The 288,358-nt window shown below is 43.7% G+C and overlaps 1 protein-coding gene across 1 annotated transcript; it reads right to left on the minus strand.

Moving 5' to 3' along the window:
- Positions 1-47,763: 47,763 nt before the first annotated feature.
- Positions 47,764-181,259, minus strand: MAT1A (methionine adenosyltransferase 1A). Its single transcript, XM_073596875.1, has 9 exons — positions 180,971-181,259; positions 115,679-115,756; positions 112,826-112,948; positions 112,587-112,699; positions 100,889-101,032; positions 63,290-63,508; positions 57,317-57,499; positions 54,681-54,814; positions 47,764-51,608 (listed from the first exon to the last, which is right to left on the minus strand). Exons 1-9 carry the CDS (start codon positions 181,062-181,064, stop codon positions 51,506-51,508), a joined length of 1,191 nt encoding a protein of 396 aa, XP_073452976.1. The 5' UTR covers positions 181,065-181,259; the 3' UTR covers positions 47,764-51,505.
- Positions 181,260-288,358: the final 107,099 nt, after the last annotated feature.

Here is a 288,358-nt window from a genome sequence, read left to right on the forward strand (position 1 = left end):
CCCCCAACTGCTAAGTCAGCTGATACCAATTCTCTATCTATCCTCAATCATCTATCTGCTGACTTTGCCAAGCCCATACCCACTATACCCACCTCTTTTGTGGTCAGATGTATGGATGAATTCCCCAAAGCATGTAGTGCAAGGGCCTGCCTGTATACTTTCAAATGGTACTGTTTCAAGTTTTTGTATCCTGTTATTATCTTGATAGGTAATAGCAGAATGTCCAAATGTGCTCAAATGTGTACAGTGTGTATTTATATCTTTGTATTATGACACTTCTTACCTGTCCAGTGGGCTGCCAATAGTGTAACTGAGGGGCTGTTCCAAGTAATACCCTGTATTTAGGCATTCATCTCTCAATGAAGTGAAGAGGGTTACCTGTCCAAGATTCCCCCCCCCTATAATGTTAGAAATGGCCCATGAGAGGGGGGGAGGGGGAATATGATAGGTGTACCTTATACTTTGGTGTTGTAAAATTCCCCTTAATAAATGTTATCTGGATGTTGGCCAAGAATGTTTGTGTCTAATCTGCTTTCTATGTGTATGTGCAAAAATACTAAGTTTTTTTTGTTTTCCTCAACAGTTTCCTTCCACGCCACAGGAATGACAGACTGTGGCCTCCCACTTTGCCCAGCGGTGGGACTTTCCTAACTGCGGAGGGGCAATTGATGGGAAACACGTCCACATCGTCCCACCACCCAACTTGGGGTCGTACTATTATAATTACAAGGGGTTCAATAGTATTGTGATGTTGGCGGTGGTGTCGGCTAAATACAACTTCCTGTATGTGGACGTGGGGAAGAATGGCCGGATGTCCGATGGTGGAGTCATCACCCAGACGGAGTTTTACAGGCGTCTCCAGAATGGCAGCTTGGACTTGCCACCTCCAGAAGAGAATGTGGAAGGACTCCCATTCGTCTTCGTTGCGGATGAAGCATTTGCGCTGGAGGACCATCTTATGCGGCCATTCCCGATGAAGACCCTCACCCCGGAACAGAGGGTTTTTAATTACCGGCTGGCCAGAGCCAGAAGAGTGGTGGAGAACACATTTGGAATCATGGCCAGCCGGTTCCATCTATTTCTGACACCCATCTATATGGCGGAGTATAAACTTAATCATATAATCCTGGCGTGCTGTGTTCTACATAACTTTTTACGGCAACATTCTGCCAACTATGCTGTCTCAGTTGGGCCTGAGGCCGGAATTCTAAATGAAACAACCCTGACGGCGCTTGAAAGTGGCCGTGCTGGCTTGCCCTCCCTGAGTGCCCGTGATGTCCGGTTAAGATACCTTGAGTTCTTTGCGGGTAGGGGGGCCATCAATATGCCAGACAATTTGTGAAGCCTTTATCAAATAAAAACAAAAAAAAGCAAATCTTTGGTGACATTTACTGCTTGTGTTTGTTTTAGCTGACCCTGACAGAAATGTGGGGAGTCATGAAAATGGCGTGATTGTGTAACATTATACAAAGCACTGTTGGGTGTTATTTACTAAAGGCAAAGACACTTTGCACTACAAGTGCACTTGAAACTGCACTGAAACTGCACTTGTAGTGCAAAGAGGATTTGCCCTTAGGAAATAACCCCCATTTTCACAGAAAGCAGCAATTAGATCACCACAAAAGTGTTGTAGCGTTGAGACAATAATCCACACATTCTTGATTAACAATGTTTTTAATACCTGCACAATCACATGTGCATTAAGAAAAGGTTTTTAAAACAAACCAACATGTTTGTTGTATAACAATTTTTGGGGTGGCATTATAAAAAATAGAAATGTCCATTTAAGATAAAACAGGCATGTGTAAAACCAACAAGAAAGATACAAATCTTGAACTTACAAAGTTCACTTTTGGTAGAACTTGAAGGCAATATCAGACATGAGTATTTAGGAACTGTGTTTGATATTGCGTTCAGATGGGGAGAAGTCACCCCAGGAAAAGCCAAATTTGGAAGATGCACACGAATTTGCCAATGTCAACATGTGCTAGCTTTCATCACGGGGGGATCAAGGGACGTGTTTTGGGGGAGAAACCCCTTCCTCTCAGCTACTTTATTATTGAGGAAGGGGTTGCGCCCCCAAAACGCGTCCATTGACCTCCCGTGATGGCAGATATCACATGTTGGCACACTGTGTGCATCCTCCAAATTTTGCTTTTCTAAAAATCGCTAAAACATTTTTAACATTGTAGCACACAAAAAACAAAGGGATTTGGAGAGGTTTTAAACTCGCCCCAAAACATCAATGATGTTTTTATTTTTTTGAATAACATCATTGATGTTTTTCTTGAGGTTTTCCAATTCTAAATTACACCCCATGATCTCCCCGATCAGGATCTGGGCACTTTCTGATGTGAAAGGATCTGGATCCACAACATCACGATCACCTAAAAAGAGAGAAACCAAACAAAAACAGGTATCAAAAGTATGCCGGCATCCATCTCTTACGTGAGCCTGTGGTCGCAGACACTCACCTGTTGTGGTGACAATTTCCACCACATCTTCTTCCTCCTCCTGCTCTTCTTGGGTTGGGGGTATTTCCCCTTCTTCCAGAGGTGGGGGGTCTGTGGTCTCCTCGGATGAGGGGTGTCCTCCGAGTCTTTTCTCCCCTATGTAAAACAAAAATGGTATACTTAGCACACAGATATTTGATGGCAGAACTATAAATAGGAAACATTGCTTGGAAGTGGGGTACAATTGTCTATTTTGGCAGAGTTCCAAAATGTAACATTTTCAGTGTCCTTTGTCAAGCTGCAATACTTTACCTGTTTGGTACAAGCTTCACAGATGGAGTCACCACTATAGTATACACTGGAGCACCTGTGTTGCCCCCTAATAAAAATGGTGTTCTGGGGTCCCACACTAGTGCTCCAGTGTCCAGATGTGAAAACAGCTGCTCAGTGTCCTCTCCTTACACAGAATTTAGTTTGCATTTCATTCTAGTAACAAACACATCTACACAACCAAATTAGTTTCATACAAGTAGGGTGTAAAAAATGTGGCCAAATGCATATGGCCAAAACAATGGTTTTATAGGCCGAAAGAAAAATGTTTGATACGAACGAATAATGTGCCCATGAACATGAAATTTGCCATTTTAAAATGTACACTTTTAAGAAAAGCACATGGAGCAGCACGAACGTAATAAACATCAAAAGAATAGGAACACAGCACAACTACTTACTTTTTTGCAGCACTCTCTGGATCTTTCTGTACTGCTCGTGTTCTCATATTTTCAGGTCCGACCACCGCTTCCTGAGCTGATCTTTCGATCGTCGTACCCCAAAATTCCGGTGCAGACTTTTGACCACTTTCGCCATGATCTTGGCCCTTCTGACATTGGGGTAGGGGTAAGGTCCATACTTTCCATCATAGTCGGCCTTCTTCAGGATGTCCACCATCTCCAACATCTCGCCAAAGGACATATTTGAGGCCTTAAATCTCCTTCTGGATCGGGACGTCTCCGGATCTGGGCTTTCCTCCTCCTCCTCGTTCCAGTAAGTAGCACGCACCTGCTGTGTATCCGCCATGTGCTCTTCCCCCACTGCGCAGAACGAAAAGGGGTGGGGAATAGACTAGAAAGAACGTCAGGGGCGGGCGGAGTTACATGCATGCGCAGTGTGTATAAAGCGTAACACGCGTGCGTATTACGTACGATCTGTGAGCGGAGGAAGGAGCATCGGAGGCGCCGATCGTGATAACGAAGGTAAGATCTAAACTTGGGCCTATACTGCTTCGAAATTGAAGCCTATATTGTAACAAGATTAGGAGAGTTTGGCCTGACCTTAGGGTTTGTCTTGTGTTGTGTCTTGCAGAGAAAATGGATGGCTTCAATGACTACAAATTCCTCCCCCTGTTCATAGACAAGTACAGGGAGCTGCCCTGTCTGTGGCAGGTGAGACATCCTCATTATAATAATAAACAAAAGAGGCAGGCAGCGCTGGAGAAACTGCTGGAGTTGGTGAAGCCGGTGGTCCCCACAGCAACCATCCCTTATTTAAAAACCAAAATTGGTGGCCTGAGGAGCACTTATCTTAGGGAGCGCAAGAAGGTCACGGATTCCCAGAGATCCGGAGCTGCAGCAGATGACATTTATGTCCCCAGGCTGTGGTACTATGAGAGACTGCGATTTCTGTCAGACCACACTGAAGTCAGGGAATCCCTCTCCACTCTTCCTTCCACTCTTCCTTCCACCCCAGCTGAGGCTTCCGATGTCCAACCTGGGCCTTCCAGCCAGGAAGAAGTGGAGGAGCCCAGCTGGAGTCAGGTATGGCATTCTTCTACAGATTTCTTGTCAATAAAGAAATGATCTTTATTAGATGTTATTACTGATCACTAATTGCTGATTGAAAAAAGTGTTTTACATATCAATAGACAGTAGTGGGCACCCAAAATTGGGACAAGAATGAAAAATGCTGGGCTCAGAATGATAATCTGTTATATTTGTTAACATTCAATTTGCAACAGTCAGGAGGCGAAAATTGTGTGTGAATGATGACTAAAAAACTAAAACTATGTCCCTTTTTCATACACAGGAAGACCTCAGCCAGGAGGAGGCTGTGGAATGTGGCAGCCAGGAGGAGGCAGGGCTAAGTTGCAGCCAGGAGGAGGCGGGGTTAAGTGTCAGCCAGGAGAAGCCTGGGACCAGCAAAACTACTTCATTCTTCTCACATTATAAAGAAGAAGAGAGTGCGCTGTATTAAACCATTTTTAACATTGCAGCGTGACGAAAGTGCTCTATCCATTGCGAACGCTAAGTTTACCAGACCGAGCTGTTCCGTCTCGGAATTTCTTCTGAGCATGCATGGCACTTTGTGCGTCGGAACAGGCCACACACGGTCGGAATTGACGTGATCGGATTTTGTTATCGGAAAATTTTATAGCCTGCTCTCAAACTTTGTGTGTCGGAAAATCCGATAGAAAATGTCCGATGGAGCCCACACGTGGTCGGAATGTCCGACAACACTCTCCGATCGGACATTTTCCATCGGAAAATCCGACCGTGTGTACGGGGCATTACAGTGTTGTGGCACCAACACCACCACCACCACCAAAGGCCCAATTTTTCTGGGCCTGTTCAACAGGGGCATGTAATTACAATTCTTGATTGAATATTTCACAGCGGGGCACGTTTCTGCGCCCACCAAGATTAACTGTGAAGACTTACAGTGTTGTGGCACCAGCACCACCACCAAAGGCCCAATTTTTCAGCCCCTGTTCAACAGGGGCATGTAATTACAATTCTTGATCTAATATTTCACAGCACGGCCCGTTCCAGCACCCACCAAGAGTAACTGTGAGGACTTACAGTGTTGTGGCACCAGCACCACCACCACCATCACCAAAGGCCCAATTTTTCTGGCCCTGTTCAACAGGGGCATGTAATTACAATTCTCGATCTAATATTTTACAGCAGGGCCCTGTGAGGGCTTACAGTGTTGAGGCCACAACAACACCTAAGGCCCAAATTTCTGCTGATTATATAGGGCAGGCCCCTACTTTCAAATATCCAACTTACAAACGACTCCTACTTGCAAACAGAAGGAGACAACAGGAAGTGAGATGAAATCTACCCCATAGGAAGGGAAATTCTCTCCTGTAATAGTTAATATGGGAAAAACTTTTCTCCTTTCCACTGATGCTTTATCACCAATCCTTTTTTCACTAAAAACCCCAAATTTTCAAAAAACATTTGTCATTGGGACAAAAAGTGAGGTGAAATCTTCCGAAGAGGAGCACAGACAGCAAAACAAATGTCACAGGGGTGATAACCCTTCCCTATGTTTTCCAAAAAGCTTAAAAACAGATTTTTTGGCTGGAGCTACACTTTAAAAATGTACCAGTTCAAAATTACAAAAAGATTCTACTTAACAACAAACCTACAGTCCCTGTCTTGTTTGCACCGCCTGTATACTGCTGTTCAGAGTATATAGGGCCTGGGAGCCCCACGCCTTTCCTCTTTTTAATTTGGGTGCGGGGTTCCCCTTAATATCCATAGAGGACCCAAAGGGTCTGGTAATGGACTGGAGGGTACCCATGCCGTTTGTCTCACTGATTTTCATCCATATTGCCAGGACCCGACATTACATTAAAGCCGCAAGCAGTTTTAAATGACTTTTCTTCCTTTAAAAATGTCATTTTGTGCAGGTACCGTTCTAAGCATGGGAAACACGCGCCACTATACAGACATACTATAGACACCCCCCCAGGTGCGATATTTAAAGGAATATTTAACTTTTTTTTTTTTTTTACTTTAAGCATCATTAAAATCACTGCTCCCGAAAAAATGGCCATCTTTAAAAGTTTTTTTTGCATTGATACATGTCCCCTAGGGCAGGAACTGGGTCCCCAAACCCTTTTTAGGACAATACCATGAAAATTAGCCTTTAAAATGAGCACTTTTGATTTTGAATGTTCGAGTCCCATAGACGTCAATGGGGTTCTAACGGTTGTGCGAATTTTCGGTCCGTTCGCAGGTTCTGGTGCGAACCGAACTGTGGGGTGTTCGGCTCATCCCTAGCAGTGAGGAGAGCCGATCAGTGACATCTCCTAGTAGGGGAGAACGGGACATGTAATCAGGGCACTGATCATCAGTGCCCCGATTACAGTAAAGCTCCAGAAGTGCCACCAATCAATGCCCATGAGTGCCACCAATCAATATCCATGAGTGCCACCAATTAGTGCCCATCAGTGACACAAATTAGTGCCCATTACTGGTGCCAGTCAGTGCTGCCTTTTAGTGCCCATCAGTGTCGGCTCATCAGTGCTGCCCATCAATTCCCATCATGGCCATCAGTGCAATTGTCATTCAAAGTGTGACAGCGCTGAAAACTGAAAAATGGCCTGGACGGGAAGGGGGTGAAAGTGCCCTGTATTGAGGTGGTATATATATTTATAAATGATATAGGGTCTGGCATTAAAAGTACCATTTCAGTCTTTGCAGATGACACCAAGCTATGCAGTGGGCAACTATGTGACAAATGAGATTTTGTGTTGTTAAATGTAAAGCTGTGCACTCGGGGGCTAAGAATAGAAGAAAGAATCCTTTCCTTTAGACTCCAGAGAGAGATAAATATCATTTTACCCCTGTACAGATCATTAGCAAGACCTCATCTGGAATATACAGTTCAGTTTTGGGCACCGATTCACAAAAGGATATCAGGAAGCTGGAGAAACTGCAGAGAAGGGCAACCAAACGGATAAGAGGTATGGAGGAGCTCAGCTATGAGGAAAGATTAGAGGTACTGAATTTATTCTCTCTTGAGAAGATGAGATTAAGAGGAGATATGATCAACATGTATAAATGCATAAGTGGTCCATATAGTGAACTTAGTGTTGAGTTATTCACTTTAAGGTCATCACAGGGGACAAGGGGGCACTTTTTATGTCTGGAGGAAAACAGATTTAATCTCCAAATGTGGAAAGGTTTCTTCACAGTTAGAGCTGTGAAAATGTGGAATAGACTTCCTCAAGAGCTGGTTCTGTCCAACTCAGTAGATTGCTTTAAAAAAGGCCTGGGTTCTTTCCTAAATGTACATAATATAACTGGATACAAACATTTATAGGTAAAGTTGACCAGGGAATATCTGATTGCCTCTAGGGGGATCAGGAAGAAATTTTTTCCCCCACTGAAGCAAATTGGAACATCATGTAGCTATGTAGCTATGTAGCTATGTAAAACAAACTTGTCAACATTATGACTATTGGGTTATGCAGCTGCCTTCAGGTGATTGGCTAGTGGGAAACAAAGGCGTGAGGACAGTCCTATATAACCTCACCCACTCCCAACAAAGCCAAGCAAGCAATAATATGAGTGGACCAAAAACAGAGGGGAGGGACCTGTGTCTGGTAATGTACTTCAAGAAAAAAGATTTTACTCGTAAACCAAAAATCCTACATTAAAGGATAAAGACTTTACAAGTCTTAGACCATTCAGATGTCCAGAAAGTTTTATTCCTATTTTGGGGTCACCAGTAGGGATGAGCTTCGAGTTCGAGACAAACTCATGTTCGACTCGAACATCGGCTGTTTGCAAGTTCGCCAAACAGCGAACAATTTGGGGTGTTCGCGGCAAATTCGAATGCCGTGGAACACCCTTTAAAAGTCTATGGGAGAAATCAAAAGTTCTAATTTTAAAGGCTTATATTCATAGTATTGTCATAAAAAGTGTTTGGGGACCTGGGTCCTGCCCCAGGGGACATGGATCAATGCAAAAAAAAGTTTTAAAAGCGTCCATTTTTTTCGGGAGCAGTGATTTTATTAATGCTTAAAGTGAAACAATAAAAGTGTAATATCCCTTTAAATTTCGTAGCTGGGGGGTGTCTATAGTATGCCTGTAAAGGAGCGCATGTTTCCTGTGTTTAGAACAGTCTGACAGCAAAATGACATTTCAAAGGAAAAAAGTCATTTAAACTAGTCACGGCTATTAATGAATTGCCAGTCCGACAATACACATAAAAGTTCATTGATAAAAACGGCATGGGAATTCCCCACAGGGGAACCCCGAACCAGAATTAAAAAAAAAAATGACCCTTCAGGTCTGGTATGGATATTAAGGGGAACCCCAGCCAAAATGTAAAAAAAAATGGCGTGGGGTCCCCCTCAAAATCTATACCAGACCCTTCAGGTCTGGTATGGATTTTAAGGGGAACCCCGCGCCAAAATTTAAAAAAAAAACACGTGGGGTCCCCCCAAAAATCCATACCAGACCCTTATCCAAGCATGCAACCTGGCAGGCCGCAGGAAAACAGGGGGGACGAGAGAGCGGCTCCCCCCTCCTGAACTGTACCAGGCCATATGCCCTCAACATTGGGAGGGTGCTTTGGGGTAGCCCCCCAAAACACCTTGTCCCCATGTTGATGGGGACAAGGGCCTCATCCCCACAACCCTTGGCCAGTGGTTGTGGGGGTCTGCGGGCAGAGGGCTTATCAGAATCTGGAAGCCCCCTTTAACAAGGGGACCCCCAGATGCCGGGCCTCCCCCCTGTGTGAAATGGTAAGGGGGTAGTACCCCTAACATTTTACAAAAAAAGTGTCAAAAATGTTAAAAATGACAAGAGACAGTTTTTGACAATTCCTTTATTTAAATATGCCTCTTCTTTCTTCTTTCTTCTATCTTCTATCTTCCTTCGGTTTCTTCCTCCATCTTCTTCTTCTTCTGGTTCTTCCTCCGGTGTTCTCGTCCGGCATCTTCCTCCATGGCGTCTTCTTCCCTTCTTCTCCTCGGGCCGCTCCGCATCCATGATGGCATGGAGGGAGGCTCCTGCTGTGTGACGCTTCTCTCTTCATCTTCTTCTCTTCATCTTCTTCTCTTCATCTTCTTTTCGGGCCGCTCCGCATCCATGACGGCATGGAGGGAGGCTCCCGCTGTGTGATGCTTCTCCTCTTCTGACGGTTCTTAAATAAAGGGGGGGCGGGGACACCTGGTGACCCCGCCCCCCTCTGACGCACGGGGACTTGACGGGACTTCCCTGTGGCATTCCCCGTGACGCCACAGGGAAGTCCCGTCAAGTCACCGTGCGTCAGAGGGGGGCAGGGTCACCGGGTGGCCCCATCCCCCAATTTTTTAAGAACCGTCAGAAGAGGAGAAGCGTCACACAGCGGGAGCCTCCCTCCATGCCATCATGGATGCGGAGCGGCCCGAGGAGAAGAAGGGAAGAAGACGCCGTGAAGGAAGATGCCGGACGAGAACACCGGAGGAAGAGCCAGAAGAACCAGAAGAAGATGGAGGAAGAAACTGAAGGAAGATAGAAGAAAGAAGAAGCATTTAAATAAAGGAATTGTCAAAAACTGTCTCTTGTCGTTTTTAACATTTTTGACAGTTTTTTTGTGAAATGGTAGGGGTACAAAATGCCCCCTTACCATTTCACACAGGGGAGAGGGCCGGGATCTGGGGGTCCCCTTGTTAAAGGGGGCTTCCAGATTCCGATAAGCCCCCTGCCCGCAGACCCCCACAACCACCAGGCAAGGGTTGTGGGGATGAGGCTCTTGTCCTCATCAACATGGGGACAAGGTGTTTTGGGGAGCTACCCCAAAGCACCCTCCCAATGTTGAGGGCATGTGGCCTGGTACGGTTCAGGAGGGGGGGCGCTCTCTTGTCCCCCCTCTTTTTCTGCGGCCTGCCAGGTTGCGTGCTCGGATAAGGGTCTGGTATGGATTTTTGGGGGGATTTTTTTATTTTGGCGCGGGGTTCCCCTTAAGATCCATACCAGGCTGTATAGATTTTGAGGGGGACCCACGCCATTTTTTAAAAAAATTTTGGCCAGGGTTCCCCTTAATATGCATACCAGACCTGAAGGGCCTGGTATGGGATTTAGGGGGACCCCCACGTCATTTTTTTTTTAAATTTTGGTTTGGGGTCCCCTGTGGGGAATTCCCATGCCGTTTTTATCAATGAACTTTTATGTGTATTGTCGGACCGGCAATTCATTATAGGCCGCGAGTAGTTTTAAATGACTTTTTTTCTTTTGAAATGTCATTTTGCTGTCAGACTGTTCTAAACATGCGCCCCTTTACAGGCATACTATAGACACCTCCCAGGTATGAAATTTAAAGGGATATTACACTTTTATTGTTTCACTTTAAGCATTATTAAAATCACTGCTCCCGAAAAAACGGCCATTTTTAAAACTTTTTTTTGCATTGATATATGTCCCCATGGGGCAGGACCCAGGTCCCAAAACACTTTTTACGACAATAACTTGCATATAAGCCTTTAAAATTAGCACTTTTGATTATTCATGTTCGTGTCCCATAGACTTTAAGGGTGTTCATGTGTTCGAAAAAAATTTTTGCCTGTTCGCAAGTTCTGGTGCAAACCGAACAGGGGGGTGTTCGGCTCATCCCTAGTCACCAGTACGGTATTTGTATATTGAAATCATATCCCCTCTCAAGCGTCTCTTCTCCAGAGAGAATAAGTTCAGTGCTCACAACCTTTCCTCATAACTATTATCCTCCAGACCCTTTATTAGCTTTGTTGTCCTTCTTTGTACTCGCTTCAATTCCAGTACATCCTTCCTGAGGACTGGTGTCCAGAACTGGACAGCATACTCTAGGTGCGGCCAAACCAGAGTCTTGTAGAGCGGGAGAATTATTGTTTTATCTCTGGAGTTGATCCCCTTTTTAATGCATGCCAATATTCTGTTTGCTTTGTTAGCAGCAGCTTGGCATTGCATGCCATTGCTGCGCTTATCATCTACTAGGACCCCCAGGTCCTTTTCCATCCTAGATTCCCCCAGAGGTCCAGTTAGAAGTGCCTTCTCTATCTTTTCCCTTAATATACCTGGAAACAGTGAAGTGAGAGGCAGGGTACACTGAGAGAAAGCACCCGGGATTTCTACCCAGGTCAGCAGACTGTTATCAATTGTAAGCTTCTTCTAGAACAGAGGGAGAAAGAATTTCACCACTTACAGCATGAAAATCTACCATGCCAGGGAAATCCTAATCTTGCTGGTTATTTGCATTGGTTGATCCAGAGACTTAACCTACTTGTCCCATGCTGCCAAGATGTTGAGCTGAAATGGTCTGGAGTCTGCCTCAAAGGAGGCCATAATCAGCCCAAAAACTCTCATGCAAAATGTAAAAATCGAGTTATTACTGTATTAATAACTATATTTCAATAATTCATATTGATGAGAAAAGTTCCAAGAAAAATCCGTTAAGTTCTCGTGTAAAACCTCCAAAATTGATTTAATGATCAATTAGCAAAATGTTACAAAAACAATGTCAAAATGTAGAATACAAAAATAGATTATTCTTAAAATGAAGTTTAAATCAGATATGTCTGTGTGTATGTCTTGAGATGTGTGTCTGTGTATGTGTGTCTTCATGGAGAGCTGCAGTGCAAGTGTACCTCTCCCCACAGCCTGTCTGTACTCCTTTAATTAACCCCCACCTTTCCCAAAGAGGCTGGCTTAAAAAAGGTTCGTTATAGTCCCATAGAAAAGACCGGGAAATTTGAATTACTCCTTCCAACATTCCTAAGGGTGGGGCTATGAACTATGTGAGAAAAGCTATTATTTAAGAATCATTTAACTTACAATATATACATTTCCTTTAAACATATAAAATCCTACATATCAGTATAAATATATGTAAAATGCAATGTTCTTATTAATATCCTAATCAAGAAATATAGTAATGTAAAGAAACAGCTTATATTCTTAACATACTGAAACTATGTGTCTTTGGGAAAGGTTGTAACTTTATCTCTTACCATGGAGGAGGTGAAATGGTCTACACTAAATTGTATCCATATGTGAGATGAATCTCTCCCAAGCAATGCATACAAAGCCTATACCAGCGTAAACTTATATGAGTATAAAAACCTATATAACTTCACCTTTTCCCAACATAGAAGATATATATATATTTATATATATATAATTCAATTATCATAAGAACTCAACCATTCATAAATTCTGATATTCTAACATTTCGCTCTCAAAATGATTGATTTAAATTAATCTTTATCATTTTAAATCTAAATAAATCTGAATCTAACTCTAAATCCATTTATACCTCAAACGCATCACATTCGTATTCATTCATCCTCAAAGAACTTAAGATAATTGACGTAAATATATATTTTCAAATTTGATTCTATATAAGGAAAAGTGATTTCATAACCCTTCATCTTCATATACCATAAAAAATATTTTCACCCTTATTATTTTCTTTTTCTTTTACCAAATAAATCAATCCCCTTAATTTCATGATTCATAAATGTAACATTGTTGTACAATACTTTGAAATATAGATATCACTTCAGAAATTTGTTTCATATTTTCCCTCCAAATTGTGTTTAACATAAATCTATAATCCATAAAACCTTTCTAATAACCTTGTCAAAATTAAACATAAAATATGTTCTTAACTTCAATTTGTTCATATGAGTGAGATGATTTCAAAACTAAATACATATTACAATGTAAGGTTAATCCTATCTTGTTTATGTACCTTTAAGAAAAATGTACTCTGTCTTAATTAACACCAGATGTTCCCTCTAACTAGAATGACTCTATTGTAGGGATGTTTAACCCTTTCAACTCTGAAAATACACTATATATGAGTGTAAAAAATGATGTGTAAAAAATATCTCATCTTGATATAGTAAACATGTCCTGTCACATAAAAATGATATATAAAAACTGTAATATATCTGATGGATAAATGATTTCATCAGTAGTCAAAAAAAATCAAAAGTCCATTGTTTTTAGAATGTCCTCTCTTATCAGAGTTCTCGAGAATTTTTTCTTCCTCTTCTTCTTCCTGCACTCTGTAAAGTTGGAAAAACTTTATTGAACATTAAAATGACAACAATAATTATAACGAATGAATCTCTTCTGTCAATTCTTCTCCCAGAACCGATATACTTAAACTTCAAGATTTTGTTCCCATCTGGAAGGTCTAGAAATATTAAATTTCTTTCTTTTGGTGACTTACAAGTCAGATCCTAAAAAAGAATGCAGTATCATTATTGAGAATTTAAATACATGCAAAATATACACCTACTTTACTTATTCATTTTACATACCAAAATTCTAATATGTTATTATGACATACAAACCATATTTTAATAATAACATTTCTAATTACCTTACTTTGCTCTATTTTTCTTAAAATTACCTATACTCTAATTTATTATTCTGTGTATTTAAACGACAGGACGCAATTTCTCTTTTTTTTTAGTCATAATATAAAATCTTGTTTTCATAAACAAAATAAAAGATTTTAAATTACCCCAGAAGACAAAAGCGAATTATTTATCCATTCACTTCTCCTCTATAATATTTCAGAGTAATGCGTGCTGTACTGTACTTCTAACATTTTCAATTCAGCATTTTCTGTAGAATTTTTGCTGAATAGTATAACCATTCTTTGGGTAACACCTAGAAAGACCTGTTGAACAATTCTTAATATTATTGACAAATCCTGTCTCAAAGCATCTCTCAGCACTTGTTCTAACAATCCCATTTATAGGCTTTCTGAATAAATCTAGCTGAGAATGTTCTGTTATCACATCTACCTCTATGGGTTTAGATTTTAAAGTTTTAAAAAATGGGCAATATTTGTCATATAATTCTCCTGAATGAATTCTCTTAAAAAGAATTTTTAATGACAGATCAGGTGTCCGTAATATGATCATCCTAGATCTCACAATCTTTTCTGTTACTTTGACTGCAAAATAAACACTTAACAATTGCTTCATATTTGTGTCAAAAGTCTTTTCCATATTTGTCAAACCTCTGGAGAAAAAACCTATTATTTTCGGCTCACCATCTTTTACCTGAAATAAAATTACTGATATGGAATTCTCAGAAACCTTAGTAGACAATAAAACAGGCATAGATATTCCAATTTCGATTGTATGCAATGAAACAGCATTCTGCAAATCTTTTTTCAACATTTCAAAAACATCTGTATGGGTTTGAGACCATTGATCAAACACAACATCTTTTTGTTTCAAGAAATCAAATAATGGTTTAACTTTATCATCGTATTCCTGTAAAAACTCTTTGCAAGAATTTACCTCACTCAAAAATTGATATAATGCCTTGTAAGATGTTGGAACTGGAATAGCAGAAATGTTTCTAACTTTTTCCTGTGATAACTTTCTCTGTCCATGACTAATTTGCATATGAAGAAAGTTAACTTTATCTTTCATTAACTGAACTGACTCTGTGTTCAATTTCAATCCTGCTGTTTGTAACAGAGTAAATAACTCTGTCAACAGAGTGACATGTTCCTCTGTATTTTGGGTAGACAACAAAATTTTGTCCACATGTTGGAAAATACATTTTGGTCTAGAAAATTTTAATAAAACTTTCTCCAAGCACTCGTGCACTATTCCGTCACTGATTTCCATTTCTGGAATTATTCTAGTGAAGGCATAAGTTTCTTTATTGAAACTGAAGGCAAGTTTATAATGACAGCTATTTGTTACTGGTACTGAAAAATGACTATTGGAAATTTCCAGTACTGAAAATACTTTGGCCTTGGCATCCATTTGTGACATTAAATTTAAATTAGGAACAATAGGTTTATTATTTGTGATGCATTTATTTAGTGATCTTAAATCAACTGATAAAGAATATGAATCATCAGCATTCTTGATAGGCCAAATACAATTATTTACCACTGATTGTGCCTTCTTTAATATTCCTTGTTGTAAAAATGATTGTACAATGTCAGAAACTGGACCTATTGATTCTTGTGGCAACTTATTTTGAATTTGGGGTTCAGGGTCTCGTCCCTCAATTTCTATCTCAATATCTTTAAACAAACCTGTATCCATTTTGTTCTGACTCCAAAGACTTTTATGTGCTCTTACCGATTGTTCCAATTCGAGATTAGTTCCTGTGTGTGGCCAATTAAGATCTGAAGAAATGTCAGCGACTGCTGTACAAATACTTCCAACATTATTGTACATGGAAGAATCTATTAACCTAGATTTGGGCCTAGATGAATCTTTCCATATAGTAGAATTACTTAAATCAATAATCCAATCTAATTTACTAATCACATCCATGCCTAAAATATTCTCTGTATTTTGGCAACACCAGATGTCTATTTTAGTTTTTAAAACTCCTGGAATCTCGAAATTCACACCAGAAACTTTATCTGCAACTGTATTTCCTTTTCCATTGAAACCAATTAAATTACATTTTGGAGAATCAATATTCACATGTAATTTGTTTTTAGTTAAACTGAGTTTAGATCCTAAATCTATTAACCATTTAGTATCCTTGCCATTTAATAAACCATGTAACCATGGCCTTCCACTTTCATCTAATAAAAGTGAAGTCACATATTTTAATGTTGGAGATGACTCAGAACCTTTTTTCCTAAATCCTGATGGTGATGGAAGTAATCCATCCCTCTCATTTTCATCATTGTTTTTCAAATTGATTGAACTGTCATTAACAGTCAATGTACTGATCTGTTTGACTTCTGAAGCATAAGGCAAATCAGTCAAACTATTGTTTGAAGAAGAAAGAATATATTGCTCAGAAATATGTTCTGTATTTTCTACTTTCAAAGTTTTCCTTTGTGTAGTATGTAGGGAAGTATTTCCTGTCTGCTCTGAAACTTTAGTTCTGCCTGTGACGTGTATCTCACCATCCCTGGGTGTGGCCTTACACATGGCACTCTGAACGCCATTTTTCTTTTCTTTATCTAAACGGTGTCTGCATTCAGCAGCTTTATTCAGTATTTTTGTTTTAAGCAAAACTTCATGTTCCTGGTCATCAACCTTGAAAAACCGCATATCTTGTACAAAAGGCTTCTGCATAGAATCTGCAGTAACATTCATAGAGTCTACATTAACATTAATCTCTAAACTCTTGCTTGACTCTGCTTTAAACTTTACATTATTCTGTAACTCAGACAACTGAATATCCTTTATTTGAATTGCACTCTGCAAATCATCTATCCTTTCAGTCAAAATCTGACAATTAGTACATAAACTATTGTCCTTCGTTTCCTCTTTTGTACCAACTACATTGCTTTCAAAAATTCCTGATACCATTGTATCATAAACTTTAATTAACTTAATCAAATTCCTAACCTGTTTGCTGAATTTCTTAAATGTAAATTTTGACTTTTGTATTTTCATATTAGCCTGTAAGCATTCATTGAACATGTAACACCATAATTCATCATCTTTAACAAACTTTGACAAATTTTTGAATTCTAAATCACTCTCACTGGATAATTCATGAATTAAATCCATAACTTACCAATGTAAGACGGCTTCCTTCATGTAACACGCGTTCCCTCTCTTGGCGGGAAATTACGTCATCAAGAAACAGATTTTTCTTGTACGTGCACAAACGTCTCACCGATTCTGACGTTTCTTTTCCTTCCAAGTTCAATTCAATGATGCCGAAAATTAGCTTTTTCGATTTCTCCTGAAAGTTTGTCTGAATAATCACAGTTTTTGCTGATATTCCCTCTCGACAAGCGGAAGGAGAAATTATTGAAAAAAATTCGATATTCAGACAAAAAGAATCTGGCAAAAGGCTCGCCACTGTAAAAATCGAGTTATTACTGTATTAATAACTATATTTAAATAATTCATATTGATGAGAAAAGTTCCAAGAAAAATCCGTTAAGTTCTCGTGTAAAACCTCCAAAATTGATTTAATGATCAATTAGCAAAATGTTACAAAAACAATGTCAAAATGTAGAATACAAAAATAGATTATTCTTAAAATGAAGTTTAAATCAGATATGTCTGTGTGTATGTCTTGAGATGTGTGTCTGTGTATGTGTGTCTTCATGGAGAGCTGCAGTGCAAGTGTCCCTCTCCCCACAGCCTGTCTGTACTCCTTTAATTAACCCCCACCTTTCCCAAAGAGGCTGGCTTAAAAAAGGTTCGTTATAGTCCCATAGAAAAGACCGGGAAATTTGAATTACTCCTTCCAACATTCCTAAGGGTGGGGCTATGAACTATGTGAGAAAAGCTATTATTTAAGAATCATTTAACTTACAATATATACATTTCCTTTAAACATATAAAATCCTACATATCAGTATACATATATGTAAAATGCAATGTTCTTATTAATATCCTAATCAAGAAATATAGTAATGTAAAGAAACAGCTTATATTCTTAACATACTGAAACTATGTGTCTTTGGGAAAGGTTGTAACTTTATCTCTTACCATGGAGGAGGTGAAATGGTCTACACTAAATTGTATCCATATGTGAGATGAATCTCTCCCAAGCAATGCATACAAAGCCTATACCAGCATAAACTTATATGAGTATAAAAACCTATATAACTTCACCTTTTCCCAACATAGAAGATATATATATATTTATATATATATTTATATATATATAATTCAATTATCATAAGAACTCAACCATTCATAAATTCTGATATTCTAACACAAAAGCAAATAATTAGGCAAGATCTGAACTGCAAGTGGGGAGAGTGGCGTGTATCCAGGCAGAGGAAACTTTGGACAGAGTCATGTTCAAGGTTAGGCCCAGATATTTCAGGTGAAGCATTGGATCCAGCGCTGATTTTCTGAAGATTTAGGATCCATGTGAATCTCCATAGAATCTGCACTGTCCAGCTGACACTGAAAGACAGAACCTAAACTGACTGTTCCCTCATCAACAGAACATCTTCAAGATATCCCACAATGGGGATGATCCGAGAGCAAAGCAGATTGAGAACAGGGGCTAGCAATAGCTGAAGACTTGAGGTGCAATGGACAGGCCAAAGGGAAGGGCAACATTTTGCTAATAGTGTGAACCCACAACAAAATGCAGGTAGTGTTCATGGGGAGTTTGCAAAAAAAGTGTTCTTTATGTTTACAGAGGCCAGGAAATCTCCCGGATAATGGAAGGCACTGGCAGACCGGAAAGATTCCATAAGGAATCTTTGAATCCTAAGGAATGTATTGAGATAGCGTAGAGTATGGGGTGAATACCACCTTTTGCGTTGCTGACTGTGAACAGGTTTATTTAGAAACCCTGTGACCTTAACTGTAATGGAATGAAGCTAATAGCTCCTTGAAAGAGAAGTAGCTTGAGAACAGTGTAAAGATCTGCCCAACTTTGTGAGGAAGCTGGCAACGCAGGCAAGTTCAACAGCATGAAGCGGGGTGGAGACGAAGAAAAATAGTTTATTTTTAGCCCCTTGATATGACACTTCTCACCCAAGCTTCTGAAATACCTGGAATCAGATGAGCATGAAGGCTAACTGACATTCTCTGTCTTTGGCAAGTCATTATGAGGAGGACTTGCTTCCCCATGGGTTTGGTGGTCCAGTTTCTGCTGTGAAACTGTGTTCCGAATCTGGATTTTGGCAAGCAGCCGTATTAGTGCACATGTAGTGTAGCCGTATTAGTGAACTTGCAACAAAAACAATTGAGTTCTACTGTATTCCTGATACTTTTTTTTATTTGCACTAACATCCAAATTTTCCAGACAAGCTTTCAGGTTGTGCTACTACCTTCTTCAAGGTCATACACAGAAAAGGGACCTTTGATATTACAGGATCATACAGCAGTATCCCCAGTAATGTTGTGTATCTTATCCAATGCAAAAAATTCAAGCATCATCTTACATTAACAAAACAGGACAGAATTACAAACAAGAATGAATTTATACAGACATACTATTAAAAGGGAAATATGGGAATCAGTTTTTCTGTAGAATCATACTTACCTAGTTGGATGCAGCATTGGGCCGATGCTGCATCTGTTCCCCTGCCGGTTCTAACACTGAGAACCAAGTGATCAAACACCACCAATTGCTCAGTTCTCAGGGCTCCCTGAGCAGAGAGCTGGTGACTGTCAGTCATTGGCTCTCTACTCCCCCCCCACATTTATTGGAGCCCTGGGCTGTGGAGGGGATAAGAGTGGCCGACTCAGGCCCTCAGTGGCTCGCTGAAAGGCTGAGCCAGGTGCTGGTCCAGGCATGTGGGCAGACCCCGACCATATGGCTACGATCTTGTCTGAGCCTGGACTGGCTCTGTGACATCAACTGGACCTCAGCCGCTGTCTGCTGAAAACAGGTCACAGGAGTGCAGATTGATTTGCCCTCCTGTGATCCACAGGAGAAATGCAGCCAAACAGGCTTTGGCTGTACTTCCCCTTTAAAGAACATAGGGAAGATGATTTCTGCACACCTTACTTCTCACAACACTATGGAAAACATTAATGTTTTAGGTAAAGGGAACTTCAAAACTACTCAGGAAAGGAAAACTTCTGAACTAAAAATGATAATTCTATTTGTAGACAAGATAATGGACTAAATGCAGACTTCAGTTTGTCTTTTGCCTTATTAACAGTCTGCTAAAACTTTGTGTACTAGTACCTTGAACACCTCATACTAGGAACTTGAAGAAGGGAGTACAACCCGAAAGCTTGTCCTGAAAAATATATATAAAAAAATTAAAAATAAAAAAGTCACTTTAAGAGTGACCAGGCGCCGGACACATGGTGGTCTATGGGAAGCTTCCCAGCTTGCAATCAGCTGATTCCAAGATGAGAAGCTGATTTGCCCATGTTTAGGGTGTGTGCAGGGCGCAAGCCATGCACCCACACACATTCTCACTCTCCAGTGATTTGTTCCTGGCTCTTGTTCCTTTTTTTCATTGGCCGGGACCGGAGGGCGACAGGGCGGTGCTTTTTCAGCACTACGGCGTCACTTGCAGTTTCCCTGGAGTCGGAGTGGAGTGCGGACACTGCAGAGACTAATTTATTGCAACCCAGGACCCTGTGACGTGAGGCGGGGAGTGGAGATGCGGCGGGTGGGTGCAGAGCTTGAGCCTGAGCCCGTTGTACCAGAGCAGAAGGTGAGTGACTGAGTGCGGGGATCAGAGGTGATCTCTCTCACAGTGTGAATGACAGTCACAGAGGATTTTTGCATGTCTCTCCCTCCCGGTAACATGCTTCCCCATCCCCCTCCTCAGACTCCTCTGCAGGGTGGCTACAGAGTGACTGCTCCGTCCACTCGCTGTGTAGTGTCTCCTGCCATGAGCCTGGCCCCCCTCCCCCCACCTCTGTTCACTTTTCATAGCTGCTGCAGAGCTTCATGGAGGGGGGAGGGGGGGCTACTGAGTGTTGTGGGTGCGTGGCAGTGACTGGCAGCTGTGGGGTTCTCAACCCCCCCTTTCCTGCATCCTCCCTGCCTCTCCACCCTAAACAATAACCCCCTCCTTGCCTCTCCACACTAAACAATAACCCCCTCCCTGCCTCTCTTTCCTAAAAAATAACCCCCCTTCCTGCCTCCACCCTAATCAAACCCCCCTCCTGCCTCTCCACCCTAAACAATAACCCCCTGCCTCTCCACCCTACACAATAACCCCTCCCTGCCTCTCCACCCTAAACAATAACCCCCCTCCCTGCCTCTCCACCCTAAACAATAACCCCCTCCCTGCCTTACCACCCCAAGCAATAACCCCCCTTCCTGCCTCCACCCTAAACAAACCCCCCTCCCTGCCTCTCTACCCTAAACAATGACCCCCTCCCTGCCTCTCCACCCTAAACAATAACCCCCCCTCCCTGCCTCTCCACTCTAAACAATAACCCCCCCTCCCTGCCTCTCCACCTCAAACAATAAACCCCTTCCTGCCTCCACCCTTCACTAACCCACCTCCCTGCCTCTCCACACTAAACAATAACCCCCTCCCTGCCTCCACCCTAAAATAAACCCCCACCCTGCCTCTCCACCCTAAACAATAACCTCCTCCCTACCTCTCCACTCTAAACAATAACCCCCCTCCCTGCCTTTCCACCCTAAACAATAACCCCCCTCCCTGCCCCTCCACCCCAAACAATAACCCCCTTCCTGCCTCCACCCTAAACAACCCCCCTCCCTGCCTCTCCAGCCTAAACAATAAACCCCCTCCCTGCCTCTCCACTCCAAACAATAACCCCCCTTCCTGCGTCCACCCTAAACAAACCCCCCTCCCTGCCTCTCCACCCTAAACAATAACCCCCTCCCTACCTCTCCACCCTAAACAATAACCCCCTCCCTGCCTCTCCACCCTAAACAATAACCCCCCTGCCTTTCCACCCTAAACAATAACCCCCCTCCCTGCCCCTCCTCCCCAAACAATAACCCCCTTCCTGCCTCCACCCTAAACAAACCCCCTCCCTGCCTCTCCACCCTATTCAACATCCCCTCCCCGCCTCTCTATCCAAAACAATAAACCCCCTCCCTGCCTCTCCACTCCAAACAATAATCCCCCTTCCTGCCTCTCCACCAAAAACAATAACCCCCCTCCTTGCCTCTCTACCCTATACAATATCCCCCCTCCCTGCCTCTCCACCCTAAACAATAACCCCCTTTCCTGCCTCCACTCTAAAAAAAAAACCCTCCCTGCCTCTCCACCCTAAACAATAACCCCCTCCCTGCCTCTCCACCTTAAACAATAGCCCCCTCCCTGCCTCTCCACCCTAAACAAACCCCCCTCCCGCCTCTCCACCCCAAACAATAACCCCCATTCCTGCCACCACCCTAAACAACACCCCTCCCAGCCTCTCCACCCTAAACAATAACCCCCTCTCTGCCTCTCCACCCTAAACAATAACCCCCTTCCCTGCCTCTCCACCCTAAACAATAACCCCACTCCCCTGCCTCGCCACCCTAAACAATAACCCCCCTCCCTGCCTCTCCACACCAAACAATAACCCCCTTTCCTGCCTCCACCCCAAACAAACCCCCCTCCCTGCCACTCCACCCTAAACAATAACCCCACTCCCCTGCCTCTCCACCCTAAACAATAACCCCCTCCCTGCCTCTCCACCCCAAACAATAACCCCCTTTCCTGCCTCCACCCCAAACAAACCCCCTCCCTGCCTCTCCACCCTAAACAATAACCCCCCTCCCTACCTCTCCACCCTAAACAATAATCCCCCTGCCTCTCCACCCTAAACAATAACCCCCCCTCCCTGCCTCTCCACCCCAAACAATAACCCCCGTTCCTGCCTCCACCCTAAACAACACCCCTCCCGGCCTCTCCACCCTAAACAATAACCCCCTCTCTGCCTCTCCACCCTAAACAATAACCCCCTTCCCTGCCTCTCCACCCTAAACAATAACCCCACTCCCCTGCCTCGCCACCCTAAACAATAACCCCCCTCCCTGCCTCTCCACACCAAACAATAACCCCCTTTCCTGCCTCCACCCCAAACAAACCCCCCTCCCTGCCACTCCACCCTAAACAATAACCCCACTCCCCTGCCTCTCCACCATAAACAATAACCCCCTCTCTGCCTCTCCACCCCAAACAATAACCCCCTTTCCTGCCTCCACCCCAAACAAACCCCCTCCCTGCCTCTCCACCCTAAACAATAACCCCCCTCCCTACCTCTCCACCCTAAACAATAATCCCCCTGCCTCTCCACCCTAAACAATAACCCCCCCTCCCTGCCTCTCCACCCTAAACAATAACCCCCTCCCTGCCTCTCCACCCTAAACAATAACCCCCCTCCCTGCCTCTCCACCCCAAACAATAACCCCTTCCTGCCTCCTCCCTAAACAAACCCCCCTCCCTGTCTCTCCACCCTAAGCAATAACCCCCCTCCCTGCCTCTCCACCCCAAACATTAACCCCCTTCCTGTCTTCACCCTAAACAAACCTCCCTCCCTGCCTCCACCTTAAACAAACCCCCCTCCCTGCCTCTTCACCCTAAACAATCTATATACTGTATCTGTGGTGCTGATCTATATACCGTATCTGTATTGCTGATCTATATACCTTATCTGTGGTGCTGATCTGTATACCGTATCTGTGGTGCTGATTTATATAGCATATCTGTGGTGCTGATCTATATACTGTATCTGTGGTGCTAATCTATATACCGTATCTGTGGTGGTGATCTGTATACCGTATCTGTGGTGGTGATCTGTATATCGTATCTGTGGTGCTGATCTTAATACCGTATCTGTGATGCTGATCTTAATACCGTATCTGTGGTGCTGATCTATATAGCGTATCTGTGGTGCTGATCTATATAGCATATCTGTGGTGCTGATCTATATACCGTATCTGTGATGCTGAGCTGTATACTCTGTTCTGTAATGCTGAGCTGTATACTCTGTTCTGTGATGCTGAGCTGTATACTCCTGACACTATAGGCGGATGCAAGTAGGGGACGGAGTGGGTGGCTTTTAAAAGGGGTGGGGCTTATGGGAAGTGGGAGTGGTCAAAAATGAAGGGCAGGGTCTGGCGCCCCATCCTAAAACCAGCCACCACTGCTGTGTAGCCAGTCCTGAAATTTAGGGTTGTTTCACACCAGCAGTGTGCACTGCCGTGAGGCTGCTAGTGTGCATTGTGATGGCAGTGGTCAGGGCCGGTCCTAGACGGGGTGCACGGGGTGCAGTGCACCCAGGCACCAGAGAGGTGGGGGTGCTGAAGCGCCAGAGTGCTCCCTTCCCTCCTCCTCCTCCTCTTGATTGTGTCCGGCGGCGGCGCTCTCCGCCCGTGTTAAAAGAAGAAAGGCGCCGCCGCCGCTGTGTGTGCTGCTCAAGCCCCTCCCTCCTCCTGTCAGAGAAAGAGAGACATCGGAGGCAGAGCGGCTGGTCTCTGCGTGGAGAGAGACCAGCCGCACAGTGATGTCCTGCGGGGGGGAGCGGAGGAGCGGTCCGTGCCCGACACATTCTGCTCTGTGTCTCCTGCCTGCTTTAAACTGCTCTGCTCTTCACCCGGGCGGCGTGGCTGGCTGCACACTGTTCTCTCCTCTTCAGCTGCCGCCCGGGTGTATATATGTACCCTAATGGAGGGGGGGGGGCTGTACTAATGGAGGGGGGGCTGTACTAATGGAGGGGGGCTGTACTAATGGAGGGGGGCTGTACTAATAGGGGGGCTGTACTAATGGAGGGGGGCTGTACTAATGGGGGGGTCTGTACTAATGGAGAGGGGGTCTGTACTAATGGGGTCTGTACTAATGGAGGGGAGGTCTGTACTAATGGTGGGGCGTCTGTACTAATGGGGGGGGTTCTCTACTAATGCAGGGGGGTCTATCCTGGGGGTCTGTACTAATGGAGGGGGGGTCTGTACTAATGGAGAGGGGGTCTGTACTGAGGGGGGTCTGCACTAATGGAGGGGGGGTCTGTACTAATGGAGAGGGGGTCTGTACTAATGGAGGGGGGTCTGTACTAATGGAGGGGGGGTCTGTACTAATGGGGGGGTCTGTACTAAAGAAGGGGGGTCTGTACTAATGGATGGGGGGTCTGTACTAATGGAGGGGGGTCTGTACTAATGGAGGGGGGTCTTTACTAAAGAAGGGGGGTCTGTACTAATGGATGGGGGGTCTGTACTAATGGAGGGGGGTCTGTACTAATGGGGTCTGTACTAATGGAGGGGGGTCTGTACTAATGGTGGGGTCTGTACTAATATGGGGGTCTCTACTAATGGAGGGGGGTCTGTCCTGGGGGGTCTGTACTAATGGGGGGGTCTGTACTAATGGAGGTGGGGTCTGTACTAATGGAGAGGGGGTCTGTACTAATGGGGTCTGTACTAATGGAGGGGGGTCTGTACTAATAGGGGGGTCTGTACTGGGGGGTCTGTACTAATGGAGGGGGGTCTGTACTAATGGAGAGGAAGTCTGTCCTGGGGGTCTGTACTAATGGAGGGGGGTCTATACTAATGGAGGGGGGGTCTGTACTAATGGAGGGGGGTCTGTACTAATGGAGGGGGGTCTGTACTAATGGAGGGGGGGTCTGTACTAATGGAGAGGGGGTCTGTCCTGGGGGGTCTGTACTAATGGAGGGGGGGTCTGTCCTGGGGGGGTCTGTACTAATGGAGGGGGTCTATACTAATGGAGGGGGGGTCTGTACTAATGGAGGGGGGGTCTGTACTAATGGAGAGGGGGTGGAAGGGGGGTGACCATAACCCTAGTGAAGCCAATGCAGCTGCGGGCTCTCCTTTCCCCCCTCCCTCTCCTTTCCCCCCTCCCTCTCCTCCTGTGTGCTGCTGTACTAGTGAGCGGTGCTTGCCAGCACAGCTGCCTACTATGTTTCTTCCCCCGCCTTCATATCAACCAGGGAGGAAACAGAATAGAAAAAGGAGCAGAGAAGAGGATTGTGGGACATGTAGTCCCGAGAACTGGCAGCCCCACTGTAACACGGAAACTGCAGCCCACACAGCATGCTCAGCTGAATGGGAAAGAGAGAGAGAGAGACAGGAGCCTGGGAAAGTTTTCAGGGAAGTACACCTAGGACTCCAGAGGGAGAGGACAGTGCTGAGAGAACACCATCAGAGAGAGAACCCTGCTGCCCTGCGCCACCAGAGGGAAAGCCACACAGCCTAGCGCCATCGCTGGCATTGAAAGGAATGGAGTCATTGCAGGAATACAGCTGAGTCACCATGAGCAATTCAGAGTGAGCTGACTCCTGATCAGAGGAACCGTTGCTGTATCGCTGGGTCAGGTGAGAGGGCCGATCGGCCAATATGTACTATGTCTGCAGTCTCTGACCATCTCTTGTAGTATGTCTGCAGTCTCTGACCATCTCCTGTAGTATGTCTGCAGTCTCTGACCATCTCCTGTATTATGTTTGCAATCTGTGAGCATCTCCTGTACTACTGTATGTCTGCAGTCTCTGACCATCTCCTGTACTATGTCTGCAGTCTCTGATCATCCCCTGTAGTATGTCTGCAGTCTCTGGCTATCTCCTGTACTATGTCTGCAGTCTCTGACCATCTCCTGTACTATGTCTGCAGTCTCTGACCATCTCCTGTATTATGTCTGCAGTCTCTGACCATCTCCTGTACTATGTCTGCAGTCTCTGACCATCTCCTGTTCTATGATTGCTTTCTCTGACCAACTCCTGTACTATGATTGCAGTCTCTGACCGTCTCTTGTAGCATAACTACAGTCTCTGACCATCTCCTGTACTATGTCTGCAGTCTCTGGGCATCTCCTGTACTATGTCTGCAGTCTCTGATCATCTCCTGTTCTATGATTGCTTTCTCTGACCATCTCCTGTACTATGATTGCAGTCTCTGATCGTCTCTTGTATCATAACTACAGTCTCTGACCATCTCCTGTACTATGTCTGCAGTCTCTGGGCATCTTCTGTACTATGTCTGCAGTCTCTGATCATCTCCTGTACTATGTCTGCAGTCTCTGGGCATCTCCTGTACTATGTCTGCAGTCTCTGATCATCTCCTGTACTATGTCTGCAGTCTCTGACCATCTCCTGTACTATGTCTGCAGTCTCTGATCATCTCCTGTACTATGTCTGCAATCTCTGATCATCTCCTGTACTATGTCTGCAGTCTCTGATCACCTGCTGTACTATGTCTGCAGTCTCTGACCATCTCCTGTACTATGTCTGCAGTCTCTGATCATCTCCTGTACTATGTCTGCAGTCTCTGATCATCTCCTGTACTATGTCTGCAGTCTCTGATCATCTCCTGTATTATGTCTGCAGTCTCTGACCATCTCCTGTACTATGTCTGCAGTCTCTGACCATCTCCTGTACTATGTCTGCAGTCTCTGATCATCTCCTGTACTATGTCTGCAGTCTCTGACCATCTCCTGTTCTATGATTGCAGTCTCTGATCATCTCCTGTATTATGTCTGCAGTCTCTGACCATCTCCTGTTCTATGATTGCAGTCTCTGACCATCTCCTGTACTATGTCTGCAGTCTCTGACCATCTCCTGTACTATGTCTGCAGTCTCTGATCATCTCCTGTACTATGTCTGCAGTCTCTGACCATCTCCTGTTCTATGATTGCAGTCTCTGATCATCTCCTGTATTATGTCTGCAGTCTCTGACCATCTCCTGTACTATGTCTGCAGTCTCTGACCATCTCCTGTACTATGTCTGCAGTCTCTGATCGTCTCCTGTACTATGTCTGCAGTCTCTGACCATCTCCTGTACTATATCTGCAGTCTCTGACCATCTCCTGTACTATGTCTGCAGTCTCTGATCATCTCCTGTACTATGTCTGCAGTCTCTGACCATCTCCTGTTCTATGATTGCAGTCTCTGACCATCTCCTGTATCATGTCTGCAGTCTCTGACCATCTCCTGTACTATGTCTGCAGTTTCTGACCGTCTCCTGTACTATATCTGCAGTCTCTGACCATCTCCTGTACTATGTCTGCAGTCTCTGATCATCTCCTGTACTATGTCTGCAGTCTCTGACCATCTCCTGTTCTATGATTGCAGTCTCTGACCATCTCCTGTATCATGTCTGCAGTCTCTGATCATCTCCTGTACTATGTCTGCAGTCTCTGATCATCTCCTGTATTATGTCTGCAGTCTCTGACCATCTCCTGTATCATTACTGCAGTCTCTGACCATCTCCTGTACTATGTCTGCAGTCTCTGACCATCTCCTGTATTATGTCTGCAGTCTCTGATCATCTCCTGTATTGTGTCTGCAGTCTCTGATCATCTCCTGTATTATGTCTGCAGTCTCTGACCATCTCCTGTATCATGTCTGCAGTCTCTGACCATCTCCTGTACTATGTCTGCAGTTTCCGATCATCTCCTGTACTATGTCTGCAGTCTCTGATCATCTCCTGTATCATGTCTGCAGTCTCTGACCATCTCCTGTACTATGTCTGCAGTCTCTGATCATCTCCTGTATTATGTCTGCAGTCTCTGACCATCTCCTGTATCATGCCTGCAGTCTCTGACCATCTCCTGTACTATGTCTGCAGTCTCTGATCATCTCCTGTATTATGTCTGCAGTCTCTGACCATCTCCTGTACTATGTCTGCAGTCTGTGACCATCTCCTGTATTATGTCTGGAGTCTCTGATCATCTCCTGTACTATGTCTGCAGTCTCTGACCATCTCCTGTACTATGTCTGCAGTCTCTGATCATCTCCTGTATCATGTCTGCAGTCTCTGACCATCTCCTGTACTATGTCTGCAGTCTCTGATCATCTCCTGTACTATGTCTGCAGTCTCTTATCATCTCCTGTACTATGTCTGCAGTCTCTGATCATCTGCTGTACTATGTCTGGGGGTTCTTTCTAACAGACTCTCTAACAGAAGCCCTCTTTGTGTGCATCAGAGAGACTCCCCTCCAGGTCTCATTAGTGTACGCTCTTCCTGTATTTTTTTTTATTGTTAATAGATCATAGGAGGATCCTAGGGTAACAAAGAGTTCTTAGGGGAGCATCTCTGTGTTTGAGTCATTGCCATAGAAACATTTGTAAAGGGGAGGAGTTGGTAAGATGACCACGCCCATGTGGGGGCGCCAGAAATATTTCTGCACCCAGACGCTGGTGACCCTAGGATCGGCCCTGGCAGTGGTGCCTATGCACTAATGTCAGGTAACATTTCCATAAGTGCTGTTGACCACAGCGTGTTGAAATGCAGTGGATTTCCATAATGAACTGAAAAATGTATGGCATGTCATTCTTTTTTTTAGTACACACCACTGGAGCATGGTGGAGTTTACTGCCCTGATAGGGAACAAGGCTTTTTGTCTTGTCTATGCATTGGGCAAGGCTGCCCAGCATAGTCCAAAGCAACAGGTGTAAACAGGCAATCACACAATTCTGTCACACACATTCATCATACCTCCCAACATTTTAAGATGGGAATGAGGGAAACCTACTAGCAAACGTATGTAGTCATAGGACACGCCCCCTGCCACACCCCCTTAAAGGAGAATTAACCAAAAAAAAGGTTACTTTAATCCAGAAGGGCTTTATTTTTACCACTACTATTCCTTTACATTGGCTTTGAAAATTTAAAAATGCAGCACTTTAGAATTTGGATGAAAGGTTTAGCACTGGGAAACACTTTTTGAAAGATAAAAAGTGCATTTTTTTATACAACTATATAGATCAGACCAAAATGAGGGACAAATGAGGGGGAAAGAGTTGGGAGACAGTTGGGAGCTATGCATACATTGAAGCTGTTTTAACAAATCAGCTTAACTTATCAAAGGATTTGAATTTCTGTCCATCCAGCCCTGAGATTTACAGAGCTCTGACATATAGCATAGCCCTATAAAGCAGGGGAAGGGAACTTAGCTTTCTCTGCTGCAGTTTCACTTTCACTTATATGTCCCCTCCCCACCCCACCCAGTGATTGCACAGTGAAAGGAGCAGTATGCTGATGAGTAGGGACGGGCTGACTGTTCAAGTCGAACATGAGTTCGACTCGAACATCGGCTGTTCGATCGTTCCATGAAGATCAAACATTATGGACTATTCGCGCCAAATTCAAGCAGCGTTAAGGCCCATAATGCACTGCGTCATTGCAGTGCTTTGCTGGCTGATGATTGGCCAAGCATGCACTATGACCCGCATGCTTTGGCCAATCACAGCGTCGTAAGCAAACAGAGCCATAATTGGCCAAAGGCAGGGTGCCTTTGGCCAATTATGGCTCAGGGGGTTAAGTACATGCCCCACACTATATAAGGCCGCCTGCACGTTGGCCCTGTGTAGTGTGTTGCTGGCATTATAGAGAGATATAGAGAGTGAGAGTGTGTAATTTCATTTACTTTGAGCAGGCAGTTTATTCAGTTAGCTAGATCTCACTGCAGACCATTCCTGCTGTACTGTTTCTAATCTTCTTCAGGCAGGCAGTTAATTCAGTTAGCTGCAGTGTATTTCATATATATATACAATCAGACTGCTATATATATATATATATATCCACTGTATCCAGTTTAGCTAGATCTCACTGCAGCCCGTTCCTGCTCTACTGTTTCTAATCTATACCAGGCAGGAAAAATTCGGCCTTGCGCACTAGTGCTGGTGCCACAACACTGCAACCCCTCACAGATACTCTAGTTGGAGCGCAGGAATGAGCCCTGCTGCAACGTATTGCATAAAAAATTGTAATTACATGCCCCTGTTAAACAGGGGCAGAAAAATTGTCACAACACTGCAACCCCTCACAGATGCTATAGTTTTAGCGCAGGAATGAGCCCTGCTGCAAAGTATTGCATCACAAATTGTAATTATACACCCCTGTTAAGCAGGGGCTGAAAAATTGGGCCTTGGGCGCTGGTGCTGGTGCCACAACACTGCAACCCCTCACAGATTCTATAGTTGGAGCGCAGGAATGAGCCCTGCTGCAAGGTATTGCATCAAAAATTGTAATTACACGCCCCCCCCTGTTAAACAGGGGCAGAAAAATTGGGCCTTGGCCACTGGTGGCGGTGCCCAGAACCAAAAATGTTCTTACAAGCTATCAGCATGAAAATTGGGGAGGAAGAGAATTGTCACTCAGCATAACAGAATAGTCACTCAGCATCAGCATAGGCAGTCTTGAAGGGATCTCACATAAAAAAAAATCAATCGGTTACATCAGCATCAGGTGCTGGGTAGCTGTTGATCCAAGACTGATTCATTTTTATGAAGGTCAGCCAATCGACCGATTTGGTGGACAGGCGCATCCTGTGATTGGTTACAAAGCCTCCAACAGCAATGACAGTGTCACTGATGCATGCACTGTCACTGCTCACCATCCTCGTGGCCTCCTCAAATGTTGACAGGACAGTGCATGCATCCCTGATCATAGCCCAATGGCGTGGGGAAAAAAACCCAAGGTCCCCTGACCCTGTCCTGGTGCCATAGTCATATAGGTACTCATTGATGGCCCTCTGCTGCGTGTGCAGCTGCTGCAGCATGGCCAACGTTGAGTTCCACCTGGTGGGCATGTCACAGATTAGGCGGTTCTTGGGCAGGTTAAATTCCTTTTGGAGGTCAGCCAGCCGAGCACTGGCATTATATTACCTGCGGAAATGCACACAGACTTTTCTGGCCTGCCTCAGGATATCCTGTAAGCCTGGGTACCTGCCCAAGAACCGCTGCACCACCAAGTTAAGGACATGAGCCAAACAGGGCACATGGGTCAGTTGTCCCTGTTGGAGGGCGGAGAGGAGGTTGGTGCCATTGTCGCAAACCAACATACCTGGCTTAAGCTGGCGTGGCGTCAACCACCTCTGAACCTGCCCCTGCAGAGCTGACAGAATCTCTGCCCCAGTGTGGCTCCTGTCCCCCAAGCACACCAACACAAACACTGCATGGCATATTTTTGCCTGCGTGCTTGCGTAGCCCCTTGTATGCCTATAGAGCACCGCTGGTTCCGAGGACAAATCAGCACAGGAAGATGCCATGGAGGAAGAAGAAGAGGAGGGGGTTGAGGAGAGAATTGTAGCATAATCACCACTAGTAGAATTTTGGTGGCGTGGGGGCGGAACAACCTCCAACACTACTGCACCCTGTCCTGCATCCTTCCCAGCTGCCAGAAGAGTCACCCAGTGCGCGGTGAAAGATAGGTAACGCACATTCCACAAACTCACGGAAGGGGGCTGAGTCTACCAAATGAAAAGGCAGCAGTTGAAGTGCTAGCAATTTAGCCAATCTAGCATCCAACCACTGGGCATGTGGATGGCTGGGAGCGAACTTCTTTCGGCGGTGCAGCAGCTGGGGCAGGGAAATTTGCCTGGTACAATCTGACGTTGGTGTACCGATAGCAGATTGTCCACAAGTACTTGGCTGTGACACACCTAATTCTACACCTTCATTCCTCTCAGTGCAGGTTTCAGAGAGAACTGAAGGTATAGTGGGGTTGGAGATCCCAGCTGATGAGGAGCAAGGAGAGGTCCGCTTTGTTCTTTGGTGTGGGTCTTTTAGGTACGCTTGCCAACGAATTGCATGGCAGGTCAACATATGTCTGGTCAAGCATGTGGTGCCCAAGCGGGTGATGTTTTGGCCACGCGAGATACGCTTGAGACATATGTTGCAAATAGCAGCGGTGAGATCTGATGCACTCGTCTCAAAAAAGGCCCACACCAAAGAACTTTTGGAATAACGCGCAGAAACAGCAGCGCCCTGCACATGCGGAGCTCTGCTGTGTGATGCAGTCGGTTTGCTGCCCTTAAGCTGACCCCTGGAGGGCATCCTGCCTCATTGGAAATGTGCCTCCTTCTCCTCTTTCCTATCAGGCACCCACGTGACCTCATCATCCCCTCCCTCCTCATCACTGGAGCAAAGCTGGCAGTATGCTGCAGCTGGGGGAACATGACTGCCAGATTGCTGTCCTTCTTGGGCACCCCCTCTCTCTGGTCTCACGTTACTGCCTTCGTCTACCTGGGTACCATCATCGAAGCTTTCAAAACACTGGGCATCTGTCACGTACCTGGTAGGTGGAGCCCGGAATGCAGAGAACGGCCTCTCGTATACCTCTGACTCAGGAAACCTTGAAGGTGTGAACAGGGGCTCAGAAGTACAGAGGGGCACAAGTGCCTGGCTGGAACACTGGAGTAGGGCACTGGATCCTGTAGTTAGCAGGGAGGTGCACTGTAGTCCCGAAGAAGGTTGCAGGCAGCAGGGAGGTGCACTGTAGTCCTGTAACAGGTTGCAGACAGCCGGGAGGTGCACTGTAGTCCCGTAGCAGGTTGCAGACAGCAGGGAGGAGCACTGTAGTCCTGTAACAGGTTGCAGACGGCAGGGAGGTGCACTGTAGTCCCGTAGCAGGTTGCAGACAGCAGGGAGGAGCACTGTAGTCCCGTAGCAGGTTGCAGACAACAGGGAGGTGCACTGTAGTCCCGTAGCAAGTTGCAGACAGCAGGGAGGTGCACTGTATTCCCGTAGCAGGTTGCAGACAGCAGGGAGGTGCACTGTAGTCCCGTAGCAGGTTTGCAGACAGCAGGGAGGTGCACTGTAGTCCTGTAACAGGTTGCAGACAGCAGGGAGGTACAGACAAGCCGGGTCAAGGTACTGGCGGGCAGATCAGGTACAGGAGGGCAAACCAAGAGAATGGTCAGAGTCCAAGCCGAGATCGGGGCGGGCAGCAAACAGGTAAGTCAGGAACAAGCCAAGTAAGTACTGGATACAGAGAAACTGGTAACAAGGGAGCAGGGGTCTCAGGAAACGCTGTAGACCGGACAGCAAGGCAGCATTGGAACAGTCTCCTTTAAATAGCCCATCTTGGCGCCAAGTGTTGTTACAGGGGGCGCGCGCGCACCCGCGCGCGCCCGTGTGCCGCTATTGGCGCTATTGCGCACGCGCGTGCGCCCGTGCACGACATTGGCGCTATTGCACGCGCGAGCGCCGGATGGCGCTTACAGGCATTCTTTTAACCTTCCGTTTGCTGGAATGTCTACAAGAGGGCTTTTCCTGACATTGCCCCCCTCCAAAGGACAGCCTCCGGATGCCCAACTGGGCCATTTTACTCGGATGAGTTCTTTTAAAGGCTAGAATTAGTCTTTTGGCGTGGATGTTAGTCTCTGGTTCCAAGGAGTTCTCCTCGGGGCCGTAACACTTCCATTTCACCAGGTACTGAACCTGATTACGGCAATCTATGATGGATTCTATCTCGAATTCTTCTTCGCCATTAATAAGTACAGGCTCAGGAGGACCGGTGTTCCGGTTAAGAAAGGGATCCGGGACTGACGGTTTGAGTAAAGCCACGTGAAAGACTGGATGTATACGGAAAGACCGGTAGCTTCAACTCATACGCCACACTGTTAATTTTTCTCAACACTGGGAAGGGACCCACAAACTTAGGGCCCAATTTCTTGGATGGGCATGCCAGTTTCAGGTTCTGCGTGGACAACCAGACTTGATCTCCAGGTTTTAGGTCAAGCTCCCCTCTTCTCTTTCTGTCAAACGTTTCCTTGTTATAGTCCTGGGTCCTTGCCATTGTTTCTTGAAGTAGCTTGTTGTTGGTGCTGAAGAAGTTCAAGGTTTCTTGAGCCGCCGGTACTGCACACTCTGGCATGTTATTGGACAGAAGCAAGGGATGGAACCCGTAGTTCGCAAAAAACGGGCATTGGTTGGTTGCAGAATGCACAGAATTATTGTAGGCGAACTCAGCAAGAGGTAGCAGAGGCACCCAGTCATCTTTAGAAAAGCAAGAATAGCATCGCAAATACTGTTCAAGGGTCTGGTTGGTTCGTTCAGTTTGACCATTCGTCTGAGGATGGTAGACAGAAGAGAAGGAGAGGTCAATCTTCAGGGCTCCACACAGGGCTTTCCAGAATTTGGATGTAAATTGTACCCCCCGATCAGATACAATATTAGCGGGTACACCATGGAGTTTTACAATGTCTTTAATAAAAATCTTCGCAGTCTCGGAAGCAGATGGGGTACCCTTCATAGGCAGGAAGTGAGCCATTTTAGAAAGTCTGTCAACCACTACGAAGATGGTGGTGAAATCTTCTGAAGGTGGTAATTCCACAATGAAATCCATGGAGATCATCCTCCATGGTCTTTCTGGTACAGGTAGAGGCCTCAACAGTCCCCAAGCCCTGGTCTTGCTGCCCTTGTTCTGGATGCAAGTAGTACATGCTTCAATATATCGTCTGCAGTCCTTTTGTAGCTGAGGCCACCAAAACATGCGCTGCAGGAGTTCAGAAGTCTTGTGTACCCCGAAGTGGCCAGCTAGTTCGTGGTCATGGCAAGACTTGAGGATGGCAACCCGTGTCTGTTGTGGCACAAAAATTCTGTCCTTGTACCAAAGTAGATCGTCTTTCCACTGTAAAGGGACATCTGTTGGATGGGGAGCCAGTGAAGAAGCTTGTTTAATTTGGGAAAGCAGATCTCCCTGAAGCATGAGAAAATTCCCAGGAGCAAGGATGGTATCAGGAGGAGAAGAAACTTCAGGTTCGCTGAACATCCGGGAAAGCGTGTCTGGTTTAGTATTCTTAGATCCCGGCCTGTAAGTGATGTGAAAGGCAAATCTAGTAAAAAAAAGTGCCCATCTGGCTTGTCGTGGTTTCAATCTCTTGGCAACTTTCAAGTACTCTAAGTTCTTGTGATCAGTGTACACCAGAATAGGATGGGCTGCTCCTTCCAAGAGGTAACGCCATTCTTCTAGCGCAGCCTTGATTGCAAGTAGCTCTCTGTCCCCGACATCATAATTTCTTTCAGCTTCGGTTAGCCTGCGAGAGAAGAGCGCCACTGGGTGTAACAGGGCCTTGGGTCCTTGTCTCTGTGAAAGAACTGCCCCTACTGCTATCTCAGAAGCATCTACTTCCAGTATATAAGGTAAGGCTGGGTTAGGATGTTTTAAGACTGAGGCTGAAACTAACTGTTCTTTCAAGGAAGTAAAGGCTGCTTGGGCTTCAGGAGACCATTGGAAACGGGTGCCTTGCTGGGTAAGACTTGTGATGGGGGAAATGATAGAAGAAAATCCCTTGATGAATTTGCGATAAAAATTCGTAAACCCCACAAATCGCTGGACTCCCCTCTTATCAGTCGGGGCTGGCCAATCCAAGATGGCAGAGACCTTCTGTGGATCCATCTTGACGCCATCAATCGAAATGATCAGGCCCAGAAACTGGATGCTTTGGCGTTCAAACTCGCACTTCTCAGGTTTTGCATACAAGCCATGCTGGCGAAGGCGGGTTAGAACTTTTCTGACATGTCCCTGATGAAAAGCCAGTGAGGAGGAAAATATCAAGATGTCATCCAGGTATACTATGATAAACAAGTCAAGGTAGTCTCTAAAAATATCATTAACAAAATGCTGGAAGGTGGCAGGAGCATTACATAACCCGAAAGGCCTGACAAGATACTCAAAATGTCCAAAGCGGGTACGGAAGGCCGTTTTCCATTCATCTCCGCTTCGGATCCGGACTAAATTGTAGGCTCCACGAAGGTCTAATTTGGTAAAGATGGATGCAGTTTCGAGTCGCTGGAAAAGTTCAGGTACCAAGGGTAGAGGATACCGATTCTTAATTGTGATTTTATTAAGGTCCCGATAATCTACGCAAGGGCATATAGAGTGGTCTTTCTTTTCTACGAAGAAAATCCCTGCTCCTGCTGGGGAGGTAGAAGGGCGTATGAACCCTTTCCTCAGGTTGTCATCTATGTATTCTTTAAGAGTTCCAAGTTCAAGTTCGGTCAAGGGAAAAATTTTCCCAAAGGGAATTTCTGTTCCAGGAAGCAATTCAATCGGGCAGTAGTAAGGTCTATGGGGTGGCAGAGTCTCTGCCCCTTTTTTACTGAACACATCCAGGAAGTCATGATAAGCCTTAGGAACTGCTTGGCAGGCTTCAGCATCGGTCTCCAGACATAGCAGAGAAGATGGGATGTTGGGAGTTTCCTGTAAACAATGTTGCTGGCAATAGGAGGAATGAAAACTGATTTTTCCCGTGGACCAGTCTATTTGTGGATTATGTGCCTTGAGCCAGGGCATTACTAGTATGATGGGAAACAAGGGAGATTCGATGATATCAAGACAGAGTAGTTCTTGGTGGTTGCTGGAAATGGTGGTTTTAAGAGGAACTGTTTCTTGTGTTACGGGCCCAGATTTAATAGCCAATCCGTCATCCGTTGGCCAGATGTACAGACAGTTCCTGTGCTCTGGGTCGTAGAGGAATGCGGAGTCTACGGGCAAAAGACAAGTCCATGAACCCGCTACAGGCTCCGGAGTCAATGATGGCGGTTGCTTGCGTATTCCCTTCTGGAAGCTGTAGAGAGATGGGGATAGCCAAATGAGTAGCATTATCTAACACAGCAGGTGAAGAGGTAGAGGAAAGAGTAAGGTGCTTACGAGTCTTTGCGGGACAAGTCCTCACATAATGTCCAGATTCTCTGCAATACAGGCAAAGGTTATTCGCTCGCCGGCGTTGACATTCTTCCGGAGTCAGAGAGGGACGGATCAGGCCTAGCTGCATTGGCTCAGTGGAATCAGCAGGAGTGTGGACAGAAGGCTGTGGTACACGTGGAAGCATCCAGACTGGGCGAGTGGAACCAGCAGTCCGTTCAGCTCTTCGCTCTCTTAGGCGCCTGTCGATCTGGATGGCAAGATTGATAAGGGCTTCAAGTGTCACAGGGATGCCAACCCGGGCCAACTCATCCTTTAGTGGCTCGGAAAGTCCCATGAGGAACTGGTGGCGTAGGGCGGCGTTGTTCCAATTTGTGTCGGAACTCCAACACCTGAACTCAGATGCATAGTCCTCCGCCGCCCTACGGCCTTGCTGGAGAGAGAACAGAGCTGCTTCTGCAGTAGCTGCTAGTTGCGGGTCCTCATAGAGAAGGGCCATGGCTTGGAAGAAAGTGTCCAGTTGGTTAAGGAAGCTGTTCTTTTGCTCCAGGAGTCGATGAGCCCATGCCTGGGGTTCCCCCAGCAGGAGGGAAATGACGAACCCCACCTTAGAGGTTTCTAAAGAAAAAGTCCTGGGTTGTAGTGCAAAGAAAAGTTCACAGGCATTACAGAATGCTCTAAACTTGCTGCAGTCCCCGGAGAACCTTTCTGGTGTGGGAACTTTAGGTTCTGGAGGCAACATTACTACAGGAGGACCCGTGGAAGGACCTGGAGCGGAGGTAGAGAGCACTTGAACACGTTCTTCCAGACGTTTGTAACCGTCTTGCAGGTCTTTAACAGCCTGTGTAAGTCCAGCCAAATGATGGCATAAGTCCTCCATAGGCGACGTTCCCTGCATGGGCTCGGACATGGCTGTCCGGTACTGTCACGTACCTGGTAGGTGGAGCCCGGAATGCAGAGAACGGACTCTTGTATACCTCTGACTCAGGAACCCCTGAAGGTGTGAACAGGGGCTCAGAAGTACAGAGGGGCACAAGTGCCTGGCTGGAACACTGGAGTAGGGCACTGGATCCTGTAGTCAGCAGGGAGGTGCACTGTAGTCCCGAAGCAGGTTGCAGGCAGCAGGGAGGTGCACTGTAGTCCTGTAACAGGTTGCTGACAGCCGAGAGGTACACTGTAGTCCTGTAGCAGGTTTCAGACAGCAGGGAGGAGCACTGTAGTCCTGTAGCAGGTTGCAGATGGCAGGGAGGTGCACTGTAGTCCCGTAGCAGGTTGCAGACAGCAGGGAGGAGCACTGTAGTCCTGTAGCAGGTTGCAGACAACAGGGAGGTGCACTGTAGTCCCGTAGCAGGTTGCAGACAGCAGGGAGGTGCACTGTAGTCCCGTAGCAGGTTGCAGACAGCAGGGAGGTGCATTGTAGCCCCGTAGCAGGTTTGCAGACAGCAGGGAGGTGCACTGTAGTCCTGTAACAGGTTGCAGACAGCAGGGAGGTACAGACAAGCCGGGTCAAGGTACTGGTGGGCAGATCAGGTACAGGAGGGCAAACCAAGAGAATGGTCAGAGTCCAAGCTGAGATTGGGGCGGGCAGCAAACAGGTAAGTCAGAAACAAGCCAAGTAAGTACTGGATACAGAGAAACTGGTAACAAGGGAGCAGGGGTCTCAGGAAACGCTGTAGACCGGACAGCAAGGCAGCATTGGAACAGTCTCCTTTAAATAGCCCATCTTGGCGCCAAGTGTTGTTACAGGGGGCGCGTGCTATTGGCGCTATTGCGCGCGCGCGAGCGCTGGATGGCGCTTACAGGCATTCTTTTAACCTTCTGTTTGCTGGAATGTCTACAAGAGGGCTTTTCCTGACAGCATCCTCCTGGAGCATGTACCCAACACTGTGGTCAAACAGTTTGGAGGACTCCTCAGGAGGACGTGGTGGGGCTAGGGAAGGAGTGACTGATGCCATTGAGCCGAGGGTAGAGGCCGTGTTGGCAGCTGCTTTGCCAGACAACGTACCCTGAGCCTGTGTGAGAGAGATGAGGAGGATGAGGATGGCTTGGTCATCCACTCTACCAAGTCTTCCGCATGTTGCGGCTCAACACGGCCAGCTGCTGAAAAAAAGGACAAGCGTGTCCCACGGCCACATGCTGATGAGGATACACCGTCTCCATGACCAGCACTGTTGCCTCTAGACACAGAGCCTGCTTGCCCTCTTTTATTGGCTTGTGATTGTCTGCCTCTCCTTGTTGGCCTTCTAGACATACTAATGGCCTGCAGTGAGATGTAGCTGCACAAAGCTGGGATGTATATATATACTGATACTGCAGCTAGCAGAATCAACTGCCTGCCTGTAGCATTATAAGTATGAGAACACCAGCAATTAGGTGCACATTAGGTAGCTTTAGGTGCACACTGTGCAGAGGACGCACTACACTAACTGTAAATACTGCAGCTGCCTGTGGTACTAATAGGATCAGAAGAACACCACCAATTTTCTTCAGGTAGCTTTAGGTGCACACTGTGCAGAGGACACGGTACACTAATGCCCCGTACACACGGTCGGATTTTCCGATGGAAAATGTCCGATCGGAGCGTGTTGTCGGAAATTCCGACCGTGTGTGGGCTCCATCGGACATTTTCCATCGGATTTTCCGACACACAAAGTTGGAGAGCAGGAGATAAAATTTTCCGACAACAAAATCCGTTGTCGGAAATTCCGATCGTGTGTACACAAATCCGACGGACAAAGTGCCACGCATGCTCAGAATAAATAAAGAGATGAAAGCTATTGGCCACTGCCCCGTTTATAGTCCCGACGTACGTGTTTTACGTCACCGCGTTTAGAACGATCGGATTTTCCGACAACATTGTGTGACCGTGTGTATGCAAGACAAGTTTGAGCCAACATCCGTCGGAAAAAATCCTAGGATTTTGTTGTCGGAATGTCCGAACAAAGTCCGACCGTGTGTACGCCCTATAACTGTAAATACTGTAGTTGCCTGCCTGTGGTATTAATAGAATCAGAACAACAGCAATTGTTTTCAGGTAGCTTTAGGTGCACACTGTGCAGAGGACGCACTAACCTAACTGTAAATACTGCAGCTGCCTGCCTGTGGTACTTATAGTATCAGAAGAACACCACCAATTTTCTTCAGATGGCTTTAGGTGCACACTGTGCAGAGGACACATTACACTAACTGCAAATACAGCAGCTACCTGCCTGTGGTATTAATAGGATCAGAACAACAGCAATTGTCTTCAGGTAGCTTTAGGTGCACACTGTGCAGAGGACACGGTACACTAACTGTAAATACTGTAGTTGCCTGCTTGTGGTATTAATAGAATCAGAACAACAGCAATTGTTTTCAGGTAGCTTTAGGTGCACACTGTGCAGAGGACGCACTAACCTAACTGTAAATACTGCAGCTGCCTGCCTGTGGTACTTAAAGTATCAGAAGAACACCATCAATTTTCTTCAGATAGCTTTAGGTGCACACTGTGCAGAGGACACATTACACTAACTGCAAATACAGCAGCTGCCTGCCTGTGGTATTACTAGGATCAGAACAACAGCAATTGTCTTCAGGTAGCTTTAGGTGCACACTGTGCAGAGGATGCACTACACTAACTGTAAATACTGCAGCTGCCTGCCTGTGGTACTAATAGGATCAGAAGAACACCACCGATTTTTGTCAGGTAGCTTTAGGTGCACACTGTGCAGAGGACGCACTATACTAACTGTAAATACTGCAGCTGCCTGCGGTACTAATAGGATCAGAAGAATACCACCAATTTTCTTCAGGTAGCTCTAGGTGCACACTGTGCAGAGGACGCACTACACTAACTGTAAATACTGCAGCTGCCTGCGGTACTAATAGGATCAGAATAACACCACCAATTTTCTTCAGGTAGTTTTCGGTGCACACTGTGCAGAGGACGCACTATACTAACTGTAAATACTGTAGCTGCCTGCCTGTGGTACTAATAGGATCAGAAGAACACCAGCAATTTTCTTCAGGTAGCTGTAAATACTGTAAAAACACCTGCCTGCCTGTCAGTAGGAAGAGAATAACAGGAACGGATCTAGCTAAACTGAATACAGTGTGTGTATATATATATATATATATATATATATATATATACAACACCTAGGATGTATAAATGCACAGTACACTGTAAGTGCAGCTAACTGATTCGCCTGCCTACTCTATCTAACTTAAATCAAATGACACTGTCTTTCTATCTCTCCGCTGCCGCCGCAACACACTACACAAGGCCGCCACGCAGGCGGCCTTATATAGTGTGGGGCGTATACTAAACCCCCTGAGCCATAATTGGCCAAAGCCACCCTGGCTTTAGCCAATTACGGCTCTCTGTACAGACAGCTCTGTGATTGGCCAAGCATGCGGGTCATAGTGCATGCTTGGCTGATCATCAGTCAGCAATGCACTGCAATGCCGCAGTGAATTATGGGCCGTGATGCACCACTCGAATTTGACGCGAACGGCCCACAACGTTCGAAATTCGCCGAACAGTCGAACATGCAATGTTCAAGTCGAACATGGGTTTGACTCGAACTTGAAGCTCATCCCTAATGCTGATGCTAAGTGACTATCCTGTTATGCTGAGTGACTATCCTATTCCTCCTCAATGTTCATGTTGATAGCTTCTAAGAACATTTTTGGTTCTGGGCACCACCACCACTGCCTAAGGCCCAATTTTTCTGCCCCTGTTTAACAGGGGCGTGTAATTACAATTTTTGATCAAATATTTAACAGCAGGGCTTGTTCCTGCGCGCAACAAAAGTATCTGTGAGGGTTTGCAGTGTTGTGGCACCACCAACACTGCCTAAGGCCCAATTTCTATGCTCCTGTTTAACAGGGGCATGTAATTACAATTTTTGATCAAATATTTAACAGCAGGGCTCGTTCCTGCACTCAACAACAGTATCTGTGAGGGGTTGCAGTGTTGTGGCACCACCACCACTGCCTAAGACCCAATTTTTCTGCCCCTGTTTAACAGGGATGTGTAATTAAAATTTTTGATCTACTATTTCACAGCAGGGCCCGTTCCTGCGCCCACCAAGAGTAACTGTGAGGGCTTTACACTGTTGTGGCACCACCACCACACCACCACCAAAGGCCCAATTTTTCTGCCCCTGTTCCACAGGGGCATGTAATTACAATTCTTGATGTAATATTTCACAGCAGGGCCCGTTTCTGCGCTCAACAAGAGTATCTGTGAGGGGTTGCAGTGTTGTGGCACCACCACCACTGCCTAAGGCACAATTTTTCTGCCCCTGTTCCACAGGGGTATGTAATTACAATTCTTGATATAATATTTGACAGCAGTGCCCGTTCCAGTGCCCACCAAGAGTAACTGTGAGGGCTTACAGTGTTCTGGCACCACCAACACCTAAGGCCCAATTTTCCACAGAGTGTATAGGGCAGGCCGTATAGTATATACAGGCGGTCCCCTATTTTCAAAAATCCAACTTACAAACAGAGGGAGACAACAGGAAGTGAGAGGAAATCTACCCCTAGGAAGGGAAATTCTCTCCTGTAAGATTTAATATGGGAAAAAGGTGTCTCCTCCACTGATTTATCGCCAATCCTTATTTCCCTTAAAAACCCCAAATTTTCAAAATCCAGTTGTCATTGGGACAGAAAGTGAGGTGAAATCTTCTGAACAGGGGCACAGACAGCAAAACAAATGTTACAGGGGTGATAACCCTTCCCTATGTTTTCCAAAAAGCTTTAAAATAGATTTTTTGGCTGGACCTCCACTTACAAAATATACCTGTTTCAAATTACAAACAGATTCTACATAAGAACAAACCTACAGTCCCTGTCTTGTTTGGACCGCCTGTATATGGCTGTTCAGAGTATATAGGGCCTGGGGGCCCCACACCTTTTCTTTTTTAATCTGGGTGCAGGGTTCCCCTTAATATCCATACAAGACCCAAAGGCCTGGTAATGGGCTGGGGGGGGTTACCCATGCCGTTTTTCTCAATAATATTCATCCATATTTCTGGGACCCGACATTACATTACAGCCGCAAGCAGTTTTGAATGACTTTTATTCCTTTACATAGTTACATAGTAGGTGAGGTTGAAAAAAGACACAAGTCCATGAAGTCCAACCTATGTGTGTGATTATATGTCAGTATTAAATTGTATATCCCTGTATGTTGTGGTCATTCAGGTGCTTAACTAATAGTTTTTTGAAACTATCGATGCCCCCGCTGAGACCACAGCCTGTGGAAGGGAATTCCACATCCTTGCCGCTCTTACAGTAAAGAACCTTCTACATAGTTTAAGGTTAAAGCTCTTTTCTTCTAATTTAAATGAGTGGCCACAACTCTTGTTAAACTCTCTTCTGTGAAAAAGTTTTATTCCTATTGTGGGGTCACCAGTACGGTATTTGTGTATCTATGGGAATGTTTGACCATTATTCTAGAATCACATTTTTGAGGTCAGGCACTGATATGGATGAGAAGGCCTGGCTCGCAGTCTCCGCTGTAATTCATTCCGTGTTCTATCAAGTTGAGGTCAGGACTCTGTGTAGGCCAGTCAAGTTCTTCCACCCCAAACTCGCTCATCCTTGTCTTTATGGACCTTGCTTTGTGCACTGTTCCAAATCATTTGGTGGAGGGGGATTATGGTGTGGGGTTGTTTTTCAGAGGTTGGGCTTGGCCCCTTATAGTTCCAGTGAAGGGAACTCCGAAGGCGTCAATATACCAAGACATTTTGGACAATTTCATGCTCCCAACTTTGTGGGCATGGCCCCTTCCTGTTCCAACATGACTGTGCACCAGTGCACAAACAAGGTCCATAAAGACATGGATGAATGAGTTTCAGGTGGAGGATCTTGACCGGCCTGCACAGAGTCCTGACCTCAACCCAATAGAACACCTCTGGGATGATTAGAACGGATACTGCGAGTCAGACCTTCTCATCCAAATCAGTGCCTGACCTCACAAGTGCACTGGAAGAATGGCCAAACATTCCCATAGACACATTCATAAACCTTGTGTAGTTTATGTGCGTGTAAAGGCAGGTGTCCCAATACTTTTGGTGATATAGGGTATGTTACTACTGAAGACGTACAGTATTTGAACATACTGTTATTTTGTATAATTTCTTTCAAGTCAAGTTATGTAAAGAGATATAAGACCTTTAGGCTGGTTTCACTCCAGTTTAAATTGGAAGTGGGTTTATTCGCCTGTATGGAGATTGTGGCTGGCTCTCTATGGAGCTGGTTCACACATCTCCGGAGCGGGAGTCCTGTGCGTTTTCTAGTCAATTTCAGGTCCGAATTCAGCCAAAAATTTGGGCTGAAATCGGACCTGAAATGGTGAATGGAGACACACCAGACCCCCTGCTGTGAGATGCTCAGTGTGAACCCAGCCTAAAACTGTGTTATGTAAAGTAAAATAAACTGAATAAAAAAACATGAAAAACAAAATGGTTAAAAATACTGTTTTATTGCTATTCAAACATTTATTGTAAGATATATTTAACACCACAAATGTGGTTCAAAAAATGCTTGTAGATACAAATTAATTGTACAAACTTGTACATTCCGTTTTCTTCTAAATTGAAGATTATTACAGGCTAAATTGATAAACTAGCAGCATTGTAACCTGTCTTGAAGGATAATTACAAAACAATTTGCTGTAGATTTGTATAACATGTATGAAAACAAATTCCAATACACAGTGACAGCTGGTTTTTTAGGTCATTACTGACAAAATGTGGCTAAATATATAAAAAACTGAGTTTTACCTTGAAAGCACAAAAAGTTAAATACAGAAAAGCTAATGATTCCTTTGCAAGTACATGAATGGCGACATTCCGAATATTTTGTCTAGCAAACACATTTTTGCACTTTAGTACTAAAGTAATGTTTGTCACAGATAAAATAAACAGTTTTCAAAGCAAACTGAACCTTTGGCAAACCAAGTTTTGCAATGCTCTCTAGTTATCCATTTTAACTCTTTGGCTTAAGGTGTCCATACACTAGAAAGGACATTTCTGGCTGTTGTGAGTGCCTTTATGGTGGCCTCACAATCATGGAAATGTATTTTGATAGAAGTCATATTCTGGCCTTTTTTTTTTCTTTTTCAGTTTTGAATACCTGTGCATAGGACATTTTGAACTCCACCACAACAATGAAATAAAAGTCCAGTTGAAGTCACAGCAATGGATGTGCCTGGTAGACATTTTACTATCAATCTTTATTTAATATCTTACTTCCACACATTTGCTGCATTATACACAGGCATCAAAGCATATATTACTTAATATTTTTAATATTGAAGTATTTTTTAATCGATTAATGTAATTATATTAGGTATTTATTGCCATAATATACATTTCCCCTTGTGTTTAGTTTATAAGCCACGTTAAGTGTTAGGTCTATGAAATATTTCATGATTAAGGGATTAGGTTTAGGATTATTGTTGAGTTTATGGATTAGTATGCGGTTACCGCTCCTGTGTAACCTAATCTGATGCTGTAGAGAATTCCTCACTACTTGTTGTGTTTAATGGGGACAGGAAGAGCAGAGAATTCCTCCCAAGAGGAAACAGGAACATAAAAGGTGCATTTACCAACTCATGATCTTTACGTTGGGGGTGAGCTCCATTGGACCTTTCATGAGTCACCATTCCTGGCCAGCTTTACAGCTCGTATGACCCCTAGACTGAAAAGCTAGGGGTCCATTTCATCCGGTGAGTGGGGACACAGGAGGGGTGTGACACATCACGGAATGGAAATTTGGAGCACTACTGCACTTTATAAGGATTGAAGCACTTAGGCACCTTTATTTGGGACATTTTGCAATATTTCAACATGATTGATTGATATTTTTCATTTGTATTGTTATTTTTGAAAGCTTTTTCACTGGAATGATCCATGCACTTTTGAGAGCGCTGTAACTATTTTATTATATAGTATGCGGTTATTGATTTTCGGATGTGATGAGTGTAAAATTAATGGAAAAAGGACTATTGTGGCAAAATTTTGCACAGTAGTAGCAGCTGAGCCTGGACAAGGATGCCTCGTAAGTAAAAATAAAGAGATACAGCGTAAATGTTGAAAAAATAAAAAATGAAAATGGTAAGCTACGGCAAAAAAGTATAGGATAGCATACATAACATAAATATTCTTAGTAAGATGCTGCGCTAACTCAAATAAAGTGAACAATAGATATAGATGTGCAACTAGTGATTATCATAAATAACAAAAAAAGTGAATACATTTCATAATCAAATAACATAAGAAGTGAAAAGTTCATATATCATATAGAATAAATGAATATAAAGTTTGTGCAAACCAAGGAGGTTCAACACCAAACGGGATAATTCAGGATTAATTCCAGGAAACAGCAACACAAGTATTCATCGGTGGATCCCAACTCTGCAATCCAAAGATAGGAAAAACACCACGTGTCCTTCAAATCCACATGTGAATATGCTTACCAAAGCCAACATGACTCTGTGCAAGTCAAGAAACGCTTGGATGAGTAAGTCCTCACTATTCTAGCCAGGATCCTCCGGTCAGTCTCCACGGACAGATGTTCCTCTATTTCAGAAGCTGCCCTCCAGCAGCTGCCCTGTGTGAAGTTGGAGGGCTCCTCTTCCCTAGCCGGTCAGAACTGTGTGTTTACAAGTGTCTTCTCTATTCTGACCTGTCAGCACAGCTGATACAGTTTCCTGTCCTCTCTGCACAGAGCGTCATATTGGCTTTGGTAAGCATATTCACATGTGGATTTGAAGGACACGTGGTGTTTTTGCTACCTTTGGGTAGTTTGGTGTTGAACTTCCTTAGTTTGCACAAACTTTATATTTAATTACTCTATATGATATATGAATTTTTCACTTCTTATGTTATTTGATTATGAATTATTTTCACTTCTTTGTTATTTATGAAAGTCACTATTTGCACATCTATATCTAATTATACACTGGATCACTGGTTTCTGCAATGAGATCTTGGCACTGGTTTGCCATCTTTCAGCACCTATAGTTCAAATGCCTGATTCATTATAGTGTATCTAAACCCCAGAGCAAAAGTGTAATATAGTACAGTGTACCAATCTTTAAATTTGGTTGCTGCATTCGTTTTCTTTTTGGGGGGGACTTTTTTCTTTCATTTGTACCTGGTGATCCAGCTAGTAAATTTATTTTTCAATTTCCTTTGACAGACCAAGCTGACCAGAAAAAGTGGCAGTTAGAGGGTTGAAACAAACCAATTAATACTAACAGGGGTGCCTGTAATGGTCAGATTTAATTCATTTATCTAAAACCTTTATCCTTTTATGCTGCTGCAATGGCTTAAAAAGTGTTAGCTGGAGTTAGGATTTACTTTGTTAGTCAATCCATTCAAATTTGCTAGTCAATCTAACACTACTCTCTCCACAGGCTGAAAAAGCTGCTGCCCAAGGTACACTCTGTTGCTCCTCCATAGAGTGGGGCCACCCTAAAACCAAAAAAAGGCAAAAAAAAGGTAAATTAATGTAGCCACTACATTTCAGGATTGGTAAGCTACAATATAATACATTTTGGTTAAGATATGCTTTAAGTTTGGCTTTTTAGGGCCTAATTAATGCTTTGGATTGGGTAAAGGGTTTGGCTGGTTTAGGGTTGGTGATTTTAGGTTAAGGATTAAGGTTAGGGTTTTTTTCCATATTCAGTGATGGGTTAGATGGGATTCAATTGAAGGGTTTAACCGCTTCAGCCCCGGAAGATTTTACTCCCTTCCTGACCAGAGCACTTTTTGCGATTCGGCACTGCATCGCTTTAACTGACAATTGCGCAGTCGTGCAACTTTGCACCCAAACAAAATTGATGTCCTTTTTTTCCCACAAAATAGAGCTTTCTTTTGGTGGTATTTGATCAGCTCTGTAGTTTCTATTTTTTGCGCTATAAACAAAAAAAGAGCGTCAATTTTGAAAAAAAATGCAATATTTTTTATATTTTGCTATAATAAATATCCCCCAAAAATATATAAAAGAAAAAAATGTTTCCTCAGTTTAGGCCGATATGTATTCTTCTACATATTTTTGGTAAAAAAAAATCGCAATAAGCGTATATTCATTGGTTTGCGCAAAAGTTATAGCGTCTACAAAATAGGGGATAGTTTATGGCATTTTTATTATTATTTTTTTTACTAGTAATGGCAGCAATCTGCAATTTTTATTGGGACGGCGACATTATGGCGGACACATCGGACACTTTTAACACATTTTTGGGACCAATGGCATTTATACAGCGAACAGTGCTATAAAAATGCACTGATTACTGTAAAAATGTCACTGGCAGGGAAGGGGTTAACACTAGGGGGTGATCAAGGGGTTAATTGTGTTCCCTAGTGCGTTCTAACTGAAGGGGGAGGGGACTGTGTAGGGCAGATGACAGATTGTTGTGCATACTCTGTATGAACAGACAATCAGTCTCTTCAACCCTTAGAGAACTGGAAACTGTGTGTTTACACACACAGATCACGGTTCTTGGTGTTCCACGAACGATTGCAGGAGCCCAGCGGTGATCATGACCGCCAAGCACTCGCATCGGCTCTGTGGGCGAGCAGCAACCGCGTTTGCCCCTAGTGGCCACAGGGCGAATCGACGTTGCATAACGTCGTTTCACCCAGCCGTGCAATTCTGTCGCAGTAAAACTGTTGCGGCTGGTCAGCAAGTGGTTAAGAAAGATCTATGGCAAGGTTAAATGTTAGGGTTACGTCTTTAGGGTTCATTTTAAAGGTTGGTGTTTTTTTACAACACTGTAGTTTAGATATGTTTTTTTAAATGGAAGCCCTGCTCTGAGCAACACAAATTTAACTATTTACCCCAGCCTGCCTTTAGAACAACTAGCTTACAATTTTACAGCAGCTCTTTTGTTATGTACATAAAAGGCAGCACTAGATCTTGTTGGCGATGAGTAGGCCTGTGGCAGCTTAACTCATTGAGGATCCTCAAAGTGAGTTCCTTCAAGAAGCATGTAAACATTGTAGTGGAAGGTAAGGAGCACCATGCATGAAAAGAAAGTGTTGGAAACTTCAGCTGGTTGAAGAACTTTATAAGTGTATGACATAAAATATAGCCAATTCATTACGGGAAATTGGGGTTCTCCCTCTTCAGGGTTTGGACGTGTTGTTAGATCTGTTGGTTGTGGGCACTGCAGTCTGTGTCCTGTTGTGATAAGTGTTCCAGAGTATCTGCTGTGCCTGCACTCATCACCCACCTCCACAACAGTACCTTGGCAGTTAAAAAGAGAAATCCACAGGAGATTACTATATTGCATGTTTTGAATGGGCTCCCAGTGTATCGTGGTTATTATCCAATAGAAGTTGGAAAGACTATTTGCTGTTTCTACGTTGGCATATTAGTTGGCTAATCTAACAAAAGCACTGCTTTTTATACCTACATTGTGATCCTATGGACAATGGCATCCAAGATGATTATAGTGGAAGATGCTTCTTGGTAAAACATGTTCTTAGAATTGGTCTTACTGTATCTATGTGAGTGTTACTATTAAGGCAGAGATGTCAACCTTCTTGGGGACATGTACAGATATGAGGCATTTCATCTACTCTGTATATTGTTTGAGAATTTGTTAATGCATGTGAATGTAATTTCATAAACATTAGAGTGACAGCCAGAGTAAATGACATACAATCCTGTTGCCAAATAGATTTTTTTTTTTTTTGGGGGGGGGGGTTGATGATTACGCACGTGAGTGTTAAATAGTAACTCCACTCTTGTTGAGAAAAAGAACAATCCGCTCTGAGTGATCTATGTACATTGCAAGAATTTGCAATTTGTTTGTCAATGTGCAGACCAAATCTGAATGGGAGAGACATTTTCATAATTAACCGGCTGAGGCACTTGCAGTGTTCTAAAGGGGACAGTTGCTTCCTTTTAGAAGTAACTAACATTTTAGGAGTATCTCACCAAGGATGCCTAAAGTCTGACTTGTGTCTTAGAGCTTAGTGTTACTTCTGGGAAAATCAGTGAGCCAATCACGCAAGCAGGAAATGACGCATCTAGGGAAGTTTCGTACACTTATATACACACTTTGGGTACAGAAGGCCTCTAGATGCCATATTGCATTGAATTTTATAGAAAAGTACAGAGCTGCAGATTGAAAAGGGAAGGTAATTTTTATTAAAATACAATTACAATATGGCTTGTGTAGCAATTGTAAATGATATGTTATTATTTTTTTGCTTTTTCCCACAAAAGTGGAGTTTCCCTTAAATATATTGATCCATATTACAGAATAACTACCAGTCTGGCACAGCATTGAGTGTGACTGTTTAAAAGTCAACCAAATGCCAATGACTACTGTAAAACCCAGTGGCAGCTGTCAATGAAAATGAATGAAAGAACACAATTTTTTGAAAGCTTCACTCTGTCTAAAGTTTTCTGTGTCTGTTTTGATTGTGTGTACATATTTAACTTTGCTTTCTCATTGTAGAGGTTTAGTTTACAATGTAGGCACATCTGCCCTTAATCTATCCAACTGCTATATACAGTATGTGCTCCAATTTGGGAGACTCTCAAAATTATAGAGCTAGGACTGCAGTAAACTGGGGGGCCTTGATGTGGTCACTGTGGCTTACACATATGTTTGCTGTGTGGCTAAACCTCTTGTTTTCAATGAGATCCGTTAGGGTCAACTTGGTTTGTTGCAGGCTAGCTGGTAAGTGAGCTGGGAACTTTAGTTTGTTTCCAATGTGCTCCTTGCTGCAGAGGCTAGTTTCATGTTGAGGTGGTTGCCATTTGTTTGCACAGTTTGTTGATTGCTGTGGGTACGTGTGGGATACCTTCAGTTGCCATTGTGCTCTTGCGGGGTGTCCCATGTGTCCCTATACCTTTAAGGATGGGTCAGTTCCCTCCAGATACACCTGCCCTTAATCTATCCAACTGCTTTATCTGTGCTCCAATTTGGGAGACTCCCAAAATTAGAGTTAGGACCACAGTAAACTGCAGCTTACACCTAGGTTTGCAAATGTGTGCAACTAAATCCCTTGTTTTTAACATGAACAGTTAGACAAGGTCAGTTTGGTTTTGTTGCACTCTGGCTGGTAAGTGAGCAGGGAATTTTTGTTTGTTTTTGATTATTAGTTTACAATGCACTCCAATCATTTATTTCATTGAGAAATTAGCATTTTGTATAAAACATGAGACCAGTTATCGACTTTGCTGTTAGAATATGCTCTGCAATTCCTCAGAATTCTTTAATGTTTTAGGTTTGCCCACCCATTATGGTTGCAATTACTACTTGCTTTCATTTCCTGGTGCCAGCTCTGTAAATTCCTGTGCTAAAGTCAATTAATGGAAATGATTTTAGGTTATCCAAATGGAGAAAAAATAAATAATTTTTCAGCAGGCTGAAAAGGAATTGTGAAGTAGATAAAGTGTTAGGTTTGGCTTGAAGTTATTCACTTCCAAAGCTACACACTTGTATTCATTTCTATTTTCAGCCAATTCAATCAACTGTACATACAACAATATGGAATTCCTGAATGAGAATGGTCCTATTAGTTCCTATAGCATTGGTTAAAAGACCAGCTCCTTTGGCACTTCCCATGGAAAATCTTCTCTGCCAAAATGACCATAACATGCAGTATTTTGATATATAGGCTTCTTCAGGTCTAGATCCCTGAAAAAATAAAAACAAAAAACAAATACTCAATAATATAATGTACATGCAATGTGAGCATACAGGTTTTTATAAAGGGAAACCTCTTCTGGGGAGAAACTGATATGAATGGATCTAGGTAAAGTACACAATACGATGCTGCAGAATAATCAATAAAAAAAAAAATTCCAAGCATCTTGTGACTTTGACCTTACACATGTTCCCCACATATGTAAGGTCAAAGTCACAGGATGCTTGGAATTATTTTTTTTTTTTATTGATTATTCTGCAGCATCTTATTGTGTACTGTACCTAGATCCATTCATATCAGTTTCTCCCCAGAAGAGAATTTCTCCGTCATAGCAAGTGCTAAAACAGTTTTTTTTTACCTTAGTGCAGGGAATGTATTAAGGTAAAAAAAATATTTTAACTTTAGAACCACTTTAACTTTGATATAAGCCAATTCCATACTGGTTTCTATTGATATAGTAGAGAAGTCTTGAAGTTGCATCACTTCAAATAGTTTTAAATCGCATTAAATGTTCTTGTGGGTTATAATTATTCATTATCAAATATTTCACTGCCTTTTGTCAACAGTCTTTTATAAAAATGGCTAAATGAAGTGAAACTTACTTTAAAGCAGGAATATCTTAATGCAGGAAAGGTTATCTGGTATGCACAAAAATTGTTTATAGTTTATACTTCTCAAGTCACTTCTCCTGCATTTAAAAAAAGCTAAATGCAGGAGGACCAATGTGAATGAGGCATAAAGGTTTTTGGAAGTTGACTGCACATTTATCTGATACTACTAACTGTGGAAGGAATTTCCACATTTTCATTGCTCTGACAGTACCCCTTACAAACTTTAGGATTAAAACGCCTTTTGTTTAACTTCATGCTGTGGCCATGTGTCTTCTAGGGATGGGCGAATGGTTTGGCCCGAGCATAAGTTCAGGCCAAACTTTGGTTGTTCGGATGTTCTGCAGAACACCGAACAATATGCGGTGTTCGGGGCAAATTCGAAAGCCGCATGAACACCGTTAAAGTCTATGGGACATTAACATGAAAAATCAAAAGTGTTCATTTTAAAGGCTTATATGCAAGTTATTGTCATAAAAAAGTGTTTTGGGACCCGGGTCCTGCCCCAGGGAACATGTATCAATGCAAAAAAAAGTTTTCAAAAACTGCTGTTTTTTCGGGAGCAGTGATTTTAATAATGCTTAAAGTGAAAGAATAAAAGTGAAATATTCCTTTAAATTTCGTACCTGGGGGTGGCTATAGTATGCCTGTAAAGTGGCACATTTTTCCCGTGTTTTGAACAGTCCCTGCACAAAATGACATTTATAAAGGAAAAAAAGTCATTTAAAAGTACTCGTGGCTATAATGAATTGTCGGTCCCGGCAATTTAGATAAAAGAAATCATTGAAAAAAGTGGCATGGGATCTCCCAGTCTATTACCAGGCCCTTCGGGTCTGGTATGAATATTAAGGGGAACCCCGAACCAAAATTTAAAAAAAAATGCGTGGGGGGTCCCCCCAAATTCCATACCAGGCTCTTCAGGTCTGGTATGGATATTAAGGGGAACCTCAAACCAAAATTTAAAAAAAAATGGCATGGGGGTCCCCCTCAAAATCCATACCAGACCCTTCGTAAACAGGTGGTACTGCCCCCTCTGTCACCCCGGGAAAGCCATGGGGAAGTCCCTGAGCATCAGAGGAGGGCGGGGTCACCTGGGAACGTCACTGTGTGGCCCCGTCCTCAGTTATATAAGAACTGTCAAAGCGAAGGCGCGTCATACGGTCCCAAGGAGGCGGGTCAGTCGCGGCTTTTTTGGGGTTTTTTTTCGGTCCATCGGCGGAGTGAGGGAAGATGAATGGACTTTGTGAGACATCTTTATTTTTTTATTTCTTAATAAAGGACTTGTCCCAAGCTGTGTCTTGTCTTTTGTACCATTTTGACACATTTTTTGTGAAATGGTAGGGGTACATTTGTACCCCATTGCCATTTCACACAGGAGGGGAGTCCGGGATCTGGGGGTCCCCTTGTTAAAGGGGACTTCCAGATTCCGATAAGCCCCCCCGCCCGCAGACCCCCACAACCACTGGGCAAGGGTTGTGGGGATGAGGCCCTTGTCCCCGTCAACATGGGGACAAGGTGCTTTGGGGGGCTACCCCAAAACTGCATATTCTGTGGGTGGGTCTGTTGTCTGGAGCTCGGTGGGTGGAGTGATGATGTCAGTAGACTCCCCGCCCACCTCTACACTCCTTGTCAATATGCATTTTCTCCTGTTTATTTCTAATACTGAACTTCTGCTGAACTTCTGCTATGATCTCTAACATCCAGTGAAAAGACAGGAAAGTAACCACATGACTTCAGCATGTCAAATCATGCTGAGGTGTGGAACAGCCAATCCTGGCAGAGCTGCTGAAGAAAGGAGTGGGGGAGGGAATTAAAAAATACTGCATGTGTCTTAGGCTGTCACTCACAGCAAGGGGGAGTATTTGACAAAGTTTTTCTCAGTTTGTCAAGATTTTTCTCACTGACCAATAAAAGAGGATTGCTCAGAGATGGATTAACTCTGTGTGGCAAGACTGGGCTCAAATGATAGGAAATCGTATAATCTACAGTATGATGAAAAAAAAAAATTTCGGGTTTACATTCACTTTAAAGTAGTTTGGTCTGACAAGAGCAGTCCTTCATAAAACCTTTGTGGCTGTTACTTATTCAACCATTTTAACAGGAAAATTCTTGAGTATAATCCCTGGACCCTTACCATTCATTCCCATATATTGCATACTATTGATGTAAGGCTGACTGGTCTGTAATTACCCGGTATACTCCTTGACCCTTTTTTGAATTTCGGTACCACATTTGCTTTTCACCAATCAGTGGTTACCATTCCAGTCAGTAAGGTGGCTCTTAAAATTTGGAACAATAACCTGGCTATAACTTGGCTAGGCTCTTTGAGGACTCATGGGTGTAAGCCATCTGGTCCTGAAGATTTGTTCGCATTAAGTTTCTCTAGCTTTTTTGCACCTGGATTCCCGTGAGCCACAGAGGCATTTTATCTAGTCATGGTTTATTCATTGTTACCTGACAATGACTCCAGGTCTCAGATCGAAGTTCTTATTGACAACGTCCAGTAGCTCCTTCTCATGTTTTTCAGAGGTCCCATAGGTGAAAAGAGAAACGGATAATGGACGGGCCACACCAATTGCATAAGACACCTTGTAAATCAATACGAATAGTTATAAGATTTATTCTGCCACCATATATAAGACCACATAATATTCATAATATCACTCATAATATCACTTACTTACTGGTATATATAATGAGGAGGACCAGAAAGCCATATCATCATACTGTACATTTAATTATTCTAACTAGGATGAACTCTTGAATAGTTAACTATGGTTGCTTTTTATTACAGTACTTTTCACTTCATCACTACCTTGCACCGACCTCCTAAATAAGCCCAGGGGACAATATTAAGAAAACATTAATGAGGTAACCTGTTTTCTGTAACACTAATAGGAAAAGTAATATCTGTTGAATATAATGTGATGATGGGGTTTTTACATAATAACCACCCTTATTGTTAGTCAAGTTTATAAATCCCTATCAGGGATGAATTCCTGCATAGCCAACATAGGCTGTGGAAGAGAACATTAGGGCTGCCAGTATTTGGCATACAGCCTCCCATGTATCATGTTGCTGACAGTAACACACTCATGCATGTAATAAAAGGTTCCCCACTGGTTCGCTGACTGTTAGTGCTATCCTACTTAGTTCTCATTGGTTCTGCCCCTGCATCTTTATTGCAGGTATGAATTATTAGGTCAAACAAAATCTCCTGCGCTCAACAGTGGTGCGATGGCAATGGAAGAAGTCTGGAATTTCTATGGCTCCCAGTACATGTGCAGGCCTTGCTGCTCTCCAAGCGTAAGGGGTAAGGATGAGCCGAACACCCCCAGTTCGGTTTGCACCAGAAAATGCGAACAGGAAAAAAATTCAGACAAACACGTCTACACCTTTAAAGTCTATGGGACACGAACATGATAAATCAAAATTGCCCACTTTAAAGACTTATATGCAAGTTATTGTCATAAAAAGTGTTTGGGGACCTGGGTCCTGCCCAAGGGGACATGTATCAATGCAAAAAAAAAGTTTTAAAAACATTTTTTCGGGAGCAGTGATTTTAATAATGCTTAAAGTGAAACAATAAAAATGAAATATTCTTTTAAATATGGGGGTGTTATAGTACTATACCTGTAAAGTGGCACAGTTTTCCCATGTTTAGAATAGTACCACAGTAAAATGACATTTCTAAAGGAAAAAAGTCATGTAAAACTGATCGTGGCTGTAATGAATTGTCAGGTTTCTGCAATATGGATAAAACTCATTGAAAAAAAACAGCATGGGCCCCCCTAGTCCATTACCAGGCCCTTTGGGTCTGGTATGAATATTAAGGGGATCCTGAACCAAAATTTTTTTTAAAAATTGTGTGGGGGTCCTCCCCAAAATCCATACCAGGCACTTCAGGTCTGGTATGGAAATTAAGAGGAACCCTGCACCAAATTTAAAAAAAAATGGCATAGGGGTCCCCCCAAAATCCATACCAGACCTGATTTTAGGGGAACCCTGCACCAAAATTAAAAAATAAATGGCATGGGGTCCCCCCAAAATCCATACCAGACCGTTATCAGAGCACGCAACCTGGCAGGCCGCAGGGAAATAGGGGGGGACAAGAGTGCGCTCCCCCCTCCTGAACCATACCAGGCCACATGCCCTCAACATGGGGAGGGTGCTTTGGAGTAGCCCCCCAAAGCACCTTGTCCCCATGTTGATGGGGACAAGGGCCTCATCCCCACAACCCTTGCCCGGTGTTTGTGGGGGTCTGCGGGCGGGGGATTATCGGAATCTGGAAGCCCGCTTTAACAAAGGGACCTCCAGATACCAGCCCCTACCATTTCACAAAAAAAGTGTCAAAAATAGTAAAAAAGACAGAAGACACTTTGGGACAAGTCCTTTATTAAAAGATAAAAATGTCCCACGATGTAGATCCATCTCACGCTACCTGACAGACCGAAAAAAGAACAAAAAAAAAACGCAACAGCTCCGCCTCCATGGGAGGCTCCCACCGAGTGACGCTTCTTCTCAGTGACAGCTGTTATATAGCTGAGGGAAGGGCCACCCGGTGACGTACACGGGTCAGGCGGCGTGAGATGGATTTACATCGGGGACATTTTTATTTTTTATCTTATAACCACTTGCCGACTGCCACACGCCGATATATGACGGCACAATGGCAGCGGTGGGCAAATGGGCGTACCTGTATTTGTGGGCTAGGGCGCACATGTGCCGCCGTATACTTTTACAATCCACTTGTTTGTAAGTATGTTTCCATCTTTTTAATTTTAATAAACGTCACTTGGATAATGCGCAAGGTTGGTGCTCCCTCTTTTTATTCTTATACGATGAATTAATAGGTATTTACAGCTTACCTGCTCTGTCTGTACACCTAGAGCAAAACTGCTAACAGGTCAGTTTACTCTAGACTTCTAGTCGCCTGTATTTTTTTTAAGCTGCTCTTACCCAAACCTACATATACCCCAAAGGTATGATACTTTAAATCACCAGGTTAATAGTGTAAGAGGTGGGTTTGCATTAGACAGTAGGCAAACAGCAGCAATTGTAAATACGACCGTAAAAAGAGACATACGTACCTGAACAAGGACACGATGGCATAGCTTAGCATGTACCAAGGATTTAGCCACCCAACGAGCAGCATAGGCAGCAGAACGATCCACTTTAGTATAGTCTTTCCCTGAAAATGCTCCACCACCATGTGCACCCCATCCTCCATATGTGTCCACTATAATCTTCCGACCAGTGACTCCAGCATCGCCCTGCAATGCCATACATTGTACCAGTGAGAACAATACCAGTTATAGCAAGATTATTTACATTAATAAGTATTGACATTTCATGGGTTTTTTTTTATTGCATTGCTAAAAAAGACAGCACATATGTATAAATTTGGGCTAACCAATGGATATTAAAGCGGAGTTCCACCCAAAAATAGAACTTACGCTTTAAGTGTAGGTGAGCCCCTGACATGCCACATTTGGCATGTAATTCTTTTGGGGGTGGAGTGGGCACCCAGATCCCACTTCCTCCCCTGGCGCCGCGGCGCTGGAAGGAAGATCACCTCTCCCCCCTCCCTCCCTGCAATCTTCTGGGACATGTCACAGGTCCCAGAAGATTGGCCGGCCAATCACAGTGCCCAGCAGAGCTCGTACATGTGCAGTGCGTGCCCGGCTGTGAAGCCACAGCCAGTCACCCACAATAACAATGCCGGCGACGCAGAGAGGAGGGGGAGAGGAGCGGGGCTTTGTGCGCCCGCATCACTGGACCATGGGACAGGTGAGTGTCTGATTATTAAAAGTCAGCAGCTACACTTTTTGTAGCTGCTGACTTTTAAATGGGTGGAACTCCACTTTAATTGCTTCAACTTGCAGATTGGTAAGAGAGTTTTATTTTGGGCAAATAAAAAGCAATATGACATCCATGTGTCATACCAAAGTGAATGTCGACTTCATATGCAGCATATCTAAATTCCAGAATGAAAAGTGAATATACATTATATTACCAAAAAATATTGGGACGCCTGCCTTTATGTGCACATGAACTTTAATGGCATCCCAGTCTTAGTCCAGAGGGTTCAATATTGATTTGTCCCACTCTTTACAGCTATAACAGCTTTAACTCTTCTGGGAAGGCTGTCCACAAGGTTTAGGAGTGTATCTATGGGAATGTAAATATCAAAAATTACCGCGCTACTCACTGTAGTAAAAACTCGGTTATAAAACTAGAAAAGCTGCAGTCTTAATGTGAGGCATGCACATACTAGACAGAAATAATCAAGAAAGACCGCGCTAAAAACAATAACATGTGATGTAACTAATCAAACATGATTACGTGTATGAAAATACAATACATCAAATATGAAAAAATATTGGAATATGAAACACCAAAAATCTATTGAAAGTGAATATAGAAAAGGTGACTGAAAAATGAAAGTCCCAAATGAGGTTAAAAAAGTGACTAAAACGTCACAAAAACACACAGTCCTTGGGGCCAAGGCAGATGCAATCAGTGATCATAGACGTATAACACACAGTCCTTGGGGCCAAGGCAGATGCAATCAGTGATCATAGACATATAACACACAGTCCTTGGGGCCAAGGCAGATGCAATCAGTGATCATAGACGTATAACACCCAGTGAGAAATCCTCCACCTAATAAGATGTGCGCTTACCAGAGGTAAGCTGTAAATCAGCTTAATAGTGAACCTCCACTCAGGGGAAATCAGCTCCTCAGGTCCCCACACAAGGAAGGGGGCGGACAGGATCTTTCAATGAAATGGACTCAATCCGCATAACAGGAGGACCTAAAGTCAGTGCTGAGTCTTCAGGTGCATGTTGTTACCTGACACTGTTCCTTTTGCCTTTCTCTGCACCCGACTGACAATTGCTCTATGACCTGCTTTGAATTCCCACTTCAGCCTTTCATTTGAACCTGTTACTATTACCAATTCTGTGATTTCACAGAATTGGTAATAGTAACAGGTTCAAATGAAAGGCTGAAGTGGGAATTCAAAGCAGGTCATAGAGCAATTGTCAGTCGGGTGCAGAGAAAGGCAAAAGGAACAGTGTCAGGTAACAACATGCACCAGAAGACTCAGCACTGACTTTAGGTCCTCCTGTTATGCGGATTGAGTCCATTTCATTGAAAGATCCTGTCCGCCCCCTTCCTTGTGTGGAGACCTGAGGAGCTGATTTCCCCTGAGTGGAGGTTCACTATTAAGCTGATTTACAGCTTACCTCTGGTAAGCGCACATCTTATTAGGTGGAGGATTTCTCACTGGGTGTTATACGTCTATGATCACTGATTGCATCTGCCTTGGCCCCAAGGACTGTGTGTTATATGTCTATGATCACTGATTGCATCTGCCTTGGCCCCAAGGACTGTGTGTTATACGTCTATGATCACTGATTGCATCTGCCTTGGCCCCAAGGACTGTGTGTTTTTGTGACGTTTTAGTCACTTTTTTAACCTCATTTGGGACTTTCATTTTTCAGTCACCTTTTCTATATTCACTTTCAATAGATTTTTGGTGTTTCATATTCCAATATTTTTTCATATTTGATGTATTGTATTTTCATACACGTAATCATGTTTGATTAGTTACATCACATGTTATTGTTTTTAGCGCGGTCTTTCTTGATTATATTTGTATCTATGGGAATGTTTGTCCATTCTTCCAGAAGCGCATTTGTGAGGTCAGGCACTGATGTTGGAGAGAAAGCCTGGCTCGAAGTCTCCGCTCTAATTCATCCCAAAGGTGTTCTTTTGGGTTCAGTTCAGGACTCTGTGCAGGCCAGTCAAGTTCCTCCACCCCAAAATTCCACTCATCCATGTCTTTATGGACCTTGCTTTGTGCACTGGTCCAAATCATTTGGTGAAGGGGGCATTACAGTGTGGGGTTGTTTTTCCAGGGGTTCGACTTGGCCCCTTAGTTCCAGTATGCGTCAGCATACCAAGACATTTTCATACTACCAACTTTGTGGGAACAGTTTAGGGATGGCCCCTTCCTGTTCCAACATGACTGCGCACCAGTGCACAAAGCAAGGTCCGTAAAGACATTGATGAGCGAGTTTGGGTTGGAGGAACTTTAATGGCCTGCACCTCAACCTGACAGAACACCTTTGGGATGAATTAGAGCGGAGACTGCGAAACAGGCCTTCTCACCCAACATCAGTGCCTGACCTCACAAATGCACTTCTGGAAGAATGGTCAAACATTCCCATAGACACACTCCTAAACCTTGTGGACAGCCTTCCCAGAAGAGTTGAAGCTGTTATAGCTAAAAAGGGAGGGCCAACTCAAAATGCCATTAAGGTTCATGTGTTTTTTCTGTAAAGGCAGCTTACTTAGTCCCTAGATGTAGTGGCTGCAAAAAAAAAAAAAAAATCTTTTCCAGACTTTTTTTCCTTTATTTTCAACTGGTGATTCTGCCAGTAACACTCTTCCTATCCTAGGGTGACAGCGGAGTGGGCAGTAGGAATTAGGTAGAGCTTAGTAACCTTTAGATTATATATAGGAGGTAGATTGGGAAAAGTAGTTGTACTTAGAGGAGGGATGCTTTCACATTTCCACAGGTCTGTAGCCTTCTTTTTGGAGGGAAGAAATATGATATATATGGTTGTAGAGATACGTTTCCAGGGGGAACACCTTTTCTTATATGTTTGTAATTATATTTTTTCATTGTGTTGTCTTTGAAACCCATATACTTTCTATTGTTCTTCTTTTTGATTATTTTTTGAATGGTGTCTTGGTTTTAAATTGTTACATAGTTGGTGAGGTTGAAAAAAGACACAAGTCCATCAAGTTCAACCTATGTGTGTAATTATAGGTCAGTATTACATTGTATATCCCTGTATGTTGCGGTTGTTCAGGTGCTTATCTAATAGTTTCTTGAAACTATCAATGCCCCCCTGCTGAGACCACCACCTGTGGAAGGGAATTCCGCATCCTTGCCGCTCTTACAGTAAAGAATCCTCTACGTAGTTTAAGGTTAAACCTCTTTTCTTCTAATTTTAATGAGTGGCCACAAGTCTTTTTAAACTCCCTTCTGCAAAAAAGTTGTATCCCTATTGTGGGGTCACCAGTATGGTATTTGTATATTGAAATCATATCCCCTCTCAAGTGCCTCATCTCCAGAGAGAATAAGTTCAGTGCTCGCAACCTTTCCTCATAATTAATATCCTCCAGACCTTGTATTAGCTTTGTTGCCCTTCTTTGTACTCACTCCATTTCCAGTACTTTCTTCCTGAGGACTGGTGTCCAGAACTGGACAGCATACTCTAGGTGCGGCCGGACCAGAGTCTTGTAGAGCGGGAGAATTATCGTTTTATCTCTGGAGTTGATCCCCTTTTTAATGCATGCCAATATTTTGTTTACTTTGTTAGCAGCATCTTGGCATTGCATGCCATTGCTGAGCCTATCATCTACTACCTTTTCCATGCTAGATTCCCTCAGAGGTTCTCCCCACAGTGTATAGATTGCATTAATAGTTTTGCCACCCAAATGCATTATTTTACATTTTTCTACATTGAACCTCATTTGCCATGTAGTTGCCCACCCCATTAATTTGTTCAGATCTTTTTGCAAGGTTTTCACATCCTGCAGAAAAGTTATTGCCCTGCTTAGCTTAGTATCGTCCGCAAATTCAGAGATTGAACTGTTTACCCCATCCTCCAGGTCATTTATGAACAAATTAAATAGGATTAGTCCCAGCACAGAACCCTGGGGGACCCCACTACCCACCCCTGACCATTCCGAGTACTCCCCATTTATCACCAACCTCTGAACTCGCCCTTGTAGCCAGTTTTCAATCCATGTACTCACCCTATGGTCCATGCCAACGGACTTTATTTTGTACAGTAAACGTTTATGGGGAACTGTGTCAAATGCTTTTGCAAAATCCAGATACACCATGTCTACGGGCCTTCCTTTATCTAGATGACAACTCACCTCCTCATAGAAGGTTAATAGATTGGTTTGGCAAGAACGATTCTTCATGAATCCATGCTGATTACTGCTAATGATACCATTCTCTAAAATCTTGTATATAGTCCCTTCTCATCCCCTCCAAGAGTTTACATACTATTGAAGTTAGGCTAATTGGTCTGTAATTCTCAGGGATGTATTTTGGGCCCTTTTTAAATATTGGTGCTACATTGGCTTTTCTCCAATCAGCTGGTAACATTCCAGTCAGTAGTCTGTCAGTAAAAATTAGGCACAATGGTCTGGCAATTACTTGACTGAGTTCCATAAGTACCCTCGGGTGCAAGACATCTAGTCCCGGTGATTTATTAATGTTAAGTTTCCCAAGTCTAATTTTAATTCTGTCCTCTGTTAACCATGGAGGTGCTTCCTGTGATGTGTCATGAGGATAAACACTGCAGTGATTCCCTTGTGAAGTCTGAGGAGAAGAATAAATTCAATACCTTCACCATCTCCCCATCCTTTGTAACCAGATGTCCTTCCTCATTCTTTTTGGGGCCAATATGGTCTGTCCTCCCTTTTTTACCGTTTACATTCTTAAAGAATTTCTTACGATTTTTTGCTCTCCTCCGCTATGTGTCTTTCATGTTCTATCTTAGCTGTCCTTATTGCACCCTTACGTTTCTTGTTGCATTCTTTATAAAGTCTGAATGCTGATGATGATCCCTCAACCATGTATTTTTTGAAGGCCTTCTCCTTTGCTTTTATATGCATTTTTACATTGGAGTTAATCCACCCAGGACTTTTGTTCCCTCTTTTAAATGTATTACCCAATGGGATGCATTGGCTAATGCCCTTATTTAATATGCTCTTAAAGCAAACCCATCTCTCCTCCGTTTTCTGTGTTCCTAATATTATATCCCAATTTATGCCTTCTAGCAAGGTTCATAGTTTAGGGAAGTTGGCTCTTTTGAAGTTCCCTCCGCCCAGTCTATGTCTGGATAGTCAATAGATAGATTGATTGATTGGATAGATAGGAAATCCCCCATTATAATTGTATTGTCTTGTCATTGTTACCCTTTAATCGATTGAATAAAAAGAATTTAAACACAAAAGGTCATATCACCTGAGGGCCACCAATGACAAAACGTCCACTGGGCTGTAGGTGGTATATAGTCTTCTCATCAAGGTACTTGGCAGGGACCACCACCTTTATAACTTTCTCCTTTAAGGCCTCCCTCATTTCATTTAGAGAGATGGTTTCATCGTGCTGTACAGATATTACAATGGTGTGTACACGGATAGGGATAACAGCTCCATTCTTCTGGATATACTTTACTGTCACCTAGAACACAAACACAATTTTGGGAATGACTAGTGAATATAGTATACTGTATATACAGTGAATATATTGTATCTTTCTTACAATATTTTTTAACATTCTTGTTGTCCATTTTTGAAGAACAAATTATTACACTTTATAAAGCCATATTAATTTCACCGATGTTCAGTGCTGTAAATAATGGAACAAATATGATGACACAACTAAACTATACATTACCTCACCATATCATATCTTTTTCAAAAAGATGAATCACTTGCATATACAATAGGAAAATGTTATTAATTATAAACTAATGTAGCACCCTCCTAGATACATGCTAGGAATTGGATAAATAGACTTAGTGTGTGTGTTTTTGATAGGCAAATTTAGTTGACACACTGTAATCAGTGTGTCTGTTAATGTTTATTGTGTAAACGCATCGTTTGCTCACTGTACTAAGTAAAGCAGTGATCAGTAAGTTAGGTCTGCTCAGCTGCTGCTAGTCTGCTTGATAGCTTCCTCTGTATACAGGGAACTTGAGAAGTTTCTGGATGATAGGTGTTGAGCTATGCAGATGGCAGCATGAATATGGATACAGCCCTGGCCAATCCCAGAGGGGCAGGCTCTGAAGGTATCCTGGGAGACTGTATATATTCTGTGAGCACACGGAGATCAGGGTCTTTTGCTAGAGAGAATTAGTCCAGCCTGAGTGCACACTGCCCTCCCAGGCACTGCTGCTATGTCTGCTGTCGTGAGGCCTCAGGTGGGTGCCCTGGATGGTGAGACCCTGGAGCTAAAGAGAGCTGATTGAGGGGGGCTGTCCACAGAAGATCTAGTCTGGTATTAGCGGAGTAAGGTGAATTTTGGAAGTTGGAAGGAGGCAACCGGCTGTTCCTTGTGTAAGTACAGATGCTAGAGAGATCTTGGACCTTTGTCCTTTAGGCACCCTTCTGCTGCTAGAGAGTCAGCTGTGTGTCTATTTAATGGGGACACCAGCTGATGTCCTGAAGAGTCTTGTCCATATAGTCTTTTACTTAAAGAGACTCTGCTTGTGGCTCTAAGAGAGGAATTCACAGTCAACTACTACTACTGCCTTAAAGCTGATGTCTACTGTTTGTTTCAAGCACACCCTTGCCCGGTGGTTGTGGGGGTCTGTGGGCGGGGGGCTTATGGAATCTGGAAGCCCCCTTTAACAAGGGGACCCCGAGATGCCACCCCCCCTGTTTGAAATTTCACAAAAAAAGTGTCAAAATGTTAAAAAGACCACAAGACACACTTTGGGACAAGTCATTTATTAAAAAATAAAAAAATAAAAATGTCCCACGAAGTCCATTCATCTTCTTCTCTCGCTCCGCCGATGGACTGAAAAAGAAAAAAAAAACAAAGCCGCTACCGATGCGCCTCCATGGGAGCCTCCCGGCATATGACGCGTCTTCGATTTGACAGTTCTTATATAACTGAGGGCAGGGCCACACAGTGACATACCCGGGAGACCCCGCCCCCCTCTGATGCACGGGGACTTCCCAATGGCTTTTTTTTTTCTTTTTCGGTCCGTCAACGGAGCGAGAGAAGAAGATGAATGGAGTTTGTGGGACATTTTTATTTTTTTATTTTTTAATAAAGGACTTGTCCCAAAGTGTGTCTTGTGGCTTTTTTTACATTTTGACACTTTTTGTGAAATGGTACGGTTACAATGTACCCATTACCATTTCAAACAGGGGGGGCCGGGATCTGGTGGTCTCCTTGTTAAAGGGGGCTTCCAGATTCCGATAAGCCCCCCATCCGCAGACCCCCACAACCACCGGGCAAGGGATATGGGGATGAGGAGTTACCCCAAAGCATCCTGCCCATGTTGAGGGCATGTGGCCTGGTATGGTTCAGGGGGGGTGCTCTCTCATCCCCCCTCTTTTCCTGCGGCCTTCCAGGTTGTTTGCTCAGATAAGGGTCTGGTATGGATTTTTGGGGGGACCCCCATGCCATTTTTAAAAAAAAAATTTGCACAGGGTTCCCCTTAATATTCATTCCAGACCCAAAGGGCCTGGTAATGGACTGGGGAGATCCCATGCCGTTTTTTTCAATGACTTTTATCTGTATTGCCGGGAGCGACAATTCATTATACCCGCGAGTAATTTTAAATTGCTATTTTTCCTTTAGAAATGTCATTTTGTGCAGGGACTAATCTAAACACGGCAAAAATGTGCCATAAGCATTATTAAAATCACTGCTCCTGAAAAAACTGCCATTTTTAAAACTTTTTTTGCATTGATACATGTCCCCTGCGGCAGGACCCAGGTCCCCAAACACTTTTTATGACAATAAATTGCATATAAGCCTTTAAAATGAGCAATTTTGATTATTCATGTTCGTGTCCCATAGACTTTAACAGTGTTCGTGTGTTCTGCTGAATTTTTTGCCTGTTCGGTATGTTCTGGTGCAAACCAAACCGGGGGGTGTTTGGCCCATCCCTACCCTTGAGTTTCAAAGTTGTAAACCCCCACAGCGCCGAAAGTTCAGCAGCGGGAAGAGGACAGGGCAGCCCTGCAGTAAAGATTTCTACTGAATCCAGCAGCCTGCAAAATGTGCAACTTCATTACAAGAAAGTAATGTAACTAAAACTGTAGAGAAAAAAAAATGTTTTTAACTAAACTTCAGCTTTAAAACATATTGGAACAGACAATACTCACAATATAGTACTTACTGGTAAAATCTCTGATGAGGGACTGGGTCTGATATGATCTAGATCATGATTGTGTTTTATTAATGTACCACTTAAAATAATAAATCACAATCATTGCAAAATAAATTAAATCATGCAAGAAATAAATCACCCAAATGTCTATGAAGTCAGTATTCATACAGTTCTTCAAAAATGTGATACAGACCGAAAAGCAGCCAATAGAGAGACTGTAATCAATCCTATTAAAACTCCACACGTATCATGGCTTTGCCACTTCCCCAGGAGCTGCCCTATTTTATCACTGCCTTGTGAAATGGAGAGGTCGTTCCAAAATACATGTGGAGCTTACCCCAAACACCTGCATAATTGAGTGACTCAAAAAGAATGCATGATAACCATGCAGCTAACATTTTCAGACAGAGACGTTAGAAAAAGTAGCCTTCATATTTTTCTCAATGCAGGTTTGAACAGCAACTGAATTAAAGCATTTTCCTTGCTTTGCAAAAGCATAAGCAATCATGATGTGCAAAGATCTGCAAACCCTGGCAAACAAATATAATTGTACTGAATTTAGTTTACAAAACCATAAATAGGTTCGTTGTTTTACACTTTGCACATTGTTCTGTGCTTCACTGAACAAGTCCTTTCATTTGGGAGGTATGTTTTAAAGCATTGCAGATATTATTGAAGACCACGTTTCACTATCTTGAACACGTCATGCAAAGTTGGATGAGTTCCACAGTGCCATATTGCATTTAGTCATGCCTGAAGTTATGTGGAACAGCTGAATGGTGTATGCTTACTGTTCAAGAAAACAAAAATATTCACTGCAGAAACAGATGTATGTAGTATACAGACAGAACACACACTGCTCATGGCAGCTATAGCTGTCACATGTCATAGGGAATTTACACACAACAATTACTGCAGATAAACTGACACTCACAGATGGTGGTAGTAATGTGTGTGTTGGATAACCAAACAATATGCACCACTAAATCTATGAAAAGGTGAACAAGGATGCACACTAAAAACATGCAGAATATACATTTTTGGAATCTTCATCTCAAAGATGAAACAATACTGGGAACATTGAGGTCAATTTACTAAAGCATGTAGTATGTGAAATTTGTATTACTTTGCGTTATTTGTTACTTTTAATAACATATTCAATTCACAAAAACTGTAATTCCATGGATCAGCTTGAATTTACAATGGGTGTAAAATATCACAGATTTCTGACATATTGGGGGTCATTTACTAAGAGCCCCAGGAAGTACTGGGCCCTCTACATGTAATAGCTCCCATTTCAGGCAATTCAGAGTTTAACTAGGTGAACATGTGAAAGAAAAATTGCGCTATTAGCGGAAAACACGCCTTAGTAAACTCGGAATTGGCTCTAAGAGTGTGAGTCCGCGGATCTGCAAGTGCCAATTGCTACCAAGTTATTATATAGCACTGCAACCATGATCCATAAATGTGAATAAAATATTTTTTATGTGACTCTACCTCGTGTGCATCTATTTATGTGTATTCCAATTAGTATTCCTAGTTTGTTTTCTTCTTTTAATAACAAATGCAGTAATGAATGAGTATTGCAGAGTAATGTCTGCTATTCTGTAAAGTTACATGCATTGATCATTTAAGTTACATATCTGTCGTATGTTTTTTTTTAAATTTTATTTAGGTGACTATAAAGCAGTAATTATTTATGTTCATTCTTTAATCATACTACACTATTATGCAGGTTTTTAGCATACTTAGCACAATGACTTGGTGGGCTGCTCAGATGTCTCCAAATCACTCAAGTTATGTGTTCAAAGCCCAGCCAATCTACCACCCATCTAAGGCAGCTGTGTTTATTTTTACAGTGCTCAAGCGAAGTAAAATAAACAAAAAAATGTAAACTGCCCGTTAACTAGTGTGTGATGTTTGGAATTCCACACCATAATATTATTGAATATTTACATACCATTGCATTTGAAGAGTTAATATAATAGAATCAACAAAACTAAAGTGCAATCTTTTATTAGGTAATACCCTCTGTGGGAGTTGAACACATGAGTCCTTCAAAGCCTGAGGCTTTCAAGGTAGCGGTGCTACCCACTAGCCTATTGAGCTGAGCACAAGCATACATGGAAAAGACATTTACTAGTGTTTGATGTTTTTAATTCTATATAATAATGTTTTGCAAATGAGCCATTAATATTATGGAAACAACCATGCTCATGCTGATGTGGCATTGGCTATTAGGAAAAAAAAATGGAAAAAAACGGTGTGGGGTCCCCCTCAGTCCATACCAATCCCTTCAGTCTGGTATGGATTTTTATGGGGACTCAACGTCAACATTTTTAAAAAAATTGGCGTAGGGTCCCCCCCAAAATCCATACCAGACCCTTTGGGTCTGGCATAGATTTTAAGGGGAACTCCAAGCCAAAATTGTAAAGAAAATTGGCATGGGGTCCCCCCAAAATCCATACCAGACCCTTATTGTGCATGCAGCCTGGAGGTCAGGATGAGCGAGCAATCCCCCCTCCTGAAGCATACCAGGCCACATGCCCTCAACACGGGGAGGGTGCTTTGGGGTGCCCCCCAAAGCACCCTGTCCCCTTGTTGATGGGGACAAGGGCCTCTTCCCGAAAACCCTGGCCAGTGGTTGTCAGGGTCTGCGAGCGGGGGGCTTATCAGAATCTGGAAGCTCCCTTTAACAAGGAGGCCCCCAGATCCTGCCCCCCTATGCGAATGGGTATCGGGTACATTGTACCCCTACCCATTCACCAAAAAAGTGTCAAAAAAATACAAACCCGCGATGTACATCCATCGTCAATCACGGCGCCCGACGGATCCAAAAAATAGAAAAAAAATCTAAATGCTCAGCCTCGATGGGGGGATCCTGCCGTATGCGCTCTGTGTGCATTGACAGTTCTTTTATAGGCAAGAGCGGGCCACCCGGGTACGTCACTGGTGGCCCCGCCCAAATTTTATTTAAAAAATAGTTTTTGGGGTATTTGTTTCTTAATTTGGTTCTTAGAGAGATATCACATTTAGTTGACATATTTCATGGTTTAGCAGGGATTTGTTTTTTTGTTTTTCTTCCCCCTTCCCCCCATTGCACTTTCTACTCAAGGACTTGCATGTGTGCACAACCAAATACTTTTGTATGCAACTATATTTAATACAGATTTGAAGGGATATGAATAGTTTGCACTTAGAAAATATCTATTTATAGTCAGCCAACATCAAACAAAGCAAAAAAAAAATCAACTTTTTATTTAAACATTAGTATAAACATTTGATACATTAATGTACTTGGGCCATAAAAGACATGGAAATGATGCTCCAGCATTTGACAATATAGTTAGAAGGGCTCTGCTCAAAAGAGCTTACAATCTACTAGGGTAGGACACTAAAAATTAGACACATTAAAAAAATCACATTACAAAACCTTTCTGGTGATCAAAAGTCCTCACCCCAAACCCCAAAAAAGTTACATGGCAGGATTATCATAAGCAAAAATGGACAAAATTAATGCAAAGCCAAAAAGGCAGCTCACAAACTACATTGACAAACACAGCAGAAATGAATTAGCAGGAACCTTCCTTTTCATCTAAACCATTACATAGCAGTTGTAAGTCTAACATGAGATTTAGAAGCAATCATCAAACCACAGCCTTAGTGGGGTGTGGGTCGGGAAATATGCACACCCCACCCCCCCAAAACCCCCCCCCCCCACATATCTATTTGTAACCCAATATACACACTGCAAAGAAAGATTCAGGCCTGTTCTTAGGCCGAACACCCGCCACAAATGCAGGCCTTTAAATAACCTAGCTATGTTTGCTAGCTAACCCACCTAGACCCACCCAGTAAAGGACACACCCACCAGTGTAATTCTTTCTGTCTCTTCATGTATGCCTCAAGTGCTCACGCCTGTTCATCAGGAATACACACTCTTTGCAAATGAAAGAATGCATCAGCATAGATATCTGTGCAGGGTAAACCCCAAAATAACAAATGTCCAGGGCTCTGGCCATGATCAGTGATCCCAAAAATCTTCAAATTAAACTTGTACGCTGCTGGGCATGTGGAGGGTACAAAACAGGAAATTACAACATTGTGAGGGCTAGTTCAGACAAGCTGGTGACAGAGCGAATTTGTCATTCATCATCAGCACACAACATTAAAATATGTGTGCAGGATCACACCAGACTTATACATCCATATCTGGCCCAAAACACCACAGTTCTAGATTTGGTGCAAACCCACACTTGCTTGATTTTAAGGTTATTTCTTGGGGTTCCATTATGCGAAACCCATCAAAAAGGTAATCACTGGTGTAAAAAAAACTTTAACACTACAACAGAGGAAGAAGATACAAACCTCTAGACAGGGAGTGGGATTGGGATTCAAACCAAGAACCTCGGTGCTGCTAGGTAGAAGTGCTAACCAGTTAGCCACTGTGCTTCCACATGAATGTAGGCTGCATCTCTGTGGTGTCACAGTCCTAAGTTCCAGGGGTGCAAGACATTAATCAATGCAGATGTACTGTGGAAGGCCGGCGAGCCCTTGAGCAACCTGTTTCTGGCATATGCCATCTGTTTTGAAGGCTGGTTATGGCCGATTACTGTCAGCATGCTGAGAGATAAACAGCTGCCATTTTGTGGGTTTAGGCTTGGTAAGAGGCTGCAATTAGTGCTGGCGGGGAAATGTTAAGGCTGATTATAGTCCTTATCCATGGAAAACATATGACATGATTTGCAATGGTGGTGGAACCCGCCTACTAGGGATGAGCTTCGTGTTCGAGTCGAACCCATGTTCGACTCGAACATCGGCTGTTCGATCGTTCGTCGAATTGCGAACGATATGGGCCATCCGTGCCAAATTCGTGTGGCGCGTCACGGCCCATAATTCACTGCGGCATCGCAGTGCATTGCTTGCTGATGATTGGCCAAGCATGCACTATGACCCGCATGCTTGGCCAATCACAGCGCCGCCTTAACAGAGAGCCGTAATTGGCCAAAGCCAAGGAGGCTTTGGCCAATTATGGCTCAGGGGATTTAGTACACGCCCCACACTATATAAGGCCGCCTGCACGGCGGCCCTGTGCAGTGTGTTCCGGTGTGCTGAGAAATAGAGAGAGAGAGAGAGACAGTGTCATTTCATTTGAGTTAGCTAGATTAGGCAGGACAGTCAGTCAGTTAGCTGCACTTAAAGTGTATTGTCTATATATATGCATCCCAGGTGTTGCATATATATATATATATATATATATATATATACACTGTATTCAGTTTAGCTAGATCCGTTCCTGTTATCTTCTAGACTATTTACATTTAGTGCAGTGCGTCCTGCTCACAGTGTTCAGCTAGATCCGTTCCTGTTATCTTCTTACTGACAGGCAGGCTTGTCTTGTTACAGTATTTTGAAGAAAATTACTGGTGTTCTTTTGATCCTATTAGTACCACAGTCAGGCAGCTAGACTATTTACATTTAGTGCAGTGCGTCCTGCTCACAGTGTTCAGCTAGATCCGTTCCTGTTCTCTTCTTACTGACAGGCAGGCTTGTCTTGTTACAGTATATAAAGCTACCTGAAGAAAATTACTGGTGTTCTTTTGATCCTATTAGTACCACAGTCAGGCAGCTAGACTATTTACATTTAGTGCAGAGCGTCCTGCTCACAGTGTTCTGCTAAACCTACAAGTTAGTGGGGTGCGTCCTGCTCACAGTGTTCAGCTAGATCCGTTTCTGTTATCTTCTTACTGACAGGCAGGCTTGTCTTGTTACAGTAAATACAGCTACCTGAAGAAAATTGCTTGTGTTCTTTTGATCCTATTAGTACCACAGTCAGGCAGCTAGACTATTTACAGTTAGTGCAGTGCGTCCTGCTCACAGTGTTCTGCTAAACCTACAAGTTAGTGGGGTGCGTCCTGCTCACAGTGTTCAGCTAAACCTACAAGTTAGTGGGGTGCGTCCACCTCACAGTGTTCAGCTAAACCTACAAGCTAGTGGGGTGCGTCCTGCTCACAGTGTTCAGCTAGATCCGTTTCTGTTATCTTCTTACTGACAGGCAGGCTTGTCTTGTTACAGTAAATACAGCTACCTGAAGAAAATTGCTGGTGTTCTTTTGATCCTGTTAGTACCACAGTCAGGCAGCTAGACTATTTACAGTTAGTGCAGTGCGTCCTGCTCACAGTGTTCTGCTAAACCTACAAGTTAGTGGGGTGCGTCCTGCTCACAGTGTTCAGCTAAACCGACAAGTTAGTGGGGTGCGTCCACCTCACAGTGTTAAGCTAAACCTACAAGCTAGTGGGGTGCGTCCTGCTCACAGTGTTCAGCTAGATCCGTTTCTGTTATCTTCTTACTGACAGGCAGGCTTGTCTTGTTACAGTAAATACAGCTACCTGAAGAAAATTGCTTGTGTTCTTTTGATCCTATTAGTACCACAGTCAGGCAGCTAGACTATTTACAGTTAGTGCAGTGCTTCCTGCTCACAGTGTTCTGCTAAACCTACAAGTTAGTGGGGTGCGTCCTGCTCACAGTGTTCAGCTAAACCTACAAGTTAGTGGGGTGCGTCCACCTCACAGTGTTCAGCTAAACCTACAAGCTAGTGGGGTGCGTCCTGCTCACAGTGTTCAGCTAGATCCGTTTCTGTTATCTTCTTACTGACAGGCAGGCTTGTCTTGTTACAGTAAATACAGCTACCTGAAGAAAATTGCTGGTGTTCTTTTGATCCTATTAGTACCACAGTCAGGCAGCTAGACTATTTACAGTTAGTGCAGTGCGTCCTGCTCACAGTGTTCTGCTAAACCTACAAGTTAGTGGGGTGCGTCCTGCTCACAGTGTTCAGCTAAACCTACAAGTTAGTGGGGTGCGTCCACTTCACAGTGTTCAGCTAAACCTACAAGCTAGTGGGGTGCGTCCTGCTCACAGTGTTCAGCTAGATCCATTTCTGTTATCTTCTTACTGACAGGCAGGCTTGTCTTGTTACAGTAAATACAGCTACCTGAAGAAAATTGCTGGTGTTCTTTTGATCCTATTAGTACCACAGTCAGGCAGCTAGACTATTTACAGTTAGTGCAGTGCGTCCTGCTCACAGTGTTCTGCTAAACCTACAAGTTAGTGGGGTGCGTCCTGCTCACAGTGTTCAGCTAAACCTACAAGTTAGTAGAGTGCGTCCACCTCACAGTGTTCAGCTAAACCTACAAGCTAGTGGGGTGCGTCCTGCTCACAGTGTTCAGCTAGATCCGTTTCTGTTATCTTCTTACTGACAGGCAGGCTTGTCTTGTTACAGTAAATACAGCTACCTGAAGAAAATTGCTGGTGTTCTTTTGATCCTATTAGTACCACAGTCAGGCAGCTAGACTATTTACAGTTAGTGCAGTGCGTCCTGCTTACAGTGTTCAGCTAAACCTACAAGTTAGTGGGGTGCGTCCACCTCACAGTGTTCAGCTAAAGCTACCTGTAGAAGGTTGGTGGTGTTCTCATACTACAGGCAGGCAGTTGATTTTGCTAGCTGCAGTATCAGTACATATATATATATATATATATATATATATATATTCCAGCTTAGTGCAGCTACAGGCCATTAGTATGTCTGGAAGGCCAAGAAGGAGAGGCAGACAGTCACAAGCCAATAAGAGAGGGCAAGCAGGCTCTGTGTCTAGTGCTGGTCGTGGAGACGGTGCATCCTCATCAGCACGTGGCCATGGGACACGCTTGGCCTTTTTTTCGGCAGCTGGCCATGTTGAGCCGCAACATGCGGAAGACTTGGTCGAGTGGATGACCAAGCCGTCCTCATCCTCCTCATCCTCTCTCACCCATGCCCAGGGTACTTTGTCTGGCAAAGCAGCGGCCTCTTCCCTCGGCTCAATGTCATCAGTGACTCCTTCCCTAGCCCCACCATGTCCTCCTGAGGAGTCCCTCGAACTGTTTGACCACAGTGTTGGGTACATGCTCCAGGAGGATGCCCAGCGTTTGGAAGGCTCTGATGATGATACTGAGCTCGATGAAGGCAGTAACATGAGCACGGACAGAGGGGGTGCCCAAGAAGGACAGCAATCTGGCAGTCATGCTCCCCCTGCTGCAGCATACTGCCAGGTTTGCTCCAGTGATGAGGAGGGAGGGGATGATGAGGTCACTGACTCAACGTGGGTGCCTGATAGGAGAGAGGAGGAGGAGGAGGAGGAGGAGGCGGCACATCACCAACGAGGCAGGATGCCCTCCAGGGGCCAGCCTAAGGGCAGCACATTGACTGCATCACACCCCAAAGCACCACATGTGCAGGGCGCTGCAGTCTCTGCGCGTTATTCAAAAAGGTTGGTGTGGGCCTTTTTTGAGACGAGTGCATCAGATCGCACCGCTGCTATTTGCAACATATGTCTCAAGCGTATCTCGTGTGGCCAAAACATCTCCCGTTTGGGTACCACATGCTTGACCAGACATATGTTGACCTGCCATGCAGTTCGTTGGCAAGCTGTCAGGAGCCAGGGAGCGTCTCCGCTCGCCGGGCTCCGGTGCGCATGCGCACGGGACGAGCACTTCGCCGCACACCCGTCCGCGGCCTGATGGTGCGGCGCGCGGGTGCACGGCGGTCCCCGTGTGCGCGCCGTAGCCTGTGCGGGTGCCCGGTAGCGCGTCACACTGACGCGCTCGCCGGGCAGGGGGACTATATCTGACGGCTCCAGCGCCCAGTCGGGTTGCTGGTTTGTCGTCAGCTCTCCCTGTTCCCTGAGCCTGAGTTTACCCTGTACTTGCCTGATCTGTGTACCGAACCTCTGCTGCTTGTTTAAACTACCACTCTCCCGGATTAACCCTTTGTGCTGCTGCCTGATCTGTGTACCGAACCCCAGCTGCTTGTTTAACTACTACTCTCTCGGATTAACCCTTTGTGCTACTTGCCTGATCTGTGTACCAAACCTCTGCTGCTTGTTTAACTACTACTCTCCCGGATTAACCCTTTGTGCCGCTGCCTGACCTGTGTACCAAACCCCTGGCCTGTTTAACCATTACTCCGCTGGACAATCCTACCTATAACCTGCTTGACCTGTGTACCAAACCTCTGGCCTGTTTAATTACTACTCTGCTGGACTATACTGATTCTAGTTGCCTGATCTGTGCACCAAACCCTGGCCAACTTAACCACGGCACTGCTGGACCTTGTGATACCCTGATTATCACCTGCTTGTACCCTAACCTTTGCTTGTACTTTCAGCCCTGCTCCCTACGGATCCCAAGACACCCGCTTCCCGCTCCGGAGCCTATTATCCTCCCGGAAGCCCGTGCCTCCACGTGCCCTCAGCCTCCTGTACCCATCTCGGGGGTCTGGGTGCGCGTGGTCGTAAGGGCGAGCCGCTCTCGGCATCTCGGCCTCGGTGAGTATTTGTCTGTGACAGTACAAACCAGCCTGATGTCTGAGGCCGACAGAGCGCGCTCTCCTCTGGAGATCCTGTGTCAACAAGTATCTACCCTTGCGGACTCCGTACAGAAGTTACAAGAAGGTTATACACAAATTGATAACAGTCTGCAGCAGATCACCGGGTTACTACCTTCCGCAGCCGCAGCTCCTGCACCCAGCGGTGGGGGTCCACTTCCCCAAGCTCCGGCCAACCCCACTGTGGTCATGGCTCTTCCTGAGCCCAGGGTCCCTATACCTGAACGGTTCTCGGGGGACCGTAAGAAGTTTAGGGCGTTCAAAAAACGCATGTTCCCTCTACTTCGCTCTACAGCCGAGAACCTTCTCCTCAGAAATCGTCAAAGTGGGGTTTGTGATTTCCCTACTATCCGAAGAACCCCAGGCGTGGGCCCACAGCCTGATGGAACAAAGCAATCCTGCCCTGAACACCATCGAGGCCTTCTTTGAGAGCATGACCCAGCTCTACGATGATCCGCAACGCATGGCCACAGCCGAAGCTATCCTGCACCCACCTGTCCCAAGGGAGAAGACCTGTTGAGGACTATACAGTGGAGTTCCGTAAGTGGGCGGCTGACACAAACTGGAATGAGCCGGCCTTACGTTATCAATACCGTCAAGGCTTATCTGAATTACTCAAAGACGAGTTAGCCAGGATGGAGACCCCTGCTTCCCTAGAGGAACTCATTCAAGCAGCTACCAAGCTCGACCGGCGTCTTCGGGAGCGGCGCTCAGAACGGTTTCAGTTGCCTCGCCCTGTCTGGGCGTCACCTAGACCTCACTCCACAGTACCTCCAAATGCATCTTCAGTTTCCTCTGCATCGGTCCCTGAGGCCGAACCAATGCAGCTCGGTCTGGTCCGAGGTCCGTTAACCTCCGAAGAGAAGCAACGTAGACGGCAGTCTAACCTTTGCCTCTATTGTGGAGGAACTGGACACTTCCTACGCAGCTGCCCGATCAGGCCCAGTAAGTTCCCTCAATCAAACGTATTGAACTTTCCAAACAATAACATTCCCAAGGCTTATGTGATGTTGTTTATTTCTCTACAGCTTCCGGAAAGGGAGATTCGCCTGCAGGCCATCGTTGATTCCGGGGCCTGCAGCTGTTTCATAGATTCCACCTTGGCACACAGATTGAAGATTCCTCTACAAACCAAAGAGCAGAATTTACAAATCCATTTGGCCGACGGATCCCTTCCGTGCTCTGGTCCCATCACCCAGGAGACCCAACCTATTCCAGTAGTCACAGACTCCGGCCACCGGGAGTTCTTACGGCTTGACCTAATCCGTTCACCCATCTTCCCCATCATACTTGGCCTACCATGGCTACAAGCTCACGATCCACTAATCAAATGGAGCACCAAGTCGGTATCCTTCTCTTCGCAGTATTGCTCTCAGCACTGCCTGCTCCCGGATTCCAAGGTCTGTGCCACAATGGCGGTACCACCAGGCAATCTGCAACACGTCCCCTCCGAGTATCTCGAGTTTCAAGAAGTTTTTAGCAAACAAATGGCTGACCGCCTACCACCTCACAGGGCCTACGACTGTCCAATTGACCTTCTTCCTGGATCTGAGATTCCGTTTGGCCGGATATTTCCCCTGTCTGAAACCGAGTTGGAGGTCCTGAAGCAGTACATAGACGAAAATCTTGAGAAGGGGTTCATCCGCCCTTCATCCTCACCCGCCGGAGCGGGTATCTTTTTCGTAGGGAAAAAAGATGGTACCCTGAGACCCTGCGTAGACTACCGACAACTAAACAACATTACAATTAAGAACCGGTACCCGTTACCGCTCATCCCTGAATTGTTCCAGAGTTTCCGATCAGCCAAGGTGTTCTCTAAACTCGACCTCCGAGGGGCTTACAATCTCGTCAGGATCAGGGCGGGAGACGAATGGAAGACGGCCTTCAGATCTAGATTCGGTCACTTCGAGTATTTAGTGATGCCTTTCGGTCTTTGCAACGCCCCAGCCACCTTCCAACATCTAGTGAACGATATATTTCGACAATATCTAGATGACTTTCTCGTGGTATATCTGGACGATATCCTTATTTTCTCTCCTACGCTAGAGATGCACAGAAGGCACGTTAAAACGGTTCTTGCTATCCTGCTACAACACAAGCTATACCTGAAAGCCGAAAAATGTGAATTTGAGAGATCCACCATACAATTCTTGGGGTTCATACTCTCTACCAATGGGGTTGCCATGGACCCTCAGAAGATTCAGGCAATTCAGGAATGGCCGGCTCCATCTAATAAAAAAGGAGTACAGAGATTCATAGGATTTGCCAATTTCTATCGAAAATTTATCGTAGGATTCTCGGCCATTGTGGCACCTATTACCCAACTAACTCGGCAGCACCAATCTTTCCAGTGGTCCACAGCGGCTCAAGAGGCTTTCCTTAAGTTAAAAGAACTATTCAGTTCCGCTCCAATCCTCTGCCATCCTGACCCGACTCAGCCCTTCATACTGGAGGTAGACGCATCGGAAATCGCAACCGGAGCAATTCTTTCCCAGAGACAGGGACCAAAGGCCATTCTACACCCAGTAGCTTTCGCTTCTGGGAAACTCAGCCCACCAGAACTCAATTACGACGTGGGTGATAGAGAGCTGCTGGCTATAAAGTTTGCTTTGGAGGAATGGAGGTACCTGCTGGAGGGGGCAGTTCATCCGGTGATGATCTTTACGGATCACAAGAATCTCGAGTACCTCAGAACAGCAAGACGCTTAAAACCCCGCCAAGCCCGTTGGGCACTTTTCTTCTCACGCTTTAATTTCCATATAGCGTACAGACCGGGGGCGAAGAACGGGAAGGCTGATGCCCTCTCACGGATGTTTTCCGCAGACTCCCAAATACCAACACCCAGCACGATCCTCTCTCCTCAAAATTTTCTCGGACTAACTCAAGCAGACTTGATATCCTCCATCAAATCTTCATCAGGCACTTGTACAGAACCAACTGTGCATTCCCTGAGAAGATACGAAGATCTTTTCTGGATTAAGGGAAAAATATTCGTACCACAAGTGACTCGGCCCTTAACCCTTCAGATGTGTCATGATCATAAGTTGGCAGGACATTTTGGGAACAAGAAGACGGCTGAACTCCTTTCTCGTTCTTTTTGGTGGCCGGGATGGAGAAGGGATTGTAAAGAATATGTGGCTTCCTGTTCCCTGTGTCAGAGAAACAAGGGCCAAAACACCAAATCCTGGGGCCTGCTCAGACCTTTGCCCATTCCGGAACGACCATGGGCTGATGTCTCCATGGACTTCATCGTAGATCTACCCAGCTCAGAGAGTTTCTCCACCATCCTCGTTGTTGTCGACCGCCTTTCCAAAATGGCTCACTTTCTGCCCATGAGGGGTACTCCCTCTGCCGTAGACACGGCCAACATCTTTCTTAAGGAGGTTGTTAGGCTCCATGGGATACCAAGGAGCATCGTGTCGGACAGAGGCGTCCAGTTCACGTCCAAATTCTGGAGGGAACTATGCAAGGCCTTGGGTATCAACATTTGTCTTTCGTCGGCTTATCATCCCCAGAGCAATGGCCAGACAGAGAGGACCAATCAGACGCTAGAGCAATACCTCCGCTGCTTCTGCTCGGGATCCCAGGATGATTGGGCAAGCCTCCTCTCCTACGCTGAATTTGCGTACAATAATTCTATCCATGCCTCCACCAACCAGACCCCTTTCTGGATCAATTGTGGGTTCCATCCCACATCCTTCGCTAACAACATCCCCGAAACGGCAGTTCCTGCAGTCCAGGATAGGATAAATTCACTACAAGCTAACGTTCAAAAAATACAAGACACACTACGCAAAACCCAAGAGGACTACAAGAGACAGTACGACCGGGGCAGAAAGGCAAACCCAAAATTCGATGTAGGAGACGAGGTCTGGCTGTCCACCGTTAACCTGAGATTACCGCTGCCTTCGCGAAAGCTCGGGCCTAAATTCATAGGGCCTTTTCAAGTCAGGAGGATTATCAACCCTGTGGCCGTGGAATTGACACTTCCCAAGACATACCGGATTCACCCCGTTTTTCATGTGTCACTATTGAAGCCTGTGGTGCCCAGTCCTTTCCCGGGAAGAGGAGAACCCCCTCCTCCGCCAGTCAGAATCGATGGCGAAACTGAATTCGAAGTGGAATCCATTCTTGGTTGCAGAAAGAGGGGCAGACAGCTACAGTACCTGATTCAATGGAAGGGGTACCCTCCCGAAGATAATTCCTGGGAGCCCGCCAGGAATCTGCATGCTCCACAGTTAATTCGAAAGTTTCATCAAGATCATCCGGAACTGATGACCAGCCTTGGCGTCCAGTGTCCGCCCTTAGGAGGGGGGCACTGTCAGGAGCCAGGGAGCGTCTCCGCTCGCCGGGCTCCGGTGCGCATGCGCACGGGACGAGCACTTCGCCGCACACCCGTCCGCGGCCTGATGGTGCGGCGCGCGCGGGTGCACGGCGGTCCCCGTGTGCGCGCCGTAGCCCGTGCAGGTGCCCGGTAGCGCGTCACACTGACGCGCTCGCCGGGCAGGGGGACTATATCTGACGGCTCCAGCGCCCAGTCGGGTTGCTGGTTTGTCGTCAGCTCTCCCTGTTCCCTGAGCCTGAGTTTACCCTGTACTTGCCTGATCTGTGTACCGAACCTCTGCTGCTTGTTTAAACTACCACTCTCCCGGATTAACCCTTTGTGCTGCTGCCTGATCTGTGTACCGAACCCCAGCTGCTTGTTTAACTACTACTCTCTCGGATTAACCCTTTGTGCTACTTGCCTGATCTGTGTACCAAACCTCTGCTGCTTGTTTAACTACTACTCTCCCGGATTAACCCTTTGTGCCGCTGCCTGACCTGTGTACCAAACCCCTGGCCTGTTTAACCATTACTCCGCTGGACAATCCTACCTATAACCTGCTTGACCTGTGTACCAAACCTCTGGCCTGTTTAATTACTACTCTGCTGGACTATACTGATTCTAGTTGCCTGATCTGTGCACCAAACCCTGGCCAACTTAACCACGGCACTGCTGGACCTTGTGATACCCTGATTATCACCTGCTTGTACCCTAACCTTTGCTTGTACTTTCAGCCCTGCTCCCTACGGATCCCAAGACACCCGCTTCCCGCTCCGGAGCCTATTATCCTCCCGGAAGCCCGTGCCTCCACGTGCCCTCAGCCTCCTGTACCCATCTCGGGGGTCTGGGTGCGCGTGGTCGTAAGGGCGAGCCGCTCTCGGCATCTCGGCCTCGGTGAGTATTTGTCTGTGACACAAGCGTATCTAAAAGACCCACACCAAAGAACAAAGAGGACCTCTCCTTGCTCCTCATCAGCTGAGATTTCCAACCCCACTAGACCTTCAGTCCTCTCTGAGACCTGCACTGAGAGGAATGAAGGTGGTAATGGACTGGGGGGTACCCATGCCGTTTGTCTCACTGATTTTCATCCATATTGCCAGGACCCGACATTACATTAAACCCGCAAGCAGTTTTAAATGAGATTTTTTCCTTTAAAAATGACATTTGGTGCAGGGACTGTTCTAAACACGGGAAACACGCGTCACTTTACAGGCATACTATAGACACCCCTCAGGTACGATATTTAAAGGAATATTTCACTTTTTTTTTTTTTTACTTTAAGCATCATTAAAATCACTGCTCCCGAAAAAACGGCCGTTTTTAAAAGTTTTTTTTGCATTGATACATGTCCCCTGGGGTAGGACCCGGGTCCCCAAACCCTTTTTAGGACAATACCATGCAAATTAGTTTTTAAAATGAGCACTTTTGATTTCGAATGTTCGAGTCCCATAGACGTCAATGGGGTTTTAACGTTCGTGCGAACTTTCGGTCCGTTCGCAGGTTCTGGTGCGAACCGAACCGGGGGGTGTTCGGCTCATCCCTACCGCCTACATATAAATACAACATTTAGACATAATTTATGTAAGGACCTGAGTCAGAAGCTATGTTTAACAACATAGGCAGAACAGAAGTGGCACGTTTGGGATTTGAACCAAGAACCTAAGTGCTGCTAGTTAGAAGTGCTAACCTGTTAGCCACTGTGCTGCCACATGTGGAACCCTCCTATACAGAAATACTGCATTTCTTTGGACATATAGGTGGAGGAATTATATTAGTCAGGAGTTATTCTTCTTGATTTATTCTGTGATATTTGGTGGTTCTTGGTGTGTGAGTGTAGAATAGTAATGTTACCCTCTGAATTATGGGAATGACATTTTGATTTCTGATGTTGGTACACATATCATGTTTTTTGGGCTCAAATTATGATCATTTGGAAATACTAAACAACACACAAAATATGACTTATTTTAAATTTGCATCAGCAATGGTATTGTTTGTGGTTTGTAAAGACACCTGTGTGAGTTTGGGTAAAGATTTGTATGAGATGGACAGCAACAAGTGAGAGAGACAGAGAAAAATATATCTTACCAAAACATGAAAACATTCCACATTCTAGCATTCTTAAAAACAAAATAGATGAAGAAGAAGCAACATTGTTGCATGACAATTTATTTGAGAGAAAGATACAGTTCATCTCAACATTAAAGGTATTTATTTGGGGAAGTTACAATTGTATCATTATAATCAATGGCTGAAACTTGCATTGGGCTACATAACTCTTATTTTCACTCTCAAAAATGCTTTTTAGCCTAGCACTAATTATGGTATTTATTATAGCGCCCTGTAAAAAAAAGCATGGACATTAAAATGAGAGTAGTTTGCATGTCTGAGCATGTTCAGTTGTGCTGGCACATAGTTTTAAAAGAGAGGGGGAATTTATCTCTTCTCAGACTCTTAAAGATATTTCAGTATATCACTTTTTAAAGTAGTTTATAAGCAGATTATCTTTAAACAATATACCACATATTTAGGTACCATTTAGGCGAACATAATGTGCGCTAAACATTATTCCTATGTGCATTACTCCAGGTTCTAGCAGAGTAATGCCCCGTACACACGGTCGGACATTGATCGGACATTCCGACAACAAAATCCTAGGATTTTTTCAGACGGATGTTGGCTCAAACTTGTCTTGCATACACACGGTCACACAAAGTTGTCGGAAAATCCGATCATTCTGAACGCTGTGATGTAAAACACGTACATCGGGACTATAAACGGGGCAGTAGCCAATAGCTTTCATCTCTTTATTTATTCTTAGCATGCGTGGCACTTTGTGCGTCGGATTTGTGTACACACGATCGGAAATTCCGACAACGGATTTTGTTGTCGGAAAATTTTATAGCCTGCTCTCAAACTTTGTGTGTCGGAAAATCCGATGGAAAATGTGTGATGGAGCCTACACATGGTCGGAATTTCGGACAACAAGGTCCTTTCACACATTTTCCGTCGGAAAATCCAACCGTGTGTACTGGGCATAAGGGTTTGGGCACTATCTGTTGTCTAGGAGTTATAGTAAATTCAATTTTGGGAGTATTTTTTCACCAGCACTATAGTGAATTACGTTTGGGGGCTAATTAGCGCGATAGTCCTATTTTGGGAGTATTTAGCAACGCTATTACATATTAGCGCTATAGTAAATAACCCCATTGTATCTATAAAAGTAAATCCACAAAATTGTCATATATGTTTTATATTAAATAAATCATTTTAGAGCTATATTAGGGTTCCACCCTTGTCACACATGGCAACCTAAGTTGGCTTCAGGTAGTGAGAATTCAAACTACCAGTAACTTGGATTTTGTATTGTTTTCCTGCCTTCCCCCATTTCTGATTGGTAGTCAAAATAACTATTCATTATGCAAAATGGGCCACCTAGAAACATAAGGCTTTAGCATTACACAGCATGGCTACAAAAATGTAGTTGTCATTTAGAAAAATAAATTGAGTGCCTAAACTTCTTGCAGTCCATTGGCAATCTAAATTATCTGAGCTGTACCAAAGAAAATGAAAATTGTTGTGATGAGACAGGGCGGAGGCAGGGCAGAAGGCAATCGTGGAAAATTGTAGATTTCCCCTCAATTTCAGTCTGCATGACAGTGGCCTCCAGGACACATAGAGGGAGAAAACTTCCCAAATGAGGGTATAGACAACAAGGAAAAACCTAACAGAGGTTCTAACCTTCCAACACAAAATGAAAAAAAAAATGGGTACTATATAAACTTTACATAATTAGGTTGAAAAAAGGCACACGTCAGTCAAGATCAAGACAAAAAAAATAGTAAAACTTAAAAATAATTATCTCCTGCATTTGTACATTGAAAATAACTCACTATACCTGGTTTAGGGTGGGATTACTGGTAATATTTTATATCAAAAGTATAGTTGTTGTAAGTATGTTGTATATTTCTCATGACAATTTGTGGTAATTTTTACCCCCCCCCCCCCCCCCCCATTTTCTACTCTGAGGTATGTCAAACACAGCTAGTATTGGGAATAATTACAACCACTCAGCTATGCAGGAAGGCAAAAACATATTCCTAAGTGCAATATATCCCACTCCAATTAGCCCAGTACAAAAATGGTGAGCAGGGTTTTAAGGTTTTGGGGTTCTTCCATTCAGGCTATATCTGGGAGGAGACAATAATGAAGCCTGGACACATGTCATTTTAAATATTCATTTAACTCTTCTAGCACTGAAAGGTCAGTCCAGCAAACATGGATTTTTTAGTAATTGATTGATGATGTAGAACTAATCCACCTAGCAGTTTCCTATATACAGTATCTTAAGGACTCAGGCAACAAGTGCATCGTACTTGTGTTATCAGGTATGCACATTTGACACATGGCATAGTCAGGTTGAAAAAAAAACACAAGTGCACTAAGTCCAACCAATAGAAAAAAACAATTGTGTGACCCCTAATGAATGGATCCAACTCTTTCTATTAAGTCCTCAAGTTTATTTTATGGAGAATGGTAACTACAACAAGATTTTTTCACTCTAAATTAGAATACAGCAATTGGCTTGGTGCACCATATTTAATAAAATATTAGTTTTGGGGGCGCATGCGCAGAGCAATGAGAGAAGGACACAGCTAGAAGGTGCTCCAGCGGACACGGAGATTAAACACCCTACCACAGGGCTATTTAGCACTATTTTTGGCCACATTTTACCCTGCACCCCTGTGGGAATACCGATGCATACCGTCCTGCAAAAAAACGAAGAACCACAAGCCGGAGGGGTCCCTTACCACATACCTCCTGCGCACAGCAGAACGAGCAGGCATGGCTAAAGATGGCGCCCAGGCCCAACAAGGCTCTCCGTCTCCAGCGGCTTCTCCCGTGACTTCCGCTCCACCACGAGAGGACAGTGAGTACCCCAAACAGCTTACAAAAGCTGATCTTGAAGACAGCCTATCCTCCATGTATGAAAAGCTAGCAGGGAAATTTCAGACAGAGCTGCATAAAGCCACCAACAAGCCGTCATTGGAATTCACTGCTCTGGGCGGCCGCACAGCTCTCCTAGAGACTAAACACGATGAACTGGCACTGGCTCATGCTGATCTCCATAAGGACTATGATCTCTTGGCTGAAAATTTCCAGTTTGTACAGTCTCAGGTTGAAAAACCTTGACAACCATAACCGCAGGAACAATCTGCGCCTGAGCGGCATCCCAGAGGCTGTAACAGACCTCATTGCAGCAGCTAACAAGCTATTTCACACATTCTTTCCTTCTGCTTCATCCACAGCTTTTGTGTGTGACCGGATTCATAGGGCCCTGTGCCCTAAGCCTCCTGCTGATAAACCCCCACGGGATGTTATACTCTGCCTGAAAGATTACCTAATCAAAGAAGATATTCTATGTGCTGCCAGAAACACTGCAGCCATAGAATTAGATGGATTGAAAATTCAAATCTTCCCAGAGATCTCGCAGGCCACATTGGACCTTAGGCGCAAGATGAAAGAGGTCATGTCTGTGCTCCAATCAGCTCACATCCGATACTGCTGGGGCTTTCCGTTTAAGCTCATGGTACCTCACAATGGCACCACGTACATACAATGTCACAGAGGGGAAGGAGCTGTTGATGAAACTATGCCTTCTGGAGTCTGATGCCCCAAGTCGCCACCTCTCCACACTGGGTCCTAGTCCTCTGTGGACTACACCCTCCTCCCACAGGAACCAAAGCAGATGGCGCCAACCATTTTAGGACCAGCCTGCCTAACCTACTCTTACCACAGGTTCTTCGGATGACTATCTCAGGATTGATTCTCACCATGTCTGGCCTTAATTTTAATCTGTTATGGATCCGTGCCTCATCAAGGTGAATACTTCTCTACGACCTATAACTGACATGTTTGAGATTTGTACGGAACCCCTCCATTGATGAGAGCCCCTGAAGGGTCCTTCACTTCCCCCTGCAATTATTTCCACCTGGCAGGACAGCCTATCTGACGGCATGTTTGCACCAAAGTACTCTTTATGATAACCCTGTGCCTTTGGGCGGTGATTCTCCCGGTGTGCACAGTCACTCCCCCTACTTACTCTCATGCCCAGCCCGTGGTGAAGTTCAGGATGGCGTGTTTTATATGGTCACCCTGTTCATCACCTCTGCACTCTCTGAGGCCCTTGGTCGGTATCGGACGTCCGAGTCCGAAAAAAGTTTATTTTTGGTCAAAAGGAATGTTTTCCTCTGACCCCCATGCTCATTGTTTGTATCTGAGCAGAATTGCATTTTTCAGTTTGTATGAGTTTTTTCAGTTGATTAATTTTGAAAGATTATCTCTGACAGTGTTATTTCATAAAGTATTACAGACAAGAGCCTTTCCTATCCTAAGGCATGTACAATGCTATTTCAGTTAATGTGAGTTTGGCTATTCCATGGAAACCTTCCACAAGTAATTCTGATAGCAATCACCATGCTACCAACCAGTTAAGTCTATATGGCCCTTAAAATAATATTGCACAATGTGCAAGGTTTTAACCTTCCCCAGAAACCCAAGAAAGCATTCTGTCACTACAAAAGCCTGGGTGCAGAAGTCCTATTGCAGGAGGCCCATTTTTCCAGTGCTAACCACCCACAATTCTTTGACAAATCTTTTAAACAATTCTATTGCACAGCCCACACCACTAAGTCCAGTGGAGTAGCCATATTCATAAAAAACTCTGTGTTGTTTGAGATTGGTAGGGATGAGCCGAACACCCCCCTGTTCGGTTCGCACCAGAACTTGCAAACAGGCAAAAAATTAGTTTGAACACGCGAACACCGTTAAAGTCTATGGGGCACGAACATGAATAATCAAAAGTGCTAATTTTAAAGGCTTATATGCAAGTTATTGTCATAAAAAGTGTTTGGGGACCTGGGTCCTGCCCCAGGGGACATGGATCAATGCAAAAAAAAGTTTTAAAAACTGACGTTTTTTCGGGAGCAGTGATTTTAATAATGCTTAAAGTGAAACAATAAAAGTGTAATATCCCTTTAAATTTTGTACCTGGGGGGTGTCTATAGTATGCCTGTAAAGGGGCGCATGCTTCCCGTGTTTAGAACAGTCTGACAGCAAGATGACGTTTCAAAGGAAAAAAAGTCATTTAAAACTACTTGCGGCTATTAATGAATTGCCGGTCCGACAATACACATAAAAGTTCATTGATAAAAATGGCATGGGAATTCCCCACAGGGGAACCCCGAACCAAAATAAAAAAAAAAAAAATGACGTGGGGGTCCCCCTAAATTCCATACCAGGCCCTTCAGGTATGGTATGGATATTAAGGGGAACCCTGACCAAAATAAAAAAAAATGGCGTGGGGGCCCCCCTAAATTCCATACCAGGCCCTTCAGGTCTGGTATGGATATTAAGGGGAACCCCGGCCAAAATAAAAAAAAATGGTGTGGGGTCGCAGGAAAAGAGGGGGGGCGAGAGAGCCTCCCCCCCTCCTGAACCGTACCAGGCCACATGCCCTCAACATTGAGAGGGTGCTTTGGGGTAGCCCCCCAAAACACCTTGTCCCCATGTTGATGGGGACAAGGGCCTCATCCCCACAACCCTTGGCCGGTGGTTGTGGGGGTCTGTGGGCGGGGGGGCTTATCGGAATCTGGAAGCCACCAGATCCCGACCCTCCCCCCTGTGTGAAATGGTAAGGGGGTACAAAAGTACCCCTACCATTTCACGAAAAAACTTTCAAAAATGTTAAAAATGACAAGAGACAGTTTTTGACAATTCCTTTATTTAATTGCTTCTTCTTTCTTCTTTCTTCTATCTTTTATCTTCCTTCGGTTTCTTCCTCCATCTTCTTCTTATTCTGGTTCTTCTGGTTCTTGATCCGGTGTTCTCGTCCGGCATCTTCCTCCGCTGCATCGGCGTCTTCTTCCTTTCTTCTCCTCGGGCCGCTCCGCATCCATGATGGCATAGAGGGAGGCTCCCGCTGCGTGATGCTTCTCCTCTTCTGACGGTTCTTAAATAACGGGGGGGCGCGGAGAACATTAGTTCGACTCGAACTTGAAGCTCATCCCTAGAGGTTGGTCATCTATAAAGACACTAACAGCAGATTCATCATTTTACAAGGCAAAATTCAGGGCTGTGCCACAACTATTGCCTCTGTCTATGCCCCCCAATGAAGCACAAGCTTCATTCTTTAAATGATTTTTTGCAACATTAGACCGCTATCTCTCCCCACATTTAATAGTGGGGGGCGACTTCAACCTCACAGCACACCCAAGTTTGGATAGAAGCAGAGTTACTCCCTCCTCCAAGGCTTTCCCTAAATCAGTCACAAGTAGTTTGGGCTCATTACAACTAATAGATGCATGGCGAGCGCATAACATGGGCTCCAGATCCTACACCTTTTATTCAAACCCACTTGACAGCTACGCCCGTCTTGATTACATCTTTTGAACCCCTAATGTCTTAGCAAATTCGACTAAAGCAGATATACATGTCTGCCCCTGCTCAGTTCACCTAATAGTAGCTATCTCAGTTTCTAGAATGGGCCTTAAGCCTACAACCTACACATGGAAACTTAACGACTCCTTGCCAACAGACCCCTCCACCATTGACACCCTTACGACACAACTTGGAGATTATTTTACAGATAATCAGCTCCCAGACACCTCACTGTGCACACTCTGGATGGCTCCTAAACCAAGTAGGCGGGCCATATTATTAACATTGCATCCAACAAACATAAGGCTAAACTGACCAAGCTCCATCCTCTTACGAAAGCATTAGACAAACTATATAACCGCTATAATCAATCCCCTTCCCCAGAACTTCTTCAACAAATAGATTGTAAAAAACGGGTGTTGGATTTCTTGCTCTCTGACAGGACTGAGAGAGCCTTGAGATGGGCTAAAGCTAAATATATGCTATACAGTAACTCTGCTCTTACCATGTTTGCAAGAAAGCTCAACCAGGCTATGAAACCATCTCACACGTATAATGTACACAACCCCGCCGTGGTTTTAGTATAACACCCGAATGATTTAATGGACATGTTTGTAGACTATTACAAACAACTATTCGCAGAGTCCCAAGTGTCCCCTGACCTGACAACCCAGTCTTTGTTTTCTAATATGGCACTGCCGACTCTGTCCAGCCAGCAACTAGAAGTTTTGAATGCTCCCTGTACTGCTGCAGAAATTACAACTATTATCAAATCACTTAAATCCTCTACTGCACCGGGCCCAGATGGTTATACTACCTCCTATTACAAAAAGTTCTCACACATCTTAACCCCAAAATTAGCTGCTCTCTATAACCATATCCTGAAGGGCAATAATTTCCCTGCGGAAATGTGACTGGCCAACATGTTCCTTATCCCTAAACCCCATAAAGATCACTCCCTTTCACAAAAATTCCGCCCGATCTCGGTCATCAACGACCTGAAGATCTTTGGCAGATTGCTGGCTTACAGACTGGCCTCAATCATTACGACCCTGATCTCCCCAGATCAAACTGGGTTTATTCCCGGGAGGCAAATTACCGACAATATCAGCCTAGTCACCAACATCATACATGGCGCAAATTTGCACTCTAAACAAGTACTTCTCCTAAGCCTCGATATCCATAAGGCATTTGACAGCGTTAGCTGGTCATACATAGACCATTTATTGCCCAGATTTGGCATCACTGATAACTTCTTGCAAGGCTTTCATGTTCTACAGAGGGACCCCCCAAACCCGTGTCAAATTACCAGGCAATAATTCCCAATTTTTCCCACTGCAAAAAGGCACTAGGCAGGGGTGTCCTTTGTCCCCCCTCCTATTTGACCAGGCGATAGAGCCCTTTTCCCGTGCTATTTCATAAAATGTAAATCTCAAGGGATATCGTAAAGGCCCTAGAGAATTTAAACTAAGTCTCTATGCAGACAATGTCCTCCTATTCCTAACAAACCCCCTTATTGCACTACCCAACCTGACTTCCCTGCTGGAATCATTCCATAAGATATCAGGCCTAGGGGTTAACGTATCTAAATGCTCTGCAATGCCAATAAATATACCAAATGACCTTGTGACCTCTTTGCGGCATTACTTCTCATTCGCTTAGTTCACTAAAACTTTTCAATACTTAGGAATACAGATCACTCCTGCTTTTCAGGCCCTGTTTCAGGCAAATTATCACCCTATAGTCTCCCATATCAGAACCCTGTTAAAGACTTGGGATAAGTATCATATTTCATTGCTAGGCAGGGATACAGCCATAAAAATGGCCATATTACACAAGTTACTTTTTTTCTTTAGAGCCCGCCCCGTCTCCAAAATGTATATCGAATCAATCCAGAAGAACATTAATAAGTTTATATGGCATCTCAAAAAAACATGATTCCACAAATCCCTTCTGTACAGACCCAAATCCCGTGGGGGGCTAGGCCTCCCAGACCTGTGGTGTTATTATTTGGCATCCAGACTAGCTCAAACAGCCCAATGGCACGCTGTAAAATTAAGGAAAAACTGCTCAGACATGTGTAATGTCAATAGTGTCTTTTTAGGCGCTTCGTTCAATAGTTCAATAGGCAGGCTGTCTTAAAACAAAGTGTGAGTTTATTTGATCACACTTGGCATCAACTTGAAAATAAATACAGTTAAAACTTCATACAGCTTGATGTAGTAAAACAAAAGATATTAGGAATAAAAACTGTAGGAAAAAGAAAGTACCGGAAAATAATTGGGTTCTTGCTCTCTCTATTGTCATAGAGGTGTCTGTTAGAACAGCTGTTAGGAGTTAGGCTGTATATAGGCCTAAAGTAAACAAAATGTCTTCTTCAGTGTATGAAAGTGTGTGTAATTAAAGTGTCTCCTTCTGTGTGTGTGTGTGTGAAGAAGTGTGTTTTAAGCCTTGTGTTACACTGTTTTTTATACTATTTCAAATCTACAAGTCAGCAAAATGCGGCTATATCCATACCGTATCTCACAAAAGTGAGTACACCCCTCACATTTTTGTAAATATTTTATTATATCTTTTCATGTGACAACACTGAAAAATGACACTTTGCTACAATGTAAAGTAGTGACTGTACAGCTTTTATTTATTATTATTATTATAATACAGGATTTATATAGCGTCAACAGTTTACGCAGCGCTTTACAACATTAGGGCAGACAGTACAATTACAATACAATACAATACAGCTTGTATAACAGTGTACATTTGCTGTCCCCTCAAAATAACTCAACACACAGCCATTAATGTCTAAACCGCTGGCAACAAAAGTGAGTACACCCCTAAATGAAAATGTCCAAATTCGGCCCAAAGTGTCAATATTTTGTGTGGCCGCCATTATTTTCCAGCACTGCCTTTACCCTCTTGGGCATGGAGTTCACCAGAGCTTCACAGGTTACCACTGGAGTCCTCTTCCACTCCTCTATGATGACATCACGGAGCTGGTGGATGTTAGAGACCTTGCGCTTCTCCACCTTCCATTTGGCGATGCCACACTGACGCTCAATAGGGTTTAGGTCTGGAGACATGTTTGGCCAGTCCATCACCTTTACCCTCAGCTTCTTTATCAAGGTAGTGGTCATCTTGGAGGTGTGTTTGGGTTCGTTATGTTGGAATACTGCCCTGCAGCCCAGTCCCTGAAAGGGAGGGGATCATGCTCTGCTTCAGTATGTCACAGTACATGTGGGCATTCAGGGTTCCCTCGATGACCTGTAGCTCCCCAGTGCTGGCAGCACTCATGCAGCCCCAGGCCATGACAGTCCCACCACCATGCTTGACTGTAGGCAACACACACTTGTCTTTGTACTCCTCACCTGGTTGTCACCACATACGTTTGACACCATCTGAACCAAATAAGTTTATCTTGGTCTCATCAGACCACAGGACATGGTTCCAGTAATCTATGTACTTAGTCTGCGTTGTCTTCAGCAAACTGTTTGTAGACTTTCTTGTGCATCATCTTTAGAAGAGGCTTCCTTCTGGGACGACAGCCATGCAGACCAATTTGATGCACTGACAGGCTGATACCCCCCCACACTCCTTTAACCTCTGCAGCAATGCTAGCAGCATTCATACGTCCGTTTCCCAAAGACAACCTCTGGATATGGCGCTGAGCACGTGCACTCAACTTCTTTGGTCGACCATGGCGAGGTCTGTTCTGAGTGGAGCTTGTTCTGTTAAACTAGTGTATGGTCTTGGCCACCATGCTGCAGCTCAGTTTCAGAGTCTTGGCAAACTTCTTATGGCCTAGGCCATCTTTATGTAGAGCAACATTTCTTTTTTTCAGATCCTCAGAGAGTTTTTTGCCATGAGGTGCCATGTTGAAGTTCCAGTGACCAGTATGAGAGAGTGAGAGAGATAACACCAAATGTAACACACCTGCTCCCCATTCATACCTGAGACCTTATAACACTAATGAGTAACATGACACCGGGGAGGGAAAATGGCTAATTGGGCCCAATTTGGACATTTTCACTCAGTGGTGTACTCACTGTTGTTTTCAGTGGTTTAGACATTAATGGCTGTGTGTTGAGTATTTTGAGGGGACAGCAAATTTACACTGTTATACAAGCTGTACAACCACTACTTTAAATTGTAGCAAAGTGTCATTTCTTCAGTGTTGTCGCATGAAAAGATATAATAATATATTTACAAAAATGTGAGGGGTGTACTCACCTTGTGAGATACTGTATATAGTTTGAGCTAGAGGTGAAATGATTGTATTAGTAATTATTCTCAATATTCACATTGCTAATAGCTGACACATCTTTTAAACTTCTTTGATTGAGAGAAACACAACAGTGTTCTATAAAAACCCTGTAGTGTTGACCTTCTGCTAAATGGCCACTTCTTGTAATGGATACATTCTTTAAGTAACAGAAATTCAGTTCTGTGCCAAAACTTACAAATGCATGATAAACTATAATTTTATATATATATATATATATATATATATATATATATATATATATATATATATATGTATATATATATATATATATATATATATATATATATATATATCTAACTATATTATGAATAATCTATGATTTACTTTATATAAGAGATCTCTTCAAGCATTCTTGCTTAATTTTATGACACATTACTCTATGTGTATTCTTATCTGTGAAACCATTGACCTACTGACCTTAAGTCATAAACTCTGGACATGGAGAACAACTGGTACAAAAATGATGTTCACACAACTATTTCCAGATCTGTCTTATGCTGAGCTAAGTGAGCTTTCTCAATGTCAAAGCTTAAGCCTGGGTTCACACATGTGCGGTGCGAATTGAAGCTCAAGTTTCACTGGGAAGATAAAAATCTGCTGTTCAAAGGTTTCACTGCATTGTAGCTGCGGATCAGTGAGCAGGGAGAGGAGGAGGGAAGGGGGAGAGGGGGAGGTGTAGTGAGGAGAAGGAGAAAATCCTTGTTCAGAATGCAATGCATCTGCGAATCAGATGCGTTCCCATAGGAGATAATAGGCGTGTAGTTCGCACCGCAATGCCCAAAAAATTTAATTTGTATAGGTGTGAACGGGGGCTAAAAGGGGACACAAATGGCATAAATACAGATTTTGATTATAAAGCCAAATTAATACAATTAAGCTCAGCTCTGTGTATACAAAAGAGCATGGGGGAGCTCATGTCCATAATGGGGGTGGTATTGACACAGCCCCAAATGATCCACAATGCCTCAAAAGTGATATGGTCCAGAAATATTTAGACAGAATAAAGGTGGATAAAGCACCTGGACCCGATGGCATCCACCCACGGATCCTAAAAGAATTGAGCTCTGTAATTTCAAAGTAATTGTATCTAATTTTTAGGGACTCATTAATGACGGGAATAGTACCACTGGATTGGTGCAGGGCGAACGTGGTGCCTATATTTAAAAACAGATCAAAGTCTTTACCAAGTAACTATAAACTTGTTAGTTTAACTTCTATAGTCGGGAAGATACTGGAGCATTCAGGAAAGATTAGAGGAACTGAATTTATTCACTCTTGAGAAGAGGAGAATAAGGGGGGATATAATCAACATGTTCAAATATATTAGGGGTCCATATAGTGAACTTGGTGTTGAGCAGGGATGAGCCGAACACCCCCCTGTTCGGTTCGCACCAGAACATGCGAACAGGAAAAAAATTCGTTCGAACACGCGAACGCCGTTAAAGTCTATGGGACACGAACATGAATAATCAAAAGTGCTAATTTTAAAGGCTAATATGCAAGTTATTGTCATAAAAAGTGTTTGGGGACCCGGGTCCTCCCCCAGGGGACATGAATCAATGCAAAAAAAAGTTTTAAAAACGGCCGTTTTTTCAGGAGCAGTGATTTTAATAATGCTTAAAGTCAAACAATAAAAGTGTAATATCCCTTTAAATTTCATACCTGGGGGGTGTCTATAGTATGCCTGTAAAGGGGCGCATGTTTCCTGTGTTTAGAACAGTCTGACAGCAAAATGACATTTGGAAGGAAAAAACTCATTTAAAACTACCGCGGCTATTGCATTGCCGACAATACACATAGAAGTTCATTGATAAAAACGGCATGGGAATTCCCCACAGGGCAACCCCGAACCAAAATTAAAAAAAAAAAATGATGTGGGAGTCCCCCTAAATTCCATACAAGGCCCTTCAGGTCTGGTATGGATATTAAGGGGAACCCCAGCCAAAATTTAAAAAAAAAATTGACGTGGGGTTCCCCCTAAATTCCATACCAGACCCTTCAGGTCTGGTATGGATTTTAAGGGGAACCCCGCGCCAAAAAAAAAAAAAAAAAACGGCATGGGGTCCCCCTAAAAATCCATACCAGACCCTTATCCGAGCACGCAACCTGGCAGGCCGCAGGAAAAGAGGGGGGGACGAGAGTGCGGCCCCCCCCCCCTCCTGAACCGTACCAGGCCACATGCCCTCAACATTGGGAGGGTGCTTTGGGGTAGCCCCCCAAAACACCTTGTCCCCATGTTGATGAAGACAAGGGCCTCATCCCCACAACCCTGGCCGGTGGTTGTGGGGGTCTGCGGGCGGGGGGCTTATCGGAATCTGGAAGCCCCCTTTAACAAGGGGACCCCCAGATCCCGGCCCCCCCCCCTGTGTGAAATGGTAAAGGGGTACAAAAGTACCCCTACCATTTCACTAAAAAACTGTCAAAAATGTTAAAAATGACAAGAGACAGTTTTTGACAATTCCTTTATTTAAATGCTTCTTCTTTCTTCTTTCTTCCTTCATCTTCTTCTTCTTCTGGTTCTTCTGGCTCTTCTGGTTCTTCCTCCGGCGTTCTCGTCCAGCATCTTCTCCGCGGCGTCTTCTATCTTCTTCTCCTCGGGCCGCTCCGCACCCATGGCATGAGGGGGGAGGCTCCCGCTCTTCTCTTCATCTTCTTCTCATCTTCTTCTCTTCTTCATCTTCTTCTTCATCTTCTTCTTCCTTCTTCTCTTCTTCCTGTCTTCTCCGGGCCGCTCCGCAGCCATGCTGTGGCATGGAGGGAGGCTCCCGCTGTGTGACGGCGTCTCTTCGTCTGACGGTTCTTAAATAACGGGGGGCGGGGCCACCCGGTGACCCCGCCCCCCTCTGACGCACGGTGACATGACGGGACTTCCCTGTGGCATTCCCCGTGACGTCACAGGGAAGTCCCTCAAGTCACCGTGCGTCAGAGGGGGGCGGGGTCACCGGATGGCCCCGCCCCCCGTTATTTAAGAACCGTCAGACGAAGAGACGCCGTCACACAGCGGGAGCCTCCCTCCATGCCACAGCATGGCTGCGGAGCGGCCCGGAGAAGACAGGAAGAAGAGAAGAAGGAAGAAGAAGAAGAAGAAGAAGAAGATGAAGAAGAAGATGAAGAAGAAGATGAAGAAGAGAAGAAGATGAAGAGAAGAGCGGGAGCCTCCCCCCTCATGCCATGGGTGCGGAGCGGCCCGAGGAGAAGAAGATAGAAGACGCCGCGGAGAAGATGCTGGACGAGAACGCCGGAGGAAGAACCAGAAGAGCCAGAAGAACCAGAAGAAGAAGAAGAAGATGAAGGAAGAAAGAAGAAGCATTTAAATAAAGGAATTGTCAAAAACTGTCTCTTGTCATTTTTAACATTTTTGACAGTTTTTTAGTGAAATGGTAGGGGTAAGTACCCCCTTACCATTTCACACAGGGGGGGGGCCGGGATCTGGGGGTCCCCTTGTTAAAGGGGGCTTCCAGATTCCGATAAGCCCCCCGCCCGCAGACCCCCACAACCACCGGCCACGGTTGTGAGGATGAGGCCCTTGTCCTCATCAACATGGGGACAAGGTGTTTTGGGGGGCTACCCCAAAGCACCCTCCCAATGTTGAGGGCATGTGGCCTGGTACGGTTCAGGAGGGGGGGGGGCCGCACTCTCGTCCCCCCCTCTTTTCCTGCGGCCTGCCAGGTTGCGTGCTCGGATAAGGGTCTGGTATGGATTTTTAGGGGGACCCCATGCCGTTTTTTTTTTTTTTTTTTTGGCGCGGGGTTCCCCTTAAAATCCATACCAGACCTGAAGGGTCTGGTATGGAATTTAGGGGGAACCCCACGTCAATTTTTTTTTTAAATTTTGGCTGGGGTTCCCCTTAATATCCATACCAGACCTGAAGGGCCTTGTATGGAATTTAGGGGGACCCCCACATCATTTTTTTTTTTTATTTTGGTTCGGGGTTGCCCTGTGGGGAATTCCCATGCCGTTTTTATCAATGAACTTCTATGTGTATTGTCGGCAATGCAATAGCCGCGGTAGTTTTAAATGAGTTTTTTCCTTCCAAATGTCATTTTGCTGTCAGACTGTTCTAAACACAGGAAACATGCGCCCCTTTACAGGCATACTATAGACACCCCCCAGGTACGAAATTTAAAGGGATATTACACTTTTATTGTTTGACTTTAAGCATTAATAAAATCACTGCTCCTGAAAAAACGTCCGTTTTTAAAACTTTTTTTTGCATTGATCCATGTCCCCTGGGGCAGGACCCGGGTCCCCAAACACTTTTTATGACAATAACTTGCATATAAGCCTTTAAAATTAGCACTTTTGATTTCTCCCATAGACTTTTAAAGGGTGTTCCGCGGCATTCGAATTTGCCGCGAACACCCCAAATTGTTCGCTGTTCGGCGAACTTGCGAACAGCCAATGTTCGAGTAGAACATGAGTTCGACTCGAACTCGAAGCTCATCCCTAGTGTTGAGTTATTCTCTTTACGGTCAACACAGAGGACAAGGGGGCACTCTTTACGTATAGAGGAAAAAACATTTAATCTCCAAATACGGAAAGGTTTCTTCACAGTAAGAGCTATGAAAATGTGGAACAGACTGCTGCCAGAGGTGGTTCTGGCCAGCTCAGTAGATTGCTTTAACCTTCCTGGCGGTATGATTATTTCAGATTTTTGCGTCTCAAAGTGGTACAATTATTTTGCATAGAAATTTGGCATTTTATATTGTAGGCCTGTAATTCTTAGCAATAACACACTTAGATCTGTCCACCAAGAGTCTAGTAGAGGTCCTGGGTATGATGAAGTTTGAAACACAAAATCATAAATTATAATATAATAAAATATAAATAATTAAAAAAAATATATATAATAATAATACAATAAATTTCCCCATGATTCACTATCGCTTAATTCTGCAAGTGTTCTAATTTACGATTGCTGTTTTCTAGCTGGTCTAAAGCCACTTTTGACGTAGAGGGACACTTTTTGGTTGCTATGGACAATCTCAAGTTTCCAGGCAGAAAGAACAGTATATATAATATAAAACTGCATGCAGGGAATTGGACAAAGCATTGGGGACAAAAGGGATGTGAAATAATTTCATACAGTACTCAGTACTGTATGTGTTATGATTTTTACATTCTTTTGAATTTGCCGCCAGGCTCCGCCCCCATGCGTCGCGACACTCCCAGGGAATGGAGCCTGGCACAGAGAGGCTTCGGAGGAGGACAGAGCCCTCAGACACCGCGGAGGGACATTGCAGGATCCTGGGGACAAGGTAAGTACGCTGCACCAGGATCCTGAGATGTAATCCCGAGCTCGGGGTTACCGCTAATGGTACTGTTTAATGGTGAAATTTAACCCCGAGCCACACTCAGGATCAGGAAGGAATTTTTCCCCTGCTGTAGCAAATTGGAGCATGCTCTGCTGGGGTTTTTTGCCTTCCTCTGGATCAACTGTGGGTATGGAATTGGGTCTATTGGTTTGTATGATATCTTTTTATTTTATTTATTTATTTTTTTATGGTTGAATTGGATGGACTTGTGTCTTTTTTCAACCTGACTAAGGCCCCTTTCACACTGGGGCGGTGGGGGCGTCGGCGGTACAACAGTGCTATTTTTAGCGCTGCTGTACCGTCGTTCTTGTAGCTGTATTCGGCCGCTAGCAGTGCGGTTTTAACCCCTGCTGGCGGCCGAAAAAGGGTTAAAATCCCTCGTACAGCCGCGGTATTGCCACGGTATAGCCGCGCTGTCCCATTGATTTCAATGGGCAGGAGCGGTGAAGGAGCGGTGAATACACCGCTCCTTCACCGCTCAAAAAAAGCGGTTTGCAGGACTTTTTTCACCGCCCTGCCTGCGCACCGCTTCAGTGTGAAAGCCCTCGGGCTTTCACACTGAACAAACAGCGGAGGCTGTTTAGGGGCGGTTTGCAGGCGGTATTTTTAGCGCAATACCGCCTGCAAACCGCCCCAGTGTGAAAGGGGTCTAACTATGTAACTAAGTAACTATGTAACAATTATTCTACACACGCCCCTTCTGCAGATATTCCTTGGCTAGCTTTCGAAACATACTCTATTCTCCCTTTCCTTTTATCTGGATTATTATGGTCCAGATCTATAAAAGGGAGTTGAATTATATCACTGAATACAATTGTATACCAATCTTTATACCTATGATCCCTATATGGCAGAAAATTCAAATTAATCTCTCTCCTTTCCCCCCATACTCCTTTCTAGGAGACCCAGATTTCCCCCCAGCCTTCAACAACAGAAATCGCTTCCTCCAATGGTGCATGGCTGGAGTAACAATATTTCAATCTTTCAAAGAAAGCTCTCGCTTTAGAACTTTCCCTCAACTCCAATTAGAGCACAATTTACCCCCCTCTGAGCAATTCCAATACACGCAAATCAAGCACTTTTACCATAGCAAGGGCACCTTAGAATCATGAACACATAGCACCCAATATGAACACATATGTGCATGCTCTTCCGGACACAAAGGAGTTATATCTAAAATCTAAAGCTTTCTCAATGAGTTTGCTCTAGAGGAAAAAACTAAACCAATGCTTAGCTGGGAGAGAGAGATCACACTTTTGAGCCCCCCGAATGGGAAGAGATGCTGACAAACATGTTCAAGAACACAAGGTTGCATTCAATCTGTGAGACAGCTGTCAAACTTCACACCAGGTGGTATATGACGCCCCCAAAACTCCATTCTATATACCCCACGGTATCTCTGCAGTGTTTCCGCGGCTGCCCTGATTTGGGTTCATTAACCCATATCTTTTGGAGCTGTAAATTCCTTAAACCCATTTGGCGGTAAGCAGCTACAAAGACATCCACTATTTCAAGTCTCTTAATCACTCTCACCATACAAATGTGCCTGTGCTTCACTTCTATCCCTGGTCCATGTGAAAGACTGATCCATACGCTTTTCGTGGCCATCCACTGGGTCACAGCACTATTCACATTCACCACACTTTATTTGATACAATGCATATTTATGATAAGAAATGGAAACATTGGGATACCCCTCTACATATGATGTATAAACTCCCCAGGACTGCTATATAATGTATACCAAAAGTATTCAATGTTTGTTGATTCTCTTTAACTTCAATATGTCCCCATGTCTGATAGGCGCTAAGTTTTATATAAGATTAATGACTTTGTCTGATATACTACATGTATAATCATGATCTTTCAATAAAATCGTTTGTAATTAAAAAAAAAATTAGTTTTGGATGGACTAATGCCCCGTACACACGGTCAGACTTTGTTCGGACATTCCGACAACAAAAATCCTAGACGGATTTTCAGACGGATGTTGGCTCAAACTTGTTTTGCATACACACGGTCACACAAAGTTGTCGGAAAATCCGATTGTTCTAAACGCGGTGACGTAAAACACGCATGCCGGGACTATAAACGGGGCAGTGGCCAATAGCTTTCATCTCTTTATTTATTCTGAGCATGCGTGGCACTTTATCCGTGATCGGTACTGTCATGGTGCTACTGGTGTGAGCCCACAGGCAAGCAGGTGACATGGGAACCCCCAGGGCATGGAATCTAAGGGCCAGCAGGTATTCTGCCAGGGACCCCCTCACAGGAATTTGAACTTAGCTGCGTGCTGACCCCAGGTCACGACCCCAGGTTCACCCTGCTCACAAGGAAAGTACCCGAAGAGACAGTGCAGGCACGGATAGATGAATGGATGAAGCAAAAGGAGAGCCGGATAATGAGCCAAGGTCAGGGCGGGCAGTGGACAAACGTAATCAGGTGAACTAGCCGAGTCGGTACACAAGAGATCAGTCTATGAGAAGTCAGGTAAGGAATGATTGCACGGAAGGGGCTCAGGAACAAGTTTTGCTCAAGAAACCAGAAACTGGTCTGAGTGGAATTTAAATAGGGAGACACATGGAAGGCTGGACATGAAGTAGCAAGAAGGGAGGTATATTAACCATCAGGTGAAGGCAGCAACAACCATAGCTGCTAAGTCAGTGCAGCAAGAACAGAGAACAAGCTTGTGGAACCACAGGTGCCAGCAGACCAAGAGGCAAAAGGTAAAAAACGTATGCAACCAGTAAGACACAGTTCAGCTTCGCAGCTGATCTTTGAGAGGTACGTGTAATGCCCCGGTTCTTGCCTATTTTTAAAAAAATAAATGAACATGAAATGGAGGGGCTTGGTTACTGAAAACAGAAACATCTGGGTTTCCCCATTAAAAATGTTACAAATGTATTTATGTTACATATTAATTTCAGTTACCTGCGTTTTCGAATCTGGTCTAAGCCATGGTAGCTCCCCATTGCGCCTTGATTCTGCCAGCTTTGCATTTAACTTGTGGGCGAGGACAATAGTGAGCGGCATGCACTCTTCTGTTTCATCTGTTGCATAGCCGAACATCAAACCCTACAGAACAAAGTGAAAGACAAAATGGAAAATTAAAAGATTACTGATAATGAAGGTGGTGTGGCGAATGCTTACTTGCATCTCAATACTGAAGTGCTCTATAATTTTTGCATACAAATGCTAAAACAGAAATGAAAGTCTGCTTGCTAGCAATTTTTCTTATCATCTCTCACAAGCCTGTTCTCAGGGTTTGGATCCTCTCATCCATCATTATTTTGTTTTTCACAAACTAAAGGTCCAACATAACATCCAGTTATACTGTATGAGCTAGTACCCTATACCTAAAATGCTTAAAGTGTGTGGACTCCCTATTATGTGGAATTTTTCATGTATGTCCTTCAACAGACAAGTGATAGACTCAACTAAAATAATCTCCTAAATTCTGATCTCCAGTTTAATATATACAGTCCCAGCAAAGTTCAAATTAGGACAGTAAACTATATATTTCCCAAAAAGGTTCTCAGCTCATGGGTGTTTTGTGAGGACTGCCCATTACCAGTCCTCTTGTTTTGGGGATACCAACCATACTTGTGTCCATAACAAAAACAGCATTTTTAATAGGACAGTGTAATTTTTTTAAAAGCACATCAATAAAACATGTGGAAACTTGCAGACACAATCTTTAAAGCCACACTTTCTAAGCACACAGTGGTATGTAATGCTAACAGCCTAACAGGTATTCTAAGTACAACAACTTACTTGGTGATCAACTGCATTTCACTACCGCAGGAAAGCTGTTTCATCGGCTGTTCGATCGTTCGTCGAATTGCGAACGATATGGGCTGTTCGCGCCAAATTCGTGTGGCGCGTCACGGCCCATAATTCACTGCGGCATCGCAGTGCATTGCTTGCTGATGATTGGCCAAGCATGCACTATGACCCGCATGCTTGGCCAATCACAGCGCCGCCTTAACAGAGAGCCGTAATTGGCCAAAGCCAAGGAGGCTTTGGCCAATTATGGCTCAGGGGATTTAGTACACGCCCCACACTATATAAGGCCGCCTGCACGGCGGCCCTGTGCAGTGTGTTCCGGTGTGCTGAGAAATAGAGAGAGAGAGAGACAGTGTCATTTCATTTGAGTTAGCTAGATTAGGCAGGACAGTCAGTCAGTTAGCTGCACTTAAAGTGTATTGTCTATATATATGCATCCCAGGTGTTGCATATATATATATATATATACACTGTATTCAGTTTAGCTAGATCCGTTCCTGTTATCTTCTAGACTATTTACATTTAGTGCAGTGCGTCCTGCTCACAGTGTTCAGCTAGATCTGTTCCTGTTATCTTCTTACTGACAGGCAGGCTTGTCTTGTTACAGTATTTTGAAGAAAATTACTGGTGTTCTTTTGATCCTATTAGTACCACAGTCAGGCAGCTAGACTATTTACATTTAGTGCAGTGCGTCCTGCTCACAGTGTTCAGCTAGATCCGTTCCTGTTCTCTTCTTACTGACAGGCAGGCTTGTCTTGTTACAGTATTTTGAAGAAAATTACTGGTGTTCTTTTGATCCTATTAGTACCACAGTCAGGCAGCTAGACTATTTACATTTAGTGCAGTGCGTCCTGCTCACAGTGTTCAGCTAGATCCGTTCCTGTTCTCTTCTTACTGACAGGCAGGCTTGTCTTGTTACAGTATTTTGAAGAAAATTACTGGTGTTCTTTTGATCCTATTAGTACCACAGTCAGGCAGCTAGACTATTTACATTTAGTGCAGTGCGTCCTGCTCACAGTGTTCAGCTAGATCCGTTCCTGTTCTCTTCTTACTGACAGGCAGGCTTGTCTTGTTACAGTATATAAAGCTACCTGAAGAAAATTACTGGTGTTCTTTTGATCCTATTAGTACCACAGTCAGGCAGCTAGACTATTTACATTTAGTGCAGAGCGTCCTGCTCACAGTGTTCTGCTAAACCTACAAGTTAGTGAGGTGCGTCCTGCTCACAGTGTTCAGCTAGATCCGTTTCTGTTATCTTCTTACTGACAGGCAGGCTTGTCTTGTTACAGTAAATACAGCTACCTGAAGAAAATTGCTTGTGTTCTTTTGATCCTATTAGTACCACAGTCAGGCAGCTAGACTATTTACAGTTAGTGCAGTGCATCCTGCTCACAGTGTTCTGCTAAACCTACAAGTTAGTGGGGTGCGTCCTGCTCACAGTGTTCAGCTAAACCTACAAGTTAGTGGGGTGCATCCACCTCACAGTGTTCAGCTAAACCTACAAGCTAGTGGGGTGCGTCCTGCTCACAGTGTTCAGCTAGATCCGTTTCTGTTATCTTCTTACTGACAGGCAGGCTTGTCTTGTTACAGTAAATACAGCTACCTGAAGAAAATTGCTGGTGTTCTTTTGATCCTATTAGTACCACAGTCAGGCAGCTAGACTATTTACAGTTAGTGCAGTGCGTCCTGCTCACAGTGTTCTGCTAAACCTACAAGTTAGTGGGGTGCGTCCTGCTCACAGTGTTCAGCTAAACCTACAAGTTAGTGGGGTGCGTCCACCTCACAGTGTTCAGCTAAACCTACAAGCTAGTGGGGTGCATCCTGCTCACAGTGTTCAGCTAGATCCGTTTCTGTTATCTTCTTACTGACAGGCAGGCTTGTCTTGTTACAGTAAATACAGCTACCTGAAGAAAATTGCTGGTGTTCTTTTGATCCTATTAGTACCACAGTCAGGCAGCTAGACTATTTACAGTTAGTGCAGTGCGTCCTGCTCACAGTGTTCTGCTAAACCTACAAGTTAGTGGGGTGCGTCCTGCTCACAGTGTTCAGCTAAACCTACAAGTTAGTGGGGTGCGTCCACCTCACAGTGTTCAGCTAAACCTACAAGCTAGTGGGGTGCGTCCTGCTCACAGTGTTCAGCTAGATCCGTTTCTGTTATCTTCTTACTGACAGGCAGGCTTGTCTTGTTACAGTAAATACAGCTACCTGAAGAAAATTGCTGGTGTTCTTTTGATCCTATTAGTACCACAGTCAGGCAGCTAGACTATTTACAGTTAGTGCAGTGCGTCCTGCTCACAGTGTTCTGCTAAACCTACAAGTTAGTGGGGTGCGTCCTGCTCACAGTGTTCAGCTAAACCTACAAGTTAGTGGGGTGCGTCCACCTCACAGTGTTCAGCTAAACCTACAAGCTAGTGGGGTACATCCTGCTCACAGTGTTCAGCTAGATCCGTTTCTGTTATCTTCTTACTGACAGGCAGGCTTGTCTTGTTACAGTAAATACAGCTACCTGAAGAAAATTGCTGGTGTTCTTTTGATCGTATTAGTACCACAGTCAGGCAGCTAGACTATTTACAGTTAGTGCAGTGCGTCCTGCTCACAGTGTTCAGCTAAACCTACAAGTTAGTGGGGTGCGTCCACCTCACAGTGTTCAGCTAAAGCTACCTGTAGAAGGTTGGTGGTGTTCTCATACTACAGGCAGGCAGTTGATTTTGCTAGCTGCAGTATCAGTACATATATATATATATATATATATATATATATATATATATATATATCCCAGCTTAGTGCAGCTACAGGCCATTAGTATGTCTGGAAGGCCAAGAAGGAGAGGCAGACAGTCACAAGCCAATAAGAGAGGACAAGCAGGCTCTGTGTCTAGTGCTGGTCGTGGAGACGGTGCATCCTCATCAGCACGTGGCCATGGGACACGCTTGGCCTTTTTTTCGGCAGCTGGCCGTGTTGAGCCGCAACATGCGGAAGACTTGGTCGAGTGGATGACCAAGCCGTCCTCATCCTCCTCATCCTCTCTCACCCATGCCCAGGGTACTTTGTCTGGCAAAGCAGCGGCCTCTTCCCTTGGCTCAATGTCATCAGTGACTCCTTCCCTAGCCCCACCATGTCCTCCTGAGGAGTCCCTCGAACTGTTTGACCACAGTGTTGGGTACATGCTCCAGGAGGATTCCCAGCGTTTGGAAGGCTCTGATGATGATACTGAGCTCGATGAAGGCAGTAACATGAGCACGGACAGAGGGGGTGCCCAAGAAGGACAGCAATATGGCAGTCATGCTCCCCCTGCTGCAGCATACTGCCAGGTTTGCTCCAGTGATGAGGAGGGAGGGGATGATGAGGTCACTGACTCAACGTGGGTGCCTGATAGGAGAGAGGAGGAGGAGGAGGAGGAGGAGGCGGCACATCACCAGCGAGGCAGGATGCCCTCCAGGGGCCAGCCTAAGGGCAGCACATTGACTGCATCACACCCCAAAGCTCCACATGTGCAGGGCGCTGCAGTCTCTGCGAGTTATTCAAAAAGTTCTTTGGTGTGGGCCTTTTTTTGAGACGAGTGCATCAGATCGCACCGCTGCTATTTGCAACATATGTCTCAAGCGTATCTCGTGTGGCCAAAACATCTTCCGCTTGGGTACCACATGCTTGATCAGACATATGTTGACCTGCCATGCAGTTTGTTGGCAAGCGTATCTAAAAGACCCACACCAAAGAACAAAGAGGACCTCTCCTTGCTCCTCATCAGCTGAGATTTCCAACCCCACTAGACCTTCAGTCCTCTCTGAGACCTGCACTGAGAGGAATGAAGGTGTAGAATTAGGTGTGTCACAGCCAAGTACTTGTGGGCAATCTGATTTTGGTACACCGACGTCAGATTGTACCAGGCAAATTTCCCTGCCCCAGCTGCTGCACCGCCGAAAGAAGTTTGCTCCCAGCCATCCACATGCTAGCTTGGCAAAATTGCTAGCACTTCAACTGCTGCCTTTTCAGTTGGTAGACTCTGCCCCCTTCCGTGAGTTTGTGGAATGTGCGGTTCCTCAGTGGCAGGTACCCAAACGCCACTTTTTCTCACGGAAGGCGATTCCGGCTCTCTACCAGCATGTGGAAGGCAATGTCCATGCCTCGCTGGACAGGGCGGTCAGCGGTAAGGTGCATATTACCGCTGACTCATGGTCCAGCAGGCATGGACAGGGACGTTACCTAAGTTTCACAGCGCATTGGGTGACTCTGCTGGCAGCTGGGAAGGATGCAGGACAAGGTGCAGTAGTGTTGGAGGTTGTTCCGCCACCACGCCTCCAAAATGCTAATGATTGTGACACACCTCTCTCCTCCACCCCCTCCTCTTCTTCTTCCTCCATGGCCTCTTCCTTGGAACCAGCGGTGCTCTGTAGTCGTTCAAGGGGCTACGCAAGTACGCAGGCCAAAAGATGCCATGCGGTGCTTGAGCTGGTGTGCTTGGGGGACAGGAGCCACACTGGGGCAGAGGTTCTGTCAGCTCTGCAGGGGCAGGTTCAGAGGTGGTTGATGCCACGCCAACTTAAGGCAGGAATGGTGGTTTGCGACAATGGCACCAACCTCCTCTCTGCCCTCCGACAGGGACAAATGACCCATGTGCCCTGTTTGGCTCACGTCCTTAACTTGGTGGTGCAGCGATTCTTGGGCAGGTACCCGGGCTTACAGGATGTCCTGAGGCAGGCCAGGAAAGTCTGTGTGCATTTCCGTCGGTCATATAATGCCAGTGCTCGGCTGACGGACCTCCAAAAGGAGTTTAACCTGCCCAAGAACCGCCTAATCTGTGACATGCCCACCAGGTGGAACTCAACGTTGGCCATGCTGCAGCGGCTGCACACGCAGCAGAGGGCCATCAATGAGTACCTGTGCGACTATGGCACCAGGACAGGGTCAGGGGAGCTTGTTTTTTTTTCCCCACGCCAGTGGACCATGATCAGGGATGCATGCACTGTCCTGTCACCATTTGAGGAGGCCACGAGGATGGTGAGCAGTGACAGTGCATGCATCAGTGACACTGTCCCCCTTGTCCACCTGTTGGAGCACACGCTGCGTGGAATAATGGACAGGGCACTTGAGGCAGAACAGAGGCAGGAAGAGGAGGACTTCCTTAGCTCTCAAGGCCCCCTTTATCCAGACAGTGTTCCTGCGTGTCCGCCGATCACACAGGAAGAGGAGGAGGAGGAGGAGGAGGAGGAGGAGGAAGATTGTGTCAGTATGGAGGTGGAGCCTGGCACTCAGCATCAGCAGCAGTCTTTAAGGGATCAGTCCCAAGAAACACATGGACTTGTACGTGGCTGGGAGGAGGTGGCTGCGGACCATGTCGTCCTTAGTGACCCAGAGGACTCCGGACCGAATGCCTCAGCAAACCTACGCTGCATGGCCTCCCTGATCCTGCAAAGCCTGCGTAAGGATCCTCGTATTCGTGGTATCAAGGAGAAGGACCAATACTGGCTGGCAACCCTCCTTGATCCACGTTACAAGGGTAAGGTTGCGGACCTTATCTTGCCATCGCAGAGGGAGCAGAGGATGAAACATCTTCGGGAGGCCTTGCAGAAAGGTCTGTGCAACGCGTTCCCAGAGACTGGGAAGTTACAAACTCCTGTTTCTGGACAACGTGTTGCTGAGGCTTCGGTCAGTCAAAGAAGGAGCGGTGGAGAAGGTGGCCGTCTGATCGATGCGTTCAGACAATTTTTTGGTCCGCAGCCCCAAGGTATGATCGGTTCCAGCAACCATCGCCAGCGTCTGTTTTACATGGTGCAGGAATACCTAGGGGCAAGATCAGACTTGGACACCTTTCCCACTGAAAATCCTCTGGGTTACTGGGTCTTGAGGATGGATCACTGGCCAGAGCTTGCACAGTATGCAATTGAGCTACTGGCCTGTCCTGCATCCAGCGTTCTTTCGGAACGCACATTCAGTGCTGCTGGAGGCGTGGTAACCGATCACAGGGTGCGTCTGTCCACTGACTCGGTCGATCGACTGACCTTCATAAAAATGAATCAGTCTTGGATCACCACCAGCTACCAAGCACCTGATGCTGATGTAACTGAATAATTTTTTTTGAAATCTCAGATCCCTTCAAAGACTGCCTATGCTGATGCTGAGTGACTATCCCTGAGTAATTATCCTCTTCCTCCTCAATCATCACGCTGATAGCTTGTAAGAACATTTTTGGTTCTGGGCGCCACCACCAGTGCCTAAGGCACAATTTTTCAGCCCCTGTTTAACAGGGGCGTGTAATTACAATTTTTGATGTAATACTTTGCAGCAGGGCTCGTTCCTGCGTTCCAACTAGAGTGTCTGTGAGGGGTTGCAGTGTTGTGGCACCAGCACCAGTGCCTAAGGCCCATTTTTTCTGCCCCTGTTTAACAGGGGCGTGTAATTACAATTTTTGATGCAATACTTTGCAGCAGGGCTCGTTCCTGCGTTCCAACTAGAGTGTCTGTGAGGGGTTGCAGTGTTGTGGCACCAGCACCAGTGCTTAAGGCCCATTTTTTCTGCCCCTGTTTAACAGGGGCGTGTAATTACAATTTTTGATGCAATACTTTGCAGCAGGGCTCGTTCCTGCGTTCCAACTAGAGTGTCTGTGAGGGGTTGCAGTGTTGTGGCACCAGCACCAGTGCCTAAGGCCCAATTTTTCAGCCCTTGTTTAACAGGGGCGTGTAATTACAATTTTTGAAGCAATACTTTGCAGCAGGGCTCGTTCCTGCGTTCCAACTAGAGTGTCTGTGAGGGGTTGCAGTGTTGTGGCACCAGCACCAATGCCTAAGGCCTAATTTTTCAGCTCCTGTTCAACAGGGGCATGTAATTACAATTCTTGATCTAATATTTCACAGCAGGGCCCTGTGAGGGCTTACAGTGTTGTGGCCACAGCAACACCTAAGGCCCAAATTTCTGCTGAGTATATAGGGCAGGACCCTACTTTCAAACAACTAACTTACAAACGACTCCTACTTGCAAACGGAAGGAGACAACAGGAAGTGAGATGAAATCTACCCCTAGGAAGGGAAATTCTCTCCTGTAAGAGTTAATATGGGAAAAACATTTCTCCTTTCCACTGATGCTTTCCAATCCATTGGGACAAAAAGTGAGGTGAAATCTTCTGAAGAGGAGGAAAGACAGCAAAACAAATGTCACAGGGGTGATAACCCTTCCCTATGTTTTCCAAAAAGCTTAAAAAAGATTTTTTGGCTGGAGCTAAACACGTTAAAAATGTACCCGTTCAAAATTACAGAGAGATTCTACTTAACAACAAACCTACAGTCCCTGTCTTGTTTGCACCGCCTGTATACTGCTGTTCAGAGTATATAGGGCCTGGTGGCCCCACACCTTTCCTTATTTTAATTTGGGTGTGGGGTTCCCCTTAATATCCATACAAGACCCAAAGGGCCTGGTAATGGACTGGGGGGTACCCATGCCGTTTGTCTCACTGATTTTCATCCATATTGCCAGGACCCGACATTACATTAAACCCGCAAGCAGTTTTAAATGAGATTTTTTCCTTTAAAAATGACATTTGGTGCAGGGACTGTTCTAAACACGGGAAACACGCGTCACTTTACAGGCATACTATAGACACCCCTCAGGTACAATATTTAAAGGAATATTTCACTTTTTTTTTTTTTTTACTTTAAGCATCATTAAAATCACTGCTCCCGAAAAAACTGCCGTTTTTAAAAGTTTTTTTTGCATTGATACATGTCCCCTGGGGTAGGACCCGGGTCCCCAAACCCTTTTTAGGACAATACCATGCAAATTAGTTTTTAAAATGAGCACTTTTGATTTTGAACGTTCGAGTCCCATAGAAGTCAATGGGGTTCTAACGTTCGTGCGAACTTTCGGTCCGTTCGCAGGTTCTGGTGCGAACCGAACCGGGGGGTGTTCGGCTCATCCCTATTCCTGAGCCAAGCAATTGCTAGAGATAATTGGATGACTCGGCAATGACTCTGCAAACACATACTGTACATGGCATCAAAATGATGCCACCCCCAGAGGTTCAGATTATAATAAAAAAACAGCATTCAGATTATAATAAAAAAACAGCATTCACCTTATAACAGCCACTTCTAATATTCATTGGGAATACTTGCAATTTTCTCAATGAATGCAAAGTGTTCTCTGTTTGGACGAGGTGGAGATTGTGACTTCACCACCCACCCTGCCTCTCCATACAATGGGAAAGAGCTTTATATTCACTGAGAAAATGCACAGTTTTCCTTGAATGGGTACTGTGCACAAGACCAGAAAACTAGCAGCAATTACTGTAGTAGCTGCCTATTACAGTGATTTCCGGTTTCCACAGTGATCCCACAAGTATAGTGCATACATCCTTAAACTTGTCCAAGATGGACCAATGTAACTATGCACAAATTGCAATACAGATACTCCTCACTTAACGACCAGGTTCTGTTCCAACGACCAGGTCGTTAAACGAATTGGTTCTAAAATGAGGAGTCACAAGTAATCAATTAATCAATATTTTAAGCATTCTTAACTACTGTATTGTACTGTACTGTGAAAAAAGGGTCTAAAACACAAAACCCCAGCTCAATAACGTTGTTTTAATTTGCATAAGCAAAGAACACAAACAAAAATTCTGTACTGTACTGTACAATACAATGATGCATAGCACGTTGTTTGGGTGGGGAGAGCTGCTCATAAGTCCGAGTGGTCGTTAAACAGGTAAGTCATTAAACGAGGAGTATCTGTACCTGGGATTGGTCTTTAAAGTGGGTGTAAACCCACTTTTTGGACTTCTACCTATAGGTAAGCCTAGAATAAGGCTTACCTATAGGTAGTAGAAATATCTCCTAAACGTGCGTTGTTTAGGAGATATTTCACTTGTAGTCCACCGAAAATTCCAACGGTGCATGCGCAGGGAAGAAACGAAACTAAGTGCTGTTTCTTCCCTAGCCTATGCCGTTAATCGCGGCTCCCCTGCGCGAGTAACCCCAGGAGTGATGTCACGCGTCTCCTGTGAATCACAGAGCCGGAGTAGTAAAGTAGTGAGTGTACAGCTTGTATAACAGTGTAAATTTGCTATTCCCTCAAAATAACTCAACACACAGCCATTAATGTCTAAACCACTGGCAACAAAAGTGAGTACACCCCTAAGTGAAAATGTCCAAATTGGGCCCTTTTCCCTGGCCGGTGTCATTTGACTCGTTAGTGTTACAAAGTCTCAGGTGTGAATGGGGAGCAGGTGTGTTAAACTTAGTATCATCACTATCACTCTCTCATACTGGTCACTGGCATTTCATTTCAGCATGTCACCTCATGGCAAATAACTCTCTGAGGATCTGAAAAAAAGAATTGTTGCTCTACATAAAGATGGCCTAGGCTAAAAGAAGATTGCTAAGACCCTGAAACCGAGCTGCAGCACGGTGGCCAAGACCATACAGCGGTTTAACAGGACAGTTCCACTCAGAACAGGCCTCGCCATGGTCGACCAAAGCAGTTGAGTGTACTCGCTCAGCATCATATCCAGAGGTTGTCTTTGGGAAATAGACGTATGAGTGCTGCCAGCATTGCTGCAGAGGTGGAAGGGGTGGGGGGTCAGCCTGTCAGTGCTCAGACCATACGCTGCACACTGCATCAAATTGGTCTGCATGGCTGTCATCCCAGAAGGAAGCCTCTTCTAAAGATGATGCACAAGAAAGCCTGCAAACAGTTTTGTGAAGACATGCAGACAAATGACATGGATTACTGGAACCATGTCCTGTGGTCTGATGAGACCAAGATAAACTTATTTGGTTCAGATGGTGTCAAGAGTGTGTGGTGGCAGCCAGGTGAGAAGTACAAAGACAAGTGTGTCTTGCCTACAGTCAAGCATGGTGGTGGAAATGGCATGGTCTGGGGCTGCATGAGTGCTGCTGACGCTGGGGAGCTACGGTTCATTGAGGGAACCATGAATGCCAACATGTACTGTGACATACTGAAGCAGAGCATGATCCCCTCCCTTCGGAGACTGGGCCTCAGGGCAGTATTCCAACATAATAACGACCCCAGACACACCTCCAAGACAACCACTGCCTTGCTAAAGAAGCTGAGGGTAAAGGTGATGGACTGGCCAAGCATGTCTCCAGACCTAAACCCTATTTAGCATCTGTGGGGCATCCTCAAACGGAAGGTGTAGGAGCGCAAGGTCTCTAACATCCACCAGCTCTGTGATGTCGTCATGGATTAGTGGAAGAGGACTCCAGTGGCAACCTGTGAAGCTCTGGTGAACTCCATGCCCAAGAGGGTTAAGGCAGTGCTGGAAAATAATGGTGGCCACACAAATATTGACACTTTGGGCCCAATTTGGACATTTTTACTTAGAGGTGTACTCACTTTTGTTGCCAGCAGTTTAGACATTAATGGCTGTGTGTTGAGTTATTTTGAGGGGACACCAAATTTACAGTGTTATATAAGCTGTACACTCACTACTTTATATTGTAGCAAAGTGTCATTTCTTCAGGGTTGTTACATGAAAAGATATAATAAAGTATTTACAAAAATGTGAAGGGTGTACTCACTTTTGTGAGATACTGTAAGTGGCACATAATGGGCTAGTATGCGATGCATACTAGCCATTATGATTTTCATTTGCAGGCTTTGCAGTGAGCAAAAGAGGAAGTAAAAACCATTAGGGTTTACTTCCTCTTTAAAGAAGATTCCTTTTTTGATTTAGAGGAAAGTAAGACAAAGTGCAAATAAGACAAAGCAATATTGAAAATATTGTAATGTAGTGTCAAATAATGTACAAAGTATGCAAAGAATGATATAGTTAACCATGTCTTGTATATTTAGCTTAGAACTGATTGCAGAAATGAGTACACTATAGTACCTGATCACCAGCTCCAATATCTTCTTCTCTACGATCTAAATGTACACCTTGAGCAATATCTGGAGACTGTTGTTCTAGAGCTACAAGCACGTTGCATGTCTTATAATCAAAACCTACATAAATGAAACAAAATATCATTGAGTGATTTACCATTTATACAGTAAAGAAAAAAAAAGAAAGAGTGTCTGTATTCATGAAAATTAAATATTTGTGGGCCAGGAAATATATTGCTTTCTAACCTTTTTCAGAGTCATCGTATCCAATGTATTTGATGGTGTCTCGAACTACCTTCTGGTAATCCACAACAGCTCGGGATGTGATTTCACCGCAGAGCAAAACCATTCCAGTTTTGCATACTGTCTCTGAAATATAACGAGTCACATTTAATGAATTCAAGTTGGTTATTATTTGTGGTATATATATATATATATGTATATATATATATATATATATATATATATATATATATATACACACACAGTGCCTTGCAAAAGTATTCACCCCTCTTGGCATTTTTCGTGTTTTGTTGCCTCACAACCTGGAATTAACATGGATTGTTTGAGGATTTGCATCATTTAATTTACAAAACATGCCCACAACTTTGAAGATGTTTTTTTTTAATTTATGAAGCAAACAACAAATAGGACAAACTAACAGAAAAACTCAATGTGCATAACTATTCCCCCCCCTAAAGTCAATACTTTGTAGTGCCACCTTTTGTGGCTATGACAGCTCCAAGTCACTTTGGATAAGTCTCTTTGAGCTTGCCACATCTTACCACTGGGAGTTTTGCCCATTCCTCATTGCAAAACTGCTCCAGCTCCTTCAATTTGGATGGTTTGCACTTGCGAACAGCAATCTTTAAGTCTGACCACAGATTTTCTATTGGATTGAGGTCTGGGCTTTGACTAGTCCATTACAACACATTTACATGTTTCCCCTTAAACCACCCAAGTGTTGCTTTAGCAGTGTGTTTGGGGTAATTGTCTTGCTGGCAGGTGAACCTCTGTCCTAGCCTCAAATCACACACAGAGTGATAAAGGTTTTGCTCAAGAACATCCCTATATTTAGTACCATCCATCTTTCCCTCAACTCTGACCAGTTTCCTAGTCCCAACTTCTGAAAAACATCCCCACAGCATTATGCTGCCACCACCACTGTTTCACTGTGGGGATGGTGTTCTTTGGGTGATGTGATGTGTTGGGTTTGTGCCAGACATAGCGTTTTCTTTGATGACCAAAAAGTTAAATTTTAGTCTCATCAGACCAGAGCACCTTCCTCCATACATTTTGGGAGTCTCCCACATGCCTTTTTTCGCAAACTCAAAACGTGCCATTTTGTTTTATGCTGAAAGTAATGGCTTTCTTCTGGCCACTCTGCCATAAAGCCCAACACTATGGAGCGTATGGCTTATTGTACAGATACTCCAGTCTCTGTTGTGGAACTCTGCAGCTCCTCCAGGTTTACCTTAGGTCTCTGTGCTGCCTCTTTGATTAATTCCCTCCTTGCCTGGTCCGTGAGTTTTGGTGTGCGGCCGTTTCTTGGCAGGTTTGTTGTTGTGCCATGTTCTTTCCATTTGGTTATGATAGATTTGATTGTGCTCCTACGGATCATCAAAGATTTGGATATTTTTTTATAACCTAACCCTGACTTGTACTTCTCAAAAACATTGTCCCTTACTTGTTTGGAGAGTTCCTTGGTCTTCATGGCAGTGTTTGGTTAGTGGTGCCTCTTGCTTAGGTGTTGCCGCCTCTGGGGCCTTTCAAAAAGGTGTGTATATGTAATGACAGATCATGTGACACTTAGATTGCACACAGGTCGACATCAATTCACTAATTATGAGACTTCTGAAGGTAATTTGTTGCACAGGAGCTTTTTATGGGCTTCATAACAAAGGGGGTAAATACATACGCACATGCCAATTATCGTTTTTTTATTTCTGAAAAATTGTTTTATGTATATATTTTTCTAATTTTACTTCACCAACTTGGACTATTGTGTTCTGATCCATCACATATAATTCAGATTAAAAAAAAAAACATTGAACTAAAGGCTATAATGTAACAAAATAGGTAAAAAGCCAAGGGGGGTGAATACTTTTGCAAGGCACTATATATATATATATATATATATATATATATATATATATATACACACACACTTTTATAAACAATTATAAATAGACATTTTAGGGCATAATAAAACATGGACAATGTCAGTAGAGCAGTGGATGTTGTCAGTAGGGCAGAGGTTGGTGTCAGTAGGACAGTGGATGATGTCAGAATTTTTTTATTTATTTTTATTATTGTTTTACTATTTTTTAGAAGCCCTGTTGAGGAGCTTTGGTGAAATATCAGGAGTCTAAAAACCCCTGATGTCTCACTTTTGAGACAGAAAAGGCCACTGAGGACAAAGATTCTCCAGTCCCTTTCTCTGCAGCTTCAGTTGCACTGCACAGTGAATGAACAGAGCGGCTTCCTGTCCAATAACAAACAGAATCATACTAACACAATTTACAATGCTTTAGTTGTGAAAGAACACAGTGAGAGATCAGTACAGATAACTCACTGTGTTCATTTAGAAAAGGAAGGGGCCAGTAAATGGCATATGCATTGGCCCCTTCCCCTGCTCTCCATCCTGAAACATCCCCCATAGCAGCTGTTGGGAGAGGAGGGCATCCGGCAGTGCTGTGGAGGGGAGGGGGCACAATGGGGGGGCAGTCAGCAGGGGGAATCTACTAGTATTCCAATCTCCAGCCGAGCCCAGACCCGCCTACCTGGGGAGAGAGACTGGAGTAAGTAGCAGATATACAGTATGTTGTTCAATGCTGCGCAGTAGTTGCAGAGTATCATGATCAGACTTTGCTTCGCTGCTTTTTGATCACTCTGCTCAACAGCCACTGCATAGATTTGAATGGGACCAAGTGCTGTGTATACTGGGTCCCCTGAGAGATTTTTAACTTCTGGCACTACTTCTTTAGGTTAAGAATTGACTGCTTACAATAATTTAGCATTTATTTAAAATATTTATACTGTATAACAGTGTATCAATTTTGCAATTTTGAAACTACCAATGCTATGAACACTACTTACCACAAGCAACCTTAGCATCAGGATCTTGCCGTAAATGAGCATCTAGAACGGCATCACTTATCTGATCACAGATCTTGTCTGCAGAAAGAAAATGTTATATGAATTATAAAAGAGCAATTTTTTTTTTTGAAAATTGTTTTTATTGCAATATTTTAAGTATGAGGTACAAAATAGAGCCTATTGGGCATACCCAGGTTCAAACATTGAAAAAACTAACACAAAAACTAGAAACAACCAATAAAAACTTTTTACACTTGAACCACCTAGGCAGGTTGAAACATATATGTCTTTCCCGACAAATCTTCAGAGCCTAGCTCACTATGAAGATAAATACTCTCTCAGAACTGAGATACCCAGAAACGTATCTGGCTAGTGTAACATGAGATCAAAGTCCTGTTAACTGAGAAATGGTGAATTACTATACGGAGTATATCCTAGTCATCTAGAGAGTCCACATTTGTAGACGGGGATTCCACCCATATGTCCCACATTTTGTGAATTTTTAAGCACAACCTCTGGACAAGTAAGTGGCCTTGTACAATGGAAGGGAAGTGTTAATTAACCTTTTCCAAAGATTAACGGATGGTGCAGCAGAGGATTTCCACTGGAGCACTATGGCCTTGCGTCAGTGGCGTCTCCAGCTTTCATATTTAGGGGAGGCACATGGGGGGGCAGGGACAAAAGTAGGGGGGCAACTATAAAATGCAATTATCTATCTATCTATCTATCTATCTATCTATCTATCTATCTATCTATCTATCTATCTATCTATCTATCTATCTAGATATATATCTACATATATAGATATATATCTATATATATATCCTGGGGCCCTTTACTACGATCCCACAATGGCCCTTTCACACGTTCTGCAGTGAGCTCCCTTCCTACTGTATTGCCCCCCCCCCCCAGGGGTGTCAGAAAACAAGAGATATATGTCACCAGCAAGGTTGTCTTGCCACCGGGCCCTGGTGTTCTGCCACTGCAGGGTTCCCCAGCCTCTTCTTGCTGTCCTGCCCCTGCTATTGACAGCGCTGGTCTGGCATCTTTTGGAATTTACAGGCTGGTTCTCCTGTCCTAAGGATAGGAGAAATCAGTCTGTTTTTTCAGTAACTGAGAGTCCTGGTGGAGTCCTTCCTGCAACTTGCTCTTCTCCCTGCCAATGAGGATGCAGGGGAAGGAGCAGATCGGGCGGCCGTGGTTTGTGAGCTCTCGCATTATGCAGTGTCAGCAAGCAGAGGGAGGGGGGAGGAATCACCCGCAGGAGCTGACTGGGGACGCTCTCCCTCTTAGACATTGCCTTTTTGTAAAAAAAAAAAAAAATTATATTATTTTTTTTTAATTGGGGGGGCACATGGTGGCCCCCCTAGGGACGCCACTGCCTTGCGTGCATAAGAGACTAATAATCCTAGGAGGGTTCTGACTGCACGACTATGAGCCAGAGGATCGACAAGACCCATCAGGCACACCTCCACCATCAGTGGGATCTGGATGGTGGTAACAGTGGAAATGACTGTAGCGACCTCCTTCCAAATTTTTTTTATTTGGGGACAGGTCCAGAATACATGAATAAAACCCACTGATGGTGCAATATACCTCCAGCAGAAAGCTAAGATAGACGGGTATATTTTATGTAAACATGTGGGTGTGTAATACACCCTATGCATAATCTTAAACTGTGTTAGTCTATCCCTTGCAGAAACAAATTGTGTGAAGGAACATTCCCACGCTTCTTCCCAATCCTCCGTATCCAGAGCAGGGAAGTCTTCCACCCATTTAGCCTTAAGAGTGTCAAGTCCTGTATGTAAATTAGGCAACAATTCTTTGTAAATGTTGGACAAAGGCTTGTTCATAGATTCGTCTCTGAGTAGATCCTCCAAAGTCGAAGTATAAAAAGCCACTTGAAAGTTTTCAAATTAAGTACTAAAAGCATGCCTAAGCTGCAAAAACCTGGGCCACCAAGAAGTATTTATGCAGGTCAGAACAAGCCAAACCGCCCTCCTTCCAAGGTCTCTGCAGCACTGTCAGCTTGAATCTCGGCAGGCCTGCGCCCCAGAGAAAGGAAAGCAGGGCAGTATTTATTAAGCAGAAAACCTTTCTGGGTATCCACACAGGGGAATGTCTAAGAACAAAGGGAAAAGCAGGTAAGAACTTCATCTTAAATACATTAATTCGTCCAATCAGGGAAAGGGGGAGATGAGCTCACGCATTCAGTCTAGCTTTCATGTTTTGTATTAATGGAGCTAGATTCAATGTATAGTAATTAGCAGTAGATGAGGAAATGTAGATTCCCAGGTATTTAATTCTGTTTGTCCATACTAAAGGGAGATTGGGGAAATGGTCCACGTACATGGCTAATTTTTCATGCACGGAGCCAACCTGAATGCCCCTGACCATGTTCACTTGTCTAAGGGCCTATGCCAATTGTGAAGGGGGATGAGAGGATGCCATCCAGTTTAATCCGTGCTGTCGGGCACCTATATAGAATTTCAATCCACCTACAGAATTCAACCCCAAATCCCATGACTTCCAGAACCGAGGACATATAAGGCCAGGTCACCGAATCAAATGCCTTCTCTATGTCCAATGCCACCAGTACCCTAGTGGAACTCTCAGAAGAAGGCAATTGCAGGTGAGTAACTACTCTGCGTAAGTTGATATCCTTCAATTTTCCTGGCAGTTTAAGCGATGTTGACCAAAGATGGGAGAGTCGTCTGCAACCGAGTTGCCAGAATTTTGGTTATCTTTAAGTCATAATTTAGTATAGAAATCGGCCTGTATGAGGCACACTGGGATTTATCCTTACCAGGTTTAAGGATTAAAACAATATGGGCCTGGTACACGGAAGGGGGTAAGGACATCTGTTCTTTACAATCAGCATAAATCTGTAAAAGTTTAGGTGCTAGCAGGGCTGCATACATTTTGTACCATTTACCAGGTTTTTTCCTGCTGGAAAACAAGCGAATCGCCGCTTCTATTTCTTTGGCAGTAAAATCCTTATCCAGGAACTCATAGTCCTCCTGAGATAGAGTGGGTGAATGTAAGGACTGTAGATACTCTGCAAGCCGCTCATTGGGCCAACTGGGGAGTCCTGTATAGAGATTTTCATAGAAAATTTTAAATTCATTCAAGATTTGATCGGAATCAGAGACGATTCTGCCATCTGAGCAACAAATTTTAGACACCACTGTTTGCATTTTAGAGTCCACAACCAAATTTGCCAGAGGTTTGCTATTCTTATCTCCAGACTCAAAGATCCTTCCAGTCTGATCTGAGCTCTGATTAGACCTTGGGGCATTAAACGCGGCAAAACTGACATTTTAAACGAGGGTTACTATCTGTCAAGTTGAATAGTTCAGGAGAGGTTGTAAAAACGTCCTACATTAACGTGTACATTAAGCCTTAGATGCCAATATTTTCCTATCCAGATTCTGAACCGTTTAAATCTCTCTGTCTAAGGCAAGCTTGTCATACCCCTTCTGCAAAAACTGGGTAGACAAAACTTGCGGGACATAATCCCCCTCATATGAACAATTTTGCCTTAGGCGTGTAAATGTTCCCCTGGGGATGTTAAAAAGCCACCTGCTATGATGACAACTCCCCAATGGGATGAAGACATTGCGGTCTGTGGGTTTGAAATGGTTAGTCGTCTTGACTCGATCTCCATCCTTAGATATATCAAGGAAGACCATTCGGTCAATACTGACATTCGAAGTCAAAACTATATTTTTACTGTTGGCATTAAGTTTCTGCATAAATGTATCCAGACCAGACTTATCTCCATCCCATACCATGATGAGATCATCAATATACCTCTGGTAGCAGACAAGCTCAGGGGGTCTGTTCTTAAAAATGGCTTCTTCTTCTCAGTGCGCCATCAAAAGGTTGGCTACACTGGGAGCAAACCATGCCCCCATCGCTACTCCCCTGGTTTGGAGATAGAATTGTCTGCCATACCAGAAATAATTCCTCGATAAGCAGAACCTCACGCTATCAAGCAAAAAATTCTTATGTCTTCTGGATAGACCAGATGTGCTGAAGGCCCACTGTACCAAGGATTAGGCATCCTCTTGGCCAATGATGGTGTAGAGACAGCTGACATCAGCTGTAATCAGAAAACTTGAGGAGGAGACTGTTAAAGTTTCAAGAATTTGAATAATGTGCTTTGTATCTTTCAAAAATGCATTCGTTTTAATGGCCAAAGGCTGAAGAAAAGTGTCTATTTATTGACCCAGCCTCGAAGAGGGTCAATACCATTCATTATAGGCCTCCCAGGTGGATTGACTCTATCTTTGTGAACTTTAGGCAAAAAATAAATTATAGGTGTTCGACAAAACAAAGGATCTAAATATAGTTCTTCCTTCTTACTCAGAACTCTACATGTTTCCCTTTCTCGATCAGAAAGTGTAGCTCTTCCTTGTACTGTAACATGGGTGTCACGAACAAATACTCACCGAGGCCGAGATGCCGAGAGCGGCTCGCCCTTACGACCACGCGCACCCAGACCCCCGAAGTGGGTACGGAAGGCTGAGGGCACGCGGAGGCACGGGCTTCCGGTAGATAGTGGGTACCTAGGCTGGAAGCGGTGTCCTGGGGTCCGTAGAAGCAGAACTGAAAATGCAAGCAGAGGTTAGGGAACAAGCAAGTGGTAATCAGGGTGTCACAAGATCCAGCAGAGTGGTGGTTAAACAGGCCAGGGTTCGGTGCACAGATCAGGCAGGTATGTAACATTTGAGTCCAGCAGAGTAGTAGTTAAACAGGCCAGGGGTTTGGTACACAGATCAGGCAGGTTATTAACAGGAGAGTCCAGCAGAGTAGTAGTTAAACAGGCCAGGGGTTTGGTACACAGATCAGGCAGGTTATTAACAGGAAAGTCCAGCAGAGTAGTAGTTAAACAGGCCAGGGGTTTGGTACACAGATCAGGCAGGTTATGAACAGGATAATCCAGCAGAGTAGTGGTTAACAGTCCAGGGTTCAGTACACAGAGCAGGCAGAAAGGTACAGGGGCAATCCGGAAGAGTGGTGTTTCAGGCAAGCTAAGGGTTCGGTACACAAGTCAGGCAGGTCACAAGGTAAACACAGGCACAAGGAACAGGGAGAGCTGACGACAAACCAGCAACCCGACTGGGCGCTGGAGCCGTCAGATATAGTCTCCCTGCCCGGCGAGCGCGTCAGTGTGACGCGCTACCGGGCACCCGCACGGGCGACGGCGCGCACACAAGGACCGCCGTGCACCCGCGCGCGCCGCACCATCAGGCCGCGGACGGGTGTGCGGCGAATCGCCCGTCCCGTTCGCATGCGCACCGGAGCCCGGCGAGCGGAGACGCTCCCTGGCTCCTGACAGTGCCCCCCTCCTAAGGGCGGACACTGGACGCCAAGGCTGGCCATCAATTCCGGATGATCTTGATGAAACGTTTGAATTAACTGTGGAGCGTGCAGATTCCTGGCGGGCTCCCAAGAATTATCTTCGGGTGGATACCCCTTCCATTGAATCAGGTACTGTAGCTGCCTGCCCCTCTTTCTACAACCTAAAATGGATTCCACTTCGAATTCATTCTCGCCATCGATTCTGACTGGCGGAGGAGGGGGTTCTCTTCTTCCCGGAAAAGGACTAGGCACCACAGGCTTCAATAGTGACACATGGAAAACGGGGTGAATCCGATATGTCTTGGGAAGGGCCAACTCAACAGCCACAGGGTTGATGATCCTCCTGACTTGAAAAGGCCCAATGAATTTAGGCCAAAGCTTTCGAGATGGCAGTGGTAATCTCAGATTAACGGTGGACAGCCAGACCTCGTCTCCTACGTCAAATTTTGGGTTTGCCTTTCTGCCCCGGTCGTACTGTTTCTTGTAGTCCTCCTGGGTTTTGCGTAGTGTGTCTTGAATTCTCTGAAAGTTAGATTGCAACGAAATTATCCTATCCTGGACTGCAGGGACTGCCGTTTCAGGAATATTGTTAGCAAAGGATGTGGGATGGAACCCGCAATTGGTCCAGAAGGGAGTCTGGTTGGTAGAGGCATGGATTGAGTTATTGTACGCAAATTCAGCGTAGGAGAGGAGGCTCGCCCAATCATCCTGAGAACCCGAGCAGAAGCAGCGGAGGTATTGCTCTAACGTCTGGTTGGTCCTCTCCGTCTGGCCATTGCTTTGGGGATGATAGGCCGAAGAAAGACAAATGTTGATACCCAATACCTTGCAGAGTTCCTTCCAGAATTTGGACGTGAATTGGACACCTCCTTTAGAAAGATGTTGGCTGTGTCTACAGCAGAGGGAGTACCCCTCATAGGCAGAAAATGGGCCATCTTGGAAAGGCGGTCGACAACGACAAGGATGGTGGAGAAATTCTCTGAGACGGGTAGGTCAACAATGAAATCCATGGACACATCAGCCCATGGCCGTTCCGGGATGGGCAAAGGTCTGAGCAGACCCCAGGATTTGGTGTTTTGGCCCTTGTTCCGCTGGAACAGGGAACAGGACGCCACATATTCCTTACAATCCCTTCTCCATCCTGGCCACCAAAAAGAACGAGAAAGAAGTTCAGCCGTTTTCTTATTCCCAAAATGTCCTGCCATCTTGTGATCATGACACATCTGAAGGGCTAAGGGCCGAGTCACTTGTGGTACAAATATTTTTTCCTTTAATCCAGAAGAGATCTTCGTATCTTTTCAAGGAATGCACTGCTGGTTCTGTACATGCGCCTGATGAAAATTTGATGGATGATATTAAGTCTGCCTGAGTTAGTCCGAGGAAATTTTGAGGAGAGAGGATCGTGCTGGGTGTTGGTATTTGAGAGTCTGCGGAAAACATCCGTGAAAGGGCATCGGCTTTCCCGTTCTTTGCCCCAGGTCTGTATGCTATATGGAAATTGAAGCGAGAAAAGAAGAGAGCCCAACGGGCTTGGCGGGGTTTTAACCGTCTTGCTGTTCTGAGGTACTCGAGATTCTTGTGATCAGAAAAGATCATAACCGGGTGTACTGCCCCCTCCAGCAGATACCTCCATTCCTCTAAAGCGAACTTTATAGCCAGCAGCTCTCTGTCACCCACATCGTAGTTGAGTTCCGGTGGACTGAGTTTCCGAGAAGCGAAAGCTACCGGGTGTAGGATGGCCTTTGGTCCCTGTCTCTGGGAAAGAATTGCTCCAGTTGCGATTTCCGATGCGTCCACCTCCAGTACGAAGGGTTGAGTCGGGTCAGGATGGCAGAGGATTGGAGCGGAACTGAACAATTTCTTTAACTTAAGGAAAGCCTCTTGAGCAGCTGCGGACCACTGAAAAGAACTGTGTTGCCGGGTTAATTGGGTAATAGGTGCCACGATGGTCGAGAATCCAACAATAAATTTCCGATAGAAATTGGCGAATCCTATAAACCTCTGTACTCCTTTCTTGTTAGATGGAGCCGGCCATTCTTGAATTGCCTGAATCTTCTGTGGGTCCATTGCGACCCCATTGGTTGAAAGTATGAATCCCAGGAACTGTATGGTTGATTTCTCGAACTCGCACTTTTCAGCTTTCAGGTATAGCTTGTGTTGTTGAAGAATGGCAAGAACCTTTTTAACGTGCCTCTTGTGCATCTCTAGCGTAGGGGAGAAGATAAGAATATCGTCCAGATATACCACAAGGAAGTCATCTAAATATTGTCGGAATATGTCATTCACTAGATGTTGAAAGGTGGCTGGAGCGTTGCAGAGTCCGAATGGCATCACTAAATACTCGAAGTGCCCGAATCTGGATCTAAAAGCCGTCTTCCATTCATCTCCAGCCCTGATCCTGACGAGATTGTAGGCCCCTCGGAGATCAAGTTTAGAGAACACCTTAGCTGATCGGAACCTCTGGAATAACTCGGGAATGAGCGGTAACGGATACCGGTTCTTAATTGTGATGTTGTTAAGCTGTCGATAATCTACGCAGGGTCTTAAGGTACCGTCTTTCTTCCCAACGAAAAAGATACACGCTCCGGCGGGTGAAGATGAAGGGCGGATGAAGCCTTTCTTAAGGTTTTCGTCTATATTCTGCTTTAGAGCCTCCAGCTCGGTTTCTGAAAGAGGGAAAATCCGACCGAATGGAATCTCGGATCCGGGAAGAAGGTCAATTGGACAGTCGTAGGCCCGGTGAGGTGGTAGGCGGTCAGCCATTTGTTTACTGAAAACCTCTTGAAACTCAAGGTACTCGGAGGGGACGTGTTGGAGATTGCCTGGTGGTGCCACCATTGTGGCGCAAACTTTGGGATCCGGGAGCAGGCAGTGCTGAGAGCAATACTGAGAGGAGAAGGATACTGTCTTGGTACTCCATTTAATTAGTGGATCGTGAGCTTGTAGCCAGGGTAGGCCAAGTATGACGGGAAAGATTGGAGAATGAATTAAGTCAAGCCGTAAGAACTCCCGGTGGCCGGAATCTGTGATTACTGAAATAGGTTGGGTCTCCTGGGTGATGGGACCTGAGCGAGGAAGGGATCCGTCGGCCAAATGTATTTGTAGATCCTGCTCTTTAGTTTGTAAAGGAATCTTCAAACTATGCGCCAAGGCAGAATCTATGAAACAACTGCATGCTCCGGAATCAACGATGGCCTGCAAGCGAATCTCCCTTTCCGGAAGCTGTAGGGAAATAAACAACATCACATAAGCCTTGGGAATGTTATTGTTTGGATAGTTCAATACATTTGACTGAGAGAACTTACTGGGCCTGATCGGGCAGCTGCGTAGGAAGTGTCCGGTTCCTCCGCAGTAGAGGCATAGGTTAGATTGTCGCCTGCGCTGCTTCTCTTCAGAGGTTAACGGACCTCGGACCAAGCCGAGCTGCATTGGTTCGACCTCAGGGACCGATGCAGCGGTAGCTGAAGATGAGGTTGAGGATACTGTGGAGTGAGTCCTTGGCGACGCCCAGGTGGGGCGTGGCAGCTGAAACCGTTCTGAGCGCCGCTCCCGAAGTTGCCGATCGAGCTTCGTAGCTGCTTGAATGAGTTCCTCTAGTGAAGCAGGAGTCTCCATCCTAGCTAACTCGTCTTTGAGTAACTCGGACAAGCCTTGACGGTATTGATAACGTAGGGCCGTCTCGTTCCAATTTGTATCGGCCGCCCACGTACGGAACTCCACAGTATAGTCCTCAATAGGTCTTCTTCCCTGGGACAGATGGTGCAAGATAGCTTCAGCTGTAGCCATACGCTGCGGATCATCGTAGAGCTGGGTCATGCTCTCAAAGAAGGCCTCGATAGTGTTCAGGGCAGGACTGCTCTGTTCCATTAGGCTGTGTGCCCAAGCCTGGGGTTCTTCGGATAGCAAGGAAATCGCAAACCCTACCTTGACGATTTCCGAGGAGAAGGTTCTCGGCTGTAGAGCGAAGTAGAGGGAACATGCGTTTTTAAAAGCCCTAAACTTCTTGCGGTCCCCCGAGAACCGTTCAGGTGTAGGAACCCTGGGCTCAGGAAGGGCCATGACCACAGTGGGGTTGGCCGGAGCTTGGGGAAGTGAACCCCCACTGCTGGGTGCAGGAGCTGCGGCTGCGGAGGGTAGTGACCCGGTGATCTGCTGAAGACGGTTATCAATTTGTGTATAACCTTCTTGTAACTTCTGTACGGAGTCAGCGAGGGTAGATACTTGTTGGCACAGGATCTCCAGAGGAGAGCGCGCTCTGTCGGCCTCGGACATCTGGCTGGTTTGTACTGTCACGAACAAATACTCACCGAGGCCGAGATGCCGAGAGCGGCTCGCCCTTACGACCACGCGCACCCAGACCCCCGAAGTGGGTACGGAAGGCTCAGGGCACGCGGAGGCACGGGCTTCCGGTAGATAGTGGGTACCTAGGCTGGAAGCGGGTGTCCTGGGGTCCGTAGAAGCAGAACTGAAAATGCAAGCAGAGGTTAGGGAACAAGCAAGTGGTAATCAGGGTGTCACAAGATCCAGCAGAGTGGTGGTTAAACAGGCCAGGGTTCGGTGCACAGATCAGGCAGGTATGTAACATTTGAGTCCAGCAGAGTAGTAGTTAAACAGGCCAGGGGTTTGGTACACAGATCAGGCAGGTTATTAACAGGAGAGTCCAGCAGAGTAGTAGTTAAACAGGCCAGGGGTTTGGTACACAGATCAGGCAGGTTATTAACAGGAAAGTCCAGCAGAGTAGTAGTTAAACAGGCCAGGGGTTTGGTACACAGATCAGGCAGGTTATGAACAGGATAATCCAGCAGAGTAGTGGTTAACAGTCCAGGGTTCAGTACACAGAGCAGGCAGAAAGGTACAGGGGCAATCCGGAAGAGTGGTGTTTCAGGCAAGCTAAGGGTTCGGTACACAAGTCAGGCAGGTCACAAGGTAAACACAGGCAAAAGGAACAGGGAGAGCTGACGACAAACCAGCAACCCGACTGGGCGCTGGAACCGTCAGATATAGTCTCCCTGCCCGGCGAGCGCGTCAGTGTGACGCGCTACCGGGCACCCGCACGGGCGACGGCGCACACTCGAGGACCGCCGTGCACCCGCGTGCGCCGCACCATCAGGCCGCGGACGGGTGTGCGGCGAAGCGCCCGTCCCGTCGCATGCGCACCGGAGCCCGGCGAGCGGAGGCGCTCCCTGGCTCCTGACAATGGGGTTCTTAGTCAGTACTCTATATGTATTGACATCACTAAGTAAGTTCTCCATTTTGTTTTTATAAAATACCTTGCTTAACACAACCAGACCCCTCCTTTGTCCGCTGGACGTACCACCAGATCCTTCCTATCACTTAATGATTTTATACCATTCTTAACCACTTTAATACCAGGCACTTATACACCTTCCTGCCCAAGCCAATTTTCAGCTTTCTGCACTGTCGCTGTTTAAATGACAATTGCACGGTCATGCTACACTATACCCAAATAAAATTTTTATCATTTTGTTCCCACAAATAGAGCTTTCTTTTGGTGGTATTTGATCACCGCTGCGTTTTTTTTTATTGCTAAACAAATAAAAAAAGACCGAAAATTTTGAAAAAATAAGTTTTGCTTTTGTTCCTGTTATAAAATTTTGTAAATAAGTAAGTTTTCTCCTTCACTGATGGGCACTGATAAGGCAGCACTGACGGGCACTGATAAGGTGGCACCAATGAGCGGGCACTGACAGGCACCGACGATGGGCACTGATATGCGGCACTGATGGGCACTGATAGGCAACACTGATGGGCGCTGAAAGGCTGTAAAGATGGGTACTTATGGGTGGCATTGATAGACGGCACTGCTGGGCACTGATAGGCGGCACTGCTGGGCACTGATGGGCATTGATACGTGGCACTGATGGGCATTGATGGGTACTGATACGCGGTAATGATTTGTGGCACTGATAGGCATCCCTGGTGGCACTGGCAGTGGTAGGCATTGTGAGTGGGCACTAATTGGCAGCTGCCTGGGCATTCATTGGCAGCTGCCTTGGCACAGATTTGCATTTCCCTGGTGGTCTAAGGGGGGCAAACCTGGTGGTCCAGTGTGAATGGCCAACCTGGTGGTCCTGGGCGGCATGATGGTGGTCCTGGGTGGGATCCGAGGGGGGCTGCACTCATAAACAATCAGCACAGACCCCCCCCTGTCAGGAGAGCCACCAATCGGCTTTCGTCTACTCGCGTCTGTCAGACGCGAGTGAGGAAAAGCCAATCAATGGTTCTTCCTGTTTACATCGTGATCAGCTGTGATTGAACATGGTTGATCATGTGGTAAAGAGCCTTCGTCGGAGGCTCTTTGCTGACATCGATGTAGCGGTGTGTCAGACTGACAGACCGCACCACCGATCGCCGTTATGTGCGACCCCAAAGGCGCGTGGCGGCTGTTATCCTGCAGGACGTCATAAGATGCCCAGTCAGGATAACTGAACCACCGCCCGGCCGTCATTCTGCTATAGGCCGGGCGGGAAGTGGTTAATATATGAGGGATCATTAACCTTTCATATTTTAAGTAGTTCTAAACCTTTAACATTCATATTTCTGAAGATGTCCAAATGCTTGGTGTCTGCATTGGGAGGGTTAAAGACAGACTTATTGCGAAGATTAGAATGGTAGCTAGGAGGAACTCTTTCTGGTACGGAAACTGTCCTAGTGGCTGGGCTAGAAAGAAAATATTTCTTAATGTTCAAACTCCTAATATATTTTTGCAAAATAATGTATGTTTGAAACGTATTCAAATTACGAGTCGGAGCATATTTCAAACCTCTGTCCAACACCCGAATCTCCTCTTCATTTTAAGGTGTGCCACTGAGGTTATAAATCCCGGTCCCTATTGGGGTTTTACTCTTTTATATCCTCTTGCCTCCTCTCCTTTCTTTCTTGTTTTTCTTCTCCTTAATTGTCCACTGTCATGGGTTGTTTGTTGTGGAGCTGCACCCTGACAACCCCCCGGGTTGGGCGGAACAAAAGGCACTCCCCTCCCTGTCCCTCTCGGGGCTCTCTGAAAATCCCCCCCCCTCCGGGGGCCTTGGTGTTGCAATGGTGAAAACCGATTATGGGGGGTTAACTGATTCCCATATTGTTGTGGGAACCTACCTCTATTGGGATAAACAGCATTATGTTCAGAAATCTGTTGGTAATTATTCTGATAGTAATTAGGGCAATTACCTCTATTTGCATAAGCCCCATTGTGTTCAGAAACCTGGTAGTAATTACTCTGATAGTGATTAGGGCCATTGTGGGGTTCATTGTTCCCAGAGGTTCTATTTTGCTTATAATACCTATAGGGACACTGGTGGTAACTACCCCTTCTTCCTCGTCCTCTCTTATTTTTCCCTCTTTTATTTTGAACCACATGGTATTGGCTATTGTTCTGTGGTGTCCCAATATCATCATATTCAGAGTAATCATATGTGTATACTGTATTCTCCCTTGGTGTGGGTAATGGCATATTACTGGTCTCCAAATTGGTAGGACCTGATTGGGTCTGGATCATAGCTACATCTACATGATCCGTTTGCCATGCATAGAGTGGCCGGAGCATGGGCCGCGGCCTTCGGTGTTCCCACAATCCGCTCATTAGGCCAGATTTCCCTATACAAACAGTGCTGTGGAGTGCGGGCGTTGAGTCCACACTGCGCTCCTAGCTCCCACCTACTGCTCCTACCTCCCTGTGGACCCGACTGGATCGAGGGGGAGCAGCGGTGCAGGCGGATGGTGCCCGCGGCCATGAGACCATAACTTCTCTGGCTTCCACAACATCCCCTGTCCAGTGGCCTGGGTGAGTGTCTGCTGACATCCTAAGAGTGACTGGCTGCCCTGGCTGCTGTGTGTGTGGAGTGACTCCCTGGGACCCTTGTTATAAATGTGTGTCTGACTTATCACCCACAGTACTTCCCATTCCAGAGTCACTCCCTGCAAGGAGACAGTAATAGGTGGTGTGGGGTGAACAGCCCCAGCTCAGTAGAAGTGCTCCTCTTCCCTCAAACCTAATGGGCCCTAAAAACAAGGGTGTAAACAAGACCAGGCCAAGCCTCCCACCTATCCCAGTTATGCAAAGGGAAGCCTCTCTTGTCGGGAGGCTGCAGGCCCTACTATCTAAGCTAGCTATGGAGCCTGGGACATTCCTGAACGCAGTTCCTCTTGCCCCCTCCACTCAAGATGGTACAACTGAGATCCTTGCTACCATTGAAAACAGCAAAACATCCATGCTAGTGAGAATAGACCATCTTACTGAAGAATGCAATCTCATAATAAATGATCTGGATAAAATCAGGGGTTGGCTGACCGAATCAGAATCCAGAATATCCGCCACTGAGGACCTCACAGCAACTCATACCAATACAATAGCTGACTTACTTACAATACAAATGCGTGTCACCAAATCAGATGACGCAGAAAGCAGGGCAAGGCGCAACAATGTCTGTGTCCTAAGTCTCCCGGAGGGTTTGGAGGGCGATTGGCCAGCTGAATTTGCAGAGAGGTTCTTTAAGAACTTGCTAGGCTTTGCTGATGTCTCCCCAACCTACGTTGTGGAGCGTGCCCACTGGGTACCCATGAGTCGCGCTATCTCTGGAACAATTTCCCGACCCTTCCTTGTTCAATTTCTTAACTACAGAGATCATGACAGGATTCTCTCTGAGGCTCATAGACACCCCACACTTCCGTATGGCGGCTCCTCCGTCCTACTGTTTCCGGACTTTTCAGCCGAGCTGCAACGTAAGCAGAAAACCTTTAACCACTTGCCGACTGCCGCACGACGATGTACGTCCAAACTTTGGCGGCGGATACCGTTGTTATGGCAGCAGCTAGCTGCCATAACCCCGGTAACCCCGTTTTCGTGCGGCGCTCAGCTTTCTGATAAAAGTGGTCCCTGCAGCGGCTTCGCCGCGAGATCACTTTTAACGGTGGCGGGAGAGGGGCCCCCCTCCCGCCGCGATCCGGTGCCCTTCGCCGCTTACTGGAGCCGTCGGTAGCGGCGGAGGTGATCGCGTCCTGTCAGTGCTGTGTCTGGAGACGAGTGAGGCTAAGATGGTGCCCACTCGTCTCCATGACACCGCTGGGCGGAAGCGACGTCAAAACGTCACTTCCATCTACGCCTCTTAAAGGCATATTTTTTTCAATGTCATTTTTTTAAATGACATTTTTTTTTTTTTTTTTTTTGCATTTTAGTGTAAATATGAGATCTGAGGTCTTTTTAACCCCAGATCTCATATTTAAGAGGTCCTGTCATACTTTTTTCTATTACAAGGGATGTTTACATTCCTTGTAATAGGAATAAAAGTGACAATTTTTTTTTTTTAAACAGTGTAAAAGAAAAAAAAATAATGTAAAATAAATAATAAAAATGTAAAAAAAATGTTACATATACTGTTTCAAGAGACACATTTTCGTTCAGATCACATGCCAAAACTTAATAACCGAAACTATAATAACTGGGTGCACGATACATTTTCTTATTCTAAATCAAGAGGGGTATCTATTGCTTTCCACAGGAATGTACCCCATCAAATACTACAAAAATATATGGGTAAAGATGGCAGATCCTTGGTTATAAAAGTAGCGATATATGGGAAAGTTTTTACAATCATTAATCTATATTTACCAAACTACGATCAAATCAGGATGGGGATGAGGGCTTTAAACAACACAATGGAGAAAGCGGAAGGTATAGTGATTATGGGTGGGGACTTTAACTTTATTATGGATATAAAAACCGATACAACCAACACCCATGCTCATAGAAATAATAGTCAAATAGAGGAATTTAAAGGGCTATTAGCGAAATACCATCTGGTGGATATCTGGAGGGCCCAACATCAAACGGAAAAGAATTATTCATATTATTCTAATATACATGACTCCTATCATAGGGTAGATTATTTTTTTATTAACTACTCTGGAATGTTGATGACTCCATCATCAGACATAGGGGGGTTTTTATGGTCAGATCACGTCCCACTATATTTGGAAATTAAGGCAATAGAACGAGCAAAAACAAAGGGTAATTGGAGATTAAACGATAACTTGTTAAAAGATACAGAGTGTGCAGAGGATATACGTAAAACAATAAGGGAATTTTTGTTAATCCATGAGAATGATGAAACATCAACTCCCATGCAATGGGAAACATTAAAATGCGTATTAAGAGGGACGCTCATCAAACATGGCTCAAGATTAAAAAAAAGAAAGGAACAAAAAAAATCTCAACTAATAATAGAAATAGAGGAACTGGACAAAAAACATAAACAGAGTTTTAATCCGTCAGATAAAATAATTTTAAAAGGGAAAAGATTGGAATTATAAGCCATGCTTGATGAGGAATCTCTAAGGATCAGGGATCAAAATAGAGCACAATGGTACCAATATGGAAACAAGACAGGGAAAATATTGGCTAAAACATTAAAAGATCAACAACCCTCAACAACCATAATTAAAATACTAAAAACAAATGGGAAATATACATATGATCCAAAAGAAATATTAGAAGAATTTCATATATATTACTCTAACCTGTATAATATTAAAACACATCGAGGGACTAAGGAGGAGGAAACGAAAGGGAAGAAGATTAAAAAATATATTGAAGAGACAGCCTTGCCGAGGTTCCCTAAAGAAATATTCGAGACCCTGGAAAAAGATATCTCAATAGAAGAGATCCAGCAAGCTATTACAGAATTAGTTCCAGGAAAAAGTCCAGGACCCGATGGGTATACCACTAGATTTTACAAGAATTCTCAGGACATAATCACTCCCATCTTGAAGAAAACATACAATTCCATATCTAATATACAAGGCTTTGTACCACAAAGCACAGAAGCTCACATTACTTTAATTCCAAAGCCAGAGAAGGACCATACACTATGTAAAAACTATAGGCCCATTTCCTTAACCAATATAGATTATACTCTAAAATCATTGCAAACAGAATATTGCCAATTCTACCCAATTATGTAAAATTAGACCAAGCTGGATTTACGAAAGGTAGAGAAACCAAGGATAATATCATAAAGACTTGTACATTGGTGGAATATGCCCAAAGAACAGCCAACCAAACATGCCTTTTGGCTGTAGATGCAGAAAAAGCATTTGATAGGATAGGATGGCGGTTCTTGGAAGAAACATTAATACAATTAGGTATGGGCCCAAAAATGCTCAGTAGGATTGTCGCTCTGTATTCTAACTCAAAAGCTAAAGTGAGAATAAATGGCGTATTATCAAAGGATATAAAAATATCAAATGGAACCCGTCAGGGTTGTCCCCTTTCCCCTTTACTGTTTGTATTAGTAATGGAACATCTAATCACGGCAATTAGAAACAATAAAGGTATTAAGGGGATAAAGGTGAGGGAGAAAGAATACAACATAGCTGCATATGCAGACGACTTGTTAATATACATAACTAACCCAATTACAACTATCCTAAATTTAATGAAAGAATTTAGAAGATTCGGGGAATTAAGCCATTTTAAAGTTAATTATGATAAATCAGAAATATTGAATATATCAGTAAATGAAAAAATATACTCACTTCTGCAAGGGGGTTTTCCATTTAAATGGAAGCAAAATGCAATTAAATATCTGGGAGTTTTTATAAGAAAAGATTTGAAAAGATTTGAAAAACTACAGGGGCTGAATTACGAGGAGACAATCCGAAAAGCTATTAAATTATTACAGAAATACGAAGTTAAGGTACTCCTGGACGGGAAGAATTAATATAGTAAAAATGGATATATTACCAAAACTATTATATACTTTTCAAACAATACCATTAGACCCCCCCAAAAAAATTGATGTTGGAGTTAAGAAAGGCTATAGTCGATTTTATTTGGGCTCATAAAACTCCCCGGATAAAAAGAGAAAATTTCATTAGAAAAAAGAGAAATGGGGGACTTACGCTACCTGATTGTGTAAAATATCTGCAGGCAGCATCACTGACCAGTATAATAGATTGGTATCATAATAAAGAAACAAAGCAATGGGTCAGTTTGGAAGAAGAAATAATAGGACCCCAATTAAAAGTTCTTCCATGGATAAAACCCCACTTAAGACCAAAAAAAAAACGAATTAACACTTTTTCTAAATGCTACATTAAAAATATGGGACACTATAGTGAAAGGGGGGAATCTTTCCACAATGATCGGACCTATGACCCCATTGTTTTTCAATCCCGAATTCCCTCCAACCATGGGGGTCACAAATTATCTGAAATGGAATAAAATTGAACACGCAAGATTGGTACAAGTTCTCGTGAATGAGAAAATACCCGGGTTGCGGGAATTGGGATTGGAAAACAAGAATAAATGGCTGCAGTATCAACAATTGCGGACATTTATAGAGCCTATACTATCTAAGATAAATAGAGCACTAACTAAATTCGAAAAATTATTAATGAAAGAACAAGCTCCAATTAAAAAACTATCCAAGATATATGACGAATTAATTCCGTATAGTCCCCTTAAAGAGATAACCAGCATCAAAAAATGGGAAGCAGAAATGGGAAAGTCTTTATTAGAGGAAGAATGGGAAAACATTTTTGAAATTATACACAGAACAACTATAGCAAATAGATATCAAGAAAGAAATTATAAGATCGCAATGAGATGGTATAGGAGACCAGTAGCTTTAAATTTAATTAATAAAGGAAACACAGACTTATGCTGGAGATGTAAAACAGAAAGAGGAACGATGGAACATATATGGTATGGATGTCGTCTGGTGAGAGGATTCTGGAATAAGATATTCGAGATTTATTACAAAGTAGAGGAGACCCCAAGTATGGAAATCTCGTTACTGTCTCTGACATCAAAATCAATAAAGACAATCAAAACAGATATCATCCGCAGCCAGAACACTAATAGCAAGAAACTGGAAAAAAAACAAGGAGTCCAACAATAGCAGAATGGATATGTGAAATTAACGAAATTCAGTATATGGAAAAACAGATAAGAGACGAAGGGTTTATAACAAACCAAATACCAGTAGTTTGGCAAAAATGGGATGAGTTTCGGTCATCGGTAGAAGTGTTCGAATTTCTATAGAATATATAGAAGGAACGAGGGTTTTTTTTTTTTTTTTTTTTGTGGTGAATGTTTGTATATAAGAGGTATGGATGTAAATATAGGTATGCGCAGGGTGGGAACAGGTACAGGGGGGGTAGAATTAAAGAAAATAAGGTTTAATGATCAGGTTCGAATATATATTTATATACGGTTTGTTAAAAAAAAACAATTTTATGTACCTGATGTATGGAAGACATGATGTAAAAATGTTTATGTTTAATTGGTATGTATTGGTATTAATGATTGTTTTATACAAAAAAGTGAAAATCAAATAAAGAGGGATTAAAAACAAAATTTTTAAACCCCCCCCCGTCCCGACGAGCTCACGCACAGAAGCGAACGCATATGCGAATAGCGCCCTCATATGAAATCGGTGGTCAAACCACACATGTGAGGTATCACCGTGACCGGTAGAGCGAGAGCAATAATTCTAGCCCTAGACCTCCTCTGTAACACAAAACATGCAACCTGTAGATTTTTTTAAACGTCGCCTATGGAGATTTTTGAGGGTAAAAGTTTGACGCCATTCCACGAGCGGGCTCAATTTTGAAGCGTGACATGTTGGGTATCAATTTACTTGGTGTAACATTATATTTCACAATATAAAAAAAAAATTGGGCTAACTTTACTGTTGTCTTATTTTTTTATTCAAAAAAGTGCATTTTTTCCAAAAAAAGTGCGCTTATAAGACCGCTGCGCAAATACGGCGCAAAAAAAAAGTATTGCAATGACCGCCACTTTATTCTCTAGGGTGTTTGAAAAAAAAACATATATAATGTTTGGGGGTTCTAAGTAATTTTCTAGCAAAAAAACCTGTTTTAAACATGTAAACACCTAAAATCTAAAACGAGGCTGGTCCTTAAGTGGTTAATGAGGTCCGTAGGCGCCTACGTGAAAAGAACATTAAATACAGCATGATGTATCCTAGCCACCTCAGGGTTCCACATAATGGCTCGGTTTGTTTCTTCGACTCCCTGACCGACGCGGATGACTGGTTCAATACCTTCAGATGAACAAGTTACACTAATTCAACATTATGAGTCGCTTTCAAGAGTTGCTTTGGGACTGGCCTTTAACTTTAAGATCCATTATTTTGGATGTTCTGTATCCAGTTCCTAGTCTCAAGTTAGCTGATCGCTTACACCCATCCTGTTCCTGGCTTACTCCTTGTTACCCACATAATGACACTCCAAGTGTTCCTTGTTGTTGTTGGGTTGGCTCCCTGGGGCTGCTACATTTGTCCTTTGGCTCTACTGGACAAGCCTTTCTTCAGTTACTGAAGAGTTACTGGAAGTAAGCAGTCATTATACTCCTAGTTATGTTATACACCCCCTTTTTGGGTTCCTTTTTTACTGCAGTTACCTTTGCTAGTTAAGTATTAGGTTCCGCACCTAACCCCTCAGGTTCCGCCTTCCTTTACCGCTGCTGCATTACAGGACTTCTTCAGGGAAGACTGATGTTTAGTTAGTTCCGGATATCAAACTGAAAGTTGTTGGGGTCGCTGGTCGGTAGGGAGTTTGCTATGTTTATTATGTTTAATATGTTCACTATGTTTATGTTTTTTGGTAACCAGTTGCCTTGCTTAATGATTATCCTCATCGAGGTTACTTCCCTAGGTGCTGTTATCCATGGCGGTGTGGCGACTCCCCTGGAGGGTGTGTCCCCTTTTCTTCCTTCGTGTTGGTTTTGGGGCCCCTCCTATACAGCTCAGTACCATGTGCCCATCTACATCCCTTTTATGACATCCCCATAGAGTTAAAATTTGTTTCTGGGAACATAATAATATAATAATAAAGCAGGGCTTGGTGCCCCGGATGTTTTGGGGCGGCACCTCCCTTGATGTGCAACTACTCTGTAGAGTAGGGGGGTGAGGCCGGGACGTCTGGGGTTCCGGGTCCGCCATCATGGGTCTGGAGTATCACCATGGGTTCTCTTTTCCTTGTTTATCTTATTCTAGTTTTTTTCTTGTTTCAGAGACCCCTGCAGTATGTTGTATATGTTTATGTTTTATATATTATTATAATGTGGTATGTTTTTTATTGGTACCTATTGGATGAGATTAATGTTTGTCTTTCTTTTTCTTTTTTTGTTATGTAAATTTAAAATTTTCTTTTCAATAAAATTAGAATTGAACTAATAATAAAGTTAAAAGAACCCTCATGTTTAAATTTCTCAAATCTCACAAACTACATATTCTCTTCTTACAGGAGACTCACCTCCTGGGGAATAAAATTATTTCCCTCAACAGAGTATGGGTGCAACAAGCATTTCACGCCACTTACTTTAGTTATGCCGGGGGGGTCACCATTCTTCTACATAAATCTCTTGCTTATAAGGTGATACATGTATGTTTGGATCTGGGAGGCAGATACATCATTTTAGTTCTGAAAATTGGTACTGTGAAATATGCATTTGTCAATGTTTATATGCCCTCGCCCTTTTCTCCTGGCATACTGTATACCATCCAGGAGAAATTGGCACCATTACAGCTCACTAGAGTTATTTGGGCTGGGGATTTTAATGCTGTCTTGCAGGCTGACTTGGATTCCTCCAATCCCCAGCGGGCGTCCAGTCAGGGCCTTGAGTCCTGCGCTCAAACCTTTGACTTAACAGAGATCTGGAGATATAAATTCCCTCTAGACCATTTTTACTCTCATTATTCTGCCTCATACAAATCTGGCTCCTGCATTGATTTGGCGTTTGGCTCTAGACTTATGCAATCTGCCATCCAGGGTGCTTGCTATCTGCCAGCTGGCACTTTGGACCATTCCCGATGGAAATTACTGTGCTGGTGGGAGTGGGAGTGATAAAAAATAATGAATAAAAAGTCCCAGTTGTGACAAATAAGTGAAGACAAATCCAATAAAGACTGTGAAACTATGGTTACCCACTTTAGAAGAAGATAGGTCATAACAATGGCTTGAAAGGAAAGTGTGGAATCCACCGCCTAATAGTATCCAGAAAGGCTTACCAAACAGCCATGACGTTCTTATGATAGGAAAGTCAGATAACGCTTCTGCCCCAAAAGGGTATTGGAAATCCTTCTAGCTTGGATCCTTCTAATATTGAGATAATGCTGCTCATCACCTGAGGTGTCTCTATCAGCTCTTGGTCATGAGATTCTTAAATAAAGTCCAGGAAAGCAGTTGCTTCTCTTCAGGTACCGTAACAGCAGTAACTGCAGTGTGAGGGTTCTGTGTGCCTTCCTTCAGCCAGGAGTATTCTGCTCAGAGAACAGTATACAGTATACTTTGGGCTGAAGAAATGTACACAGAACCCATGCGCTAAAGTGTGCAGCTACACTAGCTTCGCTGGACCCTGCGATTCACCCCACACACCCATCCCCCCCATTTTCTACGTCATACAGGTGCTCACAATAGATATGAGGGGCGGATTAGCAGGAGATCAGAGCACCAGAACAGGCAAATAAGGTGCTGCAAGGGCCACTCATTAGGAAAGGGCAAAGCAGTAATCTAGCAGCTAGGCACAGGGAACATATCAGGGTCTACACTGGGTCATACATGTTAGCAGCCACTATCTGAACTCTGTACTATGTACTTCTGACCTGTGAACTCTGCACTATATACTTCTGACCTGTGAACTCTGTGCTATGTACTTCTGACCTGTGAACTCTGTGTAAGTTCTCCTGACCTGTAACTATGGAATATCCATCTTTACAAAAATCTTAGTTGATCAAGCGTTACCTATTTCCCCTTGTGTAAACCAGCAGAGCATATTCTTCAAGCAGCAAGCATTTAATTTAAGAAAAAAATCTATGTAAATATGTGATAACTGAGAAAAAAACATGCATAGGTATGATTTCCCTTTAAGAGCATTGGTCAGAAAGCAAAGTATATTTTTATAACATTTCAATGGTAAGCTTAATTTTAATCAAAGGAAATCATGTATAATCTTCACTATGTGAAGGTTATCATAACAGGGCATTATAACCTTGTTTTCATAACAAGTGCCTCTTGTAACTCAGTAGCAGTGATGAAGTCTGATGCAATGTATACCTTGTGTAATTACAGTATGTTCCTTTCCCTGTAGATGATGTTTATACTTTTACTGTTTAACGACATTTAAAGATGTCCAAAAAAGCAGGAATTACAATGTTAAGTATACTGAGCTAACAGTGAGAATATCCATAGTATAATATATTATTTGTTTTATGAACTCTAACCATGTTAACTATTTGTGAATATCTTCAATTTACCTATCTATATATTGATAAATGAAAGGCCAATGGAGTATGATCGTATAAGCCTTCTAACCTCAGAACCCTAAAGTCAGAGCAATTTGATGAGCTGGCAGTGAAAATCTGTCTTGCAATTATGACATTTTTACATTTTATTGTGGTAAGTGATGGCAATGGCCTCCTTCATTTCTATTTCACATCATTCTACTCCCTCCCTGGACACTGAATTTCCCTTGAAAAGCGTTAAGAATAAGAATGGTAAGAAAATTTGAGAAATTATTTTTTGTTAATTGGGCCACTATCATATTTTGTTTTCATTTACTCAGTTTGCTCTTGAAGGACGTTTCAGTGGAGACCTTTCAGAGGAGATGAACAATTCATGTGGATGTTGAAACAATATAATAGAATTTTTATGTTTGGGGCAGTAGAGAACAGCAACAATGGGAGTAGACAGCAAAGAGCACAGCAGCAGCAATGATGGACACAAAATAATTGTTATCGTAAATACTAATGTACTTACTGTATATACTTTTTGGCATAAAGCAAAAGTAGTAGCCGGCAATTCCATCATCCATATAAATATCTTTATTTCTTGTACAGGAGTAGATACAATGTTTACATATTTTGTCGAGTAGCCTTGTTTACAGCAAAATACACACTAACAACATAGACTATATATACTACACTCTACCCACTCATAGACTGTATTGCAATGATCACAATTAATTAAAATCAAGAGTAGGTGTGTGTCCGAAAGAAAAAGTGTAGACATGGACCTTCGTAGTTGACAAAAAGAAAACCGTATGCACAAAAAGACAAACCGATACAGATTGGTATTGCAAAGTATATGTAGAAACACACACATTATAACTCTAGACAAGTAATGGCCTTAGGAGGGGGACATATGAGCGTAGTCCTACCAAAGGAATCACAAAAGTTTCCTTTTCAGGAAAGAGATGCACATCCCACCTGGAGTTGAGTCAGGCAGGTGTTCTAGTCCCCACAGAAAAGATCCACTACACCTCTCATTCGAGAAGTCTGCAGTGGATATCAGCCCCCACCCCAGGAGCTCTATTAGCTCTCTTTAGACCACTAAAAGTAAACATATTCATATTGAAGTAACTAGATAGATACATTAGATAATTTTTTTAAGTTATTGTAGGCAACACCATTAAAGTGTTCAGCAATTAAGTTTTGAAGGTGTCTGGAGGTGCACCCGACAAATTGGAGTGCACATAAAGTGCACCCCATGACATAAACTACATTTGTGGTGCTGCAGTTAATGTAATTTTTTATTGGGAGTTATCTGCCATTGAAACGAGAAACCATAGTTTTATGGATCTTGCTGTGTTTATTACGGATTAGGGATGAGCCGAACACCACCCAGTTCGGTTCGCAGCAGAACATGCAAACAGGCAAAAAATTTGTGTGAACACCCTTAAAGTCTATGGGATACGAACGTGAAAAATCAAAAGTGCTAATTTTAAGGTTTAAAATGCAAGTTATTTTCATAAAAATTGTTTTTGGAAAAACGGCCATTCTTTCGGGAGCAGTGATTTTAATAATGCTTAACCTCCCTGGCGGTATGATTATTTCGGATTTTAGGTGCTGAATGCGGTACCATTATTTTGCATGGAAATTTGGCGTTTTATATTGTAGGTCTGTAAATCTTAACAATAACACACTTAAATCTGTCCAAACCAGAGTCTAGTAGATATCCCGGGTATGATAAAGTTTGAAACACAAAAACATAAATTATAATATAATAAATAAAAATAAATAATTAAAAAAAAAATAGTAATAAAATAAATTTCCCCACAATTCACTATCGCTCAATTCTGCAAGTGTTCTAATTTACTATCGCTGTTTTCTAGCTGGTCTAAAGCCACTTTTGACGTAAAGGGACACTTTTTGGTTGCTATGGACAATCTCCAGTTTCCAGGCAGAAAGAACAGTGTATATCATATAAAACTGCATGCAGGGCATGGGACAAAGCACTGGGGACAAAAGGGATGTGAAATCATTTCATACAGTACTGTAATCTGTAAGATTACAGTACTGTATGTGTTATGATTTTTACTTCTTTTTGAATTTGCCGCCAGGCTCCGCCCCCGTGCGTCGCGCCGCTCGCAGGGAACGGAGCTTGGCACGGAGAGGCTTCGGAGGAGGACGGAGCCCTCGGACACTGCGGGGGGACATCGCAGGATCCCGGGGACAAGGTAAGTAACACCGCCCCAGGATCCTGCAATGCGATCCCGAGTGTGGCTCGGGGTTACCGCTAATGGTACTGAATTTTAACCCCGAGCCACACTCGGGAAAACCGCCAGGGAGGTTAAAGTGAAACAATAAAAGTGAAATATTCCTTTAAATTTCGTACCTGGTGGGTGGCTATAGTATTCCTGTGAAGTGGCGCATTTTTCCCGTGTTTAGAACAGTCCCTGCACAAAATGACATTACTAAAGGAAAAAAAGTCATTCAAAAATACTCACGGCTATAATGAATTGTCGGGTCATGGTAATACAGATAAAAGTCATTGAATAAAACGGCATGGGGTTCCCTCCAAAAATCCATATCATGCCCTTTGGGTCTGGTATGAATATTAAGGGGAACCCCGAACCAAAATTTAAAAAAAAAATTGCGTGGGGGTCCCCTCAAATTCCATACCAGGCCGTTCAGGTCTGGTATGGATATTAAGGGAAGCCCTGCGCCAATTTTTTTTTTAAATGGCGTAGGGGTCCCCCTTAAAATCCATACCAGACCTGGAACCCCGTGCCAAATTTTAAAAAAATGGCGTGGGGGTCCCCCAAAAATCCATACCAGACCCCTATCCGAGCACACAACCTGGCAGGGCACAGGAAAAGAGGGGGCGTGAGAGAGAGATCCCCCTCCTGAACCATACCAGGCCACATGCCCTCAACATGGGGAGGGTGCTTTGAGGTAGCCCCCCAAAGCACCTTGTCCCCATGTTGATGGGGACAAGGGCCTCACCCCCACAACCCTTGCCCGGTGGTTGAGGGGGTCTGGGGCGGGGGGCTTATCGGAATCTGGAAGCCCCCTTTAACAAGGGGACCCCTAGATCCCGGCTCCCCATTTGAAATGGTAACAGGTACACCCCTACCATTTCACAAAAAAAGTGTCAAAATGTTAAAAAAAAAACACAAGACACATCTTGGGACAAAACAAAAAACAAAAAAGAAAAGTGAATTCTTCAATGAGGAACACGCAATGGTCAATATGGTAAATATAAATGCTAATTTATTGAAAAAATCACAGTAAGCACCAATCCAAAAATATACTGTAAAAACAGGTACCATCACCAATTAAAAGGACAATATTGTCATGGACAGACGCAGATGGCCACCTCTCACAGCCAAACTCTCACACCAAGCAATTAAACTTCATTCAGAAAGGTTGTACATAAGTAATTGCAACATTGAATTAAATGCACTAATATGCTGGAAGTCCTTGAGTATCAAAAAAGGGCCAGCAGACTGAGGCAGATGAATATTGCTTGGGTGATGGGGGAGTATAGAGACCGACCTGTTTGTCAACGTAGGAGACTCCTGGGGTCAGGAGACCCAGAGCGGGGAAGGAGGGGAGGAGGGGGAGACGGAGGGGCCTGTAGTGGGGAGACCACCGACAGAGGGATCCAGGGCTGCTTCAGCAATAGCTGAAGGTGTGGTGAATATACAAGCCTGTATATTAAGTGTCTCTCTGGGCCTGTGGTGGCTCACAATATTGAAGGCCAAATGCACATGAATGGGGCTGGTGCGTCTTGAGCTGAGCTGGGTGACTGTCTCTGTTATCTGGATGCAGTGTGGTGGATACTGGGTGCTAATAATGATAACTGTCCCTGGGCTGGGATATAAACAGGTTGGATCTCACCAGGTGTTGACTGCAGTCCACTCCAGGAACAGCAATTGTAGCTGTCACCGTCTCCAGCAGGTGGATTTGCACGATTGCAAATTGCTTTATCTTCCCCAGAGTCATTCAATGTGCCCGTCCGTTGGCGGTCCCATGGAGGTAAAGATAGCGGTAAGCTTGGAAGGGTACCGCATCAGGGCCGAGTTTCCTAACGACCACGGTCCTCCTCTCGTTCCGTGTTTGCGGGTATGTGCGGACGGCCGCTGTAGTTCCAGGCCGGTGGTTACAAGGCTGGTGGGTGGGTCTGTGAGTCTGCCGGGACGCTATAGACAGCGTGATATTCATTTCATTCTTGCTCTGATGAAGTCCGAGTCACGGATGAAACACGTCAGCATGACGCCATCACGCTGTCTATAGCGTCCCGGCAGACTCGCAGACCCACCCACCAGCCTTGTAACCACCGGCCTGGAACTACAGCGGTCGTCCGCACATACCCGCAAACACGGAACGAGAGGAGGACCGTGGTCGTTAGGAAACTCGGCCCTGATGCGGTACCCTTCCAAGCTTACCGCTATCTTTACCTCCATGGGACCGCCAACGGACGGGCACATTGAATGACTCTGGGGAAGATAAAGCAATTTGCAATCGTGCAAATCCACCTGCTGGAGACGGTGACAGCTACAATTCCTGTTCCTGGAGTGGACTGCAGTCAACACCTGGTGAGATCCAACCTGTTTATATCCCAGCCCAGGGACAGTTATCATTATTAGCACCCAGTATCCACCACACTGCATCCAGATAACAGAGACAGTCACCCAGCTCAGCTCAAGACGCACCAGCCCCATTCATGTGCATTTGGCCTTCAATATTGTGAGCCACCACAGGCCCAGAGAGACACTTAATATACAGGCTTGTATATTCACCACACCTTCAGCTATTGCTGAAGCAGCCCTGGATCCCTCTGTCGGTGGTCTCCCCACTACAGGCCCCTCCGTCTCCCCCTCCTCCCCTCCTTCCCCGCTCTGGGTCTCCTGACCCCAGGAGTCTCCTACGTTGACAAACAGGTCGGTCTCTATACTCCCCCATCACCCAAGCAATATTCATCTGCCTCAGTCTGCTGCCCCTTTTTTGATACTCAAGGACTTCCAGCATATTAGTGCATTTAATTCAATGTTGCAATTACTTATGTACAACCTTTCTGAATGAAGTTTAATTGCTTGGTGTGAGAGTTTGGCTGTGAGAGGTGGCCATCTGCGTCTGTCCATGACAATATTGTCCTTTTAATTGGTGATGGTACCTGTTTTTACAGTATATTTTTGGATTGGTGCTCACTGTGATTTTTTCAATAAATTAGCATTTATATTTACCATATTGACCATTGCACGTTCCTCATTGAAGAATTCACTTTTCTTTTTTGTTTTTTGTTATATGCCATTTGAATTCAGAGGAACACTTATGGTACAACTTATGGTTGGTGTCAGCAATTGTCCTACAGACGTGGTTAATTGTGCCCATAGTCTGTCCTAATAATACTTGATCGCAGAGTTTATTGGTTCTTTTATCATCTGTTTTCTTTTGAGTACATCTTGGGACAAGTCCTTTATTAAAAAATAAAAAAAATAAAAATGTCCCACAAAGTCCATTCATCTTCTTCTCTCGCTCCGCCGACGGACCAGGAGTGGGGGCACTCTCTCATCTCCTCCTCTTTTCCTGCGGCCTGCCAGGTTGCGTGCTTGGATAAGGGTCTGGTATGAATTTTTGGGGGGACCCTCACGCCATTTTTTTTTAAAATTTGATGCAGGGTTCCCCTTAATATCCATACCAGACCTGAACGGCCTGGTATGGAATTTGAGGGGACCCCCACACAATTTTTTTTTAAATTTTGGTTCGGGGTTCCCCTTAATATTCATATCAGACCCAAAGGGCCTGGTATGGATTCTTGGGGGGACCCCCATGCCGTTTTTTTCAATGACTTTTATCTGTATTGCCGAGACCTGACAATTCATTATAGCCGCGAGTAGTTTTAAATGGCTTTTTTCCTTTAGAAATGTCATTTTGTGCAGGGACTGTTCTAAATACAGGTATAATGCACCACTTTACAGGCATACTATAGACACCCCCAGGTACGAAATTTAAAGGAATATTTCACTTTAATTGTTTCACTTTAGGCATTATTAAAATCACTGCTCCCGAAAAAAATGTCCGTTTTCAAAAAAAAATGTTTTTGCATTAATACATGTCCCTGGGGCAGGACCCAGGTCCCCAAACACTTTTTATGAAAATAACTTGCATATTAACCCTTAAAATTAGCACTTTTGATTTTTCACGTTCGTGTCCCATAGACGGTGTTCACGTGTTCAAACAAATTTTTTGCCTGCTCGCATGTTCTGCTGCGAACCAGACTGGGGGGGTGTTCAGCTCATCTCTAGTGTTTATTGCAATAACAATATAAATTAAGGCCACAACAAAAAGAACAATTTGTTTCCAGACATGAATTTTAATGAAAAGATGATTGAAAAAGACTGGGTGAACAATATGCTGGTACCTTCCTCTGACCTCCACCCAATACAAGATACCCAGAGTTTTAGCATGTCTACTGGAAAATCTACAGCCATACATACAGTATATACTTTTCCTTTAAAGTGACCTTGACATTCTACCAAAATGTCTCAACAAGGCTTACCTGTAAAACAATTAATATAAATACTCCTCTTTCATGCTGCCTGTGCTGCTAAACAGTGCTCTGATCCTCAGAAATTAGCCCTCAAAATCTGTTGGGAAACAACACTTCTAGAAGTGTCACTCTTTGCGGTCCCCACTGGTTCCTTCTGCTGACCTCCTTGTCACTGCTGTATCTTGTATTGGGTGGAGGTCAGAGGAAGGTACCAGTGAGAGCTACAGAGGACCACTCCTGGAATTGTCTATTCACCAGAATTCTTCATGGGATTATTTCACAGGATTGGATTGGCATTCAGCAGTTCAGGTGTCCAGAAAGTTAAGTGTAGCCAGGTGCTGACTAACTTTGCCTGTGTCATCGTGGGACATTCCGTAACACCAGCTGCAGTGAACTTTTTTCCCTCTAGTGTTCAGCCTGGACACTGTGTCATCATTTATTGAATGCAGAACAAGCAGAGACTACAGCTGAGAGGAGGGGATCATGGGATATGTGGTCTGAGGAGTCAGGATTTGCATTGGAGCCAGACTGCTGCAGACTACAAGTTCCAGTCAGCTGGGAGAGAGAGAAGAATGCTGGGTGAGGACATAAATAGCCTGATCCAGGGAGGAGTCTTTCCCTTGGGGCCATGGCCTTCAGCTGAGAGCAGGGACTCGGCTGCTCTGGGGAATGTGAGCATGCACCGTGGCCTAGGTGGCATGGAGAGTCTCTGGCAAGTGAGCGATGGCCAAGTGACTGTTGGGGGTCACTTTCATTGTTGTCGGTACAGCTACAGTGAAATCCGAGTTTCGCTGGGTGCATGGGCAGGCACCCTTTGGTGGTTGCAGATTCTGTTTCAGGACATCCTATTCCTTTGAGCCTTGGTATCATCAGAATTGGTGACGAGCAGGCAGAAGCCCACCCTGTGTACATCCCACAAAGACACTGCATGCAGACACCTTAATCCCATCTCTTTACATTAAAGCCTCAAAAAGGAAACACTTGCTATTTTCTGTTGCTGGTCACCATTGCACAGCAATCCCTCTGGTCCCTTGTTGAGCTAGCTGAAGACACTGAACATCTACATCACAGTGACTCCTCCACTGTCCCCCCCCCCCCAAATCCCACTTAAAGGACTCTGTGCACACTATCTGCACATATTAAAGAGAACTCTGCTCAGAGATTAATTGTTGCTTTTCTTGTAACTTGTTTTATAATTGTGTCACCAACGTGTTGGGCCTGTGGCATCAGGATTTGAAGGGAGGAGTCTGACACAAAAGGTCATTCTCTTCCCATTTATTGGTGAAGGAGATAAAAGAATGCACTAGTTAATTAGATATTGAAACTGTTGCCCCTAAAACTCCCTGAATACTGGGAGGTGGCAAATTAATAAAAGGAAATAAAGTGCTCTGTCTCTAAATTGATACATTAATGAGCTGACCAACGCTCAAAAATATAAAATGTTGTGCCCTTAAAAATAGCGTGTACGCTATCGATAATACATTTAAAAAAAAGTAGTGCATAGAGACACTGATCAAAACATTTTTCAATATAAACAAAACCATATTGCAAAGGCGTATGTAACATATGCAAATAATTAATACATGTATATACACCTGTAGGCAAGCCGTGTGGTACCCCTAGACGCATTTCTTGAATCCGTCTTTATCAGAAGGCGCCTATTGATAAAGACGGATTCACGCGTCTAGGTGTACCACACGGCTTGCCTGCAGGTCATTCGTTTTGGGCTCTCCCCGGGAACCACCATGGAAGATTACAGCTCTCCGACAGGTGGTGAGATTCTCATAACGGAATGTACCACGCTACCATTTATTGGATGCCCTATTTTTTTACTTGTTTGTATGTTCAGTGTATTAAGGGAGGGGTGTTTTTTTCCGATATTAAAAGCTTTACAGTTTTACACTATGAGGCTTCCTCTTTTCTTATTTGCCCGAGTACCAAGGATGGTTTTCAGCTGACTGGATCTGAGTAAATTAGAAGACAAGAGTGCTGGCCTCCCTATTTGCTGATCGGTCACTGTGGATTGGATTGATGTTCGTTTGGCAGCGATCACAGCCACTTCACATACACCACAAGGCTTTCAATTGATCTTCTTTCTGATGAGTGCAATTCCTAGAGGGATCTCAAGCACTAGATGTATCGATTGTTGAAGTTTTTAAACAACTGATGAATCACTTATGAACATTTATCTGCAAATTACTTTGGCTTCTCCAGTTTTAAACAGATGAATCACATATGAACTTTTATTTGAAAAGCACTATGGCTTTTCCAGTTGTCAGCTGAATATACAGATTTTTTAGCTTCTATTTAAAATCTTTAGCACTGCTGAAGTTTTGAAAGATTACCTTTTGATTGAAATTATTCCAAATCGTAGTTTTGATTGCTTCCCTTGTAAGATTTTTTTCATTATAGCAGCTGCTCTTTTACTTCATTTATGATTTTCCTAAGCGCCGGATAAGTGATAGTTTGAGAACTTTGTAGTTTTTACTACCAGTTTCCCTTACAGGCAATGGTGGTGGCAGCACCTGAGAGCTGATGGAAACATCGGCTGGGGTGCCAACATTGCTGGATTCCAGGACAGGTAAGTGTCCTAATATTAAAAGTCAGCAGCTACAGTGTGTGTAGATGCTGACTTTTATTTTTTAGCTGGGGGGGGGGGGGGGGGGGCCGAACTCCACTTTAAGTAAAATACTTGTTTAATTTGCTACAGTCTGGTGTCTGTGTAATTGCATTACTACTATAAAATATGGCCGAACACCAGGTGTCAGAGGTGTTGGGAGGTTTGCAAGGTCAGGGCAACCTTTAGGGTCAGTCATCTTCCAGTGGCCTTCACGGGCCAAGTAGATAATCTTTTGCAAGTGTGCCTTTGTCGGGATGTTTTGGCTTAGTGACAGGGTTGCTTTAAACAAAGTCATTTGTGGCAGCCAATAGTAATAGAAAAGCTTATAACAGATCACAGAAGGCAAAATCTCCTGGTCAACAATTGTAGCAGGAAGGTGTATGCCTTTGTTTGGATGTTTCCATATAACTACAGGGTCTCTTAAATCAAATGTAAAAACAACCACAGGTGGCAGTCAACTTAGATGGATAGACCTATAATCAATCACAGAAGGCTAAATCTTTATTATCAATAGTTGTGACAGAAAAGTGTGGAACCCTCCTCTGTTGTCTTAGCATCCTTCTCAATATGATGTGGTTTGTCCAACCTGAAAGCCAATTTATCTAGAGATTTATCATCACCCTTACAAACCCCAGACTGTAGAGATGCCTCATAAGGTACAGAAGTTACTGTAGCACTTGGCATCCCATGCCCATGGTCATTTTGACTATGTAAATAAGATTTTTTCAGGTTTGTTGACTTCCTGCTAAAGCTGAAAGGTATCTGGTAATTTGCAATAACAATAACCTCTGGGAAGATGACTGAATCAAACAGGCCAAAATCTGATTAAATTAATCAAAACATTGGACCTATCAGTAGTAAAATGTGTTATTTTTTGAGGGGGGGGGGGTTAATTTTGATTGATATGTAATTTTTGTGCTGAGGTGTTTATATGGGGGGGGGCTGTCTATTCACTTTGCCCCATTAATGGGCTACCTCAGAAAGAAGTTTTCTAAATCAGAGAATGCAAGAACTGACAATATTTAGGCAAATACATATAGGACATCGAAAAGGAGCAGATAACTGTAGTGTGTATCACTATCCGTGTGTTTCCATCTCAGGCAAAGTGGCCAATTCACCATTAGCTCTGATTTATGTGCATCTACTTGACCCTTCATACTTGATTGTCTCATTTGGAATGCGCTCAGAGAGAAGTTAAAATATTTTATGCTTAATGTTATCCTTTTTAGAAGAGAGACTTAATTGTGTGTTTTCTTACTTGTAAACACAGATGCCATAATCTCACGATAGCATGAATGATTTATCGAGAGAAAGTAGACTCAGGTGACATTTTCCCTAGATCTCCATGAACTAGCGCCAGCTTTTATTGAATGGAAAGTTTCTGTGAAATTGATGGAGAACCTGCTCTATTTATAAACCCATCTCCTTTTACAAAGCCTCCACTGTCAACATCGGCCTTACATACGGTGGTCACTACATACTAAAGCAGTAAACTCTGTTTTAAAATTCTACTAAACTTAAGGCACATCAAATTTCTATAAAATATTATTTTATTTTTTTTTGGAGCGAGTTAGGCTTTTTGTCTACAGATATATTGTTGGTTAGGCCCTTGCACTAAGATAGTGTTCTGAAATTTGTTGCTGATCTTACACATCAAATCTAAACAAAATCTGCATGTGTACTGTAAGCTGTAATACACACAGCATTTCACCAACTTTTTGTTTTTTTTATTTCTGAATGGCATGGTTCAGGATCTTCTTATCTCTTCAGGGCCATAGCTGGAAGATCTTAGCTCACTTCCTGCATAGATGTGATAGGTTGAACTCTTTCAGTCAAAACCCTCAGGCACTTGCTGTACTGCAGTCTCTGTACATTCCTATGGAAATCTATAAGATTGCAGGTAACAAATCATCTCTTAGCTGAGTCAGGGATAGAGAAATATATCCAGGGGAGATTTAAGATTTAGTTATATAAGTTAGGTTTATTTAAAATGTAAATGGGGAATATTGATCTAAACATCACCTAAGTAACACAGTTCATTGTGGCATGCCTGCGAGAGATGCACTTATTGATGTTTTCCTTTCTTTACCTTGCTGAATTATATTTTTTTACTTTGCTAAAGTTGATGTGTCAGGGCATTTTAAATGTATTCAGAAACTTGTTTAACCACTTCAACACTACAGCATTTATTTTTTAATTTTTTTGCACACATATAAAACTCTGCATTTTTGGCTATAAAATTACTTAAAGTGATTGCAAAGTCTTGTTTTTTTTTTTTTTTTTCGTTAAAGATAAACATGTTTTACTTACCTGCTCTGTGCAGTGGTTTTGCGCAGAGCAGCCAAGATCCTCCTCTTCTTGGGTCCCTCGCTGGTGCTTCTGGCCCCTCCCTCCTCTCGCATGCCCCCCAGAGCAAGCAGCTTGCTATGGGGGCACCCGAGCTGAGCCGCAGCTCCATGTGTCCATTCAGACATGGAGCAACAGCCTGGCCCCGCTCTTTTCTCTCCTCATTGGCTAACTGACTTCGATTGCCAGCAGCGGGAGTCAATGGCACCATGCTGCTGTCTCAACCAATGAGGAGGGGAGTTCCCAGGCAGTGGAGACACTCCTGCAACATCGCTGGATCTAGAGGGACCCCAGGTAAGTATTAGGGGGCTGCTGCACACAGAAGGCTTTTTATCCGAATAAATAGAGTGCATTAATATAAAAAACCTTCTGCCTTTACAACCACTTTAACCACTTGACCTTTGGAAGATTTACCCCCCTTCTTGACCAGGCCATCAATTGCTTTTTGGTACTGCGTTACTTTAACTGACAATTATGTGGTCATACAACACTGTTATCAAAATATATTTATATCATGTTTTCATACAAATAGAGCTTTCTTTTGGTGGTATTTGATCACCACTGGGTCTTTTATTTTTTACGTTAAAAATTAAAAAAGATTAAAAAAATTTTTTTTTAAAAACAATATTTTTTACTTTCTACTATAATACATATCCAATCGAAAAAATTTAAAAATCTAATTTCTTCCTACATTTTGGTATCCTGTACCCCCAACCCTCTCTCTACAAGTTACTCAAGCAAAGAAACCTTTAAGTTGAGTTCACACTATTGCAAATTGGTTTCTCTGCATCCAATTCGTATGTCAGGAGATTGTGACTGGCTCTCCATGGAGCCGGTTCACACATCTCCAGAGCGGCTCCGGTCTTCTGGTCCATTTCAGGTTCAATTTCAGCCAAAAATTCAGACTGAAATCGGACCTGAAACGGTGAATGGGGATGCCCTGAACCCCTGCTGTGAGCCGCTCCATGCTGCAGTGTGAACCCAGGCTTACAAGTAAACTGACTGAAACCTGATTGTTAACACTGGGTGTCAGTGTGTTGTTGGGTTCAGCTACACAGCAGATAACTTTTAAGAAAGGCAGGAGAGCCTTTTAAGTTTGCAGGAGCTCCTTGGGGGTAAATGTTATTTTTGCTAAACAGGGACATTCTGACACTGCACTCACTAATGCCTAAGCAGGAGTGTGTGGTCATGTGGAATCAAAATGCTGGGTTCACACTGGTGCGAACACAGACATTGCATGTGATGTGCACCGCATTACTGAGCAGATCACATGCGATGTCTATGCAATGCAAATTCAGCCATACAGCTACATTGTATGGCTGAATTTGCATTGCATTTGGACCAGAATGGTACATGACCATTTTTTGGTCCACACTGAAATCAGATCGCATGGGTGTTCACACTAATGTGATCCGATTCCTGTACCATTTCACAGTTCACACTGCGATCTGTGAACCGATCTGTGGATATCATTAACTTTACATTGACACCCGCAGCGGTTTGCAGATATCAGTGTGAACCATCTGTGATTCAGGTGCAATGCGGGAACCCGCACAGGATTAGCAGAGTTTCCCACATTGCACCAGCTTGAACCCAGCCTAAGGCACAACTCCAACTTAGAAGCGAGTGGCACTTGCACAGTTAACTCTCTTACTCTGTGGCTGAACTTCTTGTACTGTTAACATTCGAAGATGATACTCCTTCTGTTAGAGGACACCACTTCCCAGGTGCGCAGCATTTAGGGACTGTACCGCAGAGCCTGTACCAGTCTCCACCAATGCATCAATACATGCCACCTCTCTCCCAGTGACTCCCACAGCTGCTATGGGATACAGGAGACAGTTTCGCTCTCCACTCTCTGTGCTTGCTCTCTTCTCCTACTACATCTCTCTCACCCGCATGACTTCAGGCTGGATCCCCAGGAGCTCTATGCCATGATTCCGGTCCCAAAGAGTGGGGAGCCAGCCGCTAGTGGAGGTGCCAAGCACTTAACCCCCTCCAGTACCAGAGTGGCCATCACCTTTGCCATGTCATCTGTCTCCTTGCTTATTGGCTGCCTTGCATGTGACACAACACTGTAGTCCTTAGCAATGGCGCATTAGCTCCTCTTGTGTGTTAGACCCATGCACTGCACCTTCTTCTATTCCAGTCCCCTTGTTGTGTTGTAAGCCTCGTTCTTTGATAGGCTGTGCATGCACCCCTTTAAGAGATTTTAGAACAAGCATAGAAGGGGAACAAAATAAGATCCTTTACTGAGGTAGTTTGCAGAAAACAGCAGAGTTCTCTAAGGGCCCCACAAAGTCCACAAAAGCAATCATTTTTAAGGCAAGAGTCAATTTAGGCAATAAATCCACAAAAGGCAACACAAGTTCCAAATAGTTCATAATTTGAAAAAAATATATACAAGGGCATTAAACTCCATCACTGGTAGTTGTAAGTCCATAAGCCCCCCCCCCCCCTTCACCAAGCGTTATTAGCCCTGCACAGGATATCCTTATAGATTACAGAACACTTGCCAGTTCTACATAGATACATCAGTATCAGTGAGGCAAGATTACCAAGTTAAAGCATCTGAAAAAAGTCTGATGAAAGGAAACAATTGCAGCTGCCACATCAAAGGTCTGGTGAGCAGTTATATATTACTATTTGACCTACTTTTTTTTTTAGTATATGCAAACGCTGGCGGTAGATGGATTGGAAATTGGCCAGTTCAGCAAGGACTGGCTACATTTTGATCCATCTATGGCTGTTTAAACTCAAGGGAAGTCAATGGAATTATTAATTGGCTTCTGCCAATCAGGAATGTTGGAAATGTTTCATTCTATCAGCACATGCAGCCAATTGGCTGCAGCACTAATCAGTGGCTTCTGACAGCAGAGGAGTCCCCGCTGTCAAAATACAATAGCACAGAGGGGTGGATTCCTTGCTTGTGTGGATGGGGGAATCCATGCATCCATCTATGGCTAGCCTTAAATACATGCTAAAAAGTATCCTGCTTTTTCAATCATTTGGAATTGTTCTTTAACCACTTGCGGACCGCCTACCGTACATTTACAGCGGCAGGGCTGCCGCTCTGTGCCAGATCATGTACCTAGTGCGGGTCTGAGGTGCGCGCACGCTGCCCACGACCCGATCCCACTGTGATTACACACAGTAGAAGCCCAGTGGACTTAATGTCCGCCGGCACCCACCGATTACACAGTACATTGGCAGAACGGCAATCTGCCTGTGTAAACAAGGCAGATTGCCATTCTGTCAGAAGGGAAGGTATCGACCCTGTGTTTCTGTCAGTTAGGTGTCCAATTTGTCTGCCGCAATATCGCAGTCCCGCTATAAGTAGCTGCCACCATTACCAGTAAAAAAGAAAAAAAATTCCACAGTTTGTAGACGTTATAACTTTTGCACAAACCAATCAATATACGCTTATTGGGATTTTTTTTACCAAAAATATGTAACAGAATACATATTGGCCTAAATTGATGAAGAAATTTGTTTTTTTTATTGGGTATGTTTTATAGCAGAAAGTAATAAATATATTTACATATTCTTTTTCAAAATTGACGGTCTTTTTTTTGTTTATAGCGCAAAAAATAAAAACCACAGAGGTGATCAAATACCACCAAAAGAAAGCTCTATTTGTGGGAAAAAAAGTTAAAAAAAGTTAAAAGCTGTTTTAGATTATTATTTTATTCTTTGTCAAAAAACAGTAAAGATATATATCTACCAACATTGATGCATATCTTTGTTATAAGAACACATCTACTATTCATGCTAGATATTTTTCTTTAGGGCAGGAAAAACTGCTTATTTATGATTATTTTAACAAAGTATGGCCTTCATTTCAAAGGTGGATTTCTACATTTTGTTTGCTTATTGATTCAAAATCAGGATTGTTTACTTTCTTTGATAAGTCACGTACTCCCAAGACCTTTGTGTTCAGTAATGCACATTCTTCACACTAGTAGCACATTAAACTGCTGAAGCACACACTATACTAGGCAGAAGAGTTCATAAAAGTTAAAGAATATTGTTGCAAAGTGAGACAAGCACATAGAAGTAATATACAGTATACTGTATGTATTCAGTTTACCATGTGAGTAGTATCATTTAAACCAATCCTAGTTAGACCCCTGGTCTGCTCAGAGTCAAGGGACTTAGCATTTTTAAAAGTGGATTTTTATAATTTATTACTTTTTTTTTTCCATAAAGATTATTATTCGGTATAAAGAAGAAAACATACAGTTCAGACATAAAGTCACATATCAGTATTACACAAAGACATTAGAAAAGTACCCATAAAGAGATACAACAGGAGAAAGCAAATTGAGGAGCTTTGACCAGGAATAAAATGAAGAAATATAAAAGTACAACTGCAAAATTTGCTTTGAAGGCAGAGGATCTCATTATCACTTTTTCACCTCCCCCCTCATCCCCCCCCCCCCCCCCCCAGCTAAGGCAAGGGAAGGGAGATCATTCTGAATATGTTCCTGGTCAAGGTCGAGCATATAACATGACATGACATACTGAAACATACGGGGTACTAGGATAAGGGTGTCGAACCCGAGGACATAACGTCCGAACTCCACTGGTTCGGTTAGAGAGCCTAAGATTCAGGAATGGAGTCAGAAAGATAGAAGGTAAAGGAAAGATGTATGCAGAGCTATAGAGGGAAGGAGGAGAGAGAAATAGTAAGAAGGGGGAAAGGCAAAGGGGGGATCCACAGGAGGAGGGGGGAAAAGGGGTGTAGGGAAATGGAGGAAAATAGAGGGGGAAGGGAAGGGAAGGCAAACCCGAGGGTAAGATATACCAGGGGCTGTTAATGGACTGGACGGGAAGAGTTTGGGATGAGTCCGGAATGAGTCCATCCCCACACCTCGCCCATCCACTGCAGGCAGCCCATGGCGCGTCTCAGGGTCCACAGAGTGCCCTTATTGGGCATATTGACAAAATTTATCAGTGGTTGTAAAATGAATCCAGCAGGACCATGTAATTGGAGAATTGTGCATTCTTTCTTGTGAGATGTGGATCAATTCCTCCATATCTTTTATTTTGGAAATTCTCGCAAACCATTCCCTGATCGTCGGAGCACATGTTAAGCACCAGTGTTTGGGAATGCAGAGCTTGGCTGCATTAACCATATGCATGGCTAAGGATTTGTGATATACTTTTCTGGGGAGGGAAGTGTGATGTAGAAGATATTGGGCCGGGTGAAGTCAAGAGTGAACGTGGTGACATGTGTAATGAGGTCATGAACTTTTCTCCAGAAAGGCTGGAGGTTTTTGTAGGTCCACCACACATGTAGCATAGTGCCCACCTCTTTCCCGCAACACCAGCAGGTATCAGGAATGTCAGCAGAGAATTTATGGAGGCGGGAGGGGGTCCTGTACCATCTGGTAATTGCCTTATAGCTATTTTCTTGAATCGCCACATTTAGCGAGCCCTTGTGAGCGTATTCATGGATTTTGGTTCCATGAGACTTGTGAAGGAGCTAGGGTATGAGCCAGGTTCTCCAAAAGGAGTGTGTATATAAGGGAGATCAGATGTCTTTGTGGAGATTTGTGATAGCAGAGTGCCTCAAAAGGGATAAGTTGCCTCGTCCAACAAGTCTGGTGGGCCTGGGTTTCTAAGAAGTGTCGGATTTGTCTGTAAGTCCAAAATGGAAACGAAGCCGATTTGTCAGTAATTCTAATTTTGTCTAAGGAAATGGGTTTACCGTCATCGTAGAACTGTAGGGCTAGTACATCCTCAAAGGGCCAATCTTGTTTCAGGAAGTGCTTAGATTCACCAGGGGGAAAGGCAGGGTTCCCTCTTAATGTGTTTAAAGCGCCCGGGTTAGAGGTGAGGAGTCCTCCTCGTGAGGCTTTATTGAATGCTAAAAGAGAGGGGTGGATGAGGGGGTGAGTCGATAAAGATTGCGGCCAGCTTTTTGGGGGCAGCCAGGGTAGAAGGTGTAAGGGTCCAGACAATAAGTCCTTTTCAAGGGATACCCAGGCCTTTTTATTGGCATGGATATTCCAGTCTGCGATCCTTGTGAGGTGGCAGGCAGTGTAATATTTATGTAAGTCCGGAAATCCGATTCCGTCTCTAGATTTAGGTAATGTGAGTCGAGAATATTTGATGCGGGGGGGGTGAATCTTTCCATAAAAAGGTATAGCAAGCTTTCTGATAGTTAGAGAAGAAGCTTGGTGGCAAGAATATCGGGACAGCCTGTATCATATACAATAGTCATGGAAGTATAATTGTTATGCCCCTCACTACACGTGACTGAGGTGTATTCGGGCACACTGTTAACTCCTCTCATACCAATGCATTCCAGTAGGCGCAGAATCCTTTTGAACTTTTATTGATACAAGATAGAGTAAAACTGTAACAGATACAGACAAAATGCAATTAACAAAGATCATATAATTAGTGCCATCCTATCTATCTAGCTGAAGATACAATTAGTAAACATACCGAAGATGGATCCGGATGGCTAACGTAGAGCTTAGCAGCAGATGTGTATGCTTCCATGGTAGGAAAAGATGAAAATGGTGGAGGAAGCTGATGCAAGGCCTGATGGGATAGAAAGTACGGAGGCTTTCATGTACCAAAACTAGCCAGCTATACTAAATGACTACATGAAATAGATATAGCGCAGTTATGCAAAATGGTCGCTAGATGGCAGCATAGAGCAATCTAATTAAATCAAAGGGTAAATAGGAAAATCACAAGCCTTATTAAAGAAGGCATGACACTCCCCGCTTGGTTTCCCATGGATACCACACATCATGGCACTCCGGAGGAGAGTAACAAAATAAGTTCAGAAACAGGTCTGAGGAAAAGTTTAGGCTGGCCTTGCCTAATGACTTTGAGCTCAGCTTTCCTGACGTTTCCATCTTCACTGGGAAACACTTGAGTTATCAGACCCAAAGGCCACTCGTTTCTCCTCGATTGAGTGTCTTTCATGAGAACGATGGCACCAGGCTGTAAGTTGGGTTTGCTGTCTTGCCACTTGTTCCTGGTCTGTAGATTAGACAAGTATTGTTTCTTCCACTTGTTCCAAAAGGTGTCAGCTAACACTTGTACTCTTTTCCATTGACATCTGTATAAGTCCTTTGTGTCTAGATTGACTGGAGGAGCTGTGATCACCTCAACTTTCTGAGTGAGCAAAGTGGAAGGTGTAAGCAAGAAAGGATCATCAGGATCATTAGGTATAGATGTCAAAGGTCTGGCATTCATTACAGCTGATACTTCAGCCATGAAGGTGGTCAGAGTCTCATGTGTGAGTTTTGAAGCAGTAGCTCTTTGTAAGGACTTCCAAGTGGAGAATTTGTGGAAGCACTTGGATCCCAACAGTTGTTTAGAAATTGTTGTATGTAGTGTGGAAACCTGAGGACGGATATCTGAGTCAGATTCAGGTTCTAGCAGTACATATGTGTCTTTGAGATGGGATGCTGGTACAGACCTTGTAGCATGATCTGCTGGGTTATGATCAGTTGAGACATAATGCCACTGGGTGGGCTGTGTCGACTTCCTGATTCTTAGGACTCTGTTGTGTACATAGACATAGAATCTCCTACTTTCGTTGTAAATGTAACCCAACACTACCTTGCTGTCTGTGTAAAACTCTGTGTCCTCGAGTTCTAGATCCATCTCAGATGTAATAAGTTCTGCTAGTTCTACTGCTAGTACAGCAGCACACAGTTCCAATCTTGGAATGGTGGTTTCGGGACATGGTGCTAGCTTAGCTTTGCCCATAACAAACCCAATTTGAACTTGGCCCTCGATGTCTACTGACTTGAGGTAGGTTACTGCTCCTATTGCTTTAACTGAAGCATCGCAGAATACACATAACTTTGTAGACTGAACCCTTGTGGGAGGAAAGTGGGTGTATGGTCTATGTACGTGTAGGTTGGATAAAGTCTTTAAAGAGTCTCTCCATGTTACCCATAATGTCTCTTTTTCAGGAGGTAGTGGAGAATCCCAATCACATGTGTCTGCAGTAAGCTCTCTAAGCAGAATCTTACCTTGGATGGTAATTGGTGCTGCAAACCCGAGTGGATCATACAGGCTGTTGATGGTGGATAAGACACCTCGCCGTGTGAAGGGCTTTGTCTCTTGGTCAACCTGAAAGGTAAGGGTGTCAGACTTGAGGTCCCAGTTGAGTCCTAGGCTGCGTTGCATAGGAAGGGAGTCTGTAGCTAAGTCCAGATCTTTGAAATCACTGGCATAATCTTGGTCGCTAGATGGCAGCATAGAGCAATCTAATTAAATCAAAGGGTAAATAGGAAAATCACAAGCCTTATTAAAGAAGGCATGACAATAATCATTTTGATCAGGGCAGAGCGACCGAACCAAGATGTGTTTAGGCTTGCCCAATCCCTGAGGTGTTATTGGGCTTTGAGAAGGGCCATATGATGATTCAGAGAATAGAGTTCTGATATTTTCGTGGGAATCTTGATGCCAAGGTAAGTAATTGCTACCTTCTCCCAGCGAAAGGGGAAAGATTCTCGGCAGTGGGATACCTCCTGAGCAGGAAGAGTTATATTGAGGGCATAGGATTTACTGTGATTAATTTTGAGGTTTGAGATTTTGCCGAATAATGATAGGTCTTTGAGGAGATTTGGCAAGGAAGTCCGAGGAAATCTTAAAGAAAGCAGAATGTCAATGGCGAAAGCCACGACTTTATATTCTCTCTCTTTCACAGTTACTCCTTGGATATCTGGGTTGAGTCTGAGTTTATTGAGAAGGGGTTCCAGAGTCAGTATATAAATTAAAGGGGAGAGAGGGCATCCTTGGCGTGTGCCATTTCTGATTGGGAAGGCGTCCGACAGGTAGCCATTGACTTTTACAGCCGCGGAGGGGCCAGAATAAAGGGCTAAAATAGACAAGAGCATACAGCTCCCCAGACCAACAACCCGGAGAGCTTCCTGCATGTAGTCCCAGGCCACCCTGTCAAACGCCTTGCGTTTTAGATGACACAAGCCAACAATGTACGTTAAGGGTACGAATGGTGTTGTCCCTGGCTTCCCTGCCAGGGACGAAACCCACTTGGGTCCGAAGATATGAGTTCAGGCACTAGGTGGAGCAATCTGTTGGCTAGGATCTTCGCATATATTTTAATATCAACGTTTAAAAGGGAGATCGGCCTATAATTTGCAACTATTGACAGGTCTTTCCCTTCCTTGGGAATTACGGTGATATGAGCAGTAAGCATCTTGTCCGGTCTGACTTGGGGATCTGAGAGAGTATTAAGAGTAGCCAGAAGTCTGGGGAAGAGGGCCTCAGGAAAAGATTTATAGTACTGAAGGGTGAAGCCGTCTGGACCCAGGCTTTTGCCCACTTTTATTTGTTTAACAGCAGTCTCTAATTCAGTAATGGATAATTTGCTTTCAAGGTCGAGTGACTGTTGGGAGGTTATGGGGTTGGAACTATATCTGGCAAGGAAGTTTTTAATAAGTTCAGTGCGCACGTCAGGGGTGGTTTGGGAAACATGGTCGGCCTGTAAGTTATATAACTTTGAATAGAAGCTTTCGAATTCTTTGGCAATTTCCTCATTCTTGACCAGGAGATCTCCCTTATTGTTGTGTATAGAGTGAATCATAGAGGACAATTTGGAGCTTTGAACTGAACGCGCTAAGAGGTGTCCACACTTGTTGCCATGTTCATTAAAGATCCTCTGGCCAAGGATGTATCGTCTTTTAGTGCGTTTATCCAATTCCTCTAAAAGAAGAGCACGAGAGTGCATTAATTCCTGGAGAGTGGATTGGGCCTGTGTCTGTTTGTAGGTTGTTTTGAGGGTTTTAATAGATTTAAGCAGATTGGGGATGGTCTCTTTGGTTGTAATCTTTTAGCTTTCGCTGCTAGGGCTAATAATTAGCCGCGGAGCACGCATTTATGCGCCTCCCATAAGACGATTGGAGATATTTCTGGGCTCCAATTTTCCTCACATGGGTACAAATATAGTCAATGGAAGAGGGGTCTTTGAGTAGAGAAGGGTTTAAATGCCAAATCTTTGTTTTAATGTCAGTTTCCAGAAAGGATAGTGATATGGTGATTGCGTGGTGGTCCGATAAAAACATGGGTTCGATGGTGGATTGTTGTAGACATGGTAGGTAAGTATGGGAGAAGAAAAAATAGTCAATCCTAGAATATTTTTGGTGTGGGGCCGAGTAGAAGGTATTATCTTTAACTAAAGGAGCCAATGTGCGCCACACGTCATGTAAAGTTAGGTGTTGCAGTTGCATTTTGATCTGGCGAAGAGCTTATGTTAAGGCGGAGGTCCCTGTAGAGGAGTCTAACAGAGGGTTCAAGGAGATATTGAAGTCAACTGCCATGAGAACCAAACCCCCCTGGAAGGAGGCTAATAAGTCACATACTCTTCTAAAGAAAGTGACTTGATGATCGTTTGGGCTATATATATTAGCTAATGTTATTGGTTTGGAACTGTAGGTACCCTTGAGAAAGATGAATCTACCTTCTGGGTCGATAAGAGAATCCAAGAGGTGGAAATTTGCATGCTTAGAAATTAATATGGAAACACCCTTGGTCTTGGCCTCGGGGTTCGTGGCATGGAGTGCCATTCTGTAGATGTGATTAGATAGTTTGGGGATAGTGTTTGAGCGAAAGTGGGTCTCTTGTAAATATATGAAGTGTGCTCTGTGTTTGTGAAGGGATGAAAGAACTTGAGACCTTTTTTCCGGCAGGTTAAGACCCTTCACATTGAGGGAAATGCACTTCAACGTCAGGGATGATCTGGTGATCTGGTTAGACTGCATGGTCGCGTAAGAAAAAAGAGATTGGGCTGATGATATAGAACTGTATTGAGCAAGTTAGATAGAACCAATGGGGCTGCAGCGGGCAGGGGGTGGGGGAGGAGCCAGATAAGGAAAGAAAAGAGCAGCTTGATAGGATAGGGGGGAAGGAGATGGTAGGCTTGGACCGTAGAATAGGTTATAATTTATTACTAGCAGTATTTACAAATAAGCAGAATGATTCTGGCAAAATTGATTCTCCACAAAATTACCAATTTCAATAACCAATCATTGAGTGGTTTAGGCTTTATTTTTTTTATTTTTTTATTTTTCTCTACATTTATTTAGTGGGTCTGTGTGTATAGGCAGGTTGCCTACAGTATTTGTAATAGATAGGTAGTAGGCTGCCCAGGCTGAGGGAAGGCCTTACTTGGGCCGGCCTTCCAACCAATGACATAGATAAATAGGGGGGAAGGCCAGGTTTCGGGGCCAGCTCCCGCATTATGCCATAACCAACATGGAACACTAATGCCCTGTACTGTACACATGATCGGACTTTCCGAAAGTGTGCGATCGGAGCTTGTTGTCGGAAATTCCGACTGTGTGTAGGCTCCTTCAGACTTTTTCCATCAGAATTTCCGACACACAAAGTTTAAAAGCTGGATCTAAAATTTTCCGGCAACAAAATCCGTTTGCGTAAATTCCGATCATGTGTAGACAATTCCGACGCACAAAGTGCCATGCATGCTCAGAATCAAGCAGAAAAGCCACACTGGCTATTGAACTTCATTTTTCTCGGCTCGTCGTACGTGTTGTACGTCACCGAGTTCTTGACGTTGGGAATTTCTGACCAACTTTGTGTGACCGTGTGTATGCAAGACAAGTTTGAGCCAACATCCGTCTGAAAAAATTCGATGGATTTTGTTGTTGGAATATGCAATCGTGTGTACAGGGCAAAAGAGGGACTGCTGTGCCTAGTGATCAGTTGGAAGACCCCGGAGGACCAAAGAACTACCAAGCTTTGGAAGATGCCAGTAAGGGACTATCACCTGGTTAAGGTACACCTGGGCAGATTAGTTCAGTTAGACAGAGTTGTGCACTGGAAAGTACTTGTGGGACTTTGCAATGAAACTTCAGTAAAGTTGTATTAACTATCTTGAGCCTGCTTTGAAGTCATTTATAGGGGTGCATGGTGGTCTCTGGTGTATGAAAGAACAGGGTCAGTAAAGCACATGTGGGGTATGAAGCAAAGCCACTACGAAATGTCTGCTAAAATGGCAGCCCCGATCCTCCTTAGTGGTATAATAAAAATGTTGGAATTATTATGTTTACTACATTCATTATGACCATTATGTACAGTACCCTGTTTTCTGAGCAGTAGTCAGATGCTGCATGTCTTAGCTTGGCTTAGTGGTTCAAATTATGTGCTCTGTAGTTCATACTAGGGATGAGCTTCGAGTTTGAGTTCAACCCATGTTCAACTCGAACATCACTTGCTCGACCGTTCGTCAAATTTTGAACGATATGGGCCGTTTGTGCCAAATAGCGCGTCACAGCCCATAATTTACTGCAGCATCGCAGTGCATTGCTGGCTGACTGGCCAACTAGAGTATCTGTGAGGGGTTGCAGTGCTGTGGCACCAGCACCAGTGCCTAAGGCCCAATTTTTCAGCCCCTGTTTAACAGGGGCGTGTAATTACAATTTGTGATGCAATACTTTGCAGCAGGGCTCATTCCTCCACCTAAGGCCCAATTTTTCTGCCCCTGTTCAACAGGGACATGTAATTACAATTCTTGATCTAATATTTCACAGCAGGGCCTGTTTCTGCACCCACCAAGAGTAACCATGAGGACTTACAGTGTTGTGGCACCAGCACCACCACCACCAAAGGCCCAATTTTTCTGCCCCTGTTCAACAGGGGCATGTAATTACAATTCTTGATCTAATAATTCACAGCAGGGCCCGTTCCTGCGCCCACCAAGAGTAACTGTGACGGCTTACAGTGTTGTGGCAGCACCAACACCTAAGGCTGCAATTTCTGCAGAGTATATAGGGCAGGCCCCTACTTTCAAACATCCAACTTACAAAAGACACCTACTTGCAAATGGAAGGAGACAACAGGAAGTGAGATTAAATCTACCCCTAGGAAGGGAAATTCTCTCCTGTGAGAGTTAATATGGGAAAAACGAGTCTCCTTTCCACTGATGCTTTATCACCAATCCTTGTTTCACTAAAAACCCCAAATTGTCAAAAAACATTTGTCATTGGGACAGAAAGTGAGGTAAAATCTTCTGAAGAGGTGCACAGACAGCAAAACAAATGTTATAGGGGTGATAACCCTTCCCTATGTTTTCCAAAAAGCTTAAAAATAGATTTTTTGGCTGGAGCTACACTTTAAAAATGTACCAGTTCAAAATTACAAACAGATTCTACTTAACAACAAACCTACAGTCCCTGTCTTGTTTGCACCGCCTGTATGCTGCTGTTCAGAGTATATAGGACCTGGGGGCCCCACGCCTTTCCTTTTTATAATTTGGGTGCGGGGTTCCCCTTAATATCCATACAAGACCCAAAGGACCTGGTAATGGACTGGGGGGGGGTACCCATGCCGTTTGTCTCACTGATTTTCATCCATATTGCTGGGACCCGACATTACATTAAAGCCGCAAGCAGTTTTAAATGATTTTTATTCCTTTAAAAATGTCATTTTGTGCAGGGACTGTTCTAAGCACAGGAAACACGCGCCACTTTACAGGCATACTATAGACACCCCCCAGGTACGATATTTAAAGGAATATTTCACTTTTTTTTTTACTTTAAGCATCATTAAAATCACTGCTCCCGAAAAAACGTTAACTTTTTAAAACTTTTTTTTGCATTGATACATGTCCCCTGGGGCAGGACCCAGGTCCCCAAACCCTTTTTAGGACAATACCATGCAAATTAGCCTTTAAAATTAGCACTTTTGATTTTGAACGTTCGAGTCCCATAGACTTCAATGGGGTTCTAAAGTTTGCGTGAATTTTTGGTCCGTTTGCAGGTTCTGGTGCGAACCGAACCAGGGGGTGTTTGGCTCATCCCTAGTTCATACCTACATTATGAAAAGTGACTTGTTTATTATAAACTGTGCCAATAAAATGTACTACTAGTTCTGGAAATCTCTAATAAATTATAATCTTTAAAAAAAATGTACTAGGGCTATAATGTTTAGGATGATATCAGTAAAATGGGCAGAAAATGGGTTTATTTAAACAAAAGATGGGTACTTACAAAAAATGGGATTAAAACAAGCATTGAGCATGGAGCAGATCGTATAAAACCGTTGTTAGTAGCGTGCGTTCCAAACGACCAGAACTGATGTCAGTATTCCCGGAAACAGCGTTTTGACGCTGTTTCCTTGAATACTGACGTCAGTTCCGGTCGTTTGGAATGCACGCTACAAACAACGGTTTTATACGATCTGCTCCATGCTCAATGCTTGTTTTAATCCCATTTTTTGTAAGTACCCATCTTTTGTTTAAATAAACCCATTTTTGATGGTACTTCACTATTAGTTCCATTTTTTACTTCTGGGTACGTGTATATCTGGCTCAAACTCTTCACCAAGGAACCCTGAATCTGCTGACCTGACTTCCTACACACCATCTCAAAGACATCCATACCAAGCCTTAACTGACCCATCAGACTGAAAAGCTGGGGGTCATGTGGATCCGGTGAGTGGGGACACACAAGGGGGTGTTGTGCACCTGAATCTTCTCAAGCACCTTTTTTCTGTTTACTTTGGATTGGAGCACTTTCAGTTACCTGTTTTGGACTTTGTGTTGGTTTATTATTTATATTTCTTCACATTTATTATGTTTGCGAGCGCTATATTTATATTTTTCATGGTTTTCAAGTGATTAGCACTTTGTGTATAGCAGCTGCAATTTTTTCATTTCACTGATTTATTTTTGTCACACCAATAGCGCGAGTTTATATATTTAGTATATATATTTCTTGTAATGCAATAATACCTAGCATCTCTCCAACAGAATGCTACCCCCTTATCTCAAGGATACTGCAAAACTGATGACTTCCAGCTTCATCGCAAGTGTAAGCGCTTACTCAAAAACACCCGATGTTCAGCTGTTCACTGACTTATTCTTCTTTTTCCCCCTACTGCAGTTACGAGATGACCTCCGTAACCAGTTCGCCGCACAAACTGCGGCTTGACTTTCCTCAGTTATACAGAGATCAAGTTTGGTTAAAATGTTTGTTTTGAAAGTTACAAGGGCATTACTACCGTGGACTCTGTGCATACTGAGCATACCTACGACAACATTCCTACTGCTAAGACCTACCACTAGATGGCAATGCTGCGCACACTACCATTGGAATGAATCTTAAACTGATGTTGTATAATGTGAGCAGTCCCTATAAGCGTAGAGCCCTCTGAAAAACAACCATGGATGCAAAGTGTGATGTATTGTGTGTACAAGAGACTCACTTCTCTAGTGTAATATTCCTGAAATGTACGCATGCTAAATGTCCGCACGTATTTACGGCCAAACATGCTTCTAAGAAAAATGGGGTACTGATTGCTATTAAGGACACAGTAACCTTCTCACAGGAACATGCTGACCCCCACGGACGTTATCTCATTCTGGTCGCAGAAATGGACCATGTCACTTATACTCTGGTAAGTCTGTGTGCACCTAATGTAAGATCGTTGAGGTTTATTCGCAAAGTTATAAGAATGGTAAAAAAATTGCAAAAGGGCAGCTTACTAATATGTGGTGATTTCAATATGATTATGAATATGGAGCTAGATGTTTCCTCGGTGGCCTTCAGGCGGAGGCCCTCTTTAGGTTCCCTGTGTCACGAGGAAAGGCTCTTTGACCCCTGGCGATGCCTCAGGACAACCAAGAGAGACTACACATTCTACTTGGCTGTGCACGATAGCTATTCTAGAATTGATTTTTCTCTTACCGACATGTATACATAGCAGAATGTTCAGGCTGCTGACATCCACAAAATCATGTGGTCAGACCACGCGCCCGTGACTATAGAGGTTGTGGATGCCAGCAAAACCTCCCACAAACCTCTGTGGCGTAACAACACTTTTCTCCTATCGCACCCCAAAATCAGGGATGAAGTAGAAGAGAAGCTTAAAGAATTTTTCCTATTCAATAACAATGGGGAATGCTCCCCTATGACAAAATGGTGTACACACAAAGCATTTGCTAGGGGTGCTCTTATACAAATGGCCTCCAGAGAAAGGAAAAAGAAAATGCAGTGCATGTCACAGCTCCATGAGACTATAGCAGACTTCCAACACTAGCCTTCCAACTCAAAAAAAGACAGGCATGTTCCAACCTCATGCATATTAGACACCACCACACTAACATCAAGTTCCACAATTCTAAAGATATTGCCAACATATTCAAGGATTATTATGAATCCCTGTACTATCTCAAAGTAGACCCACTTACTCACCAACCCACAGAAAGGAAGATCGAGGATTTCTTACAAAGTATTCAACTACCCTCCATAGACACAACCACACTGCAAAAACTGAACGCACTCATCACTCTCCAGGAAGTTGAATCAGTTATTAAATCCCTACCTATGCACAAATCCCCTGGCGCGGATGGCTTTTCCGCTGAATACTATAAGGCATTTTCTGCCCTCCTCGCCCCCGAATTAGTAAAAATTTTCAACATTGCAGCCTCTTCAGGTTCTTTCCCAAAGGAGATGCTCCAAGCTGTAATAGTCACACTACCAAAACCTGGCAAGGATACGTCAGTCCCACAAAACTTCAGGGCCATTTCTCAGATCTGAAGATCTACACTAAATTTCTAGCAAATAGACTGATGGATATTACCCCCTCTCTCATAGGTCTGGATCAAGTTGGCTTTGTAAAGGGCAGACAAGCTCTGGATGGGACGAGGAGGATGCTGAACCTCCTGAGACTAGCAGAAATCACGGGAACACCTAGTACTTTTTTAGCTTTAGACGCAGAGAAGGCCTTTGATAGGGTCCACTGGGGTAACCTATCCAAGACCCTGCACAAGTTTGGAATCTCTGGCCAAATCCAATTATGTCCCTATACTCTAATCCTACAGCTAGAGTCTATTCCTCTAGCTTACTCTCTGACCCCTTTACATTATCTAATGGCACCTAAAGGTCTAAAGGTTGCCCATTATCCCCAATCATTTTTTCACTAATAATAGAACGGTTGTTGGAATATATCAGATCCTGCGACAAAATAGAAGGTATAAAACTTGGATCTGACAGTCATAAAATAGGACTTTTTGTTGATGACATCATTCTTACTATATCCAACCCAACATCTTATTTACTTACCATCAAAACCCTATTACAAAAATTTGGACAGATCTCCTTTTACAAAGTCAAAACATCCAAATGCTACGCCTTGACACTCAACATACCGAACAAGATTAAAAAACATCTTCCCTTGTATTTGGGACCCCCCCTTAATTACATACCTTGGTGTGCAGCTGACCTCCTCTTCCTCCAAAATCTATTCTAGTAACTACCCTTCATTGCTAACTAAAGTCGAAGCGAAACTACATCAAATTCGTACTCTACATCTCATATGGCTGGAAAGGATAGCTGCATACCAAATGCAGGTGTTGCCAGAACTTCTATACCATTTTAGAATGCTACCCATTCCAATCCCCCAGAAATTTTTTACCCAACTCGAGTTATACTTGAAAAAATGTATATGGGGAGGAAAAAAACCCAGAATTGCCCTAGCACAACTTTACAAACCTAAACATCTAGGTGGCGTCGATCTATCTAATGCACAAATATACTGCAGAGCTGCGGTACTGGACCAAATGCGTTACTGCTTCTCCTGCCAAACAGACAACCGATGGTCAGACATTGAATGCGCAGTTACACTGGGTCACAATCTCCCAGCTCTGGCAATGGCTGCATGCATTCACCATAAACCAAAAGCTCTACTGTACCCAACCATTCAAGCCACTATTGCTGCTTGATCCTCTTTAATAAACGACCACTTTACTGACTCCCCAAATCGAAAACTAAAAATCCCACTAGCGACCTACGAATATCTAATTCCTAACTTCTCGGCCCAGTCTTGGAGAAAAATGAGGGCACACTTCTCCACGCCTGCTCTAAATGAGCAAAGTGCTGTAGACAGATATAGAACCTATCAAATACATCACTACTCCCACGCTAATCCGATCCGACCCATAGAAATACCACAAAACCTATGGGATTTCTTATTAAGTAAATCCTCAAACAAACATAAAGGGATATTCCTGTTTTACAAATTTGCCACTCCCCTATATATGCAATCTAAACTCCCCAGCATGGTGAAATGGGAACATGAATTACAAAAAGAATTCCCTATACATCAATGGCATGAGGCTATAAAATATAATAGCAGATCCTCAGCTTGTGTGGATCACTGGGACAATGCGCAAAAGCTCTTACATTGATGGTACCTCATGCTGCTTCGTCTGAACAAAATGAGCCCTAGTATCCTATCTCTCTGTTGGAAGAACTGCCAATCCACGGGTATCCTACTCCACATATTCTGGAGCTGTAAACAGTCTTTCTGGACAAAAGTCCACTCACTCATTCTAAACCTCACTAAAACGAAGTATGCCCTTTACCCTGCAATCACCTTACTAAGCCTTGGTATCGAGAATTTCCCTCCATTAATGAGAAAAGTAGTCACCCATATATTGTTCACTGCGCGTATTTCAATAGCAAAAGAATGGCGCTCTCAATCACCTCCCAAAATTGAGGAAGTAATCTCTAGAGTTAATGCACAATATACCATGGAAAAAATGCTTATACAGAAAGAAGAGCCCCGAATTTCTATAAACATTAAAAGATCTGGAGGACCTCTAAATACGCCTCCTCACATTCATGAGGTGTGCTTACTATTTACTGATACTTATGCACAGATACCCTAACATCTAGTGGTATAAACCAAGGATAGGTATGGTCTATTATGGAGCACTCAATAGGAAACCCTGAGCCATTAATCTCAGTATGCTAGTTAAGAAATATCTACTTTGTTATAATAAAGAATGGTTATGTTCATTGGTGATTAATGTCAAGGCTTGAGAGAGCTTACTATACAGAGTACCTTCAGGGACCCTCACTAAGGTCCAGGACAGACTACCTCCTACTGGCCCAGCATAAAGCCTGCTCACAGTATGAACCCAATTGGGGTAACAGGCCTAACCTCCTGTTGAGGTCAGAATCAGTATCTATGTTTGTAGCTCAAAAATCCACATTTTGTTATCGTAGTAAGGTCTACAGTTAATGATCACTTTGTACAATTTTGCAATGTAAATTATGCATACCATTCTGTATACACTTTGAAAACCAATAAAAATCTAATGTTTAAAAAAAATAAAATAGAGCAAGCGCTACACACTAAGCAAGTGTACTGTAGAGTTAAGCAATCACTGTATGCAATGCAATCCTGCACTCATATGGAAAACCTTACACAAAAAATTGAACTCAGTAATTTTACCAATAAAACACTCTACGCTATAATGTCCAAAAGTGGGCTGATCGGTCTATGACCTCAAGAAATAAGCTCAGCAAGATTTTTTAGATATGCCTTTCAGAATGTTTCCATTGGTATCCAGGTGTCTGTTACTTAAGCTAAAAATCATCACGTTCATGTTTTATTCTGCCCCGACATTGATACATGCTTTAGTTGTTTTTCCTTGATACCTGTATTGGTTGGCAAGACCTTACATTTTCTCTGGCTAGCAAGTTTTTCACAGTATGGATTCAAAAAGTTAGCTTAACCAATACACGCCCACCCCCAGCCTTGGCCCTTGACACAAGACATGATGAATCTATGGATAAACTTTGACATTGTTATCTGATTTTTGCTGCACTACTAGATGACCATTCACATTTTCTCTAATATTCAGCTGTCCAGTTTTGGTGGGTCAGTGTCCACTATAGCTATATTTTCCTAGCTAAGCAGAGGTGACCCTACTGCTAACCTGTAAGTCTTAATTAATATGTTAAATTTGCCCACAGTCTTGTCTCTCACTGCTGTTTTACATTTTTGCACTATTCTTTTGTAAATTCTAATGACTGCAGTGATTGAAAATTCCATGAGGGCAGCATGATCTCAGATGTTGCAACCATAATATTTAACATCACCATTTATTCCACAGTTAAAGCCAGTTTGTAGGCAGATGGCCTGCTGTGTATTTAGTTAGCACCTGGCTGCACCTAGCACCTAGATAAGTGTATTTGTGGGCTTTCGCTGGGGTCCAGCCTCCCTCCTATGCTCTATAAAGGGGAAGAAGTTTGGAACCGGGGGGGGGGACTCTGAGAAACACATGGGGAATCTACACTAAGGACTTACTGAGACATATGGTCTACCTGAAATGCTGAAGTATAGCCAGAAGAACCCTGGAACATGAACTTCTCTTTTCCCAAAGAGATTCCACTTGTGCAGGTAACCAGGGGTAGTCACACCCTAGAGGCCTCTTCTGTCATAAATCTCCCCCCTGCCTGTCAACGGGTTATACATAGTTACATAATTACTCAGGTTGAAAAAAGACCCATCCAGTCCATCTAGTTCAATACAGTCTATGTCTGAATTAACCATGCCAATTGAGCTTGTATATAAGTCATTTTTATCCCAGGAACTACCATTTTAACCGATGACTATACACTGGATTGCCTAAGTGTTTAGTAAGCTTTTCTCAAAATAAAAGTAAAAAAAAATTTAAATAAGTGTATATTGATTGGTTTGCGCAAAAGTTATAGCGTCTACAAAATAGTGGATAGATTTATGGCATTATTATTATTATTATTTTTTTTTATTAGTAATGGCGGTGAACTGCGATTTTTATTGGGACTGCAATATTGCGGCAGACAGATCGGACACTTTTGACACTATTTTGGGATCATTGACATTTATACAGCGATCGGAGCTAAAAAAAAGCCACTGATTACTGTGTAAATGTCACTGGCAGGGAAGGGGTTAAACACTAGGGGGTGATCAAGGGGTTAGCATTAGATACCCAGTATCTGTCCTGAGGAAGCTAATATTTTAGTGAAACGCATCGACAAGCAAGTTTTTGGAGGCATTACTGGATCAGAAATTTTTCTTTTACCTTGATACAGTATTCAAATAATCTTTGTACCGTAGGTACAGTCCTCTATAACTGCAATATTGGGTAACTGTGTCCATGCAGGGTGTTGTTTGTATGTTGTTTATATGTTTTTTAACTATGTTGTAATAAAATGTATACTTTTTTATTGATTCTCTCTCTCATCATGTGGCCACAAAGTCCATTAATTTTTTGATTTGGTCAATCCTTGAATATGTCTTATTTACATTTCTGTGTTCTGCCTCTCCTCGTCACAATCGCGGGTCACTGGCAGACATCGAGTCCGAGGGGCCTGCGGGCAAGCTCCCACGGCGGGTGCGTGCGCCCACTAGCCCGGCATTTATGAAGGGACGTACAAGTACGTGCTTTTGCACACCCGTGCCATTCTGCCGATGTACATCGGCATGCAGCAATCAGGAAGCGGTTAAATGCCTGTCTAGACTCCTATAGCGTGGAGTCTAGAGATCTTTTAAGCTCACATCCTGTTTATTGTCACAAGGGCGGTGCACCAGGTGGATATTCATCTAAACAATCACATTTCTTTGGACATTTCTTCAATGAACTTTTTTTTTCATCTGTCACTATGCACTTTAGTGTTCAAGCACTATATGGGCTATTTTTTTAATGATTTACTTTGAACTTCATTTATTTATCACTGCAATTTTTATTATATATGTCTTTGCACAATTGGTTCTGTTGAGATATTGCAAGCAGCTTTTTTTTCACTTAGGTTATTATCACCTGTGCAGTAATATTTTTTATTTTTTGAAAATTTTAAATTATGCAATACAATTTAACTAAAGCATTTGATTTTAGTCTACTAAAATGTAATGAAGATTTTTAGTCAACTAAAATGTATTGGAGATTTTAGACGACTAAAATGTACTGAAGATTTTAATCAACTAAATATGACTAATGCCCTGTACACGCGATCGGACTTTCCGATGGAAAATGTGCAATCGGAGCTTGTTGTCGGAAATTCCGACCGTGTGTAGGCTCCATCGGACTTTTTCCATCGGAATTTCTGACACACAAAGTTTGAGAGCTGGATCTAAAATTTTCCGACAACAAAATCAGTTTGCTTAAATTCCGATCGTGTGTAGACAATTCCGACGCACAAAGTTCCACGCATGCTCGGAATCAAGCAGAAGAGCAGCACTGGCTATTGAACTTAATTTTTCTCGGCTCGTCGTATGTGTTGTACATCACCGTGTTCTTGACGTTCAGAATTTCCGACCAACTTTGTGTGACCGTGTGTATGCAAGACAAGTTTGAGCCAACGTCCGTCGGAAAAAATCCGATGGATTTTGTTGTCAGAATGTTTGATCGTGTGTACAGGGCATATAACTAAAACAATTGCAGATGACTAAAATGGGACTAAAACTAAAATGGCATTTTAGTCAAAAGACTAAGACTAAAACTAAATTGAAATTTGCTGCCAAAATTAACACTGTGCACTATTCTGGTAATCAGTTTTTTTTTTTATTTTTTTACACTATGATTGTTTGCTATGATCACTGTAACAGCAAATGTTTGAACTGTAATTGCTAAAAGGAAGGTTGGGACTTTAAATGAAGCATGTGACAGCAAGAGGGTAATAGGATGAACATAGAGGAATTTATTAACATAATATTCAAGCATACAAGTTGTAACCGTAGAGTACATACAGTCAAACAATACATGCATAATTAAATAGGTACAAGCATTTAATTAGATGAAATATAGCATACATTGTAATGTTCGTACAATGATAGATAGGTAACAAGGTACAACATTAAAAAAATTTTGAATAATGATGACTCGGGATACCACATTCACAAATTCCCTAGTGCACCACAAACAATTTTGGGTAACATAATATTAAAAACAATAATGCCTGCTGGACCTAAAGCCTCGTTGGACCTGTGGGGGGAGTTAAGATATGATAAAACTGATAGGACAGTAGAACACGGCAATTGATGGCTCAACGCGTTTCGTGGCTTCCATGCCACTCGTCAGGAGCAAGCACGTGTAAATCTAGAAATATATAGGGATAAAATGAACGAAAAAAAAATAAAAATAAAAAACAAAAAACAAAAATAGTGGGGGGGCGTGGTGTAAGGCCCCCGCTGCTGGTATAAAAATATATACTCACTAAGGGACTAGGCACTGATAGATAGGCGGCGGGACCCCGCCCCGGAGAGCGTCCATATAACGCCGCCGCGGGGTCGCCCACCAACGTCATGCCGTGTAGCGGGGGGAGGAGCACCGCAAGTCGGACAACTGTCCGGCAAAGCGGCACAGATACCTCCCCAATAGCCCACGAGTGTGGATACAGCAACTGCGCATGACGGCGCCAAGACAGGACGCCGCAAGCACAGTGTGGTGTGTGACGTCGACGCACAGTAGACCGGCGTCCATCCCCCCAGAGGAATACCTGGAGGAGGAAGGAGACCCGCAAGGTGCGTCGCGGCTCCTGGAGGGGGACAAGACCAGATGGCAAGGCAGTCCCACCAGCACACACCACCAGTGACACAGCCCCATGGGATTAAACCTCAGTATGTGTGAGATAACATTAAATATGGAAAAATATGAAAAATTATAGAAAAAATGTGAAAAAATAAAACGGATGAAAATAAATGAAGTTGGTTGAAATTTTTTTAATGTTGTACCTTGTTACCTATCTATCATTGTACGAACATTACAATGTATGCTATATTTCATCTAATTATATGCTTTTACCTATTTAATTATGCATGTATTGTTTGACTGTATGTACTCTACGGTTACAACTTGTATGCTTGAATATTATGTCAATAAATTCCTCTATGTTAATCCTATTACCCTCTTGCTGTCACATGCTTCATTTAAAGTCCCAACCTTCCTTTTAGCTATTCCCCTTGTTTTGTGATTTAGATTGGGATGGAAACACACGACCTTACCTTCCTAGGTACCCTCGGTCCCCATGCCTGCCCTGGTTGGCGCCTGCTTTCGTCCCTGCGGGACTCCCCGCCTCGGCTCCTGGTTGGGCTTAACCTGGATGGCTTGCGGGGTCCCGCCGCCTATCTATCAGTGCCTAGTCCCTTAGTGAGTATATATTTTTATACCAGCAGTGGGGGCCTTACACCACGCCCCCCCCACTATTTTTGTTTTTTGTTTTTTATTTTTATATTTTTTTTTCGTTCATTTTATCCCTATATATTTCTAGATTTACACGTGCTTGCTCCTGACGAGTGGCATGGAAGCCACGAAACGCGTTGAGCCATCAATTGCCGTGTTCTACTGTCCTATCAGTTTTATCATATCTTAACTCCCCCCACAGGTCCAACAAGGCTTTAGGTCCAGCAGGCATTATTGTTTTTAATATTATGTTACCCAAAATTGTTTGTGGTGCACTAGGGAATTTGTGAATGTGGTATCCCGAGTCATCATTATTCAAAATTTTTTTAATGTTGTACCTTGTTACCTATCTATCATTGTACGAACATTGCAATGTATGCTATATTTCATCTAATTATATGCTTTTACCTATTTAATTATGCATGTATTGTTTGACTGTATGTACTCTACGGTTACAACTTGTATGCTTGAATATTATGTCAATAAATTCCTCTATGTTCATCCTATTACCCTCTTGCTGTCACATGCTTCATTTAAAGTCCCAACCTTCCTTTTAGCTATTCCCCTTGTTTTGTGATTTAGATTGGGATGGAAACACACGACCTTACCAGGTCATGGTTTCACACAAAAGTCCCTAGGGATGGAAATGGGTGACCTTACCAGGTCATGATTTCCTCAAAGTCCCTAAAAACCCCCTCCTTTTCTTGTATATTTGAACTGTAATTAATGGATTTCTTTCATGGCTCATTTTTTACTATTGTGATGCTGTGAATGGCCACGGCAGGTACATGGTACAGGGTGCCATGTGATTCATGTGACCAATCACAGATCACACACAGTAGTAAACAATAATATCATGAATAGATTTCATTCATGACTGTTGTTTTCAAGGGGACATGTGATTGCTGTGATTGGTCACAGGGATCACTTGGTATCTTGGCAGAATACAGTGGCCCAATACCATGCACTATGATCCATGGTGTCTAGCAGACACATCGGTTGCAGATCGCAGCACTGCCTGCCCCAGTGGGCATGCGTGAGGCGCTTGAATGGGACAATGTATTATTATGTTGTCCAAGATTAACAGAGCCTCCAGCCAGCAGTAAAATTTCTACTACTGGTTGGTAAGTGGTAATGCATGCTAATAGTCTGCTGGCCTTCCTTACTGCATTTTTGCATTGCATGCTATCTCTGAGTCTGTGACCTATTAGGGCAGAATCAAAAATGACATATTTGATGCAGTCTGTCAATAGCATTAAAGGATAAGTTCACCTTTGGGAACATGTTACATGTTCCACCCATTTTTAGGCAGCCTTTCCCCAATCTACCTCATCTAGTGACAGCGAGCTGGGGATCTTCTCCCCAAACTCGCTGTCACAATTTTTTTTAAAAAATGCTGTTGTGCGGCCGGCCGCGTCATTCATTCACAGAGGGGAGAACTACAAGTACCGACAGTCTTTGCAGCAGTCAGCTTGTAGTTCTCAATGAACTACCAGGGCGCTGTTGAGCACTCTAGGTGTTTTATTGTTTCTTCCTGTCATTGTGTTACTGTCTGCTTATACGAGGTAGGGGCAGACAGCTTACACTGACAATCTGCAGGAGTCCTCCATTGCTCCTGTGATATGATGATCACGGGTGCAATGCTTTGCTGGCTTCTAGTAAAAAAAATAATAAATGCACATTTTTTTACCAGCATAAAGGTGTGCATTTCCTATTTTATTATAGGTGAACTTATCCTTTAACATGACAGTCCTTGTTTTTCTGAGTCTCCCCATAACATTGTGTTATTACTTGCTAATCCTGCTAGTAAATCTGTTATATTTCATCTTGCTTTAGAGTGGAACTCCATGTAATTTAAATTTTCACCTAAATACACTACATTCTTTAAATTACCAATCAATAAATGTGTTTTTTTAATTTAGTTTCTTGCATTTCTAGTAGTTACCTGCTGATCCCACTATGTAACCTTTAATTCCTTTGGAAGGACAGCAATGGTGCTAATTCCTCTGTTCTGCATCTCCTAATCCCATACAGCAGTTACATCATCATGTCAGCGTCCATAGCTTTATAGGCCAGCAGTCTATTTACACTGAGCAGAGCTGTCAGCCCTCTGACCCACATCTCCACACCTCCTAACCTAACAAGCAATGACATCATCATACTGGTGTCCATAGCTTTATAGCCAACATATTGTTTACTGCCACCAGCTGCAGAAAAGGGAAATTGAGGAGGTTTGTGGTCACGTGAAAACATAGAAACATTAAAAATAAAGGTTTTCTTTGGCATTTTTTAAAAAATTGTAAGCAGGGAGCGTGAAAGAGGTAACATTTTAACAGGTGGTTTGGTGTAGCCTTTTCTTTAATAGATCAAGCTGTCCTAAAAAATTGGCAAGTAGAGAGTTGAGACAAACCATTCAACACTGACAGAAGTGCTTACGATGATCATCTTTTATTCATATAGTCAAAGCTGATCTCCGGGAATTATTTATATTGCATACTGTGCCCTTCCTTGCTGTAAAAAATGGGCTTCATATCATCCAGGGTTCTAGTTCAGGCAGGATGAGGGGCTCCAGGGTTCAAGTCTCAGAGGAAACTTGTTTTTAATTTTTCTCAGTGGTTGGTGAAACCTGGTTTAGGACCTGGAGCCAAGAGACTTTGTTGAAGTCTACAATCCAAGGTCCTGGTTTTGTGAACAACCAGCACACTAACTGGGTAAGTGTATGCAGGGCTTTTATTAGAGACCTGACTATGGTTCAGGGCTTCACCGAACAGAGGAGGTCTCTGCACAGGAGTCATGAGGTCTCCCCCAAGAAGACAGGTGGGAGTCAGGGCAGAAAGTAGCTGCAAGTGTATTCACAAAGCTTGTTTCTGAAGACTGTCTGGGAGCAACAGACAAAGGGCCTGAAGTGAGGTCAGAGCAGCAGCACTGCATGTGTAAGCCAGCAAACTGCTGAATATGTATTTCTTTGTTGGGAGAGAAATGGTGGGAAACCTCTGCAAGGGAAACACGATGATTTTTCTGCTTTGCAGGGAGAAGAAACAGCCAGATCACTGCCCTGCGTATAGAGTCTAATCAGCAGGTCTCGGCCATAAATCGTTGGCTGACACCTGCTGACAAAATTGCACTGTGTCCAACCACAGCGTGGGTCAGCATGCGTACCTCAAATCTGGAAGCAAGCCGACAATGTTCATTTATGTTGCTGAGCCTGCAGCTGCTGCATGGTCACAATCTACTGTGATCATGCAGCAAGTGGTTATCCGAATTGACAATTGGTTGCAAACACAAATCCTAGTGCTGAACCCCAAGTCCATAAAATTTGATTCTTGTTATTTTTTTCTGACCTTCCTTATGGATAGTTTGCCAACTTTTGGTACAAAAAGGTATAGGTAGCTGGGCACTGCCATGGAGGATAAGTACTAATGCATAACATTTTTTATAAAAATACCATTCAGCGGTGAGAGAGTCTTTCATTGCAACTTAAAAGGCAACATTCAAAATACACAAATCCTTTAAATTTGGTTTTGACAACAACTGCTAGCTGGCTCCTCACTGTTAAAACTGCAGTTGGTCATGGAACACAGCACACATAGATAGGGGTAGTTACTTCCCAGCTGTGTGTGATGTAAGTCCATCCGCCAACCCACTGTGTCATATAATCTGTCCTGCCGCCTCTCCTGCTGCCTGTTCTTGAGTTAGGCATATTTTATGTTAATATTAATGAAATGAACCATTACAACTGACACTTCCAAGTAGTACAGAGAAAGCTAGCCAGGGCCACATCAAAATTTTGCTATTGGGCCTTACCGCCACTAAATGACAGATTTCTACTAGCTTAGATTTGCAAGCAAACTGTCATTACTCAAGGATACTATTTACCACAAACAAGGGATGTACCCTGTATTCACCTAGGGAAAAGCCAGACATCTGGAGGCTAGTGCTAGCATGACAGTAGTGCTGTCACCACTAAATGACAGATCTCCGATTGGATTACGTACAATCAGCAACCGGAAGCGCTACCTTAAAAAAATGACAGACCCCCTGCTGTTTGTACAAACCAGCTGGGGTTTGTACAAACTAATTTTATATAATATTTGGTCAGTGATGTCACTTAGGATCTCTGGTTGGGTTGTCTACATACAGCACTTAAAATATCATCAGAAGGCAGATCATCATTGACAAGGATGTATATTGCTAGACAACGTGATTGAAGTTGGTATAGTCAGGAGAATAATTTGGTGGGACTTTATGGGTGCCAGGAAAGGAAGTTTCAACAGACATCAAAGTATAAAAAAAAATTCATATTTTATTTAACATGTACAAAAATTTAAAATTATGCTGGCTAGACATAATGACATGGATATGACATACAGCAGTACATATCAAAATCTATTTGGGTATAGACAGTCACTCGGTACTGTAGTCCCTAATCCCTACATGTTTCGCCCAGTGATTGAAGTTGGATTTACATCCAACATATTTGATCAATGACATCACCCAAAATCCCTGGCTGGTCTGTTAACTAACGCCAACAGGCCAGGGGTCTGTCGTTTTGCAGTGGCAGCGCTACCACCACATAATGAGAGACTTTTGGTTGATCAGCCAGGGATTTGGGCAGGCAAACCGGCCAAATATAGACAGTTTGTTCATCCATTCTTTGAACTGAAAACAGGCTTGGTTCTTTGAAAACTCATGTTCAACCTGAACACAAAGATCATCCCTAGTTATAACACTTCTAATGTTTTATTTTTGCTTGGAAGGGATGGCGTCGATGGCAGTGCGGAGGACATTTTATGTGGACAACTTTACCTGGATGCCTGCATACTTAGATGTGCCTGTTTTATTCACCAGCCATGTGAGTTGCTAAATGTTGTACCTTCATTAAATGTAACCATATTGCTACACTTAGAGGAGCCTCTCTTCTTTTATACTCAGTTGTGACAGGATGCTACTTGTATATCAAGACAAATTATATACATTAGCATATCATTTATTTAAAAATGTTGCTTGTCTTGCAAAACGATCTCAAATCAAGTTACTCTCAATCCAAGGTTTTACTGTAATAAATTATTCAAATCCTGCATTTTGCAACTGTAAAACAGTCCTACATATAGTATGATATCCTCTGTCTCTAAGTATCAGGAAGAGTATATAGAAATGTAACTATTTTTTTCTGTTTTTTTTTTTTTACTTGTATCTTAGTGCAGACTACTGGAAAAATCAAGAAGCCAACTACAAAAGCAGGAAATGAAATTTCTGGGGGCATATGGAACATCCAGATTGCAATAAATCGTTACATGTTTTATACTTATTAAAAAATGACAGAAATGCAGATCTAAATTGAAAGGTAACTATTAACAAATATTAAATTAAACATTTATGAAAGTGGAGTAATACAAAAACTAGAGATGACCATGGAACCAGAAAGAAGGTGAGTAAAAGGTTGTGGGGGGCTTGACATAATGTAATTTACAAGGGTAGGGGTGTCAATTTAGGTAGTTTTAACAAAGGTACGACTGTTCCATACTGTATGTTTTAAACTACATGTACATATTGTACAACATTGGTTTTACAAATAGATACATGGTACATGCTGTAATACATGACAGAGCATCCCCAGAGCCCTATGGGTTAGCTAAAAAGTCAACAGTTGCTACTACACACATTGAATAATTTATCAGATTATCTGCAATTGTTTAAAAAGTGTTCTTTAGCTTTTCTTAGTCCTGCAACAAATGTGGGGGTAAATTAACTCACAAAATGAGGTGTTTGCAGTTGTGGAAGAAGAGATAACAAATACAACTGCTCTTTGGCTGCACATTTACTCAGATCTAAATGTATTGCTTGGATCCCATAATGGACCCAAAAATTACTTCCATTTTTTACATGCAAATTGCACATTAAATTAATACATACTGTAACTGCTTTAATAAATGGTCCCTACTGAGTTCCGTAAAGAAAAAAAAAAAAAGTATTTTCAGTGCAGCCATGAATGATACAACGCTATCAATGTGACATGGAGACTAGAGCTCCATCTACTGACTGGCTAAAAGACTGCATAATATTAATATGCTATATCTAATATTAATGCCTTAAACGTCTTTACAAAGTGTATTTTTTTTAGTCAACTATTCTTTCCCTGTAAGTGGCGGTAGCCTATTTGCTTCCTTTAGGAACAACAGTACTTGCATAACACACAGCATGTTGGTAGATTTTAATTTGCCACTGTCGGCTGTCAATTAGCTGGTGCTGCTCTCACTCAATCAAGTAGTCTCAGTGTGGTGGCCTTTCAAAAGTTTTAAGGTTTAGGAAGTGGGTGATTGCACAGATACCTATCCTGAAAATTGGAGGATTGCTGTGTGCATATTGGAAATGCTGAAATCCAATTTAATGTTCTATTTAAAATGTTTAACAGAGACAAACCCAGTTGTGTTTACCCCCAAACAGGTCACACATAGGTAAGGCCAAATATGTAATTTTCTATGTTTGTGATGATTTAAAAGAACTATTCTTTAGTAAATCACCATTAATATGTAACTGGTTAATGATCTCAACCACGCATTTATTGTCATACATCTGGATAACTGAACGTTTAATACTGCAGTGCCTTTGTGGCATTAGAGTACACTGGTGACATGGATGAATCACTCCTAGGAATTCCACATGCCATTCACAGTAGTTTGAAGAAGACATTATTGGGCAGCCAGCCCAGGGGTGAAGTGTCATAGTTAATTACAGCTCCAAAACTGCATACGTTATGGCTATAACAGATGTACACACATGTGCTTCATCTGCACCCCACTCTAAAACACAAATTAAATGTTTGTAATACACTTGCCAATCAGCTCAATGCTACATCAGTGAAGCAGTAGATGTTACATTACTACATTAAGGCAAAGTTATGAAACAGCAATTTATTCAGTGATTATGGTACCACATTATGATAAATCTATTAAAATAATATGCTTTTTATATGCGGTTAGATATAAAAAAAAATTGATTGAATTTCCAATTGCTTTTACATTTAATGTTTTTCTTTGCTTTTCTCATCTGAAAAGTAAACGTATATTTTAATTTACAACTTAATTTCAGTGCATAATATTTTGCAACTAGTCATTTAATCATTGTGTGTGTCTTGTATTCTTATCTATTAACTCTTTGAAAACCATCAACTTACCAGGATGTCCTTCGCCCACAGATTCTGACGTGAACATGAAAACTCCAACATCTTCCACTGAGTGGTCATTGCAACCATCTACTGGTCCATTCATGTTGTAGTGTTAAATAAAACAGTTTAAAGCTGGAATAGGAAATCTGTTCCTTTGTGTAATGTGCAGAGCTGAAAGCTAAGAGCTGTCTTTTTTTTTTTTACCCAGCAAGTCTGCAAGACCTTGTTGCTGCCGGAGGCTCACTTAGTTGACTGTGTGTATTTAAGATTGTACACGCCTCTGTGTGTGTCACAGCTGACCCTGAGCTGTCAGTCAGACAAGCTCTCCTATATATAAGAAGTGAAAGTTTTTCATTGACCATGTGGGAAGAATAGAACAAACATTTGCTTGGCAGGCAATCACAGTGTGTTTTTGCATGTTTTCACATCCACACAACATGCGTAGCAAAGATCACAGCAATGTTCTAGCATTTCAATTAAATAGAAGCCTGTTCTGAAAGATATATGAATGCTGCTTTTGCTGATGTACCTGAGAAATCACTAACTGACTGGCTGTCAGGCTTGCCCGATGGCGTCAATACTTTTTTTGCGGTGACCTATAACAAGTATGCAGATCAGGAGCTCTGACTTTTTTTCAAAGGGAAGTCAGAAGTGGTAGTCCACATATTACTTCAATACAAAAGTTATTTAACCACTTTAAGACTGGACTGTTTCACCCCCTTCCTGACCGAGTCATTTTTCAGATTTTAGCTCTGTCACACTCTGAATGAAAATACAATTTTTTAAAACACACAGAGCTTTCTGTTGGTAATATTTAATCTCCACTGGGTTTTTTTTATATAAAAAAAGAAAGACCATGGATTGAACTGAATTGACTTGTGTCTTTTTCAACCAGATTAACTATATATAACTATGTAACTATGGAAATTTTGAAAAGAAAATCTTAGTTTCTGTTCTAAAACTTTGCAAATAAATCACCTTTCTTCATAAATTTGGGCCAAAATGTATTCTTCTACATTTTGTTGGAGAAAAAAAACAGTGCATATTATTTAGTCTGTTATAGGGTCTGCAAACCATTGTATTTACTGTATACTTAAAAATTATTCAATCCGTATATACTGATAGCCTATCTCATTTCTTGAGGCTCTAAAATGCCAGAACCATAATATCCCTCAAAATACTCCTTTTTGGAAAGTAGACAGTCCAAGGTATTTAGTAAGAAGTTGAAGGTTTTTTTGGGAAGTTTTTTGAAGCTGAAGCTTTTTTTTTTTTTTTTTTTTTTTTTTACAAAATTGTAATTTCAACAAGTTTTTTTCTCACACACAGTATGGGTATACTTACAATTACACCCCAATACACATCCTGCTACTCCACCCAAATATGTGGAAGCTACATATTTGAGACTTTTTTATAGCCTAGATGCATAGAGGAGACAAAAATCCAAGGCGGATATTTGGGCTTTCAAGGAGCATAAATTACACATCTAATTTTCTGACTACCAATCATATTTCTTGAGTCTTTGAAGTGCCAGGACAGAATAAACACCTACAAAATGAACACATTTTGGAAATCAGACACCTCAAGGTATTTTGTGAAAGGCATAGTGAGTCTTCTTAAATGTAATTTTTTGCCACTTTTTTTTTTACACATTGTCAATGAATAAGACACACAGCATAGCATACTTAGAATTACACTCCAAAACATCTGCTACTCCACAAGAACGGCAATACCACATGCATGAGATTTTTTCACAGCCTAACCACAAAATCCAAGGAGCACCTTCAGGTATTTCTAGAGGCATAAATTATCATCTAAGTTCCTGACTACCTTTCACATTATTGGAGGCCTGAAGCACCAGGGCAGTAAAAAACACCCAATGACCACATTTGTGGAGAGTAAACAACTCAAGGTATTTTTAAGGAGGCTTGGTGAGTCTCTTGAAGACTCCATATTTTGATACAAGTTTTTGGAAAATGCAGAAAGAAAATGAAAATGTATTTTTTTTTAGTTGTTAATTTAAGCAATTTTTCACACACAGCATAGGCATACTTAGAATTATACCCCAAAACACATTCTGCTACTCCTCCTGAGTGGCGATACCACATATGTGAGTGAGACTTTTTCACTGTCCGGTTTGCTTATGTACCCGACATTGTATCACACAAATCAACCAATTGTATCAAAACAGTGTACTGGGATTTAAACCCATGACCTCTGCTGCATCTAGCAGTAGCTCTTCTCGCTAAACCACCTGAGATTCTGGACAGCATCCTTTCTGATTCCTTGGATAATCGCCTTGTGCCTTGTTTCTGGTGAACCTAGAACTCTTTGCTCCTCCAGTAAACTTTCTATTTAAGTCTTTCCTTTGCACTTCCTGTTTGCCAGATTATTATGCTCTCTCCAGCCAATATCTTGCTCCTTTGTGTACACACAGCTGTCCATATCTTCACTCCCACTCGTTACTGACCTTTGGCTTGTTCCTACTTGTTTACTATGCTTCCGCTTAATCCCAACCTGCAACTATTCATTATTGACCTTTGGCTTGTTTCTTGACTTTGCTTCTGCTTTACTCCAGCCCGCAATCACGTGTTATGGACTTTTGGCTTGTTCCTCTCCTACTTTTCTGCTTGATCCCTACCTACTATATCTGCTATTGGACCCTGGTTTCTCACCTCCTGATGGGATGATCCTGAAGGCCGTAACCTCATACGTACATACAGCAAAACTCATCTCCAACATTAGGAGGTCTGGTGAATACCGGTTAGTGCTTAGACTCCACACTTCGGGTGAGCCTGTGTCATCTGCCAGGGTGACCTACTTGTGTACTTATCCAGCTGGCCCCTATAGCAATTGCTGTGGCTCCGTTAAGGCAGAAAGTTGCAGAGTTACAGGAGTTCAGATGTCTTATCGAAATCTGGATGCTCCCTTTAACAAGGGGGCCCCCCAGATCCTGGCTCTGCCCCATGTGAATGAGTATGGGGTGCATAGTACCTCTACTTGTTCACCCCCAAAAAAAGTGTAGTGTAAATAAACACAGTTTTTGACAAGTTTATTTAAAAAACTAATAAATAATAATTGTTTTTTTTAGCAAGTAATTTCGCGCTACCGCCAATATTTAAGCGGCTAACACGCCAAATTAAATAAATGGGAAAGGCAAAAATAAAAACAAAAAATGTGTAGCGCTATAACATATTGGGCTATGGGCCCAAATAACATCTAAAGATTAGAACAATGAATAGAAAAACTAAGTGAAAAATTCAATTGTGGCATAAAAAAGACAATATAGATGAAAACACAAATCATATCATAGAACTGAGTGGCTCTATAAATAACGATATTAGTGACCATATGACTGAAATATCAATAAATGTGCAATGCCAGTCTATATATTTTAGAGTTGTAAAACTCTGTGGTAAAAGTTCCAGTGGAAAAAACGTGTTTATCCAAAGATAGAATCTGTGACTGTGATAGGACCACCACCATGTGAAGAGGAGGCTTACTGGAATATTTGAACACGCCAGAACATATGTTCTGCATGTCAAACAGGCTTGTAATGTAGTAGTGGATGCAGGAGATGTTGGAGATGTTGATTTTTCTGGGCTGGAGACTCCAAGACTTTTCACATCCAAGTGTGGGCAGATGGAAAATAGCCTTTCATATATAGCAGTACTCCGTCATTCACGGATGTAAAGGGGCAAAGGGAGAAGCAAAAAAGGGACCAAATAGTGTAATTCCATATAAAGATTTAAAATTTGTTAAAGTTAAAACACTCACATGATTGTAGGTAGAAAAGTGCTTGTATTAGATCAAAATGGCAGCAGTGGAGACCTTCCCGACACGTTTTGTCTCCAAGGACATCGTCTGGGGTGTCCTTCCACTGCTGCACTCCACAAATATATAAGAGATATGACCCCCAACATGACAAATCCAGTTGACAAGTGTTTGCAGTGAATTTTTCGAGTATTTCCGGTATGTAAAATGGCGTCTCCGCATGCGTCTCAGCGTGCGTTCCATAGTGTATCATGATCACTATGGAAACATGCTCCGTACTCCCCCCACCACCAATCAGAAGGGAGAGGTGACGCAAGTAGGAGGGAAACACCTCAATGTAGCCAGCACTCCCCCTCCAACACAGGCATGTGAGTGCACACGTAACCACGTCACTCGGCAGAGCAGTTGTCGGGCGCATGCGCAGATGGAGAGAGTAGCGATCTGAAGGGTGCCAGTAATGTACATTCCGGGCCTCGACGCACATCACGTATCTCACGTCACGCATTCCAGGCACACACAACTGCGCAACTGCGCAATTGCAATATGGCGTGAGGCCGTACAGCAAAAAACGGAAGAGGAAATGGCAAAAATGACATCTCGGCATTAGGGGGACACTCGAATCAAACATGGTATGTGGTATTCCTCAACTGTTCCCGCAATAAGTTAAGTTAATAAATAATAGAGTTACAAAAATGTTTCTTATTTTATGTTGATTCACTAACAAAAGTGAACTGTTATAGTTAATCAAAGGACACAGCAAGATCACCATATCCATATTAACTATATATGAACATAAATTGAAATCTATCACTAGACCCGGGAAATTTATTAAAATTGTTTCTTTTAAAAATTATTTTGAGTAACTCCCCATGAACTGGATATTCATGTGTAAGTATAAATACACACAGTATGACCATATTATGGATTACATTCACAACAAAAAAGAAAGAGAAATGGAGAAATAATAAATATGAACATTTTAAACTGGAAAATGATTAGGCTTTACTATTAAAGGAATTGATATCCCAGTCTATATTTATGCCGAAAGGTGAATAGGAACGCGATTCATAGATCCAATATGTCTCAAGTTGTGAATATTCAAATTCATACTATTCCAATCCTCGCCATCATGGGCAACCATCTGTGGCCACTCATAACAGGTTCTCCCCTCTCACAAACTTTTTGGATCAAAGAGATATACATGAACAATCACCCTATGGATACAACCAAACCAATCCTAACATGTATAGTCAGATTTTTCACAGGGACCCATTTACACGTACAATGGGCCAAGACCCAAGAGAGGCACAAGAGTGGGGAGGAGAATACAGAGGAGAAAAGGAAAGCGGACCTGATGGGACAAGGTGTATTCAATCTGAGTTCCAAAAACTTACCAAAGATGAATTAACAGTTTTGGACAAGGGTCTTAAATTTTCCCCACCTAAACAATTGGACAAATTTAATACCTTCATAGATATACACAAATTTGTACGTAAACTTCACATACAACGTTATTTGATTTCCAACCCGTGCAGGAGTGGTGGCATTGCCACTACCTCCGGGACTGTTCATTCAGGATTATCAAATCCAGCTATTTCTATATTTAAAGACCTTGTACTCAAGGATCTAGCAGATCTACCCGTTAAACGTACCCTCCACCAACCTATATCCCAACACTAGCCTGAAGTCTTTATGTCAACAGAAAGACCTAATTATTCGCCCTGCCGATAAGGGAGGGGGCATAGTTGTTTTGGATAAAGTGGATTATGAACAAGAAATGCACAAAATTTTGAATGAACCTAACACCTATAAACTATTACCTAATAACCCTACATACACATACAAAAAAGAACTTTTGAAGATTGTCACTAAGGGTTTTGACAATAAGGTCTTGAACAAGAAAGAAAGAGAATTCTTAGTCCCTTTAGCCCCTCGAATACCAACCATTTATTACTTACCCAAAATTCATAAAGACCCCCTCCATCCCCCTGGCCGACCGATTATGAGCAGCATCAATTCGGTCACATCCCGCATAGGCCAGTATATAGATTTCTATTTACAACCCCTTGTGAGACAAATGCCATCGTACCTCAAAGATTCTGGAGCTACGATTAGATTATTGGGGAGTTTGGATATACAGGGGGAGTGCATTATGGCCACAGCGGACGTGGCTTCCTGTATACCACAGGAGAGGGGTATTGAAGCAGTCAAATACTTCCAAGAGAAAGAACCATCTCTTGCCTCTTTTCAGTGTGAATTTATTTTAGAGCTATTACAATTTGCCACTACCCATAGTTATTTTTGGTTCAATCAACAATTTTACCTCCAACTCCGAGGAGTGGCCATGGGGGCTAAATTTGCCCCAAGTCTTGCCAACTTATTCATGGCCAAGTGGGAGGAGGATGTCGTCTATACCCTGGGAAACCCGTCTTTGGTCCTGTGGGCGCATTATATAGATGACATCCTTCTCCTATGGAAGGGCACTGCAGATTCATTACAATCATTTTTTAAGCAACTTAACTGTAATGATAGAGGCATCTCTTTGACCTACAGTTCCAGCACTGATATGATCAATTTTCTGGATCTTCAGATTCGGATTGCCAATGGACAATTTGAGTTTCAGACATTTTTCAAATCAACAGACAGAAACGGCTTTATTCCCCTAGACAGCTGTCACCACCCGTCTTGGCTCCGGTCCATCCCACGTAGTCAGTTTCTGCGGTTGCGCAGAAACTGTACCAATACAGAATCCTTTAAAGTACAAGCTGACACACTTAAGGTGAGGTTACTAGATAAAGGATATAATCCAGTGGATGTTGACAGGGAGCTTTCATCCATCATGGAGATGGACAGAAAATCTTTGTTAGCCACTAAACCCAAACGTGATACTGACAATGGTTTCAGATGGGCTATGATGACTTCTTTCTCCACCCAATATCATCAAATCAAAACCATCTTTGCCAGACATTGGAACATTCTTAAGAATGATCGTATCCTTAGTCCATTGTTACCGGACCAAGCCAAAGTTGTCTTTAGAGGGGCACCTACATTGCAAAGTAAGATAGCTCCCAATATCATAAACTCTCCCTCACAACCGTTTTTCTTTCATGAACTCACAGGTTTTTTTCCATGCAGAAAATGCACAGTTTGTCAACACAACTCGGGAGTGGGACGTAAGGCAGTTGAATTCAGATCAACCGTCACCAACAAACAATATCCCATTAAACATTTCTGCATGTGTGCAACTCACTACATAGTGTATTTAATCAGCTGCTCATGTGGGATGCAATATGTGGCTCACACTATCCACACGTTTTTAATAAGAGTGGCAGAACATATTGCCTTAATCAAAAGTTGTGACACGAAACACTCTGTACTCAGACAATATAGATCACATCATGATCGGAACCCTAAGGGAACCACTTTTTTGGTGATCGACAGATATATTGCCCCTTGGAGGGGAGGGGCCAAAACTAGGGGGGGTCTCACAACTAGAGACATATTGGATCTATAAATTGCGTTCCTATTCGCCTTTCGGCATGAATATAGACTGGGATATCAATTCCTTTATTAGTAAAGCCTAATCATTATCCAGTTTAAAATGTTCATATTTATTATTTCTCCATTTCTCTTTCTTTTTTATTGTGAATGCAATCCATAATATGGTCATACTGTGTGTATATATACTTACACATGAATATCCAGTTCATGGGGAGTTACTCAAAATAATTTTAATAAAATTTCCCAGGTCTAGTGATAGATTTCAATTTATGTTCATATATAGTTAATATGGATATGGTGATCTTGCTGTGTCCTTTGATTAACTAACTATTCGCTTTTGTTAGTGAATCGACATAAAATAAGAAACATTTTTGTAACTCTATTATTTATTAACTTGACTTATTGCGGGAACAGTTGAGGAATACCACTTAAGTGTTATTTCTCTCCATCATTAATTTTATGTATTATGCACATATACATTTTTTAGATTTTTTAATTTTTTATTTATGTTTGATTCGAGTGTCCCCCTAATGCCGAGATGTCATTTTCGCCATTTCCTCTTCCGTTTTTTGCTGTACGGCCTCACGTAATATTGCTATTGCGCAGTTGCGCAGTTGTGTGTGCCTGGAACGCGTGACGTGAGATACGTGGTGTGCATCGAGGCCCGGGACGCACATTACTGGCACCCTTCGGATTGTTACTCTCTCCATCTGCGCATGCACCCGACAACTGGTCTGGCAAGTGACGTGGTTACGTGTGCACTCACGTGCCTGTGTTGAAGGGGGGAGTGACGGCTACATTGAGGTGTCTCCCTCCTACTTGCATCACCTCTCCCTTCTGATTGGTGGTGGGGGGAGTACGGAGCATGTTTCCATAGTGATCATGATACACTATGGAACATACGCTGGAACGCACGCTGAGACGCCATTTTACATACCGGAAGTACTCGAAAAATTCACCGCAAACACTTGTGGACTGGATTTGTCATGTTGGGGGTCATATCTCTTATATATTTGTGGAGTGCAGCAGTGGAAGGACACCCCAGGCGATGTCCTTGGAGACTAAACGCGTCGGTAAGGTCTCCACTGCTGCTGTTTTGATCTAATACAATCGCTTTTCTACCTACAATCATGTGAGTGTTTTAACTTTAATAAATTTTAAATCTTTATATGGAATTACACTATTTGGTCCCTTTTTTGTTTCTCACTTTGCCCCTTTACATCCGTGAATGCCGGAGTACTGCTATATATGAAAGGCTATTTTCTATCTGCCCACACTTGGATGTGAAAAGTCTTGGAGTCCCCAGCCCAGAGAAATCAACATCGCCAACATCTCCTGCATCCACTACTACATTAGAAGCCTGTTTGACATGCAGAACATATGTTCTGGCGTGTTCAAACATTCCGGTAAGCCTCCTCTTCACATGGTGGTGGTCCTATCACAGTCACAGATTCTATCTTTGGATAAACACATTTTTTCCACTGGAACTTTTTTAAACAGAGTTTTACAACTCTAAAATATATAGACTGGCATTGCACACTTATTGATATTTCAGTCGTATGGTCACTAATGTCGTTATTTATAGGGCCACTCAGTTCTATGATATGATTTGTGTTTTCATCTATATTGTCTTTTTTATGCCACAATTTAATTTTTCACTTAGTTTTTCTATTCATTGTTCTAATCTTTAGATGCCCATAGCCCATTATGTTATAGCGCTACACATTTTTTGTTTTTAATACATAATAATTGGACATGCTGGGTCGATGAAAAGTGATGTGGTCCCCCGCTCTACTAGTTGAATTAAAATAAATAAATAAAACTACTATATGTGATAAATGAAACTGCTGCTAAATCTAGATTGTTTCACAAATAACAAACAATTATAAATGTGTATAAAGTGATCAGCGTGATTTCTCAACATAAACAGCAAGCGAATATGAATATATAAACATCCAATATAGAAAAGTAACAAGCTCAATTATATCTCCACTAATAAAGTGCAAGGTGCAAAGTGAATAAAAAGTCCAAAAAAATCATCCAAAATTGAGTGAGTAAATAAATAGTCCTTCAAAAACGATCCCCTTAAAACGAGTGATGCTGAAACTTCACACAACTGCTCAGTGCTCACAGAACTCTCACCTCCATAAAATGATGAATCAGCCTTCAGGATATCTTTGGTGATGGTGATCCCCCACTTACAGACTCCTTGCTATCAGCTCTCGATATTTCCCTCAGGATTCCAGACGACATGTAGAAATGAAATAAATGCCTCCCATAGTGTAGTATATTTAAACAATCAAAGATTTATTGAAAATCAAGTCACGTGACGTGACGTGTAGGGCATATCCGGAAGTAAGGAAAGGATCGGAAGTGATGTGAGAGGCGTCTGTGACGCCACTGTTTTATTCGATGCGCTATGTAACCTTTTTAAATGTAAGCTTCCATTTGTCTTTCAATAAATCTTTGATTGTTTAAATATATTACACTATGGAAGGCATTTATTTCATTCCTACATGTCGCCTGGAATCCTGAGGGAAATATCAAGAGCTGGAGTCTGGAAGTGGGGGATCACCATCACTGGGGATATCCTTAAGGCTGATTCATCATTTTATGGAAGTGAGAGTTCTGTGAGCAATGAGCAATTGTGTGAAGTTTCAGCATCACTCGTTTTAAGGGGATCATTTTTGAAGGACTATTTATTTACTCACTCAATTTTGGATGATTTTTTTGGACTTTTTATTCACTTTGCACCTTGCACTGTATTAGTGGAGATATAATTGACCAACATATTAACTAAACTGCTGGAGAATAAGGGAAAATTGATCGAGACATTGAAAGAGGCTTAGGAATGTTACAAAAAGGCTGCTGACAGACATCGCAGATCACGTCCTACCTTACATGTTGGTGGCAAATTTGGTAATCAACCAAAAACTTGAAGGTACACATTCCATCTGCAAAACATGTGGGACCTTTCCAGATTTAAACTCAAAATAACCCAGTCACTTTTCACTTAAAACTTTCTGACAGTATGAAGTTTCACCCTTTTTTAATGTATCCTTACTCAAATCATTTCATGAAAACCCCAAAAGTTCATGCCCCTAGAAAAACAAGAGAATTCCACTAAAATTTTCCACACAAATCGGGCTCTAGGGCCTCCAGGAAACATCCTGGAAGGAGGGGGGTACTGTCAGGATGATCTAAACCCATGACCTCTGCTGCATACGGAAGTAGTTCTTTTTGCTGAGCCACCTGAGAGTCTGGAAAGGATCCTGTATTATCCCTTGGATAATGTTGCATTGTTCCTTGTTTATGATGAACCTTGAGCTTCTTGCTCCCCCCATGAACTTCCTATTTAGGTCATGCCTTTGCACTTTATGTTTGCCAGATTATTGTGCTTTCTGATATCTTGCTCCTTTGCATACCCACAGTTAACCTTATTTCCACTACCACTCGTTACTGACCTGGTACTAACATGTAGGAAAACCTGAAGCTCTGGTGAATACCAGTTAGTGCTTAGACTCTGCACCTCGGCCTGTGTCATCCACCAGCAGACCTGCTTGTGTACTTATCCAGCTGGTCTCTGAGCCCGACCTCTGACTGTGACACAACTGCAATGATCACCTCTGTACCAGTAGTCAGGAAATATAGCTTAGTGTACCTACAGCTGTCTCTGTTCATGTAAGCCAAGTAAGCCTAGCCTACTGGTATGTGACTGCCCCAGGAATGCCATGTACACTGGCCAGGAAGTACAGGAGGCTGAAGAAAACAAGAACTAAAAACAATTCCTGTGGTTCCAAGAGTGCAGTTGGCAGCAGGGGATGGCTGGGACTGGAGTCTCACAGGAACACAGTCAGTCAGATGTTCAGATTAATGTTTCAAATTAATGGGGTGGGCAACTACACAGCAAATAAGGTTTATTGTAGCTAACAAAGCAAACAGAATATTGACATGCATTAAAAAGGGGATCAACTCCAGACATAAAACGATAATTCTCCCACTCTATAAGACTCTGGTCCGGCCGCACCTAGAGTATGCTGTCCAGTTCTGGGCACTAGTCCTCAGGAAGGATGTACTGGAAATGGAGCGAGTACAAAGAAGGGCAACTAAGCTAATAAAGGGCCTGGAGGATATTAGTTATCAGGAAAGGTTACAAGCACTGAACTTATTCTCTCTGGAGAAGAGACGCTTGAGAGGGGATATGATTTCAATGTACAAATACCGTACTGGTGACCCCACAATAGGGATAAAACTTTTTTGCGGAAGGGAGTTTAACAAGACACGTGGCCACCCATAAAAATTAGAAGAAAAGAGGTTTAACCTTAAACTACGTAGAGGGTTCTTTACTGTAAGAGCGGCAAGGATGTGGAATTCCCTTCCACAGGCGATGGTCTCAGAGGGGAACATCGATAGTTTAAAAAAACTATTAGATAAGCACCTGAATGACCGCAACTTACAGGGATATACAATCTAATACTGACAAATAATCACACACATAGGTTGGACTTGATGGACTTGTGTCTTTTTTCAACCTCACCTACTATGCAACTATGTAACTATGTAGATGGATCAGGTCAGGCTGCAGGCAGAGACATGGTCATCAAACAGGCAAAGGCTCAGGCCAGGCAGCAGACAAAAACATGGTCAATAAACAGGCCAGGATCAGTACAGGCAGCAGGCAGAGGCAACACTGCATTGGTGTGGTGGTGAGCAGAAACACTGTTGCTAGCTTGCACTGGTCTGGTGACACTGGGACTGAGGTGGTGGTGATCGGAAACACTGTGACTGGCTGCAATATTAGAGCTTGTTCACACGTGAGTTTGGGGGGCCATAAAAATTTGCGGTTGAGTTGCACTTTTACCGTTCTCCAACTGCTACCCCTTTTAGCTGCACAGCCAGCAGGTGGGGGTACAATGTCTGCAATGCTTTGCTTCAAAGCCGTGGCAGAAATGATATGCCATAGACACCTGCCAATTGTGACCCAGTCATGGATGGGGTGCTGGTCCGAGGTCCAAGGAGTTAAAGCAATTGGTGAGGAGGTGATACAATGTCTCCTCATGCCTCTCAAATGCTCTTTTAAGAGCAATCTGAACACAGATTGCTCTTCAGAGAGCATCGCACATGTCAACAAGTCCTTATGGTGACACTGTGACTGGTAAACATGAACAGAGATACCGAGTCTTACCACAGGATGGGCTGTGGAGACTCAATAAGTAGAGCAGTGCCAATGTCCTAAATCTAGAAATTTTCAAAAACTACACCCAGGAGAGTGAACACATGGACTTTGCAGGCACCAGTCATACAATATGGTAAAAAAAACAATTTTTATTATACATAGAAATACAAAAATCAACAAACATATATATTAAAAAAGGAGGGCGTTGCAAAGTATAGCAAAGCCATGACTCGTACTTTCTCACAATCAAATAGCAGCATATAGAGGGATAACCTTCACCTAAAAAAGGGGAGGCTATAATCCTCAATTCAAACAAAGAGACACCAAACTAAAACAAGGCTCTACATGTTTCGCAATTAAATGCTTCTTCAGGAGCAGTTTGAGTCGCCTGTGTTGGAAAGAAAAGAGAGAGAAGACATACAACAAAATAATACAAAATATTAATGTTCAGTTATGATTTTGTTCATTGCGTTTGAAATAGCATTTATGGACATAGTAGGGCAGCAAACCAGTGGGATTGTCAACCAACAAGCATATGATAACAAGCAGTCACATGCGGGGACGTGTACGGTAGAGAAAATCATAGACTGTGTTTGAGCCTGAAGTCATAGTGGAGTGTTAAATCCCAGTGAGCAAAACAGGAAAAAAGAAATAGAAAGAGGGAGAGACCGAAAGGGAAAAAAACAAATGGGGGAGGAAAGAAGGAAGGGTAGGGGAAAGGGAAAGAAAGGGGGGGGGAAGGGGAAAAGGGGGAAGGGAGGGGGGGATGGGAAAAGGGGAAGGGGGGGAAGGGGGGTTGTGGGAGGGGAAGGGAAAAAGTGAGTGACAGGGAAAGAAAAACACAAGGGAGGAGACAGTGAGGAGGGGGGGGAGGGGGGGGGAATAGGAAAGGGAAAAAAACAGGAAGGACAAAAAGAAACAGGGTGAGAGAAAAGGGGGGGTGAAGGCAGAAAGGATTAGTGACCTGGGGATTCCTGTATAGTGAGGCCTACCTCAATAAGAGATAAAAAAGCGCAGATCGCTGAACGTCAGTTGCTGCCAAACTCAGCCTCAGAATGGCTTGGCCACAGTGAATGGTAAAAAATCTGAATACAAACAATATAGTATAGAAAAATAATACCACCAGTTACTAAAGCTGTATGAGCCTCAAGCAGCACAGCAACCAAGTTTTACATAAAAGTGTTAACTAGCCATTCCACACAGTCATAACTGAAGAGGTGCAGCCAGCACTGCAGACAGAAAGGGTCTCACCTGCCATGTAGAGATAAATACCGAACTAGTCCAGTATAGAGATCATGGGCTGTGCTATTGTAGTGCCCAAGTAGTCAGCATATGATAAACTGGTTTAAGCAGCAGTGATGTAAACATCCATCAATGTGGTTGTACCCTGATAAGACCAGATCATCTATAGAGGTAACAGAAGCCCAGTATTACCAGACAACAAAATAGCATCAAAGTGAATAATACCTCAAATCAGGGCAACGGGGAGCAAACACTTACCCAGCTCAGGAAGTAATGGACAAGCTGTCCACACGTCAGAGCGCCATAGACAGGAGTGGCGTGGTACTCGGCTACGCTGAGAGCCTTTAGTACCCGCCCCAATCAGGTGTACGCAGAGTGCGACACCTGACTTGGCCGACCAGGGCTGCGCGCGCATCCCCGTGAGTCCGCGCATGCGCAGTGACCGAAGGTCAGCTGCGGCCGACGCGGACAGGAGGATGGAGCGCCTCCATGTAGGAACCAGGCCTGAGAACCCCCCCTGGTGGAACCACCTAGCAAGCAGTGTAAAAACACCGCATGGGCTCGATGGATTAAGCCAGAGGGTGGAAACAGAGGCTGACAAAATGCCAGAACCTACAGCCAGAGGGAGAAATAATCACAGGCCTATACCTATAGCCACAAAACTCATCCCCAAAGTTGGGCGGAATTCGGCTACCCGGCCGCACATGTAACTGAGTTAATCCGGCAAGCTAGTGAAGTCCCAAGGTTGGTATAGCCCAAATCCAAAATACGGGCCCAAAACGAATGGCCCGTAAACACATCAAATAGGGGTAAAAACATCCATGTAGGGGGGGTTAAAAACTCCCTTCATGGTGCAAAAGAGCTCAAATAAACATAGTTTCACCATGTATACATCCAGGCATCTTATCAATTTCAATGTGACCTTAATTAAAGAGTATTAACTCAATGGCACGGTGGCTTTTACAGCAAGGAACTAAACAAACAGGACTCCATAAATTGGAGTATATTCAAAGACGGTTAAATAGGTCGGGATCAAAGAGGTGGGGGAGGGGACAGAAGGATTACCAGTCCCATACTAGAGGGAATGAACTAATATGGCAGCTATTGTAGACCCTCATCATCATAGGTGTATGAGAGAAGGAAGATATTCCCTAACCAAGAAATGATTTGTAAGACTGTACTTCATTAATGCCTGGCCAACGTGTGGCATTCAGGCGTTCAATCCATTTCACCTCTTGTTGGAGTATCCTTTTGTCCCAGTCACCCCCTCTTGGATCCTGTGTAATCACTGCCAATGCAATAAAAGTTGCAACAGAGGTATCAAACCTGTGACAGAGATCAAGATGTCTACTGATGGGACTGAGCATCTTCCCACTGATTGAGTAGTAAACATGATCTCGTATTCTTTGCCAGAAGTGGCGAATAGTCTTGCCAACATAAAAAACCCCACATTTGCAAGTCATCAGATAGACCACCCCTTGGGTGTTGCAATCGGCCAGAAAGAATGGGCAAAAAATCTCGCCATTTGGTAGTTGGAACCTCTGGCCTGTAGAGATCCAGGGACAGAAGGGGCAGCTACCACAGATCCGCATCCCCACTTGGTTGGCTGTATGGTCTTGTAGGGGCATAAAGTGACTTTTAGCTAGCTTATCAAGTAGAGATGGTGCTCTCTTGAATACAATCTCTGGATAGTCACTAACATATTTGCCTAGAATGGGGTCCTCATGTAAAATGTGCCAGTGTTGTTGTAATACATTGCGTAGTTGGTATTGCTGATAAGAATAGTTCGTAATGAACTTGACCGTTGACTGCTCATCTACTTTGGTCTTGTTCTTATATAGCAATGTGTTCCTAGATTGGTCATAGGCTTTATTAAAAGCCTTACGAAGGAGTGACTTGGAATATCCACGTTTAAGGAGACGGTCCTTAAGTAAATTGGCCTGATGTTTAAAGTCGCTGTCGACGGTACAATTCCTCCTAAGCCGAATATACTGTGCGCAAGGAATACTGCGTATTAATGTAGAGGGATGTGCACTTGCAGCGTGCAGGATTGTATTCCCTGCTGTTTCCTTGCGATACAGTGTAGTGGCCAGGCAGTTGTTTGGGTCCTTATAGATCATGAGATCAAGAAAGGAGATCTCATGACTATTGCTGATAACAGTAAATTTGAGGTTAAAGGTATTAATGTTCAAGTGATCAACAAAGGATAGCAGTGCCTGTTTGGACCCCACCCAGATAATGAATACATCATCAATATATCTTAGCCATAACAACACCTTGCTGGTGTATTCACTAAGTTGTTCGTTCGAAAATAAATCACGTTCCCACCCCCCCAGGTACAGATTGGCGTAGGCCGGGGCACAAGAAGTGCCCATGGCCACACCCTGCACCTGGAGGTAGTGGAAACCGTGAAACGTAAAGCAGTTGTGTGTCAAGATAAAAAATTAAAGTTTCAATATGAATTCGTTGAACGGCCATAGATGATGATCTTCCTCCATGAGAAAGGAGCGAACCATTCCGACGCCCTGCTCATGAGGGATGCTGGAGTATAAAGCCTCAACATCCAAAGTCACGAGCAGGGCGTCGGGAGGGATTTCGACCCCCTCCACATGTTTAAGGAGGTCAAGAGTGTCACGGATATAGGAAGGCAGACGTAGGACATGAGGAGTTAAAAAGAAGTCAACAAATTTGCTCGCATTTTCGGTCAGTGAACCTATTGCCGAGACTATAGGCCGTCCGGGGGGGGACTTGCGAATCTTTGGTAACGCATAAAACGTAGCCATGCGGGGAAATTTGTTGTCCAAGAAAGCATGCTTATCTTGATTGATTAGGCCCGAATGGTAGGCATCCCCAATGAGTGATTTGTATTCGTTAACAAAACGAAGAGTTGTACTTACTGGAATTATACGGTACCAGGACCTGTTGTTAAGAATGGTCATGCACATTCTTATGTACTGCTGGTCGGTCATTAATACAATGTTGCCTCCTTTGTCCGACTGTTTTATAACTAAATCTGGGTAGCGTCGTAGTTTAGTGAGTGATTGCATCTGGTCAGGCCGCAAGTTCTTCGGTGTGGGGTCTAATGTGAGTCACCTCAGGTCCCCAATAGTAGCTGTCAAAAAGGCCCAAATATGGGCATTACTAGCAAGATCCGGAAATTTTTTTGACTTGGGTTTAAAATTCCTAGGTTTAGACACCAAAGAAGTTGGTGTGGAAGTAGTGTCAGTAGTGGATGTTGAGGACTCGGCCCCTTCATTCTCCTCTAACAACAAGATAAGGTCTCTGAAAGCCCTGAACTCCTCCATGGTGAAGTGCTTGATGCTCTCAGAAAGTTCCTTATCGCGTTTGGAACGTATGTATTGCTCGTCATAAAGATATTTATAAGTTAACTTTCTACAAAAGAGATATAGGTCTTTAATGGTATCATATTTATCCATTTGGGACGTGGGACAAAATCTTAATCCAAATCTGAGAAGATCAAGGTCTGCTTGGGAAAAGGGATAAGGGGTAAGATTAATAACATCCAGTTCTAAATGGGGGGAAGTAGGGTCAGGGGTGAAGGAAAATTTGTGGAGGGCACGGTTAGGGAGGTAACATGGGCATCCAAAGTGCTCTGTTTAGTAGAAAGAGTGGGTGCTGTTGAACTTGGAAAAAGTGTTGTCGTACTAGTGACTTGCCGTGTCGTTGTGTTAGGGGGATTACAGCCATTACTAGGGGTGGAATTAGCATTAGAACCATGTGTTTTCTGTAACATACCAAGTGCCTGTGTGGCTAGATGGCCTAAATGCGTGGTTGTGTGGGTACCCCCCGTGGCCCCCAAATTAGAGGCCACAGGTGGACCTTGAGGGTGTGTTTTGGGCTGTGATGGGTGATGTTTAGCAGACTCGTCGGGTCTTTTCTTGGGGTGTGGTGTGTGAGGTTGATTCCCCCCCAAACTTCTTTTCCTAGGACCGTAATTAGGATTTGAGCGTGTATTTGTAGATTGAGAAAAGGGCCGAGTAGAGGAAGAGGCAACAGAAGAGTCAGATTCCGTATCCTCTTCCCTTGAGGAGTAGCTAGAGCCACTCTTGTTAGACTTAGGACCTTGCCTAGTCTTCTTATTGTTATTGTAGGACGTCAAATGCCAGCGGTAGGCATAGCCCTCCACAAACGCTGTCTTGTCTCTGAACATTTTGGTTTGTTTTTTAGATATGATGAAAAGGAAAGACACGAGGGAGGGAAGGGAGTGCTGCTCACCCCTATTGGTCAAGACAAAAAAAGAGAAAAAGGTTCCCCAGTGGGGTTTTTAGGCAGCACAAAGGGAGGTAGTAGGCCAATGTATGTAAAAATAAATTTTATTATACAAAAATAGCTTCAACACATTGGTTAAAAAATGAGCTCCAATACAGAGTATTTACAATCTCATGACACTCAGCACATGCAATATAGGCACGTTTGCATAATAATATTATGTATATATTGACAGTATTAGAGATGTGGACCTGACGCGTTTCGACCTATAAGTTCCAGGTCTTCTTCAAAGGTCAATCTGCTAAAATTGTACAATAAAAATGCATATGTCAGAAAAGATTAAATATATAGATTTCACAACAGATATACCATATATTGACATAACATAATTACCCAATGATGAGTGTCCTATGCGAGAGGCTTTCTGTACGAGAGGTCCTCTTAAAAACAAAGGATTGCCTGTTCGTTTTCCCCTAGAGATCCCATGACACCACCGCTACAGCCTCCAATCCCAGGGGAAGGTCCCAAGGATGTGGCTTACGAGAGATCACACAGTGAAGCGCCCCCTATCTATAGCACGGACCTCGCGGCCAGTCAGGTGGGGGGAGAACACCTGCAGCAACAACCCAGGAGGGAAAAGACAATTTGGAAAAATATGCATTATATGCACTCCAAAATTGAATCCAGAGAGTATATCCATATATCAGCCCAGGTGTAGGGTATCATGAATACATGTGTACATCCATTGGGCGAGTCTAAACCTTATTGTGCTGAATGTATGTGTGTGTATAAAATCAACACACATATATCTATATACACATATATGTATGTCCATGCATATGTCCATACATATAATTTATAGTTAACTTTTATATGGAGAGAATCTCTAGATATATGCATAAGGTATATCAAGATAGTAAAGGAAAAAGGAGATTAATTTTGTAGAGACACCTCAGCCATATAGGTGAGGGGTATGAATAGACTAATCAATGCTGGTGGTGGGGAGTGACAATTAGGTGAAGTGTTAGGAAAGATGTGGGAACAGAAACAAACTGTGGGTCCCTGGTGAGTGCAACAAAGGTGTGTAGAAAGTGAACACACAAAAAGTGTCATGCAGTGCAGAAATGGGTGATGGGGGAATACAACAAAAGAATAACAAGTGAAAAAGTGCCCACGTGTAGGGAAACCCAGTAGATAAAATATATTACCTAATGAGCGAGTGAAGATAACATGTAAAAACCGCACTGTGTAGCCCTATGCGCTTGCAAACATATGTGACCTGACCCGGGATTGGTCACAACTTTGAACTGGGCTCAATAGACGCCCGTCCAAGTTGACATTTAGCAAGTCTGAAAGTGTAAAGTAAAAAGAATTGTATTGTATACATTCAAGCGTATAAAGTAGGTATAGGGTCATTATAGTAGACCAAGTATTATATCAATATGGACAGCAGCAGTGCGGAAACATATTATCATAGTGTATACTTACAGAGTGAGACTGCTAGAGAAGCCACCAACCAGACGGAAAGATTCGGAGTGAAATATGAAGAGTGAGAGGATATATATGCCCTGGATTAGGGGCGTGTATCCGACAAGGGCTGATTGGTGACAGGTGCGACCACCTCCCCATCTGATGGGACCGAACGAAAGCCGCGCTAGGGGGCATGGCAGCCAAATGGCAGCCTCGTGTGGCCCCCCCGGCGTTCGGGGCGGGTCGAAACCCCGTCCACTGACGTCATCGCCGTCGCAATCGCGTGACGCGTCCGCATCACGTGGTACGCGCGGGGCCCCGCGCATGCGCAGTGAGCGGAAACGTCCGGGGATGTCCCCGAACGCCGCCGGCAAGGAGGAAATCCCCAACATGGTAGCCAGGACCAGCCTGGGTGTCCAATGGGGGAGGGGGGAGGAGGCGCCGGCTATGCCGATAGCCCTCCCTCCCCCCCTACCTTGCCGGGAAGACACATCTGGGGAAAAAGAACCCTGGTAAGAGGACAGCAGCAGCGGTCATGATGACAGCTCTTGTAAAGGGGGCGAACAGAGCACAGGACTCAATTGGTATACAAAATTAAAGAGAAAGTACATATGAACTAACGGTCCATCGCATATATGGACACATCATCCCATACTAATGCATACATAGATTGGCAGGAAAACTTGTAAATTATTAACATGAGGTATCCATATATGTAGAATCAATTCACATGCCTAGATATCTGAAAAACACATAATAGAATATAGAAAAAAATATATATATAAAAAAAAAAAAAGGAAGAAAAGTATATGATATCCTTGTTCAGTCTATTCAGATATTCCTTTAGTTCCTGCCATTTTTTGTCAAACAATACATGACTCTTAACAGAGTCATGTTGTAGCTGTAGTGAAATAAGTTCCTGGTCTAGAGCGGTTAAGTCTGTTTTATATTGGGCCACCAGCAGTTTAATCAATTCAATACTGCATTTGGTAAGTTCTTGTTCCCAAACTAATTTGAGTTCAGGTGTCACATTTTTAAAAGAGGGGAACAGTTGTATTCTCAATCCGGTTGGGCAAATGTTATCGAGTATATATTGTTGGAAAAATTCAATATGCCAGTATAGATTCGACTTCTTTTTGAGAAGTCTTCCGGCTTTGGCCAGATATTGGTTGAGTGCCAAATCATCTCTGGTAGAGGTATTGCAGTTACTATGTAGTTCATTCATATACCCCGACCAGGCCTCTCCTACAAAGTCCATTGTAGCCCTCCTAGATAAGTAGTAGCCTACTACGACACAATATGCAGGGATAATCCTACAGATACAGGATTCCTGGGAACCTACTCTACAACCAACTACTTCTTTATTTACAGGTGTCACATCGAAATTTACATAAGAAAAATGACGCCATGTAATGTTAGCTTAAGCTTAATAGTAAAAAAACATCTAGGAAAGGAAGCGAGTGCTACCACCCAATCAATACTAAACACGAACAGAGATACCAAGTCTTACCACAGGATGGGCTGTGGAGACTCAATAAGTAGAGCAGTGCCAATGTCCTAAATCTAGAAATTTTCAAAAACTACACCCAGGAGAGTGAACACATGGACTTTGTAGGCACCAGTCATACAATATGGTAAAAAAAAACAATTTTTATTATACATAGAAATACAAAAATCAACAAACATATATATTAAAAAAGGAGGGCGTTGCAAAGTATAGCAAAGCCATGACTCGTACTTTCTCACAATCAAATAGCAGCATATAGAGGGATAACCTTCACCTAAAAAAGGGGAGGCTATAATCCTCAATTCAAACAAAGAGACACCAAACTAAAACAAGGCTCTACATGTTTCGCAATTAAATGCTTCTTCAGGAGCAGTTTGAGTCGCCTGTGTTGGAAAGAAAAGAGAGAGAAGACATACAACAAAATAATACAAAATATTAATGTTCAGTTATGATTTTGTTCATTGCGTTTGAAATAGCATTTATGGACATAGTAGGGCAGCAAACCAGTGGGATTGTCAACCAACAAGCATATGGTAACAAGCAGTCACATGCGGGGACGTGTACAGTAGCGAAAATCATAGACTGTGTTTGAGCCTGAAGTCATAGTGGAGTGTTAAAGCCCTCAACATCCACTACTGACACTACTTCCACACCAACTTCTTTGGTGTCTAAACCTAGGAATTTTAAACCCAAGTCAAAAAAATTTCCGGATCTTGCTAGTAATGCCCATATTTGGGCCTTTTTGACAGCTACTATTGGGGACCTGAGGCGACTCACATTAGACCCCACACCGAAGAACTTGCGGCCTGACCAGATGCAATCACTCACTAAACTACGACGCTACCCAGATTTAGTTATAAAACAGTCGGACAAAGGGGGCAACATGTATTAATGACCGACCAGCAGTACATAAGAATGTGCATGACCATTCTTAACAACAGGTCCTGGTACCGTATAATTCCAGTAAGTACAACTCTTCGTTTTGTTAACGAATACAAATCACTCATTGGGGATGCCTACCATTCAGGCCTAATCAATCAAGATACGCATGCTTTCTTGGACAACAAATTTCCCCGCATGGCTACGTTTTATGCGTTAACAAAGATTCACAAGAACTTGCAAGTTCCCCCCGGATGGCCTATAGTCTAGGCAATAGGTTCACTGACCGAAAATGCGAGCAAATTTGTTGACTTCTTTTTAACTCCTCATGTCCTACGTCTGCCTTCCTATATCCGTGACACTCTTGACCTCCTTAAACATGTGGAGGGGGTCGAAATCCCTCCCGACGCCCTGCTCGTGACTTTGGATGTTGAGGCTTTATACTCCAGCATCCCTCATGAGCAGGGCGTCGGAATGGTTCGCTCCTTCCTCATGGAGGAAGATCATCATCTATGGCCGTTCAATTAATTCATATTGAAACTTTTATTTTTTATCTTGACACACAACTGCTTTACGTTTCACGGTTCCCACTACCTCCAGGTGCAGGGTGTGGCCATGGGCACTTCTTGTGTCCCGGCCTATGCCAATCTGTACCTGGGGGGGTGGGAACATGATTTATTTTCGAACTAACAACTTAGTGAATACACCAGCGAGGTGTTGTTATGGCTAAGATATATTGATGATGTATTCATTATCTGGGTGGGGTCCAAACAGGCACTGCTATCCTTTGTTGATCACTTGAACATTAATACCTTTAACCTCAAATTTACTGTTAACAGCAATAGTCATGAGATCTCCTTTCTTGATCTCATGATCTATAAGGACCCAAACAACTGCCTGGCCACTACACTGTATCGCAAGGAAACAACAGGGAATACAATCCTGCACGCTGCAAGTGCACATTCCTCTACATTAATACGCAGTATTCCTTACGCACAGTATATTCGGCTTAGGAGGAATTGTACCGTCGACAGCGACTTTAAACATCAGGCCAATTTACTTAAGGACCGTCTCCTTAAACGTGGATATTCCAAGTCACTCCTTCGTAAGGCTTTTAATAAAGCCTATGACCAATCTAGGAACACATTGCTTTATAAGAACAAGACCAAAGTAGATGAGCAGTCAACGGTCAAGTTCATTACGAACTATTCTTATCAGCAATACCAACTACGCAATGTATTACAACAACACTGGCACATTTTACATGAGGACCCCATTCTAGGCAAATATGTTAGTGACTATCCGGAGATTGTATTCAAGAGAGCACATCTCTACGTGATAAGCTAACTAAAAGTTACTTTATGCCCCTACAAGACCATACAGCCAACCAAGTGGCGATGCGAATCTGTGGTAGCTGCCCCTTCTGTCCCTGGATCTCTACAGGCCAGAGGTTCCAACTACCAAATGGCGAGATTTTTCGCCCATTCTTTCTGGCCGATTGCAACACCCAAGGGGTGGTCTATCTGATGACTTGCAAATGTGGGGTTTTTTATGTTGGCAAGACTATTCGCCACTTCTGGCAAAGAATACGACATCATGTTTACTACTCAACCAATGGGAAGATGCTCAGTCCCATCAGTAGACATCTTGATCTCTGTCACAGGTTTGATACCTCTGTTGCAACTTTTATTGCATTGGCAGTGATTACACAGGATCCAAGAGGGGGTGACTGGGACAGAAGGATACTCCAACAAGAGGCGAAATGGAGTGAACGCCTGAATGCCACACATTGGACAGGCATTAATGAAGTACAGTCTTACAAATCATTTCTTGGTTAGGGAATATCTTCCTTCTCTCATACACCTATGATGATGAGGGTCTACAATAGCTGCCATATTAGTTCATTCCCTCTAGTATGGGACTGGTAATCCTTCTGTCCCCTCCCCCACCTCTTTGATCCCGACCTATTTAACCGTCTTTGAATATACTCCAATTTATGGAGTCCTGTTTGTTCAGTTCCTTGCTGTAAAAGCCACCGTGCCATTGAGTTAATACTCTTTAATTAAGGTCACATTGAAATTGATAAGATGCCTGGATGTATACATGGTGAAACTATGTTTATTTGAGCTCTTTTGCACCATGAAGGGAGTTTTTAACCCCCCCTACATGGATGTTTTACCCCTATTTGATGTGTTTACGGGCCATGCGCTTTGGGCCCGTATTTTGGACTTGGGCTATACCAACCTTGGGACTTCACTAGCTTGCTGGATTAACTCAGTTACATGTGCGGCCGGGTAGCCGCATTCCGCCCAACTTTGGGGATGAGTTTTGCGGCTATAGGTACAGGCCTGTGATTATTTCTCCCTCTGGCTGTAGGTTCTGGCATTTTGTCAGCCTCTGTTTCCACCCTCTGGCTTAATCCATCGAGCCCATGTGGTGTTTTTACACTGCTTGCTAGGTGGTACCACCAGGGGGAGTTCTCAGGCCTGGTTCCTACATGGAGGCGCTCCATCCTCCTGTCCACGTCGGCCGCAGCTGACCCTGGGTCACTGCACGCGCAGCCCTGGTCGGCCGAGTCAGGTGTCGCACTCTGCGTACACCTGATTGGGGCGGGTACTAAAGGCTCTCAGCGTAGCCGAGTACCACACCACTCCTGTCTATGGCGCTCTGACGTGTGGACGGCTTGTCCATTACTTCCTGAGCTGGGTAAGTGTTTGCTCCCCGTTGCCCTGATTTGAGGTATTATTCACTTTGATGCTATTTTGTTGTCTGGTAATACTGGGCTTCTATGTTACCTCTATAGATGATCTGGTCTTATCAGTGTACAACCACATTGATGGATGTTTACATCACTGCTGCTTAAACCAGTTTATCATATGCTGACTACTTGGGCACTACAATAGCACAGCCCATGATCTCTATACTGGACTAGTTCGGTATTTATCTCTACATGGAAGGTGAGACCCTTTCTGTCTGCAATGCTGGCCGCACCTCTTCAGTTATGACTGTGTGGAATGGCTAGTTAACACTTTTATGTAAAACTTGGTTGCTGTGCTGCTTGAGGCTCATACAGCTTTAGTAACTGGTGGTATTATTTTTCTATACTATATTGTTTGTATTCAGATTTTTTACCATCCACTGCGGCCAAGCCATTCTGAGGCTGAGTTTGGCAGCAACTGACATTCAGCGATCTGCGCTTTTTTATCTCTTATTGAGGTAGGCCTCACTATACAGGAAACCCCAGGTCACCAATCCTTTCTGCCTTCACCCCCCCCTTTTCTCTCACCCTGTTTCTTTTTGTCCTTCCTGTTTTTTTCCCTTTCCTATTTCCCCCCCCTCCCTCCTCACTGTCTCCTCCCTTGTGTTTTTCTTTCCCTGTCACTCACTTTTTCCCTTCCCCTCCCACAACCCCCCTCCCTTCCCCCTTTTCCCCTTCCCCCTTTCCCCCCCCCCTTTTCTTTCCCTTTCCCCTACCCTTCCTTCTTTGCTCTCCCATTGTTTTTTTTCCCTTTTGGTCTCTCCCTCTTTCTATTTCTTTTTTCCTTGTTTTTTCCTGTTTTGCTCACAGGGATATAACACTCCACTATGACTTCAGGCTCAAACACAGTCTATGATTTTCTCTACCGTACATGTCCCTGCATGTGACTGCTTGTTACTATATGCTTGTTGGTTGACAATCCCACTGGTTTTCTGCCCTACTATGTCCATAAATGCTATTTCAAACGCAATGAACAAAATCATAACTGAACATTAATATTTTGTATTATTTTGTTGTATGTCTTCTCTCTCTTTTCTTTCCAACACAGGCGACTCAAACTGCTCCTGAAGAAGCATTTGATTGCGAAACATGTAGAGCCTTGTTTTAGTTTGGTGTCTCTTTGTTTGAATTGAGGATTATAGCCTCCCCTTTTTTAGGTGAAGGTTATCCCTCTATATGCTGCTATTTGATTGTGAGAAAGTACGAGTCATGGCTTTGCTATACTTTGCAACGCCCTCCTTTTTTAATATATTTGTTTGTTGATTTTTGTATTTCTATGTATAATAAAAATTGTTTTTTTTTTACCATATTGTATGACTGGTGCCTACAAAGTCCATGTGTTCACTCTCCTGTAGTTTTTGAAAAGACACTGTGACTGGTATTTCAGTGATCACAAATACTGTGACTGGTGTGGCAGTGATCATGGACACTGACTGGTGTGGTGGTGATTGGAGAGACTGTGAATGGCAGGACTGGTTCAGTGACAATGAACTGCTGTGGGGTCATCAGAGACAATGGGTGGTGGTTCTAATGTAGAGTGATATCAGAGCAACCAGCCATTGTATATGATCACCGCTAGAGTTGGGCGAACGGTTTGGGCCGAGCAAAAGTTTGGCCCAAACATTGCCTGTTTGCCCGTTCGGGAAACACCCAAATTTGCAGGGCCTCACAGTGCATTTTAGGGCTCTAATTGGATGAAGCAATGCACCTGACCATTGGTCAAGTTTAAGACATTGCCAATTAGGGAACAGAGCACTGTCAGAGCCCTGATTGGACAAAGTGGTGATGATGACTTTGTCCAATCGCGGCTCAGTGCTCATAGTCCCACCCGACGCTTTAAAAGGTTCCTTCCCACAGTAAGCTTTTGCAGTGTTTTGATGGAGCGGAGATAGATAGAGCAGGCTCAGTTTGCTACTAGCTAGTTAGTGTGTTCACTTATTATGACTCTGAGTGTAGGGTGTTAGTGTAGTGTTAGTATAGTGTGATTATAGTGTTTTAGTATAGTGTATGTGTGTGTGTATAGTGTGAGTATAGTGTGAGTATAGTGTAGTGTGTCAGTATAGTGTGAGTATAGTGTAGAGTGTCAGTATAGTGTAAGTATATTGTAGTGTATCAGTGTAGTTTGAGTATACTGTGCGTGTAGTATAGTGTGTCAGTATCGTGTGAGTACAGTGTTTTTTCAGCGTAGTGTGTTAGTATAGTACAGTGTTGCTGTATGCTGGTTTTTTTGGGGTTTTTTTGCTGCGTGTTTTCTTTTTTGCTTGATTGCAATCCAGCACAGGACTATACACAGCACCACACAGCATCCCGGCAGGAGGATCGCAGAGTCAACCAAGGAACGACTTGGGCATTTAGCCACTGACAACAAGCTGTAGCATCTAAACCAGCCAGTGGGTCTTGAAGACCAACACTAACTATCAAGAGATGACAACATATGTATATACTTTTCCTTAAGGTGCTGAGAGTGCTGCGATGTGGAAGGAAATACTACTAGAATAAAGGAGAATCCACCTATAGAAATGTACCATCCATCATATGATACACCTCCCATTCAGTTGTTTCTCTCTATATAGACCTTCCACAGTATAAAAAGGAAATCCCTCGAAATGCTTTAGTATTTATTCATTTTAACCCTTGTATGGGCATCAAATTTTACAATTTTATCAAATGAGAATATTGTAACTTATTTATTCATGAACACATAGTATTTATCTTTGTATATATCAATTTGTTTAGAATAAACTTTTTTATCTTGATTCATGCGTTAGGTCACGTGCCATTTTTCTTCTTTCATACATGTCCTCCAGAGGCAGCCATCATGGAAGAGTGGAGAGCAGCTACCCTATTCCATCAGATTGTGGAGCTGTTATCTCCTGGCCCACTTTCCACAACTCAGCTTTCTGGGCTTTTTTTAGCACCCGATCCCACTGTTGGAATTTGCAATCTCTGCCGCAAGCAGATCAAGCGTGGCAAAAACGACAGCTATTTGGGTACCACATGCTTGACAAGGCATTTAACCTCCCACCACTCAGCCCGTTGGAAAGAGCACCTGAAAGCCACACACAAGGGACACAATTCTTCTCCTCCTCACTCCTTACCTTTCAGGTCTACCCCAGCTATATCTCATGACCTCTCAGCAGCCTCCACTGACAGGGATGATGGTATAGCAAAAGGTGTCACAGGTCCTTGAAACATGTCTGCCAGCAGCACACCACCAGCTGTTGAGTATAGCAGGCAAATTTCTCTGCACCAGCTGCTGCATGGAAAAAAATACACTCCCTGCCACCCACATGCCCAGCGTCTAAATTCCAGCTTGTCCAAATTGCTGGCTTTAAAACTCCTGCCTTTCCATCTGCTAGATTCTGCCCCCTTCTGTGAATTTGCAGAATGTGCTGTACCACAATGGCAGGTTCCCAGTCACTATTTCTTTTCATGTAAGGCCATTCCAGCTCTGTACCATCACGTGGAAGGCAATGTTTTGGCATTGTTAGGCATGGCAGTCAGCAGCAAGGTCCACATTACTGCTGACACGTGGTCCAGCAAGCATGATCAGGAACCATATATTTTGTTCACAGCACACTGGGTAAATTTGCTTGAAAATAGAAAGGATGCAGGACGAGGCTCAGTGCTGGAGCTTGTTTTGCTGCCACGTCTCCACACAGCTGGTGGTGATGGTGTCAGCTCCACCCCCTCCTCCTCCATGCCCTCCTATGCTGAATTGTCCTATGAACCACCAGAACCCCTTATGCCCCATACACATGATCGGAATTTCTGACTGGAAGTGTTCGATGTGAGCTTGTTGTCAGAAAGTCCGACCATGTGTATGCTCCATCGGACATTTGCTGTCTGAATTTCCGCTCACAAATGTTTGAGAGCAGGTTCTCAAATTTTGCGACAACAAACTTTGTTGTCAGAAATTCCGATCATGTGTACAGAAGTCCGTCGCACAAAAGTTCACGCATGCTCGGAATCAAGCAGAAGGAGCCGCTCTGGCTATTGAACTTCCTTTTCTCCGCTCATTGTACGTCTTGTACATCACCACGTTCTCACATTTGAAATTTTGGGCCAACATTTGTGGGACCGTGTGTATGCAAGACAAGTTTGAGCCAACATCCTTTGGAAAAAAAATCCACACTTTTGTTGTCGGAAAATCCGATCGTGTTTACGGGGCATAAGAGTTCAAGGGCTATTCAAGGAGTCAGGCTAAAAGATGCCATGAAATGCTTCAGCTGGCCTGTCTAGGGAACAGCAGCCACACCTGAGCAGAGGTTCTTTCAGCTCTGCAGGGGCAGGCCCAGAGGTGGTTCACACCACTGCAGCTTGAGCCAGGAATGGTGGTGTGCGATAATGGCACTAACCTTCTGTCCGCCCTTCCACAGGGAAAGTTGACACATGTGCCTTGCCTGACACATGTTCTCAATTTGATGGTGCAGCATTTCTTAAACAAGTACTCAGGGTTGCAAGATCTTATAAGGCAGTCCAGAAGAGTATGTAGCCATTTCAGGGGGTCATAGACAGCCAGTGTTCGGTTGGCTGAAATTCAGCGGGAATTCCACCTGCCGTAAACCGCCTGATTTGTGACATGCCTCCCAGGTGAAACTCAACTTTGGCAATTCTGCAGCAGCTGCACATGCAGCAGAGGGCCGTCAATGAGTACCTGTGTGACTATGGCACAAGGACAGGCTCAGGGCAGCTCGGCTTTTTTTTCCCACACCAATGGCTGCTGATAAAGGATGCATGTACTGTCACCATTTAAGAAGGCGACAAGGATGATGAGCCATGACAATGCATGCATCAGTGACAAAATCCCTCTTCCCCTCAATCCCTCATAATCTTCATGGCATTATGGACAGGGCACTTGAGGCAGAGAAGCGAGACGAAGAGGAGGACTTCCTTTCCTCTCAAGGCCCACTTTTTGCAGACACCATTCTTGCGATGCCAGAGAAAAAAGAGGATAGGGAGGAGGAGGATTCAGGCAGTTTTAAAGGCATTGAAGCAGAGAAAGGCATACATCGAACCTTAAGAGATGGTTTTCAGCCCCCAGAAACCCTGAGAGTCTTACATGGCTGGGAGGAGGCAGTTCCAGATACTGTAATCCTCAGCGACCCGAGGACTCATGTCTCCGCATACTTTCAGTGCATTGGCTCCCTTATTCTTCAAAGCCTGACCAAAATGGTGCAGGACCTTTTTTCTGGTACGCACTGAAATCGGATCCAATTCCTGCATGTCAGGTGACCTGAGGCCAGATGACAGATGCACACCACTGGGGTTAGAAGCGCACGGCTTAGGTTGTGGACCCTTCAGCTGACTGCTGCGAAGGGAGTTCTTGGTGGTTTAGGAAAGCAGCTCCACCTAAACACTGATATGGACCAAACAGGAAGCTAGCGCGTAAGATTCCCCATGGCACAAAATCTAAGAGCCAGCAGGTTTTCACCAGAGCCTCTAGTGGTGAGGATGGATTTGGCTGCAGCTGACTCCAGGTCGTGGCCCCCGGGGTCTCCCAGCTCCAGCTCACAGACTGGCTCTGGTGAACAGAGCGGAAGCAGCAGTACAGGGTTAAACAGGATAGTCAGGAGAACAAGCCAAGGTCGGCTAGCAGACAGGGATGGTCAGGAAGGCATGCCAAGATCGGGGTCACTAGCAGACAGGAATGGTCAGGACACGCCAAGATCAGTACACGGAAGTCAGTGATAAACATACAGCGGGACGCCACACCAGAAGCCTAAACATAAACTTTGCTCGGCAAAGGTGGCTTGCAGTGCGCAGGGTTAAATAGTGTTTCCTGTTGAGAGGCTGGGGTGGAGCCATGCTGAGAGCTCATACTTAAATGCTCAGGTGTGAGGGCACATTCTCTAAAGCAGAGACACAGACCTGAGAGGTAAGCAGACAGTCAGAGCATAAAATATTACTGCAGATTCATGACACTGCACCATTTGACAGTTCACACTGCGATCTGCGAACCCATCTAGGGGTGTCATTAACTTTGTACTAACACCTGCAGTGGTTCGCATAGGGCAGTGTGAACTGCTTGCGAGAGACATGCGATGTGGGAACCCGCACTGGAATCATGCTGGTTCCCACATCACATATGTGGGAACCTAGCCTAAATTTCAGTTTTGCTGCAGCAGGTTCTATACACGGTACAGATGCACCACTTTACAGGGGATGTCCCAGGCACTGTAATTAGAGGAATTTTTCTTTTTTTTTTGCTTCACTATAAGCATCATTAAAATCACTGCTCCTAACACATTGTAACACATTGACTTTCAAAAAATCAATATGGGTATTTTGCAAAAACCAGCAATATATACAAAAGTGCAAAATAAGCTGCTCAAATGTGTGCATTTTGTGAATTTTGTGCAAAACTAGCAACAATAACGTGAAACAATAACAACTCTGCAAAAAATGAATAAGCTCCTCTGGTGGGTTCAATATATGGGAAAAACTAATGATACATTACTAAGGATAATAAAAACAAACACGTCTAATCAAGTGCTATATAATAAAAAACAAAGTGAATTAAGATAAGTATAATCTTTTGTGTGTCTTCAGTACTCCAATATAATTAGTTCATCATATGGGCCATCTATCTTTGAAATAAATGCTAAAAAAAAACAAAAAGGGGGAATGGTGCGCTTATTCAATATAGTGTGCCATTAACATAAAACCCAAACAATAAAATAAACTTAACTAAAATAAAATGCAAAAAAGTCCAAGTAAAGCAAAATGGTAGGAATCAGTTTATATAGAGATGGATATCTTATAAATGGTAGCTTGAAAGAAAGAAAACAAAGCATCAATCCAGCATCTATTGTAAAATTTTTAGATTGGCCACTCACCTCCAACAATGACCAAAAGGTCAAACAAGGCTCATCAGACAGCGAATGGGGAATCCTGCTGGTGGATCTGTGCAGACATTCAGCTCCCAAGCGAAGATGAAATGCTGCATGGAATCTTAGCACCAACACATCCTGCGCTCACCGCTGGGTAGTTCCATATATAGAGAAAAGCTCGCTCCAAAATAGACCCCTCTGATCTTTTTTAGTTTACTTTGATTCTTTATTCCACTATATTCACTGGAGATTGATGGTTTATTTTAATTTTATTTTAAACTACACATAGTAGCGTGCAAGTTTTATCCTTATAACACATATCTTTAAAACAGTCTCTTCTATTGTATATGTCCCGTCACCTCTATGTGAAATGAGTAAACTTTTAAATGCACATGAGATCCCATGCCTCATGAGATCATGTGCATTTAAAAGGATAAAGCAATAACAACTTCACCCAACATACCCTCCACACTCAACTGCCGGGGGTCTGCTGCTGTAGCAGGTGATGGAGGTAGAAAAATAATCCAGCATTTGGGTTTAGAAATAAATTCAACCTGACTTTTGCCGGCCTCCGAGGCTCCAGCTGACACACCTTGATGGTCATAGAGAAGTTTGTGACAGTCAGGATTTCTGTAGGATGTCAACATTGTTTGGCACAATTTGGTGTGATGCCTCGATTACAGTCATCTTAAACTCCATACATTTCTACAATTTATGAGTGGATAGTCACCTATTCTCAATGCAGCAAAAACACAATGACCCTGACAACTTTTTGAGTCTTTTTCACACTTATGTAAACCCTGTGTGAGATTAACTAGTTAGGGACCCGCCGCTGCAGTTATACTGCAGCAGGTTGGCTTCCCTGGGTGAAAAGTTGTACATCTGTGATGCCTGCCGGGCACCAGCGATCGCTCCTGAGAGAGACAGAACGGACATCTGTCAATGTAAACTGACAGATCTCCGTTTTGTCAGGGGAGAGGAGACAGATCTGCTGTTCATACTGATTATGAAGAGCGATCAGTCTCCTCTTCCAGGCAGTCCCATCCCCCCCACAGTTGGAAACACTCCCTAGGACACACATTTAACCCCTCTATCGCCTCCTAGTTTTAACCCCTTCCCTGCCAATGATATTTATACAGTAATCAGTGGCTATTTTTAACTCTGATCGCTGTATAAATGTCAACGGTCACAAAAAAGTGTCCGACCTGTCCGCCGCAATGTCGCAGTCCCGCTAAAAATCACAGATCGCCGCCATTACTAGTGAAAAAAAAATTATAATAAAAATGCCATAAACCTATCCCCTATATTGTAGGTGCTTTAACTTTTGCGCAAACCAATCAATATACGCTTATTGCGATTTTTTTACCAAAAATATGTAGAAGAATACATATCGGCCTAAACTAAGGAAGAATTTTTTGTTTAATTTTTTTGGATATTTATTATAGCAAAAAGAAAAAAATATTGTTTTGTTTTTTTTTCAAAATTGTCGGTCTTTTTTTGTTTATAGCGCAAAAAATAAAAACTGCAGAGGTGATCAAATACCACCAAAAGAAAGCTCTATTTGTGGAAAAAAGGACATACATTTTGTTTGGGTACAGCGTTGCATGACCGCGCAACTGTCAGTTAAAGCTACGCAGTGCAGTATCGCAAAGAAGGGGGCAAATCCTTCCAGTCCTTAAGTGGTTAAGAACCAATACAGAGGAGCACCATTGAGGAGATCCTACCCACCATGGAGACCCAGAAGCCGGGGGAGAACCACCAGAGGGCCACTAGTGGAAAGAGGGGATAGGAGGACCACCTCATTGGGAGTTTATTCCTATATGAATTAACTCAAGTAGTAAGAAGGTGAGAATCCGCAGAGCACAGTGGTGTCACAGCAGTATTTTTTTTTATATCAAAAGATTTTTATTTTGAAAAAGGCAAGTAAACAATACATAAGTATACTTTGTCAGGTGTAATCAATGAGAAGCAATGCAATGCCTATAAAATAAATTATACATTGGTTGCCGAAGGCGGGTAGCTAATATTATCAGGGACTCCAAGGCTCTAGGAGAAGTCCAACCAATGGGTGTGTAAGAGAAATCTTTAGCCTGAAAGCCATGGGTTTTCTCACCACCCGGCACCCCAAATGGGAGCATACTGTGCTGGAATGAGGAAACCCTTATTGATCTCAATGGTCTGAGTTCTCCCCACTAAGGCGCGTGACACATCAGAGCCTACTTATCTGAGAGCTGAGAGAAAAAATATAGATACAGGGGGAGTAAAAATTGAACATCTCCTTGCCCTGCCTTAAACGTTATAACTGTTTATATACATATCTGAGCTAACAAAAAGACCTAGGTCCAGAGTGGACCTATAGAGGAGAGAATAAGAAAGAAGAGAAGTGGAAGAGAAGAGGGGGGGGGGGGGAGGGAAGGAACACCACTATGCTTTCAGAAAGTATTTTGTGTGGGTTTGTTAGAAGAATCAATAGGTACACCTACTAAACGGGCCCATGGTTACCAGACACTATCAAATTTCTTGGCAGTATCCTGGACAATACTAGAGAGCTTTTCCTGGGACATTATCCAGGATATTTTCCTTTTAGCTGCTGGGAGAGAAACTCTCGGCTGTTTCCAGGCTCTGGCGATTGTGAGTTTAGCCCCTAGCAGCACAAAGTGAACCAGTTTGCGTGAGGATTTAGAAATCCGTGGGATCGAGGCATTAAGAAGGGCCACCATAAGAGTTCTGGGAATTCAAGTCTCCACTAGCTCATCCAAAATATTGAATATTCTTTTCCAGAAGGAACGAATTCTGGGGCATTCCCACCAGATTTGAGACATTGTGCCCATGAGTTGACAGCCCCTGAAACACAGAGGGTCCGCCGTTGGAAAGATGGAGGCCAGTCTGGAGGGAGTGTAATACCATCTGGAAATCACTTTCAGGCTGGCCTCCATCAAAGTGGTGTTTAAGACACCCTGGAAGGATTTGAAACAGGCACTCTGCCAGTTCTCCAGGTTCCATTTGCATTGGAGCTCGGACTCCACAGGGTTCCATGGAAGTCGTCTTCAAGCATGGAGAGGTAAGTGACGAGTAGATCACCAAGATCCCACCCTTCTGGTCTCTGGCTTGACCGCACCACATTTCATAGTCAGTAAATTTTGGGGGGAGGTCTTTGTCTTTACATAACGATTGTAAGAAATTAGATATTTGGCCGAACCTTAATCTTTCGGATAAGGGCAGATCAAGCGTTTTGGTGCAATGTTTTAGGGTGAAGGGGCCTGAGGCAGTGAAAAACTGTCCAATCCTGTATAGTCCTTTATCAACCCACCACTTAAAGGCCATGACATTTTTCCCCGCAGGGAAGTCTGGGTTATTATAAAGATGAGTAAGGGGTTTATAAGGGGTTTATAAGCTGAAACTAAAGCATCTGAGGAGCGGTGGGAGTCCCATAGAGTGAAAGAATGTGAAAGGGTAGGTGCAAGTATTGAGGGTCTGTTTCTTGGGGGGGGGGGGAGTCTAGCGTGAAGTTAGGTACTGCATGTTTTTCTATTGTGACCCAATCAGGTTTCTCGAGACTAAAATAGACTTGATAATTGGGATAATCTGGCAGCTTGATAGTATTTGTAGAGGTGGGGTAGTCCCACGCCTCCTTTTTTCCTATGTAGGTAAAGGGTTCTTGGGGAATTCTATATCCCACCTTACCCCAGGTAAACTTTAGAAGTTTGTTTTGAAAAGTTCTAATATGGTCCCTCCGGATAGGGATGGGTAAGGCGCGGAACAGATATAGTAATCTGGGAAATAGTGTCATTTTTATTGAATTTACCCTCCCCAGCCATGAAATGTTATTTTGGGACCAGGAGTTTAGGTCTGCTTCTAGCTTGCGGTATATGGGGGGATAGTTATGACCATATAGGGTTTCAGTTGTAGCTGTTAAGTTAATTCCTAAGTATCTGATGGAGGAATCGCTCCATTTGAATTGGAAGTTCTGTGATAAGAGTTCTACAGTATCGGTTTGTAGGGAGATGTTAAGTGCTCGTGATTTTGAATAGTTAACTTGCAAACCAGATAATTTAGCAAAGGCATCTAAGGTTTGGCATAAGTTGGGAAGGGAGGTAATGGGAGAAGTAATAAAGAGCAGGACGTCGTCCGCATATAGGCCACATTTGTGGACTGGGGAGCCGCAAGACACTCCCTTGATGGTTGGGTTTTGGCGAATTGCAATGGCCAGTGTTTCAATGGCCATGGCAAATATGAGCTGCGATAGTGGGCATCCTTGTCTAGTCCCCTTTTTGATTGTGATGGGTTTGGAATAATATCCTTGTAGGCCTATACTGGCACTGGGGTTGGAGTACAGTGCCTGTATCAGACCCATGAATCGCTGGCCAAATCCCCAGCGCTCCAAAATGGCAAAAATATATGGCCATGAGACTGAGTCGAAGGCCTTTTGTAGGTCCAACAACAGAAGCATACCAGATTGTTTAGGACCTCCCTCCCAATTAATTTGGAGAATGGAAACCAAATCTATGGCCCGCCTTATTTGATCTGGGCCTTGTCTGCCCGTAATGAAACCCACTTGATCCTTGTTGATATATAAATTGATGAAGGAAGCTATGCGGTTAGCAAGAATCTTAGTCAGAATCTTGATATCACAGTTAATAAGCAATATAGGGTGATAGTTTCCTACATCTTCCGGATTCTTGTCCGACTTAGGGATCACTGCTATGTATGCAGTGTTAAGTTGTGGATCAAGTGGGTCCCCCTTTGTTTTAGAGTTAAAAAAGTTTGTGAGATGTGTGGCTAAGGTAGTGGAAAAGGCTTTGTAATAGGGGTTTGACAGGCCGTCAGGGCCAGGGGCAGAGCTATTCCGCAGGGTTTTTATCACTCCAAGCACCTCCCCCTCCGTGAATGGGGCCTCTAGGCTATCTCTGTGTTCCGCTGAAAGCAATGGAAGTGAGAGATCGCCCAGAAATGTGTCCAGCGTAATATCAGTATGGGGAGTGCTCGGAGAACAAAGGGTGTTGTAAAAAGCATGAAAAGCTTCTAGGATTTTGGAGGGGTCAGCCATGGTTCCTTGACCTGGGATCCTTATTTTTGGCATAATATTTGACTTAATTCGGGGCGTTAATTTGGCGGCCAGCATGGAGCCCATCCTGTCCCCCTGGGTTTAAAATTTGTGTTTGTTCCAGCGAATTTGTTTTTCCGCTTTAGCTGTCAGGGCCAGGCTGAGCTCCAACCTGGCTTTGTCTAGCTGGGCTAACGAGAAAGGGGAGGGGTTGGATTTGTGAAGAGCCTGGAGTTTGGAAAATTTATCCTCTAAGATTTTTATATCAGCCTCTCTTTCCCTCTTAAGCTGGGAAGCGAGTCTGATTATCTCCCCTCTAATAAAGGCCTTGTGGGCTGCCCACAGTGTTTCAGCCAACATACCCTCGGTTTTGTTAAGAAGGAAATATTCTTTTAATGATTTGTCCAGCAAAGTGACATGGATTAGATCTGAGAGAATGGATTTGTTGAGCCTCCACTGTCCCCTACTTGTTCTGTAGTGATGGGCTTGGATTTCCATGACGACCATTAAGTGGTCAGACAGAGCTGTATCTTTGATATGGGATTTTAAGATCAATGGGATGAACTGTGTTTTAACTAGAAGGTGATCAATCCTAGCATAGGAATTGTGGGGGTGGGAAAAGTGGGTGAAGTCCCTTTTGGTAGGATTCTGTTCCCTCCAGACATCCGCCAACCCATGGGCATGAATGAGTCTGGCTATCTTGAGACTTTGTTTGGTTGGGCGGGTAAGTTGATCTGCGGGAGGCCTGGATTTGTCCAGCCCTTGATCAAATGCGGTGTTGGAGTCACCTCCAAAGATGACTGTGCCCTCTAGTGCCGGTGAAAGGGTATTTAGGAGGTTTTTGAAAAAAGATGCTTGGCCCTTATAAGGGGTGTAATAGGAGACTAGGGAGTAAGTCTGCCCGTCTATTGTTCCTTTGACCAGAAGAAACCTACCGTTTGGATCTTTGATGTCTGAGAGGCAACTAAAGTTGCATGATTTGGCAAATGCTATGGCCACCCCCCTGGTCTTATTATCCGCGCTAGCTAAATAAAAATTTGGGAAGTGGGAGTGAAGAAAGACCTTCCTTCTTTTAAGGGGGAAATTTAAGCCCTGTACATTATGGGTGGCAACCCTTAAGGTATTGTGTGTGCGGTCAGCCATGAGACCTGGGTGAGGGAATGTTAGTTAATCTACCGCCACTTATCTGTGTAGGTGTCTTCCGATGCCGAGCTGAAAGGGGGTACAGTGCTCTGTCACCAATAGGAGTCTCAGTTTGAAGTGGTGCACCGATTAAATTGTCTGAAATGGAAAAGACGAGTAAGTGGTGTTCCGTGGGTGGGGAGGGGAAGATGAGAAAGGAGAAAGAACAGAAAAGAAAAGAGAGAAGGAGGAAAGTAATGGAGAGTTTTCTCCCCCTGGGGTTACCTAGAGCTCAAGGAAGAAAGAAGACCCCCCGTGTCATCTCACTGTAACACGTGAGAAAATCTATGGTCAAAATTCCAACCAGCTGTTGGACTTCCTATCCCTCGGATACCCTTGGGCGTCTAGCCAACTGTCGCTGTAATCGTCAAGTTTACAACAGGTTGTAACAAGTGTAACAAATATAAGGGTTTTCCGAACCCCAGATTTACCCTGACTTGAATGCACCGCCCCCCGTCTTTCCACAGAGCAAAGAGAGGAGGTGGAGCCCCGGGTCCGTGCATAAAAAAAAATAAGGAAAATTGAACTAGGAAAAAATAAACTTTTCTTCCACCACCCCCAGTGGAGGGAGATCAGTGAACTGAACTACTCCCAAGGAGTGGGAGTCAATATCTTCGATTAGAAAGCCAGTCAAAAGCGTAGGCTATCGACTACAGGAGACACAGAAGTCAGTATGACCATGTGGTCATGGAGGACCATAGTGGGATGATCTTCTGGACTTGTTCTTGTTCCACAGAGAGTTTGGCGAACCGGCCGGTGGAGGGCGCTTGTTGGAACCAGTCGAGGAGGGGGGTGCTTCCATTTCCATCTCATGCGAGATTATCTTCAGGTTAAGTAGAAGCTTCTCTCCCATTGGAAAGCTGGAGAAAAAGTGGTTCTGTCCCCTGTGTGAGAATTTCACAGCAAAAGGAAAGGCTCATCTGTACTTAATGTCCTTCTGGGCCATAGCAGACAGAAGGGGTTTCAGGGTTCATCTTCGCTGTATAGTGGAGGGGGAGAGATCTGCATAGATTTGCACTGGATGGCCTTGACAGGAAACTTGGGGAAGGACCCTGGTCTGTTTCATGACCGTTTTTTTGACGTCATAATAATGCGGTTTAGCAATGCTGTCCCTGGGGGAACCGTCCTTCCTGGGGGGACCCAGGGCCCTATGTACCCTGTCCACTTCCAACCATGAAGGTGGAATATTAGGGATCAGAGCCTTCATTAAGTCCTACGTGGCTGCTGTGACATCAGTAATTGTTTCCGGCAATCCTCTAACCCTAAAGTTAAGCCTCCTAGATCTGTTCTCCAAATCATCTATGCGGGAGAATGCTGTGTCCAGTTGGTCTTGGAGGGATTGGATCAGGTCAGAGTTCTGGTGAGAGACTGCAGCAGTCTGGTCAAGCTTGCCTTCAATGGCGTCCATCCTGGAGCCTATATTCTGTAGGTCGGCTTTAATTTCTCCTGTTATTTTAGTTGCCGTGGCCTCTAGACCCTTTCCAGGAGATTGGAGAATTTAGAGAAAAGTTCTTCCACCAAAAGCTGGGTGTTTTGGGTTGATGGGCTGAGGGGGATGGGTGCATCATAGATGGATGCCATCGGGCCTGCTGGGGAGAAGGCCTGTTCTCCAAATGTGCGGCCGAGCAGGGACTCTGTGGAGGCCGGCAAGGGAGCCTGTGCCTGCATTCCTGTGTTATGAGACCCAGGGGTGATGTGCAGTAAAGCAGGGTTCAGCACTTGCCTGTGTTCCGGGGTTGCTTCTGTGAGAGAAGCATGAAGCTGTGATGCAGCAGCGGCCATGGCGGCCATCTTGGTACACCCTGGGCGGGTGGAGGCGGCGATTTCGGGGATAAGGCTGTTAAGGCGGTTCCGATCATATGGGGGTGATCTCCGGCTCTTGGGGGGATCCAATGCCGTTTGAATGGCTTTTGAGCGGGGTCGGAAAGGCTTCGTGGGTGCTCCTGAAGTGGTGAGGTGTGGAGCTCCTGGCTCAGGTAGCCATCTCGGAGCTCTTGCGCATGCGCACTCGTCAAAGCAGTATTTTAGAGAAGACACAGAAGTTTATTTATTTCACATAGAGGTGATGGGACATATAATAGAAGAGACTGTTTCAAAGATAGATGGACTGTATGATGAAATACTTATAGTATACTGTGTACTGAACACTGAGGTATTATTGACTTTGTTCTTTATTATATAGCACTTGATTTGATTTGCACGTTTTTTTATTGTAGCATCCTCTAGTGTACTACTAGCAATAGTGCAAGTAAATTCAGTCTGGCCCAGGGAAAAACCTGAGTCATGAAATCTGGGTCAGGGTTATTAGAGATTGGGGTAGGATGACTCAGCTCTTTGGTGCCTCCAACTGATTCTAGAATGTTGGAGAATGTTCTAGACGTTAGTGGGCAGAAGCTAAGAGGGGTTGCCTTAAATATTTAGAGGCCCTTAACTTCTAAATATTCAAGGTATTCAGGATGCAGTTTACTCCACATGTGCTATTTTCCACAAGGGACTGAGAGTTCCTAGCCTGTAATGGGCTGTTGCTGAGCTAACGAGAGACTGAATAGTAAAACTAAATAGTTTTACATAATACAGCAACAACAACACACATAGGACATTTAACATTAAAGGAGACTTCTTCCAAATCAAATATACCTTTTCACACTGGTACTGTCACGAAGGACAAGTCGCCTCCGTTCGCCGGGCTGCAGGGCGCATGCGCAGTGGGCTGTTGTTGAGACGTGCACCCGTTCGCGGCCTGATGGTACGGCGCGCGCGGGTGCACAGCGGTCCACGTGTGTGCGCCGTCGCCCGTGCGGGTGCCCGGTAGCGCGTCACGCTGACGCGCTCACCGGGAGGCTACTTTAGACGACACCAGCACCCAGTCTGGTTGCTGGTTTGTCGTCAGCTGTACCCTGCGCTGTGTTTTGTTCCTGGTTCCTGATTCGCTGTTATTCGATCCCTGCCTGTTAAACGACCACTCTCTTGTCTGCCGGATACCCTGATCCTCTGCCTGTTTAAACGACCACTCTCTTGTCTGCCGGATACCCTGATCCTCTGCCTGTTTAACCGACCACTCTCTTGTCTGCTGGATACCCCGACCTCTGCCTGTTGAAACGACCACTCTCTTGTCTGCCGGATACCCTGATCCTCTGCCTGTTTAACCGACCACTCTCTTGTCTGCTGGATACCCTGACCTCTGCCTGTTTATACGACCGCTCTCTCCGCTGGGCTGACACCCCCTGATCTCCGCAGTCATAAGGACTTTCCTATCTTGTCTGTGGAATACCCCTTGACCTCTGTTTTCTGCACTACTAGGCACACCGGTCCTGCACGGCTCCGCCAGGAGGCTTTCCACAACCCAAGTGAACCTGAGCCCTCTCACAGCAACTACCGGAAACCCGTGCCTCCGCGTGCTTCCGATCCCCTGTATCACCCTCGGGGGTTCGGATGCGCATGGTCGTAAGGGCGAGCCACTCTCGGCATCTCGGCCTCGGTGAGTATTGACGGGACAGGTACTGACTAGAATTCCAATGTTTCTCTTCACCCTAACTTAGCTATTGTGACCCCAGTACTGATAGAGATGCAAGGGAGGGACAAACAAGGATGCTGTGCAAGCGCCCAATGTCCTTCTTATCAACTGATGGCATCAATGGTTGTTAGGACGCTGGCAGCCAGAAGGTTGCAATGGTGCACAATGAAAACCTGTGGCTTTGTGTAACTAGAAGGCAGGCTTCATCAACTCTCTGCTTGTATACAATTTTGGGCAAATTTTAGGCATTTTGCCAAGGCACTCCTGAAGAAACCTGTAAGCACCCTGGTTGAAAAAGGCTGGTCTGGATGCAAGAAGGAAATGCTGTGTGACTGGTGTTGCAGAAGTGGGGAACCTTGACATCTGCAACTCCCAGTGGGGTAGTGCTACATTATTATCATTAGTAATGTATGAATAATTTGTTATTGGCATATTTTGAACCCACCTGAGGAGCTTATTCATTTTTGCACATTATTATTGCTGGTTTAACACAATATTCATAGTGATATCTTGCACATATTTGAGCAGCTCAGCACTTATTATATATTGTATGCACTTTATAGCTGTGGGAAAGCTACAAGGTGCCTGCAGCAGTTTGTTTTCTTTGTCTAAAAACATTGCATTTACTTAAATCAGAGCCTGAGCACCAGTAATTTCAGACCCTGTGGACACCAGGGGTGGTAGTAGCTCTGCACCCTTGCTGGTCAATAGTTTAATTCATTAATTCATTCAGAAGGATCAGGTCACTCCTCTAGTGGAACATATCAAACGTGTGGAAGTTGATTTAAATTAGGCACTGACAGTTGAGCAGATGCAGAAACTGAAAGATAAAACTGCTAAGATATTAAGTGTAGCAAGGTTCCAGGCCTCCTTCAGTCTAATCAGAACCTCCAGGGCCAAAGATAGCTGACATCCTTCCGTATATGGTGGGTTGTGAGTAGGGATGAACCGAACAACCCCCGGTTCGGTTCGCAGCAGAACATGTGAACAGGCAAAAAATGTGTTCGAACATGGGAACACCGTTAAAGTCTATGAGACACGAATGTGGAAAATCAAAAGTGCTAATTTTAAGGGTTAATATACAAGTTATTGTCATAAAAAGTGTTTGGGGACCTTGGTTCTGCCCCAGGGGACATGTATCAATTCAAAAAAATAGTTTTAAAAAAGGCCCTTTTTTCGGGAGTAGTGATTTTAATAATGCTTAAAGTGAAACAATAAAAGTGAAATATTCCTTTAAATTTCGTACCTGGAGGGTGTCTATAGTATGCCTGTAAAGTGGCGCATTTTCCCGTGTTTAGAACAGTCCCTGCACAAATTGACATTTCTAAAGGAAAAAAAAGTAATTTAAAACTACTCGAGGCTGTAATGAATTGTCTACGGGAGAAATCAAAAGTGCTAATTTTAAAGGTTTATATGCATGGTATTGTCATAAAAAGTGTTTGGGGACCTGGGTCCTGCCCCAGGGGACATGTATCAATGCAAAAAAAGTTTTAAAAGCGGCCGTTTTTTTGGGAGCAGTAATTTTAATAATGCTTAAAGTGAAACAATAAAAGTGAAATATAGACACCTGGGGGGTGTCTATAGTATGCCTGTAAAGTGGCGCATTTTTCCCATGTTTAGAACAGTCCCTGCACAAAATGACATTTCTAAAGGAAAAAAGGGGAACCCTGCGCATTTTTCCCATGTTTAGAATAGTCCCTGCACAAAATGACATTTCTAAAGGAAAAAAGGGGAACCCTGCGCCAATTTTTTTTTAAAAAAATGGCGTAGGGGTCCTCCCAAAAATCCATAACAGACCCTTATCCGAGCACGCAACCTGGCAGGCCACAGGAAAAGAGGGGGGGTGAGACAGCACCCCCCCTCCTAAACCGTACCAGGCCACATGCCCTCAACATGGGGAGGGTGCTTTGGGGTAGCCCCCCAAAGCACCTTGTCCCCATGTTGATGGGGACAAGGGCCTCATCCCCACAACCCTTGCCCGATGGTTGTGGGGGTCTGCGGACGGGATGCTTATCGGAATCTGGAAGCCCCCTTTAACAAGGGAACCCCCAGATCCCAGCCCCCCCTGTTTGAAATGGTAACGGGTACATCGTACCCATACCATTTCACAAAAAAGTGTCAAAATGTTAAAAAAAAGACACACCTTGGGACAAGTCCTTTATTAAAAAATAAAAAAATAAAAATGTCCCACAAAGTCTATTCATCTTCTTCTATGGCTCCGCCGACGGACCGAAAAATAAAATAAAAAAGATCCGCCTCCATGGGGAGGCAATATGACGCTTCAGCGTCGATGACAGTTTTCTTTATAACTGAGGGTATGTAAATGGGTGTCCCCACCCCCTCTGATGCCCCGGGGAAGCCATTGGGAAGTCTCCATGCGTCAGAGGGGGGCGGGGTCACCCGGGTACGTCACCATGTGGCCCCGCCTTTCACTTATAAAAGAACTGTCATTGGCACTGAAGTGTCATACGGTGGGTGCCTCCCATGGAGGCGGATCTTTTTTATTTTATTTTTCGTCCGTCGGCGGAGCCATAGAAGAAGATGAATGGACTTCATGGGACATTTTAATTTTTTAATAAAGGACTTGTCCCAAGGTGTGTCTTGTTTTTTTTAACATTTTGACACTTTTTTGTGAAATGGTACAGATATAATGAAGGGTCTGGTATAGATTTTGAGGGGGACCCCTATGCCATTTTGGTTTTTTTTTAATTGGCACGGCCGTTTTTAAAACTTTTTTTGCATTGATACATGTCCCCTGGGGCAGGACCCAGATCCCCAAACACTTTTTATGACAATACCATGCATATAAGCCTTTAAAATTAGCACTTTTGATTTCTCCCATAGACTTTTAAAGGGTGTTCTGCGGCTTTCAAATTTGCCACGAACACCCCAAATTGCTTGCTATTCGGCAAACAGGCGAACACCCAATGTTCGAGTCGAACTTACGTTCGACTCGAACATCAGGCTCATCCCTAGTTGTGAGGCATGGTGGGTGTAATGTAAGTTAAAATATCTGCATTATATACATAATGGAACCAGGTCCCATTCTCGGCCGAGAATGCCACACCCTCTAATCAAATATATACTTTGTTATGGTTTCAGCAAGTAACAGTCTTGATGCATGGATGAGTCCATTATTATTCAAAACCTAACTAACTACACACCCAGTGTCCATGACCTGTCATAATCCATCAATTTCACTCGGGATGGACAACACTTCCCAGCAGTCCCCCTTCTTCCTTAGGGGCAACTCCAAGGACAAGGAAGCACAACTGCATTTCAAATAACAAGCAGCCAGGCCATGATGCAAGGGACCGCACTTTGGGACATAGGTCCCCTTGCAAAGATGTCCTCAATCTGTCTGTATGATGGCCAGGGACTGAGAAGATTTTGTTCCTCAATTGAAGAACAACCTGCTGAAGATCACAGGTCACTTTTCAGAGTGGAGCACCCCAGCAACTTCAACATTAGCCAACGTGGCTCAGGTGGGCACTCCCTGTATCTTCCGGAAGTATTCAATCAAGCAAAATTCTAGCATTCTACAGCCCTCTGGAATGTTCTCCACTAGCAACAACTTGTATGTGGGTGTGAAGTGGCTGTCAGCTTAGCAACCTTGACATCACATAACACATTATTGTAATCCACAAGGAAAGATAGCATAGGCATCTTTATGGCATTTACCAGTAGTACCTGGGATCTGGCAGTGTTACATCTTCTCCTTTGGCATTTATCGTGACAACATAGCGTTTAGTGCCCTTCTTGTCTGGCCTATGGAGGATTACGCTGTCCAGATTAATTTTACGGCCATAGCCCCAGGTGTGTAGCACGGAAGTATATATTTTAGCAACCTTGGGTGAAAATTTCAGAAAGTCTATTTTAATGAGGGATACGGAGAAAACTGCGCTCAGCTTCATCCACCCATTTCCTCTTCCAGGTGAGCGGGTATGTAAGGGTATAGGTACCCATATTCCTCTGCCACTTTCTTTATGATGATCCACTGTACCTTGGACAGCCAAGGCAGGGTTTTAGGGTCTCCACATCCAGGTAGGACCAGAGCATCTGGGGCGCGCTGAACCGAGCACCCAGCAACAACATCTGGCTTGTGATCAGGCATGGTCACGGGCATTGGCTTGGTAGGGCGAACTTTAGGGACCCATCGAGCCCAATGATCCTCCTCAAAGGACCTAGTAATTCTTATCAGAGGAGCTTCACTGGCAGAAAGCCTAATTTGCACATTAGCGGCAGTAGTAGAGAGAACTTCATCCTCCTGAACATCACTCATCGGCTCCTCATCACTGTCACTCCACTTCCCAGTACAGGATAAAGTATCCGAAAATAGTTCAGATAGATCTTAAGATGGAATGTCTGAATCTGTAATGGTAGAACATTCTTCGGCCGGAATATATTTGCGCTTGGTGCTTGCCTTAACTGGCACAACTGCCTTATCCTTCTTAATGGTCACAGGCATCACCTCCCCAACAGGCACACTGCTTTCACTCCACGCTCTCTTCCCCGGTGGTTCAGACACTAGGCTGAGCGGTTGGGCCCGATTGCTGCCTCGAAAAACAAGCAATGCTCTAAGTCCTGGAGTGGTCGTTGATGCAGGTGTAGCAGCTTCTTGCACAACTCTGGTGATGGCCTTTGGGCTCTTGATAATGTAAGATGGACAATCCGCACTACCCTCATAAATCAATAACCATGTGAAATAATTGCTGAAATAACTTACAAAATTATAGTGACAAAAGGTGCTGCAACATAGAAAACCTTGAATATGAGGTTTGAACTAGATATAAAAAGAAACTAAGTGCGCTACCTGCAATAGTGAATAAAATAAATTGAATTAAATTATGAATGGATAAAAATTGAAAAAAATGAACAGTCCATCAAAAGGCTAAATAATGTCCTAATAAAGGAGGTGTTTTAGAGACAATTTCTTCACTTAAAACAGTGCCATCTTCACCACCAATTTTCACAGGTCAAGAAAAGGTAAAGATAAGCTGCTTACCAGATATGTTGGATCCCTACTACAGAGATCTTTCAGGCTCAGGATAGTTGGCTCCGCAACCAGAAAACAGCTGATCCAAATTCAAACAAGGTTTGCTCCACGTCTGGCAATTCTCAGCACTGGAGTGGCAGCCAGGAATGTTCTTTTTATATCCACTGCTCCAACAATGCCACTCGTGACATATGGTAAAAGATTAAGGAGAGGAAGAGAGACGCTTCATAGTGCAGTAGGTTAAAATCCTTTATTCCACATGATGGACAACTGACATCAAAAGCGAAGCAAACACAGTTGCAAACGAAAAAAAGCTACACAGCCGTGGCAGAAGCCGGCCAGCTGGTATGTGGTGACGTCAGGTCCTCAGGCTCCACCCGACGCTGCGTTTCTCCATAAGTGGCATCAACTGGGAGAGGAGGCTAAGGCTGGACGTCACCCACCACATTATATATATACACCTCAGCAGGAGATCTGACACCGGAAATGAGTTTGGTTTGACTTCCCAAACAGTTCCCAGTGTGAGCAGAAATTGCAAACTGGTATTGATTAGCAGCAAAATATGATATCTATTGACAAAGGCATACCTCATTCATCATATTACCTACACATATACATATCAACTTCATTCTATGAAAAACTTAAAAACATAGGAAAAAATGAAAAAAGCTTTCTACAAAAAAACTAAAAATTGAAATATGTGTAAAAAATATATGTATAAAAAGAAATATATGGAGTGTATACCAAAGTCAGACACTCACACACATTACAATACATATCAATCTCCACAATGTCCAATCCGCAATACAACCAATTTATATATAAAATATAATAAAAAATTGCGTTAAAAAGATATACATGTATCTTGTCCTGCTATATGCCCAAAAGGAAGGTATAATGAAGACAGTCAAGACCCATTATTGTAAACTCATCAAGAAAATACCGAAAAAGAAGAATTAAATGCAATAAAAACAATTTGACTTTGGGCTCTTGATACCATTCCCAGCCAAGATAGCGACAGTTTTGTCCCAATCGACCTGTAATATCCGCGGAGGTTAAGTTGGGGAGACAACCTCAAGCAGATGCTCTCAGCAATGTCCCCAGACGACCCAAGGCCTCAACTGCGTGGTCAGGCCTGAAAATCTCTCACAGATCAGTCCCAAAGCCTCATAGTCTTCAGCCGTATACAGGGCAAGCTTACCCTTCGGTGTATACCACACTCCGATGTCAGTCAGGACAGGTTTCATATCGCTCGGACCGAAACAAACACCCGGAGCATACTTTTTCCAATCCGCCATCTCGCTCACAAACCGAGCCATCTTTTTCTCCAACGAACAATCAGACACACGTGGCAACACTTCCTTATCCTCCTCTGCAGTGCGGAAACTCCCCCCCTGCCAACGGATTGGTGCAGACACTCTCTGGAAACTGTAACATCCTCCTCCTTCATGGTGCGGTGTGCCAAGCCTATAATGGAGTCCATTTTGGAGTCTATGTTAACCCTCACAGCGCTGGTGGGAAGTGTCAAAAAGACCAGGCTGATCCTCTCCCATGAGCAATGAGACTTGTTGGTTCTTCCCCACATTGTTAGAATGCATGACAACACAGTCTATTAGAAGTATAGATGTTACTTTCCACCTTCCAGACGAAATCCTAGTGAAGCTAAATCTGGCTGCTATGGGCGACTGCTGTGAGGATAATGTCTTTGCCCCATGTTGGGCGCCAAATGTAGCAAGATCCCAGGCCTCCTTCATTCTAATGAGAACCTCCAGGGCCAGAGATAGCTGACATCCTTTTGTATATGGTGGGTTGTGAGGCATGGTGGGTGTAATTCAAGTTAGATTCATTGGGAGCCAGACACTTTGTGAATGCAAAAAGATTTTATTTCTTTAACAAAACTTTGGGAGAGGGGGTTAAGGTCAGGACACCCTTGGGCAGTTGCAATGTTTTTTGGCAGACTCTGAGACTTTTACAGGAGGACAGCCATGCAGCAAGATGCCACATCTGCATGTGTAGGAATGCTGTCTCCTATGACAAGTCTTTAACAGTTTCTAGCACAAAGTGTAACAGTTCCGTCACTTCCACTACAATCACTTCTAGTAGTTCTTCAACCCACTGAGCTCCCAGTCTCTCTCTCACTAGACTAGATGATTCACTGTCACTGAATCCCTTGAGCTCCTCCAATCTACACTGTAGTATCTTCCTCAAGCGTCACCCCCTCTTCTCTGCTTGGTCCCTAGCTTGGTACTCCAGATACTTCTCAAGCTTCACCCCACTGGCCTGCTTGGTCCCTGGCTTGACACACAAGGCTGCTCTGCAAGCGTCACCTCGGCTCGCTGGGTCCCTGGCTTGATACCTGCTGAAGTTTCCAGATTCTTTACCGTCCCCAGTTGGTGAGAATTCTGCCCCGGTACTTGCTTCAGCTACTCACTGTGGTCCCTGGTAATAAGGTGGATGGTCCCTTATTGGCGACAGCTTTCCCTCTACCTCTGACCACGCCTGGATCTCCGGCCGGCAGAACCATCAATTCTGGTTGGACTGCAATCCCCGCAATAGATTGGGGTAGATGGCGCTCCCTACAAATGGTTTTAACGGACGTAGACAAGTGTATTATGGGGGGGAAAGAAAGAGAGGGTGCCTGAGTGCTAACCCACCAATGAGTATGACCCACCTATATACAATGTCTGTGATCCCACCTCCAAGACCAATTACCAGTGTTGCAAATGTCTGTATCCACTAATCTATTATAAGGTGATGTATGACTTTATATAGTCACAGCTTCAGTCAAATTCCGTTGGTGTAGAGATCAAAAGTTGGTAGTAAGGAGTAACACAACATAAAGTGTGTCACAATTGTGACTAATAGGCTTTCCAAAATGTTCAGCCTCTCAATGCGATTAAATATCTGAACGTGATCAGTGTCAGATAATCAGTGATTGGTAAAGTGCAATGTGCGTATAACTATGTAGTGGTTTTCCTAGTGGTTCGCTGGTAATATTACCTCCAATTACCAGGAATAAGGATCTGATACCAATAAAATTACAATCAATGAATTATTACCACAACCAAAAATATCAATAAAAATGAAAATGAAAATAAATCACCATAGTAGAAACCAACTTAAATACCACCTTACATAAAGCCGCACTGTGCGGACAAACTAAAAGTCCATAAACAGTATGTATAAGCAAAAATCACATATAAGTGTGCATGTAGCAGTCCATATATTGTGCATTAGGTTTTCTCCAAGAACTATGACAGAAATTCAAATGGTGACTTGAGTGCTCACAGTGTCCTCTGGTGACTTTGTGCTCCCCCTCAAAGGTCCCCACTCACCAGATCCACTCACCCCAAAGGGGCAACACGCATATGGATGTGACTGCTGTGATGTCTTCACCAATGTGGTTAGTAGGATTTCAGGGATGAGCCTCTGTCTTCAGGTAAATTAGAGCCTGGTCATGATGAGTCCCTCATGAAAGGAAAGAAAGGAAGGATGGACTCCCATAGTGTAGTATGATGATTGAAATTTATTAAAAACTTATTCAGATAAAAAGTATATAAAAAGTATATAAAAGATACAAGTCCAGCAGCAAACAACTTCAAGTACTCCAGAACCTATAGTATATCGTCGGATAGAGCAGATTCTTACATAAAGTCAAGCGTTTGAACCATCAGCAAGCGTTGGACGCAGGATGGAGACAGTAGCGGTGTTCTGCGCTCCACCTACGTTCCACCAGTCTGTAACCCTGCGCTGTTCTCTTGCTTCTAATTAGGCCCTCAGACAGTCTAGCAGCCAGATGTGCCCGGGATAGGCCCAAACTCCGGCCTAGCAGCCCAGGCAATACAACACACGTCCACCCAGACAGCCATCCAGGTGGCACAGAACAGTGATCACCTGACTCCACCCAAATATATAGGTTCTCCCAGCAGGCCAAGGGATTTAAGAAAACCCCTGGCCATTGGCTGAGATACCCCATATACTCATAATCTGACCTTACATTGCCCTTGTCTTATCTAATGCCTCCAGGTGCCCGGTCACCTAGCGGCAAAAGAGAAAAGTGCAGTAATTACAGACTTAGAGTGAAATCAGTTTGACACGTACCTGGGAGGTGAGCCTGATGTGCAGAAGGAGACCTCTCGTATGGCTCTGGTTCCGGGATCACTGGAGTGGGAACAGTGAACCTCGGAGCACAGAGGGGTATGAGAGCCTGCAGGGTCTGCTTGGCTGAAGATGATGTCCGCTTGGCAGAGACAGGAACAGGCTTGATTGCTGTGGATGCAGGAATGCTGGGAAGCAGCAGGCAGGTATGCACAGATGGAGGACAGTAGGCAGATGCGCACAGATGCACGGGCATGCGCATTGGCGCACGTCTATTCATCGTTTAATGCCCGTGGACTGGAACACATCCCGATGGACCCGTGCACCCGTGGCCAGTTGCAGCACCATGCACAGTACGTCAATGACACAATTAGCCAAGGTAGCTATACCTGGCAGGTAAATTTAGGAGCAAACTGCCTAAACACCAGGGTGCTACAAAAGCATAAATCTTAAAAAAGACATTCCCCTAGACTGTGTTATTGGAGCCGGTGTGAATGGACTTGTGTTTGCCGAGATGGGCAGCCCATGTACTATTAGGGAAGATCCAGCTTTTACCAGTGGACCTTTCAGGGGTAGCGCGACATATGTATAGTCATGGTACAGCTAGTAGTAGTAATTAGTAACATTCAATTGAGTAGGCAGATGAGTGTTAAAATGTCTTCAATATAACAGGAGAAGTCCAGTCAAATTTAACTAAATACTTCTGGTTATATTATAGGGAATATTTACTTTCGATAGACCCTAGGAACATTCATTTCATATCAATTCACACTACATGCAAGACAATTGGCAAAGGTAAAGTGATACTAAAGTCAATTAGTACATGTTATACTTGCTGTACAATGATTTTGCACAGAGCAGCCTCAATCCCCTTCTTCTCGAGTTTACCACAGGCACTCCTGTCCCCTCCCCCCCACTGAGTGCCCCCATAGCTTACTCACTCCACATGAAGTGGAAGCCCCACATGTTATAAGGCTTCTAAACTTTTATTCTGTGAGTTTCTAATTACATAGCTTGCTTTTCATTCACCTATTGCTACATATAGTCTGTGGTGTCTCCTTTGCATTACAGTCACAGGTGCTGCAATCCCCACCAAGGGAGCTCATCCTGTTTTGCAAAGGTCCATCCCCGGAAGCTGTCCCTGAATAACGTTTCTACATGTACAGTCAGGGCCATAAATATTGGGACATTGACACAATTTTAATCTTTTTGGCTCTATACACCACCACAATGGAATTGAAATGAATCGAACAAGATGTGCCTTAACTGAAGACGTTCTGCTTTAATTTGAGGATATTTAAATCCAAATCAGGTGAACGGTGTAGAAATTACAACAGTTTGTATATGTGCCTCCCACTTTTTAAGGGACCAAAAGTAATGGGACAGATTAACAATCATCCATCAAACTTTCACTTTTTAATACTTGGTTGCAAATCCTTTGCAGTCAATTACAGCCTGAAGTCTGGAACGCATAGACATCATCAGAAGCTGAGTTTCATCCCTGGTGATGCTCTGCCAGGCCTCTACTGCAACTGTCTTCAGTTTCTGCTTGTTCTTGGGGCATTTTTCCTTCAGTTTTGTCTTCAGCAAGTGAAATGCATGCTCAATTGGATTCAGATCAGGTGATTGATTTGGCCATTGCATAACATTCCACTTCTTTCCTTTAAAAAACTCTTTGGTTGCTTTCGCAGTATGCCTTGGGTCATTGTCCATCTGTACTGTGAAGTGCCATCCAATGAGTTCTGAAGTATTTTGCTGAATATGAGCAGATAATATTGCCCGAAACACTTCAGAATTCATCCTGCTGCTTTTGTCTGCAGTCACATCATCAATAAATACAAGAGAACCAGTTCCATTGGCAGCCATACATGCCCACGCCATGACAGTACCACCACCATGCTTCACTGATGAGGTGGTATGCTTTGGATCATGAGCAGTTCCTTTCCTTCCCCATACTCTTCTCTTCCAATCACTCTGATACAAGTTGATCTTGGTCTCATCTGTCCATAGGATGTTGTTCCAGAACTGTGAAGGCTTTTTTTAGATGTTGTTTGGCAAACTCTAATCTGGCCTTCCTGTTTTGGAGGCTCACAAATGGTTTACATCTTGTAGTGAACCCTCTGTATTCATTCTGATGAAGTCTTCTCTTGATTGTTGACTTTGACACACATACACCTACCTCCTGTAGAGTGTTCTTGATCTGGCCAACTGTTGTGAAGGGTGTTTTCTTCACCAGGGAAAGAATTCTTCGGTCATCCACCACAGTTGTTTTCCATGGTCTTCCGGGTCTTTTGGTGTTGCTGAGCTCACCGGTGCGTTCTTTCTTTTTAAGGATGTTCCAAACAGTTGATTTGGCCACACCTAATGTTTTCGCTATCTCTCTGATGGGTTTGTTTTGTTTTTTCAGTCTAATGATGACTTGCTTCACTGATAGTGACAGCTCTTTGGATCTCATATTGAGAGTTGACAGCAACAGATTCCAAGTGCAAATAGCACACTTGAAATTAACTCTGGACCTTTTATCTGCTCCTTGTAAATGGGATAATGAGGGAATAACACACACCTGGCCATGGAACAGCTGAGCAGGCAATTGTCCCATTACTTTTGGTCCCTTGTGGGAGGCACATATACAAACTGTTGTAATTCCTACACTGTTCACCTGATTTGGATGTAAATACCCTCAAATTAAAGCTAAAAGTCTGCAGTTAAAGCACATCTTGTTTGTTTCATTTCAAATCCATTGTGATGGTGTATAGAGCCAAAAAGATTAGAATTGTGTCGATGTCCCAATATTTATGGACCAGACTGTATACGTCTGATATCACTACATTTTCTTGTAAGTTGCCAATAGTCGTGTGAATAAATTAGTTTTATACTGCTGCACTCGGATGCACCCTCTGCTGTCCTTATCTTTAACAAAATTTGGCAGCAGCAAACCACTGGATTGAGAGCCACTTAGTAGGGGAGGACCTAAATACCGTCCCAGCAGCCAGCATCAGGTGGAAACTGATTACTGGGGTCTGCTAGCAGATGGGAATCACCCGCTGGTGGACACTGGAATTTCAACTCTCCCCCCAGGGAACCACAGTGCCACCAACAGGTGAGCCAGGTTCTGACACTTGCAGTGGGTTTGCACCCATACTGCAAGGGTTAAGTGCTTGTTTCAGTATAGTGGTGTTTAAAGCACTTTTACTTACCCAGTCGTCCTGTTCCCCTATGCTCCAGTGGTGTGCTGTACTTCGCCATCTTCACATGCAATGCAGAGCTATGGATCCCGAATTGGTCTTGATGACATCAGGAACTTACACCTCTGGAACACGGGAGGACACTGCAGGGACCAGTCTAGCCGCATGGAGGAGCAGAGGATAAGGTAAGTAAATCATTTTTTCTATACCGCCCAGACCTAATTGCCTAGTTAACCTTTGCAATGTGGGGGCAGCCTCGCTGCAAAGGATAATTTTGTAATTTTATGGAGTTGAGCTTTAAGGTCCAGAAATTAAGTCACAAAAACAGAAGACAATAAAATACAATAGCTGCAAGTCTCTTTGTGGCTGAGACTTCTTTCATTTCATATAAAATACAACCCTATTAAACTTGTGCTAAATATCCAAAAATTAATTTAAATATTCAGCTGCTGTAGTAAATCACCTAATGGTGTTTACAAATAATAAACTCATAAATATGCAGCATTCTATACAAAACACAATGGTGATAAAAACATAAAAGTGCACACTGCAAAACACAAGTGTTTTCAATAAATATAAGTGACTAGCACTTTACAAATTAATAATTACAACTACAAGTGTTCTATCCCAATTCTATTTGCAGTGCTCAATGCTACACTCCACAGAGAAAACAGTCCATTGCCAGTGTCACACTTCTAATCTGTGTTTCACAACCTTCAGTGATCCCCTTCAAATTGTGCAATCCAATTTGTGAATCTACCTACAACCTGGCATAAAACTCACCAGCTATTTTGATTCAATGTGGGTCGAAATTCGCTTTATTCACCCCAAGGGGTTACCACCATACCTCTGCTGTTCCTCTGCACACCAGATACTTTGACCTTATATGATATGGGTCAAGTTGTGCTTTATTTGGTTTTCCACCACACCTCCACTGTTCCACTGTACATCTCTCATAATATAAAGACCAAAGAAAAAAACAAAGGGGTGCCTTGGCATAAAATCCTTTTTATTTTAAAAATGCTTAAAAACAGTTGCGCACTCACATACAGTCAGGTCCATAAATATTGGGACATCGACACAATTCTAATCTTTTTGGCTCCATACACCTCCACAATGGATTTGAAATGAAACAAACAAGATGTGCTTTAACTGCAGACTTCCAGCTTTAATTTGAGGGTATTTACATCCAAATCAGGTGAACGGATTAGGAATTACAACAGTTTGTATATGTGCCTCCCACTTTTTAAGGGACCAAAAGTAATGGGACAATTGCCTGCTCAGCTGTTCCATGGCCAGGTGTGTGTTATTCCCTCATTATCCCATTTACAAGGAGCAGATAAAAGGTCCAGAGTTCATTTCAAGTGTGCTATTTGCATTTGGAATCTGTTGCTGTCAACTCTCAATATGAGATCCAAAGAGCTGTCACTATCAGTGAAGCAAGCGATCATTAGACTGAAAAAACAAAACAAACCCATCAGAGAGATAGTGAAAACATTAGGTGTGGCCAAATCAACTGTTTGGAACATCCTTAAAAAGAAAGAACGCACCGGTGAGCTCAGCAACACCAAAAGACCCAGAATACCATGGAAAACAACTGTGGTGGATGACCGAAGAATTATTTCCCTGGTGAAGAAAACACCCTTCACAACAGTTGGCCAGATCAATACTCTACAGGAGGTAGGTGTATGTGTGTCAAAGTCAACAATCAAGAGAAGACTTCACCAGAGTGAATACAGAGGGTTCACCACAAGATGTAAACCATTTGTGAGCCTCAAAAACAGGAAGGCCAGATTAGAGTTTGTCAAACAACATCTAAAAAAGCCTTAACAGTTCTGGAACAACATCCTATGGACAGATGAGACCAAGATCAACTTGTACCAGAGTGATTGGAAGAGAAGAGTATGGGGAAGGAAAGGAACTGCTCATGATCCAAAGCATACCACCTCATCAGTGAAGCATGGTGGTGGTACTGTCATGGCGTGGGCATGTATGGCTGCCAATGGAACTGGTTCTCTTGCATTTATTGATGATGTGACTGCTGATAAAAGCAGCAGGATGAATTCTGAAGTGTTTTGGGCAATATTATCTGCTCATATTCAGCAAAATGCTTCAGAACTCATTGGATGGCACTTCACAGTGCAGATGGACAATGACCCGAGGCATACTGCGAAAGCAACCAAAGAGTTTTTTAAAGGAAAGAAGTGGAATGTTATGCAATGGCCAAGTCAATCACCTGACCTGAATCCGATTGAGCATGCATTTCACTTGCTGAAGACAAAACTGAAGGGAAAATGCCCCAAGAACAAGCAGAAACTGAAGACAGTTGCAGTAGAGGCCTGGCAGAGCAACACCAGGGATGAAACCCGGCATATGATGATGTCTATGCATGTATATGTGCCTCCTACTTTTTAAGGGACCAAAAGTAATGGGACAGATTAACAATCATCTATCAAACTTTCACTTTTTAATACTTGGTTGCAAATATTATGAGAGATGTACAGAGGATGAGGGAGGTGTAGTAAAAACCCCATGGAGCAAATCTAGGGCAACTTGACCCATATCAAATAGGGTCAAAATATCTGGTGTACAGAGGAACAGCGGAGGTGTGGTGGAAACCCCTTGGGGTGAATAAAGCACAATTTGACCCACGTTATATAGGGTCAAATTATCTGGTAAGTTTTATGGGAGGTTGGAGGTAGATTCACAGACTGGTGATTGGAAGGCACAATGTGAAGAGGCTCATGGAAGGTTGTGAAAAGGATTATAAGAGCGACACTTGAAATGGACTGTTTTCTCTGTAGAGTGTAGCACTGAGAACTGCAAATAGGATTTCGGATTCTAACACTTGTAGCGTTTTTACTATTTTGTGAAACACTAGTCACTTGAATTTTTCACTGTGCACTTTCATATTTTATTCCCCATTGTGTTATGTACTGTATAGAGCTCTGTATATTGTTAAGTTTATAGCTTCATATAGAACCCTAGGAGAGTTTCATCTTACTTCTCTAACATTCCAAACAGCATGGTCTGGTTATGGGAAATGTCATTTGTTACATAATGTTTATTTTGATCCTAATAAATGAAAAAAAACAAAAAAAACAATTCAGTACGTCATGATTCAAAGGCCATTTTTTGATCAAACATGGTCTCATTTAGCAATTCTGTCCTAAAGTATTGTGCAATGATACATGTTGTCCTAATATTTGCAAATCATATAACAAGCTAGTTTTGGATTATGTGTAAATGCCATATTCTTTGCACATATACAGTGCCTTAAAAAACTATTCATACCCCTTGAAATTTTCCACATTTTGTCATGTTACAACCAAAAATGCCAATGTATTTTATTGGGATTTTATGTGTTAGACCAACACAAAGTGACACATAACTGTGAAGTGAAAGGAAAATGATAAATGGTTTTCATAATCTTTTACAAATAAATATCTGAAAGGTATGGCGTGCATTTGTATTCAGCCCCCCTGATTCAATACAACTGTGCACTCTCCTACTTTTTGACACAAATGTATGTGACATTTGTGGAGCTAGGTGGGCTGAAGGCCACCCATCCCTTATACACTTGCTATGGGACCTGATTTTTAAATATTTTTCATTCCAGCCTGCCGGAGCTTCATTGTTGGAAGGGAGACAGTTGTGGGTTTGCTGGGGGGGGGGGGACTTTTTTAGATAGATTGATGTATGTATTTTTGTTACACGGCCGGCATAGCCAACTTAAGGCGATCTCTATTGTATTCACCAATTGTTGAAAACTCAATAAAAAAAAAATAATAATAAAAAAAAGTGTAACAAAAAAAGATTTGCAAATACCCACACAACCATTGACCTGACCTTTTTACCATTCATAGCCAGTTTGGCTATCAGCAATTACCAGTCTTCAAATTAAAAAAAATAATGTTCTCTTTATTGCCTCTTGAACTTTTTTAATACATTTTTTATACTAGCTGTCTTCTACCTTGAGTAAAAAAAGATAATATCACACCAGCAATTCAAATAAATAATTTTTTTGTTTATATTAGCAGAAGGTTTTGTAATGTCAGTAAGATTAGGAGGTACTGGTAAATATTTAGTTAGCTTGTTGGCTGCGTAAACTCCCATGGTCCCTAAACATCTTGACGTGTGTATTTATCACACACAAACAAGTCTCTAGAGGAGTGTTCCTGAGCACCAATGAGATATTACAAGATAGCTGACACATGGGTGGAGAGGTAAAAGCCGTCACCCATTGGTCAGATAGGCACATGCCCTGAATAACCCATTTCCTGCAGTGCCAGCTGACTGTTTTGATCTGCTATAACACCGAACAAGATATAAAAACAACCCATTTCTACAATTGCTGAAAAGTTTTAAAACAAAACAAACAAGATCCCATTATGCAATATCACTGAAAAAAATCTTCTGTTAATAAAATTATTCTTGTTTAATAAGCAGAAGTACAATACTATTACGATGATGACAACTACTACTACTAATACTTGTACTAATAATAATAATAACATTAATATAAATAACTGAGCCCCAAATGAAAATAAATCTAAAACTGAAAAGATTAGATTTTTAGCACAGTTTCTAGGGAGTACAGCTCCCTAGAAACTGAATCAAAATACAGATGCAAAAAAGGAATAATGTACTTAAACTGTATCAGTCTATATCACCTACATAACGCAAGTTATTTTACTATACAGAACAACTATTAGAGGTTTCCTTCCCTAAATTTCCACAATACAGTGAGGAAAGGTTGCAAGCACTGAACTTATTCTCTCTGGAGAAGAGACGCTTGAGAGGGGATATGATTTCAATTTATAAATACCTTACTGGTGACCCCACAATAGGGATAAAACTTTTTCGCAGAAGGGAGTTTAACAAGACATGTGACCACTCATTAAAATTAGAAGAAAAGAGGTTTAAGCTTAAACTACATAGAGGGTTCTTTACTGTAAGAGCGACAAGGATGTGGAATTCCCTTCCACAGGCGGTGGTCTCAGCGGGGAGCATCAATAGCTTCAAAAAAATATTAGATAAGCACCTGAACGACCACAACATACAGGGATGTACAATGTAATAGTGATATATAATCACACACATAGGTTGGACTTGATGGACTTGTGTCTATTTTCAACCTCACCTACTATGTAACTATGTAACAGGATACGTATTTTTGCTTCAAAATACAAATTCAGCAATTAAAACAGCAAAACAACACGCCACATTAAGTAGAACAATATTACATACTAAGCAAGTATGATTTGCCAAAAAGTCAATACTATATACAGAAGCTCATAAGACCCCAAAACCAAGATTTTATGGGGCTTGTGACGAATGGCATTGTCAGATCCTAGCCACTGCCATGAATATGTGAATACAGTGGTGTCACCAACCTGCCGCTGTCACCAGTATGTAACGATGACACCCTCCGCCTCACCTTTCACATAGATTTTTCAGCCTTCAGAAAAATAATCAAAGTGTCAGCAGACTAATGGTATTGGTCATTGGGGTTGGGTAGCTCAGTGATTACCCTTCACACATCACAGCAGCTGTCACCACATGTTCTATACTAGGAACATGCGCTGTTCACAATATCTGCTGTGCTGTAACAGTTTCAACCATAAGAAATGTCTGTACTAAATATTATCATGCCAGACAGGAATATTTTGGAGAATTATAATATAGTAGTGCATCTTCAAAAGTTTAAAAAATATAAGCCATACTCCAGAACTTCTTTCTGTGTTGAATTTGTCAAAAAAAAGACTGTATACATTGATGTCCCCATCTAAAACCAACTTTCCTTGATGCATTTCAAAGCCAGTAGTGAGCAAGCCAGCAGTGGTGAAATGCTGCAAGGAAGGTTGGTTTTTGGGTGGACACACGTTATTGTATGCAGTATTTTTTTTTACAAATAAACACAAAAAGAAAAACTAGGTTCTGGAGTGTGGCTTATATTTTTTATACTTTTGACTGAGAGTGGAGGCAGGCTGTCGTTATCAGCCCCCGGGTTGTCTGTTTGGGATGAAAGGAGCAAGTCTGGAGCAGAGCCATGAGTTTAGGTATGTTCTCATGTATAGCACATCTTCAAAGACATAGAAGTACTTTAAGTTCAGGTGTAGTGCATTAGTGATCGGGCATTACAATTTCAAAACATCATTTAATGAAATGAAAGGAATATAGGTGCAGATAAAGATATAACAACAGAAAAGAGACAATAATACAACAGAAAAATAAAGATGATAAAAATTAAAGTAATTAACAAAGGTCTTTGCTTGGACAATATAGCATACGCTTGAGTCATTGCTCCTCAAAAATGACTCTTGGCAGATGTGTCAAATTTTGTTGGCACAGTCAAGTTACAGTTGCAAGAGTTTTTTTTTATGGTCATCCTAGAGAATGTCATTCAAAAGAGCTATGAGGTGGCAAGTCGGAGTGCTGAAACATTCTATAATATTCTTGCAACCCCTCGCGAGATGGTGTCAGGTTTTGCAAATACAGTCATATTTTGATTTTACCACATGCTACTGTCTGATAACCCATATTTATAGTGCAACATGGTTTTATAATTGAAATAAGACTAAACTTGGCATATCTATCATAAGTGACTGTTAAAAAAATAATGTGTCTCCCTGTCCTCCTGCTCTTTGCAATATAGACATATTTAGTCTTAAAAATTATTTTATTGGTCTTCTACATTCAGGGAAGTGTTCATTACTAACATAACATGAACACCTCAGAATGACCCTAAACTAAATTGATAGGTGCCGCTAAAGGCTCCACGGGGGGGTCTCTTAAGTAGCAACCACTTGGTGTGCAGACAAAGACAGAGTTCTTCCCAGCTCTAGACATCGAATGGAAAAGGGAAAAGTCCTGGAAGTCGCACATCTTTGCACAACCCCATAAGAAGGTGTATGACAGCCTCAGCCTGGGTTTCAACCAGGCCACGCCCCCAACATGCAGGCCTACTTCTCAGGCCTCATTGACAAAGATACCTTGGAGTTCCTGGTCCCCAAGTTTCCCCGCACTCCCACCTTTTATTCCCTTCCCAAGACTCATAAAGATTTGCATCGCCCTCCCGGAAGACCTATAGTGTCGGGGATAGGCTCCCTAACAGACAACGCAAGTAAATTTGTTGACGCTTTCCTAATGCCCCATGTCCGTAGCCTTCCGTCCTACATCAGGGATACTACCGACCTGCTACAACATCTTGAGGGTATCCAGATCCCTCCGGACGCCCTGCTCGTGGCTGTTGATATTGAGGCTCTTTATTCCAGTATCCCCCACGAGCAGGGCGTACGGACGGCTGGATCCTTCTTAGCTGAACAAGATACAACGACCTGGCCCCTGAATCAGTTTATATTGACACTACTGTACTTTATTCTAACCAAGAATTACTTTATTTTCAATGATCAATTATTTTTACAAATACAGGGTGTTGCAATGGGGACGTCCTGCGCCCCAGCCTATGCCAACTTATATCTAGGCGGCTGGGAGCGACAGATTCATGCTCATGACCAGTACATGGAGTTCCTAAACGATATCTTGGTATGGTATCGTTTTATTGATGACCTGTTTATGGTCTGGTCGGGCCCCAGGGAAAAACTTTTACAATTTCTACGTCAACTCGATAACAACGATTTAAATCTTAAATTCACCTTCAAAATTGAGACGGAACAAATCCCCTTCTTAGATCTACTAATCATTAAACAACCTGATGGCACCCTAGGAACGGATCTCTATAGAAAACCCACGGCGGGGAACACCCTATTGTTTGCCACGAGTGCCCACCCTAATTCCCTGATACGGAGCATACCTTATGCCCAATACCTACGACTACGCAGGAACTGCACACACGACAGCGACTTTAAACGCCAGGCTAAAGCACTGCGCGATCGCCTCCTACGACGAGGCTATCCCTCTACCACCTTGCGCAAAGCTTATAACAAGTCCTTGGCACGTTCACGGACCTCTCTCCTTTTTAAAGATAGATAACCGCCTCCCCCCACAGAAACTGTAAGATTTATTACCACCTATTCTGCACATCACCACGTACTGCGCAATATTTTAGCCAAACATTGGCACCTCTTGACTGAACACCATACCTTGACCAAATACATCAGAGATACACCGGAAGTGGTCTTTCGCAGAGCTCGATCACTACGTGATCAACTGACTGCCAGCCACTATAACCCCATCAAACCTGTGCGTAATGGCCCCAATGGCACATTTCAATGTGGGGAATGCCCCCGGTGCCCTTGGGTCCATGAAAGCAGAACTGTGATTCTACCTAATGGGGAAATACTGGTTCCACGGACCTTCGCGAACTGTGCTACAAAGGGGGTCATCTATCTCATGAAATGTGTATGCAAAGCTTTCTATGTGGGCAAAACTATTAGGGAACTTAGGCAGAGAATCGGTGACCACCTCTATGACTCAGAAAACGGTAAATTGACTACGATCGGCCGACACATCGGACTTTATCACAGATTCGACAATTCCGTGGTCAAATTTCTGGTACTAGAGGTGGTGAAACCCAGTCCTAGAGGTGGCGATTGGGATCGCTCGATATTGCAGAGGGAGTCCCTCTGGATCGAGCGACTCAACGCCACCACCCCCCCTGGCCTAAACGAGTCGGTGTCCTATAGGGCCTTCTTATGAGATCTTTTTCCACTCCCCCCCCCCCCTTCCTTTTCCCCTTCCCTTTCTTCCTTCCCTCTCCTTCCCTTCTTTTTCCCTCCCCCTCTCGCCTTCCCTTCTTCCCTTCCCCTTCCTCCCTCGTTTTCCTTCCCGCCCCCCCCCCTTTCCTTTTCTTTCCCCTATTATCCCCCTCCCCACCTTCCTCCCCTTCTTTTCCTCCTTTTCCCTCCTTTCCCCCCCCCTTGTCTTCCCCCTCCTTCCCCCCTTTTATCCCTCTCCCCCTTTTCCCCTCCCCCTCTTCTCCCCCACTCCCTCCCATTGTCACCCCAAGACTGAGTATCAATGTACTGGTCATGTCTGCCCAAGGTTTATCCTTAAAAGTTGTGGATGGCTGACACCCTCACACAATTCCATTTAATTCTGCATATAATTTATTTTTATTTTTATTTCACTTTGTTGTACCATGCTGTTTTATTCTGTTGCTGTACAAGGTCAGGCTCTCTCTCCCCCATTTCCAGACTCTGTTGATGGTATCTTGCCCCGATCCTTCTCCTAGGCGACGGACACATGCTCGCCCTGGCAGTCTTTTGACTGCTTGCGTCTCCTTGTTTGGGAACTTGGTTCCCTTTGACAGGAGCGCGCACTTGCGCAGTAGCACATACAGTGCACCTGCGCAGTGCGGGCGAGCAGACCCGGTGACGTCAGGGACCGCCCTCGTTATGCCGTCCCTGACTTCCGGGTTGGGGTGCTCTTATAGCGGCCGGACACGGCCGCAGTAGGAGCCTACAGCCCTCTGTTGCCGCGCTAAACGAGGAACAGTACCTGGGGTAAGTTTCGCCTCCCCCCCCTTCCCTCCCCTCCTCCCCTCTCTCCCCTCCCCTCCTTTCACCGTCCTTCCTCCTGGTCGGCTTTTTTCCTTGCTTCTTCCCCTATTTATCCTGAACTTGTTGATCACTGTCTCCCCACACAGGGCTGCCTGCAGCATCTATGCTGGTTCCTCTGCTGGTAATTCAATATCTTTCCTTACTGGGGACTCCATACAATCTTTACTTTGATACCTCTTGGTACTGGTTACCTATTTTTTACCCATGGTTTGGTACTACTTCACCCCAGTGATCTACCTCTGTTGTCCCCCTTATTGTGTGGGTATTTTCCCCCCCCCCCCCTTCCCTCTTTATTACTGCGGAAGGTAAATTTATTCTACTCTATTACAGCGGCTGCGGTGACTACTCTTCCTGCATACACCAGTGGCTTCAGCCCTGGGGAGCTTTCATCATTAGCCCATGAGTGCTTGGATCGTTCAAATTATTGTATATTACGATCCCTTTTATTATATGTTCCTCTTGTACTTCATCTTATTCCCCCTCACCGATCAATGCTGTAGGGGTAAGTGTTGGCTCTCAATACCTGTGTGCAATTTTCTCCTCTCCCTTTTCTTTTAAGGTTGATCTATCTCTCACCTGGATGTAAGTTTTAGGTCCTGTTCACTACACTATACTCACTGTCCCCCTCCCTCCTCTCCCTGCCCCCCTTCCTCCCCCCCCCCTCCCTCTCCTTCCTCGTTTCCCCCCCCCCCCCCCCCTCCTTCCCCTCCCTCCCGTAGTTTTTTATCTTATCACTTTTTTCCTCTCTTCTTGTACCAATATCTAACTACCTTTAGTACCGTAATAGTCCCCTGTGCTTTTTCCTATGTGTGGGGGGTTGGGACATCTGCCGACAGAAGCAGCTAGCTGCGGCTTGCCCTACTCCCTGCCTCTCCTTGTATTAGATATTTGGGATGATGGTACTGTCTATGCGGTAATTTAACTGTTTGATCGTAGGCGCTTTCTCCTAATTATATTTTTTATACTTTTGACTGAGAGTGGAGGCAGGCTGTCGTTATCAGCCCCCGGGTTGTCTGTTTGGGATGAAAGGAGCAAGTCTGGAGCAGAGCCATGAGTTTAGGTATGTTCTCATGTATAGCACATCTTCAAAGACATAGAAGTACTTTAAGTTCAGGTGTAGTGCATTAGTGATCGGGCATTACAATTTCAAAACATCATTTAATGAAATGAAAGGAATATAGGTGCAGATAAAGATATAACAACAGAAAAGAGACAATAATACAACAGAAAAATAAAGATGATAAAAATTAAAGTAATTAACAAAGGTCTTTGCTTGGACAATATAGCATACGCTTGAGTCATTGCTCCTCAAAAATGACTCTTGGCAGATGTGTCAAATTTTGTTGGCACAGTCAAGTTACAGTTGCAAGAGTTTTTTTTTATGGTCATCCTAGAGAATGTCATTCAAAAGAGCTATGAGGTGGCAAGTCGGAGTGCTGAAACATTCTATAATATTCTTGCAACCCCTCGCGAGATGGTGTCAGGTTTTGCAAATACAGTCATATTTTGATTTTACCACATGCTACTGTCTGATAACCCATATTTATAGTGCAACATGGTTTTATAATTGAAATAAGACTAAACTTGGCATATCTATCATAAGTGACTGTTAAAAAAATAATGTGTCTCCCTGTCCTCCTGCTCTTTGCAATATAGACATATTTAGTCTTAAAAATTATTTTATTGGTCTTCTACATTCAGGGAAGTGTTCATTACTAACATAACATGAACACCTCAGAATGACCCTAAACTAAATTGATAGGTGCCGCTAAAGGCTCCACGGGGGGGTCTCTTAAGTAGCAACCACTTGGTGTGCAGACAAAGACAGAGTTCTTCCCAGCTCTAGACATCGAATGGAAAAGGGAAAAGTCCTGGAAGTCGCACATCTTTGCACAACCCCATAAGAAGGTGTATGACAGCCTCAGCCTGGGTTTCAACCAGGCCACGCCCCCAACATGTTTCACCCCACCCATGGAGCTTAGTCATGTGGGTCATTCCCCAATAACTCCTTATGCATTCCAGGATCCCCAGCACATTAAATACAAGTGCTCGCCACTGCAGCTAGAGAAAGCGCAGTTTTGAGAGTTGGTGTGGCCACTGAGAGCACACTTTTAAAGTCCAGCCCATTCTGCTGTTTAGGCAGAGTGGAGGGGAGTTGAGCACCAAGGAGCTTTTTCAGAGAGGCTATACAATTTTAAGTAAAAAATAAACTAAAGTTAATTTTAGTGAACACAAACACAATATATTATAATTTTTTGTTAAAAAGCTGAGGATTGTTTCTGAGTACATAGATACATAACATGTAAAGTCTCGACATTACTCATGATAAGGTGACAAACTTTCCTACCCAAAATTTTCTGTAGACAACACTTTTAAAGCTCTTCCAGGTTATCAATTTAGAGTTAAACTGGTTGAAAAGTCAGAAGGTTTTTTTATCTTAATGCACGCTATGGATTAAGATAAAAAGCCTTCTGTGTGCAGCAGCCCCCTCAGCGCCCCTAATACTTACCTGAACCCCATCTCGATACAGAAATGTTGCACGAGATACTCGGCTGTCCGGGACTCACCCTCCTCGTTGGCTGAGACAGCAGCGAAGCGCCATTGACTCCTGCTGCTGTCAATCAAAGTCAGTGAGCCTATGAGAAGAGAGAGGGGGCGGGGCCGGGCTGCAGCTCTGTGTCTGAATGGACACACAGAGCTGCGGCTCAACTCTGGTGCCCCCATAGCAAGCTGCTTGCTGTGGGGGCACTCAACAGGAGTGAGGAGCCAGGAACGCCAAAGGCACCCAAGAAGAGGAGGATTTGGGCTGCTCTGTGCAAAACTGCTGCACAGTGCAGGTAAGTATAACATGTTTGTTATTTAAAAAAAAAAACGAGACTTTAATATCACTTTAACCTTGAATAATGTGGCTCTGTATTTGCAGCAGGTAGGCAGCATTTGGGTTACCATAGTGCCAAAGCTTGTGCATTGAAGTGCATGTTTAGTACATAGCTTGAATCCGGCTGACGAAGTCCCGCCCAGGACATAACGCGTATGGGGGAGGAGTTACGTAAGACATCACCCGCATTCATCTTTCTGGTTTGACATGTGTATTTGGAGCACTTGTTACTTGCACTTGCAACAAGTGCTGGACTTTGGGGTTTTATACTTTTACTGAATAAAATACAATTTTATAGCAAAGAGCACTACAGTGAGGCCCGGAATGGAGAAGACAAAGGAAACAAGCAGGGTAGGGCCGGGCATGACAAGGTGGAAAGGAGAGTCAACAAGAGGTTAAGTTGGAAGAGGATTGAAGGGGAGGATTCAGGAGGAAAAGTGCTGGAGGGGGGAGGAGCTGTATAAAAGGGGTAGGCAGGGACTTCTGAGAGCGGTTGGTGAGGGAGACAGAAGGAAGCAGTTTGTCACGCTGCTCCTCTGTTATGGCTGATATTGATCCTATCCTGGCGTGGTTGCAGGCGGCCGCGGCAACGAGGGGACCCGACTGGCTTCAGAGCCAGGTGGCTACAATGATCCAGGACCAGGCAAGGGGGTCAACCACCGGAGGTGAGGTTTCCCCACATGCTCGGAGGTCTCGGCCTCCAGAGCGTTTCTCACCCAGCCCCTCCAGCAGAGCTCAGCACCATCCTAGGAGCCCACTTGTGGACCCGTTGGCCCCGCCGGCGAAGCGCACTCAAGCTTCAGCCGGGGGGACTGGGCAGTATCCTCATCGCCGGTGGAGCTTGGGGGAGGGGCTACGGACCGTAATGGCGCCCATTCCTCACCCACGTGGCGGGAGACTGAGGAGAGTACGACCCCCCCACCTCACCTGTCCCATCCAGAGGGGAGATCCGGTGGGGGAGGAGCAGTGGTCTGGCTGTCGGGCCATCCTCAGATGCGGCTGGTGGCTCGGGGCCTGGAGGAGACCCGAAGGAGGCAAGGAATGGCAGAGGACAGCAGGTGCAGCCTACCAGAGGATCCGTGCACGCAGGCGGGCGCAGCAGTGTGGCAGGGTCAAGCACGAGATGGCGGTCCACAGAGCTGCAGGAATTCAAGGCCTCCAGGCCTGCTTTGCCTGGGGGGCTGCTAACGCCAATGCTGCCAGCTCCTGAGGTGCGGTCTGAGGGAGAAGTCTCAAGCTCAGAGGAGGAGGAACACCAGGATCACACGCCAGCGGGGGAAGCAGGAGCAACGGCTGTGGGGGACATGCCCGGTCAGCCCAGTAAGTCTGTCTCTGTATCACATGTTGATTTGAATGATGCACTGTGCAGGTTGTTGGGTGTTGGGTGTGGGGGATGGGGGTTCACTGTGACAGGGGTAGCTGCACCATGGGCCGGTGCAGCCGGGGGGGTTTGCCCACAGGTGTCGGGCAGTCCGCCTGTCGCCCCTGGGACAGCTGGGCAACTGCAGGAGTTGCTGGGGGGGATTGCGGGATCTGGTCCAACGCTTCGGGTGGCACCAGGGGTAGGCGGGAGTGAAGTGAAGGCTGGGGACGGGGGGCCCCCGCAGCTCTGGCGGGCGCCTCCGCTGCTACATCAGGAGTAGTGATGGTGAGTATGGGGGCGGGAGACAAAGGAGGGGAACAGGGGGCTGCTGCCAGGACAGACGTGGTAGGAATTGCGGATGCCGCTAAGTGTGGAGTTTACGTTTGTTTTGAGGGACCGTTGGGGGCTTATTTGAAGCAGGAGGTATGGGACAAGAACGGTAAGGGTGAGTATGTGGAGATCTTCTCGTTACTCCCCCTGGAAAAAATTTAGTTTTGGATAGGGTCAAGCCCAATGACTCAAAGAAGGAGGATGAAGAGAATAGGCGGTACCATTTGATCCTGCGGACATTCATGAATTGGCTGCAGGCATTCGCTATCATGGCCAGTGTCATAGGTGAGCAAAAACCGGAACATTGCTCGGCTCTGTTCTGTTATATGGATGTAATAGGTGAAGGTGTGCTGGCAATTTACCGAGGGCTCCGGTAAGTTCGGGGGGGTCCTGCTGCTTTAAGCATGAGTGCTCCAGATGCGGAGGCAATCATCCCCTGTCCCGCTGCTTCAAAAAGGGAAGCGTGCTGGGGAGTTTGCTAACAAGAGGGACGACTCCAGTGAAAGGGGAAACGATACAGACTTTCTTAAATAGGTACCCAGATAGGGAAGCTGCTAGGATGTTGACCTCTGGGTTTTCGGAGGGTTTTAGGATACCGTGTTCCTTGACTGAGGTACCACCTATGGCGCGGAATTTGCGGTCTGCTCTACAGAATCCGGGTTGGTTTCAGGCAAAATTGGCAAAGGAAGTTGTGCTGTGGCGCATGGGAGGCCATTTAAGGTTAAGCCGTTGGGGGATTTGGTAATCTCACCGCTGGGGGTGGTGCCTAAGAAGGAACCAAATAAGTTTTGACTTATTCACGACCTCTTGTTTCCAAAAAAGGGGTCTGTTAATGATTTCATAGACCCTGAATCTTGTACGGTGTCTTACACTTCCTTTGATTCTGCTGTCGGGTGGGTGAGGCACTATGGACAAGGGGCACTTATGGCGACATCGGTCATTGAATCAGCGTTTCGCTTGCTCCCAGTACACCTGGACAGTTTTTTCGGCAGTTGGGGTGCTGTTGGCAGGAGGAGTTTTATGTGGATCAATGTCTGCCCATGGGTTGCTCCATTTCCTGCACCATGTTTTAAATGTTTAGTTCGTTTTGGAATGGGTTGTTAGGGATGTGTCTGGCCTGGATTCCGTCATCCACTATTTGGATGATTTTCTGTGTGTGGGGCCTCCTTCCTCTAATGTGTGTGCGATTCTCCTGTCCACGTTGCAGCACATTGTGGATAGGTTTGGCATTCCATTGGCAGCGACAAGACTGAGGACCCGACTACGGAACTTAGTTTTCTAGGCATCGTTACTGACTCCAGAAGCATGGAGTGTCGGATGCCGAGGGACAAGGTAGAGAGTTTCAGGCTTGAGATTAGGGGGATGATGGGGCAGAGCAAGGTCCAGCTCCGGATGTTACAGTCTTTGTTAGGTAAGTTTAATTTCGCCTGTAAAATTATTATGATGGGTAGGGTTTTCTGTCGACGGCTGTCGGTGGCTACCGCTGGGGTTCGTGCCCCGACCCACTTCATCAGACTGACCAGGGAGCTTAAGGAGGATTTAAGAGTTTGGCACACGTTTTTGGAGACGTACAACGGGCGATCATGTTCGGTGGCTGGGAATGGTGAGTAATTTTGATTAAGAGTTGGTCACAGATGCGGCAGGGTATACGTGTTATGGGCAGAATCTTGGCCTAGATCCTGGGTGGAGGTGGGGTTTCTTCGGAAACTGGTACTGTTGGAATTGTTTCCAGCGGTCCTGGCAATGGAGCTGTGGGGGGAGGTGTGGTAAGAACTTAAAGACGGTTTTTCTGTATGCTGTGCAGCTCCCGGGCATTGACAACACGCTGGCTGATTCAGTGGGAGCTGGTTCCCTCTGCAGAGGAGGAGGGGGTTTTCTTGCCGGGTTGGCTTTGGGAGATTGCATTGGAGTCGCCGCGGGATGGATCAGGAGGTCGGTGAGTGGGTCGACATGGGCAGCTTACTCTAAGGTTTGGAGGGAGTGGTTAGCTTTCATACGGCTGGCAGGAGCTGAGCTGGGTGGGTTCAAGACAAGGTTGTTGATGGTGTATTTTGTTTCCAGGCACATGGAAGGAGCGGGGTCAGTGTCTGCCATTGAGCGGAAGCTGGAGGGTTTGGCCTTTTGTTCAAGCTGCAGGGCCTGACGGATTTCATGAAATATTTTTGGGTGAAACAAGCGATTAAAGGGTATCGTACGTGCCACTCACACAAAGACGTTAGGAGGCCAGTCTCTTTTTCGATTCTTCATGCCATTTTTGTGAGAAATTGGGGTCAGCATGTTCCTTGGGTTATGAGGTAATTTTGTTTACAGCTGTTTTTTTCTGTAGCGTTTTAAGGAGCATTTCGGGTGGGGGAGTTGGTGAGCCTATCCAGACGGGTAGCAGGGGGGGTTTCTGGCCCAGGATGTGTGTGCTTCGGAAGACAGGGTGTGTTACGGTTGGGCAGGTCTAAAAATGGATCAGAGGGGAAAAGGGGTGAGTTTTCAGCTGTTTTCACTGCCTGGTTCGAGGGTTTGCAGGGTGAGAGGGGTGAGGGATTTCCTGGGAGTTCATCCTGTTGGGGGTGGGCTGTTCTTGTTGCATGGGGATGTGCCGGAAGTGCCTTTGCTGGGTTTGACTGCATGCAATTTGCCTCACACTCCTTTCACATCGGGGCGGCCACAGAAGCTGCCAGGTGTGGGTTGGATTATGCGGGAGTTAAGAGGATTGGGCGGTAGGAATCCAGAAGATTCCGCTCTTATGTGCGCCCACAACTGTTAACAGATTGAGTTTGGAGGGGGGTACGGGTTTATGGGGGCGGGGTCGACTTGTTAACTTTACTGCTGTCATGGTATGTGTGTTGTGTTGGTGTTGGTGCTACCCTTGTTTGTTATGTCATTTCAGATGGAGGTTACACACGCCTTAGCTGGATCTTGGGGCATTCTTATGTCTTTTGAGGGGCCAGGAGAGCAGATGTTAGACCAGATGGCAGACAGCTGGGCATCTCTCGGAGGGAGGCATGTATTCGATGTCTGGGAATTCTAGGGATGGTGTGGAGCAGGGTAGTGCCGGAGGTACATCGATACACTTGGCTCGATCGGCCGCCAGATGTTTTTGGTTTCTATGTGGGTGGGAACGACTTGGGGGTCAGATCCATCAGGGAACTGATTTTAGCCGTTAAGTCAGATTTTCTGAAGCTCCACTCGGCTTTCCCTGGCATGTTGCTGGTATGGTCCGACATAGTTGAGCGGACTACTTGGCACATGACGATATCGGTGGCAAGGATTATTAAAGCTGGCATTAAAGTGAATAAGGTGTTGGGTAGATTTGTTTTATGTAATGGGGGTTTGGTTATCAGACATATGGAGTTGGAGATTAATGTGGGATTGTACCTGCGGGGTGATGGAGTTCACCTCTCGGCTGTGGGTAGATCTATGGGCACTGGGTCTTCAGGATGGGATTCAGTGGGCCCTGCCGGAGTGGAGGGGCCCTTATGGGGAAGGTGTTATCCTTACGGGCTGTCTTTGGTCTTTGATGGTGGCAGAAAACAGATGTGATGGAAGTGGTTCAGGGCTCATCCATGGTATGGGGTATTCCAGTGGAACGGTATGCTGGAATACTGTACTGGTTGCACTGCGGGAAAGGGGTTGTCTCTGAGCTGATGATACGGCTGGAGGCCCGGTATGGTAAAAGGTCCCGCCGTGTAGTGGTGGAAAATGTTAAGTTCGGGGTGCCATCAAAGACCAACAGCCTGTGTGTTTAAAAGTTGTTGTTACAAAGGTTATTTGGAAATTATTTAATCATTTTGTTAATAAAAAGGCTGCTATGGCCATTTATTCTCCAAACTCTTGTCTGGTCTTATCATTGGATGGTGGTATGGGAATGGGGGTGTGGGGAGTTTGTGGGGTTTAAGGGTGGTAAGAGAAGGTTGGGGATATCTTGACTACACTGGTCAAGTATATGTCATTTTGCTTGCCTTATATTTCTACTGCGGAGGAATTGACATTTCTCGGGCAGCGAGTGGTGACTGGGTGATCCAGGCTCCCTTATTGGAAAAAGCTCTTATTGACCCTCCTAATGTTAGGGGTCATGCAGATGAGGTGAGCAACCAGCTTTTTCTGTGGTGGAGGTGTCGCACTCGGTTTTGGGCACTTGTATTTCAGGTCTGAACGTACATCTGCACAGTGGCTGGAGTCTTCTGGTTTCCCCACTGAATATCCTGTATATGATATTGCTTAAGCATATATTTGCGCTGCGCTATCATTTAGATTGTTTATGTTTAAAAGGTGTTGAGTATTGACCTTTTTAGCGTTCGGCTGCATGTTTCATTTTGAGTTATTTAGGTTGTTTGCGCTGATTATTTACTGTATATATAACCTTGAATAATGGCCCTAGAATTATTGCTCTCGCTTGGTGATATGTAACTTGTGTAGCACAATTAATGTATTCGTATGTAGGCCCCGCTACATGTTTGATTACGTACATTTTTGGGGGGGAGTTTAACCATTTGCCCACTGGGTACTGTTACCCCCTTCCTAATCAGGCCAATTTTCAGCTTTCAGCGCTCTCACACTCTGAACAATTACTCACTCATGCAATACTGTACTCATATGAAATTTGTGTCCCTTTTTTCACACAAATAGAGCTTTCTTTTGGTGGTATTTAATCATCACTGAGTTTTTAATTTTTGGCGTTATAAATAAAAAAAGACTGAACATTTTGTAAAAAAAAATGCATTTTCTTTGTTTCTGTTTAAGTAAATTAGTAACTTTTCTTCATAAATTTTGGGCAAAAGTTATACTGCTACATTTCTTTGGTAAAAATAACCTAAATCAGTGTATATTGTTTGGTCTTTGTGAAGATTATAGAGTCTACAAGCTATGGTGCCAATCATTGAAAATTGATCACACCTGATGTACTGACGGCCTATTTAATTTCTTCAGGCACTAATAAGCCAGGACAGTACAAATACCCCCCAAGTGACCCCTTTTTGGAAAGTGGACATTCCAAGGTATTTAGTAAAAGGCATGGTGAGTTTTTTTAAAGCGGGGGTCCACCGATCTATCGTTTTTTTTTTTTTGAGTTCATTCACAAACTTTTCTTCTCAGCATTACATACTCACATATTGTGTGTAATATGTCCGCCTGTGTCAGATTTCGTCGGAAAGAATAACTTATATTATTCACTGCAGGCGGTTTCCATCTTCATTGTGGGCATTTGAAGCCCACAAGCATTTATTTCCTGGATGTGGTGAATGCTGTGCTCCCAGCATTCACCGCTCATTCCCGCACATGCTCAGTGGCATCCTGGGAAGCCTGAGACTAGCTCCCAGGAGTCTGGGAGAGGCTAGAAACACGCCTACTCCCACGGGAGGAGAACCAGGAAGTGCAAAGAAGAATAGAAAAATAAAAGGTAATTACGGCGATTTAAATTTTTTTAAACGGCATGTCAGCATCTAGGCAAGGAAGAGAATACATACAGATATTGTTCAAAATTTGGGTGGAACCCCGCTTTAAGTTGTAATTTTTCCCCACAATTCTTTGCAAAATGAAGATTTTTTTTTTCAGAAAATTGTCAGATGAACAGTTTCTTTCTCTCACATGGTATATGCATACTTGCAACTACACCCCAAAACACATTCTGCTACGCCTCCTGAGTATGGCCATACCACATGAGGCCCAACATGCAGGGAGCACTGTCAGGTGTTCTAGGGACATACATTACACATCTAACTTCCTGACTACCCATTACACTTTTGAAGGCCCTGGAGCATCAGGGCAATGGAAACACCCACAAAATGACCTCATTTTGGAAAGCGAATATACCAATACATAATCTAGGAGACATAATGAGTCATTGGAACATGTCATTTTTTTCCATAAGTTTTTGGAAAATGTGGAAAGAAAATGAAAACACTTTTTTTTTTTTTACACAAAGTTGTCAATTTATAAGATATTTTTAACACATGGCATGTACATACCAAAAATGACACCCCAAAATACATTCTGCTACTCCTCCTGAGTATGGTGATACTACATGTGTGAGACTTTTACACAGCCTGGACACATACAGAGGCCCAGCATGCAGGGAGCACCGTCAGGCATTCTAGGGACAAAAAAATACACATCTTATTTCCTGACTACCTATTACACTTTTGTAAGGCACTGATGGCATAGTAGGGGCACTGATGTGGCGCTGATAAGCACTGTATTGGCACTGATGGGCACTGTTGTGGCACTGATGGCACTGTAGTGGCACTGATGTGCACTGTGATGGCACTGATGTGGCACAGATGAGCACTGTGATGGCACTGATGTGGCAAGAATAAGCACTGTGATGGCACTGATGTGGCACGGATGAGTACAGCAATGGCACTGTGATAACACTGATGTGGCACTGATGAGCACTGTGATGGCACTGATGAGCACTGTGATGACACCGATGTGGCACGGATGAGCACTGTGATGGCACTGATGTGGCATGGATGAGCAGTGTGATGGCACTGTGATGGCACTAATGAGCACTTTGATGGCACTGATGTGGCATGGATGATCACTGTGAGGGCGCTGATTTGGCATGGATGAACACTGTGATGGCACTGATGTGGCACTCATGGGCACTGTGATGGCACTGATGGGCAGGGTGACAGCACTGGGGCACACATGAGCACTGTGATGGCACTGATGTGGCACAGATGAGCACTGTGATGGCACTGATGTGGCACGAATGAACACTGATGTGGCATGGATGAGTACTGATGTGGTATGGATGAGTATTGATGTGGCATGAATGACTAGTGATGTGGCACGAATGAGTACTGATGTGGCACTGATGAGCTTTGTGGGCACTCCAAATCCAGCCTACTCACGCTGCTGCACTGTCTCCCTTCTTTCCTCACACGCTGTATTGATTGGTGTGAGGAGAGAAGAGAGCTGAACCGGACATGGCGCCAGTTTGTTGACACAGTGATCACTTCGTCATTGGACCATGCAATCACATGCTAAAAGGGCGTTGTGATTGGCCCTTTACCCTGATCCATGATGCTCTGGGTCCTGAGGACCCAGCCATCATGGACACTCCCAGCTGCATGCCACAGGGGGCGTGCGATAAGCGCGGTCATGGGACAATGTCAATAGATGCCCTTCCAGAACTAACTGGCTGCGCTTTAACCGTCATTTGGCTATAGCGCAGTCAGCAAGTGGTTAGGTGCCTGGGCATACCTTTAACTTTTTATATTTTTATTTTGCTTAACTTTATTGTTATCATATATGGAACCAATAGCTTCCTATGTGATAACATATAAGCTGTGACTGGCACTATCCTGACATTATTTTGAAAATTGAAAGTTATATGCATTCATTTGTGATATGCATGGTTTCAATGTTTTGTACACTTTTGTAATTTTATTTGTTTGTTTATAGATATAAAAAGTGTTGCCAACCTACCAGATTGAAACTTACTGACACAAAACCCAAAATGTACTGGCACAGCCAAGTTTTTACTGGCATTTCCAAAAGTTACAAAATTTAGTTTTAATTGCAAATTTCAGTATTTAGGCAACAAACAAGCACAATATGCAATTATCAATGTGATTTAAGGTAGATATTAGGGCAAAAAACATATTTCTTATTTTATTTTCGTATAGTAACAAGTAAGTAGCTCAGGGACAGGACTCAGGAGGGCAAGAAATTAGAATGGGCGGCACACACACACATGAAATTGACTCTTATGCCGCGTACACACGGTCGGACTTTTCGTCTACAAAAGTCCAACGGACGCCGACGGACTAAAGCTGGCTGGTAATCCGTTCGTGTGTGGGCTTCTCCGGACTTTCAGCAGACTTTTTCAGCCTCAAATCCGACGGACTTTAGATTTGAAACATGCTTCAAATCTTTACGTCGTAACTACGACGGACCCGAAATCCGCTCGTCTGTGTGCTAGTCCGACGGACAAAAACCCATGCTAGGGCAGCTATTGGCTACTGGCTATGAACTTCCTTATTTTAGTCCGGTGTACGTCATCACGTACGAATCCGTCGGACTTTTGTGTGGTCGTGTGTAGGCAAGTCCGTTCATTAGAAAGTCTGCTGCAAGTCCGCCGAAAGTCCGCCGGAAGTCTGTCGGACAGGCTGTCGGACTTTTGTAGACGAAAAGTCCGACCGTGTGTACGCGGCATTACAGCGACATCACAGCAGTGTGCAGCAGCCGACACGTATCCTCCTGAGTCACAGTGACAGTCTCTTCACACCAGGTGGTCCCTTCAGTCCACTGCAGTCCAAACTTCACTGACAGTCCTGCACCCAGCTTGCCTTGCTCCTGTCCCACAGACCTGCAGGGACATTTTGAGTTGAGAGTTCTACTCTCCTTTGACTTTATTCAGAGTGATCTGCAGCTAGATATTTTTCTGGGATTCTTTCCAGAGGAAGTTGCACTAATAAAGCAATTTAGAAAATGAAGGAGGTCCACTGCGACAAAAGACAGCACCTATAGCAACCCACATAGATTAAAGCTGAAGTTTAGTCTTAAAAAAACATTCACTATAGCAGGGATATGGAATTAAAATGTACTGAGGTCTAGTCAGTAAAATTTTCTTCCAGCAGGGGTCCAAGTCTCATATTTGTGCTATGATCCAGATCTTTCATATCACAGCTCACCCTGTACATTGCAGTTTCCCCCTTTACACCAGCTTCATCAGTTCTTCCCTTTTCATCACAGCCCCCCCCCCCCCCCCCTTTATATCACAGCCCCTTTACACCAGTGTCATCAGTCTTTCCCTTTACATTACAGCCCCCCCCCCCCCCTTTATATCACAGTCCCTTTACACCAGTGTCATCGGTCCTTCCTTTTATATCACAGCCCCCCCCCCCTTTATAGCACAGCCCTTTTCACATCACAGTCTCCCCTTTAAACACCCCCCCCCCCCCCACCTTACATCACAGTGCCCCTCTTTACGTCACAGCACTCCCCCTTTAAAATACAGCCCACTTTTACATTACAGCAACCCCTTCACATCACAGCCCCTCTTTGCATTACAGGGCACCCCTTTACAACAAAGCACCCTCTTTACATCACAGCACTCCCCTTTACAATACAACACCCTCTTTACATCACAGCTGTGCTGTTACACTGTAATGTTTATAAAATTGGTTATTATACTGCCATCTTGTGGTTGTTTTGGATATTGCACCCTCTTTTTCTGTCTTTCCCTTCTATATTCTCTCTGCCCCCCCTTTTTATAATGTAGTTCCTGTTCCTGCTTCATTATCCTTATGGGGTAAGAGATGGCCACTTGTCTAAGCCTTTCATGCAATTTGCTCACTTCTGGAATACATTACCACGTTTCGACCTGCAAATTACTGTCTTTCAATCATCTGCCGCATCTTGTTGTCTGCTGTAACTGCTGTAGTCAATAAAGACCCACACTGGTGGAAAAGGGTGCTTTGGTGAGTTCAGCTATCTGATAAAGGCTGTCCGCGGTGATTATATCTGTTTATACAGGCCAGGCATAAAGGTCTCAGCAAGGGATATATCACTATTACAACCGTTGGAGTCAGAATAACACAATAATACAAGTAAAGGCACAGGGAACTAGAGCAACATATCCCACAGTGTTAAAGTCCAAAGAAGGGGAATTGGATAGGGATTATAGTGGTGCCTAATATATAGAAAATTACAGTATTTTAATTAAAAATATAAATTTTATTATATAGATATACAGAAGACAACAAACATAGGGTGCAACAAATATAAGCAGAATAATATACAGATAGAAATACTGGCCAAAGTATCCATATGCTTGAAATGGTCACTAATACATGTCAAGTCCCTACATGTTTCACCAAACAATTTCTTCTTCAGGGGATTATGTGATCATCAGTGTTCAACAGTGTCTCTAAAAATAATAAACACATACTTAATTATTACAAATGCGAGAAAATAGAAATAAAGTGACAAAAATACAATAGTACCAGCAAAAAAATACGAACAAATATATATCAAGTGTCATGGCTCATAGACTGTCCCACCCCACAAATCCACACCCAATTTACCAAGGGGACCTTACGGTAAAGGGAGGTTTGGTCTGTGTGACCACAGGGGGCATACAGGGGCCAGGCTAGATTCAAGTTAAGAAGAGAATTATAAAGGAAGTAATATATATAATTGGACATAACACAGTCCAATATTATGGGCTAACATAGCCTCAAGCAATACTTACATATACTCTGCTAAGAAAAAATATGGGTACAGGGGCACCAGAAAAGTCAAACAGCACTGTAAAGTTGTAACTTCACCATATATAACACACTGTAAGTAAAAAGAAGGAAGAAACGCCGATAAGAGAGAAAAAAAGGATCAAATACATTATGATATAAAAAGGGAATACAAGAAATTCTGAAAGCAAATAAAATATACTGATAACGTGGAAAAAGAATCTGTAATACAGCACTATAGAGGTGCCACAATGCAGCCAAGTATACTGAACCCTGCAGGAATAGGATATATTCCAATATAAGCCTGCTGTAGATAACAGTCAGCCAAAAAGAGCATCCCATCACAATATGATAGGTGGCGTCAATATATAGTAGTTTTCAATAGCAGCCCAGCTTATGGAAGAAAAAAGAAGAAAGGAATGAAGAGGGAAAATATTGGCTCAGCACAGCAATATATGAAAATTCCATCAAGCAGCATAAGCCCACAGGTGAGCACAGCATCCAAGTTTACCTGGCACCAGTGTGACTGTCGTAATGGCCATCCCTGTGATCCAGCTTATGGAATGCTGGAATCGCAAGCCCTATATACCCCCCACTCGGTTGGCGTCTGACGTCACCTACCGAGTGCGGATGAAACAGGGCTACTGCGCATGCGCCGAGGGGCCCTCCGTTCACCTACAAACCCCAGAGTGCCAAGCGGCGGTGAACGGCTGTCACGTGACGCAACCATGTCACATGACGCAGTAAACACATAGGTGGAGGCGGGCAGAGCTAATCCCCGCATGATAGCCTGCCCAGCAGACCGGATAGGGCAGAGCGGGACGGGGGGAGAAAAAACCCCAGGCCAGGCTAGCAAAACTCTAGTGTGACTGGCAGCAACCAAAGAACGGGCATCTGTCCCAGAACAGGAGCAGACATCCGGGTCATCCGTGCAGCCACAAATAATGTTCACCCAAGGCCATCGTGGACAACCCTATGTCCGCCCAAAAGAGGGGAGTCGTCAAGGCAAGGGGGGAGAAGAGAAAAGGGTAAAGGACAAGTCAGAAGACAGGCACTGGTAACTACACTGGTGTACCAACCAGCGTGGATCAATGCCCAGCAACATGAACCATGACACATGATTAATAAAACATAATTATTTGAACAAAGCATAATTATACATAGGATTTACCCAAAGTAATAATAATTATAAAGACAACACACAATAAGTAAATGCCTATCAAGAGAGACAAGAAAGTATGTACATATATTAATCTGTTTTACAGTGTATAACTATACAGTGACACAAATCACCCAATCCAGGATAGTAAAATGGCTAAGGGGATACATCATGTGGGAGAGAGAGGGAGGCAAGATGGAATAAAGCATTCATGACCACTGCTATTACCGACAAAATAACCAGGATTGAATGCATACACTTTACATAAACTTAAATAAAGAAAACTTCTTCATTACAAAAAATATTTAAAACTAATATACTCACTCAAGCCGGGATATCTTGTGGCATCCAGATTATGGATCCAAAGAGTGTCTAATTGTAGTAACGTGCACTCTATGCCACTGCCTCTCACATGGAAAGGTACCTGTTCAAGGGTGGTGAATGTGATCATGTTGGGATCAAAATTATGCTGAAGTCCCACATGTCTGCTGATAGCAGTGGTCATTAGGCGTTTAAAAATGGGAGTAGTGTATTCCTGTATTTGCTTAAAAAAAGGACGCTTAGTTTTACCTACGTAAAAACATCCACATAGGCATTTGGCCAAATATACAACGCCAACTGTATGGCAAGTTACTCGATGCGAAATAGCATGGGTTTGACCATTCGGAAGAATGGACTCGTAGCCATTGGAACTAAAGCGACATACATCACATCTCTCGCAGGCAAAGGTGCCTGTATGGGATGTGTGGTCTCGGGCCACAGAGGAATAGTGGCTCCTAACCAAACAATCCCTAAGAGATGCTGCACGTTGGTAAGTAATCTCATTGTATGGTTTGATAAATTTTTTATTGGTTGTATCAGCCGTTAATAAAGGGCAGAATTTCATCAAGACATCCCTCAATTGTGTGTGTTGTCTAGAATACTGAGTAATAACTCTAAATGATTGTGCATTGTCACAAGGCTTGGTGGAAAAGATAAGGTCTTTCCTCTCTTGTTTATAAGCTTTGTTATATGCTTTTTTCAATAGGGTGTGGCTGTAGCCCCTGTTTCTCAATAGTATATATAGTTCCTTAGAAGCCCTCTGGAAATCATGGTCCAAGGAGCAGTTTCTTCTGAGTCTTATATATTGACTGTAGGGAATGCTTTTTAGTTAAGGCCTCAGGTGTGCATTAGTGACATGTAAAACTGTGTTGCCAACAGATGGCTTTCGACACAAAGAAGAATAGAGAAAGCCATCGTTGTCAACAAAAATCTCTAAATCCAGAAAAACAAATTCTGCACTGATTACACTCCATAGTAAATTTCAAGTTAAAATTATTGACAGACAGTTCATCCTTGAACCATGAGAGTTCATCCCTCGTACTGGACCAAAAAAGTAGAATATCATCTGTATATCTGTGCCAAGAAATTACATGTTGCAAAAGACCAGACATATCCTCCCGTGCAAAAAGTACCCTCTCCCACCCCCCTAGGTACAGGTTGGCATAGGATGGGGCATAACGTGTCCCCATAGCCACCCCCTGCACCTGGAGGAAGTGGGAGGAACCAAACATGAATATGTTATGAGTGAGGATGAACTAGAAGTAGATCAAGAAAACTGGCTGTAGGAGTTGGCCATCGGTCCCCTTTCGTTTAACTGATTACGAATAATCTCAATCCCTCTATTATGTGGAATGGAGCTGTAGAGGCTTTCAATGTCGATGGCCACAAACCAAGTGTTTTTGGGTATATGCATACCCTTAGGGTACGAAGGAGGTCAATGGAATCTTTAATGTACGAGAAAAGGGAGGTAACTTGCTGGCATAAATATTTGTCTACAAGTGCACTGGCTTTTTCAGTTAAACCCTGGCAGCCTGACACAAGGAGGATTTGTAAGTGACTTTGGGCAATGCATAGAAGATGGGAGTCTTTGGTTTCTTAACATTGAAATAATTCCAAGTGTTTTTGTCAATCAGCCCATTTTGGAAGGCTTTAAAGATCATGGAATAATATTCCTGAATAAAATTGTCAACCACAACTTTAGATATGGGACGGTACCATTCCTTATTTATTAAGAATGTTGCGACACATAATTTCGTATTTTTCAACATCCATTACAACTACGTTTCCCCCTTTATCGGTCGGTTTGACCACCAAACGGGAGTTGTTTTGAAGAGATTAAAGTGCTTGCCTATGTCTTTTAGATAAATCGTTGGAGTGTTTGTTGCCAAAATCCATTCCATCAATTTCATTGGTGACTTGCTGAACAAATGCCCATATATTGGGGTTGTTGCTAAGTATAGGGAAAGCTTGAGACTTAGGTTTAAAGGACATGGGTGGGGGGAAGGCAACAACAGGAACGACAACCCCATCCATGGGGGGGACTAGACGCATGTCATCTCCAGTGTGGCCCTCTTCCCACAAATCCATCAAATCATCAATGGCCTGTAGTTCATCCAAGCTAAATTCTGATGTGTTAGAGGGGGTAGATACCTCAATACTAGGGTTATCATAGATAACTTTATACATTAGTCTCCTGGCAAATAGATGTACATCTTTGATGATATGAAATTTGTCTGCATCAATAGATGGACAGAAAGTAAGACCAAGTTTTAATACTTAATTTAATACTTTAATGTAATACTTTAATTTCATCGATTGATAGGGGTGCAGAGGAGAGATTGATGATCTCTAACTCTGCATCTCCATGTTGTCTTTTGATGCTTGAAGGGCCAACGTCGGACTCGGAGATTGGTCTAGTGTTTTTACTAAAAAAATTGGGGCTATTTTGAGATCAATAGACAATGTGCTAATGGGAAACATTGAGGAAAGGTTAGGTTCACTTACTCTCCTGGTGGTAGTAGAAACCAGAAGAGAAGATAAAGTAGGTGACATAGTGCTCTGTGCAGAATTCAAAGCCAGAAGAGATGTGTTAGACAAAGCTTTAAGTGGACATAATAGGGGAGTAGAAGGTTGTGTAGTGATGGGTTTGGTATGGACCAAAGGTGGTTGTCGAGTGGTTGTAGGCCCGAGGATACTTCAAAGTGATTCCGTGGAGGTGGTATTTAGTTCTCCCTTCCATTTCTTTTGGTAACCTATCATGAGACAAGTCCTGGTAGGTGGTCGATTGACTAGAAGACAGAGGAAGCAGATGATACATTAGGCAAATCACTATCCATTTTAGGTGCTGTATAAGTTGATGGTCTGGTCATGGGTTTACTATTTGTTGTTTGGTTCCACTTGTATGCATAGCCATTATCGTGTGCAGATTTATCTCTAAGGAATTTACCCTCTTTGGCATTCATAATGCCTACTATATATTCCTCAAGATATTCACGTCAATCCTTTTCTCTTTTAATAAAATTGGGAGAAGAAGCAATAAGAACATGGTCCTGACACCAAGCATTGATCTGGGCATCAAGATGAAAAATCTAGGTATCATATTGCTTACACAAAATAGTGATCATTTCTAATGAGCAAGTTTGAAGATTATGTCCCCATGTTTGTTTCAAGGAATCATTAACCTTTCTTAAGTTGGGAAAAATCTGGATTCTTAAACCCCAGGGAACAATGTTATTTTCAGTGTATTTTTCAAATGTGCTTTTGTGCCAATAAATCATCACTTTTTTCTCCAAAATACATTGTAATCTCATAAATCCAATTCAGCATTTATGATATTGGATGCATTCTGAGATGACCGTATCTTGGCCATGAAACCCTCCCATGTCTCACCACAGAAATCCGCCATATTGGGTAGATGTACTCCGACAGATGATATACACAAAAATAATTCAAAAATAATTGAAAGTATGTAAAATTTAAAACGTAAGTAGTAAATACACAGCTAAGTATATACTATTATCTCTTAAATATAACCAAATTCAACAGTTTCCAATGAAAGGTCACACAAGCACGAAAAAGTGGTGTATTGGGGGGTATAATAGGCCGGGGATTCCAGCATTCCATCAGCTAGAACTTAGGGGCGGCCATTATGACAGTCACACCGATGCCAGATAAACTTGGATGCTGTGCTCACCTGTGGGCTTATGCTGCTTGATGAAATATTCATCTATTGCTGTGCTGAGCCAATGTTTTCCCTGTTCATTCCTTTCTTCCATAAGCTGGGCTACTATTGAAAAACTACTATATATTGATGCTATACCTATCATATTGTGATGGGATGCTCTTTTTGGCTGGCTGTTATCTACTGCAGGCTTATATTGGGATATATCCTATTTTTGCAGGGTTTAGTATACTTGGCTGCATTGTAGCGCCTCTATAGTGCTGTATTACAGATTCTTTTTCCCCGTTATCAGTATATTTTATTTGCTTTCAATATTTCTTGTATTCTCTTTTTCTATCATAATGTATTTGATCCTTATTTTCTCTCTTATCGGCGTTTCTTCCTTCTTTTTACTTACAGTGTGTTATATATGATGAAGTTAAAACTTCACAGTGCTGTTTGGCTTTTCTGGTGCCCCTGTACCCATATTTTTTCTTAGCAGAGTATATGTAAGTATTGATTGAGGCTATGTTAGCCCATTATATTGGACTGTGTTGTGTCCAAATATATATATATATTCCCCCCTTTACTTCAGTGTCTTCTGTCACCCCTTTCCATCACAGCCCCCCTCTTTACCTCCCAAATCCCTTCACAGCCCCCTTTTTCCTTGCATACCAGTCCCCTTAACAGCCCCCCTTTCTTGTATTTAAGTCCCCTTCACAGCTATACCCCCCTTTCTTGTACCCCAGTCCCTGTCACAGCCCCCCCTTTCCTTGTAGCCTAGTCCCTTTCACACCCCCCCTTTCCATGCATCCAAAACCCTTCACAGCTCCCCTTCCTTGCATCACAGACCCTTCGCAGCCCCAATTCTTGTATCTGTCACGTTCCCTACCGTGCCATGCAGACGGCCAGGCATGGTCACGCCCCAAGTGGCTCAAAGATGTATTGAACCTATGACTGCCTGTTTAGTGCTCCTGTTACTTTGCCTCTGAGCCACAACTCAATTCCTTTCAGCCTGCTTTCCAGCTTTGCCTAGTTCTGCATAAAATACTAGGGCCATACTCTGGATCTTGTTGCAACTAGTACCTGTCACTCCTGGTTCAGGTGAGGCAGTTTATCCAATCAGCTGGGTATAAAACACTGCCTCACTCTGAGGGCTTTGTCAGTTCATTGTTTCCTGTTTTGCCTAAGGTTCCTGTGTTCCAGTATTCCTGTGTTCCAGTTGCAGCTTTCCAAGACTGACTCCGGCTTCTGACCCTGGCTCTGCTTATCGTTTATTCTGTCTTCTGGAATCCCTGACTATGGCTTTACCTCGACTATCCTTTGGCAAATTTCTGTCAAGCCCCTGTGCACAGATTCACAACCCAGGTAGCTTATTACTCTGTTACCATGGGCTGTGTGTATTTGCAAGGGTGAGCATACATCTCTGCATTATGGACTCCAACTTAGGTAAGCCCTTACATAATGAACTCACCAACATGGAATCCGCAGAGATGCACAAGATGCTCACCTCCCTTGCTCTGCAAGTCTCCAGCCTGGGCCAGACCATTGCTGAGTTGCAGCAAGAAGTTCAGTTATTTAAAGGCACAGTACGCCCAGCCCCGGAACCAGCATGTCCTGAGCCTTTGTGGTGATGCCAGAGAGGTTTGACGGTAGCCATGTCACTTTCTTGTACTTTAAAATGGCTTGCGAGCTGTTGTTTGCCCTTAAGCCTACGACCTATGCCACTGACTATATAAAGATTTGCGCTTCCATCAACCTGCTCACTGGACAAATCAAAACATGGGCTCATCAGCTTTTACAGGAAAGGAGTCCAGTCTTGGACAGCTGGGAAGCATTCATGTTTGCTCTGGACTCTCACATTCCTGTTTCTAAGAAAACCAGGGTTCCCAAGTCTGCTCTCTGTTCTCGTGGCTTATGGGTTTCCAGGGACAGGAATACCCTGTACAGTTACGACTCCAAGCCATCCCAGTATGTGCCAAGCTATGAAGCTCTAACCCCACAAATCCAAGACACTCCTGAGTATACACACACACCTGCCCTGGAAGATGTGGAACCCATGGAGATCAGGGCCATCCGGTCCAAGCTACCTAAAGGTGAAAGAGAGCGAAGGAGAGACTATGGTCTTTGTTTCTATTGTGGAGTAAGAGGGCACCTTATCTGTCTCTGCCCAACTCGTCCACCTCGGCCAAAGTTTCAGCAAGTGGGTACTACTAGGATCCTTCCTGTCACCCCTGAATCTTTGCCTGCTATCCAGCTTGAAGTTCCTGTGCCCCAGTCTGACGTCCCAGTGCCTGCTACTCAGTCTGATGTTCTGGTACCTGCTACCCGGTCTGATGTCCCTGTGCCCATGTTCCAGCTAGAAGTTCCTGTGCCTGTGTCCCCGCTTGAAGTTCCTGTGCCTGTGTCCCTGCTTGAAGTTCCTGTGCCGGTGTCCCCGCTTGAAGTTCCTGTGCCGGTGTCCCCGCTTGAAGTTCCTGTGCCGGTGTCCCCGCTACCTCCTGACTGTACTATGCCTCGAATGGCACCATAGTCCGTAAGCAGGACCTGAAGATTTTCGAAAGAGCCTTGAGAGTAACGAAAGTCTCCCCAGCTAAAACAAAGAAAGCCCGAAGGAAATAGGCTGTTCCATGCTCTGAGGGCATTCCTAAGGGGAGGGAACTGTCACGGTCCCCACCGTGCCATGCAGACGGCCAGGCGTGGTCACGCACCAAGTGGCTCAAAGAGGTATTGAACCTATGGACTGCCTGTTTAGTGCTCCTGTTACTTTGCCTCTGAGCCACACCTCAGTTCCTTTCAGCCTGCTTTCCAGCTTTGCCTAGTTCTGCATGAAATACTAGGGCCATACGCTGGATCTTGTTGCAACTAGTACCTGTCACTCCTGGTTCAGCTGAGGCAGATTATCCAGTCAGCTGGGTATAAAACACTGCCTCACTCTCAGGGCTTTGTCAGTTCATTGTTTCCTGTTCTGCCTAAGGTTCCTGTGTTCCAGTATTCCTGTGTTCCAGTATTCCTGTGTTCCAGTATTCTTGTGTTCCGGTTACAGCGTTCCAAGACTGACTCCGGCTTCAGGCCCTGGCTCTGCTTATCATTTATTCTGTCTTCTGGAATCCCTGACTACGACTTTACCTCGACTATCCTTTGGCAAACTCCTGTCAAGCCCCCGTGCACAGATTTACAGCCCAGGCAGCTTATTACTCTGTTACCGTGGGCTGTGTGTATTTGCAAGGGTGAGCATACATCTCTGCATCATGCACTCCAACCTAGGTAAGCCCTTACAGTATCCCAGTCCTCTTCACAGCCCCCCACTTTCCTTGCAGCCCAGTCCCCTTCACAGCCCACCTTTCTTGTATCCCAGTTCCCTTCACAGCCACCCCCTTTCTTGTATCCCAGTCTCCTTCAGGGCTCCCCTCTTCTTTGTGTCCAAGTCCCCTTTATAGCCTTCCCCCCTTTCTTACACTCCCCAGTCCCCTTTACATGAAAGCATCCTCCCTTACATCACATTTCCCCCTTCCAGTCACAGCCCTTCTACAGCTTTTACAATCCTACCTTACACAGCAGTTGGTAGGCAGAAGGCACGGCATGTCTGAAAAGAGGGCGAGACTGCCCACATTTTCCTGTTAACAGGCAGGTGATTGGTTGCTAGGACCACCCCACATTCTAGCAACAAATTACCAGCTTGAAAACTTGAAAAGTTGGACAGTCCTGCCCTTTGTCCTGACATGCCACGCCTTCTGCCTACCAACTGCTGTAAAGATAAAAGCTGAGGTGGTGGCGGGGGAAGGAAGGTATCAAGCAGGAGAGGACACCCAGGCTGCTAAGTGGTGGAGCCACAGTCCAGATAGGACTGTCATCTGGTCCGGGTCCGGGTCCGGACCGCGTCCCGCCATTACCTATAAACCCTATTACCATATGACCCTATTTACACTGCAGGGATGCCCAGATCTTCTTCCGGTTTCTGAACTTACGATGTTGTATTGGTTAATAGCTCTGAGTCTTCTGTGAAGCTGGTGTGAAATAGGTTGTTGATGAGGACCCACCCCCTCCACCCTCCTCAATAGAGAAACCTTCTTTCATTGCTTTCACTACCTTTAACACTATCTATGAATGGGGAAGATAATCATGTTACTCATTAGACTCTCCTCTATTCATAGATCATGTTTCAGGCAGTGAGAGAGGAGGGGGTGCATCCTTGTCAATTTTTCACAGCAGCTTCACAGAAGACCCAAAACTGTTAACCATCGCAGCGCTAGAAGTTCAGCAGCAGGGAGAGGATGGGATGTCCTTACAGTGAATATTTCTCCAAGACCAAACTGCCTGCATGACATGGGGCATCCTTCATTACATGTAAGTTAGAACACTAAAGCTATAGAGGTTTTGGCTAAACTTCAGCCTTAAATGGAGATAAACTGGCCACATGGAAGATCAGGCACAAGAACATTGTGACCTTACGGATAGAAAACCCAAGTAGATCCCATGATTTCTAACAGCTGCCCTGTACCTAGAGTTCAACTTTAAAATAAATTAAGTCTACAAAACAGCACCAACTCGTTTTACATCTTTACTATTAAAATGTGTCAAAAATGAAATGCACCCAGTTCTTTAAAATATCAAAACACACAAGAATAAGGTTCCATATCTATCTGTATGAATGTAATTTCTGTAAAAAAAAAATCATAGGAGAGCCCAGCTCTCTCTACAGATGAATTAAACACAAAAGGACTCATCCTTCAGAACTGGTCTACCAAAGTCAAGAAACAAAGATATTCCACTCCTTCGATGAATGTGCTAATAAAGCATTATGTGAGTGGAGCCCTGTGATAACACATCAGTGTCAGAAATGCCAACAAGAACTCCAAAGAGAGCTCCAGGCACTCACCCTTCCTGTTTCCTTTGAGATGCGACTGACCAGAAGAACATTAGACCTAAGAGCTCTGCAGCCAGAAACATGAACAGCTAAGCAAAAATAATGTAGCCAGGGGGCATGACAAAGAATTCCTGTACCCAACAGCAAAAATTAGTACTTTAATGCAGGGATATGCTCAGAGGGTTAGAAGTCTTTGGATTAAATAATCAAAGTGCACATTAAGTTTCTGGAGAGAACTCAAACGCACTCTGCATTCTGCTTTCTAAGTGCCAGAATGTCAGGGAAAAAGACCTTTTTTGTTTTTTTGGATTCTTTTCATAACCTCAAATACATATATGATTAATGCAAATGGTGTAAATTGCTGTGAACAATGAAAACGAATGAGCATTCTGCTTTCAGTGTCCATAACTTATCTGCAATTAATTGGCAAATGTATCTAAAATGCACCCCCTAAGGAGCAGCAAGTGACTGGGATCCCCCACCCTGCACAGCCGGGCACACCGAATTTCCACAGGCACTCAGAGTCAGAGAACACAAAACAATCTCCTGCGCTCAGGAGCTAAGTCGATATCAAAGGTCTTGCTGCCCTCCTCAGAACAATGGGTATCAGGCAGGCTCTGGTGGGTGTCACCCAGACATGTGAATCTCTCTATTTAGAGGGAACCTAGAGAAAGTTAGTTTGCTATCGCTGAGGCTCTGATGAAGAGGGTACTCCCTCATAATGCGTAAGCCATTTGCGATACTATCTGGTTCCTATCAGGTGTCTAGAAGAAGACACAGTTCCGAATTCTTGGAGCAATGTTAAGCCTTCTTTTTAACGTTTGTTTGTGAGTATGACTCTTGTTTTTATTTAAATAAAATTCATCCTTGGTAATGTGCAAGGTCAGTGCGCACTGCGAGTCAGAGAACAGTCCGTGACTGTTTTTGTTTTATTGAGGGATATAACTTGGATAGGCATGGGAGGTTATGGGATGCCCGCTTGACTTCAAACAGACTTCAGGGACAAATTCTCCTATATACAGTCTCTATATACAGCTCCTCTTCTTCCTCCAGCACATACTTGGTTGCAGAACACAGCTATGTTACCCTGTAGTAATTGTGTAGCAAAGGCCCATTACAGACAGGAACTCGCAGCCCTTATACTTGAAGAACAGATTGGGTGACACAGCTCACACTTTCCCAGCACTTCCTCTCTGTGGTCACTGATCCCAGCACCACCTCTTCAGGCCTCCTCCAGCCCATCTGGCTGCAGCTGCCCCTTTCCTAGCCTTCCTGGCTAATCCTCTACAATCCTCCAGACTGCACTCACAAGCCCACCCAGCCGACTCTCAGGAGATCTCCTAGATGTGCTAACCTGCTCCCGCTGTCCTCTCTCCTTGCTCCTGTGCCTCCAGGAAGGGTTTGCTCTGTGTGTTGTAGGGGGAATCTTCCCACATCCGAGCCCCAGGCCTGACGTCACACTCCCCCCTCCAGATTCGGGGGCACCCTCAAGGGCCATCGACAGCCTCCTCACCACTCCATCTCCATCTTCCACCCTAACAGCCCCTCCTAGCTTCCACCCACTATGTCTATAACATTCTCCAATGTTCCAGAGAAGAGGGGGAGGCAACAGAAGAGCTGTCAGGTTGAATGATCCAGCCCTGAGACACTAATCCCTGACCCAGATTCACACCCAGGCCTGGCTGTCAGCCAAGCCAATTTACCTACACTAACTACCTATGTACATCTAGCACACTAGCTAGAGGGTGCTACATACCTATCGGATGATGGAATCAGGGCCGTCTTTACTGCAGGGCAAATGGGGCATCTGCCCAGGGCCCTGCCAATGTTGAGGGGCCCAAAGCAGCTGCCCCTGGAGCCTGTGCTGCCCGCCGGCTTTTTTTCAGCCGGAGTTCCTCCACCCCGGGGATCCGGCGCTGGTTGCTGAGCTGCCCGCTATTGTCACTTGTAAATACAGGAGCGTTGCTTCTGTATTTACAAGTGACAGTGCTCTCCTCCCTGCGGCCATTCACATCCCTCCCTGCTCTGCAAAACATATCCTTGATCTCTATGAGATAGCAGATAGAACAGATGAGGGAGGGGTGGGGGATGTACACAGGCAGAAGCTGCTCCAACCCACGGAAATTCAGTAAGTTACATCTGCTCTTCTGCAGCCCCACTCTGACGTTATTTAGCTGGTGAGGACTCTGGATGTGCTCAGCACAGAAAGGGGGGGAGGGGGGATTGATACCAGAGGAATGCTGTGTATTGATGGGGGTAAGCTCAAAACTAGAATCTGGGGAGAGGAGAGCTCTGTACTTGCTGGGAGGAGGGGGACTTGGATGTACACAACACAACCCTAAATCCTGCCCTATGTACACTAAATCCTGTACTCCGTACAAAGACCCCCCCTAAATCCTGCACTCTGTACACAGTAAGGATGAGCTCGATATTCAGGTTGACATCGGGTGTTCACCCGTTCGCAGAAGAACTAACATTATGGGGCGTTCACGGGAAATTCAAGCGCCCGCGGAAGGCCCCATAATGCACCGCGAGATCGCAGTGCATTGCTGTATGATGATTGGCTAAAGCATGCACCAGACCTGCATGCTTTAGCCAATCCCAGCGCCCTCTGCTAGGAGAAACATAATTGGCCAAAGGCAGGGTCAATTTGGCCAATCATGGCTCAGGGGGACTAAGTCCATGCCCCACACCTACACGGCGGCCCTGTGTAGTGCTGTTCGCATGGACGGAGAGATAGTGTGATTTAGATTAAGCAGGCAGGTTGAGTTAGTGGCAGTGTAACCTTAAAAAAAAAGGTCACAGTGTTCAACAAAAAAAAAAGTCTTATTTTTTTGCCCTCTTTTCACGCTGGGTTGTTGTCTCTGTTGAGAATGATGAAGTACTGACTTCTGAGTCTGCTTCATGTACACGTTTACGACTAACAAGACTCTGTGAGGGAGGAGGCATTGGGTATATATATACTCTGTGTGTGTATATATATATATATATATATATACTGTATACACACACACACACACAGTATCTAATAAAAGTGAGTACACCCCTCACACTTTTCATGTGACAGCACTAAAGAAATTACACTTTGCTACAGTGTAAAGTAAAGAGTGTACAGCTTGTATAACAGTGTAAATTTGCTGTCCCCTCAAAATAACTCAACACACAGACATTAATGTCTAAACCACTGACAACAAAAGTGAGTACACCCCTAAGTGAAAATGTCCAAATTGTGCCCAATTAACCATTTTCCCTCCCCAGTGTCATGTGACTCGTTAGTGTTACAAGGTCTCAGGTGTGAATGGGGAGCAGGTGTGTTAAATTTGGTGTTATCGCTCTCACTCTCTCATACTGGTCAATGGAAGTTCAACATGGCACCTCATGGCAAAGAACTCTCTGAGGGTCTGAAAAAAAGAATTGTTGCTCTACATAAAGATGGCCTAGGCTATAAGAAGATTGCCAAGACCCTGAAACTGAGCTGCAGCATGGGCCAAGACCATACAGCGGATTAACAGGGCAGGTTCCACTCAGAACAGGCCTCGCCATGGTTGACCAAAGAAGTTGAGTGCACGTGCTCAGTGTCATATCCAGAGGTTGTCTTGGGAAATAGACATATGAGTGCTGCCAGCATTTCTGCAGAGGTTGAAGGGTGGGGGGTTAGCCTGTCAGTGCTCAGACCATATGCCGCACACTGCCTCAAATTGGTCTGCATGGCTGTCTTCCCAGAAGGAAGCCTCTTCTAAAGGACATGAATTACTGGAACTATGTCCTGTGGTCTGATGAGACCAAGATAAACTTATTTTATCTATGATTTTAGCAGGCAAATTTCCCTACCCCAGTTGCTAAACCGTAAGAAGAAATTTGGTCCCAGCCATCCACATGCTCAGCGTCTGAATGCTAGCTTGAGAAAAACAAAGCCTGAAGCCAGAGTGGGACTTTATATGAGGCAATAAAAACATATGCTTCCATCCCCGATGCATTGAGCAAAAAAAAGAGATGAAGCACATAACTAAGTCAGACGAGCCAATCCATGTATAACATAATTATTTATTACAAAAGGTGTACATACACATGTAAGATAATAAAAATAATACAGTAATGTAATATAATATTGGATTTCATTGGATAAATAGCATTCCTCGATAGTGCATGATAAAACAAATGTCTCAACATATTGTGCATAGTAGTTATAATATAATATGGTATTACATTTCAATGTAAAAAACCTGAATAATACATAATATAAAGCACTTGTCTCGACATCTTGGTGCATGATAGTAAACTTATGGTATGTAAACTGCAATTGTAATGGTAACATATAGGCATAGTAGCAGTAAGGAATTGGTTAATTCTTATAGACTTTAATATGGTAGATATTGGACATAGAGACTGTGACGTAGCATCATAAAAAATCTCTACGCGTTTCGTGGTTACATTACCACTCATCAGGAGCAGATGCATGCTTTTAGGGGTATCTATAATAAAAAATGCCAAAATAAGATATGTAAGAAATAATAATAAAAAGTAAAGCAAAAAAGAAAGAGGGGGAACATGAATGTCCCAAACACTCTCACCTATCTATAACATATGGGTACGACTGATGGTGGTATTAATGGTAGAAGGCACTGCAAAAGACGCCATTCCCGGGAGCTGAGACGGTAACACTGGAAGCACGGCTTTGAAACCAACAACCAAGACAGGAGAGATAACCAGATTTCAACTGGGGTATTAGTGTTTTTCTTTTCCATTACTTATTCTACCTATCTACAATCTTACCTCATGCCATATTCTTGGTCCTAATCTCAAACTATTTCCTTTATTTTTTACATTCATGGATATTTCCCCTCTATACACACACTAGGGTGCATTCTATCTAGTACATTAGCTGTGGTCTCAGTTCACTTTACTTTAATCATTTTTTACAGATATGCTTTTGGCAAACACTTATGCCGCGTACACACGGTCGGACTTTTCGTCTACAAAAGTCCAACGGACGCTGACGGACTAAAGCTGGCTGGTAATCCGATCGTGTGTGGGCTTCTCCGGACTTTCAACGTACTTTTTTAGCCTCAAATCCGACGGACTTTAGATTTGAAACATGCTTCAAATCTTTACGTCGTAACTACGACGGACCCCGAAGTCCGCTCGTCTGTATGCTAGTCCGACGGACAAAAAAACGACGCATGCTCATAAGCAAAAACTAAACGGAAGCACTCGGTCTAGTAAAACTAGTGTTCGTATTGTAGGTAGCACATTCATCACGCTGCAAAATCTGTGATCGTTGAATGCAGCGCATTTTATTTCTTCTTTACGAATGCTCTAAAGAACGAAGGTGTTTTGCTGTTCATAATCAGAGTTCTCCCAAACTGATTTCTGGATTCTTTTTCTCTTTGATCTCATGAATGATATAGTATGCATTTTAAAAACAATGTTTCCATACTAATAATACTTTTTCCCCTTTTTTTTTTTTTTTTTTAGGTTTGTAAAGTTACCACAAAGAACCCATTATTCTATTTTTTTTTTTTATAGTGATTATTTTTTAGTTTTTAGATAAAGTTAACCCAAAGCACCGTTTTTGGTTATGTAAATTTTTTTATTTTCAAGACTTACCACTTGAACATTATTAACATTAGTAATGTATTTTTGGTGTGTTTTTTTCAAACTCAATGAGATTGTTGTCCCTTGTTAATTTAACATTGTGTGTAAAATCAATGATTTAAAAGAAAACACATAAAGTCTTTTGCTAAACTCAAAAAAGATCCATTTATTCATGGTCAAAATAAAATAAAGAGGAAGTCAACGCTGGAAAAAGTCGGTGTACAAGAAAATTGGGATCTTGCGGAGTCCATATAAGAGGGAGCACAATCTGGTCCAAGAATCCCAGAGATCAACAGCACCAGCAGATGATCTAGATGTCCCCAGACTGTGGTCCTACAACAGCCTGCGTCTTCTGTCAGACCAGACTGAACCCAGGTCATCACTTTCTTCTCTTCCCTGCAGCCTTTCCTCCACGCTGCCCTGCAGCCTTCCCTGTAGCCTTCTTTCGAGGCTGTGGCTCTGGTGTTTCAGTTGTGGCAGGAGGAGGAGGAGGAGGAGGAGGAGGAGGGGGGGCTGCCTCATGTAGTTGGGTGTTTTGTGTTAGCGTGCCCTGCAGCCCCTTATGGATTGTTTCCCCAAATAGGCGCTCACAAATGAGGCGCTGCTCCCAATCCATCTGAAGAAGCCTGCTGGCTAAGTAGCAGCCATAGGATTCTTCCGCTTCGGGGGGGCTCCTTAAAAAACGGGTGGCCTCTTGCATGAGGCGCAGGGATGCGTCCTGTGTGACCATCCCCTTCCTGGCCCTTTTTTTGGGAAGGTGGAGGGGAGGCACTTGGGATTCGGTCAGGCTCCTACTGGGCCCAGCCACCTCACTTGGCCCAGCCACCTCACTTGGCCCAGCCACCTCACTGGGAGCAGCCACCTCACTGGGAGCAGCCACCTCCTGCCTGACACTGGGCCCAGCCTCCTCCAGGATGATGGTGAATCCGGCCTCCTCCAGGCTGTCCATGGGCCCGGTCTCCTCCTGCCTGCCACTTTCCCCACATTCCTCCTGGATGGACTCATCCTGTGTATAAAAAAAGGACAATAGTTTTAGTATATTTTTTTGGGTTCATCAATGACACACAGTTTGCTTCTCATGAATAGCAAATTCAATGTGAATACATCTCTTTAATAAAAGAGTCTAATCAGACACCCTAATTATTTCAAGCAGGTGCCAAACATATTTATCCACTACTGTCAATTGATATGTATACACAATTTTGAGTGCAAAATTATTTTAGACAATTATAACATCCAGTTAACATCATTAATATTAGTACAGTAAATATTTGTTAAAATAATTTACCTGACTCCAGATGGTCATATCTGGTTCATCCAGGATGGAAGACCCAGCTTGCTCCTCATCAGTCTCTGCTGGGGTGGAGGGAAGGGTGGAGGGAAGGGTGGAGGGAAGGGTTGAAAGTGATGGCCTGGCTTCATTCTGGTCATCAAGAAAACGGAGTTGATTGTAGTACCACAGCCTGGGTACATAAACATCATCTGCTGATGCTCCTGATCTCCTTGATTCCTGGATCTTCTTATGCTCCCTCTTATACATGTTCCTCAAGACCCCAATTTTCTTGAGCAATGTCTCCATTGTTGCTTCCGGGATGGTCGCCTGGACAAAGGACAGAAGTCTCTCCAGCGTTGACTTCCTCACATGCTTTGCATAATACTGAGGGTGTTTCACCTCCCACAAATTCCTCATCTCTCGATATTTAGAAATAAAAGCTGTAAGGAACTCTGGATCCTTAAATAGGGGATTCATTATATCTGGAAAAGATGAAGTCACAAGACAAAAAACACAGGTTTCTGCTAACCCCTCATCATCTTCTCCCTATGTAGGCCTCATCAATCTATCAAGCCATATAGGCCGCTTGCTACAAAGTCATGACCATAAAACCCAAAAAAAAATATATCTAAAATTACCTTCGTTTTGTAACGTCCTGGTCCACTATCACCTACGCACAGAACGTACGTACGACACGTGCGCAAGGGCCCTCTTTACACACTACGCATGTGTGAAACTCCGCCTGCGTCGCCCGCCCCTGACGTTCGAAATTAACTCATGTTCTCCGCCCCCTGATTCGACGCACAGAACGTACGTACGACACGTGCGCAAGGGCCCTCTTTACACACTACGCATGTGTGAAACTCCGCCTGCGTCACCCGCCCCTGACGTTCGAAATTAACTCATGTTCTCCACCCCCTAATTCGACGCACAGAACGTACGTACGACACGTGCGCAAGGCCCCTCTTTATACACTACGCATGTGTGAAACTCCGCCTGCGTCGCCCGCCCCTGACGTTCGATTTTAACTCATGTTCTCCGCCCATTTTTTGTTACGGCGCGTAGTGGAGTAAATAATGGCGGAGACACCTGACATGTTGACGACCTCAGGTAGTGGAGACAGCCCGGAGGCTGGAACGTCAACAAAATCTGTGAGGCCTAGATTTAAGGCCTCTAATATGAGTTTTAAAGAGATGGTGGAGATGGTGGCCATTCTTCACAAAGACGACTATGATGGGAAGTATGGGCCGTACGCACGGCCAAATTTGCGCAAGGCCAAAATAATGGCGAAGGTCGTGGACACTTTGCAGGCATCTTTTGGGGTCCAGCGCTCCAGAGATCAACTTCGAAAAAGATGGTCTGATCTGAAACTCAGGGAGCCGGATCAATACAGACGTATCCGGAAAGTTCTTAAAAAAAGTAAGTACTTGTCGTGTTTTTCTCTTGTGTTTATTACCTTGTATACTGCTCCATGTGCTTTTCCTTCCTATACGATTTTTTGTTCATCGTTTTAAACGATCTTTTAATAAACCTCGTTACATATCTATAGATAGATCTATCTATATATATATATATATATATATATATATATATATATATATTATATAGATATAGATATATAGATATAGATAGATATAGATATATAGATATATATAGATATAGATATATATAGATATATATAGATAAAGATATATATATATATATATATAGATATAGATATATATATATATAGATATATAGAGATATATATAGAGATATATATAGAGATATATATAGAGAGATATATATAGAGAGATATATATAGAGAGAGATATATATATAGAGAGAGAGAGAGAGAGAGAGAGAGAGAAATATATAGAGAGAGAGAAATATAGAGATAGGTAGATAGATAGATATAGAAATGTAAAACATTCTTTTTGAATATTTTAAGTTATCTTTTTTTTTTTCTTTACATTTAGTTAGATATTTATAGATTTTGTTCCAGATATAGAGAGAGAGAGAGAGAGAGAGATCAAAAGATTATTAACTATATTTTGAGATATTGATATCTAGATATCTATCTATCCGATATGTCTTTATAATTTTAAATATTGAGGTAAAATAGGAACTCTACACAAACCACTTCACTACAAATGTTGGAAAATTACTATGTACTAAAATATCTGTGTGCTAAGTAGATTAATAATTTTTTGTTTCACATAGGGGAAAAATCACTCAGCCAAAAAGAAGACAGTCCACCCCAAGCCAAACATGATTGGGAAATCAGCCCAAGCCCTACTGAGGATGTGGAGGAAGGAGAGGTGGGCGACATGGGCACCCCACCAGGTGAGTGTCTGACACACCAGCTTACGGTAATCTATGCATGGCTGCCTTTTGTTTAATGTAATTTTTCTACTCTATTTTAGGGGATCTTGTTGTGCTTGATTCAAGCAACAGCGCCACCCCCGAGGATGTGGAGGAATTATGCTACATGGGCACCCCACCAGGTCAGTGTCTGAGACAACAGCTTTATTATGGTAAGGTAAACTATGTATGTGTGCATATTTCTAAAGACATTTTTTGGTTTCATTCCATTTTAGGTACAAGAAGTGACTATTTCACCTCAGAAAGTGCCCAACGGCTAATTGGTCAAATAATGGCCTGGAATAAGGACATGGATGAAATGCGTAATCGGCTGGATCATATGCAGCAGGAAATGAAGGACATGATTGATGTTTTGGGTCGAATCTAAATGCCCTTTTTGAAACCCCAAAACATCAATCATGTCCTTCATTTCCTGTTTTGCTGACCCCATTCTGGGCCTTCTCTTTATTTTTTTGGCTGAACATAAATGGCTGTTTAACCTAATTTAAAAAAGGAGGGCTGTTTCTCGAAAATACATAAAAAATCCACAAAAAAATAAAACTTGATTTTCTCAAAAACCAAAAAAAAAAAAAAAAAAAAATTGATTTTAAAAAACCAAAAAAAAAAACAAAACTTGATTTTAAAAAAAACAAAAAAAATAAAAAAACTTGATTTTAAAAAACCAAAAAAAAAACAAAACTTGATTTTCAAAAAACCAAAAAAAAAAATAAAACTTGATTTTCAAAAAACCAAAAAAAATAAAAAACTTGATTTTCAAAAAACCAAAAAAAATAAAAAACTTGATTTTCAAAAAACAAAAAAAATAAAAAAACTTGATTTTCAAAAAAACAAAACAAGTAAAAAACTTGATTTTAAAAAACCAAAAAAACAAAAAAAATAAAAAAAAAAGCCTGTTTGCGAAAATCAAAAAGCCAAAAATATTTTTTTGTGGATTAGGTAGAAATATTTAAATATAATTATATTTTTCTACATTATTAAGATATCATTATATTTTTGTCTATGAACATTTTATACTAAATGCAGAACTGAATGCATAACAACCATTAATAAAAACATCTCCTTATAGGAATTAAATAAATGTGTGGTTTGTTATTTCAATGCTCAGTATCAGTTTGGTTATAATTGTCAAAAAGTTGTTTACAGTGGCAATGGAGCTTATTTAGACATTTAAAATGAAAATACAGTTGGCACTACAACTGCTCGACCATAACCTAGGAGAAAGCCCAAAAGAAAGGCAAGCAATAAATATAATTCAAGATTTCATCAATATTTTTTTTATTGTAAAAAATTAAATATCCTGGCCCATTGCAATGGCCCCCCTACCCATAAAATAATTAACATATTGCTGTCTAACTTGACGGGCACTTTGGGGGGCCAAGCCAGTACGGACAGTATCCAGGCCCGTAAGGTTGGCATCTATAATAAGTCCGGCCTCAGGCCCAACTGTGCCTATATAATTCTGAGAATGTTTGTTTAAAAAGTTGTGCAGAATGCAGCACGATAAAATTATAAAATTAAGTTTGTATTCCGCCAAATTAATGGCTGTTTGAAACAGGCGGAACCGGCTGGCCAGAATTCCAAACGCATTCTCAACCACTCTTCTAGCTCTGGCCAGCCGGAAATTAAAAACCCTCCTCTCCGGGGTGAGGGTTCTTTGGGGGAATGGCCTCATGAGGTGCTTGCTGAGAGCGAAGGCTTCATCGGCAATGAAGACAAAGGGGAGTCCTTCCACATTATCCGCATCAGGTGGCAATCCCAGGCCACCACTCTGGAGACGCTGGCAGAACTCCGTCTGGGCAAATACTCCTCCATCCGACATCCGGCCATTCTTCCCCACGTCCACATATAAAAAATCATAGTGTGCCGACACCACCGCCATTAAAACAATACTGTGGAACCCTTTATAATTGAAATAGTATGACCCCGAATGTGGACATGTTTCCCATCTATAGCCCCTCCACAATTGGGAAAGTCCCAACGGCTGGCAAAATGGGATGCCACAGTCTGCCATTCCTGTGGCGTTGAAGGAAACTGGGGAATCAAACAAGAAAACCAAAATCAATTAATTTGGAAGCTAACATTGCAAGAAAATTAGACAATTAAAAACATTATTCCCCAGCATCAGTATAACATTCAATAATTTAATTCTTCTGGAATAACTAATATGGAAAGGCACACTTATCAGATTGCTCACCCCCTCTGATGGAACATTGATTACATTTTAGGGGGTTGTGAAATCCCTAAAAAAGATTACTTTTAGGACACGCAGGAATTTAGGGACTAAAAAGGCTACAAGACTGCAGTTGTTGCACTCTGCAGGTGCAGTTGCTAACCAGCTTACAGTAAATGAGGTAATGTAAAAAGGCATTCATGTTGCAAGGAGTACACAATCACATGCAAGGGCAATTAATGAAAACACTTTGAGGCTTGCATATGATTTGATGATGGAAATCAGCAGAGCTTCTGCTCATTTACTAAAGCACTGGAACAAATGCACTTGTAGAGTGCACATGCATTTTGCAAAGTGCAACATATATTTGCTTTAGACAAATCAACACCACAGAACATTCAAGCTAATTTTTACGAGGGTGGGGGGGGGGTTGTGAAATCTAGATAATTGCTAATTAGCAGCACACTATTTGGAGTGAGTTTAGGTGGGGGGGGGGGTTGGGAAATCTAGATAATTGCTAATTAGCAGCACACTATTTGGAGTGAGTTTAGGTGGGGGGGGGGGGGGGTTGGGAAATCTAGATAATTGCTAATTAGCAGCACACTATTTGGAGTGAGTTTAGGTGGGGGGGGGGTTGGGAAATCTAGATCATTGCTAATTAGCAGCACACTATTTGGAGTGAGTTTAGGTGGGGGGGGGGGTTGGGAAATCTAGATAATTGCTAATTAGCAGCACACTATTTGGAGTGAGTTTAGGTGGGGGGGGGTTGGGAAATCTAGATAATTGCTAATTAGCAGCACACTATTTGGAGTGAGTTTAGGTGGGGGGGGGGTTGGGAAATCTAGATAATTGCTAATTAGCAGCACACTATTTGGAGTGAGTTTAGGTGGGGGGGGGGTTGGGAAATCTAGATAATTGCTAATTAGCAGCACACTATTTGGAGTGAGTTTAGGTGGGGGGGGGTTGGGAAATCTAGATAATTGCTAATTAGCAGCACACTATTTGGAGTGAGTTTAGGTGGGGGGGGGGGGTTGGGAAATCTAGATAATTGCTAATTAGCAGCACACTATTTGGAGTGAGTTTAGGTGGGGGGGGGTTGGGAAATCTAGATAATTGCTAATTAGCAGCACACTATTTGGAGTGAGTTTAGGTGTGGGGGGGGGGTTGGGAAATCTAGCTAATTGCTAATTATAAGCACACTAAATACACTCAAACAAAATACATTCAAAATGAGTAGACTAGGTGGATATGTTCCCATCACTTCATGCTGGGGAGGTTATTGAAGGAAAATATACATGCATATACATGCATGACATGGCCAAATACCGCAAGGTAGCGACCAGCCTCTGCTCCGGAGTGATGGCTTGCCTCATGCAGGTATCCTGCCTGCTGATATAGGGGGTCAGCAAAGCCAACAAAAGGTCAAAAACGGGGTCCGTCATCCGGAGAAAGTTCCTGAAATCCTCAGGATTATTCTCACGGATCTCACGGAGCAAAGGCATGTGACAGAACTGGTCACGCTGAAGCAACCAATTCTTGGTCCATGAACTCCTCCTCGCCCTGTTCATGGACTGGTCTTGGGCTGAAGAATAAACTACAGCACCAAGCACATACAATGCACGAGCTCGACGACGAGTACGTACAGGTAACATGGTTTCAAAACGGTCGGCTGGTCAGAACGCACTAAACAGAACGCACTGAAGAACAGCAAGGCCTGTGAAGAGCGACCTGAAAATCAGGAACGAGCGGCCAATAAAACAAAGATTTCTCAATGCCAACTGACCAAACGCACTGAAAAGCAGATACAAACCTCACAAGCACAGACTGAACAACAGTTAAAACGAACTGAAAAATACGAGTCTCACAAGCGCGAATCGTCTCTCACCAAACTTCTACTAACACGAGATAAACACGAGATTAGCAGAAGGAGCCCAAAGGGTGTCGTACGGGCTATTGAACTTCCGTTTTATAGTCTCGTCGGACTTGGTGTACGTCACCGCGTACTAGGCTGTCGTACTTTTGTGTGGTCGTGTGTAGGCAAGTCCGTTCGTAAGAAAGTCTGCCGCAAGTCCGCCGAAGGTACGTCGGAAGTATGTCGGACAGGCTGTCGGACTTTTGTAGACGAAAAGTCCGACCGTGTGTACGCGGCATTACAATGTGAACCGGGTACACCATCTAACACTAATACCCCAGTTGAAATCTGGTTATCTCTCCTATCTTGGTTGTTGGTTTCAAAGCGTTTCCAGTGTTACCATCTCAGCTCCCGGGAACGGCGTCTTTTGCAGTGCCTTCTACCATTAATACCACCATCAGTCGTACTATTATGTTATAGATAGGTGAGAGTGTTTGGGACATTCATGTTCCCCCTCTTTCTTTTTTGCTTTACTTTTTATTATTATTTCTTAAATATATCCTTTTGGCATTTTTTATTATAGATACCCCTAAAACCATGCATCTGCTCCTGACAAGTGGTAATGTAACCACGAAACGCGTAGAGCTTTTTTATGATGCTACGTCACAGTCTCTATGTCCAATATCTACCATATTAAAGTCTATAAGAATGAACCAATTCCTTACTGCTACTATGCCTATATGTTACCATTACAATTGCAGTTTACATACCATAAGTTTACTATCATGTACCAAGATGTCGAGACAGGTGCTTTATATTATGTATTATTCAGGTTTTTTACATTGAAATGTAATACCATATTATATTATAACTACTATGCACAATATGTTGAGACATTTGTTTTATCATGAACTATCGAGGAATGCTATTTATCCAATGAAATCCAATATTATATTACATTACTGTATTATTTTTATTATCTTACATGTGTATGTACACCTTTTGTAATAAATAATTATGTTATACATGGATTGGCTCATCTGACTTAGTTATGTGCTTCATATAAAGTCCCACCATTCATTTCTCTTTTTGTTTGCTGAATGCTAGCTTGGCCAAATTGCTAGCACTGCAACTGCTGCCTTTTCAGCTGGTAGACTCTGCCCCCTTTCGTGAATTTGTGGAATGTGCTGTACCTCAGTGGCAGGTTCCAAAACGCCATTTCTTTTCATGGAAGACTATTCCGGCTTTCTACCGGCATGTTGAAGGCAATGTTTTGACCTCGTTGGACAGGGCGGCCAGCAGTAAGGTGCATATTAACGCTGACTCGTGGTCTAGCAGGCATGGGCAGGGACGTTACCTTCCTTCACGGTGCACTAGGTAACTCTGCTGGCAGCTGGGAAGGATGCAGGACAGGGTTCAGTATTGATGGAGCTTGTTCCGCCACCACGCCCCCAAAATGCTAGTGGTGATTCTGCCACAGCTCTCTCCTCCACCCCCTCCTCTTCTTATTCCTCTATGACTTCTTCTGCAGCTTTCTCCTCTGAACCAGCCATGCTCTGGATGCATTCAAGGACCTATGCAAGCATGCAGTGCTTGAGTTGGTCTGCTTAGGGAACAGGAGCCACACTGGATTCTGTCAGCTCTGCAGGGGCAGGCTCACAGCTGGTTGACGCCATGCCAGCTTCAGGCAGGAATGGTTGTATGCGACAATGGCACCAACCTTCTCTCCGCCCTCCGACAGGGACACTTGACCCATGTCCCATGTTTGGCACACGTCATGAATATGGTGGTGCAGTAGTTCTTGAGCAGGAACCCAGGCTTACAGGATCTCCTGAGGCAGGCCAGAAAAGTCTGTGGTCATTTCTATCGGTCATACAATGCCAGTGCTCGGCTGGCTGACATTCAAAGGGAATGCAACCTGCCAACCAAACGCCTCATTTGTGACATGCCCACAAGGTGGAACTCAACGTTGGCAATGCTGCAGCTGCTGCACTCACAGCAGAGGGCCATCAATGAGTACCTGTGTGAGTATGGCACCGGGACAGGGTCAGGGGAGCTTGTTTTTTTTTTGCCACGCCAGTGGCTACTGATCAAGGATGCATGCACTGTCCTGTCACCATTTGAGGAGGCCATGAGGATGGTGAACAGCGACAATCCATGCATCAGTGATACTGTCCCTCTTGTCTTCCTGTTGGAGCACACGCTTCATGGAATAATGGACAGGGCACTTGAGGCCGAACAGGAAGAGGACTTTCTTACCTCTCAAGGCCCCCTTTATCCAGACAGCATTCCTGTGGGCCCACCAAACACACAGGAAGAATAGGAGGAGGAGGATTGTGTCAGCATGGATGTAGAGGATAACACTCAGCAGCAGTCTTCAAAGGATGGTTTTCAGTCCCCAGAAACCCAAGGAGTTGTACGTGGTTGGGAGGAGGTAGTTCCTAACAACGTCATCCTCATTGACCCAGAGGACTCACAATTGAATGCGTCTGCAAACTTACGCTGCATGGCCTCCCTAATTCTGCAAAGCCTGCTAAAGGACCCTAGGATTCATGGTATCAAGAAGAGGGATCATTACTGGCTGGCAACCCTTCTTGATCCACGTTACTATCAGGAACCATGAATCAGACCGAGACAGAAGTATAGTTAAATCACACTTGTTTATTATTATTATTAATAATAATAATAATAATAAGTTAAACAGAGTAAGCATAGTCAAAACAAGCCAGAGTTCAGAAACCGGATCGGGTAGTCAGCCAAGCAAATGTCAGAGAGCCAGAGATAAACGTAGCAGTACAGCAAGCAACAAAGGCGAAGGCAGAGATCAAGGGAGCTGGACGACTTTAAGTAGGCAGGACTGACAAGCAGAATCAACAACAGCTGGGTAACTGTGGAGAGAGATGGGAGCTGGCAATTAGCTGACAGCTGAGCGGCCAGCTCAGAGAAGGAAGGGCTGAGCCCAGCCCTGACAGTTACAAGGGTAAGGTTGCAGAACTCATCTCGCCTTTGCAGAGGGAGCAGAGGATGAAACATCTTCAGGAGGCTATGAAGAAAGGTTTGTGCAATGCGTTTCCAGACCCTAGGAGGTTACAATTTCTTGGTGCTGGACAACATGTTGCTGAGGCTTCGTTCAGTCAGAGGAAGAGTGGTTGAGAAGGTGGCCGGCTGACCGATGCTTTTAGACAATGTTTTAGTCCTCAGCACCAAGGTCTGATCGGTTCAAGCAACCATCGCCATCGTCTGCATTACATGGTGCATGAATATCTCGGGGCAGGAGCAGACTTGGAGACCTTTCCAATACACCATCCACTGGGTTACTGGGTCTTGAGGATGGACCACTGGCCAGAACTTGCTCAATATGCAAATGAGCTACTGGCCTGTCCTGCATCCAGCGTTCTTTCTAAATGCACATTCAGTGCTGCTGGAGGGTTTGTAATGGATCATAGAGTGGGTCTGTCCACAGACTCCGTTGATAGGCTCACATTCATAAAAATGAATCAGTCTTGGATCAGCAGCTATCAAGCACCTGATGCTGATGTAACTGATTGATTTTTCTATGGATGTGGGATCCCTTGAAGACTGCCTATGCTGAGTGAAAATCCTATTCCTTCTCAATCTTGATGATGCTAGCTCCTAACAATATATTTGGTTTAGGGCACCACCACCACTGCCTAAGGCCCAATTTTTCTGCCCCTGTTTAACAGGGGCATGTAATTATAATTTTTGATCAAATATTTCACAGCAGGGCCCGCTTCTGCGCCCAACAAGAGTATTTGTGAGGAGTTACAGTGTTGTGGCACCACCACCACCACTGCCTAAGGCCCAATTGTACTGCCCCTGTTTAACAGGGGCATGTAATTACAATTTTTGATATAATATTTAACAGCAGGGCCCGTTCCTGCACCCACCAAGAGTAACTGTGAGGGCTTACAGTGTTGTGGCACCACCACCAAAGGCCCAATTTTTCTGCTCCTGTTTAACAGGGGCACGTAATTACAATTTTCAATATAATATTTAACAGCAGGGCCCATTCCTGCGCCCACCAAAAGTATCTGTGAGGGGTAACAGTGTTGTGGCACCACCACTGCCTAAAGCCCAATTTTTTCTGCCCTTGTTTAACAGGGGCATGTAATTACAATTTTTGATATAATATTTAACAACAGGGCCCGTTCCTGCGCACACCAAGAGTAACTGTGAGGGCTTACAGTGTTGTGGCACCACCACCCAAGGCCAAATTCTTCTGCCCCTAAACAGGGGCATGTAATTACAATTTTTGAAATAATATTTAACAGCAGGGCCTGTTCCTGTGCCCAACAAAAGTAACTGTGAGTGGTTACAGTGTTCTGGCACCACCAACACCTAAGGCCCATTTTTCTGCAAAGTATATAGGGCAGGCCTTATAGTATATTTACTTCTGTCCAGAGTATATAGTGCCTGCCCCCCCCCACACACACACACCATTTTTTTTTTAAATTTGGGTGCGGGGTACCCCTTAATATCCATACCAGACCCAAAGAGCCTGGTAATGGGCTGGGGGGGGGGGGGATCCATGCCATTTTTCTCAATTATTTTCATCTATATTGCCGGGACCCGACAATACATTACAGCCGCAAGCAGTTTTAAATTGCTTTTTTTCCTTTAGAAATGTCATTTTACTGTGGTATTGTGGTGGTATGTTCTAAACACAAGAAAACTGTGCCACTTTACAGGCATACTCTAGACACCCCCCAGGCACTATATTTTTTAAAATCAGAAATAAAGTTTATTGTGCCAACCAAGACAAAAATCATTTTACATACCACCGTACAGGAAATAACATTTGATTTAACAGATATACATTGTACAATTGACAATCAGTGTGGCAGTGGCACCAAAAATAAAAATTACTTGGATATATCTTGGTTAGTACATACATGAGAGCTGTTTCAGACGGACACACATACATCCGCCATTTCAATACCAACAAAACCTACGGCCAATAGGCCATCTAATTAACAGTATTGCCCCTGTTTTGCCCAAACATATGTATTGCTCTCCTCTTACCTCAGAGGGTGAACGTGCCCAATACCTCCCTTAAATAACATATATTCGCATCAGAGTCTACCTTCTATTGAACCCCAAGTACCTTCTATACCTGTAGTAACCGTTGCATGATCAATCTTGGGGGTGCCAACCCGGGTGTATCTAGCCAAGGTTGCCAAATGGAATGAAATTTCCGAACTGCATTTCTATGTTGATAGGTCAAGTGCTCCCTTATGAGGATATAGTTAACCTGATCTATCCATTGTTGTTTAGTAGGGACATGTATAGAAAGCCAGAATTTGGCCACTAGTTTAGGAGCTAAATATAATAATCTGATCACTGCAAGATTAATTGGGGAGGGGTATATTTCTTCTTCCACGGCACCTAAGATGCATAGCTGGGGGTCCAAAGGGACCCTGATCTGAAATACTGAGGAGATGACCTCAGTTATAGCACCCTAATACCGATGCAATTTTGGACAGCGCCACAACAGGTGAATTAGCGATCCCTCTTCTCCACAATGTTTGGGGCATAGGGAAGAATCCCTCCTTCCCCAACGCTGTAATTGTATAGGTGTGCAGTAGGCCCTGTGCAGCAAGAATAAATGAGACAGTCTGTGCGATTGTGATACAGAATTAAGTGGCCCTGCCTGTAAGCATATGTCCCATGTTTCTTCCTTTATTTCCTCTAAGTCCTCTGTCCAACGCCTCCTACTCAGTAGGGTTTCAGTATTTTGTATGGATGACAACAGGCAGGAGTAAATGTGGGAAATCAGGCCCTTTTTCTCCTGACCGAAAAAAAATATCCTCTATCAGGGGGTGACTGGAAAGCGAGAGATTGGAAATGCGGCCCTGGGCCTGGAGAGCATGCTGTATCTGGAGGTATCTGTAAAAGTGTTGCCTTGGAAGATTAAATTCTGCTTGTATATCTAAAAATGTTTCTAAAACATTATGTTTATATAATTGGGATATATTACAGAATCCGGACAGTCTCCAAGCCTGAAAGCCCTCCAATTTGAACACCTCCTCTAGATTGGGATTGTCCCATAAAGGGGTTTCCGCTAGAAATACCATGATCTTTAAGTTAGATTTGACTGAGGTCCATAGTTTTTTAAGAAGAATAACGGTGGGAGCTGTTTGTGGTAAGTGAGGAAGCCTTGCCTCTAGACTTGCTAGTACTGAAACGTTTGACGTTCCAGTCCGCAATAAGTTTTCAATTGAGCCTGAGTCATTCACCGACCCGAAACCACTCAAGTGTTGTAGTTGAGAGGCATAAAAGTAGAGTCTTGGATTGGGGACTGCTGCCCCACCCCTATCCTTGCTATACTGCAGAGAGGAAAGGCTTAATCTAGCTACTTTTTTCCTCCATATCAGGGACCTAAACAGTGTGTCAATGCGGTTAAATCATCTGCGAGGTATCCATTGTGGTGAATTATGCATAATATA

Source organism: Aquarana catesbeiana, linkage group LG08 (assembly GCF_042186555.1).
Source record: "Aquarana catesbeiana isolate 2022-GZ linkage group LG08, ASM4218655v1, whole genome shotgun sequence".
NCBI classification, from domain to species: Eukaryota; Metazoa; Chordata; class Amphibia; order Anura; family Ranidae; genus Aquarana; species Aquarana catesbeiana.

What these genes read in the sequence shown, in the direction of transcription:
- MAT1A (XM_073596875.1), bottom strand. Translation starts at nt 181,064, where the DNA reads ATGAATGGACCAGTAGATGGTTGCAATGACCACTCAGTGGAAGATGTT. An exon ending in TGATGCTAAGGTTGCTTGTG is followed by an intron (nt 112,949 to 115,678) that starts GTAAGTAGTGTT and finishes GTTATATTTCAG; the next exon opens with AGACAGTATGCAAAACTGGA. An exon ending in GCCATCGTGTCCTTGTTCAG is followed by an intron (nt 54,815 to 57,316) that starts GTACGTATGTCT and finishes TTGATTTACAAG; the next exon opens with GTGTCTTATGCAATTGGTGT.